Raw genomic sequence first — 213,697 nt, 5'->3', positions numbered from 1 at the left:
TGATCTTGGATCCAGTTGGAGGTTTGGATGTCCCAGACTTCAGGAAGCTTTCCCGCTGCTTGCCACCAATGTCACAGAACGTCCCACACTCCGCTTGAGTGCTTCCATCATATACCACTTCCTCCCAGTCTGTATACAGATATCCCAACCTCTCTGAGCACAACACAAGGCGACACTTGCTTGTTGCTACCAAGAACTCACTTTTATTTAGAATCAAAATTACAAGACTTTATATGCTGTTGAGAGAGTGTATAACTCCTGTTGTGGCTGTGAAATGTGTACACCCCTGGCCACTGTAGCTAAAGGGGGTTTGGGTGGGTGTAGTAAAAACATGTCTATGGGGTTTTACCACCCCCCAAACTGCAAATGTAAATGAACCCCTACTGTTCTGAGCCCCGTATAAGGCTGTGTTCACCTGCATCTGTGACCTTCCCGGCTTAGCTGCACTTTGCTATAGACTTCTATTATATCCTGCAGGAGTGGTACATTTTGTGAAAGCACCAAAACTCCTGCATTCAGAAAATGCACCAAAACCCGCAGGATATAATAGAAGTCTATGGCTAAGTGCAGCAAACCCACAGGAAAGCTGCAGGTACACTGTACTGCACCCATGGTGTGGGTAAACCGCAGCACATCAGTGTGAAAGAAGCCATATACTATAATGCCCAGTGTATTGCTTCACACTGACCTGAAGATCTCTTCTTTCCCCCTGCTGGCACCACTCTGGAGACCACTAGCCGGGAAAAGAGGTGGAGTGCAGTTGGTATCACTCCCCATGGGACACGAGCCGACACTACAGAGTAGACATCGGATTATGTGGCTCCCTACTACAGATCAACTTTACAAGTAGTCCCTCTGCATTGCACTCGGATGCTCTGGGATGGCCGGTCAGCAAGCCCAGACTGAGATCTACCAGTCACCGGTCCATGATCTTCTGGTAGATCTCAATCTACAGGTTCCTGACCCCCTGGTTTAAAGGGGTTGTAAAGGTAAAATTTTTTTTTTTTAAAAATAACAAACATGTTATACTTACCTTCACTGTGCAGCTCGTTCTGCACAGAGTGGCCCTGAACCTGCTCTTCTGGGGTCCCTCGGCGGCTGTTTCAGCTCCTCCCCGCAAGCATTAACCACCTTAATGCGAGCTCCCTCGCATGGTGGTGAGTGCTTGCGGGCGCGCTCCCGTGATACAGCCGGCGGCTATAGCCGCTCGCTGTATCACTCGGCCCCGCCCCCGGCGCGCCGCGTCATCGGATGTGATTGACAGCAGCACGAGCCAATGGCTGCGCTGCTTTCAATCCATCCACTGCAGCCAATCAGCGACTAGGCTGAGCTGCAATGGAGATGACGAGAACGAGCAGCGGAGATTCGAGGCGTCAGGTAAGTAAAACGGGGGGGATGGGGGCGGCGGTATTGTCAAAAGTTTTTTCACCTTAATGCATATAATGCATTAAGGTGAAAAAATGTTTATCTTTACAACCCCTTTAATGCATTCCCTGCATTAATGTACTGTATAAAATGCCCCACCAACTGTTATACCCACCTCCTTCCTAAACACCTACCTGACTCCGGTCACCACTCCAGTGCTGACCCAGCTGCAGTACTTCTCTTCTCACCTCCTGGTCTCACAGGAGACACTAAGGGTGGTGGGAGCCATAGGCTCCTCCTACTGTCAGCCCCATATTCATGTCCCTTTCTACAACAGGTACACAGATCTGTCACCTCAACCAACATTTGTTGTGCGGAGGAAGGTCAGGATTATAAATAAGGATGAGCTCAGGTGTGTTCACAACCCGCACATGTAGAGCCCACCAGGAAGTCGGCACTGCACAGCGATAATCGCAGGCAGACATTCCTCGATCTCTGCAGCCGCAGATCTGGAAAATGTCTCACTGTCTGCGATTAGTGATGTGCAGTGCCGACTTCCTGGTGGGCTCTGCATGTGCGGGTTGTGAACACACCTGAGCTCATCCTTAATTATAAAGTGTTTCTTAGACACTCCCTGTGAATTCCCTGAATGTTTCTTTTTCTTATAGCCAGAGGGGAGGAATGTAAAAAAGTAATACATGCAAAATAAAGATAAAAAGGTTCGATCAGAGCCTGATTGAGGATAATGTCAGGGTCAAAAAAATTAGGTAGGATTAAAAAAAAGTTACATCATATATTTTATGTCCCTACTATAGATACAAACTGCAAATAAATTACACTTTTGTGCTCTCACCATGAACATCAGATGTAGGAATATTTATTTTGGAGGTTTTTTTTGTGGTCATGGAAACCGCAAAAAATATACAGTTAAAGTTACAAAAAAAAGTTTTGTTTTACTATTTTCAGTAAATTTTCCTTTGCTAATAAAGCCTCTTGCACATGAGTGGAAAAACGCAGCATTTGTAGCTGTGTAGGTTTTTTAAAGAAATCTGAACACAGATACATTGTTACTTATGGGACAATCCCCACAGCTGCAATAAGTGCCGTAATGAAGCAATGTGTTCAGATCCATAAAAAAGAACATTATATGTTTAAGTGCAGTCATTTCAATAAATGTATACACAAATATACATGAATGTATATACATACATTGAAACACTGGCAGCTAGAAGAGTATGAAGATATATTTGATGGGCTCATGTACACTGCAGCTCAAAAAAAAGCTGCTTTATTTCTCTGTCTAAAAGCCTGAAGAAGCTTGTGCTTTTTGTGCTCTTTTGTGTTTTTTTATTGCATATTTTGAGCTTTTTTGAGGTTTTGTGACTATAAGCGTTTCAATAACCCTCCCCTCAGCTAATTTTTTCATTGTTTTTTGTGCCTTTTCACACTTTTTTGGGTGCTTAGGTTTATTTTATAATTAAAAGCTTTGAGAGGTCAAAAACATGAGTTTGGTGGGTTTTTGTTTCTGCCTGTAAGCTCATATGCCTGTAATCTCCTAAAAGAGCCATAGTGTGTATAGTGTGTATGGACACATTGGCTAACATGGAGGGGAGTTTCCAGGCAGAGAAAATTGAGAGCTCAAAAAAAGCTCAAAAGCCTGTAGGAGCCGCTTGTTTGAGACGTAGTGTGCATGATCAATAAGTATGTACATGCAAATGAACATTTATACACCTGTACATGTGTATACTTAAGGCTTTTACGTTTTTAATCAGAAACTTTTTGCCAGCAAGATTCTGCATATAAACAAACATCAGTAAATTATTACATTGGTGTGAAAGAGGCCCCCCAAAAATAGAGATATCCATTACCATTTTATCCTGAAAAAACAAAATAAATTCTCCTGGATACAGTAAGTAGTTGTGATGATACTGTATGTTCAGTTTTACTAACACATGTCAAAGTTACAAAACTTTGTTCAGGCATTAAGGGGTTATCACCCTAAATATTTATAGTTTAGATCACACAGATGAGACTGAACACAGCGCCCCCTCCAGGATGAGATCTATAAGAGGAAATAGGTGTGATGAGTGAGAAGGTGAAATGTATTGTCAGCTGATACATTGTAATGTCTTCTGACCCCCTGACCTCTCCGTCCATCATCAGCTCCGTACACAAGATCAATAAAGATCCTTCAGAGCCTGGAGAGCCGTATTGTCATCTTCACACAGACAGGACATGGTTGTCACTTCCACAATACTTCTACCTTTATCACTAAACATTGATTTCTACCATTCTATACAACACTTGGAGGAAATCCCCCCCACTGACAAGATGTCATCTATATTGTCCTCTACTTACCACACTCCACCCCTGACACCCCCAGAATAATCAGGATGAGGGGGATCATCATCTTCATCCTCCCCGCTGTCATCTATAGAGAGACCCCAAAACACGACAACCTTCCACTTCACCCAGATCAGGACAGTCTGTGTACAGGAAGGCAGAGCTCAATGCTGATTGGAGGAGGCTTCCCCTCTCTCCAATAGGAAAATGAGGAGATGGAGGATCAGCAGTTACCAGGCAGAATGAGATTACGAAGGTTGGAGATGAGAAGCCACAAAGTGAAAGTGAAACCTGCAGACATTCCACCAATAGAGTTCTAGAAATCCAAAGATTGTAAATGTGCAAATCCCCCAATCATCTCCTAATACTGGGCATTGGTGAGATCCACAAGAAATCCCAGAGACCAATCACAGGAGGGATCTCTACTTATTGATCTGAGAACCCTCCGCACCATTCCACACCAGAGAAGGAGCTTACAATCTAATGACCCCCCACCAGTGTTGCCAACTGCCCATATTTTTACGGGCAGCTCGTAAATGCAGGAGAAAAATGCCAATAAAAAAAATGTCTGCTACTGGCTCTGATCATGCACAGTTCCAGAAATTCCCAAGCCAATCTGATCCTCAGTTGAACCTGCATTCGGGTGGCGCCGGTGGGCAGTGCTCAGCCTGCACTCATAGTGCATAGCTCCCAACTGTCCCTGATTTTGAGGGACAGTCCCAGATTTGGAACAAAGTCCCTCTGGTCGCCTAGTCGCCTGACAAGTCGCCTCCTGTTCTGTACAATGGAACCATTCTAATCGGAGCGACGCAAGTTGCTCCGACTTAGAAAAAGGTTCCTGTACGACTTTGGGGGCGACTTGGGGCGACTTGCATAGACTTCTCTACAGAAGTCATTTTGCAAGTCGCCGCGGAAGTCGCTTGCAGGTCGCCTCGCCGAGGCGACCTGCAAGTCGTGTTGCCCCTGTGTGAACCGGGTCTAAAGGGTTGTTTGTTCATCCACGTTTTAAATGGTCACCAACCACTATGCAAATCGGAGACAGGGGCTTTAATATGTTACTAAACCCAGGACCCTGCATTCACTATATCTGGTCTCCCACAGTACACAGAACATGGAAATGCAATAGCTTAGTACATATAAACTGATAAATACCTTTTCTCATCAGCAGTATATAGCAGACTCTTAGAGCCACACTAGACTTATTTACAATAAACCCATTATAGCAGAATTGATGACATTAGCATTTAACAGTACGAGTCCCAACAGTATAAATCAGTCACCATTCTAATATGGCATATAAAGGGTTCCCAGAGTGTGTGTTTTTGGGGGGACATGGAGCTGAATCCAAAGTAATACCAACCCCAGGGTCCCCAGGCATACAGCTCACAGAGAGCACCATTCCCCCAAATGCTAGGGCCCATAATCAAAAGGCAACAGGCCCGCACCCAGTCCTCTCCAACAGCCTCTGTCCCGGCTAGGTCCGTCACATTTCTCCCCTTTAGGCAGGAGACTAACACAGGAGGAGACCCCAGACGGGTTGACTCCGAAGTTAGTCCATAGTTCCAGTCCTCTACTGCCTGTACCCACACAGTACCCCAAACAAATTATTCCAAACAGAGTATTACTCACCCAGCCATCCTCTGCCTCTCTCAGAGAACATATCCGCCGCTGGGGAGAGGCCCGGACTGGCCCTTCTCCCTGGAGTCCTTTCTGCCACTGGAGAGAAGACAGGGGGACTGAGCTCACTCCATCCTGCTGTTGGGGATCTGGGCCGACTGCCCAGCATCCCTGGGGTATACAGGTGAGGACTGAAGCCCCATCAACCGACACCAGATCAAGCTGCAGTTGTGAGGTGATGACTGCATTCTCTCCTTGGATCCTGATCTGCAGCTCGTGATAGACTGCCACCTCCTCACCTTGGGCCTCCACAATTGCTGCAGGTGTGGGGCAGAGGTCTTGGACCCTCTGTCCGGTTGCCAGCACTTCTGCTGGGGGTTTGCCAGGTGGTTCCTCCTCTACAGAAACGTCTATGAAATCCCCAGTCTCTGGAATTGGTAAAAGTGTGGGACAGAGGTCTTGGACCCTCTGTTCAGTTACCAGATCTTCAGCTGGAGAAGTTTGTTTTAACTCCATAGATGCTGCTGGCAGAAAATCACATGTCCCTGTCAGTGTTGTGGGAGAAAGGCCGAACACAGTGAACTTTGGCCCTGATAGCAGCTCTTCTGCTGGAGGCTCATCAGGTTGTTCTTCCTCAGCAGAAAAGTCTATCAAACCCCATGTCTCTGCAACTGATGTCTGGGGATAGAGGTTCACCATCTCCTGTCCATGGAACCCAGAAGATGCTATCATTTCTGGGCAGAGGTTAGCAGAGCTCTGCCCTGTTGTCAGCACTTCAGGTTTGGGGACAGCAATCTCTGGATTTTCCACTGCCGATTCTCTGGCATGCTGCTGAACTTGTTCTAGCAGTTTCCTGTATGCCCTTTCCAGATGCTGTTCCTTCCTTAGTAAATGGTCCAGATCAGGTTTGAGCTCTGAGACCCCTGCAAGACCGAGCATAGACTCTCTATAGTCTCTCAGGTCCTCAAGGTCAGGTTCCCCTTCATCGCCAAACATAAAAAGATCTGTAAGGTTCTCCCACAGCAATCCAGGGTCGCCAAAGTCATATCCCTCCGGAGAGCATTCTGTTGTCTCCCCTAAATATCCCTCCTCTGCGTGCCATTGCAGACGCCGATAACGATTGTCCAGCTCTATCTTCTGCTGGACCAACCTGTCCAACTCAGTCACCCATTGCTCCTGGGGCCGCTCTCCCAGGAATGCCATCCGCAATGCCCGTTGGTCACTGGCCCATTGCTACTGGGTTGGAAAGCACTTGCCCTGTTTTATACCAGTGAGACGGAGGGCTGCAATCCAGAGCTCCACCCAAATTTGCTGCCTAAGCTCCAGGTATTCATCCTCAGACACAGTCCTGGTGTATGTTGAAAGGATGATCTGAAGCAGCCCCGGGAACTCTGATGCCAGGTCCATATCTCCGCTGGGGTGACTGAAGTCTGCTATGCTGATCTTGGATCCAGTTGGAGGTTTGGATGTCCCAGACTTCAGGAAGCTTTCCCGCTGCTTGCCACCAATGTCACAGAACGTCCCACACTCCGCTTGAGTGCTTCCATCATATACCACTTCCTCCCAGTCTGTATACAGATATCCCAACCTCTCTGAGCACAACACAAGGCGACACTTGCTTGTTGCTACCAAGAACTCACTTTTATTTAGAATCAAAATTACAAGACTTTATATGCTGTTGGAACCTCCTCTAACAATACAACTGTAACTTAATTAACATGAGCTAATTATCTAATCCTTTATACAGCCTAGGTGACTGAGACATGACTTTTCGCCCAGACTTGTGGTCACCGAGCTGCACTGACTCTTCCTCCTGAAACTCCTCCTCTCAGCACATCTGTAGTTCAGAAGGCAGGCTCTGTGAAAGCTGACACAGCAGTGCCTACTCACAGGACATAGTGACTACATGTGACAATAAAACTAATTTTAACATCTGAGAAAACACGTTTTTTTTCTTCATATCAGACCCAAAAGGAGAGATTTACTAAAACTGAAGGGTGCAAAATCTAGTCCATCTCTGCATAGAAACCAATCAGCTTCCAGGTTTTATTATAAAAGCATAATGTGCTTTCAGTAAGAAGCTGATTGGCTACCATGCACAGCTGCGCCATATTCTGAGTAATCCAATTTTAGTAAATCTCCTTCAGACTGTGGAGCTCCTCACCATGTGTAGGTGAAATACTAAGATGATACATATATACCCACTACAATCCAGCCACCCAGGACCTCACAGTATATATTGCAGCACTGGAAATATGGTGCAGCAAACATGAAAATGTGAAATGTTAAAGTTATATAAAAAACTATATGGTAAATATTACAATAACTAATATTATAAGATCACATATTCCCCTTTACATCAGTGACATTGGGCCCCATCAGAAGAAAGGTGACATTTAAGGTGTCAGTTCAGAGGTCCTGGTTACTACAAAGACTTCTGTCATTTATAGTTTAACCTCCCTGGCAGTATAAATATGTCAGATTTTTCATGCTTAAAGCGGTACAATGTTTTGCATGGAAATTTGGCATTTTATATTATAGGCCTATAATTCTTAGAAATAACTCACTTAAATCTGTCCAAACAAGAGTCTAGTAGACATCCCGGGTGAGATGAAGTTTGAAACACGAAATCATAAATTATAATATAATAAATAAGTATAAATAATTATAACAAATAATAATATAATAATCATACAATTTATTCAATAATGTATTTAAATCAAAAACACTAAAATTTGCTCAGTCGCTGATTTGTCACTGTCGTCACTTTCAGTGTTTGATGATGAATTTCCCCACAAATCACTATCGCTCAATTCTGCAAGTAATTCTAATTTATTATCGTTGTTTTCTAGCTGGTCTAAAACCACTTTTGACGTAAAAGGACACTTTTTTGTTGCTATGGACAATCTCCAGTTTCCAGGCAGAAAGAACAGTATATATAATATAAAACTGCATGCAGGGCATTGGATAAACCACTAAGGACACAAGGAGGTGAAATAAGTAATGTAATCTGTGAGATTACAGTGTACTGTATGTGTAATGTTTTTGAATTTGGTGCCGGGCTCTGTCCCCGTGCTTTGCGATGCTCATAGGGAACGGAGCTCGGCACTGTGATCGATCGAGCGGAGACACGGCTTGCACACAGAGCAGGGAGACATCGCAGGATCCTGGAGACAAGGTAAGTAAGCTGTACATGGATCCTGCGATGCGATCCCGAGTGTGGCTCGGGGGTTACCACTTTTGATAATGACAATTCACCCCGAGCCACACTCGGGAATACCGCCAGGGAGGTTAAAGCAGAGTTCCAGCCTCAAATAGTGCAGCAGCTGACTTTTAATATAAGGACACTTAGTTATCCAGGGATCCCATGATGTCGGCTCTCCAAAGCTGATTCGTCTATCAGCTCAGGTTCAGGCGCCGCCATTGCAACTAAGGGAAACCGGCAGTGAAGCCTTCAGACTTCACAGCTGGTTTCCTATTGTGCATGCGCAAGTTGCGCTGCGCTTTCTGAATGGCCCTGTCATCTTCTGGGACATACACAGGTCTCAGAAGGCAGTGGGGGGGCAGGAGGAGGGGCTGAGGCAAATCTGGAGATGACATACCTCGCCGCGGCAGTTTAGGACAGAAGCCCTGCTGGAAAACAAAGGTATAAAATGCCCCCCCAAAAAATAAAGGATATCCAAATACAAGAGGGGGTGGGGTGCTTGATTGGATTATACCTACAGTGGTACCCCGGATTTGCGAGCAACGCGGTTAACAAGCGTTTCGCAATATGAGCAATTTTTTTTTTTAAATCCTGTCTCGGTTTGCGAGTGTTGTCTCGCAAAACTAGCAGGATTCAAGCCTCTGTGGTGTGCAGTACCGCATTTGGCCAGAGGTGCGGGGGCGCCGGTGACAGTTGGAGCCCTTTGGAAATACTCATAAATACTCAGAAACACTCAGAAAGTGTTTCCGAGCCTTTCCGAGGGTTTCAGAATGCAGCCGAGCGGTCTCCGAGTATTTCCGAGTCTTTCCGGCGCCCCCCAACCTCTGGCCACATGCGGTATTGCATGCAATACAAGTCAATGTGGAACAAATTATCTTCATTTCCATTGACTTCTATGGGGAAAATCGCTTTGATATGCAAGTGCTTTGGATTACAAGCACTCTCCTGGAACGGAATATGCTTGCAATCCGAGGTTCCACTGTACTTTGATTTTAGCCTGGAACTCCTCTTTAACATTTACTGTACATAAAAGCACAACTAAAAAATTTAATTTTTTTTTTTTTTTTACAGAATGACATTTCTGAAGATCATCAACAAGGAAGCTGAAGATATTGAGCCCATTCTGCTTTCAATCTACCGACTTGTTTTAGCTTTTATTTTTTACTTTAAAGTGGACCTGTCTTCTATTAAATAATGAGCACTTTGTTTAGGATGTTTGGATAATAAGTATAATTTTTAGATGTAAATGTTATACCTTTATACATCATTTTTAGCTTTCTGCTATAAGAACTATATCTTCTTATGCTCATTTTGGATGGTTGGATTTTTATTGGTATCTGTTGCCCAATTGAAAGATTTTATCAGCATGCTATAAAATTTCAAATAAATAAAACAACAAAATCCGTTGTCGGAAATTCCGTTCGTTTGTACACAAATCCAACGCACAAAGTTCCACGCATGCTCAGAATAAATTAGGAGAAGAAAGCTATTGGCTACTGCCCCATTTATAGTCCTGACGTACGTGTTTTACGTCACCACGTTCAGAACGATCGGATTTTCCGACAACTTTGTGTGACCGTGTGTATGCAAGACAAGTTTGAGCCAACATCCGTCGGAAAAAATCCATGGATTTTGTTGTCGGAATGATTGATCAATGTCCGACCGTGTGTACAGGACATAAGAGTGCAGCAGAATGCATGTAAGCTGGCTACATTTGGGCAAAGTCTCCCTCTAGTGGTATCCAGAGGTATTGTGGGCTGTGAAAACTATTATAGCTGTTTTTACCTCCCCAAATTAAGTTCTGCTTTCATTCCTCCCCACAACAAACAAGGTCCTAGCCTTGGTTAGCTAATCACTGCTGGCTTGTGTTTTTGACATCTAGTGCCAGCTGAAGGATATTAGAGTATGCTTGAGGGTATACAGCTGTCACCCACGTCTGGACTAGAGAACCTGGGCTTCTTGTAACAATCTTCCAGCATACTAGCTGGTTTCCAAAGACATGCGGTGTACAGTAATACTTTGCATGCCAGCTGGCCTCCCTTATTGCTATACTTTTGGTACCTAGGTCTGGGACACTAACATTTGGGCAAAATCTGTGCAGATAAACTGCAAGTGCTGAACTTTAGAAACATCTCTTAAAGTGGTTGTAAACTCTCCCCCACAACTTTGTCCCATGTAAATCAGGATTAAAAACCATAATGAACACTGCTTGTAGATATCTTCTTACTTGCTTAGTATTGCTGTAGTCCTTTATGTTCTTTAGAATGACGTCACTGAGCATGTCCAGATCTCCCCTGATTTACGGCCAACTCTGTGTACTTGTCTGTCTATTATCAGGCCTTCCTACGGCACAACACTCAAATCTCACGAGACTGCAGAATCACTCAGAGCTTCCTACTATACCCCATGTGACCATGTGACATCACATGGAGTGTAAACTTGGGCATAGGACAGCATTACTGCAGTCTTATCAGCTGAAGCTGATAAGACTGACTGGCGAACACTAGATAATCGGCACAAGTAAATACTATGAGCAGTGAAGCAGGGTTGCCATAGAAACGTTGGATTGAGAAGGAGGTTATAAGTACAGTAAGTGCTCAATGTAAGGGTGGAAATACACTCTACTGTGGACTCTTAAAAAAACTATACTTAAGATGGCGCTGCCTAACCCCTGGAAACAAGTTTTTTTTAAGTTTCTTTAAACAGTAAATAATATGCGATTTGGGCTGGATTAAAGTGGCTATAGTTTGATAATTACTTATTATAATGGACTAAATGAAAAGAAGCATCAGAGTGGGAGAGTTTACTTCCTCTTTAAAAGTCTGTTCTAACCATCAGATGTGCAACTGACCAAAGGCCCAGAGGGTATAAAAGGTACAACGGTGACAAGGTATAAACTCATAAATGCAGCTGTGACAAACAGAATGGGGAGGATGGGTGGGAAATGTTGGACTGCAGAGGAGCTCAGGATCAACAGATTCCAATAGAAAGGTGGCAATTCATTTAATTAATATATCTTAGATTTCTGCGCATAATGACAGGTTTCCTTTAATGCTTCAGCTGATAAGGTATGGTGTTGGTTTTGTTAAAGATCTCAGATTTTTATTTGACAAGCATTTTGCTATCAATATTTTCTTCTGTAATGGGTTTCTGTTTGTCCTTTACTGTATCCACATTTATACTCTGTTTATTTTTTAAATCATTTTTATATAAAGAATCATTTACATTTCAAAGCAAAACTTTACTGGAATGAACACTGCAGGCAGGGGGAGTTCAGGCAATGCCTACTGGGAAATAAAATGAGCATGGACAATTTTCTGTATGGTCAGGTCTGGTGGATGGGTGGTTTTCACTACCCAATGAGAGTACAGGAGGGGAGTATAAATGTACAATCAGGGCTGGACAGATGGAATGATCGATCACAGTATGTGACTATATGGGGGTATTTGCTGGGGGTGTGGACTGCAGAATACAAAGTAGGCAGTTACAGTAAATCTGTATTGATCCTGTAATCCATACAGCAGGCAGATGATTAATATTTCTCTGTGAGGCTGGGTTCACACTGGTGCGACACGACAGCCGTCCTACTTTGGATCTGACTTTGCCCTGCGACATGAAGCCGGCATGTGTCCGACTTTCAATGAACGGGGATCCGACTTGGATCCCCGCCAATGCCCGGCATTGTTTGGTATGAATCTTTAGGGGGAACTCCGCGCCAAATTTTAAATAAAAATCCGGCATGGGTTCCCCCTCAAGGAGCATACCAGGCCCTTGGGTCTGGTATGGACCTTGAGGGGAACCCCCTATGCCGAAAAGGCGGCGTGGGGGGTCCCCCCCAATCCATACCAGACCCTTATCCGAGCACGCAGCCCGGCCGGACAGGAATGGGGGTGGGGACGAGCGAGCGCCCCCCCTCCTTAACCGTACCAGGCCGCATGCCCTCAACATGGGGGGGTTGTTGCCTTGGGGGAGAGGGGCGCGCTGCGGCCCCCCCACTCCAAAGCACCTTGTCCCCATGTTGATGAGGACAAGGGCCTCTTCCCGACAACCCTGGCTGTTGGTTGTCGGGGTCTGCGGGCGGGGGGCTTATCGGAATCTGGGAGCCCCCTTTAATAAGGGGGCCCCCAGATCCCGGCCCCCCACCCTATGTGAATGAGTATGGGGTACATCGAACCCCTACCCATTCACCTAGGGAAAAAGTGTCAATTTAAAAAAAAAAACACTACACAGATTTTTAAAGTAATTTATTAGACAGCTCCGGGGGTCTTCTTCCGACTTCGGGGGTCTCTCCGGTTCTTCTCCGCGCTCTCCGGGTCTTCTGCCGGGCTCCTCCGCTATTTTCTGCTCTTTTGCCATAGGGGAGGAGCCCGGTCTGCTGCCTTCTTCTCTTCGGGGGTCTCTCCGGTTCTTCTCCGCGCTCTCCGGATCTTCTGCCGGGCTCCTCCGCTATTTTCTGCTCTTTTGCTATAGCGAAGGAGCCCGGTCTTCAATCTTCTGCCTTCTGACCTCTTCTCCTGATGTTGACACGACGCTCTCTGGGGCTGGAATGCACTCTGAGCGCTCCGCTCTGACTTATATAGGTGGTGACTACGCCCCCCATGCCATGCCCAGGGACTGTGACGTTTTAGGGGGCGTGGTCATCACCCGATGACCACGCCCCCTTATGCCGTCATAGTCCCAGCATGCCCAGGGACTGTGACGGCATAAGGGGGCGGGGTCACCGCCTATATAAGTCAGAGCAGAGCGCACAGAGAGCATTCTAGCCGGAGAGAGCGTCGTGTCAACATCAGAAGAAGAGAGGAGGGCAGAAGACCGAAGACCGGGCTCCTCCACTTTAGCAAAAGAGCGGCAAAAGAGCAGAAGAGAGCGGAGAAGCCCGGCAGAAGATCCGGAGAGCGTGGAGAAGAACCGGAGAGACCCCCGAAGTCGGAAGAAGACCCCCGGAGCTGTCTAATAAAATGCTTTAAAAATCTGTGTAGTGTTTTATTTTAAATTGACACTTTTTCCCTAGGTGAATGGGTAGGGGTACGATGTACCCCATACTCATTCACATAGGGTGGGGGGCCGGGATCTGGGGGCCCCCTTATTAAAGGGGGCTCCCGGATTCCGATAAGCCCCCCGCCCGCAGACCCCGACAACCAACGGCCAGGGTTGTCGGGAAGAGGCCCTTGTCCTCATCAACATGGGGACAAGGTGCTTTGGGGTGGGGGGGCCGCAGCGCGCCCCCCTCCCCCAAGGCAACAACTCCCCCATGTTGAGGGCATGCGGCCTGGTACGGTTCAGGAGGGGGGGGGGGGCGCTCGCTCGTCCCCACCCCCATTCCTGTCCGGCCGGGCTGCGTGCTCGGATAAGGGTCTGGTATGGATTGGGGGGACCCTCCCACGCCGCTTTTTCGGCGTAGGGGGTTCCCTTCAAGGTCCATACCAGACCCAAGAGCCTGGTATGCTCTTGGAGGGGGAACCCATGCCGGATTTTTATTTAAAATTTGGCGCGGAGTTCCCCCTCAAGATCATCTGAGCACAAGTCCCGTGCCGAAGTCGGATCATGCAAGACGGCAATCCGACTTAGATCCGACTTCAATGATAGTCAATAGGCTGAAGTAGGATCAAAGTCGGACCAAAGTAGTACAGGGAGCATTTCTAAAGTCGGAACGACTTGTGTCGGACCAGTTAGGACGGCTCCCATAGGGAAACATTAAATTTCACACGTCATGCGACATGAGCTCCCAATGTCGGAGCGTTTGTCGGACCAGTGTGAACCCAGCCTGAGGGATGATGATCCAACAGCTGTCCCCCTCTTCCAAAGGGTGTGCGTGTGTCAAACTTTCTCTCCTAATCACCAGCGCTCACACAGACTCCAGAATGATATTAAGGAAGAAGGAGAGGCTTCCATAGTGAAGTAATTTCAATACAGGTTTATTATAAAAAAGTAGTAACTTACATTAAAAACCGAGACTGTCAGCAAAAGTACAGCAGAGACAATAAGGCTTCCGGGTATGGCCGTTCCCGGGAAGCGTCAGCACCTGGCTCCTCCTACCCTGACACGTTGCGTCACAGCACGTGACTTTATCAAAGGGATGAGGAGTCCGGTGCCTGCTAGCCAGCTTATATTAGGTTAACGCTGTAAACATTGTTAAAATTCGCTCCTGTATGTGTAAAAACTCGCTCCAATACATGCTAATGGCAATGCATTAATAATACTGCTTCATACATAAAACTGAAGAATTCGTTTGACAATATTAAAACCAATATACTAAACAAAATTAATGTATTAAAAAAATCAGTATTAACTGTGGCATTACTTACACTTGTGCCATCTAGTGGTGACTCAAGAAATGACAGCTAATAAATGATTACCACATCCTGCAGGAAACAATGGGCGTGTTACACAAATAAAGTGGGGAAGAAATACTAGCTAGGAGGTGTCTTATCACTTGTGCCATCTAATGGTGACTCAGGACATGGCATTTAATAGATAATTGACACACCTAGCAGGACAACCCAAAAGGCATATTCAGCTAACTAAGAAATGTCTAGCTCTACACCTAAAAGTCTTAATGCATATCTAAATATGAATGATGGACACAATAAAACAAATGTTTTTTAGGGTGGGTGAGGCCACCTCTTATGTTGGCAGCTTCTCTAATTTTGTCCCATTGCCCAGGATCCTTTGAGAGTGTGGTTGTGCGCATTAGTTCTCTATTACACCACGAGAATCGTGATCTTTATTCTAAGCAAAAAAAAAAAATTGTGATTCTCATTTTAGCTAGAATCTGGAAGACAACATGGCTACTAGTATGGATATTTCTATCGGACAGTAAGAATTCCAAGCATAGTTTAGTAAGCATAATGGAACATGTAATAAATACTTTTCACAAAAATGACCTCAGTGTTCTGCATTAAAATATCAAATCAGTCATGAATATGGAGAACCATGGAATTTCATCTAAAAAAATGCCATATATCCCACCAGCTGCAGAATATATAATACTTAAAGTGCACCTGTCACTCACATATCTGGTGTGTGTGGTATAGATTCTAAAATTTCCTAACATGTCTTCTGAAAATGTTCTAAAAATCCTAACATCATAGAAGTGCACATGAAAAGTACGGTAGGTATTTCTAAAAAGTGCAGCAAAAAATGATATACAAATAAAGGAAGCCATCTGCATTCTTCTCCTTTGTGGACCTGCAAAGAACAAAAAGTATATATTTATATAGTCCTATATTAGAAGTTTTGTTACTCTCAGTAGAAGTTTTACTTATCAGTCCTATATACATACATGTGAAGAAAGGTACAGTATTCATCCAATGTGAAATGGAGCCTTTACTCAACAGGGGAGATTTACTAAAACTGGTGCACACAGAACTGGGTGTTGCTGTGCATAGTAACCAAGAGGTTTTATTGTCAAAGCTTTAAATGAACAAGCTGAAGTTAGAAGCTTATTGGCCACCATGCACAGCTGCACCAGATTCTGAGTCCTCCAGTATCAGTAAATCTCCCCCAACTTGAAAACCTTAATCGGCTTTATATGTTCTATATTTGTGGATAGTACAGCTTTTGTTCTATAACACTAATTTGGATAGTACAACATTTCCTTGCACACCTTACCTGTTTAACATAAAATAGAAGACTTATGAAAACAAGACAACAAATTATATTTACAAGCCTCTTCTACCATTCACATGACCTAAACAAGAGAGCCGAGCCGTTTTGAAAGCTTGCAATTTTCATTGACTCAACCAAAAAGAATGTACCATTTAGGGCCAATTAACTGTTATATGGTATAGTAATAAGCAAAGTGTGGTGTGGTGCATTAAGGTGCCATTCATTAAGGCGTTTGTTAACCCAAAAAAATAAAAATGTATCCTGTTCCCTTAAAGCATGTTATACAGCACAGTGATTGTGCTGTGTGATATGGCCTCCTGTAACACCTGAAATACCTGGCTGATCCTACCAGTTTCTACCCTCCCCTCTGTAAACTGACCACAATATATCAGGGCTACTGAGCCCCGACACTGTGGTCAGTGTACATGCCTCCGTCATCCACTGCTATCTGCAGCTCTTTTGTGTCTCCCTCTGTCCTCCTCTCCCCATCCCTCCCTGTTTGTCAGCTCTCACTAGCGCTGCTATGCTCCCTTCCCCACTGATACAAAACAATCTTATCTTTATATCATCCCCTCTGTCAGATAAAAAGCTGTATCCTAGTGCCTGTGCTTTTTTTTTTTAAAAAAAGCCGATTTCTACCTGTTTTAACAGCGTCTCCCAGCGATCACGTGACTCCAGGCTCTCTCCTTCTCCCCTCCCCGACTGACGTCAGCGGGGGAATATCGGCCCCACCCGCTGGAGCTATCAGACAGGGAGAGCAGAGAGCCTGAGTCATGTGATCGCTGGGAGATTCTGTTAAAACAATAAAAAACAGGCACTAGGATACAGCTTTTTATCTGACAGAGGGGTCGGTATAAAGATGAGATAGTGACTTAACAACCAATTTAAGCAAAGCACTCCAATGCAATTTAACAGTAGCAGGCATTACGTTAGAAAAAAAGGATCAGGTGCATTTTCCCATGTTATGGGGCACTGCCAGACCATTTAAAATTAATGGGCTCCCCTATTGCACTACACCCTAAAGAATGGTAACACATTGTATTTACACACTTGCATTACCACAATTCCTAGTGTGACTTGGCCCCAATATGTCCAGAGACAATTTATAGTGATACAAAATCAGTGACAGCAAATACAAGTGATGACTGCAGGGCTGTTTTTTTTAATGGGTAAAAATTACATTGGCCCAGGACCACCTGTACAGGAGCTAACCAAGAGACTTAGTAGGTGGAAGTAAATGAAGATCTGAGTTTAAGGGCCCCCTAAAACTTTGACTAGTTCAACCAGTTTTAAAAGAGTGCAACACTTTCATGTTCACAGTTTTCTTTATAGTGAATCTCGTATGTTATCAAAGATGTGATTTATAACCTTCCTTGGAAATATGAGGCAGTATCTAGTTGGTTCTCTTTGGGCAACATGTGTCATATATGTGGCAAATTAGAACATTAATAGTAAACTGAAAACTTACATTCAGGCCTTCACTTCCTTGGAGTTGTCAGAAGCTGTAAAATATAAAGCAATGATTACCGTGCTTTCTATTATATTACTAACATGACTATATACACTGTAAATCTCACACATGGCCAGTATACAGAGCACTTGAATGGAGTAACAAGATGGATGGCAGAGGCGGCAACCACTACCATACCTGTGGTGGGGTCCGACACTGACTCTAATGCCGTGTACACACAGCCGGACTTTTCAACCGAACTAGTCCGACGGAACGAATCCATCGGACAATTCGACCGTGTGTGGGCTTCATCTGACCTGCAGTGGACCTTTTCAGTTGAAAATCAGACGGACTTTAGATTTAAAACATGTTTCAAATCTTTCCGACGGATTTGAGTCCGGTCAAAAAATCTGTTAGTCTGTATGCTAGTCCGACGGACTAAAACTGACGCTAGGGTAGCTATTGGCTACTGGCTATCAACTTCCTTATTTTAGTCCGGTCGTACATCATCACGGTCGAATCCGTCGGACTTTGGTGTGATTGTGTGTAGAAAATTCCGATTCGATGGAAGTCCGTTGAAAGTCTGTCGGAAGTCAATCGAAAAGTCCGACGTGATTCAGTCTGTTGAAAGTCCGGTCGTGTGTACACGGCATAATACAAGAACATGGGTCATTACACCAATAACAATATTAGAATGATGTGTTTGCCAGTTAGGTGATGTTTGTATGACAACAATTTACAATTACATCATAGCAACAAGTAACAGCCTCTATCAGGGATGATCACAAGGTCATTTTAATAGGAAAAATCTAGTGATGGGCAAATGTGTTTGGGGTTGAATTGCAGCAAACACATCCAAAAGTCTGCAAATTGGAAACATTAAAGAAAAACTACCCCTAAACAACTACTACTAAAATTACCTCTATTTTCAAGGCAAATAGGAAAACAATTGTCTAATAAAGGGCATGGATAGCTGGGCACTGCCCTGAAGAACAGGAACCAGTGAGAACAAAAAAAACAGCTAATCGGGGAGCTCTAAATATCTAAAATACAAAATCCATTTAACACTTTTAATGCCAGTCATCTTTGCATTTTTTTTGCACACAAGATTAAAGAGGAACTGCAGTCTGCTCATATAATTTGTAATAAAAACATCTTGGCCATTCTGAAACTTCCCTTCAATCACTTTGCATATTATTTTATATATACTGTGATTCTGTACTTGCCAAATGTGCTGCAGAAATCTCCCTCCACTAAGTCTGGCTGCAACCATTTTAACTGTGGGCAGCTGAAGCTGCTGCCTGTTCACTTCCTGGATTTACACAGAGGCACACCTCGAGCTCTGCAGCTCTCATTGGCCCTCTTATGACTCACCCCCTCCCTTCCTGGCAAACTCTCACGAGAGAGAGAGAGAGAGAGAGAGAGAGAGAGAGAGAGAAAGAGAGAGAGTGCTGTGCATGATGTCATAAGCCTAGGCTTTTTACCAGACAAGAAACAGGAAGTGGACTGTATAAGGTATTTACTGGCAGAAAAAATAGGATTTTTATAACAGCTCACTTATAACAGCTCACCTGTAAAATCCTTTTCTTGGAGTACATCATGGAACACAGAGCATAAGTAATAACTTAACGGGTATATAAGCACCTTCAGGTAAAGAATACTGGTATACCCAATCCAGGAAGTTCACTCCCTATATAACCCCTCCTCCTTCCAGGAGCACATCAGTTTTTGTAGCAAAGCAATATACTTAAACCCCAAAAGAGGGGAGGGACCTCTCTGTCCCATGATGTACTCCAAGAAAAGGATTTTACAGGTATATGTTATAATGATATATATATATATATATATATATAACATTAACATTATATATAATATAATGTTATATATATGTTATGAAAATCCTATTTTCTTTATTGTACATCATAGGAATCTTACCCCTTAAATTATAAGTCTGAATTATAACTTGCCGAATGCACTTTTTGGATTTTGACACTGCCTGTCCTTTCTTAGGACCCTCTGGCAGAATAAATAAGACATCAGTCTTACGAATCTGAGCAGTTGTCTTTAAATAGACTTTCACTGCTCTCACCACATCCAGACAATGTAGTGATTTTTCTTCCCTGGAACATGGTTATGGAAAAAACTATGGCAGGACAATATCATGGTTCAGGCGAAAACCTGAGACCACTTTTGGCAAAAAGTCTAGACGAGGGCGTAACACAACTCTGTCCTCATGAATAATCAAATATAGCTCTTTACAAGAAAGAGCAGCCAATTCCGAAACCCTCCTTGCTGAGGATATAGCAACCAAAAATACCAACTTCCCTGTCAGAAGGACTAAGGGAATATGTTGTATCGGTTCAAATGGCTGTTTTTGTAACACAGACAAAACTAAGTTCAAGTCCCAAGGGTTCAAAGGAGGTTTGACTGGTGGATTAAGCCACATCATCCCTTGCAAAAAACCCCAGACTAAAGAATGTGAAGAAAGCGGTCTTGGAAATAAGACCGATAAAGCTGAGACTTGGCCTTGAGTAGTACTCAAGGCCAATTTCATCTCTACCCCTAATTGTAGAAAGGAAAGAATTCTGCCTATGATACATCTCCGAGGGTGCCAACCCTTGGATTCACACCAGGAAACATAAGCCCTCCAGACTCTGTAATATATAGTTCTGGAAGCTGGCTTCCTTACATTAATCAGGGTAGAGATAACTGACCCAGAAAGCCCATGTTTCTTCAGAATGTGGGTTTCAATAGCCAAGCTGTTAAATTTAGAGACTGTAAGGTAGGATGGAATATCGGTCCCTGTGAGAGCAGATCTGGCCATAGTGGGAGGGGCCATGGACTCTCCACTGCCATCTTTACGATTTCTGCATACCATGACCTTCTGGGCCATGCTGGTCCTACCAGAATTACCGGCTTTCTTTCCAGCTTGATCCTGCAAAGAAGTCGAGGCAGCAACTGAATAGGGGGGAATGCATAGATCAGTGAGAACTGATCCCATGGGGTCACCAACGCATCCGTTCCGCATGCGAGTGGATCCCTTGTTCTGGCCACAAAGTTGACTAACTTCAGGTTGAATCTGGATGCAAAAGGTTTTCATCCGGAGTCCCCAATCTTAGGCAAATAGTTCAAAAAATGTTGGGTGAAGAGACCATTCATTCCCCCTGGAATAACTGCTGGAAACTCAAGTAGTCCGCCTGCCAATTCTCTACTCCCAAAAGGAAGACTGCTGGCATGGAACGTTCCTTTCTGCCCAAGCTAGAATATGGTTTACCTCTCTCTGCGCTGAGAGACTCTTGGTGCCCCCTTGGTGATTGATATAGGCCACAGCTGTGGCATTGTCGGATTGGATCCTGACAGGACAATCCCGTAACCTGGAAGTCCAGGCCTTTAGAGCCAGACGCATTGCCCGAATCTCTAGGATATTGATGGGCAAGGTTCTTTTGGCTCTTGACCACTATCTCTGGACAGTTGTCTTTTCTAGTACTGCTCCCCAGACTGAAAGGCTGGCATCTGTCGTTACCACTTTCTAGATAACAGGTCTGAAGGATTTTCCTTTCAGCAGATTCTGGGTTAGTAACCACCAACTGAGGCTTTGGGACACCCTTGGGGACAGCCGCATTGGCAAGTCTAAAGCTTGAATTGTTTTGCTCCAAGCAGACAGGTACTGTTTTGTAACAGTCTCGAATGGAACTGGGCATAGGGAACTGCTTTGAATGAAGCCACCATGTTTCCTAGCAACCTCATGCCAAGGCAAATAGAGGAATCGCCTTTTGACCTGACCATCCGTACCAGCTCTCTTATGGAGTTGATTTTAGATTGAGGCAAGATCACCATTTTCTGGGCTGTGTCTATGATCAGACCTAGGTACTCCAGCCTTTTTATCGGTTTTAAGGAAGATTTCTCTAGGTTGAGAATCCAACCCAAACTTTCCAGGTAATTGGTTGTAATGTACATGCTTTGCTCCAAACGAGCCACTGACTGGTCTATTAGCAATAGTTCGTCTAAGTATGCCAAGACTGTTATGCCCTGTGCCCTTAACCTGGCTAGAGGTGGGGCCAGGACTTATGTAAACACCCAGGGTGCTGTAGCTATCCCGAAGAGCAAGGCTACAAACTGGAAATGCTGCTGTTCTACTTCGAACCGCAGAAACTTTTGGTGAGCGGGAAATATAGGAACATGCAGATATGCATCCCTGATGTCGATAGAAGTTCTCCTCTTAGTAGGATAGAAACTACTAACCTGATCGTCTCCATGCGAAAGGAGCGGATCTTCAGGAACTGCTTTAGTTTTTTAGATCTAGAATGGGTCTGACATCTCCATTTGGTTTTGGTACCATAAAAAGGTTTGAATAAAACCCCAAACCTTGCTCTTTTATGGGGATCTGTATGATCACCCCCTGAGATATTAATCGGTCTAGTGCCCGAAACAGAGATTGCCTTTTCTCTGGATCCTTGGGAACTCTTGACCTCAGGAAATGAGGTGGAAAAGTGGAAAGTCCCGAAATCAGAGCTTGTACCCCAGCGTTACCGTGGAGATGACCCATCTGTCCTAAATTTCATCTTTCCAGACTTCTGAAAAACTGCAGAAGTCTTCCCCCCACCCTGGCGAGGGGGGGTGCCTCTTCATGATGAGGCTTTAGGATTCTGCTTTGCAGGTTTCCGGCCTAAGGACTTCTTTTGAGCCTGGGCCTGACCCTGAGGTTTTCCTCTAGAGTCTAATGGCGGGCCGTTTCCACTGCCTAAAGGTGGAAGTCCCTGGCGCAGGGGAAAGAGCCCGTTTAAATGAAGGGCTTTTATACTTTCTTTTGACTGGCAAAAGAGTACTTTTCCCACTAGAAATTGTTTGAAAATATTTGTCCAAATCATCCCCAATAGCCTCTCCCCATGAAAAGGGAACCCAGTTAGGAGGTTTTTACATGGTGCTTCGGCTGACCAATTTTTTAACCACAGGATTCTACGCATATGTACTAGTATAAGCATAAGGCAGGACGCCTGGTGAATAGAATCTTTAATGGCATCTATGGCAAAGCATAATGCTTTTGGTAGTTCGGCCAATTCCCAGGCTTGTGCAGGAACCTCTTTAAGGGTCTGTCTAAATTGGTCCTTTAGGGATTGACAGATGCCTATTGCAGAAACTGCAGGCTTAGTAATGGCACCTGCCAAGGAAAAAGCTGATTTTAACAGGATATCCAACCTTTGATCTGTTGGATCCTTAAGCATTTGTGCATTGTCTACTGGACAAGTTAGACTTTTATGCACACTGGAAATCCCAGCGTCAACTGCCGGTACCTTCCATTTTTTGGTGAATTTCTCCTCCATGGGATAGAAAACCGAAAATCTCTTTGGAGGAAGAAAATGCTTATCCGGGTGATCCCATTCAGTATAAATAAGCTGTTCTAGTAATGCATGGACAGGAAATGCATGCAAAGGCTGTGAAGGTTTTAAGGAACCCAAGGAAGAAACTGAGCTTTCAGGAGACTCCGTTAGGGGTAACATGAAAGTAGAGCAAACCATCTCCGTAAGAGTTTGTATCAGCAATTTCTCAGATTGTAAGGCTGAAAAAGGTTCATCTACCATTGTTTCCTCCGCAGAGGAATCATCTGTTTGTCTTTCCTCCTGATCGCCTGAGGGTAACACCTCATCCTGTGCCCATTGTTCCCCTTGCAAATGGTCTAAAGTGGGGGAGGGGATCTAGCACGCTTCCTATCCATTTGAATGGAGGATGCGATTAAAGCCGCTAATCTTCCTTCCAGACCCTGCAGGGTGGAGGAAAGGACATCTTCAGTCACGTATACAGGGGCTGAGATGTGAGAAGCAGTTGCACCATCAATTTGTTCCAATGGCTCACCCTGGCTTGCCATAATTGGTTATTCAGGCAAGGATGACAGTGTGGAGATGCGACTGGAGATCCTAGCGCCTGGGGGTGAAACCTTTGGTACCTTTTTGGTCTTTGTGGTGTCTTTTTTGGTACGTATAGTGCTAAGCACAAAAGCAGAGGCACTATTAAATTGCACTTAAGCACTGAACATAGTCATGACAGTAATGCCGCTATTAAGTTCAGCCTAGTGCTTGGAAAAAAGTGCTTCCTGTATCAGGAACGCCACTTGCCCACCCTTACCTGCCCCACTGCTCCTGTGTCCCAGTGTAGGCTGCTTGCTTCCTCTTCCCCGAGGAGAAACTGCTCCAGCTGATCCTTTAAGCCTCCGTGCATCCTCGTGGATGTTACACGGTGCCGCGCCTAGGCCCCGCCCCCTTCGTAAACCCGCCCACTCCTTTTCATTTGAAAAAAACATTCCCGTGCTTCGGCGGCTTTCGGGTCCGCAGACCTAGCACGAGGTGGGGGGGAGAGCCCATTACAGAGCAGGCAAAGGAAACAACTTTTTGATGCAAAAAATAAATAAAAACAGGACCTCCGGAGGGGGGTATTACAAGGGGGTACAACCACAGCTGTCTCCCTAACCCTTCTGGTCTCTTTAGGGGGTAGAAAAGCATTTTCAGATCTCTTACCTTGAGAGGATTTCCCTGCACAAGCTGCTGCGGCCACACACAGACTGACACTGAGCTGAAGTGAAGACAACAGATTAAGGTATGTGCATACACTCCCTCTAGTGGAGATTTAAGGCATAACAACATTTTTTCCCCTTAAAGAAGAAAGCATAGGTGGACTTTTTAGTTCCTAAGTTTCTTCCCTTATCCCCGCTGAAGGAGTTACTGAATTAACAGACAATCCAACCTTCACCCAACACGGCGGGCTGCGTTTAGCAAACCTTCAAAGACCGGGTCCCATTTTATCGGGGTTCCACTCCCTTGGACCTGTAAAAAGCACCCCGCCAGGAAAAAGCTTTAGGTAATGTAGCATGACCAAATCCCTGGGTCCCGGGGTCCAGCCCTCAAAGAGGCGTTACAGGCAAAACCTTGTGCTTTGGATACGAGGCCCAGGTACCATCCACTTTGGCCTCAGTGGCACTTTGGATGGATCTGGTCTATGAAGGCTATTTAAATCCAGCATGGATTCCTCCTGGAGCTCCTCGGAGCTCATCTTCACTCGTGACCAACACCTTAGACACTGGCGAAAAAATTGATGTGCTTCTGGAAGGAGGAGGGGTTATATAGGAAGTGAACTTCCTGGATTGGGTATACCAGTGTCCATCACCTTAAGCTGCCTATATACCCATTAAGTTATTACTTAGGTTCTGTGTCCCATGATGTATGATAAAGAAAAATGTTTTACTATCCAAAGCTAAAACAACAAGGGCAGAAGATTTAATAGATGGAGAGTTCAAAAAAATGAGTGAAGGTCCGTTTTAAAAAGCCATTTCAGACTTGAAGATTAGTTTACCCCCCTCAAAAAAAAGATATTATATATTTTATTAAAGCAGAGACCCTGGAGAATAAAATCATTTTATAATAGCTCAATGGTTTATCAATCACAACATTTCAGTAAAAAATACACTACAGTAGTTAATTAGTTAGAGCACACAAACATAATCACTTAACCATTTTTTTAAATAGAGAATTTAATTAGAATTGTTTCATTTTAAGAAAATTCATTAGCTCATCTAATCATTAGTGGGTAAAATTGAAGTTGGTTTTCAACAGCAGTGAAGAGAAAATTAGAAAATAGAGAAAATTATTATGTTCGTCGCTTCCGTTCCTTCTTCCTCCGCACACAGAACGTATGTACGACACACGCGTGTTAACTTTATATACACTGCGCATGCGTGAAACTTCACCCGTATCGTCCGCCCCGATGTTCTTTCTAGAATATGCCCCGTCTCATTCATCGCAGTGGGAGAGAACCATGGCGGAGACACAGCAGGTGCATAATAGCACTAACGAGGAGGAGGAAAGACCAGAGCCAGAAACGTCACGCTCCAGGAGGAGCTCTAAGGCCTCAAATATGTCCTTTGTAGAAATGTTGGAGATGGTCGACATATTGGTGATTATGGACCGTATCCAAACCCAAATCTGAGAAATGCCAAGATCATGTCTAAAGTTGTGAAGAGTCTGCACAGGAATTTTGGGGTACGACGATGCAAGGATCAATTGAGGAAACGCTGGTCAGACCTCAAATTGAGGGAGCATGATCAGTACAGAAACATAAAGAAAGTTCTTTGAAAAAGTAAGTAGTTGTCGTGTGTTCCTATTATTACTTGCATCCTGCTCCATGTGCTTTTCTTACTGTTGGACAGTTTAAAATGGCTACTTTCATGTTCGTGGGTACAGTAATCGGTCATAGTAAACATAGTTCGTTTGACAACTAAATATACAATGTTTTTGCCAGATACAGGGATAACTACATTTGGTCATGATAATTTGTATTAAAAGAAGTTTAGGACATTGTTGTCTAGATGTGTTTGAAACTAGAAGGAATTGCAAACTTGATTCAGTGTAATGGAAGGAGAGGACACTCAGCAGCTGTTTACACATCTGGACTCAGGAGCACTAGTGTGGGACACAAGAACAAACTTTTTAGGGTGTCACACACAGGTTCTCCAGTGGATACTTGGGGTGTTTCCAGGTGTGAAATTTGTCCAAAAAAGGTAAGTATTCCAGCTTTGGTAAGGGAATAAATCATGTCTTCAGCCTAGAACTCTGCCAAAACAGACAATTGTACCACACTTCCAAGCAATGTTTCATATTCCTATTTCTGGCCTCTAATATCTGTTTGCTAAGTATACCTTTTGTTTCATTCTCATAGGGGAGCAAATAATCAGGAAATATGAGGACACCAGGAACCCCCCTCTCCTGAAGAAGGGGAACAGAGGTCACAACCTGAGGATGTGGAGGAAGGAGAGGTGGTCGAGATTGACACCACAACATTTGAGTGTCTGACACCACAGATTCAGGTAAGAGATGTATGCCTGCATATTTATAATACATGGTGTGTATTTGTTTTTTTTTGTAGGTAATGTACAGGTTGTGGAAGAACAATCACATAATTTCACCAGTGACAGTGCCCAAAGCCTTATCCATGACATAATGTGTAGTCAGGATTTAGACCTTACCAAGGACAAAACCAAGGAGATTGACCAAAGACTGAAGAACATGATTGATGTACTAAGAATATAAATACCCCAAAAATGGCACCATTTTTTATTTTTGTGCACCAATTTTTTACACATTTTAAAAGCCAAATTTTGAAGATGCACACAGTGTGTCAACTTGTGCTATCTGCCATCAGGGGATATCAATGTACGTGTTTTGTGACTGCAACCCCTTCCTCAAAACTCTAGTAGGTGAGAGGTAGGGGTTGCCCCCCCAAAACACGTCCATTGATCCCCATGATGGGAGATAGTACATGTTGACATTATGCATAAGATCAGGAGGGAAATCCCCAGGTTTTACTTCCAATTTGTGTGCATCTTCAAAATTTGGCCTTTACAGGGGTGACTTCAACCCATCTGATGAAGGCAATATCAAGACATTTTGGACACTATTATGTCTGATATTGCCTTCAGTTTTTCAATGTTGAACTTTGTAAATTCCTAAGTTGTGTAAGTTATGTTTTGAAACATGCCTGTTTATGTACCCTAAAAAAAAAAGGTTAAACTTTAGCAAACCAAGAGTTTTGGTTTTTTTAAAACACACATGTGAATGTGCACGAGTAAAAGCTTTTATACTCAACAATGTGTGGCTTCTTCTTTCAATGATCAATACCATTTTTTGTATTAAGTTGGTGTTTTCAGTGACAATGGGTGTTATTTAATAATGTAAAAACCACTTGGCACAAGTGCACTAGGAGAATCTAGGAGAGAGCAAAAAGAAACCCAAGCAGTAAATGAAAATCAAGATTTTATTTGAGACTTCACGGGTGGTTTGGGGGGGGGCAAGCCAGGACGGCCAGCTTCCAGGGCCAACAGTGTTTCCTGAAGTCCTGCCTCAGGCCCAACGGAGGCAACATAATTCAGATTATTCCGCTTCAAAAAATTATGCAGGATGCAGCAACATAAAATTATGTGATTTAGTTTGTATTCCGCCATATATAAGGCTGTTTGAAATAGGCAGAACCGGATGGCCAGGATCTCAAACGCATTCTCCACGACTCTTCTGGCTCTGGCCAGCCAGTAATTAAAAACCCTCTTCTCCTGGGTGAGGGTCCTCTGGGGGAATGGCCTCATCACATGGTCACCCAGACCGAATGCCTCATCTGCAATGAAGACAAATGGCAGTCCTTCAACATTCTCCTCCGGAGGTGGCAATCCCAAGCCACCTATCTCGAGACGTCAGTAGATCTCGGTCCGGGCAAATACTCCACCATCCGACATCCGGACATTCCTCCCCAACGTCCACATACAGAAACTTGTATGTCACCAACACCACCGCCATCAACACAATACTATTGAACCCCTTGTAATTATAATAGTATGACCCCGAATGGGGTGGTGGGATGATGTGGACGTCCTTCCCATCGATTGCCCCTCCACAGTAGGGAATGTCCCAACGCTGGGAAAACTGGGAGGCCACAGTCTGCCATTCCTGTGGCGTTGAAGGAAACTGTGGAGTCAAACAAAAAAAAAAATAGTCATTTTGCACATAAACATTGCAAGCAGATTAGACAAACATTCTTGGCCAACATCAGTATAACATTTATTTGAAGGAGCATTGAAAGGCAAAAATATAAGGGCCACTTATCAGATTCCTCACCCCCTCTGATGGCCCCTTGGAAATATTTTAGGGGGGGTATGTTTTGTACAGGTAACCCTCTCCACTTCATTGAGAGCTGAATGCATAAATAATGTGTGTTACTTTGGCCAGCCCCTCTTTACTTACACTATTGGCAGCCCACGGGACAGGTAGGAAGTGTCATAATATAAAAAAAAATACACTGTACAAATGGAAGCACATTTTTACATTCTGCAATTACCTATCAAGATAATAGGAGAACAAAACTTTAAACAGTACCATTTGAAAGTATTCAGGCATGCCCTTTCACAACATGCTTTGGGGAATTCATCCATAAATATGACCACAAAAGAGTTAGGTATAGTGTGTATGGGTTTGGCAAAGTCAGCAGTTAGAGGAATAGTATCGGTTGACTTAGCGGCTGGGGGGGAGGGAGGGTTCCAAATGAGTTTGGGACCCCCAAAAAAAGCCTATGGCACTCTGCATGAATTTAAGGACACAAATAACATTTGTACACATTTTATGGGGTATTTAGGGTAAAGCACTACAATGGAGCTGACAAAATATATTGTTAAGTGACTAGGCTAGGTGTATATGGGCCCAGGATAGCATGCTGTGAAGGTTAGTGAAGGCAAATATGCATGAAGGACTACAAACAAACTTTAAAAACTTCCAGCATGCATGAGGATAAAGGGGACATTCACAGTATATTACAATCATGGTAATTAGGGAATGATGAAAGAAATACAATACCATTAGCAAACATTAAATACATAGAATGTGATGTTAAAGGAGAAATCTTACCTTTATATAGTCCTTCTGCGGGACCTGGATGATGGCAGAACAGGGCTCTGGGATAATGATCCCCAGAGCCTGGGGAGAAATGCCTGTCGAGAACTTGAGGTCCTGAAGGCTTCTCCCAGTCGCCAAGTACTGCAACGTGGCGACTAGCCTCTGCTCTGGAGTGATGGCTTGCCGCACGCAGGTATCCTGCCTGCTGATATAAGGGGTTAGCAAAGCCAACAGATGGTGAAAAACGGGGTCTGTCATTCTGAGAAAGTTCCTAAAATCATTAGGGTTATTCTCCTGGATCTCCCGCAGCAAAGGCATGTGAGAGAATTGGTCACGCTGGAGCAACCAATTTTTCGATCCATGAACTCCTCCCCACCCTGTTCATGGACTGGGCTTGTGTCAAAGCAAGAAGCACAACACAAAGCCCCTGCACATCAAGAACTCTACGACGAGCCCATACTCGCAACATGGCCTCAAAACGGTCAGCTGGTCAGAACGAATGAAACAGAAAGCACTGAAAAACAGCAAGGCCTGAAAGAACAAGCTGAAAATCAGAAACGAGCGGACAAGAACGCACTGGAAATCAAATACGGTACTATAAATAGCATGCAATGACAAACAAATGCGAACCGACTACACACACTGAAAACCAGATACAAACCCACAAGCACAAACTGAAAAGAAGCCACGATCTGAAGCACGAGTCTGAAAAGGGCGAATCGTCTCTAACCAAACTTCTACTAACACAAGATAAACACGAGATTAGCAGGAGCCCAAAGGGTGGTGCACTTGTTACTGAACTTCCTTTTTATAGTCCCATCGTACATGGTGTACGTGACTGCGTTCTTGGTGGTCGGAATTTGTTGTGATCGTGTGTATGCAAGACAAACTTGAGCGGAATTCCGTCGGAAAAAACATCCAGGGCTTTTCCGACGAAAATTCAGATCATGTGTACGCGGCATCATGGGTTCTTAAGTCTTTACCATGGGTTACATGTATGTGCTCAGGTGATTGGACAAAAAAAAGGCTGCCAGATATACCAATATAACCCTGCCCACTACCAGACAGCCTCAGGATTGTAGCAAGCATAGGGAGATCAAAATAACAGGGAGCGGACCTGTGTCCTGTACTGTACTCCAAGAAATGGAGTTTACATAGGATCTATTGTTTTTATCATGGGATGTCCCAAACACCCACAGGTCCAGGCAGGGCCACCATCAAGGGGGTACAGCCATTACAACTGTAAGGGGCCTCGGGGCCCGCCTGGGCCAGAAGAAGGCCGGACGGGTGAAGGGAAGCCGTGCTGTGCATTACAGAAATTATCTCACAGCGTGTGCTCTCTGTGGCATTGAGCTCAGACATTAAGCTCTTTACTGCCACCTCTGGCTACTATGTGCATGTGCACCCCTCGTGTACTGGGTTTTTTTGTGTCAGCAACATGTCAGCTTTGTGAAAACGAGCTGGGACCAGGTAGGAAGAAATGCTTTACAAGTATGGGCTGTGACGGAAAGGGAGGGGGGGCTGTATGTGTACAGGGAGGGGACAGAGCCTTGTGTGTTTACAGACTTGTGTATGTGTGGGGCTGACATTATATATATATATATATACACACACACATACACACACACACACACACACACACACAAACACACACAGGTGTGTGTGGGGGGCTGGTCTGGCATATATACAGGCAATGGCGATGAGCCCATTAAGGGTGCACAGGCGCTGCCCCCTCCTTCCAGGCACTCACCTCTATGTATCATGGATAGATTCATGTGTTGCATTGCATGAATCTATCCATGGCCCCTGTAACCACCCCCTATTCAGGCGTCTGGCCCCTTTTTGGGCACCAGGCACCTGAATTACAGCGGCGGGGGTGTATTATTGAAGCACCTGATTAGAGCCATAGGCTCCAATAGGCTTCAAAAAAGGAGAACTGTGAGCGCAGAGCATTGTGCTCACAGTTCACCCAGGTGTGTTAGAACAGCGAATGAATATTCACTATTCTAACACTGAACTGCCTTTCCGCTAATCAGGAAGCGCAGGTTTGTTACCCGTCACCTGATTGGCTAAAACGCCAGGCACTGTGATTGGAAGCCTATCAGGAGGAAGAAAGGAGACGCATAGAGGACACAGCTTGCCACCATCACCCGTTGCACCACCGAGATAGGGTAAGTCCCGGGCAGACAGCGGGCGGGGGGTCACAGTGTTAACATTTAAATAGGCACAGTGGAGGCATTTGCTGGGCACAGGGGCTGCATTTGATGGGCACAGTGGTGGTGTTTGATGGGCACAGTGGTGGTGTTTGATGGGCACAGTGGCAACATTTGATGGGCACATTAGCAACATTTGATGGGCACAGTAGCAACAATTGATGGGCACAGTGGCTGCAATTGATGGGCACAGTGACTGCGTTTGATGGGCACAGTGACTGCGTTTGATGGGCACAGTGACTGCGTTTGATGGGCACAGTGACTGCGTTTGATGGGCACAGTGGCTGCGTTTGATGGGTACAGTGGCTGCATTTGATGGGCACAGTGGCTGCATTTGATGGGCACAGTGGCTGCATTTGATGGGCACAGTGGTTGTGTTTGATGGGCACAGTGGCTGCGTTTGATGGGCACAGTGAGGCTGCAATTTATGGGTTTTTTTCAGAATTTTTGAGCTTGTTTGCACCCCCCAAAAAATGTTGAGCACCAGCCGCCACTGTATACAGGTGTGTGTGAGGGGGACTGACATACATACAGGTGTGAGGGAGGATGACATATATACAGGTGTGTGTGGGGGGCTGACAAATATACAGGTGTGTGTGGGGGGCTGACAAATATACAGGTGTGAGGGGGCTGACAAATATACAGGTGTGAGGGGGCTGACATATATACAGGTATGAGGGGGGCTGACAAATATACAGGTGTGAGGTGGGCTGACATATATACAAGTGTGAGGGGGGCTGACATATATAAAGCTGTGAGGGGGGCTGACATATATACAAGTGTGTGTGGGGGGCTAGCATATATACAGGTGTGTGCAGGGCAAACATATATACAGGTGTGTGGGGGGGGCTGACATATATACAGGTGTGTGGGGGGCTGACATATATACAGGTGTGTGGGGGGGCTGACATATATACAGATGTGTGGGGGGGCTGACATATATACAGGTGTGTGGGGGGGCTGACATATATACAGGTATGAGGAAGGCTGGCATTAATACAGGATTGAGGATGGGCTGAGTACGTACAGGTGAGGTGGCCGGTGTGCGGATTCGGTAGGATGGTCTGTGGGCAAGCCCTGGGAAATGTTGGTGGTCGGGCTCGTGGGGGGTGGGGGGGCAGGCCTAAAGCTGTGTAAGGGGCCCAAAAATTTTTGATGGCTGGTCACAATAAGTGAAGAAGAGCCAAACTCATCCCTAAACAAAAATGGCCCAGGACCACTTTCCCTTCTTTCTGTAATTTGTGAGAGGCATTGGGGTGTATGGAAAGCAATAATACCAATAATGAGGAGGTTGTCAGTGCCGTCTGGATTACATTGTTCATCAGACTTAGAGGATCCTTAGAAAATTCTACATAAAGATTACAGTCTACAAATCATAACAATATACAATATTACACAGAAGAATACAGCAAACATTACTCACTGTTGGTGCTTTAGTAGCCTGTCTTGTTCTTCTCTGAAATATGAAGACATGGAGTTAGGAACCCAAAAAAAAAAAATTCAACCCATAAACTATATTTTGAATATTTTCAACCAGACAACATCACAGATGAAAATTAGAATTGTAGAATGGAATGCACAAATTGACGTAAACACAATCATCTTTGTTTTGTTCATTTTGTACATGGGGCAGTCATATTTGTCTATTAGATATGCCGGCTCTGCTTTCTGATTTGCTCTGCTACATGATGGTTGGGCTTTACTAAATTGGATGCTTTGGACAAAACTGCAGAAATCCCAGGAGCTGTTTAATCTCTTGCTGACCAGCTGCTGCCATTATAGAGCGGCAGGTGAGCTCTCCTGTGCGAAACACCATAGCTGTACTGTGGCTCGCGCTGGTGCAGTTGCTCGTGCACGCTGCTGTAGAAGTGTGTCAGTGGGTCAAGCGGACTTGATGTCTGCCGGCGACCCGCGATCGCCTAGTACAGAGGCAGAACAGGGATTTGCCTTTGTAAACAAGGTGATTCCACGTTCTGACAGGAGACATGACAAGAGGTCTTCTGTTCCCAGTGACCGGGAACAAATATCTCTGTCATGTCCCTGGTAGCCCATCCCACCTACAGTTAAATCACACCTAGGGAACACAGTTAACCCCTTGATTGCCCCCTAGTGTAACCCCTTCCCTGCCAGTGTCATTTTTACATTGATCAGTGCATTTTTAAAACACTGATCAATGTAATAATGTCACTGGTCCCCAAAAAGTGTCATTTGGGGTCAAATTTTTCTGCCACAATGTCGCAGTCCCACTAAAAATCGCAGATCGCTGCCATTACTAGTAAAAACTATTTTAAAAAGTCCCTAAATCGCAAACCAATTAATATACGCTTATTGCGATTATTTTTACCAAAAATATGTAGAAGAATATATATCGGCCTAAACTGATGAATACATTTGTTTTTTATATATATTTTTTAGATATGTATTATAGCAAAAAGTAAAAAAAAAAATGTTTTTTTCAAAATTGTCGCTCTTTGTTTATAGCGCAAAAAATAAAAACTGCAGAGGCGATCAAATACCACCAAAAGAAAGCTCTATTTGTGGGGAAAAAAAAGGACATCAATTTTATTTGGGTACAATGTCGCACGACCGCGCAATTGTCAGTTAAAGCAGTGCAGTGCCGTATCGCAAAAAGTAGCCTGGTCACGAAGGGGGGTAAATCTTCCGGAGGTCAGGTGGTTAATGAAGAACTTCAGGAATTGCAGCAGTTTTAAAAGTCCGATGGCTTATAAGGGGCTAGTTCCAACAAAGTGAATGCCACAACGTGGACTTCTCTCTTTGATTTACGGTTTGTATTTTTACTGAGCACTAGGAGTAGTACAGCTATCTCTATACTTTCTACACTCAGATATAGAATCAGAAGAGTTGCATACAGACACTGCCTGGTATTAGTGTGCTAATAAAAATTATTATTCCCGAATCCTTATACTTACTTATCCAACAAACAACTGCGATAACAACAGCAAGAAGAACGATGATTCCAATAACAGCACCAATGATCACTCCGAGTAAGAGTCGATTGCCTTTTGGATCTGACAGAGATAAACATAAAGAGAATATGAGATGAGGTATTAAAGTGGAAGTCCAGTCAAAAATGACATTTTTCCTATTAATAGTATGTTAAATATCTTTATCTTTTATATTATTCATTTTCTAGCTGATTGTGTCGCTTAGAAAGTCTAATCTAAGCCAGACAATCAGTTACTTTCTGTTCTTCACTGACAACTCTATCTCCCATTATCTGAACTTGCTAAGCTGACTTTCACTTCCTGAAAAGGTTGTCGGTAGTTCTTAGACAGGCATGCCTAGACCACACAGCCCCACCCCCATCCCTCCTATCCTTCACAGAACATGATCTCCTGTCTTCATAGCCTCGTTTGGCCAGCATCTCCTGAAGAAAGAGAGAGAGAGAGAGAGAGAGAGAGAGAGACTTTTGAAGTATGTTCTGCTCACTCCTCATGGTTCCAGCAGCACATAATACACACACACTGTTTGTTAGAGACTGTAATATAGATTACAATGCAACATGCTGCAGATTTTCTATAGTGTACAACCACGTGGTTGTTTCTGCATGGCACTGTGATGGGCACTGTGTGCATGGTGTGGCACTGTGATGGGCACTGTGTGCATGGTGTGGCACTGTGATGGGCACTGTGTACCTGGTGTGGCACTGTGATGGGCACTGTGTGCATGGTGTGTCACATGCCCAGCTGCTGTGAACCACAGAGGGGGGAAAGAAATGTCACGTGACTGGCGAGATATATGAAAGAAATGGGGTACAAAGGAACATTTTTGAAAGTTTGGAAGTATACAGATCGATTTCTATTGCTCATTACATGTGAGTAATGAGTTTCAGGCTCCCTTTCCACTAGTGCAACTTGTCATGCGAATATGGACACAAAGTCACATGACAAGTCACAGCCAATTGATTTCAATACAACCCGTTCCCATCTATGTGACTTTTAAAATCTGCGACTTTGAAAACGTGCCTGCAATACTTTGATGCAACTTTGATCCAGAGAGTGTAAAGTTGGATCAAAGCCCCACTCAAAGTCGCACTCTAAATCGCACAACTTTGGAGTTGCGCTAGTGGAAATGTAGCCTAAGGCTAGATTTCGACTTTGATGCGACTTTGAGTGCAACTTTGATCCAACTTTACACTCTCTAGATCAAAGTCACATAAATGTAGTGCAGGTACCTTTTTAAAGTCACTGATTTTCAAAGTTGCATAGATGGAAATGGGAGTCACTGAAATCAATGGGCTGTGACTTGTCATGCGACTTTATATGTCCAAAAACACGTGACAAGTTGCACTTGTGGAAACTGAGCCTTAATCAAAGTTTCCACTATTGCTACCCCAAAGTCGCACGATTTGGAGTGCAACTTTGATCCAACTTTACACTCTCTGGATCAAAGTCACATCAAAGTAGTGCAGGTACCTTTTCAAAGTCGCATAGATGGAAACGGGTGTCATTGAAATCAATGGGCTGTGACTTGTCATGCAACTTTGTGACACCAAAGGGGCATGACAAGTTTCACTAGTGGAAACATAGACTCAAAGGGGTTGTAAACACTCACGTTTTTTCACCTTAACCACTTTAGCCCCGGACCATTATGCTGCCTAAGGACCAGAGAACTTTTTCCAATTTGGCACTGTGTCGCTTTAACTGCTAATTGCGCGGTCATGCAATGCTGTACCCAAACGAAATTTGCGTCCTTTTCTTTCCACAAATAGAGCTTTCTTTTGATGGTATTTGATCACCTCTGCCGTTTTTATTTTTTGCGCTATAAACGGAAAAAGACCGAAAATTTTGAAAAAAAAATGATATTTTCTAATTTTTTTTATAAAAAAAATCCAATAAACTCAATTTTAGTCATACATTTAGGCCAAAATGTATTCGGCCACATGTCTTTGGTAAAAAAAATGTCAATAAGTGTATATTTATTGGTTTGCGCAAAAGTTATAGCGTCTACAATCTAGGGTACATATTCTGGAATTTACACAGCTTTTAGTTTATGACTGCCTATGTCATTTCCTGAGGTGCTAAAATTGGCAGGGCAGTACAAAACCCCCCCAAATGACCCCATTTTGGAAAGTAGACACCCAAGGAAATTGCTGAGAGGCATGTTGAGCCCATTGAATATTTATTTTTTTGTCCCAAGTGATTGAATAATGATAAAAAAAAAAAAATTACAAAAAGTTGTCACTAAATGATATATTGCTCACACAGGCCATGGGCATATGTGGAATTGCACCCCAAATACATTTAGCTGCTTCTCCTGAGTATGGGGATACCACATGTGTGGGACTTTTTGGGAGCCTAGCTGCGTACGGGGCCCGAAAACCAACCACCGCCTTCAGGATTTCTAAGGGTGTAAATTTTTGATTTCACTCTTCACTGCCTATCACAGTTTCGAAGGCCATGAAATGCCCAGGTGGCACAAACCCCCCCCAAATGACCCCATTTTGGAAAGTAGACACCCCAAGCTATTTGCTGAGAGGCATGGTGAGTATTTTGCAGCTCTCATTTGTTTTTGAAAATGAAGAAAGACAAGAAAAAACTTTTTTTTTTTCTTTTTTCAATTTTCAAAACTTTGTGACAAAAAGTGAGGTCTGCAAAACACTCACTGTACCTCTCAGCAAATAGCTTGGGGTGTCTACTTTCCAAAATGGGGTCATTTGGGGGGGTTTTGTGCCACCTGGGCATTCCATGGCCTCCGAAACTGTCAGGCAGTGAAGAGTGAAATCAAAAATTTACACCCTTAGAAAGCCTGAAGGCAGTGCTTGGTTTTCGGGGTCCCGTACGCGACTAGGCTCCCAAAAAGTCCCACACATGTGGTATCCCCATACTCAGGAGAAGCCACAGAATGTATTTTGGGGTGTAATTTCACATATTCCCATGGCATGTTTGAGCAATATATCATTTAGTGACAACTTTGTGCAAAAAAAAAATAAAAAATTTGCCTCTTTCCCGCAACTTGTGTCACAATATAAAATATTCCATGGACTCGACATGCCTCTCAGCAAATAGCTTGGGGTGTCTTCTCTCCAAAATGGGGTCATTTGGGGGGGGTTTGAACTGTCCTGGCATTTTATGCACAACATTTAGAAGCTTATGTCACACATCACCCACTCTTCTAACCACTTGAAGACAAAGCCCTTTCTGACACTTTTTGTTTACATGAAAAAAATATTTTTTTTGCAAGAAAATTACTTTAAACCCCCAAACATTATATATTTTTTTAAAGCAAATGCCCTACAGATTAAAATGGTGGGTGTTTCATTTTTTTTCACACAGTATTTGCGCAGCAATTTTTCAAACGTATTTTTTTGGGAAAAAACTCACTTTTTAAAATTTTAATGCACTAAAACACACTATATTGCCCAAATGTTTGATGAAATAAAAAAGATGATCTTAGGCCGAGTACATGGATACCAAACATGACATGCTTTAAAATTGCGCACAAACGTGCAGTGGCGACAAACTAAATACATTTTTAAAAGCCTTTAAAAGCCTTTACAGGTTGCCACTGTAGATTTACAGAAAAGGTCTACTGCTAAAATTACTGCCCTCGATCTGACCTTCGCGGTGATACCTCACATGCATGGTGCAATTGCTGTTTACATTTGACACCTGACCGACGCTTGCGTTCGCCTTTGCGCGAGAGCAGGGGGGGGGACAGGGGGTGTTTTTTTTTGTTTTTGTTTTTTTTTTATTATTTTTTTACTTTTTTATCTTATTTTTAAACTGTTCCTTTCATTTTTTTTTCTAATCATTTTTATTGTTATCTCAGGGAATGTAAATATCCCCTATGATAGCAATAGGTAGTGACAGGTACTCTTTTTTGAAAAAATTGGGGTCTATTAGACCCTAGATCTCTCCTCTGCCCTCAAAGCATCTGACCACACCAAGATCGGTGTGATAAAATATATAGCTTCCGGTTTCTTAGGCCATAGAGATGTTTGGTGCCACTCTGTTCTCTGATCAGCTCTATGGTCAGCTGACTGAATCACCGGCTGCATTCTCAGGTTCCCTGTTGAGACAGGAGAGCCAGAGAAAAACACGGAAGATGGTGGGGGGGGGGGGAATTCCCTCCTACAGCTTGTAAAAGCAGTTTAGAGGCTAATTAGCTGCTACAATTGCTTTTACATGAAAGCCGACCGCTGGCTGAAAAGAATGATACCAAGATGACACCTAAACCTGCAGGCATCATTCTGGTATAATCACTCAAAGTCGTGAATGGCTAACCTGAAGACAAAAAAATGGTTAACAATAAAGCACAGTAAACGGTAAAGTATAAAAAATTGCATACCTGAAAAGCAAACATGATAAAACATAATAACAATAAAACATTGCAGAATAGAATACAGTAAAAAAGAGCAGAACAATAGAGAGAGAGAGAACAATAAAACGACAACTTTTTTTTATTTTATATATTTTATAACTGTAACCGGTTCCAGGTTCGGGTCTCTCAAAATGCGATGGCATCTTGGGAGACCCTGTGAAAGTGTGTCCTAGTCTGTGCAATGCTGTACCCTACGCTAATACTCAACTAGTGAATGGTAGCTTTCAAAACATTCACCAATGCAAAGACCAGGATTGTCAGGACAGGAGGGACAATAATAGCGGGTGTCACGCCTATATCCGCGCTTGCTGCAGACACATCTTTTTTGGGGGGGTTTGTTGGGTAGGGGTACTCGGGAGGACATAAAGAAAATGCCTCTCATACAGCCAACTGCATTTGGTTGGGGATGTGAATGGGGGAATTACGGGCGCTGCAGAAGTGGTGGGTTCCCAATTAGGATTGGCGAATGCAGCAGGAAGGGCACTATGGGCACGACAGGCCTGTTTGTCTTCTTCTTGGTGGCAGCAGGACACTACTTGTGCTTGCCACCTCACCAGCTTGAACTGCACTTATGGGACTCGCCACATCACCAAGTGTTAATGCAGTGCTGATTTGACTACAACCGGGGTGTACTAGGCCGCTGGTGCTTGCCAGTTCACCAAAACGCTACCAAAAAAACTGTTAGTAGGGATGAGCTTCATGTGCGACTCGAACATCGTCTGTTCGCCCGTTCGCCGAATTGCGAATGATATGGGCCGTTCGCGCCAAATTCGTGTGGCGCGTCACGGCCCATAATTCACTGCGGCATCGCAGTGCATTGCTGGCTGATGATTGGCCAAGCATGCACTATGACCCATATGCTTGGCCAATCACAGCGCCGTCAGTAGAGAGCTGTAATTGGCCAAAGCCAGGGTGGCTTTGGCCAATTATGGCTCAGGGGGTTTAGAACACGCCCCACACTATATAAGGCCGCCTGCACGGCGGCCCTGTGTAGTGTGTGTTCCGGCGTTGAAAGAGAGATAGATAGACAGAGAGACAGTGTCATTTCATTTGAGTTAGCTAGATTGGGCAGGACAATCAGTGAGTTAGCTGCACTTACAGTGTATTGTGTATATATATATATGCATCCCAGGTGTTGCATATATATATATATATATATATATATATACACACTGTATTCAGTTTAGCTAGCTCTGTTCCTGTTATCTTCTTACTGACAGGCAGGCTTGTCTTGTTATAGTATTTACAGCTACCTGAAGAAAATTGCTGGTGTTCTTTTGATCCTATTAGTACCACAGTCAGGCAGCTAGACTATTTACAGTTAGTGCAGTGCGTCCTGCTCACAGTGTTCATCTAAAACTACAAGTTAGTGCGGTGCGTCCTGCTCACAGTGTTCAGCTAAAACTACAAGTTAGTGGGGTGCGTCCTGCTCACAGTGTTCAGCTAAAACTACAAGTTAGTGCGGTGCGTCCTGCTCAGTGTTCAGCTAAAACTACAAGTTAGTGCGGTGCGTCCTGCTCACAGTGTTCAGCTAAAACTACAAGTTAGTGTAGTGGGACCTCTGCACAGTGTTCATCTAAAGCTACAAGTTAGTGCGGTGCGTCCTGCTCACAGTGTTCAGCTAAAACTACAAGTTAGTGTGGTGCGTCCTGCTCACAGTGTTCAGCTAAAACTACAAGTTAGTGGGGTGCGTCCTGCTCACAGTGTTCAGCTAAAACTACAAGTTAGTGCGGTGCGTCCTGCTCAGTGTTCAGCTAAAACTACAAGTTAGTGCGGTGCGTCCTGCTCACAGTGTTCAGCTAAAACTACAAGTTAGTGTAGTGGGACCTCTGCACAGTGTTCATCTAAAGCTACAAGTTAGTGCGGTGCGTCCTGCTCACAGTGTTTAGCTAAAACTACAAGTTAGTGGGGTGCGTCCTGCTCACAGTGTTCAGCTAAAACTACAAGTTAGTGCGGTGCGTCCTGCTCACAGTGTTCAGCTAAAACTACAAGTTAGTGTGGTGCGTCCTGCTCACAGTGTTCAGCTAAAACTACAAGTTAGTGGGGTGCATCCTGCTCACAGTGTTCAGCTAAAACTACAAGTTAGTGCAGTGCGTCCTGCTCACAGTGTTCAGCTAAAACTACAAGTTAGTGGGGTGCGTCCTGCTCACAGTGTTCAGCTAAAACTACAAGTTAGTGTAGTGAGACCAATGCACAGTGTTCATCTAAAGCTACAAGTTAGTGCAGTGCGTCCTGCTCACAGTGTTTAGCTAAAACTACAAGTTAGTGCGGTGCGTCCTGCTCACAGTGTTCAGCTAAAAGTACAAGTTAGTGGGGTGCGTCCTGCTCACAGTGTTCAGCTAAAACTACAAGTTAGTGTAGTGAGACCTCTGCACAGTGTTCATCTAAAGCTACAAGTTAGTGCAGTGCGTCCTGCTCACAGTGTTCAGCTAAAACTACAAGTTAGTGGGGTGCGTCCTGCTCACAGTGTTCAGCTAAAACTACAAGTTAGTGCGGTGCATCCTGCTCACAGTGTTCAGCTAAAACTACAAGTTAATGTAGTGAGACCTCTGCACAGTGTTCATATAAAGCTACAAGTTAGTGTAGTGTGTCCTGCTCACAGTGTTCAGCTAAACCTACAAGTTAGTGCGGTGCGTCCTGCTCACAGTGTTCAGCTAAAACTACAAGTTAGTGTGGTGCGTCCACCTCACAGTGTTCAGCTAAACCTACAAGTTAGTGTAGTGAGACCTCTGCACAGTGTTCATCTAAAGCTACAAGTTAGTGCAGTGCGTCCTGCTCACAGTGTTCAGCTAAAACTACAAGTTAGTGCTGCGCGTCCTGCTCACAGTGTTCAGCTAAAACTACAAGTTAGTGCTGTGCGTCCTGCTCACAGTGTTCAGCTAAAACTACAAGTTAGTGTGGTGTGTCCTCCTCACAGTGTTCATCTAAACCTACAAGTTATTTTTTTGCGAGCTCTGCACAGTGTTCAGCTAAAGTTACCTGTAGAAGGTTGGTGGTGTTTTCCTGATCCTATAACTACCGCAGGCAGCTAAAAAAGCTACAAGTTAGTTTTTTGCGAGCTCTGCACGGTGTTCAGCTAAAGCTACCTGTAGAAGGTTGGTGTAGAAGTTTAGTGCAGCTACAGGCCATTAGTATGTCTGGAAGGCCAAGAAGGAGAGGCAGACAGTCACAAGCCAATAAGAGAGGGCAAGCAGGCTCTGTGTCTAGTGCTGGTCGTGGAGACAGTGCATCCTCATCAGCACGTGGCTGTGGGACACGCTTGGCCTTTTTTTCAGCAGCTGGCCATGTTGAGCCGCAACATGCAGAAGACTTGGTCGAGTGGATGACCAAGCCGTCCTCATCCTCCTCATCCTCTCTCACCCATGCCCAGGGTACTTTGTCTGGCAAAGCAGCGGCCTCTTCCCTCGGCTCAATGTCATCAGTGACTCCTTCCCTAGCACCACCATGTCCTCCTGAGGAGTCCCTCAAACTGTTTGACCACAGTGTTGGGTACATGCTCCAGGAGGATGTCCAGCGTTTGGAAGGCTAAGCGTTTGGAATACTAAGCTCGATGAAGGCAGTAACATGAGCACGGACAGAGGGGGTGCCCAAGAAGGACAGCAATCTGGCAGTCATGCTCCCCCTGCTGCAGCATACTGCCAGGTTTGCTCCAGTGATAAGGAGGGAGGGGATGATGAGGTCACTGACTCAACGTGGGTGCCTGATAGGAGAGAAAAGGAGGAGGAGGAGGAGGCGGCACATCACCAACGAGGCAGGATGCCCTCCAGGGGCCAGCCTAAGGGCAGCACATTGACTGCATCACACCCCAAAGCTCCACATGTGCAGGGCGCTGCAGTCTCTGCGCGTTATTCAAAAAGTTCATTGGTGTGGGCCTTTTTTGAGACGAGTGCATCAGATCACACCGCTGCTATTTGCAACATATGTCTCAAGCGTATCTCGCGTGGCCAAAACATCTCCCGCTTGGGTACCACATGCTTGACCATACATATGTTGACCTGCTATGCAGTTCGTTGGCAAGCGTATTTAAAAGACCCACACCAAAGAACAAAGAGGACCTCTCCTTGCTCCTCATCAGCTGAGATCTCCAACCCCACTATACCTTCAGTCCTCTCTGAGACCTGCACTGAGAGGAATGAAGGTGTAGAATTAGGTGTGTCACAGCCAAGTACTTGTGGGCAATCTGCTTTTGGTACACCGACGTCAGATTGTACCAGGCAAATTTCCCTGCCCCAGCTGCTGCACCGCCGAAAGAAGTTTGCTCCCAGCCATCCACATGCCCAGCGGTTGAATGCTAGCTTGGCAAAATTGCTAGCACTTCAACTGCTGCCTTTTCAGTTGGTAGACTGCCCCCTTCCGTGAGTTTGTGGAATGTGCGGTTCCTCAGTGGCAGGTACCCAAATGCCACTTTTTCTCACGGTAGGCGATTCCGGCTCTCTACCGGCATGTGGAAGGCAATGTCCATGCCTCGCTGGACAGGGCGGTCAGTGGTAAGGTGCATATTACCGCTGACTCATGGTCCAGCAGGCATGGACAGGGATGTTACCTAAGTTTCATGGCGCATTGGGTGACTCTGCTGGCACCTGGGAAGGATGCAGGACGAGGTGCAGTAGTGTTGGAGGTTGTTCCGCCACCACGCCTCCAAAATGCTAATGATTGTGACACACCTCTCTCCTCCACCCCACCTCTTCTTCTTCCTCCATGGCCTCTTCCTGTGCTTTGTCCTCGGAACCAGTGGTGCTCCGTAGCCGTTCAAGGGGCTACGCAAGTACGCAGGCCAAAAGATGCCATGCGGTGCTTGAGCTGGTGTGCCTGGGGGACAGGAGCCACACTGGGACAGAGGTTCTGTCAGCTCTGCAGGGGCAGGTTCAGAGGTGGTTGACGCCACGCCAACTTAAGGCAGGAATGGTGGTTTGCGACAATGGCACCAACCTCCTCTCTGCCCTCCGACAGGGACAAATGACCCATGTGCCCTGTTTGGCTCACGTCCTTAACTTGGTGGTGCAGCGGTTCTTGGGCAGGTACCCGGGCTTACATGATGTCCTGAGGCAGGCCAGGAAAGTCTGTGTGCATTTCCGCTGGTCATATAATGCCAGTGCTCAGCTGGCGGACCTCCAAAAGGAGTTTAACCTGCCCAAGAACCGCCTAATCTGTGACATGCCCACCAGGTGGAACTCAACGTTGGCCATGCTGCAGCAGCTGCACACGCAGCAGAGGGCTATCAATTAGTACCTGTGCGACTATGGCACCAGGACAGGGTCAGGGGAGCTTGTTTTTTTTTCCCCACGCCAGTGGGCCATGATCAGGGATGCATGCACTGTCCTGTCACCATTTTAGGAGGCCACGAGGATGGTGAGCAGTGACAGTGCATGCATCAGTGACACTGTCCCCCTTATCCACCTGTTGGAGCACACGCTGCGTGGAATAATGGACAGGACACTTGAGGCAGAACAGAGGCAAGAAGAGGAGGACTTCCTTAGCTCTCAAGGCCCCCTTTATCCAGACAGTGTTCCTGCGTGCCCGCCGATCACACAGGAAGAGGAGGAGGAGGAGGAGGAGGAAGATTGTGTCAGTATGGAGGTGGAGCCTGGCACTCAGCATCAGTCTTTAAGGGATCAGTCCCAAGAAACTCATGGACTTGTACGTGGCTGGGAGGAGGTGGCTGCGGACCATGTCGTCCTTAGTGACCCAGAGGACTCCGGACCGTATGCCTCAGCAAACCTACGCTGCATGGCCTCCCTGATCCTGCAAAGCCTGCGTAAGGATCCTCGTATTCGTGGTATCAAGAAGGACCAATACTGTCTGGCAACCCTCCTTGATCCACGTTACAAGGGTAAGGTTGCAGACCTTATCTTGCCATCGCAGAGGATGAAACATCTTCGGGAGGCCTTGCAAAAAAGGTCTGTGCAATGCGTTCCCAGAGACTGGGAGGTTACAAACCCCTGTTTCTGGACAACGTGTTGCTGAGGCTTCGGTCAGTCAAAGAAGGAGCGGTGGAGAAGGTGGCCGTCTGACCGATGCGTTCAGACAATTTTTTGGTCCGCAGCCCCAAGGTATGATCAGTTCCAGCAACCATCGCCAGTGTCTGTTTTACATGGTGCAGGAATACCTAGGGGCAAGATCTGACTTGGACACCTTTCCCACTGAGAATCCTCTGGGTTACTGGGTCTTGAGGATGGATCACTGGCCAGAGCTTGCACAGTATGCAATTGAGCTACTGGCCTGTCCTGCATCCAGCGTTCTTTCGGAACACACATTCAGTGCTGCTGGAGGCGTGGTAACCGATCACAGGGTGCGTCTGTCCACCGACTCGGTCGATCGACTGACCTTCATAAAAATGAATCAGTCTTGGATCACCACCAGCTACCAAACACCTGATGCTGATGTAACCAAATAATTTTTTTTGAAATCTCAGATCCCTTCAAAGACTGCCTATGCTGATGCTGAGTGACTATCCCTGAGTAATTATCCTCTTCCTCCTCAATGATCATGCTGATAGCTTGTAAGAACATTTTTGGTTCTGGGCACCACCACCAGTGCCTAAGGCCCAATTTTTCAGCCCCTGTTTAACATGGGCGTGTAATTACAATTTTTGATGCAATACTTTGCAGCAGGGCTCGTTTCAGCGTTACAGCTAGAGTATCTGTAAGGGGTTGCAGTGTTGTGGCACCAGCACCAGTGCCTAAGGCCCAATTTTTCAGCCCTTGTTTAACAGGGGCGTGTAATTACAATTTTTGATGCAATACTTTGCAGCAGGGCTCATTTCTGTGTTCCAACTAGAGTATCTGTGAGGGGTTGCAGTGTTGTGGCACCAGCACCAGTGCCTAAGGCCCAATTTTTTAGCCCCTGTTCAACAGGGGCATGTAATTACAATTCTTGATCCTATATTTCACAGCAGGGCCTATTTCTGCACCCACCAAGAGCGAGTGAGGACTTACAGTGTTGTGGCACCAGCACCACCACCACCAAAGGCCCAATTTTTCTGCCCTTGTTCAACGGGGGCATGTAATTACAATTCTTGATCTAATATTTCACAGCAGGGCCCATTTCTGCACCCACCAAGAGCGAGTGAGGACTTACAGTGTTGTGGCACCAGCACCACCACCACCACCAAAGGCCCAATTTTTCTGCCCTTGTTCAACAGGGGCATGTAATTACAATTCTTGATCTAATATTTCACAGCAGGGCCCTGTGAGGGCTTACAGTGTTGTGGCCACAACAACACCTAAGGCCCAAATTTCTGCTGAGTATATAGGGCAGGCCCCTACTTTCAAACATCTAACTTACAAACAACTCCTACTTGCAAACGGAAGGAGACAACAGGAAGTGAGATGAAATCTACCCCTAGGAAGGGAAATTCTCTCCTGTAAGAGTTAACTACTTGCCGACCGCCTAACGACAATATACGTCGGCAGAATCACGTACCCATACGTGATCTGCCTCCCGTGGGCGGGGGGTCCGATCGGACCCCCCCGGTGCCAGCGGCGGTCAGCATTTGTCTGGGAGCATTGAGAGGCGAGGGGGAGGCCATCCGATCGTGGCCTCCCCCCTCGCGATCGCTCCCAGCCAATGGGAATCCTCCCCTGCCTGTGTGTAGTACACACAGGCAGAGGATGTGATGTCATCTCTCCTCGGCTCGGCAGTTTCCGTTCCGGCGTCGAGGAGAGAAGACATGTGAGTGCACAACACACACACACAGTAGAACATGCCAGGCACATATTACACCCCCGACCCCCCCCCCCGATCACCCCTCCCCCCTCCCTGTCACACTGACACCAAGCAGTATTTTTTTTTTTCTGATTACTGCATGGTGTCAGTTTGTGACAGTTAGAAGTGGTAGGGCAGTGAGTGTTAGCCCCCTTTAGGTCTAGGATATCCCCCTACCCCCCTAATAAAGTTTTAACCCCTTGATCACCCCCTGTCGCCAGTGTCACTAAGCGATCATTTTTCCGATCACTGTATTAGTGTCGCTGGTGACGCTAGTTAGGGAGGTAAAAATTTAGGTTCGCCGTCAACGTTTTATAGTGTCAGGGACCCCCATATACTATCTAATAAATGTTTTAACCCCTTGATTGCCCCCTAGTCAACCCTTTCACCACTGATCACCGTATAACCGTTACGGTTGACGCTGGTTAGTTCGCTTATTTTTTATAGTGTCAGGGCACCCGCCGTTTATTACCGAATAAAGGTTTAGCCCCCTGATCGCCCGGCGGTGATATGCGTCGCCCCAGGCAGCGTCAGATTAGCGCCAGTACCGCTAACACCCACGCAGGCAGCATACGCCTCCCTTAGTGGTATAGTATCTGAACGGATCAATATCTGATCCGATCAGATCTATACTAGCGTCCCCAGCAGTTTAGGGTTCCCAAAAACGCAGTGTTAGCGGGATCAGCCCAGATACCTGCTAGCACCTGCATTTTTCCCCTCCGCCCAGCCCGGCCCAGCCCACCCAAGTGCAGTATCGATCGATCACTGTCACTTACAAAACACTAAACGCGTAACTGCAGCGTTCGCAGAGTCAGGCCTGATCCCTGCAATCGCTAACAGTTTTCTTGGTAGCGTTTTGGTGAACTGGCAAGCACCAGCCTCAGGCAGCGTCAGATTAGCGCCAGTACCGCTAACACCCACGCACACACCGTACACCTCCCTTAGCGGTATAGTATCTGATCGGATCAATATCTGATCTGATCAGATCTATAGTAGCGTCCCCAGCAGTTTAGGGTTCCCACAAACGCAGTGTTAGCGGGATCAGCCCAGATACCTGCTAGCACCTGCGTTTTGCCCCTCCGCCTGGCCCAGCCCAGCCCACCCAAGTGCAGTATCGATCGATCACTGTCACTTACAAAACACTAAACGCATAACTGCAGCATTCGCAGAGTCATGCCTGATCCCTGCGATCGCTAACAGTTTTTTTGGTAGCGTTTTGGTGAACTGGCAAGCACCAGCGGCCTAGTACACCCCGGTCATAGTCAAACCAGCACTGCAGTAACACTTGGTGACGTGGCGAGTCCCATAAGTGCAGTTCAAGCTGGTGAGGTGGCAAGCACATGTAGTGTCCCGCTACCACCAAAAAGACAAACAGGCCCGTCGTGTCCATAATGCCCTTCCTGCTGCATTTGCCAATCCTAATTGGGAACCCACCGCTTCTGCAGCGCCCGTACTTCCCCCATTCACATCCCCAACCAAATGCAGTCGGCTGCATGAGAGGCATTTTCTTTATGTCCTCCTGAGTACCCCTACCCAACGAACCCCCCCAAAAAAGATGTGTCTGCAGCAAGCGCGGATATAGGCGTGACACCCGCCATTATTGTCCCTCCTGTCCTGACAATCCTGGTCTTTGCATTGGTGAATGTTTTGAACGCTACCATGCACTAGTTGAGTATTAGCGTAGGTACAGCATTGCACAAACTAGGCACACTTTCACAGGGTCTCCCAAGATGCCATCGCATTTTGAGAGACCCGAACCTGGAACCGGTTACCGTTATAAAAGTTAGTTACAAAAAAAAAAGTGTAAAAAAAAAAAAAAACCACACAAAAATATAAAATAAAAAAAAATAGTTGTCATTTTATTGTTCTCTCTCTCTCTCTCTATTGCTCTGCTCTTTTTTACTGTATTCTATTCTGCAATGTTTAATTGTTATTATGTTTTATCATGTTTGCTTTTCAGGTATGCAATTTTTTATACTTTACCGTTTACTGTGTTTTATTGTTAACCATTTTTTTGTCTTCAGGTACGCCATTCACGACTTTGAATGGTTATACCAGAATGATGCCTGCAGGTTTAGGTATCATCTTGGTATCATTCTTTTCAGCCAGCGGTCGGCTTTCATGTAAAAGCAATCCTAGCAGCTAATTAGCCTCTAGACTGCTTTTACAAGCAGTGGGAGGGAATGCCCCCCCACCATCTTCCGTGTTTTTCTCTGGCTCTCCTGTCTCAACAGGGAACCTGAGAATGCAGCCGCTGATTCAGCCAGCTGACCATAGAGCTGTTCAGAGACCAGAGTGGCTCCAAACATCTCTATGGCCTAAGAAACCGGAAGCTACGAGCATTTTATGACTTAGATTTCGCCGGATGTAAACAGCGCCATTGGAAAATTGGGAAAGCATTTTATCACACCGATCTTGGTGTGGTCAGATGCTTTGAGGGCAGAGGAGAACTCTAGGGTCTAATAGACCCCAATTTTTTCAAAAAAGAGTACCTGTCACTACCTATTGCTATGATAGGGGATATTTACATTCCCTGAGATAACAATAAAAATGATAAAAAAAAAAGAAAGGAACAGTTTAAAAATAAGATAAAAAAGCAAAAAAATAATAAAGAAAAAAAAAGCACCCCTGTCCCCCCTGCTCTCGCGCTAAGGCGAATGCAAGCGTCGGTCTGGCGTCAAATGTAAACAGCAATTGCACCATGCATGTGAGGTATCACCGCGAAGGTCAGATTGAGGGAAGTAATTTTAGCAGTAGACCTCCTCTGTAAATCTAAAGTGGTAACCTGTAAAGGCTTTTAAAGGCTTTTAAAAATGTATTTAGTTTGTCGCCACTGCACGTTTGTGCACAATTTTAAAGCATGTCATGTTTGGTATCCATGTACTCGGCCTAAGATCATCTTTTTTATTTCATCAAACATTTGGGCAATATAGTGTGTTTTAGTGCATTAAAATTTAAAAAAGTGTGTTTTTTCCCCAAAAAATGTGTGAAAAAAAATGAAACACCCACCATTTTAATCTGTAGGGCATTTGCTTTAAAAAAAATATATAATGTGTGGGGGTTCAAAGTAATTTTCTTGCAAAAAAAATAATTTTTTCATGTAATCAAAAAGTGTCAGAAAGGGCTTTGTCTTCAAGTGGTTAGAAGAGTGGGTGATGTGTGACATAAGCTTCTAAATGTTGTGCATAAAATGCCAGGACAGTTCAAACCCCCCCAAATGACCCCATTTTGGAAAGTAGACACCCCAAGCTATTTGCTGAGAGTCATGTCGAGTCCATGGAATATTTTACATTGTGACAAGTTGCGGGAAAGAGACAATTTTTTTTTCTTTTTTTTTGTGCACAAAGTTGTCACTAAAAGATATATTGCTCAAAAATGCCATGGGAATATGTGAAATTACACCCCAAAATACATTCTGTTGTTTCTCCTGAGTACGGGGATACCACATGTGTGGGACTTTTTGGGAGCCTAGCGGCGCACGGGACCCCGAAAACCAAGCACCGCCTTCAGGCTTTCTAAGGCCGTAAATTTTTGATTTCACTCTTCACTGCCTATCACAGTTTCGGAGGCCATGGAATGCCCAGGTGGCAAACCCCCCCAAATGACCCCATTTTGGAAGGTAGACATCCCAAGCTATTTGCTGAGAGGTATAGTGAGTATTTTGCAGACCTCACTTTTTGTCACAAAGTTTTGAAAATTGAAAAAAAAATTTTTTTTTCTTGTCTTTCTTTATTTTCAAAAACAAATGAGAGCTGCAAAATACTCACCATGCCTCTCAGCAAATAGCTTGGGGTGTCTACTTTCCAAAATGGGGTCATTTGGGGGGGTTTGTGCCACCTGGGCATTCCATGGCCTCCGAAACTGTGATAGTCCCACACATGTGGTATCCCCGTACTCAGGAGAAGTAGCTAAATGTATTTTGGGGTGCAATTCCACATATTCCCATGGCCTGTGTGAGCAATATATCATTTAGTGACAACTTTGTGCAAAAAAAAAAATTGTCACTTTCCCGCAACTTGTGTCAAAATATAAAACATTCCATGGACTCAACATGCCTCAAAGCAAATAGCTTGGGGTGTCTACTTTCCAAAATGGTTTCATTTGGGGGGGTTTTATGCCATCTGGGCATTTTATGGCCTTCAAAACTGTGATAGGTAGTGAGGAGTGAAATCAAAAATGTACGCCCTTAGAAATCCAAAAGGCGGTGATTGGTTTTCAGGGCAGCTAAATGTATTTTGGGCTGCAATTCCACATAGGCCCATGGCCTGTGTGAGCAATATATCATTTAGTAACAACTTTTTGTAATTTTTTTTTTTTTGTCATTATTCAATCACTTGGGACAAAAAAAATGAATATTCAATGGGCTCAACATGCCTCTCAGCAATTTCCTTGGGGTGTCTACTTTCCAAAATGGGGTCATTTGTGGGGGTTTTGTAGTGCCCTGCCATTTTAGCACCTCAAGAAACAACATAGGCAGTCATAAATTAAAGGCTGTGTAAATTCCAGAAAATGTACCCTAGTTTGTAGACGCTATAACTTTTGCGCAAACCAATAAATATACACTTATTGACATTTTTTTTTACCAAAGACATGTGGCCGAATACATTTTGGCCTAAACGTATGACTAAAATTGAGTTTATTGGATTTTTTTTAGAACAAAAAGTAGAAAATATAATTTTTTTTCAAAATTTTCGGTCTTTTTCCGTGTATAGTGCAAAAAATAAAAACGGCAGAGGTGATCAAATACCATTAAAAGAAAGCTCTATTTGTGGGAAGAAAAGGACGCAAATTTCATTTGGGTACAGCATTGCATGACCGCGCAATTAGCAGTTAAAGCGACGCAGTGCCGAATTGTAAAAAGTGCTCTGGTCAGGAAGGGGGTAAATCCTTCCGGGGCTGAAGTGGTTAATATGGGAAAAACATTTCTCCTTTCCACTGATGCTTTCCAATCCTTGTTCCACAAAAAACCCAAAATTTTTAAAAAACATTTGTCATTGGGACAAAAAGTGAGGTGAAATCTTCTGAAGAGGAAGACAGACAGCAAAACAAATGTCACAGGGGTGATAACCCTTCCCTATGTTTTCCAAAAAGCTTAAAAAAGATTTTTTGGCTGGAGCTAAACACGTTAAAAATGTACCCGTTTAAAATTACAAACAGATTCTACTTAACAAACCTACAGTCCCTGTCTTGTTTGCACCGCCTGTATACTGCTGTTCAGAGTATACAGAGCCTTGTGGCCCCACACCTTTCCTTATTTTAATTTGGGTGCGGGGTTCCCCTTAATATCCATACAAGACCCAAAGGGCCTGGTAATGGACTGGGGGGTACCCATGCCGTTTGTCTCACTGATTTTCATCCATATTGCCAGGACCCGACATTACATTAAAGCCGCAAACAGTTTTAAATGAGATTTTTTCCTTTAAAAATGACATTTTGTGCAGGGACTGTTCTAAACACGGGAAACACGTGCCACTTTACAGGCATACTATAGACACAATCCTGTGTGCAGTAAATTGATATGCGCTTACCAGAAGATGTGGACCTCTGCAAAGCAGGGGTCAAACTCACATATATCCCCTCAGGGATGATGGCCTCCAGGATGATAGCACTGGAACGGACCACCTTCCCCGCCTGGGGAACAGACGCCCCGCCCACCGCCTCGCACAGACGCCGCCGCTGGACCCAGGCGAGGCAGTGGGCGGGGCCTCTGTTCCCCGGGCGGTGGTTGTAGAAGACGAGGAGCGGGGAGAGGAACCGCGTGGGACCTGTAGCTGCGACACCCCCCCCAACAGTATCTGCAGCCGGGGCGTTCATGTACTCCACTCCAGCCTCTGCATGCGTCATCCAGGAGATCATTCTGCAGCTAACTCTAAGCTTGTGGGGACACCTTGATCTGGACGTCTATATTCCTTGGGGATCCTTCAGCTGGAAGTTTGATTTCGCCTTTGGATGCCAGGAATCTCTGCCGGTTGTGGTCCGTTCCAGTGCTATCATCCAGGAGGCCATCATCCCTGAGGGGATATATGCGAGTTTGACCCCTGCTTTGCAGAGGTCCACATCTTCTGGTAAGCGCATATCGATTTACTGCACACAGGATCGTATCTCCTCTGGCCATTGAAAGTTTACAGTGCATCTGCTTCAATTGAGCTTTGGGGACTTTTATTATTGAATTATTTGTGTTTTTATTGCGCTGCACTTACCTTGTCTTTTATATTACTGTCCAGGCATTTTGTGATTACCTGTAGTGTTCAGCTTGCAATCGGGGGTGGGATTTTAGTTGTTTGCACTGATTGACACTTTCTCATATAGAATACTATAGACACACCCCAGGTACGATATTTAAAGGAATATTTAATTTATTTTTTTTTTACTTTAAGCATCATTAAAATCACTGCTCCCGAAAAAACGGCCGTTTTTAAAAGTTTTTTTTGCATTGTTACATGTCCCCTGGGGCAGGACCCGGGTCCCCAAACCCTTTTTAGGACAATACCATGCAAATTAGCCTTTAAAATGAGCACTTTTGATTTCGAACGTTCGAGTCCCATTGAAGTCAATGGGGTTCTAACATTCGTGCGAATTTTCGGTCCGTTCGCAAGGTTCTGGTGCGAACCGAACCGGGGGGAGTTCGGCTCATCCCTAACTGTTAGCGATCGCAGGGATCAGGCCTGACTCTGCGAACGCTGGAGTTATGAGTTTAGTGTTTTGTAAGTGACAGTGATCGATCGATACTGCACTTGGGTGGGCTGGGCTGGGCCGGGCGGAGGGGAAAAACGCAGGTGCTAGCAGGTATCTGGGCTGATCCCGCTATCACTGCATTTTTGAGAACCTTAAACTGCTGGGGACGCTAGTATAGATCTGATCGGATCAGATATTGATCCGTTCAGATACTATACCACTAAGGGAGGTGTACGGTGCGTGCGTGGGTGTTAGTGGTACTGGCACTAACCTGACGCTGCCTGGGGCTGGTGCTTGCCAGTTCACCAAAACACTACCAAAAAAACTGTTAGCGATCGCAGGGATCAGGCCTGACTCTGCGAATGCTGCAGTTATGCATTTAGTGTTTTGTAAGTGTCAGTGATCGATCGATACTGCACTTGGGTGGGCTGGGCTGGGCGGCAAAACGCAGGTGCTAGCAGGTATCTGGGCTGATCCCGCTAACACTGCGTTTTTGGGAACCCTAAACTGCTGGGGACGCTAGTATAGATCTGATTGGATCAGATATTGATCCGTTCAGATACTATACCACTAAGGGAGGTGTACGGTGCGTGCGTGGGTGTTAGTGGTACTGGCGGTAATCTGACGCTGCCTGGGGCGACGCATATCACCGCCGGGCAATCAGGGGGCTAAACCTTTATTCGGTAATAAACGGCGGGTGCCCTGACACTATAAAAAATAAACAAACTAACCAGCGTCACCCGTAACGGTTATACGGTGATCAGTGGTGAAAGGGTTAACTAGGGGGCAATCAAGGGGTTAAAACATTTATTAGATAGTATATGGGGGTCCCTGTCCCTATAAAACGCTGATGGCGAACCTAAATATTTACGTCCCTAACTAGCGTCACCAGTGACACTAATACAGCGATCAGAAAAATGATCGCTTAGTGACACTGGCGACGGGGGGTGATCAAGGGGTTAAAACTTTATTAGGGGGGTTTAGGGGGGTACCCTAAACCTAAAGGGGGCTAACACTCACTGCCCTAACACACTAACTGTCACAAACTGACACCAATGCAGTAATCAGAAAAAAAAAACTGCTTGGTGTCACAGTGTGACAGGGGGGGAGGGATTGATTGGGGGGTGATCGGGGGGCGATCGGGGGTGTAATGTGTGCCTAGCATGTTCTACTGTGTGTGTTGTGCACTCACATTGATGTCTTCTCTCCTCGGCGCCGGAACGGAAACTGCCGAGTCGAGGAGAGATGACATCACATCCCCTGCCTCTGTGTACTACACAGAGGCAGGGGAAGAATCTAATTGGCTGGGAGCGATAGCGAGGGTGGGCACGATCGGATGGCCTCCCCCTCATCTCTGATCGCTGCCAGACCAAAGGCTACCGCCGCTGGCACCGGGAGAGGGTCCGATTGGACCCCCCACCCGCGGGAAGGCAAGGACGTAAATGTACGCCCTTTTGCCTGCCCGTGCCGCTCTGTGGACGTATATCGTCATGCGGCGGTCATTAAGTGGTTAATGCATCCTTCTGTCACTGACCGGCCCCCCAGACCCCCCCATTTTACTTACCTGAGTCCTGTATTGCCCTGCCGGAGATGTGCTCTTCCCCTTTGCCCGGGGTTCACGGCTCTTGATTGGATAGATTTATAGCAACACAGCCATTGGCTCCCACTGCTGTCAATCAAATCCAATGATGTGGGCGGCGGGCAGGGGCCGAGTCGTACATTTGGCGTCTATGGATGCCAAATGCTGGACTCGGGAGCACGCCCACAAGGTAACCCCCAGGAGAGCGCTTCTCCTAGGGGGTTATACGATGCAGGGAGGAGCTACCAGCGCCGCCGGGGGACCCCAGAAGATGAGGATCGGGGCCACTCTGTGCAAAACTAACTGCACAGTGGAGGCAAGTATGACATGTTTGTTATTTAAAAAAAATAAAAAAGAAGGCCTTACAATCACTTTAAGGCCCGCACACATGATCTGAAAATCGGATGGAAAAATTTGCATGACGAGCTGTCTGCCGATTTTTGGATCGTTAGTACGGTGCTTTTGACAGTCGATTTCACTTTTCCATCAGACAAAAGCTGGATGTGCAGACTAACATTTTTTGTCGGATGTGAACTCAACGTCCAATTTATGTTTCATTAGTATGGTTTTCATATGAAAAAAATCGTAAGAGCAAGACTACGCATGCTCAGAAATGAAAGAATACATACAAAACTAATCATCACATTACAACACTTCTGAAGTTGAATTCTGTCATACGAGAATTTTTGTATTGTGAGTAACCTCTTCACATTCGACATGAGACTAGCATGTCACAAAAAACAGACGTTCGGTCGTCCGAAAATCTAAGCGTGTGTACAAAGCTTTAGTGTGGTTGCCTGTACTATTCCTTTAATGTATATTGATGAGCACTTCCAGCTACACCGACAGTCCCCCCCCCCTGTGTCTAGCTCCCTTCTCCTGTGCTAGTCTATATTCAAAGCCCAGCACAGCTATACTGTATACCACCCCCCTCCCGGGTTCTGTGTGGATGGGACTTTTTTATTTCTCCATTCTATGATGAATTAAGATATACAATGCAAGACTATTTTCACACTGGGGCAGTTTTCAGGCGCTTTAGCGCTGGAAATAGCCTCTGCTAAGCACCTTAAAACCACGTCTCTATTCATTCCAGTGTAACTTTTCACACTGGGGCGGTGCACTTGTGGGACGTTATGAAAAGTCCTGCAAGCAGCATCTTTGGGGCAGGTTGGGAGTGCTGTATACAGCACTCCCAAACCACGCCTGCCCATTGGAATGAATCGCTAGCAAACGAATAGCGGCGCTATAGCGCCACTTAAACAGCAGTAAGGCACTGCAAAAACAAGCAGCGATTTCCCGCCACCGGTGCGGCACCAGTGTGAAAGGGGTCTTACTGATGAGAGAACACTGGGCGGGAACCGATGATCAGCTCCTCCCACCCTGCATACATCCACTGGCTACACAGGAACAGTGCCCCTCCCTGGAAGTGATGTCATTAGCCTTCAGTAACCACACCCACTTGCTGCTTTTAGACTCAGAAGGACGTAGAACTGAAGTCTGGTGACGGCACTGGATACTACAAAATAAAGGCAGAAAAACTGGGATTTTTTCATTTTGAGACAAAAGGCTGAATTTAGCTCACATTAATGATTGCAGGGGAGAATTTAAGTGTTAGGGTGGACTTCCACTTTAAGAGGGGTTTCAATGCCTGTTTTTTAATATAGAAAATTGAAGCTTCCAAGAAATGAGTGAAGAAGAGAAGGCAGAAATTTCCCAATAACCTCCTATACAGCACTGAGTGATGTGTATAGACAGAGTGTACACACAAAAGAAGAAAACAAGAAGATAAGAAACTTTCATGCAGAGGACTCAATTATTAGAAGGACAGATAGGGCAATCTGTCACAAAGACAGGGATCGCTGAACGGTATGTTGTTTACCAGGCACTCGGGTTAGGCATATGGAGGATCGGATGGACAGATTATTGAGTGGGGCTGGAGAGGACCCAGCGGTCATGGTAAACGTTGGTACCAATGACAAGGTAAGAGGAATGTGGAGCATACTAAAAAATTATTTCGGGGACTTAGGGAATAGTTTGAAGGGAAGGTAGTTTTCTCAGAGATACTACCTGTACCTCGAGGAAGCCATAGCTGGCAGTGAGCAAAGGACAGATAGTGGATCAGTAGTGATAATATAGCCATAACATCTAACCCCGGGGTGAACGAGATGACAAATCAAAAACGAAGCCTGAGAAAACATAAGGAGAAAATAATATGCAGCCATACAATGCTGGAGTGGAGTATACACAAATGCCAGGAGCCTAGCTAACAAAATGGAGGAACTGGAGCAGCTTTTACACGAGGAGGACTAAGACTTTGTGGGAATAACAGAAACTTGGTTTGACAGCTCACATGACTAGCTGGCAAATATTGAGGGGTATTCGTTGCATCGGAGGGATGAGGGGGTAGAAAAGGTGGAGGGGTGTGCCTATATATCAAGAATGATTTACAGATGGAAGAGAGGAGTGATATTGTAAATGGGGCAAGGGGGAGGTGGAATCCATTTGGGTGGAACTTCAAAGGGAAGAACAAGTGGGAAATTAATATTGGGGGTATGTTACAGGCCCCATAACCTAAATTTCAAATGAGCAAACTTTTCTGGACTGTGCTTAATACTACAAGACATCAGTTGGGACCAGATCCTAGAAACATTGAAAATGGAGGAAAAATGGGAATGCTTTAGGAACATATTAAACAAAGATATCACACAGTGCATTCCAATGGGCAGTAAATATAGACGAGCGAAGGTTAAACCTGGGTTTCTAAACCATAATGTAAAAGGTCTTATTAAAGAGAAAAAATTGTCTTTAAAAAATATAAAGTGAATGGGTCATTGTCAGCATTTCAACACTACAAGTAATACAATAAGAAGTGTAAGAACACAGTAAAAAAGCAATGTCTGCGTACATTGGTCACATAAAAGATAACGAAGGGAGGATGGTTACAGATGACACAGAGAGGGCAACTGTACTGAATGCTTTCTTCTCCTTGGTTTTTACACAGGATCTCAGTTTTTGAAGACAACCCAAAAATAAACAGGGCAATAACTTCACATCAGGATATAGAAATTTTACAGAAAGACCTGAATAAAATAATGGTGTGGGCAACTACATGGCAAATTAGGTTTAATGTTGAAAAATGTAAAGTGGATGCACTTGGGGGCTAAGAATATAAATGCAAACTTTTCAGGCCTCCGGCCCCTTTATGGGCACTGGGCACCTGAATTACAGCGGCGGGGGTGTATTATTGAAGCACCCGATTAGAACCATAGGCTCTAATAGGCTTCAAAAAAGGTGCACTGTGAGCACAGAGCATTGTGCTCGCAGTTTACCCAGGTGTGTTAGAACAGCAAATGAATATTCGCTGTTCTAACACTGAACTGCCTCTCCGCCAATCAGGAAGCGCAGGTTTGTTACCCGTCACCTGATTGGCTAAAACGCCAGGCACTGTGATTGGAAGCCTATCAGGAGGAGGAAGGGAGACGCATGGAGGACACAGCTTGCCACCGTCACCCGCTGCCCCATCGAGATAGGGTAAGTCCTGGGCAGACAGCAGACGGGGGGGGTCACAGTGTTAACTTTTAAATGGGCACAGTGGTGGCATTTGATGGGCACAGGGGCTGCATTTGATGGGCACAGTGGTGGTGTTTGATGGGCACAGTGGCAGCATTTGATGGGCACAGTGGCAGCGTTTAATGGGCACAGTGGCAGCGTTTAATGGGCACAGTGGCTGTGTTTGATGGGCACGGTGGCAGCATTTGATCGGCACAGTGGCGGTAATTCATGCACAGCGGCTGCTAAGATGGCACAGTGGCTGCAATTGATGGGCACAGTGGCTGCAATCGATGGGCACAGTGGCTGCATTTGATGGGCACAGTGGTTGCGTTTGATGGGCACAGTGAGGCTGCAATTTATGGGGTTTTTTTTGGAATTTTTGAGTTTGTTTGCACCCCACAAAAATGTTGAGCACCAGCTGCCACTGTATACAGGTGTGTGTGTGGGGGGCTGGCATTTATACAGGTGTGTGACGGGGCTGACAAATATACAAGTGTGTGGGGGGGACTGACAAATATACAAGTGTGTGGGGGGACTGACATATATACAGGTGTGTGGGGGGCTGACATATATACAGGTGTAGAGGACTGACATATATACGGGTGTGAGGGGGGATGACATATATACAGGTGTGGGTGGGGGGGCTGACAAATATACAGGTGTGAGGTGGGCTGACATATATACAGGTGTGTGGGGGGACTGACATATATACAGCTGTGAAGGGGACTGACATATATACAGGTGTGAGGGGGGCTGACATATATACAGGTGTGAGGGGGGCTGACATATATACAGGTGTGAGGGGGGCTGACATATATACAGGTGTGAGGGGGGCTGACATATATACAGGTGTGTGTGTGGGGGGGCTAGCATATATACAGGTGTGTGTGGGGGGGCTAGCATATATACGGTTGTGTGGGGGGGCTGACATATATACAGGTGTGTGTGGGGGGCTAGCATATATACAGTTGTATGTGGGGGGCTAGCATATATACAGGTGTGTGTGGGGGGCTAGCATATATACAGGTATGTGTGGGGGGCTAGCATATATACAGGTGTGTGGGGGGGGCTAGCATATATACAGGTGTGTGGGGGGCTGATGTATATACAGGTGTGTGGGGGGCTGACGTATATACAGGTGTGTGGGGGGCTGACATATATACATGTGTGTGGGGGGCTGACATATATACAGGTGTGTGGGGGGGCTGACATATATACAGGTGTGTGGGGGGGGCTGGCATATATACAGGTATGAGGAAGGCTGGCATTTATACAGGATTGAGGATGGGCTGAGTACATACAGGTGAGGTGGCCGGTGTGCGGATTCGGTAGGATGGTCCGTGGGCAAGCCCTGGGAAATGTTGGTGGTCAGGCTCGTGGGGGGTGGGGGGGGGCAGGCCTAAAGCTGTGTAAGGGGCCCAAAAATTTCTGATGGCTGGTCACAATAAGTGAAGAAGAGACAAACTCATCCCTAAACAAAAATGGCCCAGGACCACTTTCCCTTCTTTCTGTACTTTGTGAGAGGCATTAGTGTGTATGGAAAGCAATAATACCAATAATGAGGAGGTTGTCAGTGCCGTCTGGATTACATTGTTCATCAGACTTAGAGGATCCTTAGAAAATTCTACATAAAGATTACAGTCTACAAATCATAACAATATACAATATTACACAGAAGAATACAGCAAACATTACTCACTGTTGGTGCCTGCCTTGTTCTTCTCTGAAATATGAAGACATGAAGTTAGGAACTCAAAAAAAAAATTCAACCCATAAACTATATTTTGAATATTTTCAACCAGACAACATCACAGATGAAAATTAGAATTGTAGAATGGAATGCACAAATTGACGTAAACACAATCATCTTTGTTTTGTTCATTTTGTACATGGGGCAGTCATATTTGTCTATTAGATATGCCGGCTCTGCTTTCTGATTTGCTCTGCTACATGATGGTTGGGCTTTACTAAATTGGATGCTTTGGACAAAACTGTAGAAATCCCAGGAGCTGTTTAACCTCTTGCTGACCAGCTGCCATCATTATACAGCGGCAGGTCAGCTCTCCTGTGCAAATCACCATAGCTGTACGGTGGCTCGCGCTGGCGCAGTTGCTCGTGTCTGCTGAAGAAGTGTCAGTGGGTCAAGCGGACTCGATGTCTGCCGGCGACCTGCGATTGCCTAGTACAGAGGCAGAACAGGGATATGCCTTTGTGAAACAAGGTGATTCCACGTTCTGACAGGAGACATGACAGAGATCTACTGTTCCCAGTGACCGGGACCAGTGATCTCTGTCATGTCCCTGGTAGCCCATCCCCCCTACAGATAAAACACACCAAGGGAACACAGTTAACCCCTTGATTGCCCCCTAGTGTAACCCCTTCCCTGCCAGTGTCATTTTTACATTGATCAGTGCATTTTTATAACACTGATCAATGTAATAATGTCACTGGTCCCCAAAAAGTGTCATTTGGGGTCAAATTTGTCTGCCACAATGTCGCAGTCCCGCTAAAAATCGCAGATCGCCGCCATTACTAGTAAAAACAATTTAAAAAGTCCCTAAATCTATCCCATAGTTTGTAGACGCAATAGCATTTGCGCAAACCAATTAATATACGCTTATTGCGATTATTTTTACCAAAAATATGTAGAAGAATATATATCGGCCTAAACTGATGAATACATTTGTTTTTTATATATATTTTTTAGATATGTATTGTAGCAAAAAGTAAAAAAAACATTTTTTTTTCAAAATTGTCGCTCTTTGTTTATAGCGCAAAAAATAAAAACTGCAGAGGCGATCAAATACCACCAAAAGAAAGCTTTATTTGTGGGGGAAAAAGGACATCGATTTTATTTGGGTACAATGTCGCACGACCACGCAATTGTCAGTTAAAGCAATGCAGTGCCGTATCGCAAAAAATGGCCTGGTCATGAAGGGGGGTAAATCTTCCGGAGGTCAGGTGGTTAATGAAGAACTTCAGGAATTGCAGCAGTTTTAAAAATCCGATGGCTTATAAGGGGCTAATTCCAACAAAGTGAATGCCACAACATGGACTTCTCCCTTTTATTTACGGTTTGCATTTTTACTGAGCACTAGGAGTAGTACAGCTATCTCTATACTTTCTACACTCAGATATAGAATCAGAAGAGTTGCATACAGAACTCTGCCTGGTATTAGTGTGCTAATAAAAATTATTATTCCCGAATCCTTATACTTACTTTTCCAACAAACTGCGATAACAACAAGAAGAACGATGATTCCAATAACAGCACCAATGATCACTCCGAGTAAGAGTCGATTGCCTGGTGGATCTGACAGAGATAAACATAAAGAGAATATGAGATATTAGAGACTTTGGAATTATTGTATATAAATTAAGTTTACAAAATTCCAAAAAGTATTGGCCACCTTTAGATACATTATTCCTGCACTATATAGAAAAGTGTGTACATTACTACAACATAGTAAATACAAATGACAAGATGAGGTATTAAAGTGGAAGTCCAGTCAAAAATGACATTTTTCCTATTAATAGTATGTTAAATATCTTTATCTTTGATATTATTCATTTTCTGGCTGATTGTGTAGCTTAGAAAGTCTAATCTAAGCCAGACAATCAGTTACTTTCTGTACTTCACTGACAGTGCATAGTTGCCAACATTGCAAAAAAAAAATTCGGGACACTTTTTTGCATGTAGGGGGAGCCTTGCTATAATTGGGGGGCGTGGCATTCTTTTGTAGGCAGGGCATACCATAACAGAAAAATGTGTCGCACGAAGCACGCCGCAGCGAAAAATGGCTTGGAAGGGGAGTAGTATGAGATTAATGAGGGATGGAGGGAGAAAGAAAGAAAGGAGAGAAAAAAAAAAGAAAGAGAGAAAGTAAAAGAGAGAAAGAAAGGGATGGAGGGACAGCAGGCCCAGATCCTACACAACAGTAGAAATGTGTATTCCAGAAAGTTTAACAATCAGCAGATAAAGATACTCCAAACACCTGGTGTTGGCGCTTCAATCATCCCGGCACCAAGGTTGTTATGGTGTCAGGATAATTGAAGTACATTATTTCTATTATTACATTGTAATATAGAATTAAATTATTTAACTCACCATAATGCAGAAGTGGGAGCCTGAGCGTGTCACCAGCCACATCGCCTGCCACCAGATGCCATCAGGTGTCCCCAGTGGAGTCCCCCTTACATCAGGCATTTTCAGCTGACTTCTCCCTTACATCAGGCATTGCCAGCGGAGTCCCCCCTTACATCAGGCATTGCCAGCGGAGTCCCCCCTTTTATCATACATTGCCAGCAGAGTCCCCCCTTACATCAGACATTGCCAGCGGAGTCCCCCCTTACATCAGACATTGCCAGCGCAGTCCCCCCTTAAATCAGAGATTTCCAGCGGAGTCCCCCTTACATCAGACATTGCAGCGGAGTCCCCCTTACATCAGACATTGCAGCGGAGTCCCCCCTTACATCAGGCATTGCAGCGGAGTCCCCCCTTACATCAGGCATTGCCAGCAGAGTCCTATCCTTACACCAGGCATCCCCCAATGGAGCCCCCCATTCCTTACATCAGGCATTCCCAGCAGTGGAGACTCTCCGCTGCCATTACTAAACAGAATGGGACAAAATACTTAGCCGGGTGGCTGCCAATAGCAATTGAGCTGTGGCATCGCCCACCCCCGCCCCTTCCCACATCAGGTCACAGACAGACTGCAGTGGGGTGGGAGGTGGGCGGTGCCACAGCTCAAATTCTATTGGCAGCCACCCGGCCATTACTAAACAGTAATTGCTTGTTTTGGTCTTCGGGAAAATGGCGGCCGGTGGAGACATTGTCTCCGTCGGCCACGGACCTCTAGCGGCGGTGGCAGCAGAACATTTCCTAGGAATTACTAAATCCGGGAAAAGGGTCTAAATCCCAGGAATGTCCCGGGAAATTTGGGACAGTTGGTAAGTATGACAATGCTATCTCCCATTATCTGAACTTGCTAAGCTGACTTTCACTTCCTGAAATGGTTGTCGGTCGTTCTTAGACAGGCATGCCCAGCCCCGCCCCATCCCTTCTATCCTTCACAGAACATGATCTCCTGTCTTCATAGCCGAGAGAGAGAGAGAGAGAGAGACTTTTGAAGTATGTTCTGCTCACTCCTCATGTTTCCAGCAGCACATAATACACACACACTGTTTGTTAGAAACTGTAATATAGATTACAATGCAACATGCTGCAGATTTTCTATAGTGTACAACCACGTGGTTGTTTCTGCATGGCACTGTGATGGGCACTGTGTGCATGGTGTGGCACTGTGATGGGCACTGTGTACCTGGTGTGGCACTGTGATGGGCACTGTGTACCTGGTGTGGCACTGTGATGGGCACTGTGTGCATGGTGTGTCACATGCCCAGCTGCTGTGAACCGCAGAGGGGGAAAGAAATGTCACGTGACTGGCACAATATATGAAAGAAATGGGGTACAAAGGAACATTTTTGAAAGTTTGGAAGTATACAGATCGATTTCTATTGCTCATTACATGTGAGTAATGAGTTTCAGGCTCCCTTTCCACTAGTGCAACTTGTCATGCGAATATGGACACAAAGTCACATGACAAGTCACAGCCAATTGATTTCAATATAACCCGTTCCCATCTATGCGACTTTGAAAATCTGCGACTTTGAAAACGTGCCTGCAATACTTTGATGCAACTTTGATCCACCGAGTGTAAAGTTGGATCAAAGCCCCACTCAAAGTCGCACTCTAAATCGCACAACTTTGGAGTTGCGCTAGTGGAAATGTAGCCTAAGGCTAGATTTTGACTTTGATGCAACTTTGAGTGCAGCTTTCATCCAACTTTACACTCTCTAGATCAAAGTCACATAAATGTAGTGCTGGTACCTTTTTAAAGTCGCTGATTTTCAAAGTTGCATAGATGGAAACGGGTGTCATTGAAATCTATAGGCTGTGACTTGTCATGCGATTTTATATGTCCAAAGTCACGTGACAAGTTGCACTTGTGGAAACTGAGCCTTAATCAAAGTTTCCACTATTGCAACCCCAAAGTCGCACGATTTGGAGTGCAACTTTGATCCAACTTTACACTCTCTGGATCAAAGTCACATCAAAGTAGTGCAGGTACCTTTTCAAAGTCGCATAGATGGAAACGGGTGTCATTGAAATCAATGGGCTGTGACTTGTCATGCAACTTTGTGACACCAAAGGGGCATGACAAGTTTCACTAGTGGAAATGTAGACTTAAAGGGGTTGTAAACACTCACGTTTTTTCTGACCGGCCCACCAGCCCCCCCATTTTACTTACCCGAGTCCTGTATTGCCCTGCCGGTGATGTGCTCTTCCCCTCTGCCCGGGGTTCACGGCTCCTGACTGGATAGATTTATAGCAGCGCAGCCATTGGCTCCAGCTGCTGCCAATCAAATCCAATGATGCGGGCGCCAGGGCAGGGCCGAGTCGTACATTTGGCATCTATGGATGCCAAATGCTGGACTCGGGAGCGCACCCACAAGGTAACCCCGAGGAGAGCGCTTCTCCTAGGGGGTTATACGATGCAGGGAGGAGCTACCAGCGCCGCCCGGGGATCCCAGAAGATGAGAATCGGGGCCACTCTGTGCAAAACTAACTGCACAGTGGAGGCAAGTATGACATATTTGTTATTTAAAAAAAATTAAAAAGAAAGCCTTACAATCACTTTAAGGCCCGCACACACGATCTAAAAATCGGATGGAAAAATTTGTATGATGAGATGTCTGCCGATTTTTGGATCGTTAGTACGGTGCTTTTGACAGCCAATTTCACTTTTTTGTCAGACAAAAGCTGGATGTAACTGTAACATTTTTTGTCAGATGTGAACTCAACGTCCAATTTATGTTTCATTGGTACGGTTTTCGTAAGAAAAAAATCGTAAGAGCAAGACTACGCATGCTCAGAAATGAAAGAATACATACAAAACTAATCATCACATTACAACACTTCTGAAGTTGAATTCTGTCATACGAGAATTTTTGTATTGTGAGTAACCTCTTCACGTTCAACATGAGACTAGCATGTCACAAAAAACAAACGTTCGGTCGTCCGAAAATCTAAGCGTGTGTACAAAGCTTTAGTGTGGTTGCCTGTACTATTCCTTTAATGTATATTGATGAGCACTTCTAGCTACACTGACAGCCCCCCCCCCCTGTGTCCAGCTCCCTTCTCCTGTGCTAATCTTCATTCAAAGCCCAGCACAGCTATACTGTATATGTGCCCTACACCTCCCATCCCCCCCAGGTTCTGTGTGGATGGGATTTTTTTATTTCTTCATTCTATGATGAATTAGGATGTACAATGCAAGACCACTTTCACACTGGGGCAGTTTTCAGGTGCTTTAGCGCTGGAAATAGCCTCTGCTAAGCGCCTGAAAACCGCCTCTCTATTCATTCCAGTGTGACGTTTCAAGCTGGGGCGGTGCACTTGTGGGACGTTATGAAAAGTCCTGCAAGCAGCATCTTTGGGGCGGGTTGGGAGTGCTGTATACAGTGCCCCCAAACCGCCCCTGCCCATTGGAATGAATGGGCAGTGCTGCCGAAGCACCTGCACATCGCTAGCAGACGAAAAGCGGCGCTACAGCGCCACTTAAACAGCAGTAAGGCGCCGCAAAAACAAGCAGCGATTTACCGCCACCATGGAGCGGCACCAGTGTGAAAGGGGTCTTACTGATGAGAGAACACTGGGCGGGAACCTATGATCAGCTCCTCCCATCCTGCATACATCCACTGGCTACACAGGAACAGTGCCCCTCCCTGGAAGTGATGTCATTAGCCTTCAGTAACCACACCCACTTGCAGCTTTTAGACTCAGAAGGAAGTAGAACTGAAGTCTGGTGACGGCACTGGATACTACAAAATAAAGGTAGAAAAACTGGGATTTTTTCATTTTGAGACATAAGGCTGAACTTAGCTCACATTAATGATTGCAGGGGAGAATTTAAGTGTTAGGGTGGACTTCCACTTTAAGAGGGGTTTCAATGCCTGTTTTTTAATATAGAAAATTGAATCTTCCAAGAAATGAGTGAAGAAGAGAAGGCAGAAATTTCCCAATAACCTCCTATACAGCACTGTGTGATGTGTATAGATGGAGTGTACACACAAAAGAAGAAAACAGGAAGATAAGAAACTTTCATGCAGAGGACTCAATTATTAGAAGGACAGATAGGGCAATCTGTCACAAAGACAGGGATCGCTGAACGGTATGTTGTTTACCAGGCACTCGAGTTAGGCATATGGAGGATCGGATGGACAGATTATTGGGTGGGGCTGGAGAGGACCCAGCGGTCATGGTAAACATTGGTACCAATGACAAAGTAAGAGGAAGAAAATTGATATGTCACATGGAATAAACAAAAACACTTTTTTGTTGCTCTCTTTTCCCAATCTTCTAAGTTTAACTCACCCCATATCACACTGAGAGTCTCATTCTTCAGACTGCTGTGGTCCACATGACAGGAGTAAGTATCTCCCTCCCTTGTTGGCACTTCCACACTGACTCTGATCTGATAGGTGCCATCAGGATGGGGGAGAATTGGACTCATTTCATCTGAAGAAAGATGGTCCTCCCCATTCCTCACCCACTTCACATCCACAGGTCGGGGGTGAAACCCGTACACCAGGCACTGAAGTCTTGTCACATCATCCGACTGACGATGACCCCACACCTTCACCTCTGGACGCACTGGGAGAAAGAGAAAAATAAAAATCTGCTGGTTGTACAGGAAGTCACATGTTCATCTGGTTTAAATAATTTCCTGAATCCAAAAACAAATATTCCATCTCTTGGACAAACTCTACAAAAAAAGTCCAGGTAGACTATTCCCACAAACTCCTAAATGTGACCTAATGTGTGAGATTACCAAACCTATCAGATGAAGAAATCCAGAATGATTACATGAGCCGGCCAAACATTGGGAAAGTCATGACATGTTAGACTTGGTGAGATAATAATAATATAAATAATTCATGGGGTTTGATAGGATTTCCACACTCAAATGAATCCGCTTGCCAACCATATCACTTACATATACAGTGGCAGGGCAGCTCTGCTGTGCAGGATCACATACCAAGTACACGATTCTGGACTTCTGGGTCTGGGGCGCACATGTGCACCGCAGGTGACCTCCTCCTGCTGTGATTATACACAGTGAGAGCTGATCTGCTGGCACCCGCCAATCATTAGGCAGAGAGCCAGAATGGCGGTCTGTCTATGTAAACAAAACAGATCACCGTTGTGTCAGTAGGGAAGGCATTGATCCTGTGTTCCTGCAAAGAAGGAACATGAAGCAATGTCTTCCCCTAGTAAAAGCACCTCCCACACAGTGCACAAACACCAGCTAGGCACACTGTTAACCCGTTTATCACCCCTGATGTTAACCCCTTCCCAGCCAGTGTCATTAATACAGTGACAGTGCATATTTTTAGCACTGATCACTGTATTGGTGTCACAGGTCCCCAAAAAGTGTCAGTTAGTGTCAGATCTGTCCGCCACAATATCGCAGTCCCACTATAAGTCACTGATCGCTGCCATTGCTACAAAAAAAATAAGGAAACAACAATTCCACAAATGAATCCCATAGTTTGCAGACGCTATAACATTTGCGCAAACCAATCGATATACGCTTATTGGGATTTTTTACCAAGAATATGTAGCAGAGCACATATCGGCCTAAACTGATGAAGAAATTTGATTTTTTTACATTTCTTTATTAGAAATGTTTCATAGCAGGAAGTAAAATAAGTTGTTTTTTTCAAAAGTGTCAGACTTTTTATGTTTACAGCACAAAAAAATAAAAGACAGAGGTGATCAAATACAACCAAAAGGACATACATTTCATTCTGGTACATTGTCGCATGACTGCGCAATTGTCAGTTGAAGTAACACAGTGCCGTATTGCAAAACATGGCCTGGTCATGAAGGATGTGGGGGGGGGGGGGTGTTTAATCATCCGGAAGCCAAGTGGTTAAAAAAGAATACAGTGCCTTGAAAAAGTATTCATACCCTTTGAAAATTTTCACATTTCGTCATGTTACAACCAAAAACGTACCGTATTTTTCACTCCATACAACACACTTTTTTCCCCAAAAAAATGGGGGGAAATGTCTGTGCTTCTTATGGAGCGAATATTGACAAGGCCACTTCACCCGTCTATGCCACTGCTCGCTCCGTGCACACACATGAGACACACCACTGACTCGGGCCGCCCCCACTTTTCCACAACTGGTTACATTAACATGCAGTTTCACACTCCTCTAACTAACCATAAGCCAGTCCCGTCCAAGCCCATGCAAAGGGGATGCTACATCGCCTCCAATCGCAGCGCTGCTAGCCCAACATGGGGTTGTGATGTGGGAGTCTGCTATCACCAATTGCGGCCATCCCCATGTCCTTTCTGGGGACGCCTTCCTCCCGGGCTGCTGCGAACCAATGGGGGCAGAGGGAGGCGGGGCCAACTGCCAGAATTAATGGGATGGGCGGTGAGATGGAGAAGTAGCTGCCTGGATGTCAATCAAAGTAAAAGGGTGATGAGAGCGTCAAGTGGCGTGTGTGTTTAGAATGCTGAAATATATGCTTGAATATTTATGGGAGTATTTACAGTTGTGCATACATACCCTGGCAGAATTTATGATTTCTTTCAGAGAATATGAATGATAACACAAAAACTTTTTTCACTCATGGTTAGTGTTTGGCTGAAGCCATTTATTATCCATCAACTGTGTTTACTCTTTTTAAATCATAATGACAACAGAAACAATCCAAATGACCCTGATCAAAAGTTTACATACCCCAGTTCTTAGTATCGTGTATTGCCCCCTTTAACATCAATTACAGCTTGAAGTCTTTTGTGGTATTTGTGGATGAGGCGCTTTATCTTCTCAGATGGTAAAGCTGTCCATTCCTCTTGGCAAAAAGCCTCCAGTTCCTGTAAATTTATTGGGCTGTCTTACATGAACTGCACGTTTGAAATCTCCCCAGAGTGGCTCAATGATATTGAGGTCAGGAGACTGAGATGGCCACTCCAGAACCTTCACTTCATTCTGCTGTAGCCAATGACAGGTGGACTTGGCCTTGTGTTTTGGATCATTTTCATGTTGGAATCTCCAAGTACGTCCCATGCGCAGCTTCCTGGCTGATGAATGCAAATGTTCCTCCAGTATTTTTTGATAACATACGGCATTCATCTTGCCAACAAGTTTGAACAAATTTCCTGTGCCTTTGTAGCTCACACATCCCCAAAACATCAGCGATCCACCTCCATACCTTTAATCATAGGCTTTGTTGACTCCTCTCCAAATGTTGCATTTATGGTTGTGGCCAAAAAGCTCAATTTTGGTCTCATCACTCCAAATGACTTTGTGCCAGAAGGTTTGAGGCTTGTCTCTTTGCTGTTTGGCGTATTGTAAATGGGATATCTTGTGGCATTTGCATAGTAATGGCTTTCTTCTTGTGGGTTTTTCTTTGCATCCCGAATAATTTTCCTGGCAGTTGTGGCTGAAATTTTAGTTGGTGTACCTGACCGTGGTTTGATTTCAACAGAAACCCTCATTTTCCACTTCTTGATTAGAGTTTGAACACTGCCGATTGGCATAATCAATTCCTTGGATATCTTTTTTTATCCCTTTCCTGTTTTATACAGTTCAATTACCTTTTCCTGCAGATCCTTTGACAATTCTTTTGCTTTCCTCATGATTTAGAATCCAGAAACTTCACTGCAGCACTGGATAAAAGTTGCAAGGGTCTGTCAGGAGTCCATAAAATCATTGACCTTTTATACAAACACACTAATTACAAGCAAACAGATCACAGGTGAGGGTGGTTACCTTTAATAGCCATTTAAACCCCTTTGTGTCAACTTGTGTGCATGTTATCAGGCCAAAACCACCAGGGTATGTAAACTTTTGATCAGGGCCATTTAGGTAGTTTCTGTTGCCATTATGAATTAAAAAGAGTAAACACAGTTGATTAATAATAAATGGCTTCAGCCAAACACTAACCATGAGTGAAAGAAATGTTTTTGTATTATCATTCACATTCTCTGAAAATGGCCAAGAAATCATAAATTCTGCCAGGGTATGTAAACTTATGAGCACAACTGTATGTGGAGACTGTAACAAAACGTCCCACGCTCTGCTTGAGTGCTTTCGTCATATACCGCTTCCTCCCAGTCTGAATATAGATATCAGATATTCCAACCGCTAACAACCACAACCAAGAAAATACAATACTCGTTTGGTTGCTGAACATGGACTCTTTATTGAAAGCACAGGTACACAGGTAATACTCTGGACATTTCCCACACCTTTGCATTCCAGGCGGGGTAGACTGTCCAATCAGCAGTGAGAGCTATTGGAGGAATTTGCCCCCACCAATCTCACAGCTAATCTACATACACATCCCATAATACCCAAGGCAGATAGACACAAAATAGAACATTGGAATACAGCCACACCCCAAACAGCAGAGACCATCATGGCCTCCCTAATAATGTCCTTTTTCATTACATAACAGAATATCTTCCTAAATGCTTGTAGCTCCTTCAAATGCCAGGGCCCATAGTCGGTAGGCAGGAGGCTAGCATTCAGTCCCCTCCAAAAGCCTCTGTCCCTGGTGAGTCTGTCACAGAGACCATGCTAGGTGCTTAGATAGATGAAAAGAGACTGTCAGGGCTGGGCTCAGCCCTTCCTTCCCAGAGCTGGTGGCTCACCTGTCGGCTAATTGCCAGCTTCTATCTTTCCATAGCTACTCAGCTGTTGATGATATCCTGCTCGTCAGGCCTGCCTACTTAAGCCATCCAGCCCAAAGGATCTCTGCCTTCGCCTTGGTCAACATCACAGAGCCTTTCTCCTGCTTTCCTGACATCCCTTCTGGCTCCAGATCGTGCTTGCTGTTCCACTACATTGATCCCTGACTTCTGGCTTGGCTGACTATCCGTTAAGGGTACTGAACTTTGGCTATGTTTTGACTATGTTTGTTCTTTTTACTTTTATTATTAAACGAGTGTGATTTAACTGTACTTCTGTCTCTGCCTGATTTATGTCTCTGACAGAGACATGGCTAACTACACTGTATTCACCTTCTTTTCTTACCATTTCAATATATTTGCTTGTATTATGACAGTGGTGTGTGCATATTGTGCTATATATCTATAGGAACATGCAGGGCTGGACTGGGACAAAAATTTGGCCCTGGACCTTATCCAGACTGGCCCACTTTTATTTTGCGAACACGCACAAAAACAGTATATAAAACTAGACATACTACAAGAGATGGTCAGAGACTGGAGACATAGTACAGGAGATGGTCAGAGACTGGAGACATAGTACAGGAGATGGTCAGAGACTGGAGACATAGTACAGGAGATGGTCAGAGACTACAGACATAGTACAGGAGATGGTCAGAGACTACAGACATAGTACAGGAGATGGTCAGAGACTACAGACATAGTACAGGAGATGGTCAGAGACTACAGACATAGTACAGGAGATGTAAAAAGGATGGTTGATGCACTGACATCATCGCTGAGTACCTCGTCCTGAACGGGTATTTAAAAGCAGGCCGGCTGCTGTTTTTATCCCATGCTTTTATCTGCATTTTCTACGTAAGTGCAAACTTTAATTTTCATAAAATTTGGGCTATAACTAATTTACACTATGGAGAGCCGTTTTCTCAATTCTTTGGGTCCCTCCTGCTGACTGCCTCACATGCCTAACGGATGGAGCCATCCTGTGTCTCCAGTTTCATATTAGGGAAGTCGTGTTGTGATGGTACCACTGATTGGGCATCAGGTTGCTACACAAGCTTATATAAGCTTGCCCTCTGGTAAGCGTGTAATTTATACGGTGGTGGATCTCTTCACATGGTGGTATCTGTGGGACTGAGAAGCCTCATTTCACCTCTACTGAACATCACTGCATCTTTTATTCACAGACTTTATATTATTCCTTTATTGCTGGGACCATTCATTCATGTTTTTCCATCACTTTATCATTGTTTTTGGTATCTATGGTGCTTGTTTTTTGATGCACGTCTGGGTCCATCACGGATCTTTTTTTTCCCATTTATTTTCTACATTTGTTTTTTGTAGCGCAGCTCATGTCTTTTTACTACTTATTGTATTTGTGCACATCTCACAATATTTGAGCTGCAGCTTTTTTCACATTATTTACCATTTGATTTTAGGTAGCGTGGTAATTCTTTCTGGTTCATATAGTACAAGAGATGGTCAGAGACTGGAGACATAATACAGGAGATGGTCAGAGACTGGAGACATAATACAGGAGTTGGTCAGAGACTGGAGACATAGTACAGGAGATTATCAGAGACTGGGGACATGGTACAGGAGATGGTCAGAGACTGGGGACATACTACAGGAGATGGTCAGAGACTGCATTTATGGCTGAACCCAGTGTAAAAGTTTAATGTATCACAGGGTTGCTCCACTCTAAACCAGCTCTGCAAGATCAAGTCAGTAATCTTCCTTTGAAAGTACATCCATGTGACAGAAGACAGCACCACATCCAATTTCCAAAATACAAATTGTCTTACAAACAGTGAACTGGTCAGGATTAGTGGAGGACAATAAACAGTTAATGAGTCTGTGAAGCTTCTAGCCTGAACTAGCAGTAAATCCTTCCAAAAAACATCACACAAACAGTGCAGCACACACAGAGCTCTGGCTAAATAACTGAAAAGAAGCTGAAATGGTTAACAGCCAGCCATGTGCCACATTATCACTGGATGGAGAATGGCCAGCAGATCTTATCAGTGTGTTATAGCAGTGTGCAGGAAAGGCAGCTATGAAAAAAAAAAAAAAAAGTACAGAGCAAGACAAGAGGGAGAAGAGAGGACAGATTGGTAACCTGCACGCTGCCTGAATGCATAGATTTCAGAAAGACACTGCAGCCAGTGTATATGTGACATTGCTCCAGAGTCCCACCATCTTGTTCCCATTCAGCTAGCACTCTGTGCTGCAGGGCTGATTTTGCTGTAGCTGTGGTCATACCTTCTTGTATCGGCTTCAGATACTGTGTTTTCTCCTTCCTCGTGCCCCATTCAGCCCCGCTCCAGCACCTGTGTATTCAAATGTGGCGGGCTGGGGAGAGTTACACTACCTGCTGATTGGCTGTGGATGTGTGGGAGCAGCGGAGCAGGTCCTGGCTTATACTCTCATAAGCAGAGGAGCGCAGAGACTCGGGCTGTCACTGTAAACCATCCCATAGGCCCACCGGGAATCTCCCGGTAGTCCCAATGGCCAGTCCATCCCTGGGAACATGGGAGACATCCTGCTATAAATCTACACTGTATGGCCTTAAAAAATCCAATTACTCACTCAACAGATTATACTCACATAAACACTGGTGTATCTTTATTTATTATAGGAATATATACCACTGGCTAAAGTAAAGTAACACATGCAAGAGTTGACACAGCTGCACACCCCAAAAAGCATTGCAAAATTACCGTAGTGGAAAAATTCCCCAGGGGCTTTTAAGCAGCAAAATATTTCTGAAACAATGTTTAGTAACCACGTTTAGTAAAAAATATTATTTAATTCAGACATAGAATGCATTACATAAATACAAATCAATATCACATAAAATTTCCAGTAGTCGACATCAGCAACAACAAAGGACCATCTCCTATGGCAATCAATTCATTGAAAAAGTTCTAATTGTACAGTTACATTGTATCAATGCTATCAATATGAATCCCCATGAATACCCCAATGCATTTCAACCCTTTTTCCTTTTCTGGTCTTCTTCAGGGGGGTTTTAACTTCTAAAGAGATACATCAAAAAATTCCATTAGGATTTTCTACAATATATATGCATGTGTTACTTTACTTTGTTCTTCTTTTGGGTGGTTAAACACCCGCTCCCCTCCTAACACATGCGAGTTGCAATAAGAGTAGAGGTATATCCCAATCCTTTGAAAACACAGCAGATCATTTCCCTTCCAGTTACCTAATTAGGTTATACACGAAGGGATCTGCAATAGGCAGAATTAGCCTAAACGTAAGGGAACCGTTAATCAGTCAAAATAGCAGTGATGGGAGTAAGTCACACATGTGCAAGCCACAAGCAAGTCTCAAGTCTTAACCTTCAAGTCACAAGCAAGTCCCAAGTTACTGTGGTGAAAAGCAAGCAAGTCAAGTCGAGTCCCTGCTAGAAGTCAAGCAAGTCAAGTCAAGTCATTTATTTTGGTCAAGTCACAAATTAAGTCAAAATACTGATCTACCCCGAAGCCGGGACTCGGGGTGAGCTTTCTTTTGTGGGGGGGTGGCTTTTGCCTAGGCCAAGACACAGCACTGGTGGTGCCAAGTCATTGCAAGTCAAATAGCCCAAGTCAAAGTCAAAGTCAAGTCGCAAGTCATTAGTGACAAGTCAAAGTCAAGTCGCAAGTCATTAGTGACAAGTCAAAGTCAAGTCGCAAGTCATTAGTGACAAGTCAAAGTCAAGTCGAGTCATTTATTTAATTTTGTCAAGCAAGTCGCAAGTCCTCAAACAGGTGACTCAAGTCCCCCACCTCTGCAAAATAGACAGAGCAAGGTAGCCAAGTCTAGGAGGAATATAACTCCATGGGTGAAAGACAAAATTTCTCCCTCCTTTTTGTTTCATTTGGATTGGTGGGATCTAATATACATCTAGCTCTTCAAATTGGATAATAAAATTGCATCAATATTTTTTTCAATTTAGATAACAAAATCACATCAATATACTACACACACCAACTTATACGATTTTAATAATCCTGGTTGCCTTGCGGCACACAAATTATTTATGATGTGTGTCCCGCATGGAGCACCACATCTCTCTTGTCACCTTTGGGCTGTCCCTCTTTTCCACTCGGCTTCCCGGCACGGTGGGGAGACGCGGCTGTTCGGCGTCTCCCCACACATGTGCTTCCACGGTAGGACCCATTCTTGTTTGGGCCACTTGAGGGAGCTCCCCTCTGTGCCGGCGGCGTTCCTGGATCACCCCGGACGTTTAGGGGTTTCGTTCGTGCGAGGTTTGACCTGTGCATGCGTGAAATGTCATGACGTCATGCATATTGCGTCGGGGGATACGGTGTGTATATATATAACATATATGATGTATATAGTGTAGTGTGTATATATGGTGTGTAGATATAACATATATGATGTATATAGTGTAGTGTGTATATACGGTGTGTAGATATAACATATATGATGTATATAGTGTAGTGTGTATATATGGTGTGTAGATATAACATATATGATGTATATAGTGTAGTGTGTATATATGGTGTGTAGATATAACATATATGATGTATATAGTGTAGTGTGTAAATACGGTGTGTAGATATAACATATATGATGTATATAGTATAGTCACCTCTCTTCTCCAGATCTTCTCTCCCATTGTTGATGTGTTTCTTCAGCCATTCTATACATTCATTCTCCAGATAATTCTTGTATCTCTCCCCCACTCTCTCCTCCGGACTGTTCAATCTCTGTGTGGTGATCTGAGCCTCATTCATGGTCGGGATCCAGATCCCTCTCTGTGTGTCCAGAGACATGAAATCTCTCCCATCATATCCCTCCTGATCATACCCCTCAGTGGTGCCGTCATCTCTCAGCTCACAGCCGTACATCCTCTGTACAATATGGATCCCTGCAGAGAGAAGAGGAAGATGTGACCCGGGATCAGAGGAAGTGATGTGTGTAATATGTGATGATGGAGGAGGTGATGGTATAGGGAGGAGATATGTACAGGGATAGATGTGTGTATACAGAGTGTACATATACAGCACAGATCTCCTTGTAATGATACGGCCAGTACTACAGATATATATCCTCCACTATGGCAGAAATCTCTGATACACATCCTCAGTATGGAGGAAGAAGAAGATCGGATCCTAGTGACACCCCAGAATGTTCTACAGAGGGGTCACCGACTCATCACACCACTGAGGAGAGGACACTCATCACTGATTGGCTGTCCTGACCCGACAAACATTTCTATTCACAATTCAGGTGTGATATCTTCAGATCTTCATATCATTGGCTGCTGTTTCCCTTCATTTCTTAATAGCCAATTACACCCTATGTAGATGACCCCTCCCCCAGTGATGGTGACACAGGATTGGTGGATTATGGAATAATTAGAATATCTTCCCTGATTATGGCTGCAGATTGTACAGAGAGAACATGTCACAGGAAATCTCCTCAATAATGACCTCCAGATGTCCCCTGAGAGACAATACACGGCCATTGTACACCTTCCTCATCCATCTTCTACTATTCATACATAGACAATCCACATCACAGGGTGGTTCCTGTAGAAGACTGACTACAAATATGTCTGTAAACCTTCCCCCACAGAACAGGAATGGAAGATTCCATATTATACATCTGCTGGGAGGAGTGTAGGTGAAATGGATCTTCCCACTCACACAGTTTTGTACATTTTTCAGCTGTAAATGGGCGTGGCACATCGGACATCTCATTCACTGGAGTGGGCTCCCCTCCCCCAACAAATGTCACAAAGTATCTCCAGAACATTGTCAGTCATGAAGTGTCACATTGTTTTCTGTGTGCATTTTGGAGAGTTTGTAGAACATTGTCACGTGATTGGGGGCGTCGTTAACGATTAGGCTGCATTAACATCTGCATGCAACCCGCACACAAAAAAAAACGCATGTTTTATCACACATTTCAGAAATTGTCATAAAGACAAGACAAGTGTGATGTGCGTTTATGAAACATGTGCAAAGTGAGTGTTTTCTGTGCTGGTTGTCGCACGTTTGGAAACGCACCGATGTAAACGCAGTCTAAATGGTAATACAAGCATGACGCACATCGCTGTGCATTTTTAAAATGCAAGGTAAAGTGTGCTTTTTCTTGCAGGTTGCCATGTGTTTGGAAAAGGTGTAGATGCGAATGAATGGTAACGCATGCATGACGCATGTTGCCATGCGTTTGAGACACACAACAAAGTGCACATTTCCAGTGTAGGTTGTCATGTGTTTGGAAATGTTCAGAAATGCAGAGATGTGAATGCAGCCTAAATTGTTCCACAAGCGGGACACACGTTATTTCACATTTTCAAAATGCACCGCAAACAAATCATGCGTTTTCTTGTGGGTTGTCATGCGTTAAAAAATGTGCAGATAAAAGCACAACCTAAATGGTGACACAAGTGTGATGTACATTGTTGTGTTTTCTAAATACATGGCAAAGTGTGCGTTTTCTTGTGGTTGTCATGCGTTTGGAAATGCACAGATACAAATGGTAATGTAACCATGATGTGCGTTGTGGTGCATTTATAAAACACACGGCACTTGCGGGTCGCCTTTCATTCAGAAAAACACAGATATGAACGAATGGTAATGCAGACACAACTAGAGCTGCAACTAACGATTATTATCATAATTGATTAATCGGATAAAATCATTTAAAAAAAAAAATAGTTTATTCAAAATAATAATGACAAAACTGAGTGTTACACTCAAACTGCATCACAACATAACTAATAAAGTAAATTCCTCATTCATTACTGACAATGCAGTGAGGGGGCCGGCCCTGAATGGGAGAGGGAGGACCGTACTGGAGGATTGGAGGGAGTTCGCTAGTTTGGAGACCAAGCGTTAGAGGGAGTAGGTTGGGAGGGAGTTTGGAAGAGAGGCATTGTGGGAGAGGAACCGGACCAGAGGGGGTGCAATAGAAAGGGAGCTTGGTTGGACAAAGAACCAGACCCAAAAGGGGGGAGTGGGCTGGGGCAAGGGAGCGGACCATAGCGGGCTGGAGGAACCGGACCGGAGTGTGGGAAGGAGTGATGGCGGCTCCAGACCAGAGTGTGAGTGGGAGAGGTCTGTGTATTTCTCAAACTGACACCAATGATGGGGCACTATTCCCCCCAAGAACAGAAATGATGGGGCACTATTCCCCTCCCCCCAGGAACACCAATGATGGGGCACTGTTCCCCTCCCCCAGGAACACCAATGATGGGGCACTATTCCCCTCCCCCAGGAACACCAATGATGGGGCACTATTCCCCCCACCCCCAGGAACACCAATGATGGGGCACTATTCCCCCCACCCCAGGAACACCAATGATGGGGCACTATTCCCCTCCCCCCAGGAACACCAATGGTGGGGCACTATTCCCCCCCCAGGAACACCAATGATGGGGCACTATTTCCCTCCCCCCAGGAACACCAATGATGGGGCACTATTCCCCTCCCCCCAGGAACACCAATGATAGGGCACTATTCCCCCCCAGGAACACCAATGATGGGGCACTATTCCCCTCCCCCCAGGAACACCAATGATGGGGCACTATTCCCCCCCCCAGGAACACCAATGATGGGGCACTATTCCCCCCCCAGGAACACCAATGATGGGGCACTATTCCCCCCCCCAGGAACACCAATGATGGGGCACTATTCCCCCCCCCCAGGAACACCAATGATGGGGCACTATTCCCCTCCCCCCAGGAACACCAATGATGGGGCACTATTCCCCCCCAGGAACACCAATGGTGGGGCACTATTCCCCCCACCCCCAGGAACACCAATGATGGGGCACTATTCCCCCCACCCCCAGGAACACCAATGATGGGGCACTATTCCCCCAACCCCCAGGAACACCAATGATGGGGCACTATTCCCCTCCCCCCAGGAACACCAATGATGGGGCACTATTCCCCCCACCCCCAGGAACACCAATGATGGGGCACTATTCCCCCAACCCCCAGGAACACCAATGATGGGGCACTATTCCCCTCCCCCCAGGAACACCAATGATGGGGCACTATTCCCCCCACCCCCCAGGAACACCAATGATGGGGCACTATTCCCCTCCCCCCAGGAACACCAATGATGGGGCACTATTCCCCCCCAGGAACACCAATGGTGGGGCACTATTTCCCCCACCCCCAGGAACACCAATGATGGGGCACTATTCCCCCCACCCCAGGAACACCAATGATGGGGCACTATTCCCCTCCCCCCAGGAACACCAATGATGGGGCACTATTCCCCTCCCCCCAGGAACACCAATGATGGGGCACTATTCCCCTGCCCCCAGGAACACCAATGATGGGGCACTATTCCCCTCCCCCCAGGAACACCAATGATGGGGCACTATTCCCCTCCCCCCAGGAACACCAATGATGGGGCACTATTCCCCCCACCCCCAGGAACACCAATGATGGGGCACTATCACCCCCACCCCCAGGAACACCAATGATGGGGCACTATTCCCCACCCCCAGGAACACCAATGATGGGGCACTATTCCCCCCCAGGAACACCAATGATGGGGCACTATCCCCCCCCAAGAACACCAATGATGGGGCACTATCCCCCCCAAGAACACCAATGATGGGGCACTATCCCCCCCAGGAACACCAATGATGGGGCACTATTGCCCCCCAGGAACACCAATGATGGGGCACTACCCCCCCCCCAGGAACACCAATGATGGGGCACTATTCCCCCCCAGGAACACCAATGATGGGGCACTATTCCCCACCCCCCAGGAACACCAATGATGGGGCACTATTCCCCTCCCCCCAGGAACACCAATGATGGGGCACTATTCCCCACCCCCCAGGAACACCAATGATGGGGCACTATTCCCCTCCCCCCAGGAACACCAATGATGGGGCACTATTCCCCCCACCCCCAGGAACACCAATGATGGGGCACTATTCCCCACCCCCAGGAACACCAATGATGGGGCACTATTCCCCCCCCAGGAACACCAATGATGGGGCACTATTCCCCCCCAGGAACACCAATGATGGGGCACTATTCCCCCCCCAGGAACACCAATGATGGGACACTATTCCCCACCCCCAGGAACACCAATGATGGGGCACTATTCCCCTCCCCCCAGGAACACCAATGATGGGGCACTATTCCCCCCCCCAGGAACACCAATGATGGGGCACTATTCCCCTCCCCCCAGGAACACCAATGATGGGGCACTATTCCCCTCCCCCCAGGAACACCAATGATGGGGCACTATTCCCCCCCAGGAACACCAATGATGGGGCACTATTCCCCACCCCCCAGGAACACCAATGATGGGACACTATTCCCCACCCCCCAGGAACACCAATGATGGGGCACTATTCCTCTCCCCCCAGGAACACCAATGATGGGGTACTATTCCCCTCCCCCCAGGAACACCAATGATGGGGCACTATTCCTCTCCCCCCAGGAACACCAATGATGGGGCACTATTTCCCCCACCCCCAGGAACACCAATGATGGGGCACTATTCCCCCCACCCCCAGGAACACCAATGATGGGGCACTATTCCCCACCCCCAGGAACACCAATGATGGGGCACTATTCCCCTCCCCCCAGGAACACCAATGATGGGGCACTATTCCCCTCCCCAGGAACACCAATGATGGGGCACTATTCCCCCCCCCAGGAACACCAATGATGGGGCACAATTCCCCTCCCCCCAGGAACACCAATGATGGGGCACTATTCCCCCCCCAGGAACACCAATGGTGGGGCACTATTCCCCCCACCCCCAGGAACACCAATGATGGGGCACTATTTCCCCCCCCCCAGGAACACCAATGATGGGGCACTATTCCCCCCCCCCAGGAACACCAATGATGGGGCACTATTCCTCTCCCCCCAGGAACACCAATGATGGGGCACTATCCCCCCCCAGGAACACCAATGATAGGGCACTATCCCCCCCCCAGGAACACTAATGATGGGGCACTATTCCCCCCCCAGGATCACCAATGATGGGGCACTATCCCCCCCAGTATCACCAATGATGGGGCACTATTCCCCCCCCAGGAACACCAATGATGGGGCACTATTCCCCTCCCCCCAGGAACACCAATGATGGGGCACTATTCCCCCTCAGGAACACCAATGATGGGGCACTATTCCCCCCCAGGAACACCAATGATAGGGCACTATTCCCCCCACCCCCAGGAACACCAATGATGGGGCACTATTCCCCCCCACCCCCAGGAACAGCAATTATGGGCCACTATTCCCCCCCCCAGGAACACCAATGATGGGGCACTATTCCCCCCCACCCCCAGGAACAGCAATTATGGGCCACTATTCCCCCCCCCAGGAACACCAATAATAGGGCACTACTCCCCACCCCCAGGAACACCAATGATGGGGCACTACTCCCCACCCCCAGGAACACCAATGAGGGGCCCTATTCCCCTCCCCCCAGGAACACCAATGATAGGGCACTATTCCCCTCCCCCCAGGAACACCAATGATGGGGCACTATTTCCCCCCCCCAGGAACACCAATGATGGGGCACTATTCCCCCCACCCCCAGGAACACCAATGATGGGGCACTATTCCCCCCCCAGGAACACCAATGGTGGGAACACCAATGATGGGGCACTATTCCCCCCCCAGGAACACCAATGGTGGGGCACTATTCCCCCCCAGGAACACCAATGATGGGGCACTATTCCCCCCCAGGAACACCAATGATGGGACACTATTCCCCACCCCCAGGAACACCAATGATGGGGCACTATTCCCCTCCCCCCAGGAACACCAATGATGGGGCACTATTCCCCCCCAGGAACACCAATGATGGGGCACTATTCCCCTCCCCCCAGGAACACCAATGATGGGGCACTATTCCCCACCCCCCAGGAACACCAATGATGGGGCACTATTCCCCTCCCCCCAGGAACACCAATGATGGGGCACTATTCCCCCCACCCCCAGGAACACCAATGATGGGGCACTATTCCCCACCCCCAGGAACACCAATGATGGGGCACTATTCCCCCCCCAGGAACACCAATGATGGGGCACTATTCCCCCCCAGGAACACCAATGATGGGGCACTATTCCCCCCCCAGGAACACCAATGATGGGACACTATTCCCCACCCCCAGGAACACCAATGATGGGGCACTATTCCCCCCCCCCAGGAACACCAATGATGGGGCACTATTCCCCTCCCCCCAGGAACACCAATGATGGGGCACTATTCCCCCCCAGGAACACCAATGGTGGGGCACTATTCCCCCCCCAGGAACACCAATGATGGGACACTATTCCCCACCCCCAGGAACACCAATGATGGGGCACTATTCCCCTCCCCCCAGGAACACCAATGATGGGGCACTATTCCCCCCCCCCAGGAACACCAATGATGGGGCACTATTCCCCTCCCCCCAGGAACACCAATGATGGGGCACTATTCCCCTCCCCCCAGGAACACCAATGATGGGGCACTATTCCCCCCCAGGAACACCAATGATGGGGCACTATTCCCCACCCCCCAGGAACACCAATGATGGGACACTATTCCCCACCCCCCAGGAACACCAATGATGGGGCACTATTCCTCTCCCCCCAGGAACACCAATGATGGGGTACTATTCCCCTCCCCCCAGGAACACCAATGATGGGGCACTATTCCTCTCCCCCCAGGAACACCAATGATGGGGCACTATTTCCCCCACCCCCAGGAACACCAATGATGGGGCACTATTCCCCCCACCCCCAGGAACACCAATGATGGGGCACTATTCCCCACCCCCAGGAACACCAATGATGGGGCACTATTCCCCTCCCCCCAGGAACACCAATGATGGGGCACTATTCCCCTCCCCAGGAACACCAATGATGGGGCAATATTCCCCCCACCCCAGGAACACCAATGATGGGGCACTATTACCCACCACCCCCAGGAACACCAATGATGGGGCACTATTCCCCCCACCCCCAGGAACACCAATGATAGGGCACTATTCCCCCCACCCCAGGAACACCAATGATGGGGCACTATTCCCCTCCCCCCAGGAACACCAATGATGGGGCACTATTCCCCCCACCCCAGGAACACCAATGATGGGGCACTATTCCCCCCACCCCAGGAACACCAATGATGGGGCACTATTCCCCCCCCAGGAACACCAATGATGAGGCACTATTCCCCCCCAGGAACACCAATGATGGGGCACGATTCCCCTCCCCCCAGGAACACCAATGATGGGGCACTATTCCCCCCCAGGAACACCAATGGTGGGGCACTATTCCCCCCACCCCCAGGAACACCAATGATGGGGCACTATCCCCCCCCATGAACACCAATGATGGGGCACTACTCCCCCCAGGAATACCAATGATGGGGCACTATTCCCCTCCCCCCAGGAACACCAATGACGGGGCACTATTCCCCTCCCCCCAGGAACACCAATAATAGGGCACTATTCCCCTCCCCCCAGGAACACCAATGATGGGGCACTATTCCCCTCCCCCCAGGAACACCAATGATGGGGCACTATTCCCCTCCCCCCAGGAACACCAATGATGGGGCACTATTCCCCCCACCCCCAGGAACACCAATGATGGGGCACTATTCCCCCCCCAGGAACACCAATGATGGGGCACTATTCCCCCCCCAGGAACACCAATGATGGGGCACTATTCCCCCCACCCCCAGGAACACCAATGATGGGGCACTATTCCCCCCACCCCCAGGAACACCAATGATGGGGCACTATTCCCCTCCCCCCAGGAAACCCAATGATGGGGCACTAATCCCCCCAGGAACACCAATGATGGGGCACTATTCCCCTCCCCCCAGGATCACCAATGATGGGGCACTATCCCCCCCAGGATCACCAATGATGGGGCACTATTCCCCCCCCCCCAGGAACACCAATGATGGGGCACTATTCCCCTCCCCCAGGAACACCAATGATGGGGCACTATTCCCCCTCAGGAACACCAATGATGGGGCACTATTCCCCCCCAGGAACACCAATGATAGGGCACTATTCCCCCCACCCCCAGGAACACCAATGATGGGGCACTATTCCCCCCACCCCCAGGAACACCAATGATGGGGCACTATTCCCCCCCACCCCCAGGAACAGCAATTATGGGCCACTATTCCCCCCCCAGGAACACCAATGATGGGGCACTATTCCCCCCCACCCCCAGGAACAGCAATTATGGGCCACTACTCCCCACCCCCAGGAACACCAATGATGGGGCACTATTCCCCTCCCCCCAGGAACACCAATGATAGGGCACTATTCCCCTCCCCCCAGGAACACCAATGATGGGGCACTATTTCCCCCCCAGGAACACCAATGATGGGGCACTATTCCCCCCACCCCCAGGAACACCAATGATGGGGCACTATTCCCCCCACCCCCAGGAACACCAATGATGGGGCACTATTCCCCCCACCCCCAGGAACACCAATGATGGGGCACTATTCCCCCCCCCCAGGAACACCAATGATGGGGCACTATTCCCCCCCAGGAACACCAATGATGGGGCACTATTCCCCCCCAGGAACACCAATGGTGGGGCACTATTCCCCCCCAGGAACACCAATGATGGGACACTATTCCCCACCCCCAGGAACACCAATGATGGGGCACTATTCCCCTCCCCCCAGGAACACCAATGATGGGGCACTATTCCCCCCCCAGGAACACCAATGATGGGGCACTATTCCCCTCCCCCCAGGAACACCAATGATGGGGCACTATTCCCCCCCAGGAACACCAATGATGGGGCACTATTCCTCTCCCCCCAGGAACACCAATGATGGGGTACTATTCCCCCCCAGGAACACCAATGGTGGGGCACTATTCCCCCCACCCCCAGGAACACCAATGATGGGGCACTATTCCCCCCCAGGAACACCAATGATGGGGCACTATTCCCCCCCCAGGAACACCAATGATGGGGCACTATTCCCCCCCAGGAACACCAATGATGGGGCACTATTCCCCCCCCAGGAACACCAATGATGGGGCACTATTCCCCACCCCCCAGGAACACCAATGATGGGGCACTATTCCCCTCCCCCCAGGAACACCAATGATGGGGCACTATTCCCCACCCCCCAGGAACACCAATGATGGGGCACTATTCCCCTCCCCCCAGGAACACCAATGATGGGGCACTATTCCCCCCACCCCCAGGAACACCAATGATGGGGCACTATTCCCCACCCCCAGGAACACCAATGATGGGGCACTATTCCCCCCCCAGGAACACCAATGATGGGGCACTATTCCCCCCCAGGAACACCAATGATGGGGCACTATTCCCCCCCCAGGAACACCAATGATGGGACACTATTCCCCACCCCCAGGAACACCAATGATGGGGCACTATTCCCCTCCCCCCAGGAACACCAATGATGGGGCACTATTCCCCCCCCCAGGAACACCAATGATGGGGCACTATTCCCCTCCCCCCAGGAACACCAATGATGGGGCACTATTCCCCCCCAGGAACACCAATGATGGGGCACTATTCCCCACCCCCCAGGAACACCAATGATGGGACACTATTCCCCACCCCCCAGGAACACCAATGATGGGGCACTATTCCTCTCCCCCCAGGAACACCAATGATGGGGTACTATTCCCCTCCCCCCAGGAACACCAATGATGGGGCACTATTCCTCTCCCCCCAGGAACACCAATGATGGGGCACTATTTCCCCCACCCCCAGGAACACCAATGATGGGGCACTATTCCCCCCACCCCCAGGAACACCAATGATGGGGCACTATTCCCCACCCCCAGGAACACCAATGATGGGGCACTATTCCCCTCCCCCCAGGAACACCAATGATGGGGCACTATTCCCCTCCCCAGGAACACCAATGATGGGGCACTATTCCCCCCCCCAGGAACACCAATGATGGGGCACAATTCCCCTCCCCCCAGGAACACCAATGATGGGGCACTATTCCCCCCCAGGAACACCAATGGTGGGGCACTATTCCCCCCACCCCCAGGAACACCAATGATGGGGCACTATTTCCCCCACCCCAGGAACACCAATGATGGGGCACTATTCCCCTCCCCCCAGGAACACCAATGATGGGGCACTATTCCCCCCCCCGGAACACCAATGATGGGGCACTATTCCCCTCCCCCCAGGAACACCAATGATGGGGTACTATTCCCCCCCAGGAACACCAATGGTGGGGCACTATTCCCCCCACCCCCAGGAACACCAATGATGGGGCACTATTCCCCCCCCCAGGAACACCAATGATGGGGCACTATTCCCCTCCCCCCAGGAACACCAATGATGGGGCACTATTCCCCCCCCCGGAACACCAATGATGGGGCACTATTCCCCTCCCCCAGGAACACCAATGATGGGGCACTATTCCCCTCCCCCAGGAACACCAATGATGGGGCACTATTCCCCTCCCCCCAGGAACACCAATGATGGGGCACTATTTCCCCCCCCCAGGAACACCAATGATGGGGCACTATTCCCCCCACCCCCAGGAACACCAATGATGGGGCACTATTCCCCCCACCCCCAGGAACACCAATGATGGGGCACTATTCCCCCCACCCCCAGGAACACCAATGATGGGGCACTATTCCACCCCAGGAACACCAATGATGGGGCACTATTCCCCCCCAGGAACACCAATGATGGGACACTATTCCCCACCCCCAGGAACACCAATGGTGGGGCACTATTCCCCTCCCCCCAGGAACACCAATGATGGGGCACTATTCCCCCCCCAGGAACACCAATGATGGGGCACTATTCCCCTCCCCCCAGGAACACCAATGATGGGGCACTATTCCCCCCCAGGAACACCAATGATGGGGCACTATTCCCCACCCCCCAGGAACACCAATGATGGGACACTATTCCCCTCCCCCCAGGAACACCAATGATGGGGCACTATTCCCCCCCAGGAACACCAATGATGGGGCACTATTCCCCACCCCCCAGGAACACCAATGATGGGACACTATTCCCCACCCCCCAGGAACACCAATGATGGGGCACTATTCCCCCCCAGGAACACCAATGATGGGGCACTATTCCTCTCCCCCCAGGAACACCAATGATGGGGTACTATTCCCCCCCAGGAACACCAATGGTGGGGCACTATTCCCCCCACCCCCAGGAACACCAATGATGGGGCACTATTCCCCCCCCAGGAACACCAATGATGGGGCACTATTCCCCCCCCAGGAACACCAATGATGGGGCACTATTCCCCCCCAGGAACACCAATGATGGGGCACTATTCCCCCCCCAGGAACACCAATGATGGGGCACTATTCCCCACCCCCCAGGAACACCAATGATGGGGCACTATTCCCCTCCCCCCAGGAACACCAATGATGGGGCACTATTCCCCCCCCCAGGAACACCAATGATGGGGCACTATTCCCCTCCCCCCAGGAACACCAATGATGGGGCACTATTCCCCCCCAGGAACACCAATGATGGGGCACTATTCCCCACCCCCCAGGAACACCAATGATGGGACACTATTCCCCACCCCCCAGGAACACCAATGATGGGGCACTATTCCTCTCCCCCCAGGAACACCAATGATGGGGTACTATTCCCCTCCCCCCAGGAACACCAATGATGGGGCACTATTCCTCTCCCCCCAGGAACACCAATGATGGGGCACTATTTCCCCCACCCCCAGGAACACCAATGATGGGGCACTATTCCCCCCACCCCCAGGAACACCAATGATGGGGCACTATTCCCCACCCCCAGGAACACCAATGATGGGGCACTATTCCCCTCCCCCCAGGAACACCAATGATGGGGCACTATTCCCCTCCCCAGGAACACCAATGATGGGGCACTATTCCCCCCCCTAGGAACACCAATGATGGGGCACAATTCCCCTCCCCCCAGGAACACCAATGATGGGGCACTATTCCCCCCCCAGGAACACCAATGGTGGGGCACTATTCCCCCCACCCCCAGGAACACCAATGATGGGGCACTATTTCCCCCACCCCAGGAACACCAATGATGGGGCACTATTCCCCTCCCCCCAGGAACACCAATGATGGGGCACTATTCCCCCCCCCGGAACACCAATGATGGGGCACTATTCCCCTCCCCCCAGGAACACCAATGATGGGGTACTATTCCCCCCCAGGAACACCAATGGTGGGGCACTATTCCCCCCACCCCCAGGAACACCAATGATGGGGCACTATTCCCCCCCAGGAACACCAATGATGGGGCACTATTCCCCCCCCAGGAACACCAATGATGGGGCACTATTCCCCTTCCCCCAGGAACACCAATGATGGGGCACTATTCCCCCCCCGGAACACCAATGATGGGGCACTATTCCCCTCCCCCAGGAACACCAATGATGGGGCACTATTCCCCTCCCCCCAGGAACACCAATGATGGGGCACTATTCCCCCCACCCCCAGGAACACCAATGATGGGGCACTATTCCCCTCCTCCAGGAACACCAATGATGGGGCACTATTCCCCTCCCCCCAGGAACACCAATGATGGGGCACTATTCCCCCCACCCCCAGGAACACCAAAGATGGGGCACTATTTCCCCCACCCCAGGAACACCAATGATGGGGCACTATTCCCCTCCCCCCAGGAACACCAATGATGGGGCACTATTCCCCCCCCCAGGAACACCAATGATGGGGCACTATTCCCCTCCCCCCAGGAACACCAATGATGGGGCACTATTCCCCCCCAGGAACACCAATGATGGGGCACTATTCCCCCCCAGGAACACCAATGGTGGGGCACTATTCCCCCCACCCCCAGGAACACCAATGATGGGACACTATTCCCCACCCCCAGGAACACCAATGATGGGGCACTATTCCCCTCCCCCCAGGAACACCAATGATGGGGCACTATTCCTCTCCCCCCAGGAACACCAATGATGGGGCACTATCCCCCCCCAGGATCACCAATGATGGGGCACTATTCCCCCCCAGGAACACCAATGATGGGGCACTATTCCCCTCCCCCCAGGAACACCAATGGTGGGGCACTATTCCCCCCCCAGGAACACCAATGATGGGGCACTATTCCCCTCCCCCCAGGAACACCAATGATGGGGCACTATTCCCCTCCCCCCAGGAACACCAATGATGGGGCACTATTCCCCTCCCCCCAGGAACACCAATGATAGGGCACTATTCCCCCCCAGGAACACCAATGGTGGGGCACTATTCCCCTCCCCCCAGGAACACCGATGATGGGGCACTATTCCCCTCCCCCCAGGAACACCAATGATGGGGCACTATTCCCCCCCCCAGTAACACCAATGATGGGGCACTATTCCCCTCCCCCCAGAAACACCAATGATGGGGCACTATTCACCTCCCCCCAGGAACACCAATGATGGGACACTATTCCCCACCCCCAGGAACACCAATGATGGGGCACTATTCCCCCCACCCCCAGGAACACCAATGATGGGGCACTATTCCCCCCCAGGAACACCAATGATGGGGCACTATTCCCCCCCAGGAACACCAATGATGGGGCACTATTCCCCCCCCAGGAACACCAATGATGGGGCACTATTCCCCCCCAGGAACACCAATGATGGGGCACTATTCCCCCCCAGGAACACCAATGATGGGGCACTATTCCCCTCCCCCCAGGAACACCAATGATGGGGCACTATTCCCCTCCCCCCAGGAACACCAATGATGGGGCACTATTCCCCTCCCCCAGGAACACCAATGATGGGGCACTATTCCCCCCCCCAGGACCACCAATGATGGGGCACTATTCCCCCCACCCCAGGAACACCAATGATGGGGCACTATTCCCCCCACCCTAGGAACACCAATGATGGGGCACTATTCCCCCCACCCCAGGAACACCAATGATGGGGCACTATTCCCCCCCACCCCCAGGAACACCAATGATGGGGCACTATTCCCCCCACCCTAGGAACACCAATGATGGGGCACTATTCCCCCCACCCCCAGGAACACCAATGATGGGGCAATATTCCCCCCACCCCAGGAACACCAATGATGGGGCACTATTACCCACCACCCCCAGGAACACCAATGATGGGGCACTATTCCCCCCACCCCCAGGAACACCAATGATAGGGCACTATTCCCCCCACCCCAGGAACACCAATGATGGGGCACTATTCCCCTCCCCCCAGGAACACCAATGATGGGGCACTATTCCCCCCACCCCAGGAACACCAATGATGGGGCACTATTCCCCCCACCCCAGGAACACCAATGATGGGGCACTATTCCCATCCCAGGAACACCAATGATGAGGCACTATTCCCCCCAAGGAACACCAATGATGGGGCACTATTCCCCTCCCCCCAGGAACACCAATGATGGGGCACTATTCCTCTCCCCCCAGGAACACCAATGATGGGGCACTATTCCCCCCCAGGAACACCAATGGTGGGGCACTATTCCCCTCCCCCCAGGAACACCAATAATAGGGCACTATTCCCCTCCCCCCAGGAACACCAATGATGGGGCACTATTCCCCTCCCCCCAGGAACACCAATAATAGGGCACTATTCCCCTCCCCCCAGGAACACCAATGATGGGGCACTATTCCCCTCCCCCCAGGAACACCAATGATGGGGCACTATTCCCCTCCCCCCAGGAACACCAATGATGGGGCACTATTCCCCCCACCCCCAGGAACACCAATGATGGGGCACTATTCCCCCCCCAGGAACACCAATGATGGGGCACTATTCCCCCCCCAGGAACACCAATGATGGGGCACTATTCCCCCCCACCCCCAGGAACAGCAATTATGGGCCACTATTCCCCCCCCAGGAACACCAATGATGGGGCACTATTCCCCCCCACCCCCAGGAACAGCAATTATGGGCCACTACTCCCCACCCCCAGGAACACCAATGATGGGGCACTATTCCCCTCCCCCCAGGAACACCAATGATAGGGCACTATTCCCCTCCCCCCAGGAACACCAATGATGGGGCACTATTTCCCCCCCCAGGAACACCAATGATGGGGCACTATTCCCCCCACCCCCAGGAACACCAATGATGGGGCACTATTCCCCCCACCCCCAGGAACACCAATGATGGGGCACTATTCCCCCCACCCCCAGGAACACCAATGATGGGGCACTATTCCCCCCCCCAGGAACACCAATGATGGAACACTATTCCCCCCCAGGAACACCAATGATGGGGCACTATTCCCCCCCCAGGAACACCAATGGTGGGGCACTATTCCCCCCCAGGAACACCAATGATGGGACACTATTCCCCACCCCCAGGAACACCAATGATGGGGCACTATTCCCCTCCCCCCAGGAACACCAATGATGGGGCACTATTCCCCCCCCAGGAACACCAATGATGGGGCACTATTCCCCTCCCCCCAGGAACACCAATGATGGGGCACTATTCCCCCCCAGGAACACCAATGATGGGGCACTATTCCTCTCCCCCCAGGAACACCAATGATGGGGTACTATTGCCCCCCAGGAACACCAATGGTGGGGCACTATTCCCCCCACCCCCAGGAACACCAATGATGGGGCACTATTCCCCCCCCAGGAACACCAATGATGGGGCACTATTCCCCTCCCCCCAGGAACACCAATGATGGGGCACTATTTCCCCCCCCCAGGAACACCAATGATGGGGGCACTATTCCCCCCACCCCCAGGAACACCAATGATGGGGCACTATTCCCCCCACCCCCAGGAACACCAATGATGGGGCACTATTCCCCCAACCCCCAGGAACACCAATGATGGGGCACTATTTCCCCCACCCCAGGAACACCAATGATGGGGCACTATTCCCCTCCCCCCAGGAACACCAATGATGGGGCACTATTCCCCCCCCCAGGAACACCAATGATGGGGCACTATTTCCCCCACCCCAGGAACACCAATGATGGGGCACTATTCCCCTCCCCCCAGGAACACCAATGATGGGGCACTATTCCCCCCCCGGAACACCAATGATGGGGCACTATTCCCCTCCCCCCAGGAACACCAATGATGGGGTACTATTCCCCCCCAGGAACACCAATGGTGGGGCACTATTCCCCCCACCCCCAGGAACACCAATGATGGGGCACTATTCCCCCCAGGAACACCAATGATGGGGCACTATTCCCCCCCCAGGAACACCAATGATGGGGCACTATTCCCCTCCCCCCAGGAACACCAATGATGGGGCACTATTCCCCCCCCGGAACACCAATGATGGGGCACTATTCCCCTCCCCCAGGAACACCAATGATGGGGCACTATTCCCCTCCCCCCAGGAACACCAATGATGGGGCACTATTCCCCCCACCCCCAGGAACACCAATGATGGGGCACTATTCCCCTCCCCCAGGAACACCAATGATGGGGCACTATTCCCCTCCCCCCAGGAACACCAATGATGGGGCACTATTCCCCCCACCCCCAGGAACACCAAAGATGGGGCACTATTTCCCCCACCCCAGGAACACCAATGATGGGGTACTATTCCCCTCCCCCCAGGAACACCAATGATGGGGCACTATTCCTCTCCCCCCAGGAACACCAATGATGGGGCACTATTTCCCCCACCCCCAGGAACACCAATGATGGGGCACTATTCCCCCCACCCCCAGGAACACCAATGATGGGGCACTATTCCCCACCGCCAGGAACACCAATGATGGGGAACTATTCCCCTCCCCCCAGGAACACCAATGATGGGGCACTATTCCCCTCCCCAGGAACACCAATGATGGGGCACTATTCCCCCCCCCAGGAACACCAATGATGGGGCACAATTCCCCTCCCCCCAGGAACACCAATGATGGGGCACTATTCCCCCCCCAGGAACACCAAAGGAACACCAATGGTGGGGCACTATTCCCCCCACCCCCAGGAACACCAATGATGGGGCACTATTTCCCCCACCCCAGGAACACCAATGATGGGGCACTATTCCCCTCCCCCCAGGAACACCAATGATGGGGCACTATTCCCCCCCCCGAACACCAATGATGGGGCACTAATCCCCTCCCCCCAGGAACACCAATGATGGGGTACTATTCCCCCCCAGGAACACCAATGGTGGGGCACTATTCCCCCACCCCCAGGAACACCAATGATGGGGCACTATTCCCCCAGGAACACCAATGATGGGGCACTATTCCCCCCCCAGGAACACCAATGATGGGGCACTATTCCCCTCCCCCCAGGAACACCAATGATGGGGCACTATTCCCCCCCCGGAACACCAATGATGGGGCACTATTCCCCTCCCCCAGGAACACCAATGATGGGGCACTATTCCCCTCCCCCCAGGAACACCAATGATGGGGCACTATCCCCCCCCCCCAGGAACACCAATGATGGGGCACTATTCCCCTCCCCCCAGGAACACCAATGATGGGGCACTATTCCCCCCCAGGAACACCAATGATGGGGCACTATTCCCCCCCAGGAACACCAATGGTGGGGCACTATTCCCCCCCACCCCCAGGAACACCAATGATGGGACACTATTCCCCACCCCCAGGAACACCAATGATGGGGCACTATTCCCCTCCCCCCAGGAACACCAATGATGGGGCACTATTCCTCTCCCCCCAGGAACACCAATGATGGGGCACTATCCCCCCCAGGATCACCAATGATGGGGCACTATTCTCCCCCAGGAACACCAATGATGGGGCACTATTCCCCCCCAGGAACACCAATGATGGGGCACTATTCCCCTCCCCCCAGGAACACCAATGATGGGGCACTATTCCCCTCCCCCAGGAACACCAATGATGGGGCACTAGTCCCCCCAGGAACACCAATAATAGGGCACTACTCCCCACCCCCAGGAACACCAATGATGGGGCACTACTCCCCACCCCAGGAACACCAATGATGGGGCACTATTCCCCTCCCCCCAGGAACACCAATGATGGGGCACTATTTCCCCCCCCCAGGAACACCAATGATGGGGGCACTATTCCCCCCACCCCCAGGAACACCAATGATGGGGCACTATTCCCCCCACCCCCAGGAACACCAATGATGGGGCACTATTCCCCCAACCCCCAGGAACACCAATGATGGGGCACTATTTCCCCCACCCCAGGAACACCAATGATGGGGCACTATTCCCCTCCCCCCAGGAACACCAATGATGGGGCACTATTCCCCCCCCCCAGGAACACCAATGATGGGGCACTATTCCCCCCCAGGAACACCAATGATGGGACACTATTCCCCCCCAGGAACACCAATGGTGGGGCACTATTCCCCCCACCCCCAGGAACACCAATGATGGGGCACTATTCCCCCCACCCCAGGAACACCAATGATGGGGCACTATTCCCCTCCCCCCAGGAACACCAATGGTGGGGCACTATTCCCCCCCCAGGAACACCAATGATGGGGCACTATTCCCCTCCCCCCAGGAACACCAATGATGGGGCACTATTCCCCTCCCCCCAGGAACACCAATGATGGGGCACTATTCCCCTCCCCCCAGGAACACCAATGATAGGGCACTATTCCCCCCCAGGAACACCAATGGTGGGGCACTATTCCCCTCCCCCCAGGAACACCGATGATGGGGCACTATTCCCCTCCCCCCAGGAACACCAATGATGGGGCACTATTCCCCCCCCCAGTAACACCAATGATGGGGCACTATTCCCCTCCCCCCAGAAACACCAATGATGGGGCACTATTCACCTCCCCCAGGAACACCAATGATGGGGCACTATTCCCCTCCCCCAGGAACACCAATGATGGGGCACTATTCCTCTCCCCCCAGGAACACCAATGATGGGGCACTATCCCCCCCAGGATCACCAATGATGGGTCACTAATTCCCCCCACCCCCAGGAACACCAATGATGGGGCACTATCCCCCCCCAGGAACACCAATGATGGGGCACTATTCCCCCCCCCCAGGAACACCAATGATGGGGCACTATTCCCCCCCAGGAACACCAATGATGGGTCACTATTCCCCCCCCAGGAACACCAATGATGGGGCACTATTCCCCCCCCAGGAACACCAATGATGGGGCACTATTCCCCCCCCCCCAGGAACACCAATGATGGGGCACTATTCCCCCCCCCCCAGGAACACCAATGATGGGGCACTATTCCCCTCCCCCCAGGAACACCAATGATGGGGCACTATTCCTCTCCCCCCAGGAACACCAATGATGGGGCACTATCCCCCCCAGGATCACCAATGATGGGGCACTATTCCCCCCCAGGAACACCAATGATGGGGCACTATTCCCCCCCAGGAACACCAATGATGGGGCACTATTCCCCTCCCCCCAGGAACACCAATGATGGGGCACTATTCCCCTCCCCCAGGAACACCAATGATGGGGCACTAGTCCCCCCCAGGAACACCAATAATAGGGCACTACTCCCCACCCCCAGGAACACCAATGATGGGGCACTACTCCCCACCCCCAGGAACACCAATGATGGGGCACTATTCCCCTCCCCCCAGGAACACCAATGATGGGGCACTATTCCCCCCACCCCAGGAACACCAATGATGGGGCACTATTCCCCCCCACCCCCAGGAACACCAATGATGGGGCACTATTCCCCCCACCCTAGGAACACCAATGATGGGGCACTATTCCCCCCACCCCCAGGAACACCAATGATGGGGCAATATTCCCCCCACCCCAGGAACACCAATGATGGGGCACTATTACCCACCACCCCCAGGAACACCAATGATGGGGCACTATTCCCCCCACCCCCAGGAACACCAATGATAGGGCACTATTCCCCCCACCCCAGGAACACCAATGATGGGGCACTATTCCCCTCCCCCCAGGAACACCAATGATGGGGCACTATTCCCCCCACCCCAGGAACACCAATGATGGGGCACTATTCCCCCCACCCCAGGAACACCAATGATGGGGCACTATTCCCCCCCCAGGAACACCAATGATGAGGCACTATTCCCCCCCAGGAACACCAATGATGGGGCACTATTCCCCTCCCCCCAGGAACACCAATGATGGGGCACTATTCCTCTCCCCCCAGGAACACCAATGATGGGGCACTATTCCCCCCCAGGAACACCAATGGTGGGGCACTATTCCCCCCACCCCCAGGAACACCAATGATGGGGCACTATCCCCCCCCAGGAACACCAATGATGGGGCACTATTCCCCCCCCCAGGAATACCAATGATGGGGCACTATTCCCCTCCCCCCAGGAACACCAATGATGGGGCACTATTCCCCTCCCCCCAGGAACACCAATAATAGGGCACTATTCCCCTCCCCCCAGGAACACCAATGATGGGGCACTATTCCCCTCCCCCCAGGAACACCAATGATGGGGCACTATTCCCCTCCCCCCAGGAACACCAATGATGGGGCACTATTCCCCCCACCCCCAGGAACACCAATGATGGGGCACTATTCCCCCCCCAGGAACACCAATGATGGGGCACTATTCCCCCCCCCAGGAACACCAATGATGGGGCACTATTCCCCCCACCCCCAGGAACACCAATGATGGGGCACTATTCCCCCCACCCCCAGGAACACCAATGATGGGGCACTATTCCCCTCCCCCCAGGAAACCCAATGATGGGGCACTAATCCCCCCAGGAACACCAATGATGGGGCACTATTCCCCTCCCCCCAGGATCACCAATGATGGGGCACTATCCCCCCCAGGATCACCAATGATGGGGCACTATTCCCCCCCCAGGAACACCAATGATGGGGCACTATTCCCCTCCCCCCAGGAACACCAATGATGGGGCACTATTCCCCCTCAGGAACACCAATGATGGGGCACTATTCCCCCTCAGGAACACCAATGATGGGGCACTATTCCCCCCCAGGAACACCAATGATGGGGCACTATTCCCCCCACCCCCAGGAACACCAATGATGGGGCACTATTCCCCCCACCCCCAGGAACACCAATGATGGGGCACTATTCCCCCCCACCCCCAGGAACAGCAATTATGGGCCACTATTCCCCCCCCCAGGAACACCAATGATGGGGCACTATTCCCCCCCACCCCCAGGAACAGCAATTATGGGCCACTACTCCCCACCCCCAGGAACACCAATGATGGGGCACTATTCCCCTCCCCCCAGGAACACCAATGATAGGGCACTATTCCCCTCCCCCCAGGAACACCAATGATGGGGCACTATTTCCCCCCCCAGGAACACCAATGATGGGGCACTATTCCCCCCACCCCCAGAAACACCAATGATGGGGCACTATTCCCCCCACCCCCAGGAACACCAATGATGGGGCACTATTCCCCCCACCCCCAGGAACACCAATGATGGGGCACTATTCCCCCCCCCAGGAACACCAATGATGGGGCACTATTCCCCCCCAGGAACACCAATGATGGGGCACTATTCCCCCCCCAGGAACACCAATGGTGGGGCACTATTCCCCCCCAGGAACACCAATGATGGGACACTATTCCCCACCCCCAGGAACACCAATGATGGGGCACTATTCCCCTCCCCCCAGGAACACCAATGATGGGGCACTATTCCCCCCCCAGGAACACCAATGATGGGGCACTATTCCCCTCCCCCCAGGAACACCAATGATGGGGCACTATTCCCCCCCAGGAACACCAATGATGGGGCACTATTCCTCTCCCCCCAGGAACACCAATGATGGGGTACTATTCCCCCCCAGGAACACCAATGGTGGGGCACTATTCCCCCCACCCCCAGGAACACCAATGATGGGGCACTATTCCCCCCCCAGGAACACCAATGATGGGGCACTATTCCCCCCCCAGGAACACCAATGATGGGGCACTATTCCCCCCCAGGAACACCAATGATGGGGCACTATTCCCCCCCCAGGAACACCAATGATGGGGCACTATTCCCCACCCCCCAGGAACACCAATGATGGGGCACTATTCCCCTCCCCCCAGGAACACCAATGATGGGGCACTATTCCCCCCCCCAGGAACACCAATGATGGGGCACTATTCCCCTCCCCCCAGGAACACCAATGATGGGGCACTATTCCCCCCCAGGAACACCAATGATGGGGCACTATTCCCCACCCCCCAGGAACACCAATGATGGGACACTATTCCCCACCCCCCAGGAACACCAATGATGGGGCACTATTCCTCTCCCCCCAGGAACACCAATGATGGGGTACTATTCCCCTCCCCCCAGGAACACCAATGATGGGGCACTATTCCTCTCCCCCCAGGAACACCAATGATGGGGCACTATTTCCCCCACCCCCAGGAACACCAATGATGGGGCACTATTCCCCCCACCCCCAGGAACACCAATGATGGGGCACTATTCCCCACCCCCAGGAACACCAATGATGGGGCACTATTCCCCTCCCCCCAGGAACACCAATGATGGGGCACTATTCCCCTCCCCAGGAACACCAATGATGGGGCACTATTCCCCCCCCTAGGAACACCAATGATGGGGCACAATTCCCCTCCCCCCAGGAACACCAATGATGGGGCACTATTCCCCCCCCAGGAACACCAATGGTGGGGCACTATTCCCCCCACCCCCAGGAACACCAATGATGGGGCACTATTTCCCCCACCCCAGGAACACCAATGATGGGGCACTATTCCCCTCCCCCCAGGAACACCAATGATGGGGCACTATTCCCCCCCCGGAACACCAATGATGGGGCACTATTCCCCTCCCCCCAGGAACACCAATGATGGGGTACTATTCCCCCCCAGGAACACCAATGGTGGGGCACTATTCCCCCCACCCCCAGGAACACCAATGATGGGGCACTATTCCCCCCCAGGAACACCAATGATGGGGCACTATTCCCCCCCCAGGAACACCAATGATGGGGCACTATTCCCCTTCCCCCAGGAACACCAATGATGGGGCACTATTCCCCCCCCGGAACACCAATGATGGGGCACTATTCCCCTCCCCCAGGAACACCAATGATGGGGCACTATTCCCCTCCCCCCAGGAACACCAATGATGGGGCACTATTCCCCCCACCCCCAGGAACACCAATGATGGGGCACTATTCCCCTCCCCCCAGGAACACCAATGATGGGGCACTATTCCCCCCCCAGGAACACCAATGATGGGGCACTATTCCCCTCCCCCCAGGAACACCAATGATGGGGCACTATTCCCCCCCAGGAACACCAATGATGGGGCACTATTCCCCCCCAGGAACACCAATGGTGGGGCACTATTCCCCCCACCCCCAGGAACACCAATGATGGGACACTATTCCCCACCCCCAGGAACACCAATGATGGGGCACTATTCCCCTCCCCCCAGGAACACCAATGATGGGGCACTATTCCTCTCCCCCCAGGAACACCAATGATGGGGCACTATCCCCCCCCCAGGATCACCAATGATGGGGCACTATTCCCCCCCAGGAACACCAATGATGGGGCACTATTCCCCCCCAGGAACACCAATGATGGGGCACTATTCCCCTCCCCCCAGGAACACCAATGATGGGGCACTATTCCCCTCCCCCAGGAACACCAATGATGGGGCACTAGTCCCCCCCAGGAACACCAATAATAGGGCACTACTCCCCACCCCCAGGAACACCAATGATGGGGCACTACTCCCCACCCCCAGGAACACCAATGATGGGGCACTATTCCCCCCACCCCCAGGAACACCAATGATGGGGCACTATTCCCCCCACCCCCAGGAACACCAATGATGGGGCACTATTCCCCCAACCCCCAGGAACACCAATGATGGGGCACTATTTCCCCCACCCCAGGAACACCAATGATGGGGCACTATTCCCCTCCCCCCAGGAACACCAATGATGGGGCACTATTCCCCCCCCCCAGGAACACCAATGATGGGGCACTATTCCCCTCCCCCCAGGAACACCAATGATGGGACACTATTCCCCCCACCCCCAGGAACACCAATGATGGGGCACTATCCCCCCCCAGGATCACCAATGATGGGGCACTATTCCCCCCCCAGGAACACCAATGATGGGGCACTATTCCCCTCCCCCCAGGAACACCAATGATGGGGCACTATTCCCCCCGGAACACCAATGATGGGGCACTATTCCCCCCCAGGAACACCAATGGTGGGGCACTATTCCCCCCACCCCCAGGAACACCAATGATGGGACACTATTCCCCACCCCCAGGAACACCAATGATGGGGCACTATTCCCCTCCCCCCAGGAACACCAATGATGGGGCACTATTCCTCTCCCCCCAGGAACACCAATGATGGGGCACTATCCCCCCCCAGGATCACCAATGATGGGGCACTATTCCCCCCCCAGGAACACCAATGATGGGGCACTATTCCCCTCCCCCCAGGAACACCAATGATGGGGCACTATTTCCCCCCCCCAGGAACACCAATGATGGGGCACTATTCCCCCCACCCCCAGGAACACCAATGATGGGGCACTATTCCCCCCACCCCCAGGAACACCAATGATGGGGCACTATTCCCCCCACCCCCAGGAACACCAATGATGGGGCACTATTCCCCCCCCAGGAACACCAATGATGGGGCACTATTCCCCCCCAGGAACACCAATGATGGGGCACTATTCCCCCCCCAGGAACACCAATGGTGGGGCACTATTCCCCCCCAGGAACACCAATGATGGGACACTATTCCCCACCCCCAGGAACACCAATGATGGGGCACTATTCCCCCTCCCCCCAGGAACACCAATGATGGGGCACTATTCCCCCCCCAGGAACACCAATGATGGGGCACTATTCCCCTCCCCCCAGGAACACCAATGATGGGGCACTATTCCCCCCCAGGAACACCAATGATGGGGCACTATTCCCCACCCCCCAGGAACACCAATGATGGGACACTATTCCCCACCCCCCAGGAACACCAATGATGGGGCACTATTCCTCTCCCCCCAGGAACACCAATGATGGGGTACTATTCCCCTCCCCCGAGGAACACCAATGATGGGGCACTATTCCTCTCCCCCCAGGAACACCAATGATGGGGTACTATTCCCCCCCAGGAACACCAATGGTGGGGCACTATTCCCCCCACCCCCAGGAACACCAATGATGGGGCACTATTCCCCCCCCAGGAACACCAATGATGGGGCACTATTCCCCCCCAGGAACACCAATGATGGGGCACTATTCCCCCCCAGGAACACCAATGATGGGGCACTATTCCCCCCCCAGGAACACCAATGATGGGGCACTATTCCCCACCCCCCAGGAACACCAATGATGGGGCACTATTCCCCTCCCCCCAGGAACACCAATGATGGGGCACTATTCCCCACCCCCCAGGAACACCAATGATGGGGCACTATTCCCCTCCCCCCAGGAACACCAATGATGGGGCACTATTCCCCCCCAGGAACACCAATGATGGGGCACTATTCCCCACCCCCAGGAACACCAATGATGGGGCACTATTCCCCCCCAGGAACACCAATGATGGGGCACTATTCCCCCCCAGGAACACCAATGATGGGGCACTATTCCCCCCCCAGGAACACCAATGATGGGGCACTATTCCCCCCCCAGGAACACCAATGATGGGACACTATTCCCCTCCCCCCAGGAACACCAATGATGGGGCACTATTCCCCCCCCCAGGAACACCAATGATGGGGCACTATTCCCCTCCCCCCAGGAACACCAATGATGGGGCACTATTCCCCCCCAGGAACACCAATGATGGGGCACTATTCCCCACCCCCCAGGAACACCAATGATGGGACACTATTCCCCACCCCCCAGGAACACCAATGATGGGGCACTATTCCTCTCCCCCCAGGAACACCAATGATGGGGTACTATTCCCCTCCCCCCAGGAACACCAATGATGGGGCACTATTCCTCTCCCCCCAGGAACACCAATGATGGGGCACTATTTCCCCCACCCCCAGGAACACCAATGATGGGGCACTATTCCCCCCACCCCCAGGAACACCAATGATGGGGCACTATTCCCCACCCCCAGGAACACCAATGATGGGGCACTATTCCCCTCCCCCCAGGAACACCAATGATGGGGCACTATTCCCCTCCCCAGGAACACCAATGATGGGGCACTATTCCCCCCCCCCAGGAACACCAATGATGGGGCACAATTCCCCTCCCCCCAGGAACACCAATGATGGGGCACTATTCCCCCCCCAGGAACACCAATGGTGGGGCACTATTCCCCCCACCCCCAGGAACACCAATGATGGGGCACTATTTCCCCCACCCCAGGAACACCAATGATGGGGCACTATTCCCCTCCCCCCAGGAACACCAATGATGGGGCACTATTCCCCTCCCCCCAGGAACACCAATGATGGGGTACTATTCCCCCCCAGGAACACCAATGGTGGGGCACTATTCCCCCCACCCCCAGGAACACCAATGATGGGGCACTATTCCCCCCCAGGAACACCAATGATGGGGCACTATTCCCCCCCCAGGAACACCAATGATGGGGCACTATTCCCCTCCCCCCAGGAACACCAATGATGGGGCACTATTCCCCCCCCGGAACACCAATGATGGGGCACTATTCCCCTCCCCCAGGAACACCAATGATGGGGCACTATTCCCCTCCCCCCAGGAACACCAATGATGGGGCACTATTCCCCCCACCCCCAGGAACACCAATGATGGGGCACTATTCCCCTCCCCCAGGAACACCAATGATGGGGCACTATTCCCCTCCCCCCAGGAACACCAATGATGGGGCACTATTCCCCCCACCCCCAGGAACACCAAAGATGGGGCACTATTTCCCCCACCCCAGGAACACCAATGATGGGGCACTATTCCCCTCCCCCCAGGAACACCAATGATGGGGCACTATTCCCCCCCCCCCAGGAACACCAATGATGGGGCACTATTCCCCTCCCCCCAGGAACACCAATGATGGGGCACTATTCCCCCCCAGGAACACCAATGATGGGGCACTATTCCCCCCCAGGAACACCAATGGTGGGGCACTATTCCCCCCACCCCCAGGAACACCAATGATGGGACACTATTCCCCACCCCCAGGAACACCAATGATGGGGCACTATTCCCCTCCCCCCAGGAACACCAATGATGGGGCACTATTCCTCTCCCCCCAGGAACACCAATGATGGGGCACTATCCCCCCCCCCAGGATCACCAATGATGGGGCACTATTCCCCCCCAGGAACACCAATGATGGGGCACTATTCCCCCCCAGGAACACCAATGATGGGGCACTATTCCCCTCCCCCCAGGAACACCAATGATGGGGCACTATTCCCCCCCAGGAACACCAATGATGGGACACTATTCCCCCCCAGGAACACCAATGGTGGGGCACTATTCCCCCCACCCCCAGGAACACCAATGATGGGGCACTATTCCCCCCACCCCAGGAACACCAATGATGGGGCACTATTCCCCTCCCCCCAGGAACACCAATGATGGGGCACTATTCCCCTCCCCCCAGGAACACCAATGATGGGGCACTATTCCCCTCCCCCCAGGAACACCAATGGTGGGGCACTATTCCCCCCCCAGGAACACCAATGATGGGGCACTATTCCCCTCCCCCCAGGAACACCAATGATGGGGCACTATTCCCCTCCCCCCAGGAACACCAATGATGGGGCACTATTCCCCTCCCCCCAGGAACACCAATGATGGGGCACTATTCCCCTCCCCCCAGGAACACCAATGATGGGGCACTATTCCCCTCCCCCAGGAACACCAATGATGGGGCACTATTCCCCCCCCAGGAACACCAATGATGGGGCACTATTCCCCCCACCCCAGGAACACCAATGATGGGGCACTATTCCCCCCACCCCAGGAACACCAATGATGGGCCACTATTCCCCCCCCAGGAACACCAATGATGAGGCACTATTCCCCCCCAGGAACACCAATGATGGGGCACGATTCCCCTCCCCCCAGGAACACCAATGATGGGGCACTATTCCCCTCCCCCCAGGAACACCAATGATGGGGCACTATTCCCCCCACCCCCAGGAACACCAATGATGGGGCACTATCCCCCCCCCAGGAACACCAATGATGGGGCACTATTCCCCCCCCAGGAACACCAATGATGGGGCACTATTCCCCCCACCCCCAGGAACACCAATGATGGGGCACTATTCCCCCCACCCCCAGGAACACCAATGATGGGGCACTATTCCCCTCCCCCCAGGAAACCCAATGATGGGGCACTAATCCCCCCAGGAACACCAATGATGGGGCACTATTCCCCTCCCCCCAGGATCACCAATGATGGGGCACTATCCCCCCCAGGATCACCAATGATGGGGCACTATTCCCCCCCCCCAGGAACACCAATGATGGGGCACTATTCCCCTCCCCCCAGGAACACCAATGATGGGGCACTATTCCCCCTCAGGAACACCAATGATGGGGCACTATTCCCCCCCAGGAACACCAATGATAGGGCACTATTCCCCCCACCCCCAGGAACACCAATGATGGGGCACTATTCCCCCCCACCCCCAGGAACACCAATGATGGGGCACTATTCCCCCCCACCCCCAGGAACAGCAATTATGGGCCACTATTCCCCCCCCAGGAACACCAATGATGGGGCACTATTCCCCCCCACCCCCAGGAACAGCAATTATGGGCCACTACTCCCCACCCCCAGGAACACCAATGATGGGGCACTATTCCCCTCCCCCCAGGAACACCAATGATAGGGCACTATTCCCCTCCCCCCAGGAACACCAATGATGGGGCACTATTTCCCCCCCAGGAACACCAATGATGGGGCACTATTCCCCCCACCCCCAGGAACACCAATGATGGGGCACTATTCCCCCCACCCCCAGGAACACCAATGATGGGGCACTATTCCCCCCACCCCCAGGAACACCAATGATGGGGCACTATTCCCCCCCCAGGAACACCAATGATGGGGCACTATTCCCCCCCAGGAACACCAATGATGGGGCACTATTCCCCCCCAGGAACACCAATGGTGGGGCACTATTCCCCCCCAGGAACACCAATGATGGGACACTATTCCCCACCCCCAGGAACACCAATGATGGGGCACTATTCCCCTCCCCCCAGGAACACCAATGATGGGGCACTATTCCCCCCCAGGAACACCAATGATGGGGCACTATCCCCCCCCCCAGGAACACCAATGATGGGGCACTATTTCCCCCCCAGGAACACCAATGGTGGGGCACTATTCCCCCCCAAGGAACACCAATGATGGGGCACTATTCCCCCCCCCAGGAACACCAATGGTGGGGCACTATTCCCCCCCCAGGAACACCAATGGTGGGGCACTATTCCCCACACCCAGGAACACCAATGATGGGACACTATTCCCCCCCCCAGGAACACCAATGGTGGGGCACTATTCCCCCCCCCAGGAACACCAATGATGGGGCACTATTCCCCTCCCCCCAGGAACACCAATGATGGGGCACTATTCCCCTCCCCCCAGGAACACCAATGATGGGGCACTATTCCCCCCCAGGAACACCAATGATGGGGCACTATTCCCCACCCCCAGGAACACCAATGATGGGGCACTATTCCCCACCCCCAGGAACACCAATGATGGGGCACTATTCCCCTCCCCCCAGGAACACCAATGGTGGGGCACTATTCCCCCCACCCCCAGGAACAGCAATTATGGGCCACTATCCCCCCCCCCAGGAACACCAATGATGGGGCACTATTCCCCCCACCCCCAGGAACAGCAATTATGGGCCACTATTCCCCCCCCGAGGAACACCAATGATGGGGCACTATTCCCCCCACCCCCAGGAACACCAATGATGGGGCATTATTCCCCACCAGGAACACCAATAATAGGGCACTACTCCCCACCCCCAGGAACACCAATGATGGGGCACTACTCCCCACCCCCAGGAACACCAATGATGGGGCACTATTCCCCTCCCCCCAGGAACACCAATGATAGGGCACTATTCCCCTCCCCCCAGGAACACCAATGATGGGGCACTATTTCCCCCCCCAGGAACACCAATGATGGGGCACTATTCCCCCCACCCCCAGGAACACCAATGATGGGGCACTATTCCCCCCACCCCCAGGAACACCAATGATGGGGCACTATTCCCCCCACCCCCAGGAACACCAATGATGGGGCACTATTCCCCCCCCAGGAACACCAATGATGGGGCACTATTCCCCCCCAAGAACACCAATGATGGGGCACTATTCCCCCCCCAGGAACACCAATGGTGGGGCACTATTCCCCCCCAGGAACACCAATGATGGGACACTATTCCCCACCCCCAGGAACACCAATGATGGGGCACTATTCCCCTCCCCCCAGGAACACCAATGATGGGGCACTATTCCCCTCTCCCCAGGAACACCAATGATGGGGCACTATTCCCCTCCCCCCAGGAACACCAATGATGGGGCACTATTCCCCCCCAGGAACACCAATGATGGGGCACTATTCCCCACCCCCCAGGAACACCAATGATGGGGCACTATTCCCCACCCCCCAGGAACACCAATGATGGGACACTATTCCCCACCCCCCAGGAACACCAATGATGGGGCACTATTCCTCTCCCCCCAGGAACACCAATGATGGGGTACTATTCCCCTCCCCCCAGGAACACCAATGATGGGGCACTATTCCTCTCCCCCCAGGAACACCAATGATGGGGTACTATTCCCCCCCAGGAACACCAATGGTGGGGCACTATTCCCCCCACCCCCAGGAACACCAATGATGGGGCACTATTCCCCCCCCAGGAACACCAATGATGGGGCACTATTCCCCCCCCCAGGAACACCAATGATGGGGCACTATTCCACCCCCAGGAACACCAATGATGGGGCACTATTCCCCTCCCCCCAGGAACACCAATGATGGGGCACTATTCCCCTCCCCCCAGGAACACCAATGATGGGGCACTATTCCCCCCCCAGGAACACCAATGGTGGGGCACTATTCCCCCCACCCCCAGGAACACCAATGATGGGGCACTATCCCCCCCAGGAACACCAATGATGGGGCACTATTCCCCCCCAGGAACACCAATGATGGGGCACTATTCCCCTCCCCCCAGGAACACCAATGATGGGGCACTATTCCACCCCCAGGAACACCAATGATGGGGCACTATTCCCCTCCCCCCAGGAACACCAATGATGGGGCACTATTCCCCTCCCCCCAGGAACACCAATGATGGGGCACTATTCCCCCCCCAGGAACACCAATGGTGGGGCACTATTCCCCCCACCCCCAGGAACACCAATGATGGGGCACTATCCCCCCCAGGAACACCAATGATGGGGCACTATTCCCCCCCAGGAACACCAATGATGGGGCACTATTCCCCTCCCCCCAGGAACACCAATGATGGGGCACTATTCCCCCCCCAGGAACACCAATGGTGGGGCACTATTCCCCCCACCCCCAGGAACACCAATGATGGGGCACTATTCCCCCCACCCCCAGGAACACCAATGATGGGGCACTATTCCCCCCACCCCAAGAACACCAATGATGGGGCACTATTCCCCCCACCCCCAGGAACACCAATGATGGGGCACTATTCCCCCCACCCCAGGAACACCAATGATGGGGCACTATTCCCCCCACCCCCAGGAACACCAATGATGGGGCACTATTCCCCCCACCCCCAGGAACACCAATGATGGGGCACTATTCCCCCCCAGGAACACCAATGGTGGGGCACTATTCCCCCCACCCCCAGGAACACCAATGATGGGGCACTATCCCCCCCAGGAACACCAATGATGGGGCACTATTCCCCCCCAGGAACACCAATGATGGGGCACTATTCCCCTCCCCCCAGGAACACCAATGATGGGGCACTATTCCCCCCCCAGGAACACCAATGATGGGGCACTATTCCCCCCAGGAACACCAATGATGGGGCACTATTCCCCCCCCAGGAACACCAATGATGGGGCACTATTCCCCCCCCCAGGAACACCAATGGTGGGGCACTATTCCCCCCACCCCCAGGAACACCAATGGTGGGGCACTATTCCCCCCCCCAGGAACACCAATGATGGGGCACTATTCCCCTCCCCCCAGGAACACCAATGATGGGGCACTATTCCCCTCCCCCCAGGAACACCAATGATGGGGCACTATTCCCCCCCAGGAACACCAATGATGGGGCACTATTCCCCACCCCCAGGAACACCAATGATGGGGCACTATTCCCCACCCCCAGGAACACCAATGATGGGGCACTATTCCCCTCCCCCCAGGAACACCAATGGTGGGGCACTATTCCCCCCACCCCCAGGAACAGCAATTATGGGCCACTATTCCCCCCCCCCAGGAACACCAATGATGGGGCACTATTCCCCCCACCCCCAGGAACAGCAATTATGGGCCACTATTCCCCCCCCGAGGAACACCAATGATGGGGCACTATTCCCCCCACCCCCAGGAACACCAATGATGGGGCACTATTCCCCCAACCCCCAGGAACACCAATGGTGGGGCACTATTCCCCCCACCCCCAGGAACACCAATGATGGGGCACTATTCCCCCCACCCCCAGGAACACCAATGATGGGGCACTATTCCCCCCACCCCCAGGAACACCAATGATGGGGCACTATTCCCCCCACCCCCAGGAACACCAATAATGGGGCACTATTCCCCTCCCCCCAGGAACACCAATGATGGGGCACTATTCCCCTCCCCCCAGGAACACCAATGATGGGGCACTATTCCCCTCCCCCCAGGAACACCAATGATGGGGCACTATTCCCCTCCCCCCAGGAACACCAATGATGGGGCACTATTCCCCTCCCCCCAGGAACACCAATGATGGGGCACTATTCCCCACCCCCAGGAACACCAATGATGGGGCACTATTCCCTACCCCCAGGAACACCAATGATGGGGCACTATTCCCCCCACCCCCAGGAACACCAATGGTGGGGCACTATTCCCCACACCCAGGAACACCAATGATGGGGCACTATTCCCCTCCCCCCAGGAACACCAATGATGGGGCACTATTCCCCCCACCCCCAGGAACACCAATGATGGGGCACTATTCCCCCCACCCCCAGGAACACCAATGATGGGGCACTATTCCCCCCACCCCCAGGAACAGCAATTATGGGCCACTATTCCCCCCCACAGGAACACCAATGATGGGGCACTATTCCCCCCCCGAGGAACACCAATGATGGGGCACTATTCCCCCCACCCCCAGGAACACCAATGATGGGGCACTATTCCCCCAACCCCCAGGAACACCAATGGTGGGGCACTATTCCCCCCACCCCCAGGAACACCAATGATGGGGCACTATTCCCCCCACCCCCAGGAACACCAATGATGGGGCACTATTCCCCCCACCCCCAGGAACACCAATGATGGGGCACTATTCCCCTCCCCCCAGGAACACCAATGATGGGGCACTATTCCCCACCCCCAGGAACACCAATGATGGGGCACTATTCCCCCCACCCCCAGGAACACCAATGGTGGGGCACTATTCCCCACACCCAGGAACACCAATGATGGGGCACTATTCCCCTCCCCCCAGGAACACCAATGATGGGGCACTATTCCCCCCACCCCCAGGAACACCAATGATGGGGCACTATTCCCCCCACCCCCAGGAACACCAATGATGGGGCACTATTCCCCCCACCCCCAGGAACAGCAATTATGGGCCACTATTCCCCCCCCCAGGAACACCAATGATGGGGCACTATTCCCCCCCCGAGGAACACCAATGATGGGGCACTATTCCCCCCACCCCAAGGAACACCAATGATAGGGCACTATTCCCCCCCCCAGGAACACCAATGATGGGGCACTATTCCCCCCACCCCCAGGAACACCAATGATGGGGCACTATTCCCCCCCCCAGGAACACCAATGATGGGGCACTATTCCCCCCCCGAGGAACACCAATGATGGGGCACTATTCCCCCCACCCCCAGGAACACCAATGATGGGGCACTATTCCCCCAACCCCCAGGAACACCAATGGTGGGGCACTATTCCCCCCACCCCCAGGAACACCAATGATGGGGCACTATTCCCCCCACCCCCAGGAACAGCAATTATGGGCCACTATTCCCCCCCCCAGGAACACCAATGATGGGGCACTATTCCCCCCCCGAGGAACACCAATGATGGGGCACTATTCCCCCCACCCCCAGGAACACCAATGATGGGGCACTATTCCCCCCACCCCCAGGAACACCAATGATGGGGCACTATTCCCCCCACCCCCAGGAACAGCAATTATGGGCCACTATTCCCCCCCCCCAGGAACACCAATGATGGGGCACTATTCCCCCCCCGAGGAACACCAATGATGGGGCACTATTCCCCCCACCCCCAGGAACACCAATGATGGGGCACTATTCCCCCCACCCCCAGGAACACCAATGATGGGGCACTATTCCCCCCACCCCCAGGAACACCAATGATGGGGCACTATTCCCCCCACCCCCAGGAACACCAATAATGGGGCACTATTCCCCTCCCCCCAGGAACACCAATGATGGGGCACTATTCCCCTCCCCCCAGGAACACCAATGATGGGGCACTATTCCCCTCCCCCCAGGAACACCAATGATGGGGCACTATTCCCCTCCCCCCAGGAACACCAATGATGGGGCACTATTCCCCTCCCCCCAGGAACACCAATGATGGGGCACTATTCCCCTCCCCCCAGGAACACCAATGATGGGGCACTATTCCCCCCCCAGGAACACCAATGATGGGGCACTATTCCCCTCCCCCCAGGAACACCAATGATGGGGCACTATTCCCCACCCCCAGGAACACCAATGATGGGGCACTATTCCCTACCCCCAGGAACACCAATGATGGGGCACTATTCCCCCCACCCCCAGAAACACCAATGGTGGGGCACTATTTCCCCCCAGGAACACCAATGATGGGGCACTATTCCCCCCACCCCCAGGAACACCAATGATGGGGCACTATTCCCCTCCCCCCAGGAACACCAATGATGGGGCACTATTCCCCCCCCCAGGAACACCAATGATGGGGCACTATTCCCCCCCCCCCAGGAACACCAATGATGGGGCACTATTCCCCCCCCCCCCAGGAACACCAATGGTGGGGCACTATTCCCCCCCCCAGGAACACCAATGATGGGGCACTATTCCCCCCCCCAGGAACACCAATGGTTGGGCACTACTCCCCCCCCCAGGAACACCAATGATGGGACACTATTCCCCACACCCAGGAACACCAATGATGGGGCACTATTCCCCTCCCCCCAGGAACACCAATGATGGGGCACTATTCCCCTCCCCCCAGGAACACCAATGATGGGGCACTATTCCCCCCCCAGGAACACCAATGGTGGGGCACTATTCCCCCCACCCCCAGGAACACCAATGATGGGGCACTATCCCCCCCTAGGAACACCAATGATGGGGCACTATTCCCCTCCCTCCAGGAACACCAATGATGGGGCACTATTCCCCCCCCAGGAACACCAATGATAGGGCACTATTCCCCACCCCCAGGAACAACAATGATAGGGCACTATTCCCCTCCCCCCAGGAACACCAATGATGGGGCACTATTCCCCTCCCCCCAGGAACACCAATGATGGGGCACTATTCCCCCCCAGGAACACCAATGATAGGGCACTATTCCCCCCCAGGAACACCAATGATGGGGCACTATTCCCCCCACCCCCAGGAACACCAATGATGGGGCACTATTCCCCCCACCCCCAGGAACACCAATGATGGGGCACTATTCCCCCCACCCCCAGGAACAGCAATTATGGGCCACTATTCCCCCCCCCCCCAGGAACACCAATGATGGGGCACTATTCCCCCCACCCCCAGGAACACCAATGATGGGGCACTATTCCCCCCACCCCCAGGAACACCAATGGTGGGGCACTATTCCCCCCACCCCCAGGAACACCAATGATGGGGCACTATTCCCCTCCCCCCAGGAACACCAATGATGGGGCACTATTCCCCTCCCCCCAGGAACACCAATGATGGGGCACTATTCCCCTCCCCCCAGGAACACCAATGATGGGGCACTATTCCCCTCCCCCCAGGAACACCAATGATGGGGCACTATTCCCCACCCCCAGGAACACCAATGATGGGGCACTATTCCCTACCCCCAGGAACACCAATGATGGGGCACTATTCCCCCCACCCCCAGGAACACCAATGATGGGGCACTATTCCCCCCACCCCCAGGAACAGCAATTATGGGCCACTATCCCCCCCCCCCAGGAACACCAATGATGGGGCACTATTCCCCCCACCCCCAGGAACACCAATGATGGGGCACTATTCCCCCCACCCCCAGGAACACCAATGGTGGGGCACTATTCCCCCCACCCCCAGGAACACCAATGATGGGGCACTATTCCCCTCCCCCAGGAACACCAATGATGGGGCACTATTCCCCTCCCCCCAGGAACACCAATGATGGGGCACTATTCCCCTCCCCCCAGGAACACCAATGATGGGGCACTATTTGCCTCCCCCCAGGAACACCAATGATGGGGCACTATTCCCCTCCCCCCAGGAACACCAATGATGGGGCACTATTCCCCTCCCCCCAGGAACACCAATGATGGGGCACTATTCCCCACCCCCAGGAACACCAATGATGGGGCACTATTCCCCACCCCCAGTTACACCAATGATGGGGCACTATTCCCTACCCCCAGGAACACCAATGATGGGGCACTATTCCCCCCACCCCCAGGAACACCAATGGTGGGGCACTATTCCCCCCACCCCCCGAAACACCAATGGTGGGGCACTATTTCCCCCCCCCAGGAACACCAATGATGGGGCACTAACCCCCCCAGGAACACCAATGATGGGGCACTATTCCCCTCCCCCCAGGAACACCAATGATGGGGTACTATTCTCCTCCCCCCAGGAACACCAATGATGGGGCACTATTTCCCACCCCCAGGAACACCAATGATGGGACACTATTCCCCACCCCCAGGAACACCAATGATGGGGCACTATTCCCCCCACCCCCAGGAACACCAATGATGGGGCACTATTCCCCCCACCCCCAGGAACACCAATGATGGGGCACTATTCCCCCCACCCCCAGGAACAGCAATTATGGGCCACTATTCCCCCCCAGCAACACCAATGATGGGGCACTATTCCCCCCACCCCCAGGAACACCAATGATGGGGCACTATTCCCCCCACCCCCAGGAACACCAATGATGGGGCACTATTCCCCTCCCCCAGGAACACCAATGATGGGGCACTATTCCCCACCCCCAGGAACACCAATGATGGGGCACTATTCCCCTCCCCCCAGGAACACCAATGATGGGGCACTATTCCCCCCCCAGGAACACCAATGATGGGGCACTATTCCCCACCCCCAGGAACACCAATGATAGGGCACTATTCCCCTCCCCCCAGGAACACCAATGGTGGGGCACTATTCCCCCCACCCCCAGGAACACCAATGATGGGGCACTATTCCCCTCCCCCCAGGAACACCAATGATGGGGCACTATTCCCCTCCCCCCAGGAACACCAATGGTGGGGCACTATTCCCCCCACCCCCAGGAACACCAATGATGGGACACTATTCCCCACACCCAGGAACACCAATGATGGGGCACTATTCCCCTCCCCCCAGGAACACCAATGATGGGGCACTATTCCCCCCCCAGGAACACCAATGATGGGGCACTATTCCCCACCCCCAGGAACACCAATGATAGGGCAATATTCCCCCCCCAGGAACACCAATGATGGGGCACTATTCCCCTCCCCCCAGGAACACCAATGATGGGGCACTATTCCCCCCCAGGAACACCAATGATGGGGCACTATTTCCCCCCCAGGAACACCAATGATGGGGCACTATTCCCGCCCCAGGAACACCAATGATGGGGCACTATTCCCCTCCCCCCAGGAACACCAATGATGGGCCACTATTCCCCCCCCAGGAACACCAATGATGGGGCACTATTCCCCCCAGGAACACCAATGATGGGGCACTATTCCCCCCCCAGGAACACCAATGATGGGGCACTATTCCCCCCACCCCCAGGAACACCAATGATGGGGCACTATTCCCCCCAGGAACACCAATGATGGGGCACTATTCCCCCCCAGGAACACCAATGATGGGGCACTATTCCCCACCCCCAGGAACACCAATGATGGGGCACTATTCCCCTCCCCCCAGGAACACCAATGATGGGGCACTATTCCCCCCCCAGGAACACCAATGATGGGGCACTATTCCCCCCAAGAACACCAATGATGGGGCACTATTCCCCCCCCAGGAACACCAATGATGGGGCACTATTCCCCCCCCCAGGAACACCAATGATGGGGCACTATTCCCCCCCCAGGAACACCAATGGTGGGGCACTATTCCCCCCACCCCCAGGAACACCAATGATGGGGCACTATTCCCCCCAGGAACACCAATGATGGGGCACTATTCCCCTCCCCCCAGGAACACCAATGATGGGGCACTATTCCCCTCCCCCCAGGAACACCAATGATGGGGCACTATTCCCCTCCCCCCCAGGAACACCAATGATGGGACACTATTCCCCACCCCCAGGAACACCAATGATGGGGCACTATTCCCCTCACCCCCAGGAACACCAATGATGGGGCACTATTCCCCCCACCCCCAGGAACACCAATGATGGGGCACTATTCCCCTCCCCCCAGGAACACCAATGATGGGGCACTATTCCCCCCCAGGAACACCAATGATGGGGCACTATCCCCCCCCCAGGAACACCAATGATGGGGCACTATTTCCCCCCCAGGAACACCAATGGTGGGGCACTATTCCCCCCCCAGGAACACCAATGGTGGGGCACTATTCCCCACACCCAGGAACACCAATGATGGGACACTATTCCCCCCCCCAGGAACACCAATGGTGGGGCACTATTCCCCCCCCCAGGAACACCAATGATGGGGCACTATTCCCCTCCCCCCAGGAACACCAATGATGGGGCACTATTCCCCTCCCCCAGGAACACCAATGATGGGGCACTATTCCCCACCCCCAGGAACACCAATGATGGGGCACTATTCCCCTCCCCCCAGGAACACCAATGATGGGGCACTATTCCCCCCCCAGGAACACCAATGATGGGGCACTATTCCCCACCCCCAGGAACACCAATGATAGGGCACTATTCCCCTCCCCCCAGGAACACCAATGGTGGGGCACTATTCCCCCCACCCCCAGGAACACCAATGATGGGGCACTATTCCCCTCCCCCCAGGAACACCAATGATGGGGCACTATTCCCCTCCCCCCAGGAACACCAATGGTGGGGCACTATTCCCCCCACCCCCAGGAACACCAATGATGGGACACTATTCCCCACACCCAGGAACACCAATGATGGGGCACTATTCCCCTCCCCCCAGGAACACCAATGATGGGGCACTATTCCCCCCCCCAGGAACACCAATGATGGGGCACTATTCCCCACCCCCAGGAACACCAATGATAGAGCAATATTCCCCCCCCAGGAACACCAATGATGGGGCACTATTCCCCTCCCCCCAGGAACACCAATGATGGGGCACTATTCCCCCCCAGGAACACCAATGATGGGGCACTATTTCCCCCCCAGGAACACCAATGATGGGGCACTATTCCCGCCCCAGGAACACCAATGATGGGGCACTATTCCCCTCCCCCCAGGAACACCAATGATGGGCCACTATTCCCCCCCCAGGAACACCAATGATGGGGCACTATTCCCCCCAGGAACACCAATGATGGGGCACTATTCCCCCCCCAGGAACACCAATGATGGGGCACTATTCCCCCCACCCCCAGGAACACCAATGATGGGGCACTATTCCCCCCAGGAACACCAATGATGGGGCACTATTCCCCCCCAGGAACACCAATGATGGGACACTATTCCCCACCCCCAGGAACACCAATGATGGGGCACTATTCCCCTCCCCCCAGGAACACCAATGATGGGGCACTATTCCCCCCCCCAGGAACACCAATGATGGGGCACTATTCCCCCCAGGAACACCAATGATGGGGCACTATTCCCCCCCCCAGGAACACCAATGATGGGGCACTATTCCCCCCCCCAGGAACACCAATGATGGGGCACTATTCCCCCCCAGGAACACCAATGGTGGGGCACTATTCCCCCCACCCCCAGGAACACCAATGATGGGGCACTATTCCCCCCAGGAACACCAATGATGGGGCACTATTCCCCTCCCCCCAGGAACACCAATGATGGGGCACTATTCCCCTCCCCCCAGGAACACCAATGATGGGGCACTATTCCCCTCCCCCCCAGGAACACCAATGATGGGACACTATTCCCCACCCCCAGGAACACCAATGATGGGGCACTATTCCCCTCACCCCCAGGAACACCAATGATGGGGCACTATTCCCCCCACCCCCAGGAACACCAATGATGGGGCACTATTCCCCTCCCCCCAGGAACACCAATGATGGGGCACTATTCCCCCCCAGGAACACCAATGATGGGGCACTATCCCCCCCCCAGGAACACCAATGATGGGGCACTATTTCCCCCCCAGGAACACCAATGGTGGGGCACTATTCCCCCCCCAAGGAACACCAATGATGGGGCACTATTCCCCCCCCCCAGGAACACCAATGGTGGGGCACTATTCCCCCCCCAGGAACACCAATGGTGGGGCACTATTCCCCACACCCAGGAACACCAATGATGGGACACTATTCCCCCCCCCAGGAACACCAATGGTGGGGCACTATTCCCCCCCCCAGGAACACCAATGATGGGGCACTATTCCCCTCCCCCCAGGAACACCAATGATGGGGCACTATTCCCCTCCCCCCAGGAACACCAATGATGGGGCACTATTCCCCCCCCAGGAACACCAATGATGGGGCACTATTCCCCACCCCCAGGAACACCAATGATGGGGCACTATTCCCCACCCCCAGGAACACCAATGATGGGGCACTATTCCCCTCCCCCCAGGAACACCAATGGTGGGGCACTATTCCCCCCACCCCCAGGAACAGCAATTAAGGGCCACTATTCCCCCCCCCCAGGAACACCAATGATGGGGCACTATTCCCCCCACCCCCAGGAACAGCAATTATGGGCCACTATTCCCCCCCCGAGGAACACCAATGATGGGGCACTATTCCCCCCACCCCCAGGAACACCAATGATGGGGCACTATTCCCCCAACCCCCAGGAACACCAATGGTGGGGCACTATTCCCCCCACCCCCAGGAACACCAATGATGGGGCACTATTCCCCCCACCCCCAGGAACACCAATGATGGGGCACTATTCCCCCCACCCCCAGGAACACCAATGATGGGGCACTATTCCCCCCACCCCCAGGAACACCAATAATGGGGCACTATTCCCCTCCCCCCAGGAACACCAATGATGGGGCACTATTCCCCTCCCCCCAGGAACACCAATGATGGGGCACTATTCCCCTCCCCCCAGGAACACCAATGATGGGGCACTATTCCCCTCCCCCCAGGAACACCAATGATGGGGCACTATTCCCCTCCCCCCCAGGAACACCAATGATGGGGCACTATTCCCCTCCCCCCAGGAACACCAATGATGGGGCACTATTCCCCTCCCCCCAGGAACACCAATGATGGGGCACTATTCCCCTCCCCCCAGGAACACCAATGATGGGGCACTATTCCCCACCCCCAGGAACACCAATGATGGGGCACTATTCCCTACCCCCAGGAACACCAATGATGGGGCACTATTCCCCCCACCCAGGAACACCAATGATGGGGCACTATTCCCCTCCCCCCAGGAACACCAATGATGGGGCACTATTCCCCCCACCCCAGGAACACCAATGATGGGACACTATTCCCCACACCCAGGAACACCAATGATGGGGCACTATTCCCCTCCCCCCAGGAACACCAATGATGGGGCACTATTCCCCTCCCCCCAGGAACACCAATGATGGGGCACTCTTCCCCACCCCCAGGAACACCAATGATAGGGCACTATTCCCCCCCCAGGAACACCAATGATGGGGCACTATTCCCCTCCCCCCAGGAACACCAATGATGGGGCACTATTCCCCCCCAGGAACACCAATGATAGGGCACTATTCCCCACCCCCAGGAACACCAATGATGGGGCACTATTCCCCCCACCCCCAGGAACACCAATGATGGGGCACTATTCCCCCCACCCCCAGGAACACCAATGATGGGGCACTATTCCCCCCACCCCCAGGAACAGCAATTATGGGCCACTATTCCCCCCCCAGGAACACCAATGATGGGGCCCTATTCCCCCCCCGAGGAACACCAATGATGGGGCACTATTCCCCCCACCCCCAGGAACACCAATGATGGGGCACTATTCCCCCAACCCCCAGGAACACCAATGGTGGGGCACTATTCCCCCCACCCCCAGGAACACCAATGATGGGGCACTATTCCCCCCACCCCCAGGAACACCAATAATGGGGCACTATTCCCCCCCACCCCCAGGAACACCAATGGTGGGGCACTATTCCACCCACCCCCAGGAACACCAATGATGGGGCACTATTCCCCCCACCCCCAGGAACACCAATGATGGGGCACTATTCCCCCCACCCCCAGAAACACCAATAATGGGGCACTATTCCCCTCCCCCCAGGAACACCAATGATGGGGCACTATTCCCCTCCCCCCAGGAACACCAATGATGGGGCACTATTCCCCTCCCCCCAGGAACACCAATGATGGGGCACTATTCCCCTCCCCCCAGGAACACCAATGATGGGGCACTATTCCCCTCCCCCCAGGAACACCAATGATGGGGCACTATTCCCCTCCCCCCAGGAACACCAATGATGGGGCACTATTCCCCTCCCCCCAGGAACACCAATGATGGGGCACTATTCCCCTCCCCCCAGGAACACCAATGATGGGGCACTATTCCCCACCCCCAGGAACACCAATGATGGGGCACTATTCCCTACCCCCAGGAACACCAATGATGGGGCACTATTCCCCCCACCCCCAGAAACACCAATGGTGGGGCACTATTTCCCCCCAGGAACACCAATTATGGGGCACTATCCCCCCACCCCCAGAAACACCAATAATGGGGCACTATTCCCCTCCCCCCAGGAACACCAATGATGGGGCACTATTCCCCTCCCCCCAGGAACACCAATGATGGGGCACTATTCCCCTCCCCCCAGGAACACCAATGATGGGGCACTATTCCCCTCCCCCCAGGAACACCAATGATGGGGCACTATTCCCCTCCCCCCAGGAACACCAATGATGGGGCACTATTCCCCTCCCCCCAGGAACACCAATGATGGGGCACTATTCCCCTCCCCCCAGGAACACCAATGATGGGGCACTATTCCCCCCCCCAGGAACACCAATGATGGGGCACTATTCCCTCCCCCCCCAGGAACACCAATGGTGGGGCACTATTCCCCCCCCCCGAGGAACACCAATGATGGGGCACTATTCCCCCCCCCAGGAACACCAATGGTTGGGCACTATTCCCCCCCCCAGGAACACCAATGATGGGACACTATTCCCCACACCCAGGAACACCAATGATGGGGCACTATTCCCCTCCCCCCAGGAACACCAATGATGGGGCACTATTCCCCTCCCCCCAGGAACACCAATGATGGGGCACTATTCCCCCCCAGGAACACCAATGGTGGGGCACTATTCCCCCCACCCCCAGGAACACCAATGATGGGGCACTATCCCCCCCTAGGAACACCAATGATGGGGCACTATTCCCCCCCAGGAACACCAATGATGGGGCACTATTCCCCTCCCTCCAGGAACACCAATGATGGGGCACTATTCCCCCCCAGGAACACCAATGATAGGGCACTATTCCCCACCCCCAGGAACACCAATGATAGGGCACTATTCCCCTCCCCCCAGGAACACCAATGATGGGGCACTATTCCCCTCCCCCCAGGAACACCAATGATAGGGCACTATTCCCCTCCCCCCAGGAACACCAATGATGGGGCACTATTCCCCTCCCCCCAGGAACACCAATGATGGGGCACTATTCCCCCCCAGGAACACCAATGATAGGGCACTATTCCCCCCCCAGGAACACCAATGATGGGGCACTATTCCCCCCACCCCCAGGAACACCAATGATAGGGCACTATTCCCCCCACCCCCAGGAACACCAATGGTGGGGCACTATTCCCCCCACCCCCAGGAACACCAATGATGGGGCACTATTCCCCTCCCCCCAGGAACACCAATGATGGGGCACTATTCCCCTCCCCCCAGGAACACCAATGATGGGGCACTATTCCCCTCCCCCCAGGAACACCAATGATGGGGCACTATTCCCCTCCCCCCAGGAACACCAATGATGGGGCACTATTCCCCACCCCCAGGAACATCAATGATGGGGCACTATTCCCTACCCCAGGAACACCAATGATGGGGCACTATTCCCCCCACCCCCAGGAACACCAATGATGGGGCACTATTCCCCCCACCCCCAGGAACAGCAATTATGGGCCACTATCCCCCCCCCCCAGGAACACCAATGATGGGGCACTATTCCCCCCACCCCCAGGAACACCAATGATGGGGCACTATTCCCCCCACCCCCAGGAACACCAATGGTGGGGCACTATTCCCCCCACCCCCAGGAACACCAATGATGGGGCACTATTCCCCCCACCCCCAGGAACACCAATGATGGGGCACTATTCCCCCCACCCCCAGGAACACCAATGATGGGGCACTATTCCCCCCACCCCCAGGAACACCAATGATGGGGCACTATTCCCCTCCCCCAGGAACACCAATGATGGGGCACTATTCCCCTCCCCCCAGGAACACCAATGATGGGGCACTATTCCCCTCCCCCCAGGAACACCAATGATGGGGCACTATTTGCCTCCCCCCAGGAACACCAATGATGGGGCACTATTCCCCTCCCCCCAGGAACACCAATGATGGGTCACTATTCCCCTCCCCCCAGGAACACCAATGATGGGGCACTATTCCCCACCCCCAGGAACACCAATGATGGGGCACTATTCCCCACCCCCAGGAACACCAATGATGGGGCACTATTCCCTACCCCCAGGAACACCAATGATGGGGCACTATTCCCCCCACCCCCAGGAACACCAATGGTGGGGCACTATTCCCCCCACCCCCCGAAACACCAATGGTGGGGCACTATTTCCCCCCCCCAGGAACACCAATGATGGGGCACTAACCCCCCCCAGGAACACCAATGATGGGGCACTATTTCCCACCCCCAGGAACACCAATGATGGGACACTATTCCCCACCCCCAGGAACACCAATGATGGGGCACTATTCCCCCCACCCCCAGGAACACCAATGATGGGGCACTATTCCCCCCACCCCCAGGAACACCAATGATGGGGCACTATTCCCCCCACCCCCAGGAACAGCAATTATGGGCCACTATTCCCCCCCAGCAACACCAATGATGGGGCACTATTCCCCCCACCCCCAGGAACACCAATGATGGGGCACTCTTCCCCACCCCCAGGAACACCAATGATAGGGCACTATTCCCCCCCCAGGAACACCAATGATGGGGCACTATTCCCCTCCCCCCAGGAACACCAATGATGGGGCACTATTCCCCTCCCCCCAGGAACACCAATGATGGGGCACTATTCCCCTCCCCCCAGGAACACCAATGATGGGGCACTCTTCCCCACCCCCAGGAACACCAATGATAGGGCACTATTCCCCCCCCAGGAACACCAATGATGGGGCACTATTCCCCTCCCCCCAGGAACACCAATGATGGGGCACTATTCCCCCCCAGGAACACCAATGATAGGGCACTATTCCCCACCCCCAGGAACACCAATGATGGGGCACTATTCCCCCCACCCCCAGGAACACCAATGATGGGGCACTATTCCCCCCACCCCCAGGAACACCAATGATGGGGCACTATTCCCCCCACCCCCAGGAACAGCAATTATGGGCCACTATTCCCCCCCCAGGAACACCAATGATGGGGCCCTATTCCCCCCCCGAGGAACACCAATGATGGGGCACTATTCCCCCCACCCCCAGGAACACCAATGATGGGGCACTATTCCCCCAACCCCCAGGAACACCAATGGTGGGGCACTATTCCCCCCACCCCCAGGAACACCAATGATGGGGCACTATTCCCCCCACCCCCAGGAACACCAATAATGGGGCACTATTCCAATCCCCCCAGGAACACCAATGATGGGGCACTATTCCCCTCCCCCCAGGAACACCAATGATGGGGCACTATTCCCCTCCCCCCAGGAACACCAATGATGGGGCACTATTCCCCTCCCCCCAGGAACACCAATGATGGGGCACTATTCCCCTCCCCCCAGGAACACCAATGATGGGGCACTATTCCCCTCCCCCCAGGAACACCAATGATGGGGCACTATTCCCCTCCCCCCAGGAACACCAATGATGGGGCACTATTCCCCTCCCCCCAGGAACACCAATGATGGGGCACTATTCCCCACCCCCAGGAACACCAATGATGGGGCACTATTCCCTACCCCCAGGAACACCAATGATGGGGCACTATGCCCCCCACCCCCAGAAACACCAATGGTGGGGCACTATTTCCCCCCAGGAACACCAATTATGGGGCACTATTCCCCCCACCCCCAGGAACACCAATGATGGGGCACTATTCCCCTCCCCCCAGGAACACCAATGATGGGGCACTATTCCCCCCCCCAGGAACACCAATGATGGGGCACTATTCCCCCCCCCCCCCAGGAACACCAATGGTGGGGCACTATTCCCCCCCCCAGGAACACCAATGGTTGGGCACTATTCCCCCCCCCAGGAACACCAATGATGGGACACTATTCCCCACACCCAGGAACACCAATGATGGGGCACTATTCCCCTCCCCCCAGGAACACCAATGATGGGGCACTATTCCCCCCCAGGAACACCAATGGTGGGGCACTATTCCGCCCACCCCCAGGAACACCAATGATGGGGCACTATCCCCCCCTAGGAACACCAATGATGGGGCACTATTCCCCCCCAGGAACACCAATGATGGGGCACTATTCCCCTCCCTCCAGGAACACCAATGATGGGGCACTATTCCCCCCCCAGGAACACCAATGATAGGGCACTATTCCCCACCCCCAGGAACACCAATGATGGGGCACTATCCCCCCCTAGGAACACCAATGATGGGGCACTATTCCCCCCCAGGAAAACCAATGATGGGGCACTATTCCCCTCCCCCCAGGAACACCAATGATGGGGCACTATTCCCCTCCCCCCAGGAACACCAATGATAGGGCACTATTCCCCTCCCCCCAGGAACACCAATGATGGGGCACTATTCCCCTCCCCCCAGGAACACCAATGATGGGGCACTATTCCCCCCCAGGAACACCAATGATGGGGCACTATTCCCCCCACCCCCAGGAACACCAATGATGGGGCACTATTCCCCCCACCCCCAGGAACACCAATGGTGGGGCACTATTCCCCCCACCCCCAGGAACACCAATGATGGGGCACTATTCCCCTCCCCCCAGGAACACCAATGATGGGGCACTATTCCCCTCCCCCCAGGAACACCAATGATGGGGCACTATTCCCCTCCCCCCAGGAACACCAATGATGGGGCACTATTCCCCTCCCCCCAGGAACACCAATGATGGGGCACTATTCCCCACCCCCAGGAACACCAATGATGGGGCACTATTCCCTACCCCCAGGAACACCAATGATGGGGCACTATTCCCCCCACCCCCAGGAACACCAATGATGGGGCACTATTCCCCCCACCCCCAGGAACAGCAATTATGGGCCACTATCCCCCCCCCCCAGGAACACCAATGATGGGGCACTATTCCCCCCACCCCCAGGAACACCAATGATGGGGCACTATTCCCCCCACCCCCAGGAACACCAATGGTGGGGCACTATTCCCCCCACCCCCAGGAACACCAATGATGGGGCACTATTCCCCCCACCCCCAGGAACACCAATGATGGGGCACTATTCCCCCCACCCCCAGGAACACCAATGATGGGGCACTATTCCCCCCACCCCCAGGAACACCAATGATGGGGCACTATTCCCCTCCCCCAGGAACACCAATGATGGGGCACTATTCCCCTCCCCCCAGGAACACCAATGATGGGGCACTATTTGCCTCCCCCCAGGAACACCAATGATGGGGCACTATTCCCCTCCCCCCAGGAACACCAATGATGGGTCACTATTCCCCTCCCCCCAGGAACACCAATGATGGGTCACTATTCCCCTCCCCCCAGGAACACCAATGATGGGGCACTATTCCCCACCCCCAGGAACACCAATGATGGGGCACTATTCCCCACCCCCAGGAACACCAATGATGGGGCACTATTCCCTACCCCCAGGAACACCAATGATGGGGCACTATTCCCCCCACCCCCAGGAACACCAATGGTGGGGCACTATTCCCCCCACCCCCCGAAACACCAATGGTGGGGCACTATTTCCCCCCCCCAGGAACACCAATGATGGGGCACTAACCCCCCCCAGGAACACCAATGATGGGGCACTATTCCCCTCCCCCCAGGAACACCAATGATGGGGTACTATTCCCCTCCCCCCAGGAACACCAATGATGGGGCACTATTTCCCACCCCCAGGAACACCAATGATGGGACACTATTCCCCACCCCCAGGAACACCAATGATGGGGCACTATTCCCCCCACCCCCAGGAACACCAATGATGGGGCACTATTCCCCCCACCCCCAGGAACACCAATGATGGGGCACTATTCCCCCCACCCCCAGGAACAGCAATTATGGGCCACTATTCCCCCCCAGCAACACCAATGATGGGGCACTATTCCCCCCACCCCCAGGAACACCAATGATGGGGCACTATTCCCCCCACCCCAGGAACACCAATGGTGGGGCACTATTCCCCCACCCCCAGGAACACCAATGATGGGGCACTATTCCCCCCACCCCCAGGAACACCAATGATGGGGCACTATTCCCCCCACCCCCAGGAACACCAATGATGGGGCACTATTCCCCCCCCCAGGAACACCAATGATGGGGCACTATTCCCCTCCCCCCAGGAACACCAATGATGGGGCACTATTCCCCTCCCCCCAGGAACACCAATGATGGGGCACTATTCCCCTCCCCCCAGGAACACCAATGATGGGGCACTATTCCCCTCCCCCCAGGAACACCAATGATGGGGCACTATTCCCCTCCCCCCAGGAACACCAATGATGGGGCACTATTCCCCTCCCCCAGGAACACCAATGATGGGGCACTATTCCCCACCCCCAGGAACACCAATGATGGGGCACTATTCCCCTCCCCCCAGGAACACCAATGATGGGGCACTATTCCCCCCCCAGGAACACCAATGATGGGGCACTATTCCCCACCCCCAGGAACACCAATGATAGGGCACTATTCCCCCCCCAGGAACACCAATGATGGGGCACTATTCCCCTCCCCCCAGGAACACCAATGATGGGGCACTATTCCCCTCCCCCCAGGAACACCAATGGTGGGGCACTATTCCCCCCACCCCCAGGAACACCAATGATGGGACACTATTCCCCACACCCAGGAACACCAATGATGGGGCACTATTCCCCTCCCCCCAGGAACACCAATGATGGGGCACTATTCCCCTCCCCCCAGGAACACCAATGATGGGGCACTATTCCCCCCCCAGGAACACCAATGATGGGGCACTATTCCCCACCCCCAGGAACACCAATGATAGGGCAATATTCCCCCCCCAGGAACACCAATGATGGGGCACTATTCCCCTCCCCCCAGGAACACCAATGATGGGGCACTATTCCCCCCCCAGGAACACCAATGATGGGGGCACTATTTCCCCCCAGGAACACCAATGGTGGGGCACTATTCCCCCCCCAAGGAACACCAATGATGGGGCACTATTCCCCCCCCCCCAGGAACACCAATGGTGGGGCACTATTCCCCCCCAGGAACACCAATGGTGGGGCACTATTCCCCCCACCCCAGGAACACCAATGATGGGACACTATTCCCCACACCCAGGAACACCAATGATGGGGCACTATTCCCCTCCCCCCAGGAACACCAATGATGGGGCACTATTCCCCTCCCCCCAGGAACACCAATGATGGGGCACTATTCCCCCCCCAGGAACACCAATGATGGGGCACTATTCCCCACCCCCAGGAACACCAATGATGGGGCACTATTCCCCACCCCCAGGAACACCAATGATGGGGCACTATTCCCCTCCCCCCAGGAACACCAATGGTGGGGCACTATTCCCCCCACCCCCAGGAACAGCAATTATGGGCCACTATTCCCCCCCCCAGGAACACCAATGATGGGGGCACTATTCCCCCCACCCCCAGGAACAGCAATTATGGGCCACTATTCCCCCCCCGAGGAACACCAATGATGGGGCACTATTCCCCCCACCCCCAGGAACACCAATGATGGGGCACTATTCCCCCAACCCCCAGGAACACCAATGGTGGGGCACTATTCCCCCCACCCCCAGGAACACCAATGAATGGGGCACTATTCCCCCCACCCCCAGGAACACCAATGATGGGGCACTATTCCCCCCACCCCAGGAACACCAATGATGGGGCACTATTCCCCCACCCCCAGGAACACCAATAATGGGGCACTATTCCCCTCCCCCCAGGAACACCAATGATGGGGCACTATTCCCCTCCCCCCAGGAACACCAATGATGGGGCACTATTCCCCTCCCCCCAGGAACACCAATGATGGGGCACTATTCCCTCCCCCCAGGAACACCAATGATGGGGCACTATTCCCCTCCCCCCAGGAACACCAATGATGGGGCACTATTCCCCTCCCCCCAGGAACACCAATGATGGGGCACTATTCCCCTCCCCCCAGGAACACCAATGATGGGGCACTATTCCCCTCCCCCCAGGAACACCAATGATGGGGCACTATTCCCCACCCCCAGGAACACCAATGATGGGGCACTATTCCCCACCCCCAGGAACACCAATGATGGGGCACTATTCCCTACCCCCAGGAACACCAATGATGGGGCACTATTCCCTACCCCCAGGAACACCAATGATGGGGCACTATTCCCCCCACCCCCAGGAACACCAATGGTGGGGCACTATTCCCCACACCAGGAACACCAATGATGGGGCACTATTCCCCTCCCCCCAGGAACACCAATGATGGGGCACTATTCCCCTCCCCCCAGGAACACCAATGATGGGGCACTATTCCCCCCCCCAGGAACACCAATGATGGGGCACTATTCCCCCCACCCCCAGGAACACCAATGATGGGGCACTATTCCCCTCCCCCCAGGAACACCAATGATGGGGCACTATTCCCCCCCCCAGGAACACCAATGATGGGGCACTATTCCCCCCCCCCAGGAACACCAATGATGGGGCACTATTCCCCCCCCCCCAGGAACACCAATGGTGGGGCACTATCCCCCCCCCCAGTTACACCAATGATGGGACACTATTCCCCACACCCAGGAACACCAATGGTGGGGCACTATTCCCCCCACCCCCAGGAACACCAATGATGGGGCACTATCCCCCCCTAGGAACACCAATGATGGGGCAATATTCCCCCCAGGAACACCAATGATGGGGCACTATTCCCCTCCCTCCAGGAACACCAATGATGGGGCACTATTCCCCTCCCCCAGGAACACCAATGATGGGGCACTATTCCCCTCCCCCCAGGAACACCAATGATGGGGCACTATTCCCCTCCCCCAGGAACACCAATGATGGGGCACTATTCCCCACCCCCAGGAACACCAATGATGGGGCACTATTCCCTACCCCCAGGAACACCAATGATGGGGCACTATTCCCCCCACCCCCAGGAACACCAATGATGGGGCACTATTCCCCCACCCCCAGGAACAGCAATTATGGGCCACTATTCCCCCCCCCCCCCAGGAACACCAATGATGGGGCACTATTCCCCCCACCCCCAGGAACACCAATGATGGGGCACTATTCCCCCCACCCCCAGGAACACCAATGGTGGGGCACTATTCCCCCCACCCCCAGGAACACCAATGATGGGGCACTATTCCCCCCACCCCCAGGAACACCAATGATGGGGCACTATTCCCCCCACCCCCAGGAACACCAATGATGGGGCACTATTCCCCCCACCCCCAGGAACACCAATGATGGGGCACTATTCCCCTCCCCCAGGAACACCAATGATGGGGCACTATTCCCCTCCCCCCAGGAACACCAATGATGGGGCACTATTCCCCTCCCCCCAGGAACACCAATGATGGGGCACTATTCCCCTCCCCCCAGGAACACCAATGATGGGGCACTATTCCCCTCCCCCCAGGAACACCAATGATGGGATTCCCCTCCCCCCAGGAACACCAATGATGGGGCACTATTCCCCACCCCCAGGAACACCAATGATGGGGCACTATTCCCCACCCCCAGGAACACCAATGATGGGGCACTATTCCCTACCCCCAGGAACACCAATGATGGGGCACTATTCCCCCCACCCCCAGGAACACCAATGGTGGGGCACTATTCCCCCCACCCCCCGAAACATCAATGGTGGGGCACTATTTCCCCCCCCCAGGAACACCAATGATGGGGCACTATCCCCCCCCAGGAACACCAATGATGGGGCACTATTCCCCTCCCCCCAGGAACACCAATGATGGGGTACTATTCCCCTCCCCCCAGGAACACCAATGATGGGGCACTATTTCCCACCCCCAGGAACACCAATGATGGGACACTATTCCCCACCCCCAGGAACACCAATGATGGGGCACTATTCCCCCCACCCCCAGGAACACCAATGATGGGGCACTATTCCCCCCACCCCCAGGAACACCAATGATGGGGCACTATTCCCCCCACCCCCAGGAACAGCAATTATGGGCCACTATTCCCCCCCAGCAACACCAATGATGGGGCACTATTCCCCCCCACCCCCAGGAACACCAATGATGGGGCACTATTCCCCCCACCCCAGGAACACCAATGGTGGGGCACTATTCCCCCACCCCCAGGAACACCAATGATGGGGCACTATTCCCCCCACCCCCAGGAACACCAATGATGGGGCACTATTCCCCCCACCCCCAGGAACACCAATGATGGGGCACTATTCCCCCCCCCCCAGGAACACCAATGATGGGGCACTATTCCCCTCCCCCCAGGAACACCAATGATGGGGCACTATTCCCCTCCCCCCAGGACACCAATGATGGGGCACTATTCCCCTCCCCCCAGGAACACCAATGATGGGGCACTATTCCCCTCCCCCCAGGAACACCAATGATGGGGCACTATTCCCCTCCCCAGGAACACCAATGATGGGGCACTATTCCCCACCCCCAGGAACACCAATGATGGGGCACTATTCCCTACCCCCAGGAACACCAATGATGGGGCACTATTCCCCCCACCCCCAGGAACACCAATGATGGGGCACTATTCCCCCCACCCCCAGGAACACCAATGGTGGGGCACTATTCCCCCCCAGGAACACCAATGGTGGGGCACTATTTCTCCCCCCCCAGGAACACCAATGATGGGGCACTATTTCTCCCCCCAGGAACACCAATGATGGGGCACTATTCCCCCCCCAGGAACACCAATGATGGGGCACTATCCCCCCCCAGGCACACCAATGATGGGGCACTATCCCCCCCCAGGCACACCAATGATGGGGCACTATCCCCCCCAGGAACACCAATGATGGGGCACTATTCCCTACCCCCAGGAACACCAATGATGGGGCACTATTCCCCCCACCCCCAGGAACACCAATGGTGGGGCACTATTTCCCCCCCCCCCAGGAACACCAATGATGGGGCACTATTCCCCCCCCCCCCAGGAACACCAATGATGGGGCACTATTCTCCCCCCAGGAACACCAATGATGGGGCACTATCCCCCCCCCAGGCACACCAATGATGGGGCACTATCCCCCCCAGGCACACCAATGATGGGGCACTATTCCCCCCCAGGAACACCAATGGTGGGGCACTATTTCCCCCCCCCCAGGAACACCAATGATGGGGCACTATTTCCCCCCCCCCCCAGGAACACCAATGATGGGGCACTATTCCCCCTCAGGAACACCAATGATGGGGCACTATCCCCCCCCAGGCACACCAATGATGGGGCACTATCCCCCCCAGGAACACCAATGATGGGGCACTATTCCCCCCCCCCCCCCGGAACAGCAATTATGGGCCACTATCCCCCCAGGAACAGAAATGATGGGGCACTATCCCCCCAGGAACAGAAATGATGGGGCACTATCCCCCCAGGAACAGAAATGATGGGGCACTATCCCCCAGGAACAGAAATGATGGGGCACTATCCCCCCAGGAACAGAAATTATGGGGCACTATCCCCCCAGGAACAGAAATGACTGGGCACTATCCCCCCAGGAACAGAAATGATGGGGCACTATCCCCCCAGCATCAGCAATGATGGGGCACTACTACCCCCCCCCAAGGAGCAGCAATGGTGGGGCACTATCCCCCCCCCCGGGAACACCAGTGATGGGGCACTTGTCCTCCCATAAATACTAAGATGATGAGCAAGCTGCAACCTTATCGCAGCTCAGTGCTCACGTGACCAGCTGCTTCTCTCCTCTCTCTTTTCGCTCGAGGCAGCAAAGCTAGCGTGGCTGAGAATACCGCGCTGACATCAGCAGAGAGGAGGAGAGAGGCGGACGTGTCACATGAGAGCCGCTACGAGATGTATACAGCAGCGCCGGCTTTTTACACAGGGGATTGTAACACTCGGACGGAGGCGGGACTGAAAGGCAGGGAAGATGGTGTGTGCCGTTCGCAGACCAACTAATCGATAATGAAAATCGTTGACAGCGATTATCGATTATTATCGATTAATCGTTTCAGCCCTAGACACAACGCATGTTTTCACAATGCTGGGCAAAGCGTGTGATTTCTGTATAGGTTGTCACACAAAAGGGAAACACACAGATGAGAACGCAGCTTAAATGGTAACACAAGATCGAAGTGCGTTTCCGTGTGTTTTTGATACGCACAGCAAAGTGTTCATTTTCTGTGCTCGTTGTTTGCTGCTTAGAAACGCACAGATACAAACGCAGCCTAAGTGCCGATACAAGCACAACATGTATTTCTGTGTGTTTGTGAAATGCAGAGCAAAGCACATGTTTTCTGTGTGAGTTGTCACACTTTCAGAAACAAGCAGATGTAAACGCATGTGTTTTGTAAATGTGCAGCAACGCACATGTGTTCCTATTCAGGCTGCGTTTGGATCTGCACATTTCTGAATGTACAACAACCGGCACAGAAAATGTGGTTTACAAGTTATGTTGTGATCACATCTGTACATGTCTTTTTCTTCTAATTATCACCAAGACAAATCCAGATGAGAAGAGAAACAGATCACACCTGATATTGGACCAATCAGCTTGTTTTACCCCCTAACTGTCATCATGATGATCCTGTACTCCATTACATCTGTATGGCTGTCAAAGGGTTCAAATAAGACCCACAATCTGTACAGAGAGAAATCTGCTCCTCCCATTGCTGACCTTCTCCTAGAACTGATGACTGTCTGACTATTTTTGTACTAATACTTTGATTCACGCACATGGGAAAAGCATGCAGCAAGTGAAGTCAGAGAGAAGACAAAGTGTATGTCAGACAAAAACTTTTCTTTCCAGTTTTGGAGAGAGAGGGGGAGGGATTACACCTCCTGCAGAGTTTTTATTGCTCCCCGGGGCTCCATTACAGAGAATTAGGATCATTTCCTGTCCTGCTGACAACATTTCACCAAACAGGAAGTGGGAAAAACTCTGCAACAAGGACAAAGCCAGAATTAAATATCTGACATGAGTTCTAGTCTTCCTCTGCTCTATTACATAAAATCATACTTATTTCTAACTGTGTTGCTGTTGGAGATTTCCCCCAACTTTCTGTTTGGTAAAATGTAGTCAGTAGGACAGGAAGTGAGTGTAAAAACCTGGCAGGGGTACTTACCTTTCCCCACTTTATTCAAAACTAAGAGGAAAACTTTTGAGCAGACATCCACTTTATTCTATCTGCTTGTTCTGGGGTCATGACCCCAAATCTATGGAAAGTAATGAATCCGTATGACAGGCCGGCAGATAGGAGCCGAGTATTAGAGATCAGCTATGGTGTCCTCCATATCTCTCTCACTCCAGGTTTCCTAGAAGAAGTAGTTGTGTATATTTTATAGGTGAGGAGATAATTCTGATCAGATGAGGGAGGAATTTATTGATCAAGCTGTGATCTTCTATAAATCTGTCTCATAGAATGTCTCATCTCTCCAGGGTTTGCCCCCCTCCCCCCCCCTGTATCCTGTCTGCAGAGTTTGTATTCCGTGTAATAAAGAAATAGAAATGTAAAAATTCTCTCACCTCCAGTCTGATTGAATCGGCTCATCAATATCTGTACATTGTGCTTGGAAACAGCCTCATTGCCCTGATTTAATTGTGTGTTATAATCCCAGTAATCAGATCCCAGTTTCTTCATCCACTCAGTCTTGGGAAGAAGCTGACGCGTGTCACTGTTATAATTTGTTATCTCCTTATCATCAATATATCCGACTGAAGAGTACACAGGGAGTCCGGATCCCGGAGAGGAGACTCCAGTGTAATAATACCGCAGAGAGTGACTGTCTGATAGAGAGATACAGAGTGTTATATATACATCCTGTACACATCACAGTAGAATGTATATAATGATTACATACAGAGTGTTATATATACATCCTGTACACATCACAGTATAATGTATATAATAATTACATACAAGTCTCATCACTGACCCTGATCACTGCCGGAATAAGAAGATCACATCATGTCTATTCAGTGTGAAGAGAACAATGTAGTGAAATAATCCCTCCAATGTGATAAAGATGATCTTAATTTACTATTATTAGTAGAACAATCCCATCTATGAACTGTCATTCCAATCTTTTATCTCTGACCTCCACTCACCATAATGTATGATGTAATGGCAGCCAGTCCTGTCCCTCTATAATACCATGGGGGGGGAGGTGGGATTAGGTCTTGTAGTGTCACAATGATGTATGAAAGTAATATTGGCAGCATTGCAGCTTTATTATAACTGCTGTAGAGGGAATCAGATACTCTCAGTGGTTTATGAAAGCAAATAAAGAGCAGATATAAATCCTTACAGTACATCGCATTGTGGGTCCTGTGAGGGTGCAGATGGTTGCCCCTATAGAGCTTGTAATCATTAACCACTTCAGCCCCAGAAGAATTGGCCCCTCAATGACCAGAGCACTTTTTACAATTTGGCACTGCGTCGCTTTAACTGGTAATTGCGCGGTCATGCAATGCTGTACCCAAAATAAATTTGTGTCCTATTTTTCCCACAAATAGAGCTTTATTTTGATGGTATTTGATTGCCTCCGCGATTTTTATTTTTTGTGATATAAACAGAAAAAGACCGAAAATTTTGAAAAAAAACATATTACCTACTTTTTGTTATAAAAAAAATACAATAAACTCAATTTTAGTCATACATTTAGGCCAAAATGTATTCAGCCACATGTCTTTGTTACAGAATCACAAGCGATTGAAAAATGACAAAAAAAATACACAAAGTTGTCTCTAAATGATATAATGCTCACACATGCCATGGTTATATGTGGAACTACAACCCAAAATACATTTGGTTGCTTCTCCTGAGTATGGGGATACCACGTGTGTGAGACTTTTTGGGAGCCTAGCTGCGTACGGGGCCCCGAAAACCAATCACCACTTTCAGGATTTCTAAGGGTGTAAATTTTTGATTTCACTCCTCACTACCTACCACAATTTCGGAGGCCATGAAATGGCAAGATAGCACAAAGACCCCCAAATGACCCCATTTTGGAAAGTAGACACCCCAAGCTATTTCCTGAGAGGCATGGTGAGTCCATGGAATATTTTATATTTTGTCACAAATTTCAGGAAAATGTATTTTTTTTCTTTTTTACACAAAGTTGTTACTAAATGATATATTGTTCAAACATGACATGATTATATGTGGAATTGCACCCCAAAAAACATTCTGCTGCTTCTTGTGAGTACAGGGATACCACATGTGTGGGACTTTTTGTCTAACCGCATACAGGACCCCGAAAACCAATCACCACCTTCAGGCTTTCTAAGGGCATAAATTTTTGATTTCACTCCTCACTGCCTACCACAGTTTTGGAGGCCATGAAATGCCCAGATAGCACAAAACCCCCCTTGGGGTGTCCACTTTCCAAAATGGGGTAATTTGGGGGGGGTTTGTGCTATCTTGGCACTTTATGGCCTCCATAACTGTGATAGATAGTGAGGAGTGAAATCACCATTTTGCACCCTAATGCCGCGTACACACAAGCGGACTTTGACAGACTAGGTCCGGCGGACTTTCTTACGAATGGACTTGCCTACACAAGATCAACCAAAGTCCGATGGATTCATACGTGATGACGTACACCGGACTAAAATAAGGAAGTTGATAGCCAGTATCCAATAGCTGCACTAGCGTCGGTTTTTGTCCGTCGGACTAGCATACAGACGAGCGGACTTTGACCAAACTCGAGTGCGTGGGAAAGATTTGAAACATGTTTTATTTCTAGGTCCATCAGACTTTTGGGGAAAAAAAGTCTGCTGGAGCCCACACATGGTCAAATTGTCTGACAGAGTCCGGTCCGCCAGACCTAGTCCGTCAAAAAGTCCACTCGTGTGTACGCGGCATTAGAAATCCTGAAGGTTGTGATTGGTTTTCAGGGTCCTGTACACGGCTAGACTCCAAAAAGTCCCACACATGTGGTATCCCCGTACTCAGAAGAAGCAGCAGAATGTATTTTGGGGTGTAATTCCACATATGCCCATGGCATGTTTGAGCAATATATCATTTAGTGCCATTTTCCCGAAACTTGTGGCAAAATATAAAATATTCCCTGGACTCTACATGCCTATCAGCAAATAGCTTGGGGTGTCTACTTTCCAAAATGGGGTCATTTGGGGGGGTTTGAACTGTCCTGGCATTTTATGCACATTTAGAAGCTTATGTCACACATCACCCACTCTTCTAACCACTTGAAGACAAAGCCCTTTCTGACACTTTTTCTTTACATGAAAAAAAATTTTTTTTTGCTAGAAAATTACTTTGAACCCCCAAACATTATATATATTTTAAAGCAAAGGCCCTACAGAATAAAATGCAGGCAAAATTGGGTAAATTAAGCACACTCTGGGTAGGGGTGCAATATTTTCAGAGGGCAGACATGTTTAAAATAAAGTTCATGGTGATTAGTCCATATAAACGGTACATAAACTGGTATCTGAGAAGGCTGCCTGCTTGTAGATAGAAGTGGATCTGAAACATAGACAAAGAAAAAAGTGGTGCCTTCTAAGCATAGCAAATCAGTCGTTTTAATAAGTTTGGTGTATGATAATAACAGATGCACAAACAGAGGATGGAGAATAGGCATGTAACATAGAAGTCATCCACACTTGTGCAGAAGGAGCAGACTGTAGCCTGGTGTGAGCCGTGAAACCGTCCCTTGTAATGACTGCAGTGGTGGAGCCCAGCGCTATCGATATCCTTCGCCCGGGGGCCTGCGCTTTTGCTATATTTCCTCAGAACGCTTCATCTCTTGCAGGTATGTAGATATTAAACATCTATTTCTATGTCTAATATCTACATACCAGCAAGAGATGAAGCGTTCTAAGGAAATATAGCAAAAGCGCAGGCCCCCGGGTGAAGGATATCGATAGCGCTGGGCTCCACCACTGCAGTCATTACAAGGGACGGTCTCACGGCTCACACCAGGCTACAGTCTGCTCCTCCTACAGAATAAAATGGTGGGTGTTGCAATTTTATTTTCATACAGTATAAGCGCAGCGATTTTTCAAAAGCAATTTTTGGGAAAAAACACTTTTTTTTTAATTTTAATGCACTAAAACACACTATCTTGCCCAAATGTTTGATGAAATAAAAAAGATGATCTTATGCCGAGTACATGGATACCAAACACGACATGCTTTAAAATTGGGCACAAACGTGCAGCGGCGACAAACTACATACATTTTTAAAAGCCTTTAAAATCCTTTACAGGTTACCACTTAAGACTTACAGAGGAGGTCTACTGCTAAAATTACTGCCCTCAATCTGACCTTCGCGGTGATACCTCACATGCATGGTGCAATTGCTGTTTACATTTGACGCTAGACAGACACTTGCATTTGCTTTTGCACGTGAGCACGGGGCACAGGGGTGCTTTTTTTTTTTTAATTTGCTTTTTTATTTTAATTTTTAAACTGTTCCTTTCATTTTTTTTATCATTTTTATGGTTATCTCAGGGAATGTAAATATCCCCTATGATAGCAACAGGTAGTGACAGGTACTCTTTTTTGAAAAAAATGGGGTCTATTAGACCCTAGATCTCTTCTCTGCCCTCAAAGCATCTGACCACATCAATATTGATGCTTAGATATGTGGAAAAAAATTGCTCTGATAGAGAAGTAGTTAAACACAGTCTGTGTACCCACATAGAGATTTATGTTCTCTTCCTGCTCTGTGTGACACCCATTATCTGGACAGGAAGTAAGGGAAAATCTCTCTCATAGCACAAAGAGTAAGAAAATGCTGCCAGATGTCCTAATCATTCCCTAATCTATCCAAAACTGGAATAGAAAAATTTATCAACGGAGCTGTTTAGCTTTAAAGAATACCTAGAGCCAAAACATTTTTTATTTTTAACCACTAAAGGACCAGCCTCGTTTTAGATTTTAGGTGTTTACATGTTTAAAACAGTTTTTTTGCCAGAAAATTGCTTAGAATCCCCAAACATTATATATTGTTTTTTTTTGTAACACCCTAGAGAATAAAATGGCGGTCATTGTAATACTTTTTTTTTGCGCCGTATTTGCGCAGTGGTCTTATAAGCGCACTTTTTTTGGAAAAAATTCCCTTTTTTGAATAAAAAAATAAGTCAATAGTAAAGTTAGCCCAATTTTTTTTATATTGTGAAATATAATGTTATGCCAAGTAAATTGATACCAAATATGTCATGCTTCAAAATTGTGCCGCTCGTGGAATGGCGTCAAACTTTTACCCTTAAAAATCTCCATAGGCGACGTTTAAAAAAATCTACAGGTTGCATGTTTTGCGTTACAGAGGAGGTCTAGGGCTAGAATTATTGCTCTCACTCTACCGGTCACGGCGAAACCTCACATGTGTGGTTTGACCACCGTTTTCATACGCGGGCGCTACTCACGTATGGGTTCGTTTCTGTGCGCGAGTTCGTCGGGACGGGGCGATTTAAATATTTTTTTTTTTACTTTTATTTTATTTAATTTTTCACTGTTTTCAAAAAAAAAATTTGGATCACTTTTATTCCTATTACAAGGAATGTAAACATCCCTTGTAATAGAAAAAAAGCATGACAGGTCCTCTTAAATATGAGATCTGGGGTCAAAAAGACCTCAGATCTCATATTTGGACTTAAATGCAATAAAAAAAAAATAATAAAAAATGTCATTTGAAAAAATGACATTGAAAAAATGTGCCTTTAAGAGGCATGGGCGGAAGTGACGTTATGACGTCGCTTCCGCCCTGCAGTGTCATGGAGACGGGTGGGGGCCATCTTAGCCGCACTCGTCTCCATGCACAACCACTGAGAGGACGCGATCGCCTCCGCCGCTACCAACGGCTCCGGTAAGCGGCGGCAGGCACCGGATCGCAGCGGCCCTCTCCCGCCACCGATGAAAGTGAATTTGCGGCGAATCCGCAGTAGGGACCACTTTTATCTGAAAGACGACCGCCGCACGAAAACGGTGATACCGGGGTTATGGCAGCTAGCTGTTGCCATAACAACGATATCCGTCCTCAAAGTTAGGACGTACATCGGCGTGCGCTGGTCGGCAAGTGGTTTTTAAGTAGTTGTGATGATACTTTATGGTTGTGAGGAGGTTTCCTTATATGTATACTTCGTATGGTGATAGAAATACACTGCTTAAGATGGGTCAATGTTTCATTAAAAATCTTTTTAAAAATTTTTTTGTTTTTCTACAAATGAAATCTGTTTATTATTATAATTTTTTTGTATACTTTGCTACATTTTTCATATATGATTAAGTGCCTTAAAAGTCCACTTAGGGGAATCCTCTCTATCTCTGATGATACTGTATGTTCAGTTTTACTAACACATGTCAACTTTGTTCAGGCATTAAGGGGTTAATATCACCCTAAATATTTATAATTTAGATCACACACATGAGACTGAACACAGCGCCCCCTCCAGGATGAGATCTATAAGAGGAAATAGGTGTGATGAGTGAGAAGGTGAAATGTATTGTCAGCTGATACATTGTAATGTCTTCTGACCCCCTGACCTCTCCGTCCATCATCAGCTCCGTACACAAGATCAATAAAGATCCTTCAGAGCCTGGAGAGCCGTATTGTCATCTTCACACAGACAGGACATGGTTGTCACTTCCACAATACTTCTACCTTTATCACTAAACATTGATTTCTACCATTCTATACAACACTTGGAGGAAATCCCCCCCACTGACAAGATGTCATCTATATTGTCCTCTACTTACCACACTCCACCCCTGACACCCCCAGAATAATCAGGATGAGGGGGATCATCATCTTCATCCTCCCCGCTGTCATCTATAGAGAGACCCCAAAACACGACAACCTTCCACTTCACCCAGATCAGGACAGTCTGTGTACAGGAAGGCGGAACTCTGTGCTGATTGGAGGAGGCTTTCTCTCTCTCCAATAGGAAAATGAGGAGATGGAGGATCAGCAGTTACCAGGCAGAATAGCATTATGAAGGTTTGAAATGAGAAGCCACAGTGAAAGTAAGTAAAAGTGAAATCTGCAGACATTCCACCAATAGAATTCTAGGAAACCACCAAAACCCCCAATCATCTCCTAATACCGGGCATGGGAGAGATCTACAGGAAATCCCAAAGACCAATCACAGGAGGGATCTCTACTTATTGATCTATAGAGAACCCTCCACTCCAGAGAAGGAGCTTATAATCTAAATGACCCCCCACTGACATATAGACACACTCAGGACAATGCTGGGGAATCCTGATCATCTAGAACACGGGTCTCCGAGTCAGGGGCAGGACAAGCCAGGCCCAGGATCATATGGAGGACACATCTGATTCTGTACAAGGATAGTAGAATACCTCCCAATTTTTTGAGATGGGAATGAGAGACACCTATTAGCAAATGTATGTAGACATAGGACACCCCCCCGCCACACCCCATTAAATGGAGAATTATAAAAAAAATGGATTAGGTAAACCCACAAGTGTTTTTTTTTACCACTAATATTCCTTTATACTGCTTTTTGACATTTACAAATGCAGAAATGTAGAAACTGGATGAAAGGTTCAGCACTGGGAAACAGTTATTGAAAGATAAACAGTGCATTTTATATACAACTTTACAGATTAGAGCAAAATAAAGAGGAAGGAGGGACATTGTTCCAAATCAGGGACAGTTGGGAGCGATGTAGTAGCTGCATGGTGGCCGGTGTCTTGCCGAATAAGTTCCTTCGGCGGATAGGTTCCCCCCCTGTACTGCGCAGGGCCTGCGCAGTACGTACTACTGTCGGCCGCCGGAGATAGCCGAAGCTCAAACGCTTCGATCAGCTGTACACGGCGCCTGCGCTCTGGGTCCAGGTTCCTTCCCCTCTATCCAAGTGGACCAAGAGGGGGAATCTAAAAGTGCCGAGCGCAGCGAGGCCGTGCCCGAAGCGTGGCGAGCGAAGCGAGCCCGCGAGGGGCCCTCTTACAGGCGCCGTGTACAGCTGATTTTCAGCTGTTCCGCTTCGGCTATTTCCGCCGGCTTCTACTGCGCATGCGCAGTAGAGGGGGAACTAATCCGCCGAGCGGAACTTTCTCGGCAGAACACTGGCACTGAGAAGCAAGGCACAGACACACTTGGAGGGATGCCGGGGATGCCATGTTTGTACTAGCACCGGCAGCAGCAAATGCAGAGACTACCAATAGTGCCAGGCAAGTAAATGTCGCATTGGCTGGATTTAGGTAGGTCAATTGCACCCCCAAAGCCCCTGACGCACAACATGCTCTCTACCTCCCCACACAGCATATACCAGGGTTGCCAACTGTCATTAAGGCTAGGTTCAGAACTGTGCGGGTAATTGCCACTGCAGGACCACACCTGTTTCCACAGCCACAACCACCCGCACAGAAAAAGTGTTCTGGGTGGGTGTCATTAATCCTAACGACATGCCAAAAGCACTGGAAATTGCTCCCGCATGGGAACCGCACTGCACTTGTGGTTCCTCTGCAAACTGCGATTTCTAAAATACTGCAGGGACCTTTTCCCTGCATTTCAGGAGGCATGAGTATATTAATATAGTGTAATGTACAGAGTGCTCCATACATAGACAGCTGATATTTGTTATGCCGCGTACACACGGTCGGACTTTTCAGCTACAAAAGTCTGACAGCCTGTCCGACATACTTCCGGCGTACCTTCGGCGGACTTGCGGCAGACTTTCTAACGAACGGACTTGCCTACACACGACCACACAAAAGTACGACAGCCTAGTACGCGGTGACGTACACCAAGTCCGACGAGACTATAAAATGGAAGTTCAATAGCCCGTACGACACCCTTTGGGCTCCTTCTGCTAATCTCGTGTTTATCTTGTGTTAGTAGAAGTTTGGTGAGAGACGATTTGCGCTTGTGAGACTCGTATTTTTCAGTTCGTTTTAACTGTTGTTCAGTCTGTGCTTGTGAGGTTTGTATCTGCTTTTCAGTGCGTTTGGTCAGTTGGCATTGAGAAATCTTTGTTTTATTGTCCGCTCGTTCCTGATTTTCAGGTCGCTCTTCACAGGCCTTGCTGTTCTTCAGTGCGTTCTGTTTAGTGCGTTCTGACCAGCCGACCGTTTTGAAACCATGTTACCTGTACGTACTCGTCGTCGAGCTCGTGCATTGTATGTGTTTGGTGCTGTAGTTTATTCTTCAGACCAAGACCAGTCCATGAACAGGGCGAGGAGGAGTTCATGGACCAAGAATTGGTTGCTCCAGCGTGACCAGTTCTGTCACATGCCATTGCTCCGTGAGATCCGTGAGAATAATCCTGAGGATTTCAGGAACTTTCTCCGGATGACGGACCCCGTTTTTGACCGTTTGTTGGCTTTGCTGACCCCCTATATCAGCAGGCAGGATACCTGCATGAGGCAAGCCATCACTCCGGAGCAGAGGCTAGTTGCCACGTTGCGGTATTTGGCGACAGGGAGAAGCCTGCAGGACCTCAAGTTCTCGACAGGCATCTCCCCCCAGGCTCAGGGGATCATTATCCCAGAGACCTGTTCTGCCATCATCCAGGTCCTGCAGAAGGACTATATTAAGGTAAGATATTTTTCTTTTATTAGCATCACATGTTCTTTTATGTAATCTTTGATAATATAATGTATTTCTTGCTTCAAACACTACTTACCATCATTGCAATATAGTGTGAATGTCCCCTTTTTATCCTCACACATGCTGGATTTTTTTCCTGTTCTTTTTTTGTCATGCATGTATATTTTCCTTCAATAACCTTCCCAGCATGAAGTGATGGGAACATATCCACTTAGTCTACTCATTTTGAATGTATTTTGTTTGAGTGTATTTAGTGTGCTGATAATTAGCAATTAGCTAGATTTCCCAACCCCCCCACCTAAACTCACTCCAAATAGTGTGCTGATAATTAGCAATTAGCTAGATTTCCCAACCCCCCCCCACCTAAACTCACTCCAAATAGTGTGCTGATAATTAGCAATTAGCTTGATTTCCCAACCCCCCCCACCTAAACTCACTCCAAATAGTGTGCTGATAATTAGCAATTAGCTAGATTTCCCAACCCCCCCCCCACCTAAACTCACTCCAAATAGTGTGCTGATAATTAGCAATTAGCTTGATTTCCCAACCCCCCCCCACCCACCCTTGTAAAAATTTGCTTGAATGTTCTATGGTGTTGATTTGTCTAAAGCAAATATATGTTGCACTTTGCAAAATGCATGTGCACTCTACAAGTGCATTTGTTCCAGTGCTTTAGTAAATGAGCAGAAGCTCTGCTGATTTCCATCATCAAATCATATGCAAGCCACAAAGTGTTTTCATTAATTGCCCTTGCCTGTGATTGTGTACTCCTTGCAACATGAATGCCTTTTTACATTACCTCATTTACTGTAAGCTGGTTAGCAACTGCACCTGCAGAGTGCGACAACTGCAGTCTTGTATCCTTTTTAGTCCCTAAATTCCTGCGTGTCCTAAAATTAATCTTTTTTAGGGATTTCACAACCCCCTAAAATGTAATCAATGTTCCATCAGAGGGGGTGAGCAATCTGATAAGTGTGCCTTTCCATATTAGTTATTCCAGAATAATTAAATTATTTAATGTTATACTGATGCTGGGGAATAATGTTTTTAATTGTATAATTTTCTTGCAATGTTAGCTTCCAAATTAATGATTTTGGTTTTCTTGTTTGATTCCCCAGTTTCCTTCAACGCCACAGGAATGGCAGACTGTGGCATCCCATTTTGCCAGCCGTTGGGACTTTCCCAATTGTGGAGGGGCTATAGATGGGAAACATGTCCACATCGTGCCACCACCCCATTCGGGGTCATACTATTTTAATTATAAGGGGTTCCACAGTATTGTTTTAATGGCGGTGGTGTCGGCACACTATGAATTTTTATATGTGGACGTGGGGAAGAATGGCCGGATGTCGGATGGAGGAGTATTTGCCCAAACGGAGTTCTGCCAGCGTCTCCAGAGTGGTGGCCTGGGATTGCCACCTGATGCGGATAACGTGGAAGGACTCCCCTTTGTCTTCATTGCCGATGAAGCCTTCGCTCTGAGCAAGCACCTCATGAGGCCATTCCCCCAAAGAACCCTCACCCCGGAGAGGAGGGTTTTTAATTTCCGGCTGGCCAGAGCTAGAAGAGTGGTTGAGAATGCGTTTGGAATTCTGGCCAGCCGGTTCCGCCTGTTTCAAACATCCATTAATTTGGCGGAATACAAACTTAATTTTATAATTTTATCGTGCTGCATTCTGCACAACTTTTTAAACAAACATTCTCTAAATTATATAGGAACAGTTGGGCCTGAGGCCGGACTTATAGATGACAACCTTACGGGCCTGGATACTGTCCGTACTGGCTTGGCCCCCCAAAGTGCCCGTCAAGTTAGACAGCAATATGTTAATTATTTTATGGGTAGGGGGGCCATTGCAATGGGCCAGGATATTTAATTTTTTTAAATAAAAAAAATATTGATGAAATCTGGAATTATATTTATTGCTTGCCTTTCTTTTGGGCTTTCTCCTAGGTTATGGTCGAGCAGTTGTAGTGCCAACTGTATTTTCATTTTAAATGTCTAAATAAGCTCCATTGCCACTGTAAACAACTTTTTTACAATTATAACCAAACTGATACTGAGCATTGAAATAACAAACCACACATTTATTTAATTCCTATAAGGAGATGTTTTTATGAATCGTTGTTATGCATTCAGTTATGCATTTAGTATAAAATGTTCATAGACAAAAATATAATGATATCTTAATAATTTTGAAAAATATAATTATATTTAAATATTTCTACATAATCCACAAAAAAATTTTTGGGCTTTTTGATTTTCGCAAACAGGCTTTTTTTTTTTTTTTTTAATCCTTTTTTTTTATTTTTTTTGGTTTTTTAAAATCCTTTTATTTTTTATAATTTTTTTTTTGTTTTTTTTAAATCAAGTTTTATTTTTTTTTCTTTTGTTGGAAAAACAATTTTTTTTTATTTTTATGTTTTTTTTTAAAATCAAGTTTTGTATTTTTTTTGTTTTTTTTAAAATCAAGTTTTATTTTTTTTTTGTTTTTTGGAAAATCAATTTTTTTTTTTTTTTTTTGGTTTTTTTAAAAATCAAGTTTTTTATTTTTTTTGGTTTTTTTAAAAATCAAGTTTTTTTAGTTTTTTTAAAATCAAGTTTTATTTTTTTTTGTTTTTTTTAAAATCAAGTTTTATTTTTTTTTTGGTTTTTAGGAAAATCAATTTTTTTTTAGTTTTTTTGTTTTTTTTAAAAATCAAGTTTTTTATTTTTTTTGTTTTTTTTTTAAATCAAGTTTTTTAGTTTTTTTGTTTTTTTTAAAATCAAGTTTTATTTTTTTTTTTGTTTTTTAAAATCAAGTTTTATTTTTTTTTTTTGTTTTTAGGAAAATCAATTTTTATTTTTTTTGTGGATTTTTTATGTATTTTCTAGAAACAGCCCTCCTTTTTTAAATTATGTTAAACAGCCATATATGTTCAGCCAAAAAAATAAAGAGAAGGCCCAGAATGGGGTCAGCAAAACAGGAAATGAAGGACATGGTCGATGTTTTGGGGTTTCAAAAAGGGCATTTAGATTCTACCCAAAACATCAATCATGTCCTTCATTTCCTGCTGCATACGATCCAGCCGATTCCGCATTTCATCGATCTCCCTATTCCAGGCCATTATTTGACCAATTAGCCGTTGGGCACTGGCTGAGGTGAAATAGTCACTTCTTGTACCTAAAGTGGAATGAAACCAAAAAATGTATTTAGAAATATGCACACATACATAGTTTACCTTACCATAATAAAGTTGTTGTCTCAAACACTGACCTGGTGGGGTGCCCATGTAGCATAATTCCTCCACATCCTCGGGGGTGGCACTGTTGCTTGAATCAAGCACAACCAGATCCCCTAAAATAGAGTAGAAAAATTACATTAACCAAAAGGCAGCCATGCATAGATTACCGTAAGCTGGTGTGTCAGACACTCACCTGGTGGGGTGCCCATGTCGCCCACCTCTCCTTCCTCCACATCCTCAGTGGGGCTTGGGCTGATTTCCCAATCATGTTGTTTGGCTTGGGGTGGACTGTCTTCTTGTTGGCTGAGTGATTTTTCCCCTATGTGAAACAAAAAATTATTTAATCTACTTAGCACACAGATATTTTAGTACATAGTAATTTTCAAACATTTGGAGTGAAGTGGTTTGTGTAGAGTTCCTATTTTACCTCAATATTTAAAATTATAAAGACATATCGGATAGATAGATATCTAGATATCAATATCTCAAAATATAGTTAATAATCTTTTGATCTCTCTCTCTCTCTCTCTCTCTCTCTCTCTCTCTCTCTCTATATATATATATATTCTCTATATCTATATATATCTATATATATATATCTATATATCTATCTATCTATATATATATATATATATATTCTCTATATCTATATATAGATATTCTCTATATCTATATATAGATATATTCTCTATATCTATATATATCTATATATATATTTTCTCTCTCTCTCTCTATATCTATCTATATATATATATATATATTCTCTATCTATCTATCTATCTATATACATACATACATACATACATACATACATACACACATATATATAGATAGATATATCTATAGATATGTAACGAGGTTTATTAAAAGATCGTTTGAAACGATGAGCAAAAAATCGTATAGGACTGAAAAGCACATGGAGCGGTATACGAGGTAATCAACACAAGATGAAAACACAGGTACTTACTTTTTTGGAGGACTTTACGGATCCGTCTGAACTGATCCGGCTCCCTGAGTTTCAGGTCAGACCATCTTTTTCTAAGTTGATCCCTGGAGCGCTGTACCCCAAAAGAAGCCTGCAAAGTGTCCACCACCTTCGCCATTATTTTGGCCTTGCGCAAATTTGGCCGGGCGTATGGCCCATACTTCCCATCATAGTCCTTTTTTTGAAGAATGGCCACCATCTCCACCATCTCTTCAAAACTCATATTGGAGGCCTTAAATCTAGGCCTCACAGATCTGGTTGACGTTCCAGCCTCCGGGCTTTTTTCGCTACCTGAGGTAGTTAACATGTCAGGTGTCTCCGCCATTATTTACCCCACTACGCGCCGTAACGAAAAATGGGCGGAGAACGTGAGTTAAAATCGAACGTCAGGGGCGGGCGACGCAGGCGGAGTTTCACACATGCGTAGTGTATAAAGAGGGGCCTTGCGCACGTGTCGTACGTACGTTCTGTGCGTAGAATTAGGGGGCGGAGAACATGAGTTAATTTCGAACGTCAGGGGCGGGCGACGCAGGCGGAGTTTCACACATGCGTAGTGTATAAAGAGGGGCCTTGCGCACGTGTCGTACGTACGTTCTGTGCGTAGGTGATAGTGGACCAGGACGTTACAAAACGAAGGTAATTTTAAATATTTTTTTTTGTTTTATGGTCATGACTTTGTAGCAAGCGGCCTATATGGCTTGATAGATTGATGAGGCCTACATAGGGAGAAGATGATGAGGGGTTAGCAGAAACCTATAATAAGTGTTTTTTGTCTTGTGACTTTATCTTTTCCAGATATAATGAATCCCCTATTTAAGGATCCAGAGTTCCTTACAGCTTTCATATCTAAATATCGAGAGATGAGGAATTTGTGGGAGGTGAAACACCCTCAGTATTATGCAAAGCATGTGAGGAAGTCAACGCTGGAGAGACTTCTGTCCTTTGTCCAGGCGACCATCCCGGAAGCAACAATGGAGACATTGCTCAAGAAAATTGGGGTCTTGAGGAATATGTATAAGAGGGAGCATAAGAAGATCCAGGAATCAATGAGATCAGGAGCATCAGCAGATGATGTTTATGTACCCAGGCTGTGGTACTACAATCAACTCCGTTTTCTTGATGACCAGAATGAAGCCAGGGCATCACTTTCAACCCTTCCCTCCACCCTTCCCTCCACCCTTCCCTCCACCCCAGCAGAGGCTGATGAGGAGCAAGCTGGGTCTTCCATCCTGGATGAACCGGATATGACCATCTGGAGTCAGGTAAATTATATTAACAAATATTTACTGTACTAATATTAATGATGTTAACTGGATGTTATAATTGTCTAAAATAATTTTGCCCTCAAAATTGTGGATACATATCAATTGACAGGAGTGGCTAAATATGTTTGGCACCTGCTATAAAAAATTAGGGTGTCTGATTAGACTCTTTTATTAAAGAGATGAATTCACATTGAATTTGCTAGTCATGAGAAGCAAATTGTGTGTCATTGATGAACCCCAAATAAATAAATAAAAATATGTCCTTTTTTTATACACAGGATGAGTCCATCCAGGAGGAATGTGTGGAAAGTGGCAGGCAGGAGGAGACCGGGCCCATGGACAGCCTGGAGGAGGCCGGATTCACCATCATCCTGGAGGAGGCTGGGCCCAGTGTCAGGCAGGAGGTGGCTGCTCCCAGTGAGGTGGCTGCTCCCAGTGAGGTGGCTGGTCCCAGTGAGGTGGCTGGGCCAAGTGAGGTGGCTGGGCCAAGTGAGGTGGCTGGGCCCAGTAGGAGCATGACCCAATCACAAGTGCTTCCCCTCCACCTTCCCAAAAAAAGGGCCAGGAAGGGGACGGTCACACAGGAGGCATCCCTGCGCCTCATGCAAGAGGCCACCCGTTTTTTGAGAAGCCCCCCCGAAGCAGAAGAGTCCTATGGCTGTTACTTAGCCAGCAGGCTTCTTCAAATGGATTGGGAGCAGCGTCTCATTTGCGAGCGCCTATTTGGGGAAACTATCCAGAAGGGGCTGCAGGGCACGCTAACCCGAAACACACAACTACATGAGGCAGCCCCCCCTCCTCCTCCTCCTCCTCCTCCTGCCACAACTGAAACACCACAGCCACAGCCTCCAAAGAAGGCTACAGGGAAGGCTGCAGGGAAGGCTGCAGGGCAGCGTGGAGGAAAGGCTGCAGGGAAGAGAAGAAAGTGATGACCTGGGTTCAGTCTGGTCTGACAGAAGACGCAGGCTGTTGTAGTACCACAGTCTGGGGACATCTATATCATCTGCTGGTGCTGTTGATCTCTGGGATTCTTGGACCAGATTGTGCTCCCTCTTATATGGACTCCGCAAGATCACAATTTTCTTGTACACCGACTTTTTCCAGCGTTGACTTCCTCTTTATTTTATTTTGACCATGAATAAATGGATCTTTTTTGAGTTTAGCAAAAGACTTTATGTGTTTTCTTTTAAATCATTGATTTTAAACACAATATTAAATTAACAAGGGACAACAATCTCATTGAGTTTGAAAAAACACACCAAAAATACATCACTAATGTTAATAATGTTCAAGTGGCAAGTCTTGAAAATAAAAAAATCTACATAACCAAAAACGGTGCTTTGGGTTAACTTTATCTAAAAAATAAAAAATAATCACTAGAAAAACAAAAGTAGAATAATGGGTTCTTTGTGGTAACTTTACAAACCTAAAAAAATAAAAAAATAATAAAAGGTAAAAAGTATTATTAGTATGGAAACATTGATTTTAAAAAGCATACTATATCATTCATGAGATCAAAGAGAAAAAGAATCCAGAAATCAGTTTGGGAGAACTCTGAATATGAACAGCAAAACACCTTCGTTCTTTAGAACATTCGTAAAGAAGAAATAAAATGCGCTGCATTCAACGATCACAGATTTTGCAGCGTGAGGAATGTGCTACCTACAATACGAACACTAGTTTTACTAGACCGAGTGCTTCCGTTTAGTTTTTGCTTTTGTCCGTAGGACTAGCATACAGACGAGCGGACTTCGGGGTCCGTCGTAGTTACGACGTAAAGATTTGAAGCATGTTTCAAATCTAAAGTACGTCGGATTTGAGGCTAAAAAAGTACGTTGAAAGTCCGGAGAAGCCCACACACGATCGGATTACCAGCCAGCTTTAGTCCGTCAGCGTCCGTTGGACTTTTGTAGCTGAAAAGTCTGACCGTGTGTACGCGGCATAACACTTATCTTTTCCCTGGCTGTGCTCTTCTTCTTCATGTAAAAGATTACTTTCCTCTTCTAAGTCTTGGTTCACACCGCCATGACTTCAAAGTCACACAACTTTAAATCTGATATCATTGCATGAATTTATCACGGCTTGCATATGGCTCCTTTAACAGAAGTCAATGCAAGCAAGTCACGCTGAAGTCACACAAAAAATAATGCAGAGCGACTTGAATCACACCGATTAGAATGGTTCCATTGGCATTCTTGGGACATGCGACTTTGAACACTAAAGTCGCATGACAAGTCTTGGCAGTGTGAACCAGGGCTTAGTGTGCACAGCATCACCTGCTGGAGAATATTTATAATGACAAACGAGTGATTTCCAGGAAACTGCATGACTTCACATTACAGTGGAATGCTGCCATCACCCAGATCAGCACAGAGAAGTCTTATACTGCCACCTACTGCTCTGATGTAGTACTGTAACAGCATCTACATATAAAAAAAAACATAGTATTATTATTATTTCAGGTAGTTATATAGCGCTGTCAATTTTACGCAGTGCTTTACATATACATTGTACATCAGTCCCTACCCTCAAGGAGCTTACAACCTAAGGTCCCTAACACACATTCATACATACACATACTGGGGCCAATTTAGACAGGATCCGATTAACCTACCAGCATGTCTTTAGAGTGTGGGAGGAAACCGGAGTACCCGGGGGAAACAGCAAAACGGAGACCTTTGCCAGGTTAGCCCTCCCCCCATAGCAAATTTTTTTTTTTTAAATCTTATGCAGTTTCTTAGATCAGGTTAGATCAACCATTGTTTGCATTAGATCTCACACAGAAGAAGCAATATTAACAGTTATTTGCTGGGGGGGGGGCTAACCCCTCATCAGCCCCCCCCTTATCAAAAAATTGACCAAACAGTTAGCTATTTTGGAAGCAATTTGTTATATCCAGTAAGATCAAGTGGTTTTAACGTTAGATCTCACGTAATTAAAGATTTATTAAGTGATTAATGAGGGGGGGGCTGGCCCCCCACATGCAATTTTCTGGTCAAAAATCATTCAGGCTAATAGATATTCATTAGATCCGGTAAGATCAAGTGGTTTTAACGTTAGAGATATTAGGTGGTGGTACATAAGGATGAGATTAGATCTCACATAATTAGGAGACATATTAAGTGATTAATAAGGGGGGCTGACCCCCTCTTATCAAATTTTCTGGCCAAAAAAAAAAAATCACCCCGGCTAATTGATATTCATTGGATCCAGTAAGATCAAGTGATTTTAATGTTTGATTATCCATAATTACAGGGATATTATGGATATTTGGTAGCGATGCACGGATATCCATACTAGTGACTATATCGGAGCCGATAATGAGCACTTTCACGTGAACCAGTGAGGAGTGCCATTGAGCATACCGAAGTAAAGAGGGACACCTTCGAAACGTGTTAGCCAGCAGCGGTTCATACGTCCTCTCCCTAGGACCTGGAAACTGCTACTAGCGGACCAATCGCCTTGTGACTGTATAGTGCGATTTTCTTCCTACCTTTGTGAGTAGATTTTATCTTGGTTTTAATAAATTTACCTTGGGATAATGCACTAGGCTGGTGCGCTCTCTCTTTTTTTTCCTTTTCGTTCACTACTAGGATAATCCCATCCTGGAGAGCAGCAAGGCCGAAATTCACTGTCCTTTCTGAACCCTTGGGATCATCTAGCTTACACACCTGTGCGCAAGAGTATTTGCTTCTCTAGTAGCATACCGAAGTATGCTGAAATTATGTGGGACATTAAATCGACAGGTGTGTCCAAGCCCAGTGAAGCCTGAAGCACAGTGCCAGAAGCCAGAGGGAAGCCAGAGGGAAACTTCGGAGGGCTCTGGTGAAAGAGCCCACCGGGTGCCCATCTGCAGTAGCTGGCTCAAAACCAATGACATGAAGAGACAACAGCGAAAGTCCAAACACTTGCAGAGGGCCCCCCCTTGTTGCCTCCAAGCAACCCAGTGTCCCGTTTCCTTTCCTTTCCTGACATGCTGCCTGGTGTTGGAGAGTCAATGCACACCAGACTCCCAGAACTTAGCGCAGACTTAAGCCTGATCAGAATCTCCGCAGACAGGAGCGTGAATACAAACCACCCAACAGGCCAGGGCCACCACTTCCTCTATGCTCCCTGACAAGCTGGTGGGACCTTTTCCTGTTGTTCCCATCCAAGTAAAGGGAGTCTACACCAAGGCCCTTCTGGATACTGGAGCTTAAGTGACCCTTCTCTACAGAGACTTCTTTGGCAGGCACCTCAAGCACCTGCCTTTGCAGAAGTTGGAAGAGCTGCAGATATGGGGCATTGTGACTCAGAACTTCCCCTATGATGGCTATCTAGCTGACCTTCAATCCCTCCATGGCTGGGAAAGCCGAGACTTTTGACACTCAGGCAGTGGTCTGTCCTCACCCACCAGGGGCCAGTAAGAGTTCTCTCATCATAGGGACCAATACTGATCTTGTCAGAAGGCGGTTGACACCTCTTGTTCTGTAGCCACGCTCTTCAACTACAAGTGTGGACCCCATTCTGAGACAAGCCTACTAGCACCTGGTACAAAAACAGAAGGCTCCAGCTGAAGGAGTGGGAAAGATCTGGTGCTTGGACCAGTGTTAGAGGTGTTACAGCCTGGTAAAGTGGCCTATTTACGAGCATCTGTCAAGCTAAATTGGAAGCAACCAGGCCCTTTCATTGTCCTTGAATTGGACGGACAGAGAGAAGACATGGGAGTGGAGATAATTCCCAAGGTGGTTTCAACCAAAGGGTTACAAAAGGAGTCACGGGAAGACCTTGGTTAGTGTCCGCAAGATAACAGCTTCACCAGTGAAGATGCCGGCTCAGATGTTGCTGGGACAAGTGAATCTGGCCACCCCAGTCTGATTTGGTGAGGGGGAGCAAAGGATGGGATCTCTGTGGAGGAGTTCTATCCGAAGAATACTCCCCTTTTGCCTGAATGGAAATAAAGGGCCAAGAATCAGCTCCTGAGATGTCAGGCTGCATTCTCCAAGAGTGAATTTGATGTGGGGTGTGCAAAAAGTGCCCAATACCGGATCCATCTCTTCGAGTGCATAAGCCGTTCAGGGAAAGAGTTTGATGGATTCTTTTAGGGCACTTGGAGGATCTGCGTGAACAACTGGCAAAGTTGAAGAGGGCAGGTATCATCCGAGAGTCCCAGAGTCTGTGCACTTCCCCAATAGTGGTGGTACGGAAGAAGAATGGGTCACTGAGGCTGGGTATTGACTACTGGACGCTGAACTGAAGGACCATTCCCGACCAATATACCAACCCAAGGATAGAAGATGCCTTGCAGAGCCTGTCAGGAGCAAAGTGGTTCAGCATGCTGGATTTGAAGAGTGGGTATTACCAAATCCCCATGCACCCTGAGGATCAGGAGAAGACCATTTTCATTACCCCGGAGGGGATCTTTGGATTTGACCATATGCATCAAGGCCTGTCTTGTGCCCCAGCCACCTTCCAAAGGCTAATGGAGAAGACCGTGGGTGATGTGAAACTGATCGAGGTGTTTGTGTACTTAGACGACATAGTTTTCATCAAGATCCTGGAAGAGCACGAAGAGCGTCTGCAGAAGGTCCTGAAGAGACTCCATGATGAGGGGGTTGAAGCGGTCTCTGGAAAAAGTGCCAGTTTTATCAAACCTCAGTCGACTACCTTGGCCACATTGTGTCTGCTGACGAAATGGCCACCAACCTCCAGAAGCTGGAAGCTGTCACCTCCTAGCCAAGGCCTACCAACGTATCTGAGCTTAGGTAATTTCTGGGATTCTGCTCTTATTACAGGAGATTTGTCAAGGGATTCGCTAAGACACTGACCCTGATCTGGCGAAGCCTGTCAGACCAGCTGGAGGGCACAGAAAACCCAGAGAGTCCATTCAGGAACAATGGACTCTGAAAGTGTGAAGAGGTTTTAGGCAGCTGAAGTGAAGCCTAACAACCGCTCCAGTCATGGCCTATGCAGATCCAACCAAGTCATACGAGCTACACTTTGATGCCAGTCGAGATGGATTGGGTGGGGTGCTATATCAAGAGCATGACGGCCATCTACGGCCTGTTGCCTACGTGAGTCGGAACTTGGCCCGCGCCGAGAACTACCCCATGCACAAACTTGAGTTCCTGGCCTTGAAGTGGGCCGTGGTGGATAAGCTGAGGGATTACCTGTATGAAGCGGAGTTCGTGATCAAGACCGACAACAATCCTCTCACCTACATCCTCACTACCACCAAGTTGGACGCCATGGGTCACAGATGGTTGGCTGCTCTATTTTCAGCTTGAAGTATTGACCGGGGTCGGGAAACAAGACGCAGATGCTTTGTCAAGAAGGTCAGATTGTTCCAGAGACCCGACAGAAGAATAGGCCCAGCTGACAGCTGAAGGGGTATGAGCCTTATGTCAAGGAGCAGAACATCAACCTGGAGTAGGATCCAGAACCAAAGAGGTTGGAGTGTCAGCTGCTGGTGTCCCCAGATGTTATTGCAATGTCACCCAAATCGGGGATGAAGGTCTGCAAAAGCTGTCCAAGAAAGACATGCGGAGGGACCAGTTGGAGGACCCTCCCTGTAGCTTGGCATTGAAGGCCTTGGAGAGCCCTGACTTGCTCCTCACTGACTCCCCGAAGGAAACCCATCTGCTGCGCCAAGAGTGGGATTGGTGGAGATGTGGATGGAAGGAAATGACGTGTGAGGAGTAGGGGAGGAGCTGCGCAGTGGGGCGGTGGAGGACGGAGGAGGGGAAGATGGCGAACAAGGCAGCGTGAAGTGAAATCCGAGCGGTTTCACTGGACAAGAGCCCTCGCAGCAAGCCGACAGCTGTGAGACACCAGGCAACAACAAGGTGCGAGCTGATACGGAGCCTGAGCCGGAGATAGTGGCGACAGTCCGTACGCCGCGAGGAAAGACCCGCCCGGAAGCCTCGCGTCTCTGGGAGCTGATGCCGGTCCGGAGCCGGTGTATCCTTTAGACGCCCGAGGTGCCTCCGCTCGCCCCGTCGCCCCTCTCTGCCCCCCCCTGGATGAGACCTGGATGAGACCGGAGGAAGGACCTGAGACACCCCTCCTCTTCAGCCTTCTTCATACCCCCTCGTTCCAAACTAGGGGGAAAGGGGGCCAAGAAAGATCCCTTTGTTACACGGGAAGATAACCACGTGAAATCAACCGGCAGACTTTGTGGACCGCGGCTCTCAGAGAGAAACAACTCAGCCAGCCTTGCAGGAGAAGGAACCCCGGTTCGTTGTCCCCGGTGCCCCTTGCTACAAGACAGCCCCAGGTAGGACATTTTTGAAACAAAATTTCCATATATCAGAAGTGTGCAAATACCTGATGCGGTGTATGTGACAATAAAACCAAGGGGCACAGAGAGGAGCAAAGGGGTCTGAGAAACCATTCAAGGAGAGTAGAAGGGGGGAGAAGCTGAGGATGAAAGGGCGTTCCACAAAAGCTGCAGAAGTAAAAAAATCCAGAGACAGTTTGAATACAAGTACTATTCAGAGATATATGACAGAAACACAAATTAGAAGCCCAGGTATGGAAAATAAACAGCAAGGTGCTAAAGAGAAAAAGAAGGACAACAGTAAAAATAAGGGGGCAACGGGAAATAGCTCCAGATTATCAACCTCGCCAGAACCTGAAAGAGGAACTAATAGAGAGTTAAATATGGACATTTTCCCCACAAAAACAGATATGCAGGATATGTTTATTAAATTAGAGAATGTATTTAAAGCAGAGATTTTGAATGTTAGAGAAGACCTGGGACACCTATTAAAAAGAGTGGAAAAAGTAGAAGATGTAACGGAACAGCATGCAACAGCGATTGAGGATTTGAAGAAGCAGGTCAAAAACCTGAAATCGGATCATAGGGAAATGCTCCTGAAACTTGAAGAGCAAGAAAATCAAAACAGAAGGCAAAATCTCAGAATCAGAGCCATCCCAGAACAAGGGGGGGAAGACCTGTTTGCTGTTATGAGGGAAATTTTCAACCCTGTATTAGGAAGAAATAAGGAGGAGGAGCTCAAGATAGAACGTGTTCATAGAATAAGAAAGCCCGCAAGCACCAGAAAAGATGCCCCTAGGGATGTGATTGCAAGGTTTCATCATTATGAGGAAAAGGAGAGGATTTGGAAAAACCTGAGAGGGGTTCAATCACTGAAATATAACAACCAGGACATTCAAGTCTTTACAGATCTCTCAACCAGGACCCTTGCAAGGAGAAGACAACTAAAACCACTGTTGGACACGCTAAGGGACGCTAACCTGAAATATAGTTGGGGCCACCCATTCGCACTACTGGTGATAAGAGAAGGGAGGAGCTTCAGATTAAAACAGATGGAGGATCTACAGGACTTCTGCACAAATTTAAACATTAGAGTTCCTCAGGACATGGAGGGCAGGTCCTTTTGAGGGGGGGAGGCGGGATTGGGGGGGGGGGGTGGGTGGGGGGGGGGGAGGCCATAAGGCAATAAGGTTAAAACGTGATATATAAATAGGGTATTTCTCATATGAAACGGTTTTGTTGTTCCCTTTCCTTTTTTCTTCCCTCCCTGCCCCCAACTACAAGGGGGGTGGGAGGGGGAGTCCTCCGAACCCCACTGCGGGAGTAACACCCTACACATGGGGGGGCGTTGGCGGGAAGGCAACATGAGAGACGCCACGACCCCAAGGTTGGGGATTGGGGGGGTGAGGGGAGGTGGAGGGGGAGGGTGGATAACCGCAGACCAAGAGTACAGCTCGAGAGATTTAGCCTATGTGTTCCTACTTATATGTTTCCCCGTTTCCCCAGATATGGGATACAGATTAGGGGCATTTACATTCCCTGTCGGTTGGATGTGCCTAGGTTGTAGGATTGCAAGTTCCATAAAGGAGTAAATGGCAATGAAAATCAGATGCCTATCGTATAATGTGAGGGGCCTCAACTCGCCAGGGAAAAGGTGGAAACTGGCTCAGGAATTAAAGAGATTAGACATAGATATAGCTTTCCTGCAGGAAACACACCTAACATATGAAGAGGGTATTAAACTATCATCAAGTAGTCTTCCAGTATGGATATATGGGGATTCCCCATCCAAAAGGACAAAGGGGGTGGCCATTGGATTTTCTAGACGGATAAAATTTAATTTGTTAGATAAAAGAGTGGACCCAGAAGGACGATTTTTGTTTGTGAAAGTGAAAGTGAACGAAAAAATTTATACATTGGCAAATTTATACTGCCCAAATAGAGATCCGATGGGGTACCTAGCCCGAATCCTGACGGGATTGGAGGAATTTAAGGAAGAGGAGGTGATTTTAGCAGGTGACCTGAATTTTTGCCTAGATCCAGCCTTGGATAGGTCAGCAGACTCCCATTGGGAGGACAAAAGGGCATGTGCCAGAATAGGGAAGAAACTACAAGCACAGCAGCTGATTGATGTGTGGAGAGTGTTGCACCCCAAGGAGAGGGACTATACTTTCTACTCACAGGTGCATGAGACCTATTCAAGGCTGGATTATTTTTTGGTTGAGCACAGTTTGTTGGACTCAGTGAGAGGAACAAGGATTGAGGTCCAGACCTTGTCAGATCATGCTCCAGTAGGTATGACATGTTTTGAAGGCCTTCATAGGATCCCATACACTTGGCGCCTAAATGAATTTCTTTTAAATAAAAAACAGGTTGTTGAAAGGGTTCAAAGTGAGATTGAGGGCTTCTTTCTCACAAATGAGACAAAGGAGGTCCCGGAATCTATTGTTTGGGAAACCTTTAAGTCCTATATTAGAGGGATATTAATCTCAATTGGTACAGGAGAAAAGAGGGAAAGAGCGAGAAAACAAGAAGAATTGATAGAACAAATATACAAATTAGAACATACCCATAAAACGAGCAAGGAGGCAAGCAGAGAGGTATTAAGGGAACTAACAGTAAAAAGGGATGAGTTGAGAGATCTACTAGAGGCAGAAGCCCTCAAAAGGAAATATAAAAGCAGTAGGAACTTTCATCTACAGGGGAATAAAATAGGGAAACACCTAGCTGCAACTATCAGGAAGAAAAGATTGGAAAACTACATAGAGAAGGTGAAAGACAAAAAAGGGGAGATGAGACACTCAACAAAAGAAATAGCAGAAGAATTCCGAAATTATTTTTCCTCCCTTTATGCAGTTGAACGAAAAGAAAAACAAGAGGGGAAAAGAGAAAAAATGGTACAGGAATTTCTAAAAGAAGCTGCCCTGCCCACCCTGTCACAAATAGACTCACTGGAGTTGGAAAAGCCAATAACAGAAGAGGAAGTTTTTAGAGCCCTGAAGCAGTCCCCAGGGGGTAAGAGCCCTGGTCCGGACGGCTTCACGACTAATTTTTATAAAAAATTTAAGCTACTCCTGGTACCTAGGCTTTGCCAGATGTGGAACGGCCTGGGAGACCAGGAAATGTGCAGGGACGCGTTGCTGGCAGCAGTGACATTGATCCCCAAGGAAGGGAGAGACCGCACCCTATGTTCAAGTTACCGGCCGATCGCATTATTAAACGAAGATACTAAACTGTACGCGAAAGTCCTGGCCCTCCGATTGAGGGGAAAAATGCCCCACCTGGTTAATCCGGACCAGGTGGGATTTGTACCCGGGAGAGAGGGAAGAGACAATGGGGTGCGGTCCCTTCTGGTGCTGGAGGCACTTAAAACAGGTGGATCCCCAGGGCTACTCCTGTCGATTGATGCCGAAAAGGCCTTTGACAGGGTAGACTGGGGATTTATGTTTAGGTCATTGGAGGTAATGGGAGTCGGGCCAGCAATGCTAAGAAGAATTAAAATCTTATATAACCACCCAGCGGCCTTTGTAAGAGTGAACAACTTGCCCTCTTCCAACTTTACGATGCAGAACGGCACTAGACAGGGCTGCCCGTTGTCCCCACTCCTCTTTGTCCTGGCCCTGGAGCCTCTCCTTAACATAATCAGAAAACACCCTGACATTAGTGGATGTGTAGTAGGGGAGGAAGAGCACAAACTAGCGGCATTTGCCGATGATATTTTATTTTATATTTCAAAGCCCAGAATATCAATCCCCAATCTCCTATCAATTATGGGCCGGTACAGCGCACTAACAAACTTCAAAATTAATATAGAAAAATCTGAAGCTTTAAAGATCAACATAAACAAACTGGAAGCCAACAGGTTAGCTGAGATCTTCCACTTCCCATGGAGGGATAACATTAAGTACCTAGGAGTGAGATTAACGGGTTCCAGGGGGGACCTGTATAAGATAAATTATATACCCCTGCTAAATGAAATAAGAACGGAAATAAAAAGAATAGCCCATGGCCATGCCTCTTGGATGGGGCGAATAAACATAGTAAAAATGGTGCTCGCACCTAAAGTATTGTACAAGATGCAAATGCTCCCTATCCCAGTCCCTCGAGAATTTTTTAGGGTCTTGTCAGAGATTATAAATAAATATGTTTGGGGCCACAAGAAACCGAGAATAGCGCACGGGGTGTTATGTAGAGAGAAAACACGTGGGGGTTTAGCTCTCCCGGATTTTAGAAACTACTATAGAGCGATAGTAATAGCACGGGCACTGGAGTGGGGTAAAAGTTTCAATAAAAAAAAATGGGTGAATTTAGAAATAGGGTTAAGCAAGGTATGTTTGAACCAGATGATCTGGAATCCACCACAGTATAGGGAGTTAGGTATAGAAACACACTATATTACACAGCACACACTCAAAGTCTGGGACCAGATTCACCAATTAAATAAGTGGGGCTACAATTCACCATTAATCTATTTAAAGAATAATCCGTTCTTCCCCCCAGGAATGGGGAGCATAGGTGGAAATTGGATTCTTGAGAAGGAAACACAAATAAGGCATATAATAAGTAGGGGGGAATTAAAATCACTGGAAGAATTAAAAGCACAAAGGGAGAGATTAATAATAAATGGGTGGAGGTATAATCAATTAAAACACTTTATCGGCAGTCTCCCAGGCTCCTTAAGGGAGGAGGAGAAATATAGGGGACTAGAGAAATTGGCACTTAGAGAAGAATCAAAGGGGACGGTTTCAAAGGTGTACAAAATTCTGATGAGTAGGGGCGGACAGGATCCGCCCCCCTTCATCAGAAAATGGGAGGAAGACTTGGGATCACTATGTGATGAGGAAACTGAAAAATGCATCTTGGAGGCTACACATACAACAGCCGCAGATATGAAGTCAAGGGAAAGTAACTATAAATGTTTAGCCCGGTGGTACATGACCCCAGCTAGGGTCAGTAGATTCTTCCAGGATAAATCCCCCAGCTGTTGGAGAGGGTGCGGAGGCTTGGGTACAATGGCACACATCTGGTGGGATTGCCCCAAAATCCAAATCTACTGGCAGGAAGTGATAGGATTGATAGAAGGATTAACAGGGAAAAATATTAAAAGGGACCCATGGACTTGTCTGTTTCATGGTCAGGAGGGAGGGAAGAGGAGATACAATTCCTCTCTGACACCAATTTTACTGAATGCAGCAAAAAATGCTATCCCAAGGAAATGGCAAGAAGCAGAACCCCCAAAGATTAAAGACTGGATTACTAAGGTAGATGAAACCTATAGATTAGAGTATATAGAGAAGAAAGAGGACCTAGAGGGGAGCCCAGAGAGAGAGCAAGGGAAATGGTACCCGTGGGGGATCTTTAAAAAAACAGAGAAATATGTGGAGGTAGTCTCAAAATAGTCCTGGGGAGTGGGACAGGGACATTAAGGTGGAGTGGAGAAGTTATGTGTCTGCGGGGGGTGGGGGGGAGGGCGGGGGGAGGGTGGGGGGGGGGTTTGGGGGGAGAGGTAACCCCGGAAGGCGGCGAGGGGAGATATGAAGAGATCTCATAGCGGAAAAAAATAAGACCCTCTTCGCTGGTGGGGGGACCCTTCCCCCTCTGTATTTGTATTTATGGGTATGTATGATATTTTCTTTTTGTATTTTGAAAAATAAATAAAGATTTATAAAAAAAAAAAAAAAAGAGTGGGATTGGTTTCAGGTGCAGAGAGGGTTGGTCTACCGAAGGGGCCCCTCTGACGATTCTGAAGAAAAATGGGAGCTATTCCTACCTGAAGAACATAGGGAGACAGTATTAACTGCCCTACACGACAACCATGGCCACCTAGGGCCCAAGAGGACTTTTCACCTGGTGAGGGACTGGTTCTACTGGCCCTGCATGCAGGCTGAAGTTGAGGACTATTGCCACTCCTGCATCAGTATCCAAAGGAAGACTTTGCCTCACCGAGCTGCCCCAATGGGCCATCTTCAGAGTCAGGGACCCATGGAGCTGGTGTGCATTGACATTCTGTGCTTGGAGCCTGATCTGAGCGGGCAGGAAAATATCCTGGTATAGTGACTGACCATTCCCCTCGGTATGCCAAGGCGTTTTCCACGAGGGACCAACAAACATCCACGGTGGCCAAGATCTTCGCTGAGAAATTCTTTATGCACTATGGTCTGTCCCAATGCATCCACTCTGATCAAGGGAGAGATTTCGAGAGTAGACTCATCAAAAGACTTTTAGACCTGTTGGGCATCAGGAAGTCTAAAACCACTCCGTATCATCCTCAAGGAGATCCTCAGCCAGAGAGATTCAACCAAACCCTCCTGGAAATTCTTGGAACTCTAAGTTCAGAACAAAAGCAGCACTGGAGCACGCATATAGTGGCTATTGTGCATGCTTATAACAGCACCGCCAATGATGCCACAGGTTACTCGCCCTATAGTTTGATGTTCGGACCATAGGCCCGGCTGGCAGTAGAATTGGCCTTCGACACATCCCTCGACCATACCTCAGCAACTTCCCACAGAGGGTATGTGGATCGCCTGCAGAGACGTCTGAAAATTGCTTATGATAAGGCTCAAGCTGCCTCATATGCCCGAGGACAGAGAAACAAAATAAACTTTGACCTCAGGGTACGAGTGCAGGACCTACAGCCGCATGACAAGGTAATGCTGAGAAACCTGTGTGTCCCTGGAAAGCACAAGTTGACTGACCACTGGAAGTCGCAGCCCTATGTCATTTGCAAGCATCTGCCAGGACACCCAGTATATCAAATCCAGCCAGAGGGAAGCACAGGCCCGCTGAAGACTTGGCATCGCAATCATCTGTTGCCTCTGTCAGAAGCAGTTCATGTACCACCACAGCCAGATTTACAGCCCACACCCATGGCCTCTCAAAGATCCCAGCCAGTGACTAGATCTCACTCTGTACCCCTTGCTGAAGATGAAAACAGCAAGGATGAAGAGAAAGATTGTCTGTGGCCGTCTCAAATGAAAGTGCCTGCCACCCCCCTTTTCTTCACCTCCCAAGGTGACTGAGGTGACTCTCAGGCCAGAGGCTCCTGAGTTTGTACCTCAAAGTTTTGAAGTGTTGGAAGACCCTCAATCTTCCCTGCTGACAACAGACCCTTAAGACTTTCCATCCTTCATTGAGGAAGCTGAAGCTGATATGCAGGAAGAAGAAGAGACCAGTGTGCCTGTAACCCTAGAACCTAAAGAACAGCGAGAGCGAAGGGTTATTCACCCGACCTAAAGACTAACATATTATACTTTGGGTGAAAGCTCTGAGGAGGTCGTTCTCATTGTAAAAAGAACTCTTGAAGTAACTGACCCTTCCACCGCAGATTTGGTGGTGGACAATCCCAACTCACTGTCAGGGCTGGGCTCAGCCCTTCCTTCTCTGAGCTGGCCGCTCAGCTGATGGCTAATTGCCAGCTCCTATCTCTCCATAGTTACTCAGCTGTTGATGATATCCTGCTCGTCAGTCCTGCCTACTTAAGCAGTCCAGTCCAGAGGATCTCTGCCTTCGCTTTGGTCAACATCACAGAAACGATCTCCTGCGATCCTGTTCAAGACTTGCTTTGCTGACATCCCTTTCCCGCTCCAGATCCTGCTTGCTGTTCCACTACATTGATCCCTGACTTCTGGCTTGGCTGACTATCCGTTCCGGTTACTGAACTTTGGCTATGTTTTGACTACATTTGTTCTTTTTACTTTTATTATTAAACAAGTGTGATTTACTGTACTTCTGTCTCGGCCTGATTTCTTGGTTTTTGACACTCACCCCCTGGCACATCTAACTGGGCCATTCCAGTTAAGGTGGCCTGTAGGCAGGACAACTTCCCCTCCTATGCTAATTGGTGGGATGTTCCTCTACCAGGGTTTTTTGCAAATGTAAATTGTATGCTTTCCTGTGCACACTAACCTGTTTTTTTCATGTGTATATCAAAAGCATGTAACAGGTCATAGACTCTTTACCTCCTTTGGCGGACCAAAGGTTCTTTGGTGGGGGGAGTGTGTAGCAGGGGCTACTCTATCACCTGTGGTCCCGCACCTCCCACCATTCCCGCCAGCGACTGCCGGATTGAATAGACACCGACACAGGCACTCACTGAGGGAGAGCACGCTTGTCAGTCCCTGTGGGGGATTTCTCCCCCTTCCTCTCCTCTTCCTGTGTCCATATTGGCAGGGAGAGGGAGCCAATCAAGCAGCAGCAGAGGACCACAGGACTTGAAGTCTCATCACAATACAGCCCCATTGATTTCTACAGGGGGTGGAACTACCAAGGCCAGCCTGCTTTGCAAGAAGGGGGGCTATCTAAAGACTTAAGCTTGTTGGTCTGAGGAGAGATCACCATGAGGCAGGGAGGTGAACGGAGGTGTGAGGAGAGACTACAGGCACCCGCAGAAGAACCATCCAAAGACAGTTCCAGAGACCATCCAGAGACGGTTGAAGATGGATGTACCTTCTGTACCACCTAATATCTCTATTTTGATGTGGAATATCTCTGAAATTATGTGAGATCTAACGTCAAAACCACTTGATCTTACCGGATCTAATGAATATCTATTAGCCTGAATTATTTTTGACCAGAACATTTGATAAGGGGGGCTAACCCGTCCATATGTACCACCTAATATCTCTATTTCGATGTGGAATATCTCTGAAATGATTTGAGATCTAACGTTAAAAACACTTGATCTTACCGGATCTAATGAATATCTATTAGCCTGAATGATTTTTGGGCAAAAAATTTGATAAGGGGGGGCTAGCCCCCTTCATTAATCACTTAATAAGTCTTTAATTATGTGAGATCTAATGTTAAAACCACTTGATCTTACTGGATCTAACAGATAGCTTCCAAAATAGCTGTTTGGTCATTTTTTTGATAAGGGGGGCTGATGACGGGTTAGCCCCCCAGCAAATAACTGTTAATATTGCTTATTCTGTGTGAGATCTAACACAAACAACGGTTGATCTAACCTGATCTAACAAACTGCATAAGATTTTTTCAAAAATTTTGATATGGGGGCTAACCCGACAGAGGTAAACGGAGTACCCGGAGAACATGCAAACTCCAGGCAGATGGTGTTGTGGTCGGGATTTGAACTAGTGACCCTTTTTGCTGCTAGGTGAAAGTGCTAACCACTACACCACTGTGCTGCCCCAAGTAACAGAATATGTATCCAGGTCATGCAAAGCATTCTCATCATAGGGACCGACTTACTTCAATCAGTGGCTTTAGCCCAGATTGCTGACTTAGACTATCAAATCCAACAAACTAAAAATGTTTTTTTTAATACAAATTGCTCATATGAACCTCTTATTAGCCTTTAGTGAACCCTTATTATACCTAATAAATACCTTGTTTGCACTTTAATTTTTTATATTGTAGCTTACCAGTACTTATCAATGGTTGTATTGTTTTTTTGTTAACTTTTTTATTTATTTTCCACCCAGTGATCCTGCCAGCAAGTCTATTATTTTTATAACTTACTTTACCAGACCAAGCTGTCCAACAAACGTAGCAGTTGGAGGGATGAGACAAACCATTTGCCACTGACAGGGGTGCTTACAATGAACAGCTTTTATTTTTTTTAATGTAAAATATTTACCCTAAGGCTGGGTTCACACTGGAACCCGCTGCGGATCGCACAGGAGCGCTGTGTGTGCCTGTTCCCCATTTCAGGGATGAGTCAGGGCCAAATCTATGCCTGAATTCGGCCCTGAAATGGAGCCAAAGACAAAGACGCACAGCATTTCTGTGCAGTGCGCTCCGCAGCCGCAACAGAGATATGTGAACCGGCTCCAAAGAGAGCCAGCCACATTCTCCTGTTATACGAATTGGATGCGGGGAAATTCGCATCTAATTCGCATAGCTGTGAACCCGGCCTAAAAGAAAAATGTTGTTGTAACTACATTTGCTTTAATTTGTTAGTCAAGTCCATCTAAATCAGCCTATGTATCTAACACTACCCTCCCCGACTGACAATGCTGTTCAAGGGTGTCTCTGCTGCTCCTCCATCCAGAGTGGAGACACCCTAACATGGGAGGTGTGTTACTGGCAGGATCAACAAGAAAAAATAAAGGGAAAAAAGCCTGATATAACCAGTGCAGCCATCACAAGATCAGTAAGCTGCAATATATAATTTTTTTTTTTTTTTTTTAATTTAATACCTCTTTATGTTTTCTGTTAAATGAAAAGACATCACAGTCAGCCTTGTGAATTCTCAAAGCATTTCATGGACTGTGTGTCCATTTCTTCAGAAGATAAGTGGAGGTAAAATTCCCAAATAACAACAACACATTTTTATGGTCAGTTGTGACATCTCATACAAAATAACTTAAATGACACACTACATCATTTACACATTGTGATAATGCATATTATTTACATATCCATTAAAATCACAGCTTTGTCCAATCACAGGAAGCCAACCCAACACCAATTATTCAAAGGAAACCACAAAGGGCACATTGGAAGCCGGTCTATATCCTTCAACTACAACAAATATGTAAGGAAAGTAAAGATGATTGTAACTCTAAAACAATTCCACCCTATGTTGGGTAGGAAGAGACACCATACTCCACCATCCCATATACCCATCACAGTATGGGAAACACTGACTATATATACACACTATAGTGCCAAAAGCATTGGGACACCCCTCCAAATCATTGGATTCAAGTGTTCCTATCACCTCTATGGCCACAGGTGTATAACATCGTAAATTTAGGCATGCAGATCACTTCTAAGAACATTTGTGAAAGGATGGGTCACTCTCAGGGGCTCAGTGACTTCAAGCGTGGTACCGTGATTGGTTGCCACCTGTGCAATAAGTCAGTCCGTGAAATTTCCTTGCTACTAAATATTCCAAGTTCAACTGGCCCCTTTCACACATGTGTGACTTGTCCTGCTACTTGGGAATGCGAAGTCACATGACAAGTCGTACCCCATGATTTCCAATGAGTACCATTCATATCTGTGTGACTTCAAGTCACACCGACTTCAAAGTAGTCCCTGTACTACTTTGATCCGACTTTGATGTGAGCTGAGGTACATAGACGTCAAGTTTACACAGGCATTCCCTAAAATTGTGTCAAAATTGTGGTAAAACCACCCGGCAGTGTGACAGGGGCCTTATTGATATTATAACAAAGTGGAAACAATTAGGAAAACCAGCAACTCAGCCATGAAGTGTTAGGCCACGTAAAATGACAGAGCGTGGTCAGCGCATGCCGAAGCGCACATTGCACAGAAGTCACCAACTGTCTGCAGAGTCAATATGTACAGACCTCCAAACTAAACTGTGGCCTTCAGATTAGCACAACAACAGTGTGTAGAGAGATCTTCATGGAATGGGTCTACACGGCCGAGCAACTGCATCCAAGTCTTACACCAAGTGCAATACAAAGCAATGGATGGAGTGGTGTAAAGCTCACCGCCACTGGACTCTAGAGCAGTGGAGACGAGTTCTCTGGAGTGATGAATCAGCTTCTCTGTCTGGCAATCTGATGAACTTGTCCGGGTTTGGCGGTTTCCAGGATGAACGGTACTTGCCTGACTACATTGTGCCAAGTGTAAAATTTGGTGGAGGGGAGATTATGGCGCTAAAATTAAAGTTGCCCGCTTTAACCCCTTGTTTGCTGTACTGCACAAGGTTGCAGGGCACATGCAGAGCGGCCTCATTCACTTGAATGGGTCATGCTTGTCGGGCGCTACACCCACCAGCCATGACAGGGCATATAACTCTTGTTGTGGCTGTGAAATGTGTACACCCCTGGCCAATGTAGCTAAAGGGGGTTGGGGTGGGGGTAGTAAAAACATGTCTATGGGGTTTTACCACCCCCCAAACTGCAAATGTAAATGAACCCCTACTGTTCTGAGCCCCGTATAAGGCTGTGTTCACCTGCATCTGTGACCTTCCTGGCTTAGCTGCACTTTGCCATAGACTTCTATTATATCCTGCAGGAGTGGTACACTTTGTGAAAGCACCAAAACTCCTGCATTCAGAAAATGCACCAAAACCCGCAGGATATAATAGAAGTCTATGGCTAAGTGCAGCAAACCCACAGGAAAGCTGCAGGTACACTGTACTGCACCCATGGTGTGGGTAAACCGCAGTACATCAGTGTGAAGGCAGCCTTATACTATTATGACCAGTGTATTGCTTCACACTGACCTGAAGATCTCTTCTTTCCTGCTGCTGGCACCACTCTGGAGACCACTAGCCGGGATAAGAGGTGGAGTGCAGTTGGTATCACTCCTCATGGGACAGGAGCCGGCACTACAGAGGAGACATCGGATTATGCGGCTCCCTAATACAGATCAACTTTACAAGTAATCCCTCTGCATTGCACTCTGATGCTCTGGGATGACCGGTCAGCAAGCCCAGACTGAGATCTACCAGTCAACTCTCCACGATCTTCTGGTAGATCGCAATCTACAGGTTTCTGACCCCCTGGTTTAATGCATTCCCTGCATTAATGTACTGTATAAAATGCCCCACCAACTGTTATACCCACCTCCTTCCTAAACACCTACCTGACTCCTGTCACCACTCCAGTGCTGACCCAGCTGCAGTACTTCTCTTCTCACTTCCTGGCCTATGTATCTATGTACCTTTCTACAACAGGTACATAGATCTGTCACCTCAACCAACATTTGTTGTGCGGAGGAAGGTCAGGGATAAATAAGGATGAGCTCAGGCGTGTTCACAACCCGCACATGCAGAGCCCGCCAGGAAGTCGGCACTGCACAGCGCTAATCACAGGCAGTGAGACATTTCCCGATCTCTGCAGCCGCAGATCTGGAAAATATCTCACTGTCTGTGATTAGCGCTGTGCAGTGCCGACTTCCTGGTGGGCTCTGCATGTGCGGGTTGTGAACACGCCTGAGCTCATCCTTAATTATAAAGTGTTTCTTAGACACTCCCTGTGAATTCTCCTGAATGTTTATTTTTCTTATAGCCAGAGGGGAAGAATGTAAAAAAGTAATAAATGCAAAATAAAGATAAAAAGGTTCGATCAGAGCCTGATTGAGGATAATGTCAGGGTCAAAAAATGTAGGTAGGATTAAAAAAAAGTTGTGTGTGTCAGTGTTCTCAGATAGGATAAAAAAGCAAATTACATCCTAGATTTTATGTCCCTACTATATATACAAACTGCAAATAAATGACACTTTTGTGCTCTCACCATGAATATCCGATGTAGGAATATTTATTTTGGAGGTTTTTGTGGTCATGGTAACCGCAAAAAATATATACAGTTAAAGTTACAAAAAAAAGTTTTGTTTTACTATTTTCGGTCAGTTTCCCTTTGCTAATAAAGCCTCTTGCACAGGAGTGGAAAAATGCAGCATTTGTAGCTGTGTAGGTTTTTTAAAGAAATCTGAACACAGGTACATTGTTCGTTATGGGACAATCCCCACAGCTGCAAAAAGTGTCGAAATGAAGCAATGTGTTCAGAGCCATAAAAAAGAACTTTATATGTTTGAGTGCAATCATTTCCATAAATGTATACACAAATATATATGAACGTATATACATACATTGAAACACTGGCAGCTAGAAGAGTATGAAGATATCCTTGTTGGGCTCATGTACACTGCAGCTCAAAAAAAGCTGCTTTAAGGCATTTGAGCTTTTATTTCTCTGCCTAAAAGCCTGAAGAAGCTTGTGCTTTTTGTGCTCTTTTGTGTGTTTTTATTGCATATTTTGAGGTTTTGTGACTATAAGCATTTTTTTCACAAACCCTCCCCTCAGATAATTTTTTCATTGTTTTTTTCTGCCTTTTCACACTTTTTTGGTCGCTTAGGTTTCTTTTATACTTAAAAGCTTTGAGAGGTCAAAAAACATGAGTTTGGTGGGTTTTTGTTTCTGCCTGTAGTAAGCTCATATGCCTGTAAACTCCTGAAAGAGCCATAGTGTGTATAGTGTGTATAGTGTGTATGGACACATTGGCTAACATGGAGGGGAGTTTCCAGGCAGAGAAAAATTAGAGCTCAAAAAAGCTCAAAAGCCTGTAGGAGCCGCTTGTTTGAGATGTAGTGTGCATGATCAATAAGTATGTACATGCAAATGAACATTTATACACCTGTACATGTGTATACTTAAGGCTTTTACGTTTTTATTCAGAAACTTTTTGCCAACAAGATCCTGCATATAAACATCAGTAAATGATTACATTGGTGTGCAAGAGGCCCCCAAAAATATCAGAGAAATCTATTACCATTTTATCCTGAAAAAAACAAAATAGAATTCTCCAAGATACAGTAAGTAGTTGTGATGATAATGTATGTTCAGTTTTACTAACACATGTCAAAGTTACAAAACTGTGTTCAGGCATTAAGGGGTTAATATCACCCTAAATATTTATAATTTAGATCACACACATGAGACTGAACACAGCGCCCCCTCCAGGATGAGATCTATAAGAGGAAATAGGTGTGATGAGTGAGAAGGTGAAATGTATTGTCAGCTGATACATTGTAATGTCTTCTGACCCCCTGACCTCTCCGTCCATCATCAGCTCCGTACACAAGATCAATAAAGATCCTTCAGAGCCTGGAGAGCCGTATTGTCATCTTCACACAGACAGGACATGGTTGTCACTTCCACAATACTTCTACCTTTATCACTAAACATTGATTTCTACCATTCTATACAACACTTGGAGGAAATCCCCCCCACTGACAAGATGTCATCTATATTGTCCTCTACTTACCACACTCCACCCCTGACACCCCCAGAATAATCAGGATGAGGGGGATCATCATCTTCATATTCCCCGCTGTCCTCTATAGAGAGACCCCAAAACACGACAACCTTCCACTTCACCCAGATCAGGACAGTCTGTGTACAGGAAGGCGGAACTCTGTGCTGATTGGAGGAGGCTTCCTCTCTCTCCAATAGGAAAATGAGGAGATGGAGGATCAGCAGTTACCGGGCAGAATGAGATTACGAAGGTTGGAGATGAGAAGCCACAAAGTGAAAGTGAAACCTGCAGACATTCCACCAATAGAATTCTAGGAATCCAAAGATTGTAAATGTGCAAAACCCCCAATCATCTCCTAATACAGGGCATTGGAGAGATCCACAAGAAATCCCAGAGACCAATCACAGGAGGGATCTCTACTTATTGATCTGAGAACCCTCCGCACCATTCCACACCAGAGAAGGAGTTTACAATCTAATGACCCCCCCACCAGTGTTGCCAACTCCCCATATTTTTACGGGCAGCTCGTAAATGCAGGAGAAAAATGCCAGTAAAAAATGTCTCCAACCGGCTCAGATCATGCACCGTTCCAGAAATTCCCAAGCCGATCTGATCCTGAGTTGACTCTGCATTCGGGTGGCGCCGGTGGGCAGTGCTCAGCCTGCACTCATAGTGCATAGCTCCCAACAGTCCCTGATTTCAAGGAATTGTCCCAGATTTGGAACAAAGTCCCTCTGTCCATCTTTCCTCCTTATTTGTCCCTCATTTTGCTCTGATCTATATAGTTGTATATAAAAAGCACTATTTATCTATTAAAAAAACCTGTTTCCCAGTGCTAAACCTTCTCAATTTCAAAATTGCTGCATTTGTAAATGTCAAAACCCAATATAAAGGAATAATAGTGGTAAAAAACTTAACTAAACTTTTTTTGTATAATTCTCCTTTAATGGGGTGTGGCAGGGGGTTTGTCCTATATCTTCATACTTTTGCTAATAGGTGTCCCTCGTTCATCTCAAAAAGTTGGGAGGTATGACAGTGGTCTAGTTGGACTTCACCTCTCTACCTGAGCGGCACCTAAATGTTTTTTTTGGGTCACTGTGAAGCAAAGTATCATGATCATGGCATGTGAACACCCATATCTCCTGCCTTTGCAGCTTAATGGGTTGTTTGTTCATCCATGTTTTAAATGGTCACCAACCACTATGCAAATCTGAGACAGGGGCTTTAATATGTTACTAAACCCAGGATGCTGCATTCACTATATCTGGTCTCCCACAGAACATGGAAATGCAATAGCTTTAGTACAGGGCTCGACTAGACTAGAATTAGCGACCTGGCGCCTGGGGCGGCACAGCTGGGGTATCCTGTGTCCGTTCAACACCCTCTGGTGGTGGCTGTTGGTATGACAAGACATCCACCAATGCTAATGGAGCTTCCCCTACCTGTTTTCACTGCCCGCTCATCTCCTTCCCTTTACTTAGAACCCCCAAACATTATATAATTTTTTTTATTCTAACACCCTAGAGAATAAAATGGCGGTCATTGCAATACTTTCTGTCACACCGTATTTGCGCAGCGGACTTACAAGCGCACTTTTTTGGGAAAAAAATACTTTTTTTAATTAAAAAATAAGAAAACAGTAAATTTAGCCCAATTTTTTTTATATTGTGAAAGATAATGTTACGCCGAGTAAATTGATTCCCAACATGTCATGCTTCAAAATTTCATCCTCTCGTGGAATGGCGACAAACTTTTACCCTTTAAAATCTCCATAGGCGACGTTTAAAAATTTCTACAGGTTGCATGTTTTGAGTTACAGAGGAGGTCTAGGACTAGAATTATTGTTCTCGCTCTAACGATCGTGGCGATACCTCACATGTGGTTTAAACACCGCTTTCATATGCGGGCGCTACTCACATATGCGTTCGCTTCTGCAAGCGAGCTCGGCGGGGCGGGGCGCGTTTAAAAAAATTATTTTTTTTTCTTATATATTTTACTTTTTATTTTTACACTGTTTAAAAAAAAATTGTGTCACTTTTATTTCTATTACAAGGGATGGGGCACATTTAAATTTTTTTTTCTTATTTATTTTAACTTTTATTTTTTCACTGTTCTTTTTAAAAAAAAAGTCACTTTTACCCTCTTTCCCCGAAAATAAGACCTAGCGTGATTGTCCATGATGGCTGCAATATAAGCCCTACCCCCCAAATAAGCCCTAGTTAAAGTCCTTGTAGGTCTTATTTTCAGGGTAGGGCTTATTTTTGGGGAAACAGGGTAGGGCTTATTTAGGGGGTAGGGCTTATATTGCAGCCATCACCGACAATCACGCTAGGTCTTATTTTCGGGGAAACAGGGTATTCCTATTACAAGGAATGTAAAAATCCCTTGTAATAGAAAAAAGCATGACAGGACCTCTTAAATATAGGATCTGGGGTCAAAAAGACCACTGATCTCATATTTACACTAAAATGCATTAAAAAAAAAAAAAAATTGTCATTTGAAAAAAAAATAATAAAATGTCCCTTTAAGAGCTATGGGTGGAAGTGACGATTTGACGTCGCTTCTGCCCTGCAATGACTTGGAGATGGGCGGGGGGGCCATCTTCCTCTCACTCGTCTCCATGTCAGGCCGGGGACAGATCCGGATCGCCTCCGCCGTTACCGACGGCCACGGTAAGCGGTGAAGGGCACCGGAGCGCGGTGGTAGGGGAGGCCCTCTCCTGCCCCCGATAAAAGTGATCTCGCTGCGAATCTGCTGCAGAGACCACTTTTATCTGAAAGAGAACCGCCGGCTCTTGAAGAAGATACCGGGGTTATGGTAGCTAGCAGCTACCATAACAACGGTATTTCTCTTCAAAGACAGGACATATATAGTCGTCCTGCGGGAAGGAAGTGGTTAATTAAAATGAATTTATTATTTGTCATCTCCCTGCTTGGCCCCTTTCACACGGGCTGTCTGATCAGGTTCACCTGTCAGTTTTTCAGGCAGACCTGATTGGATCCTTAGCGGGAATATGGTGGTCTTGTGTCCCTGCATGGCAGGAAATAAAAGCAGTCACATTCGTTCTAGTCGTCTCTGTGTAAATTTAAGATTGGTTAATTTTTATATTGAAAATAAAGCTTTGTCGGTCGTTTAAAAAAAAAAAAAAAACCTGGCTCCTAACTTTTCTAGCTGGCTCCTAGATTCCAAGCAAATTTGTCAAGCCCTGCAATACACAATATTATTATTATTATACAAGATTTATATAGCGCCGACAGTTTACGCAGCGCTTTACAACATTAGGGCAGACAGTACAAGTACAATACAATTCAATACAGGAGGAATCAGAGGGCCCTGCTTATTAGAGCTTACAATCTAGGAGGGAGGGTCAAGTGATACAAAAGGGTAATAGCTGTGGGGGATGAGCTAATGGAGAAAATATACAGTGCACTCCCACATATACACATGTATATAGACACAGTACGCAATATACAGAGCGCTCCCACATATACACATGTATATAGACACAGTACACAATATACAGTGCACTCCCACATATACACATGTATATAGACACAGTACGCAATATACAGAGCGCTCCCACATATACACATGTATATAGACACAGTACGCAATATACAGAGCGCTCCCACATATACACATGTATATAGACACAGTACACAATATACAGTGCACTCCCACATATACACATGTATATAGACACAGTACGCAATATACAGAGCGCTCCCACATATACACATGTATATAGACACAGTACGCAATATACAGAGCGCTCCCACATATACACATGTACATAGACACAATACACAATATACAGAGTGCTCCCACACATACACATTTACATAGACACAGTACACAGTTTCCTCCCACATTCCAAAGACATGCTGGTAGGTTAATTGTCTCCAGTGTATATTGGCCTTTGTATGTTTGTGGACTTGATGGATTTGTGTCTTTTTTTCAACCTCACGTACTATATGTAACTAAGTGTATGTATTAAAGCGGAGTTCCACCCAAAAATGGAACTTCCACTTTAGGTGGTGGTGACCCTCTGACATGCCACATTTGGCATGTCATTTTTTTGGAGGAGGGGAGCGGGTACCCAGTTTTTACAGGCATCCAGTTCCCACTTCCTCCGCTGGCAACGGCGCGCCAGAAGGAAGATCACCTCTCCCCCCTCCCTCCCTTCAATCTTCTGGGACATGTCACAGGTCACGGAAGATTGCCCAGCCAATCACAGTGAGCAGCGTGGCTCGAGCATGCACAGTGCGCACCCAGTTGTGAAGCCACAGCCAGGCACCCACAGTTAGAATGCCGGCACCACAGGGAGGAGGGGGAGAGGATCGAGGCTCATTCCCCCGCATCGCTGGACCGTGGGACAGGTGAGTGTCTGATTATTAAAAGTCAGCAGCTGCACTTTTTGTAGCTGCTGACATTTAAATGGGTGGAACTCCGCTTCAATGTGAGTTAGGGACCTTAGACTGTAAGCTACTTAAGGGCAGGGACTGATGTGAATGTACAATATATATGTAAAGCGACAGCACTATATAAGTACCTGAATTAAATAAATAAATATACATGTACATAGACAGCTGCTATTTGTGTTCTCTCTTCTTCATGTATTAGATCACTTTCCTCCATTGTTTAGTGTGCACAGCGCCACCTGTTGGAGAGACTGTGTAAAGACAGACATGTGATTCCTGAGAAGTCGCATGACTTCACATGACAGTGGAGCGCTGCCATCAACCTGTTGAGGACAGAAGTCTTGTGCTGCCACCTACTGATCTAATATAGTACTGAAATAGCATATCTATCCCAAAATAAATATCTATTTTCTAGCAAATATAGCAGCTGGATACATATCCAGGACTAGGGATGAGCTTCGAGTTCGAGTCGAACTCATGTTCGACTCGAACATTGGCTGTTCGCAAGTTCGCCGAACAGCGAACAATTTGGGGTGTTCGCGGCAAATTCGAATGCCGCGGAACACCCTTTAAAAGTCTATGGGAGAAATCAAAAGTGATAATTTTAAAGGCTTATATGCAAGTTATTGTCATAAAAAGTGTTTGGGGACCCGGGTCCTGCCCCAGGGGACATGTATCAATGCAAAAAAAAGTTTTAAAAACGGACGTTTTTTTCAGGAACAGTGATTTTATTAATGCTTAAAGTCAAACAATAAAAGTGTAATATCCCTTTAAATTTCGTAGCTGGGGGGTGTCTATAGTATGCCTGTAAAGGGGCGCATGTTTCCTGTGTTTAGAACAGTCTGACAGCAAAATGACATTTGGAAGGAAAAAACTCATTTAAAACTACCCGCGGCTATTGCATTGCCGACAATACACATAGAAGTTCATTGATAAAAACGGCATGGGAATTCCCCACAGGGCAACCCCGAACCAAAATAAAAAAAAAAAAATAATGTGGGGGTCCCCCTAAATTCCATACAAGGCCCTTCAGGTCTGGTATGGATATTAAGGGGAACCCCAGCCAAAATTTAAAAAAAAAATTGACGTGGGGTTCCCCCTAAATTCCATACCAGACCCTTCAGGTCTGGTATGGATTTTAAGGGGAACCCCGCGCCAAAAAAAAAAAAAAAACGGCGTGGGGTCCCCCTAAAAATCCATACCAGACCCTTATCCGAGCACGCAACCTGGCAGGCCGCAGGAAAAGAGGGGGGGACGAGAGTGCGGCCCCCCCCCCTCCTGAACCGTACCAGGCCACATGCCCTCAACATTGGGAGGGTGCTTTGGGGTAGCCCCCAAAACACCTTGTCCCCATGTTGATGAAGACAAGGGCCTCATCCCCACAACCCTGGCCGGTGGTTGTGGGGGTCTGCGGGCGGGGGGCTTATCGGAATCTGGAAGCCCCCTTTAACAAGGGGACCCCCAGATCCCGGCCCCCCCCCTGTGTGAAATGGTAAGGGGGTACTTACCCCTACCATTTCACTAAAAAACTGTCAAAAATGTTAAAAATGACAAGAGACAGTTTTTGACAATTCCTTTATTTAAATGCTTCTTCTTTCTCCTTCATCTTCTTCTGGTTCTTCTGGCTCTTTTGGTTCTTCCTCCGGCGTTCTCGTCCAGCATCTCCTCCGCGGCGTCTTCTATCTTCTTCTCCTCGGGCCGCTCCGCACCCATGGCATGGGGGGGAGGCTCCCGCTCTTCTCTTCATCTTCTTCTCTTCTTTATCTTCTTCTTCATCTTCTTCTTCTTCTCTTCTTCCTTCTTCTCTTCTTCATTTCTTCTCCGGGCCGCTCCGCAGCCATGCTGGCATGGTGGGAGGCTCCCGCTGTGTGACGGCGTCTCTTCGTCTGATGGTTCTTAAATAATGGGGGGCGGGGCCACCCGGTGACCCCGCCCCCCTCTGACGCACGGTGACTTGACGGGACTTCCCTGTGACGTCACGGGGAATGCCACAGGGAAGTCCCGTCATGTCCCGTGCGTCAGAGGGGGGGCGGGGTCACCGGGTGGCCCCGCCCCCTGTTATTTAAGAACCGTCAGACGAAGAGACGCCGTCACACAGCGGGAGCCTCCCACCATGCCAGCATGGCTGCGGAGCGGCCCGGAGAAGAAATGAAGAAGAGAAGAAGGAAGAAGAGAAGAAGAAGATGAAGAAGAAGATGAAGAAGAGAAGAAGATGAAGAGAAGAGCGGGAGCCTCCCCTCATGCCATGGGTGCGGAGCGGCCCGAGGAGAAGAAGATAGAAGACGCCGCGGAGGAGATGCTGGACGAGAACGCCGGAGGAAGAACATGAAGAGCCAGAAGAACCAGAAGAAGAAGAAGATGAAGGAAGAAAGAAGAAGCATTTAAATAAAGGAATTGTCAAAAACTGTCTCTTGTCATTTTTAACATTTTTGACAGTTTTTTAGTGAAATGGTAGGGGTAAGTACCCCCTTACCATTTCACACAGGGGGGGGCCGGGATCTGGGGGTCCCCTTGTTAAAGGGGGCTTCCAGATTCCGATAAGCCCCCACGCCCGCAGACCCCCACAACCACCGGCCAGGGTTGTGGGGATGAGGCCCTTGTCTTCATCAACATGGGGACAAGGTGTTTTGGGGGGCTACCCCAAAGCACCCTCCCAATGTTGAGGGCATGTGGCCTGGTACGGTTCAGGAGGGGGGGGGGCCGCACTCTCGTCCCCCCCTCTTTTCCTGCGGCCTGCCAGGTTGCGTGCTCGGATAAGGGTCTGGTATGGATTTTTAGGGGGACCCCACGCCGTTTTTTTTTTTTTTTTGGCGCGGGGTTCCCCTTAAAATCCATACCAGACCTGAAGGGTCTGGTATGGAATTTAGGGGGAACCCCACGTCAATTTTTTTAAAAAATTTTGGCTGGGGTTCCCCTTAATATCCATACCAGACCTGAAGGGCCTTGTATGGAATTTAGGGGGACTCCCACATCATTTTTTTTTTTTTAATTTTGGTTCGGGGTTGCCCTGTGGGGAATTCCCATGCCGTTTTTATCAATGAACTTCTATGTGTATTGTCGGCAATGCAATAGCCGCGGTAGTTTTAAATGTGTTTTTTCCTTCAAAATGTCATTTTGCTGTCAGACTGTTCTAAACACGGGAAACATGCGCCCCTTTACAGGCATACTATAGACACCCCCCAGGTATGAAATTTAAAGGGATATTACACTTTTATTGTTTGACTTTAAGCATTATTAAAATCACTGCTCCTGAAAAAACGGCCGTTTTTAAAACTTTTTTTTGCATTGATTCATGTCCCCTGGGGCAGGACCCAGGTCCCCAAACACTTTTATTGACAATAACTTGCATATTAGCCTTTAAAATTAGCACTTTTGATTATTCATGTTCGTGTCCCATAGACTTTAACGGTGTTCGCGTGTTCGAACGAATTTTTTTCCTGTTCGCATGTTCTGGTGCGAACCGAACAGGGGGGTGTTCGGCTCATCCCTATCCAGGACATACGGGGCATGTTTTGTCACAGGGGCTGGTATAAAGGAGCCAGTGGGCTGTAGTTTGAGAAGATAAGATCAAAACCAAAAAAAGCCATGCTAATTTACATACAGCTTATGGATACTTTGAGGATGGCTGATATACAGTGCCTTGAAAAAGTATTCACACCCCTTGAAATTTTCCACATTTTGTCATGTTACAACCTAAAACGTAAATGTATTTATTGGGATTTTATGTGATAGACCAACACAAAGTGGCACATAATTGTGAAGTGGAAGGAAAATGATAAATGGTTTTCCAAATTGTTTACAAATAAATATCTGCACGTCCGGATAAGGGTCTGCTATTGATTTTGGGGGGACCCCACGCCATTTTTTTCTTTATTTTTTCAATAGCCGGGTGCCAGCAATTGTAACCGTCATTTAAAAAGTAAATTTAAATGGGATTTGACTTGTTTTTTTTTCTTTAGAAATGTCATTTTTGCTGTAGACTGTTTTATACATGCTACAGATGCGCCACTTTGCACTTTAACCACTTAAGCACTGGAAGGATTTGTCGCCTTAACCATTTGCCGACCAACCGCCGCAGTTGAACTGCGGCAACATGGCTCGGCTGCGAATCGCCATCATGTTACGTCGGTAACATATTCGGCCACTAGGGGGCGCGTGCGTGCCGCCCGCTCGCCCACAGAGCCAATGCGAATGGCCGGCGGTCACAGTCACCGCTGGGCTCCTGCGATCGCTCGGGGCACATGGAGAACCGGGATCTGTGTGTGTAAACACCCAGTTTCCGGTTCCCTGAGGACAGACAGATCGTCTGTTCATACAGAGTATGAACATCAATCTGTCATCTTCCCTACACAGTCCCCTCCCCCTTCAGTTAGAACACACACTAGGGAACACATTATCCCCTTGATCGCCCCCTAGTGGTTAACCCCTTCACTGCCAGTGACATTTTTACAGTAATCAATGCATTTTTATAGCACTGATCGCTGTAAAAATGCCAATGGTTTCAAAAATGTGTCAAAATTGTCCAACATGTCCGCCATAATGTCGCAGTCCCGATAAAAATCGCAGATTGCCGCCATTACTAGTAAAAAAATAACTAATCATGAAAATGCCATAAAACGATCCCCTATTTTGTAGACGCTATTACTTTTGCACAAATCAATCAATATACGCTTATTGCGATTTTTTTTTACCAAAAATATGTAGAAGAATACATATCGGCCTAAACTGAGGAAAAAAATTGTTTTTTTTATATATTTTTGGGAATATTTATTATAGCAAAAAGTAAAAAATATTGCGTTTTTTCAAAATTGTCGCTCTTTTTTTGTGTAGCGCAAAAAATAAAAACTGCAGAGGTGATCAGATACCACCAAAGCTCTATTTGTGGGAAAAACGTTGCACGACCACACAATTGTCAGTTAAAGTGACGCAGTGCCGAATCGCAAAAAGTGCTCTGGTCAGGAAGGGGGCAAAATCCTCCGGGGCTGAAGCAGTTAATGACCGGGCCATTTTATGCAATACGTCACTGCACCAATTTAACTGACAATTGTGTGGTCGTGTGACGTTGTACCCAAACAAAATTGACGTCCTTTTTTCCCCACAAATAGAGCTTTCTTTTGGTGGTATTTGATCACCTCTGCGTTTTTTTGGTTTTTTTTAGCTATAAAACAAAGAGCGACAATTTTGAAAAACAAATATTTTTTTTGCTATAATACATATCCAAAAAATATAAATATAAAAAAAAAAATAATTTATTCATCAGTTTAGGCCAAAAAGTATTCTTCTACATATTTTTGGTAAAAAAAATTGCAATAGGCGCATATTGATCAGTTTGCGCAAAAGTTATGGCATCTACAAGCTATGGGATAGATTTAGGGACTTTTATTTTTTTTTTATTATTTTTTACTAGTAATGGTGGTGATCTGTGATTTCAAGCGGGACAGCAACATTGCGGCAGACAAATCTGATCCTAAATGAAACTTTTTGGGGACCAGTGACATTATTACATTGATCAGTGCTATAAAAATGCAGTGATCAATGTAAAAATGACACTGGCAGGGAAGGGGTTAACACTAGGGAGCGATCAAGGGGTTAACTGTGTTCCCTGGATGTGTTCTAACTGTAGGGGGATGGGCTGCCAGGGACATGACAGAGATCACTGTTCCCGATGACTGGGAACAGTAGATCTCTGACATGTCCCCTGTCAGAACAGGGATTCGCCTTGTTTACAAAGGCAGATCCCCATTCTGCCTCTGTACTAGGCGATCGCGGGTCCCCGGTGGACATTGAGTCCCCCAACCCGTGAGCATGCTCCCGCAGCGTGCAGCAGGCGTCAGCTCATGCCGCTGGCAGTGCGCACCCGCACGCAACTACGCCTGCGCGAGCCGCCGTACAGCTACGACGATTCCTGCAGGAGAGCCAACCTGCTGCTGTATAATGCGGCTGGTTGGCAAATAGTTAAGCATAATTAAAATTACTGCTCCTGCAAAAACAATAGTTTTGGAAAAAGAAAAAATTGATAAATGTCCCCCAGGGCAGTACCCGAAACCCCCATACCACTTTTATGGCCAATTACTTTCATATAAGCCTTCAAAATGGGCACTTTTGATTTTTCCTGTTCGGCTCCCATAGACTTCAATGGGGTTCGGGTTAGAACATTTCCCCTGTTCGGGAGTTCTGCTGTGAACCGAACAGAGGGGTGTTCTGCCCATCCTTATTCATCTGTAAGATGGGAAGCAGCTCTCATTGTCTGAACACTGTTTGTACACTGTTTGTTTAAAATTAAATATTTAACTGTCATTCTGCTGTTTGGCCACAAGATGCCGCTGTTTTTCCTGACACAGCTAACAGGCGGTTTGGACAGAAATTCATGAGAGAGAGAGGAGCCAGCAGGCAGCCGTTTCGAGTAGGAGCTGGTTCTGAAGACTGTGTGCAGAGAATCCTACAGCATCCAGGTGTGAGAGCAGACTTCTGTGACCAGAACTGCAGCTGAGTGAAGCTACTTGTGTCCAAGATCCTTATCCTGTCCAGAGGAACGAGGAATTGCTTGCAGGAACATGGATGAGAGCTGACGAATAAAACATACACTGCAGGACCGCATACTTGTTGGAGAGACATTTTGTTCCGGTCAGAGTCACCAGCGGATGCAGAGCAGACCCGGGTCGGTAAGATCGTGCACGCACCCCATTACTTTGTTGGCGCCTAGGGACTGAGACCAGGCCTGTAGGTAGTTAGTAGGGTCTCTGTTTGTGTCAGGCCAAAATTGTTGCTACTGTTCATTACCGGGACTCCATAACCTAAAGTGGCATGTCACAATTTGAGAGCTGATGAACTTTCTACAAACTCAAGGCAGACTGGCGTTGTGCTCAGGAGGAATACACAGATGCATCATACGACACCAGTTAAGGGAGGAGGGGAATACGGTAGAGCTTTGTAAGTTTGTAAACTGTTGTGCTGCACTGCAGGCTGGCCCGCACCGCAGACCCATACAGTTATTCTTGTGTTGTTCTTAGGGTATTAACAGGTAAGGTGTGGCATTTTAGTCATGCCCGCCAGTAGGCAAATTACTTGTCTTTCTACTGCATCCTATGGAGGGCGCCGCGCTGTGCAGCACAAGGGTCTCAGCCTTCTGGCTGCGTGTCTGTAAATTTATTGTATGTTCCCAGAATTGGCGGTTGGGTTCTTTACCACGTTTAAGTAAAATTCAGTTTTGACAAGAGCTGGTGGTGGAGTTGTTTTCCTCGTTCGTGACTTCGCTGTATCCTGGGGAGCACACGCCGGTACACGTTCTACACATCAATGTCAAAATGAAAGACAAACATTTTTTGGTTGATTTCCTAAAACTGGAGAGTGCAAAATCTGGAGCAGCTCTGCATAAAAACCAATCAGCTTCCAGGTTTTTCTATCAAAGCTTAATTGAGCAAGCTGAAGTTGGAAGTTGATTGGCTACCATGCACAACTACATCAGATTTTGTACTCTCCAGTTTTAGTAAATCAACCCCTAATCTCTCTACTAAGGATGAGCTCCGGCGTGTTCGCACAGCCCACGTGCAGAATTCGTCAGGAAGTCGGCACTGCGCTGCACTAATCACAGGCAGTGAGACATTTCCCGATCTCTGCAGCTGCGAATCGAGACAATGTCTCCCTGCCTGTGATTAGCACTCCGCAGTGCCAACTTCCTGGTGGGCTCTGCACGTGGGCTGTGCGAACACGCCGGAGCTCATCCTTACTCTCTACACAAAACTGGGAGCTCATCCATATCTTTATGGACCTTGCTTTGTGCACTGGTGCGCAGTCATGTTGGAACAGGAAGGGGCCATCCCCAAACTGTTCCCACAAAGTTGGGAGCATGAAATTGTCCAAAATGTCTTGGTACGCTGCCGGCAACCCTCTCCTGCTGTGTCCAAACACAGCGGGAGCCAATTGGCAAGTCCGGCAGCTGCGATGGCCGCCAGCCACCCGCGATCATCTAGGGGAATGACAGAACAGGGCAGGCCGTCGTTCTATCACAGAGGAAGAGAGAGAGAGCTGTGATTTCTACAAATCAGGAACACCAATCTCTCTCTCTTCATCTGGTGTCAGCATCCCCCCCCCACACACAGTAAGAAAGCACACATAGGGAACACAATTAACCCTTTGATTGCCCCTGATGTTAACCCCTTCCCTGCTAGTGTCATTTATACAGTGTCAGTGCATTTTTTTAGTTCCTAAATCTATCCCATAGTTTGTAGACGCAATAATTTTTGTGCAAACCAGTCAATATATGCTAATTTGGATTTTTTTCACCAAAAATATGTAGCAGAATACGAATTGGCCTAAATTGATGAAGAAATTTATTTTTTTATTGGATATGTTTTATAGCAGAAAGTAAAAAAAAATTAGTTTTTTTAAAAAATATGTTTCTCTTTTTTGTTTATAGCGCAAAAAACAAAAACAAAAAAAAAATGCAGAGGTGATCTAATACCACCAAAAGAAAGCTCTATTTATGGTTAAAAAAAGGACATCAATTATGTTTGGGTTCAACATCGTACAACCGCGCAATTGACAGTTAAAGTAACGCAGTGCCGTATCACAAAAAATGGCCTGGTCAGGAAGGGGGTAAGTGGAATCTAAGCAATACTGGATACTACATATTCTAAGAACATTTACTTCTAAGGAAAAATACCCCAAGAACATTACATAGTTACATAGTTGGTAAGGTTGAATAAAGACAACAGTCCATCCAGTTCAACCTGTGTAGAAATATCATTTCCCATATCCTCGTATATTGTTTCCACTAAGTTAGTTAGGTTGAATAAAGACACCAGTCCATCCTGAGTGAGCACCCACAATTGTCCCCACCCCTGCACATTGCACCCGATCAAGATGCCCATCCACTATATTATTATTTTTTTTTAATATATATTTATATGTAGCGCCATCAATCTATGCAGCGCTCCACACACACCCACACCGGTCCCCACCCCCAAGGGGTCTGCAATCCAAGGTCCCCAACTCACACCCATACACCAGGGCCAATTTTTTTTGGACAGAAGCCAATAAACCTACCAGCATGTCTTTGGAGTATGGGAGGAAACCCACGCAGGCACAGGGAGAACATGCAAACTCCAGGCAGGTAGTGTCGTGGTTGGGATTTGAACCAGCGACCCTATTGCTGCAAGAGCAAGAGTGCTAACCACTACACCACTGTGCTGCCATCCAAGAGTCTTTTAAAACTATCAATACTTCCTGCTGACACCACTGATTGTGGAAGAGACTTCCACATCCTTACCGCCATGACAGTAAAAATACCCTACTCTGCTTAAAGTGTTACTAAACCTAAAAATATTTTTTACCTTAATGCATTGTTTGCATTAACGTAACAAACTCTTCAATTTTCCTGTGACCCCCTTTCCTGTGTGAAGGGGAAGAGGGGGGGGGGGAGAGATCAGTGCTGTGCACGGCTGCATCTGTTCTCCCCTTACTTCCTCGTCACATGGCATTTGAGCAGCAGCCATTGGCTCTTGCTGCTGTCACTCAAATACAGTGAAGAGGAAGTGGGGAGGTGGGCCTAAGTCCCGCTGTGTAAGTCTATGTAGTCAGGCTTCATAGAGACACTGGTCTGGGGTGCACAGACTAGGCTCTCCCCATAGCCAGCGGCTGGCTATGGTTGTCTGAAAAACAAGAAGGTGCCAAGATTACCGCTGGGGACCCCAGAAGAGGAGGATCGGGGCAGGGCCACTCTGTGCAATACCACTGCACAGAGCAGGTAAGTATAACATGTTGCGCTCTCTTCCTCCTGGGCCTGATGCAAGACGGACCTCTCCGTGCATGGAGAGAGAGGTTGCGGCCTACCATGCGGTGTACAACATTCCAACGCGGGTGATAGACAGCAAGCAGTGCTAGGCCCCTGTCAGACATCCATCCAGCACCACTTTGGTCACCTGCCAACCTGTGTTCTGAGCTTCGCATCGGGAGATCAATACAGCAGATCCGCTCCACGAGTGTCGCTACAGGAGCTGCTGTCCGGAAGGTATTAAATTGGCCTGGTCGTTGGTGAGAGGGCAATCGCCCACCTTTTCAAATCCTTTCTTACGGTTTCCCTGGGACACTTTGCACAGACATCTTTACCTTGGGAATACTTTATTAACCTATCTTGAACACTGTGCATAGACACCTTTTTAGCTTCTACCATTCCAAGAAACCCTATTGCTTGCTACTACCTTCTATTGGATAAAGTTAATGAGCTCCTACTGTCGGTGAAGACCATCAGATCTGCAACGGGGGCATTGCTGTCATTATTACCACAAGGGCCCTTATACCATTGCCATTAAGTCCAACCTCTCATTAGGATTAAATGTTTATAGGCTGGCCAAGGTTTCCCCTTTTAGAAAATTTTCAGTATAACCAATTAATCTTTGTTTATCCTTTCAGGTGAAAGCAGTATTCCACTGTATACATGTGTATATAATTGACTGTTTATCTACAAATATCTTGGCTTGTGTTATTCAGAGGAATTCTTTTGCTGAGTTGGCGCTGTTTCCCAAAACTCAGCAGATCTATTACCTCCTCTTTGTGACAATATCTTCTTTGAACTGTTCTAGTAAACATTATCAGAACATAAACGCACAGAGTTGTTTGACTTATTACTTTAAGGTGGTACAAAGATGTCTGAACCCAGAGTATCAGGTGGTTTGGAATCTTCATCAGCTCATGGCCGTGCAGATGAGCAGGTAAATCCAAGCAGTCCCTTAGGGGACGTGCTACATGTGTTTATATTTTAACCGCAAAGTGCATTACCTTACATTTATCAATGTTAAACTTAATTTGCCGTGCAGTAGCCCACTCCATTAATTTGATCAGGTCCTCTTGTAAAGTTTCTATATCCTGCTGTGTTGTTATTGTAAGAGAGAGATGGAAGGCGCGTGATCTGATACATTGATCAAAATGTTACAGTTTATTCATAAAAAAGGATGGATGAATCCATACAAAAAAGTATCTATGTGTTCATAAAACCAGGTTACAAATATACACATTAAATTAAGAAATTAGAAATCCCCATGCAAGGGCAAGTGCTAGAATTTTACTGACGCGTTTAGAGAAAAACCCTCTTCATCAGAGCCTTGTAGAATGACGAGAGGTCTGTATAGTATTGTGGATCAACATACAGGGGAGTGGCTAGTTGGGAGGAGTGTCACATGGTAGATGAGTTCTCCTACGCTCTAAATTTGTCCACATCCCAGCACTCTAAATGTCATAGAGAGATGTAATTCATATGTTCCTTATGGCAGTTCAATGTGTATCTGTTGGTTGTGCCTGCATCCTGCATTGAGAACAGGAGGCAGTTGCATCTGTTAGGCCCCTTTCACACTGGGGCGGTGGGGGCATCGGCAGTAAAACAACGCTATTTTTAGCGCAGCTTTACCGTTGTTTTAGTGGCGGTATTCGGCCGCTAGCGGGGCAGTTTTAACCCCCGTTAGCAGCCGAAAAAAGGGTTAAAACTGCCTGCAAAGTGCCGCTACGCTATGCCGGCGGTATAGCCGCCCTGTCCCATTGATTTATATGGGCAGGAGCGGTGTATACACCGCTCCTTCACCGCTCCAAAGATGCTGTTTGCAGGAGTTTTTTTTCTCTCCTGCCAGCGCACCGCTCCAGTGTGAAAGCCCTCTGGCTTTCACACTGGAGACACAGCAGCTGCAGTTTTAGGTCGGTTTGCAGGCGCTATTTTTAGCGCAATAGAGCCTGCAAACCGCCCCAGTGTGAAAGGGGCCTAAGGGTTCTAGGTAGCTCCAATCAGAAAGCAGGTCTGGACTGGGATAAACATTTGGCCCTGGACTTTATGCAGACCAGCCCACTTTGACAGGTCTCTCCCATGCCAGCCGGACAAACCCGCCCCCCCCTTCACTAGCCATTAGCCGTTCTACTTTATTTCTCTTATAGGCAGTGACAGTGGGGAAGCTAGACATTATTTCACCCGGGGAAAAGAATCAGTTCGCCCGTGGTCCTTCTGGTACCCCCCATGCTCCTCTGTCCCCCCACTTCTCTGGTCCCCCCCATGCTATTCTGGTCCCTCACATACTTATGCGTTCCTCTCCTGCTCCTCTGTTCCCCCCATGCTCTCATCTGGCCCCCCCTATGCTCCTCTGTACCCTTGTGCTTCTCTGGTCCCCCCCATGCTCCTCTGGTACCCCCTGCTTCTTTGGTCCCCCATGCTCCTCTGTTTCCCCACATGCTTCTGCGTTCCTCTTCTGCCCCTCTGTTCCCCCCCATGCTCATCTAGTCCCCCCTGATCCTCTGTACTGTTGTGCTCCTCTGGTACCCCCCTGCTCCTCTTTTCCCCCACATGCTTCTGCGTTCCTCTCCTGCTCCTCTTTCCCCCCCCTGCTCATCTGTACCATCTGCAACTCTGGTCCCCCTCCGTGCTTCTCTGGTGCCCACGTGCTCCTCTGTTCCCCCATGTGCTCCGCCAGTCCCCCGTGTGCTCCTCTGGTCCCCCATGTGCTCCGCTAGCCCCCTGTGTGCTCCTCTGGTCCCCCATGTGCTCCTCTGGTCCCCCCTATGCGCCTCTCTTTCCCCAGCCATGCTACTCAGCCCCCCCCCCAGCGCTCACCTCCTCTCCTTGGCTAGTTATGCAGTGCGACTGAATAATGACATGATCCTCAGGAGTCGGCACTGAAAAGCTCATCATACGATCTGGAAGAAGGGCAGCCACACACAGCTGTAACATAAGCTTCCTCGGCACTTATTCTCCTGCTCTTTCCTTCTCCCGTTCTCCATCTAGATTCTCCGCGACAGCAGACAGGATGGAGAGCTGGGGAAGGAAAGAGCAGGAGAACGAGTGCTGAGGAAGCTTATGTTACAGCTGTGTGTGGCTGCCCTCCTTCCAGATCGTATGATGAGCTTCTCAGTGCTGACTCCTGAGGATCATGTCATTATTCAGTCGCACCACATAATTAACCAGAGAGAGGAGGTGAGCGCGGAGGGGGTGTGAAGAAAGAGGTGTGGAGGGGGGAGATGGTCCACTGTCACTGAAACCGGCCCACTGAGCCATCGGCCCACCGGGAAACTCCCGGTAGTCCCGATGGCCAGTACATGCCTGTCAGAAAGTAGTCTTGCGTTGCAATGAGGATATCAGCTGTCTCCATCCATGTGAGACATCAGCCAACCACAAATTCTAGCACTTGCCCTTGCATGGGCATGTCTATTTTCTTAATGTAATGTGTATATTTGTAACCTGGTTTTATGAACACGTAGATACTTTTTTGTATGGATTCATCCCTCCTTTCTTATGAATAAACTGTAACATCTTGATCAATGCATCAGATCATGCGCCTTCCATCTCTCTCTTATACTTGACTTACTTCGGACCACCCCTGGTCAGTTTAGGCAGCGGGACTCGCATGATATGCCGCGTACACACGAGCGGACTTTCTATCCTACTTGGTCCGGCACACTTTCCGACGGACTTTGTCCGCCAGGTGCGCCGGACTTTAAAACGAACGGACTTGCCCACACACGCCGGGATTTTCCGGCGGGCTAAGTCCGCCCGTCTTTCCGACGGACTTTCGCCGGAGTTCCGGCGGACTTTCAGAATGAACGGACTTGCCCACACACGGACAAGTCCGTTCATTTTGAACGTGACTCAGGTGCGACGGGACTAGAAAAGGATGTCAATCTTGCCGCTTTTATCGGCTAGATTGACACCTTGCGAGCCCCGTCGCGGGGCATACCAGGCCCTTAGGTCTGGTATGGATTATAAAGGGGAACCCCGCTACGCCGAAAAAACGGCGTGGGGTCCCCCCTAAAATTCATACCAGACCCCGATCCGAGCACGCAGCCTGGCCGGTCAGGAAAGGGGGTGGGGACGAGCGAGCGCCCCCCCCCCTCCTGAACCGTACCAGGCCGCATGCCCTCAACATGGGGGGTGGGTGCTTTGGGGGAGGGGGGCGCCCTGCGCCCCCCCCCCCCAAAGCACCTTGTCCCCATGTTGATGAGGACAAGGGCCTCTTCCCGACAACCCTGGCCGTTGGTTGTCGGGGTCTGCGGGCGGGGGCTTATCGGAATCTGGGAGCCCCCTTTAATAAGGGGGCCCCCAGATCCCGGCCCCCCACCCTATGTAAATGAGTATGGGGTACATGGTACCCCTACCCATTTACCTAGGAAAAAAGTGTAAGTAATAAAACACACCACACAGGTTTTTAAAATATTTTATTAAACAGCTCCGGGGGGGGGGTCTTCTTCCGGCTTCGGGGGTCCCTCCGCTTCATCTTCTCCCGGCGTCCGGTTGGTTCTTCTCCGCTCTCCGGCCTCTTCTCCCGGTGTCGCAGGTCTTCGGCCGGCCCCTCCGCTCTCTTCATGTAGCTCTATTGCGAGCGGAGGTCCGGACTTCTTGGCTTCTTGGCTTCTTGGCTTCTTGGCTTCTCTTCTCTTCTCTTCTCTTCCCCCAGATGTTGACACGACGCTCTCTCCGGCTGGACTGGTCTCTGAGGGCTGCGTTGTGACTTATATAGGCGGAGACCCCGCCCCCATATGATGTCACAGTCCCTGGGCATGCTGGGACTGTGACGTTTTAGGGGGCGTGGTCGACCACGCCCCCTAAAACGTCACAGTCCCAGCATGCCCAGGGACTGTGACATCATATGGGGGCGGGGTCTCCGCCTATATAAGTCACAACGCAGCCCTCAGAGACCAGTCCAGCCGGAGAGAGCGTCGTGTCAACATCTGGGGGAAGAGAAGAGAAGAGAAGAGAAGCCAAGAAGCCAAGAAGCCAAGAAGCCAAGAAGTCCGGACCTCCGCTCGCAATAGAGCTACATGAAGAGAGCGGAGGGGCCGGCCGAAGACCTGCGACACCGGGAGAAGAGGCCGGAGAGCGGAGAAGAACCAACCGGACGCCGGGAGAAGATGAAGCGGAGGGACCCCCGAAGCCGGAAGAAGACCCCCCCCCGGAGCTGTTTAATAAAATATTTTAAAAACCTGTGTGGTGTGTTTTATTACTTACACTTTTTTCCTAGGTAAATGGGTAGGGGTACCATGTACCCCATACTCATTTACATAGGGTGGGGGGCCGGGATCTGGGGGCCCCCTTATTAAAGGGGGCTCCCAGATTCCGATAAGCCCCCGCCCGCAGACCCCGACAACCAACGGCCAGGGTTGTCGGGAAGAGGCCCTTGTCCTCATCAACATGGGGACAAGGTGCTTTGGGGGGGGGGGGGGCGCAGGGCGCCCCCCTCCCCCAAAGCACCCACCCCCCATGTTGAGGGCATGCGGCCTGGTACGGTTCAGGAGGGGGGGGGGCGCTCGCTCGTCCCCACCCCCTTTCCTGACCGGCCAGGCTGCGTGCTCGGATCGGGGTCTGGTATGGATTTTAGGGGGGACCCCACGCCGTTTTTTCGGCGTAGCGGGGTTCCCCTTTATAATCCATACCAGACCTAAGGGCCTGGTATGCCCCGCGCTCGCCGCAATAGGAAGATTTGTTTTTCCTATTGCAGCGAGCGCGAGATGCAATACCATCCCCTCGTGTCGCATTTGGTCTGTCGGACCAGCCTACACACGAGCGGGCTTTCCGTCGGACCAGCACACACACGAGCGGACTTTCCGCCCGAAACTGAGTCCGACGGAAAGATTTCAAACATGTTTAAAATCTAGGTCCGGCGGGCTTTTGGGAAGAAGTCCGCCGGAAAAGTCCGCCGCCGCCCACACACGGGCGGATTGTCCGGCACACTCTGGTCCGCCGGACCAAGTATGCCGGAAAGTCCGACCGTGTGTACGCGGCAATAATCTTTTAATTTATCTTTTCCTTTGAAAGTACTACCATTTTATATCAACAATGCCTTCACGAGTGCAAGAAAAATTCCTTTTTTGTCTATATTGTGTTGTTATTGCCCTACATCTTTTTGTGTCATCAGCAAACACTGAGATTGAGCTATTTACCCCATCCTCTATATCATTTATAAATAAATTAAACAGAATTGGTCCCAGGACACAGCCTTGGGGTACCCCACTAACCACTCTAGACCATTCTGAGTAGATGTTATTAATCATAATCCTTTGGACACGTCCCTATAGCCACTTTTCTGTACAAAAACAAACCTTATAACCTTATGGTTCATGCCTGCAGACCTGAGATTGTAGATTAAGCATTTGTGGGGATAAGGATGAGCCGAACACCCCCGCTGGTTTGGTTTGCAGCAGAACATTCAAATGGACCGAAAGTTTGCGCAAACTTTCGAACCCCGTTAAAGTCTATGGGACTCAAACGTGAGAAATCAAAAGTGCAAATTTTAAAGCTAATATGCAAGTTATTGTCCTTAATAGGGTTTGGGGACCTGGGTCCTGCCCCAGGTATCAATAAAAATCCAGTTTTTTCGGGAGCAGTGATTTTTATTGATGCTTAAACTGAAAAAATAAAAGTGAAATATCCCTTTAAATATCGCGCCTGGGGGTGTCTATAGTATGCCTGTAAAGTGGCGCGTGTTTCCAGTGTTTAGAACAGTCCCTGCTCAAAAAGACATTTCTAAAGGAAAAAAAAGTCATTTAAAACTGCTTGCGGCTTTAATGTCATGTCTGGTCCCAGCAATATGGATGAAAATCATTGAGAACCCCCCCCCCCCAGCCCATTACCAGCCCCTTTGGGTCTTGTATAGATATTAAGGGGAACCCCCACCCAAATGAAAAAAAGGAAAGGCGTGGGGCCCCCAGGCCCTATATACTCTGAACAGCAGTATACAGGCGTTGCGAACAAGACAGGGACTGTAGGTTTGTTCTTAAAGCGGAGGTTCACACAAAAATTGAACCTCTGCTTTTTGGACCCTCCGGTGTCACATTTGGCACCTTTCAGGGGGAGGGGGGTGCAGAAACCTGTCTATGACAGGTATTTGCACCCACTTCTGGGCATAGACTCACACGGGAGTCTATGCCTCTTCCCATCCCACCGCGCTGTCTGCTGGGACACACACGGGTCCCTTGAGATAGCGGGGACCAGTAAGGACGCGCAGTGCGACTCACGCATGCGCAGTAGGGAACCGGGAAGTGAAGCCGCAAGGCTTCATTTCCTGATTCCCTTAAAGAAGATGGCGGCGGCAGCACCCGAGAGCTGAGCGACGGTTCGGCCTCGGGTGCCGACATCGCTGGACCCTGAGACATGTAAGTGTCCTTATTTTAAAAGTCAGCAGCTGCAGTATTTGTAGCTGCTGAAATTAAAAAAAAAAATGTTTTGCGGGACTCCCTCTTCAAGTAGAATCTGTTTGTAATTTTTAACTAGTACATTTTTTACATGTAGCTCCAGCCCAAAAATCTATTTTTAAGCTTTTTGGAAAACATAGGGAAGGGTTATCACCCCTGTAACATTTGTTTTGCTGTCTGTGCCCCTGTTCAGAAGATTTCACCTCACTTTCTGTCCCAATGACAATTGGATTTTGAAAATTTGGGGTTTTTAGTGAAACAAGGAACTCTTACAGGAGAGAATTTCCCTTCCTAGGGGTAGATTTCCTCTCACTTCCTGTTGTCTCCTTCCGTTTGCAAGTAGGAGTCGTTTGTAAGTTGGATGTTTGAAAGTAGGGGCCTGCCCTATATACTAGTGATGCACTGAAACTTCGGCCGCCGAAACATATCGGCCGAAAATGGCCTTTTTGGCAAAATGCCAAAAAGGTAATCTCACCTATAACGGCGCTGAAAATGGGGGCGGGGCCTGGGCAATGCTGCCCATTATGGGGGTGTCCTTCTGGCGTGGGGCGCCGTAGTCCTCTCCTCTCTTCTCCTCCTCCCCTCCATCCCTCCTCGCCGCGATCTCCGTTGTGTCACGGAGCTTAACTACACAGACCGCAGTAACAATGTCCCACCTCCTGTGACAGACGGCACACTGATCCAATGGTGGGACATTGAATCAGTGTGACATGATTACAGGAGGTGGACATTGTTACTGCAACCCGGGCAATTTGACACACGGAGATCGCAGCTCTGATTCGGGAACTGGCTAGCTGCATGACGGGCACTGGCAAGCTGCATGACGGCACTGGCAGGCTGCATGATGGGCACTGGCAAGCTGCATGATGGGCACAGGTGAGGCTGCATCTAATAGGCACAGGCAGGCTGCATCTTATGGGCACATGTGGGCTGCATCTGAGGGGCAAACGCAGCTGCATCTGAGGGGCAAACGCGGGCTGCATGACGGGCACTGGTGAGGCTGCATTGATCTCTTGTATCATGTACGCAGTCTCTGACCCTCTCCTGTACTATGTCTGCAGTCTCTGACCCTATCCTGTACTATGTCTGCAGTCTCTGACCATCTCCTTTACCATGTCCCCAGTCTCTGACCATCTCCTGTAATGTGTCTGCAGTCACTGACAATCTCCTGTACCATGTCCCTAGTCTCTGACAATCTCCTGTACCATGTCCCTAGTCTCTGATAATCTCCTGTACCATGTTCCTAGTCTCTGACGATCTCCTGTACCATGTTCCTAGTCTCTGACAGTCTCCTGTACCATGTCCCCAGTCTCTGACCATCTCCTGTATAAAAATATTTTTAAAAACAGTCACTTTCGGTATCTGTGCTGTTTCGGTATCGGTTTCGGTTATCGGGATCAAGGATGATTTATTTTCGGTATCGGCACCAAAAAAAACATTAGTAGCATCCCTACTATATACTCTGCAGAAATTTGGGCCTTAGGTGTTGGTGTTGCCACAACACTGTAAGCCCTCACAGTTACTCTTGGTGGGCGCAGGAACTGGCCCTGCTGTGAAATATTAGATCAAGAATAGTAATTACATGGCCCTGTTGAGCAGGGTCAGAAAAATTGGGCCTTTGGTGGTGGACGGTGCGGTGATGTTGCCACAACACTGTAAGGCCTCACAGTTACTCTTGGTGGGCGCAGGAACGGGCCCTGCTGTGAAATATTAGATCAAGAATTGTAATTACATGCCCCTGTTAAACAGGGGCTAAAAAATTGGGCCTAAGGCACTGGTGCTGGTGCCACAACACTGCAACCCCTCACAGATACTCTGGTTGGAGCGCAGGAATGAGCCCTGCTGCAAAGTATTGCATTAAAAATTGTAATTACACACCCCTGTTAAACAGGGGCAGAAAAATTGGGCCTTAGCCACTGCTGCCACAACACTGCAACCCCTCACAGATACTATAGTTGGAGCGCAGGATTGAGCCCTGCTGCAAAGTTTTGCATCAAAAATTGTGATTACATGCCCTTGTTAAACAGGGACTGAAAAATTGGGCTTTAGCCACTGGTGGTGGTGCCCAGAACCAAAAATGTTTTTACAAGCTATCAGTATGAACATTGAGGAGGAAGAGGATAGTCACTCAGCATAACAGGATAGTCACTCAGCATCAGCATAGGCAGTCTTGAAGGGATCTCACATTAAAAAAAAAATTTCGGTTACATCAGCATCAGGTGCTTGGTAGCTGGTGATCCAAGACTGATTAATTTTTATGAAGGTCAGCCGATCGACCGATTTGGTGGACAGGTGCACCCTGTGATCGGTTACAAAGCCTCCAGCAGCACTGAATGTGCATTTCAAAAGAACGCTGGATGCAGGACAGCTCAGTATCTCAATTGCATACTGTGCAAGCTCTGGCCAGTGATCCATCCTCAAGACCCAGTAACCCAGAGGATTTTTGGTGGGAAAGGTGTCAAAGTCTGATCTTGCCCCTAGGTATTCCTGCACCATGTGAATCAGACACTAGCGATGGTTGCTGGAACCGATCATACCCTGGGGCTGCGGACTAAAAAATTGCCTGAACGCATCGGTCAGATGGCCACCTTCTCCACCGCTCCTTCTGTGACTGACCGAAGCCTCAGCAACACGTTGTCCAGGAGGACCAGGAAATTGTAACCTCCCAGGCTCTGGAAACACGTTGCACAAACCTTTCTGCAAGGTCTCCCGAAGATGTTTCATCCACTGTTCCCTCTGCGAAGGCAAGATAAGGTCTGCAACCTTACCCTTGTAACGTAGATCAAGGAGGGTTGCCAGCCAGTAATGATCCCTCTCCTTGACACCACGAATACGAGGATCCTTCCGCAGGCTTTGCAGGATCAGGAAGGCCATGCAGCGTAGGTTTGCTGAGGCATTCGGTCCGGAGTCCTCTGGGTCACTAAGGACAACATGATCCGCAGCCACCTCTTCCCAGCCATGTACAAGTCCATGAGTTTCTTCGGACTGTAAATGATCCCTTGAAGACTGCTGCTGATGCTGAGTGCTAGGCTCCACCTCCATGCTGACACAATCCTCCTCCTCCTCCTCCTCCTCCTCCTCCTCTTCCTGTGTGATCGGCGGGCACTCAGGAACACTGTCTGGATAAAGGGGGCCTTGAGAGGTAAGGAAGTCCTCCTCTTCCTGCCTCTGTTCTGCCTCAAGTGCAGTAAAATAGCAAAAAAGAAAAAACGACTCCTGCGCACAGGTGGGTCACCATATAAATGGTACGTCAACACAGGCCTTGCTGCCCTCAAGGATGGGGGATCCTAGTAGAAACCGAAAGAAAAGAGAAACAGGGGCGCACCAGCCTTGTGCATTAACTTTTAAAACATTTATTGAATAAAAATAGTAAAAAGAAACAACTCACAAGCAATTGGTGGAGGAGGCACAACATAAAAGTGCACCGACAAACAGCATGCGATTTAGGATGAGCAAAACCTTCCAAGGATCGTGGAGGAACGCACAGGCATCACAATCAGCTAACGCGTTTCGAAGGGAATGTCCCTTCTTCGTCAGAGCTATGCAGTCAAGTGCCCTGTCCATTATTCCATGCAGCGTGTGCTCCAACAGGTGGACAAGAGGGACAGTGTCACTGATGCATGCACTGTCACTGCTCACCATCCTCGTGGCCTCCTCAAATGGTGACAGGACAGTGCATGCATCCCTGATCATGGCCCACTGGCGTGGGGGAAAAAAAAACAAGCTCCCCTGACCCTGTCCTGGTGCCATAGTCGCACAGGTACTCATTGATGGCCCTCTGCTGCGTGTGCAGCCACTGCAGAATGGCCAATGTTGAGTTCCACCTGGTGGGCATGTCACAGATTAGGCGGTTCTTGGGCAGGTTAAATTCCTTTTGGAGGTCAGCCAGCCGAGCACTGGCATTATATGACCGGCGGAAATGCACACAGACTTTTCTGGCCTGCCTCAGGACATCCTGTAAGCCCGGGTACCTGCCCAAGAACAGCTGCACCACCAAGTTAAGGATGTGAGCCAAACAGGGCACATGGGTCAGTTGTCCCTGTTGGAGGGTGGAGAGGAGGTTGGTGCCATTGTCGCAAACCACCATTCCTGGCTTAAGCTGGCGTGGCGTCAACCACCTCTGAACCTGCCCCTGCAGAGCTGACAGAATCTCTGCCCCAGTGTGGCTCCTTTCCCCCTAGCACACCAGCACAAGCACCGTGGAACAACCTCCAACACTACTGCACCCTGTCCTGCATCCTTCCCACCTGCCAACAGAGTCACCCAGTGCGCGGTGAAATATAGGTAACGTCCCTGTCAATGCCTGCTGGACCATGAGTCAGCGGTAATATGCACCTTACCGCTGAGCTGAGGCCCTGTCCAGCGAGGCATGGATATTGCCTTCCACATGCCAGTAGAGAGCCGGAAACTCCTTCCGTGAAAAAAAGTGGCATTTTGGGAACCTGCCACTGAGGTAACGCACATTCCACAAACTCACGGAAGGGGGCAAAGTCTACCAACTGAAAAGGCAGCAATTGAAGTGCTAGCAATTTAGCCAAGCTAGCATTCAACCGCTGGGCATGTGGATAGCTGGGAGCGAAATTCTTTCACCGGTGGAGCAACTGGGGTAGGAAAATCTGCCTGCTAGAATCGGACCTTGGTGTACCGATAGCAGATTGCCCGCAAGTACTTGACAGTGGCACACCTAATTCTATACCTTCATTCCTCTCAGTGCAGGTTTCTGAGAGGATTGAAGGTATAGTGGGGTTGGAGATCTCAGTTGATGAGGAGGAGCAAGGAGAGGTCCGCCTTGTTCTTTGGTGTTGGTCTTTTAGGTAGTGTTGCCAACGGGCTGCATGGGAGCTCGACATATGTCTGATTAAGCATGTGGTGCCCAAGCACTTGCTGTCTAGTCCACGCTTGATACGCTTCAAACATATGTTGCAAACAGCAACGGTGTGATCTGCTACACACTTCTCAAAAGGCCCACACCGGAGAACTTTTGGAATAACACGCGGAGTCACCAGCGCCCTGCACTTGCGGAGCTCTGCGGTGTGATGTAGTCAGTTGGCTGCCCTTAAGCTGGCCCCTGGAGGGCACCCTGCCTCATTGGAGATGTGCCTCCTCCTCCGCCTCCTCCTCCTCTCTCTCCTATCAGGCACCCACATAGAGTCAGTGAGCTCATCATCCCCTCTCTCCTCATCACTGGAGCAAACCTGGCAGTATGCTGCAGCTCAGGGAACATGACTGCCAGTTTGTTGTCCTTCTTGGGCAACCCCTCTCGCTGGGCTCAGGTTACTGCCTTCCTCAAGCTGGGTACCATCATCGGAGCCTTCAAAATGCTGCGCATCCTCCTGCAGCATGTACCTGACACTGTGGTCGAACAGTTCAGGGGACTCCTCCGGTGGGGCTAGGTAAGGAGTAACTGATGATGACCTTGAGTCCAAGGTATAGGCCACTTTGGCACCTGCATTGGCAGCCAAGGTAGCCTGGGTGACAGAGGATGAGGAGGATGAGAACGGCTTGGTCATCCACTCTACCAACTCTTCGGCGTGTTGTGCCTCAACACAGCCAGCTGCCAGGAAAAAGGACAAGCGTGCCCCACGGCCACGTGCTGATGAGGATGCACCGTGTCCATGACCAGCACTGTTGCCTCTAGACACAGAGCCTGCTTGCCCTCTTTTATTGGCCTGTGACTGTCTGCCTCTCCTTGTTGGCCTTCCAGACATACTGTCTTTGATGTATTGGTATTACTAGGAAGAGAATACCAGCAATTGGCTGCAGTTAGCTTTAGTTGCACACTGTTTCACAGGATACAGTACACCGACTGAAAATACTGCAGCTGCCTGCCTGAGGTATTATTAGTAAGAGAACACCAGCAATTGGCTGCAGTTAGCTTTAGTTGCACACTGTGCACAGGATACAGTCATAGTTGCCAACATTGAAAAAAAAATATGTGGGACACTTTTTTTTGCTGTAGGCGGAGCCAATCAATAATTAGGAGGCGGGGCATTCGTTTGTAGGCGTGGCCTAGTAAAAAAATAATAGTTGCGGCGCGCAAAGCGCGCCGCGGCGAAAAATGGGCGTGGCTTACGCGGAAAGTGGGCGTGGCTTACGCGGAAAGTGGGCGTGGCTTACGTGGAAAGTGGGCGTGGCTCAAGAGGGTATGGTTAGAGTCTGAGATGAATGGGGGAGGGAAAGGGGGAGAGGGAAAGGGGGAGAGGGGAATGACGGGACAGCAGCCCCAGGTCCTACACAACAATAGAAATATGTGTATTCTAGAAAGTTTAACAATCAGCAGATAAAGATACTCCAAACACCTGGTGTTAACGCTTCAATCATCCCGGCACCATGGTTGTTATGGTGTCAGGATGATTGAAGCGCATTATTTCTATTATTACATTGTAATATAAAATTAAATCATTCAACTCACCATAATGCAGAATCAGTGGGATCCCTGAGCGTGTCACTAGCCACGTCGCCTGCCACCAGCAGAGTCTGTCCTTGCATCAGGTGCCCCCGCCAGAGTCTGTCCTTGCATCAGGTGCCCCCGCCAGTGCAGCCCCCCCTCAGTTAGTGCAGCCCCCCCCTCAGTGAAGCCCCCCCTCAGTTAATGCAGCCCCCCCTCAGTTAATGCAGCCCCCCCTCAGTGCAGCCCCCCTTCAGTTAGTGCAGCCCACCCTCAGTGCAGCCCCACTCAGTTAGTGCAGCCTCCCCCCCTCAGTGCAGCCCCCCCAGTTAGTGCAGCCTCCCCTCAGTGCAGCCCCCCCCAGTTAGTACAGCCTCCCCCCTCAGTGCAGCCCCCCCCCTCAGTTAGTGCAGCCCCCCTCAGTGCAGCCTCCCCTCAGTGCAGCCCCCCCCTCAGTTAGTGCAGCCCCCCCCTCAGTTAGTGCAGCCCCCCCTCAGTTATTGCAGCCCCCCCTCAGTTAGTGCAGCCCCCCTCACTGCAGCCCTCCCTCAGTTAGTGCAGCCCCCCTCACTGCAGCCCCCCCCTCAGTTAGTGCAGCCCCCCCTCAGTTATTGCAGCCCCCCCTCAGTTAGTGCAGCCTCCCCCCCTCAATGCAGCCCGGCCCCCGCTCAGTGGAGGAGCGGCCGGTGTTCTGCCGAGAAAGTTCCCCTCGGCAATGGCGGACCCCCTGTACTGCGCAGGCGCAGCGCTTGCGCAGTACGGGGCTGGGGAACTTTCAGGAAGACACGGCGCCGGCGCCGTGTCTTCTGCTCGCTTCAGTGGAGAGGGGAGGGGCCGTGCAGCCAAAGAAGCCGCTTCATTGGCTGCACGGATCGAGCCCCCTTCCCCTCTCCACTAGAGGCAGCTAGAGCGGCAGCGCCGGCCGCCATTTTGCTGGAGCCCGCTGCTCCAAAAAAAAAAAAAAAAAAAAAACCAACATTCCCGATTTTCCTTATGGAAAATCCCGATTCGGGACACTCTCCAATCGGGACGAGGGTCCCAAAATCGGGATTGTCCCGGGAAAATCGGGACTGTTGGCAACTATGGATACAGTACACTGACTGAAAATACTGCAACTGCCTGCCTGAGGTATTATTGGGAAGAGAACACCAGCAATTGGCTGCAGTTAGCTTTAGTTGCACACTGTGCACAGGATACAGTACACTGACTGAAAATACTGCAGCTGCCTGCCTGAGGTATTATTAGGAAGAGAACACCAGCAATTGGCTGCAGTTAGCTTTAGTTGCACACTGTGCACAGGATACAGTACACTGACTGAAAATACTGCAGCTGCTTGCCTGAGGTATTATTAGGAAGAGAACACCAGCAATTGGCTGCAGTTAGCTTTAGTTGCACACTGTGCACAGGATACAGTACACTGACTGAAAATACTGCAACTGCCTGCCTGATGTATTATTAGGAAGAGAACACCAGCAATTGGCTGCAGTTAGCTTTAGTTGCACATTGTGCACAGGATACAGTACACTGACTGAAAATACTGCAGCTGCCTGCCTGAGGTATTATTAGTAAGAGAACACCAGCAATTGGCTGCAGTTAGCTTTAGTTGCACACTGTGCACAGGATACAGTAAACTGACTGAAAATACTGCAGCTGCCTGTCTGTAGGTATTTTAGGGAGAGAATAACAGGAACGGATCTAGCTAAACTGAATACAGTGTGTATGTGTGTATATATATATATATATATATATATATATATATATATATATATATATATATATATATATACACACAACACCTGGGATGCATATATATACACAATACACTGACTGCAGCTAACTGACTTGCCTGCCTACTCTATCTAACTCAAATGAAATGACACTGTCTCTCTATCTCTCAGCATGCCGGAACACACTACACAAGGCCAACTTCCAGGCGGCCTTATATAGTGTGGGGCGTGTACTAAATCCCCTGAGGCATTATTGGCCAAAGCCACCCTGCCTTTGGCCAATTATGGCTCTCCGTTCTTACCGCGCTGTGATTGGCCAAAGCATTCGGGTCATAGTGCATGCTTGACCAATTGTCAGCCAGCAATGCACTGCGATGCAGCAGTGAATTATGGGCCGTGACGCGCCACTCGAATTTGGCGCGAACGGCCCATAATGTTCACAATTCGACGAACATTAGAACGCCCGATGTTTGAGTCGAACTTACGTTCGACTCGAACTCGAAGCTCATCCCTAGTGGGGGAATGTATCAAATGCTTTTGCAAAATGCAGATACACCACATCCACTGGCCTATCTTTGTCCAGATGGCAGAATGTAGAATGTTAATGGGCTGGTTTGCCAAGAGCGACCCTTCATAAACCTGTGCTGATTACTGCTATTGATACTGTTTTCATCAGCAAATTCTTGGATATGGTCCCTTATTATCACCTTAATAGTTTACAAACTACTGATGTTAGACTGACAGGCCTATAGTTCCCAGGAAAATATTTCTACCCTTTTTTGAATATTGGTACCACGTGGGCTTTTCATCAATCAGCTGGTACCAATCCTGTGAGTGAGCTGTCCATGAAGATTAAAAATAGCGGTCTGGCTATAACCTGACTGAGGTATTTTGGAGTTCTCGGGTGTAAGCCATCTGGTCCTGATGATTTATTTATAGCAAGCTTCTCTAGTCCTTTTCGGACTCCGGCCTCTGTTAGCCACAAGGGTAGATCCTGTGGCGTGTTGCTAACAATACTGTTGTGGATGTTATACCCATCCTCTTCCTGTGTGAAGACTGAGGAGAAGAAAGCATTTAGTACAGCTGCCTTCTCCTTGTCATCTGTAACCACTTTCCCTTCCTTGTCCTTTATGGGGCCTATGTGTTCCGACCTCGCCTATTTAATGTTAATATGTTTTAAAAAGTTCTTGGGATTATTTTTACTCTCCTCTGCTATATGTCTTTCATAGTCTTTTTTGGCCAACCTGGTTGCGTTCTTTCACTTCTTATTGCATTTCTTGTATTGTTGGAATGCTGACAATGACCCTCCTCTTTGTACTTTTTAAAGGGCATTTTTTGTCCTTAATATGAAATTTTACATTTTGGTTTAGCTACCCAGGGTTAACTAATGTTCTTCTATATTTATTACTCCTTGGAATGCACTCCTGATACTTTAATATGTTCCTAAAGTACTCCCATTTTTCCTCTGTGTTCAATGTTTCAAGGATTTGGTCCCACTTAATATCCTGCAGCATTGAACACAGTTTAGAAAAGTTGGCTCTTTTAAAAATTTAGTGTTCTTGTAGTCCCCTCGTGCCTCCCTTTACTATGATGTATATGGAATGTAATAATTCTGTGGTCTCTAGTTTCCAAGTTGTCCCATATTTCTATTTGGGGAATCCACTAATTGGGACATGAAGTTGTCCAGTAGAACATTTCAGAAATGGTGGGGCTTTAATGAGTGTCTGTCCCTTCCGCTCAGTTGGGATAGTTGAAGTCCCCCATTATGATGACATTTCCCTGTCTCACTGCCATTTCTAACTGTGAAAGGAGATCAAACTTCACCTCTTCCCACAGGTTACCACACTAGTAATTTTCCACTTACTTCTACCCTTTTGGGTTTCCACCCATACAGACTCCACCTCCCCTTTGCCCCATCACTGATGTCATTCCGCTTTTCTACCCGTAAATAAATCCTACTATATGGACACACCCCTCCCTGTCCCTCCGATACAAGGAAAACCCCTGGATGTTTGCCAGCCAGTCATGTGAGCTGGCAAACTAAGTTTCTGTTATTCCCATGAAGTCCACATCCTCCTCGTGTAACAGCAGCTCCAGTTCCTCCATTTTATTGACTAGGCTCCTGGCCTTTGTGAACATTCCCCTGAGTTTTGTATTGGTGCATAGTTTTTTCATGTGATTTCTCCGGCTTCGTTTTTTGATTTGGTAACTCATTAACCCGACAATTAGATGTTATGGATATTATATCACTAGTGTCTCCACTATTACCCTCTGTCCTATTCTCACTGCCAGTTATCGCTACTTCTAAACCCTCCCCCCAACACCTAGTTTAAAAGCCCCTCCAACTTTGTGACCAGCTTTCTTCCCAATAGAGCTGCACCATCCCCATTAAGGTGCAGCCCGTCCCTATTAAAGAGTCAGTAACTGACTGGGAAGTTAGCCCAGTTCTCCAGGAATCTGAATTCCTCCTTCCTACACCAGTTCCTCAGCCACTTGTTCAGTTCCCTAAGCCCCTGCTGCCTCTCTGGTGTGGCTCGAGGCACAGGTAGTATTTCTGAGAAAACCACATTGGAGGTCCTTCTCTTCAATCAATTCCCCAAGTCCCTGAAATCATTTTTTAGGACTCTCCACCTTCCTCTTACTTTGTCATTGGTGCCAACGTGTACCATGACAGCTGGGTCCTTCCCAGCCCCACCCAATAATCTGCCCACCTTATCTTATTGGGACCTTCTAAAAATTTAGTCCCCTACTACCAGTACCTGTCTAACCTTTCCTGCATCACTGGCCCCCTCCTTACAGGTGCAGTCACTCTCCTGGCAGCTAGGGGAAGGCTCCTGCTCAAGCACTGGCACCCCTGAGCTATTATCCTCATCATCATGCAACTTGCCATATTTGTTGGGGTGTACCAACTCAGGACTGGCCTCCCTAGCGCTCTTCCCTCTACCCCTCCTTTTAGCTGTCACCCAGTTACCTATCTCTGGCTCCTGTGCCTCCATGTACCACCCACATCTACACTGGCCCACACCAGCATCTGCTGGGTAATGTCCAAACTCCTTTCCAGGTTGTTGATGCTGCGGAGTGTTGCCACCTTGATTTCTAGATCTAGGATCTGGGCTTCCAGAGAAACAACTAGATGACATCGAGCACAGCAGTATTCGCCCTCGATTGGCTCATCAAGAAACGCATACATGGAGCAGGATGTGTACTGGGTCTCATAACCGATCCTGTTGGACATTTTACCCGCTACTCTAATGGGGGTAATTTAAATGGTTACTCTCAGTACTCTGCGCTACTCTAAGTTACACCTTGTGCTGCAGTTCCATGTTGTTTGAAATTACTCAGTTACCCTCAATACTTCAAGTTACTTCAGGTATTACTCCCAAGTTATTTCAGGTATTACTCCCAAGTTACTTCAGGTGCTACTCCCATGTTACTTCAGATATTACTCCTAAGTTACTTCAGATATTACTCCCAGTACTCCCAAATTACTTTAGATACTACTCGCAGTACTCTCAAGTCACTTCTCCTTGTATTCCCCAGGTACTTCAGATATTACAAGTTACTTCCGATATTATTCCAAATATTTAAGCTATATCAGATATTACTCCCAGTACTCCAAAGTTACTTCAGGTATTACTTCCAAGTTACTTAAGGTAATACTCTCAGTACTCCAAATGATACTCCCAGTACTCACAGTGTGTCCTTCGCTCCTTCTTTCAGTCTGTCCTACCCATGCTCTTCTGCCGGCTGCTCCTCAGTCCATATCCCCACATTTACTTGTCAGTGTGTCCCTGCTCCCACTACACACTGCTCCTGTGGTGTACAGCTCCTCCGTCCCCTTCCTCCTCTGCTCCCGCACTGTAGCAGCTGTCAGGCAGCCAAGACTCGGTTCTCTCACTCCTCTGTGCCCAGGCTACCGGCCTCCAGCGACTTCAGCTTCTCTTCCACTGTGGCATGCAGCTCCTCCATGTGCAGCAGCATCCTCTTCTCAGCGTGTCTCCAGCACTACCTCCGCTCCCATTTAAAAGAGAAAATTTCCTCAGAGCATTTAATTGTACCCGTTTCCCACAATAATCATGGCTTTAAATAATGTGGGAAAATCCCTAAAACTAAATAGGGAATGCTGTTTCATTGTCACAGAATGAATTTACATGTTTTTTTGTGGATGAATAGTTAAGTATTTGAGTTATTTTGAGAGGACAACAAATTTACACTGTTTTACAAGCTGTACACTCACTACTTTACATTGTAGCAAAGTGTCATTTCTTCAGTGTTGTCACATGAAAAGATATAATAAAATACTTACAAAAATGTGAGGGGTGTACTCACTTATGTGAGATAATGTGTGTGTGTGTGTATATACAGTGGGGAAAAAAGTATTTAGTCAGCCACCAATTGTGCAAGTTCTCCCACTTAAAAAGATAAGAGAGGCCTGTAATTGTCATCATAGGTATACCTCAACTATGAGAGACAAAATGTGGAAACAAATCCAGACAATCACATTGTCTGATTTTTGAAGGAATTTATTTGCAAATTATGGTGGAAAATAAGTATTTGGTCACCTACAAACAAGCAAGATTTCTGGCTCTCACAGACCTGTATCTTCTTCCTTAGGCTGGGTTCACACTGGTGCGACACGACAGCCGTCCTACTTTGGATCCGACTTTGCCCTGCGACATGAAGCCGGCATATGTCCGACTTTCAATGAACGGGGATCCGACTTGGATCCCCGCCAATGCCCGGCACTGTGTTTGGTATGAATCTTTAGGGGGAACTCCGCACCAAATTTTAAATAAAAAACCAGCATACCAGGCCCTTGGGTCTGGACCTTGAGGGGAACCCCCTACGCCAAAAAAACGGCGTGGGGGTCCCCCCCCAATCCATGCCAGACCCTTATCCGAGCACGCAGCCCGGCCGGACAGGAATGGGGGTGGGGATGAGCGAGCGCCCCCCCCTCCTGAACCGTACCAGGCCGCATGCCCTCAACATGGGGGGTTGGTGCCTTGGGGGAGGGGGGCGCGCTGCGGCCCCCCCACCCCAAAGCACCTTGTCCCCATGTTGATGAGGACAAGGGCCTCTTCCCGACAACCCTGGCCGTTGGTTGTCGGGGTCTGCGGGCGGAGGGCTTATCGGAATCCGGGAGCCCCCTTTAATAAGGGGGCCCCCAGATCCCGGCCCCCCACCCTATGTGAATGAGTATGGGGTACTTCTTCCGACTTCGGGGGGGGTCTTCTTCCGACTTCTCCCGTTGTTCCGCCTCTTCTCCCGTGCCCCGCCGCTATCTTCTTCCAGCTCTTTTGCCAGCAGGGGGCCCCGGTCTGCTGCCGCTGTCTTGTCGCCGCTGTCTCGCCGCTTCTTCTCTTCATCTCTTCTTCCGATGTTGACACGACGCTCTCTCCGGCTGGAATGCTCTCTGTGCCCTCTGCTATGGCTTATATAGGCGGTGACCCCGCCCCCTTATGCCGTCACAGTCCCTGGGCATGCTGGGACTGTGACGGCATAAGGGGGCGTGGTCATCGGGTGATGACCACGCCCCCTAAAACGTCACAGTCCCAGCATGCCCAGGGACTGTGACGGCATAAGGGGGCGGGGTCAATGCCTATATAAGTCAGAGCGGAGCGCCCAGAGTGCATTCAAGATCCAGAGAGCGTCGTGTCAACATCAGGAGAAGAGGGCAGAAGGCAGAAGATTGAAGACCGGCCTCCTCCTCTATAGCAAAAGAGCAGAAAATAGCGGAGGAGCCCGGCAGAAGATCCGGAGAGCGCGGAGAAGAACCGGAGAGACCCCCGAAGAGAAGAAGGCAGCAGACCGGGCTCCTCTGCTATAGCAAAAGAGCGGCAAAAGAGCAGAAGATAGCAGAGGAGCCCGGCAGAAGACCCGGAAAGCACGGAGAAGAACCGGAGAGACCCCCGAAGTCGGAAGAAGACCCCCGGAGCTGTCTAATAAATTACTTTAAAAATCTGTGGTGTTTTTTTTTTTAATTGACACTTTTTCCCTAGGTGAATGGGTAGGGGTACGATGTACCCCATACTCATTCACATAGGGTGGGGGGCCGGGATCTGGGGGCCCCCTTATTAAAGGGGGCTCCCGGATTCCGATAAGCCCCCCGCCCGCAGACCCCGACAACCAACGGCCAGGGTTGTCGGGAAGAGGCCCTTGTCCTCATCAACATGGGGACAAGGTGCTTTGGGGTGGGGGGGGCCGCAGCGCGCTCCCCCAAGGCACCAACCCCCCCCATGTTGAGGGCATGCGGCCTGGTACGGTTTAGGAGGGGGGAGCTCGCTCGTCCCCACCCCCATTCCTGTCCGGCCGGGCTGCGTGCTCAGATAAGGGTCTGGTATGGATTGGGGGGGACCCCACGCCGTTTTTTCGGCGTAGGGGGTTCCCCTCAAGGTCCATACCAGACCTAAGGGCCTGGTATGCTCTTGGGGGGGAACCCATGCCGGTTTTTTATTTAAAACTTGGCGCGGAGTTCCCCCTCAAGATCATCTGAGCACAAGTCGCGTGCCGAAGTCGGATCATCCAAGACGGCGATCCGACTTTGATCCGACTTCAATGATAGTCAATAGGCTGAAGTAGGATCAAAGTCGGATCAAAGTAGTACAGGGAGCATTTCTAAAGTCGGAACGACTTGTGTCGGACCAGTTAGGACGGCTCCCATAGGGAAACATTGAATTTCACACGACATGCGACATTAGCTCCCAATGTCGGAGCGTTTGTCGGACCAGTGTGAACCCAGCCTTAGGAGGCTCCTCTGTCCTCCACTCATTACCTGTTTTAATGGCACCTGTTTGAACTTGTTATCAGTATAAAAGAAACCTGTCCACAACCTCAAACAGTCACACTCCAAACTCCACTATGGTGAAGACCAAAGAGCTGTTGAAGAATAGGGATGAGCCGAACACCCCCCGGTTCGGTTCACACCAGAACCTGCGAACGGACCGAAAGTTCGCACGAACGTTAGAACCCCATTGACGTCTATGGGACTCGAACGTTCAAAATCAAAAGTGCTCATTTTAAAGGCTAATTTGCATGGTATTGTCCTAAAAAGGGTTTGGGGACCCAGGTCCTACCCCAGGGGACATGTATCAATGCAAAAAAAACTTTTAAAAACGGACGTTTTTTCGGGAGCAGTGATTTTAATGATGCTTAAAGTAAAAAAAAAAAAAGTGAAATATTCCTTTAAATATAAGGAAAAAGAGGTCTCTGACAGGGAGTAGTACTAAGCAGAGGGTGTGCCACATCCCAAAAATCCAAAAAGACCAAAACATTCCCCTAGAGTGGGACTTTTGAGGCACTACCATCAATGATGCAATGTAAGTAAAAAATATATAATTTTATTACAAAATTCAAAAGTACAACAAAAAATATATACAAAAATACAAATCAAACACAAACAATATATACAATGGGATAACCATCTGCGCATTATTACCAAATACTGCAATCAACATGCTGAAGTTAAAAGAATTGTGTCCAAGTTCTGGCACATTCTTACCATGGACCCAAATTTGAATAGGCTCCTCCCCGAGAGTCCGCTCTTTACTTTCAGGAGGGCTACTTCCTTATCCTCCAGATTGGTGAGGAGCGAATTCAAAGATGAAAATTTTGCCCAGCACTGTAAATATAGGGGCACATTTATGTGTGGGGCCTGTGGGTACTGCAAGTATATGTATACTACCAAAAATCCCACCTTACCCGATGGCAGTACCTTCAGGCCAAAACACTTTGCAAATTGCAAGACTAAGGGAGTGGTGTACATGCTATGGTGTGATTGCGGATGCTTCTATGTTGGGAAAACCAAGTTGGAATTCTGGCATAGGGCATACCGCCACATCAGAAGCATGCAGACCTGTGACCCCGATCTACCACTGGGGAGACACACTGCCCTGGTACATCAGGGACTGTTTCCAAGAATCAAATTTTTGATTTTGGATCGAGTCCACCCCAGTTCGAGGGGGGGAGATTGGAATAAGGTTCTCCTCCAGCTCAAACTGAGGTGGATCTACAACTTGCGGGCGACTAGGCCCCCCGGACTTAATGACACTACATGTTTCAAACCGTTCCTGGAGGGTTTTGACTCCGGGGGTATGGAGAGGTAGTGTTACCTCTCAGTACCTTCCGGTGAGCACCCCAGGTTACACTGTCGATTGTAGGAGGCTCATACTTAATTCTGGATCCCATATCTATCCCTGTGGTTCAGTGGTAGAATTTTCGCCTGCCATGCGGGAGGCCTGGGTTCGTTTCCCAGCCAATGCACCTTTACCTGCCCCTTTATTATTTTTTAAATTTTTGATCCTGCTGGTACATTAGATATCATGCAGGACACAAATACAAGGTTTATATAATTTCTAAGGGGCCAGCTGAAATCTTATGCCTCTGCATCCAATGGGTACTGTGGCACCTATGGGATCAGACTCCAGGATTGGGATTTGAGCATGTTTTAAAACTCATTTGTGCATTTTGTGGCTGCTATACAGTTTTTTCCTCTCCGTGTGACAGCTTCATAATAGTCTCCCATGCAGTGATTGCATTTGCCTTCAATTTACATGCCATTCTGACTGAATGGTGCTTGATGCAAGAATAATGCATTACACTGTTACTGTTTTCTTATCGCGGACTGTCATTACATTTTTTCCTTTTTTTTTTTTTTTTTCTTTCCTTTTCATTATGAATGGCATGGAGTCCCTGAGTCTGGTTGCTGTTTTTGTAGTGCGTGGACCCGGCATGGCAAGGATGTCCCTTTTGTGGGACATACTGAGGGGATCATCCTCGGATGCTCCTCCATCCCTGATCTGGTTCAGCATGGCTGTTTCCAGCTCAGGCTTGCTGTGCCGGTGGGGGTGGACGGCGGCGCGTAGCCCCGGGGCGCGGCTGTGATGTCCGCCGCTATCCTGCGTTCCAGCTTGGCTGGCGCACGTGGGCGGTACGGACTCGGGGTCGGCGCTTGCGGGGAGGCGTGGCGCGGTCCACGCCCAGGGGGCCCATCGACAGGACTTGACGTAGGGTGCATCCCTTCAGGCTGACAATGAGTCACCTGTTGGGAGGTGGGAGGAATTAACATAGGGGAATCAACAAATTGACATAGGGTGTATCCCTTCAGGCTGACAATGAGTCAGCTGTTGGGAGGTGGGAGGAATTAACACAGGGGATGGATCTTGGCTTCAGCTGTTCGGCATTGTAATCAGCCGACAGCGTGAGGTGTGTGTTATAAATATCGAGTTCATTCATTGTGATCGGAGGAGGATGCCTCATTGATACTATGCTGTTGGACTGATTATACAGGTAACCTCAACAACCTGGATTACTGTTATCTCCACTTCTTTGCATACCTTAAGTGGTGTCTGGTTTTTACCATTTAAATATGTTTACCGATATTAGAACCTTGTTTCCCCTTTTTTTTTTTTTTTTAATTAGATCCCTCTCTCTCCTTTACTATCTGCAGCTTTATGGTTGTCAGCCCGAACCCCGAGTCCTCCTCCTTCCCCCTACATCACAACATGTAGGTCTCCCCCGTTTGGATCTAGCTTACAGGTATGTTTCCTGTGGCTAGTCCCCACATCTGCTCATGTTTTTTACACACCCTGGGATTTGATACATTTTCAATCCCAGGAGATATGATTGTCTATATTGATTATCAAAATCATCATTATTTATGGGGTTTTGTCCATGTTTTCAGGTCCGGTTAATTTTTGGACCCCAGCCCGCGCACAAACGCCGCGCCAAATCTTAGGCGCGGCGGTTCTCAGCACCCATTGAGATTGCATTATATGCACCAGTCATTACAATTTCATTCTACATGGTCCGCGATCTGGCTCTTTGTATGCACATGGCCTGGGAGACCGTTGTGAAGCTGATTTTATGCCTTGGATACTTCTATAGCACATGTATTTTGGAAGTGAGTATGACTCTCACACATACCTTCACTGCATGTGGGGGGAATGTTATCTGCCTTTTGTGTGCGATGTTAATGTTTGTTTTTAATTTTGTAATTTCTTAGATGGTAACTCTCACTTAATGAACCCTGATGAAGGATTCCCCGAAACGCGTCGGTTCAGTGAGACTTATTACATTTCCACTTTTGGTTTTCCTCTCAATGTGATGCAGTTGTGTCCAAATTACATGTCCTTGCTTTTTGATGTATCCCATTGTATATATTGTTTGTGTTTGATTTGTATTTTTGTATATATTTTTTGTTGTACTTTTGAATTTTGTAATAAAATTATATATTTTTTACTTACATTGCATCATTGATGGTAGTGCCTCAAAAGTCCCACTCTAGGGGAATGTTTTGGTCTTTTTATTCATTTAAATATCGTACCTGGGGGGTGTCTATAGTATGCCTGTAAAGTGACGCGTGTTTCCCGTGTTTAGAACAGTCCCTGCACCAAATGTCATTTTTAAAGGAACAAATCTCATTTAAAACTGCTTGCGGGTTTAAATGAGATTTTGTCTGGTCATGGCAATATGGATGAAAATCAGTTAGACAAACGTCATGGGTACCCCCCAGTCCATTACCAGGCCCTTTGGGTCTTGTATGGATATTAAGGGGAACCCCGCACCCAAATTAAAATAAGGAAAGGTGTGGGGCCACCAGGTCCTATATACTCTGAACAGCAGTATACAGGCGGTGCAAACAAGACAGGGACTGTAGGTTTGTTGTTAAGTAGAATCTGTTTGTAATTTTGAACGGGTACATTTTTAACGTGTTTAGCTCCAGCCAAAAAATCTTTTTTAAGCTTTTTGGAAAACATAGGGAAGGGTTATCACCCCTGTGACATTTTTTTTGCTGTCTTTCCTCCTCTTCAGAAGATTTCACCTCACTTTTTGTCCCAATGAAAAATGTTTTTTGAAAATGTGGGTTTTTTTGTGGAACAAGAATTGGAAAGCATCAGTGGAAAGGAGAAATGTTTTTCCCATATTAACTCTTACAGGAGAGAATTTCCCTTCCTAGGGGTAGATTTTATCTCACTTCCTGTTGTCTCCTTCCGTTTGCAAGTAGGAGTCGTTTGTAAGTTAGTTGTTTGAAAGTAGGGTCCTGCCCTATATACTCAGCAGAAATTTGGGCCTTAGGTGTTGCTGTGGCCACAACACTGTAAGCCCTCACAGGGCCCTGCTGTGAAATATTAGATCAAGAATTGTAATTACATGCCCCTGTTGAACAGGAGCTGAAAAATTAGGCCTTAGGCACTGGTGCTGGTGCCACAACACTGCAACCCCTCACAGACATTCTAGTTGGAACGCAGGAACGAGCCCTGCTGCAAAGTATTGCATTAAAAATTGTAATTACACGCCCCTGTTAAACAGGGGCTGAAAAAATTTTCTTCAGGTAGCTTTATATACTGTAACAAGACAAGCCTGCCTGTCAGTAGGAAGATAACAGGAACGGATCTAGCTGAACACTGTGAGCAGGATGCACTGCACTAAATGTAAATAGTCTAGCTGCCTGACCGTGGTACTAATAGGATCAACAGAACACCAGTAATTTTCTTCAGGTAGCTTTATATACTGTAACAAGACAAGCCTGCCTGTCAGTAGGAAGATAACAGGAATGGATCTAGCTGAACACTGTGAGCAGGACGCACTGCACTAAATGTAAATAGTCTAGCTGCCTGACCGTTGTACTAATAGGATCAAAAGAACACCAGTAATTTTCTTTAGGTAGCTGTAAATACAAGGGCTGCTGAAATTAATCGCAGCATCGATGCATCGCGATTCGGGTGTCCCCGATGCGGCATCGATGCATGCGACCCGAATAATCGATTTCTGGCCCCGCCCCCTCCCGGGAGAGCGCTCCGTGTGTAAAGCTGTTATTAGTGTGTATATTGCGGTCATGTGACACTCGGCCGCGCCTCCCTCCTCTCAGTCTCTCCTGATGTCAGCTCCGCCCACTGACTGGAGCTATCAGGTCAGAAGAGAGGCGGGCGGGGCTGACATCAGGAGAGACGTGAGAGGAGGGAGGCGCGGCCGAGTGTCACATGACCGCAATATACACACTAATAACAGCTTTACGCACGGAGCGCTCTCCCGGGAGAATTCACTGCCCACCTCAGATGTGACAACCGGCGGAACACCGGCCGCACAAATAGAGATCGGGGGGAGATGGTGAGCAGGCAGATCGCCCTGCTCATTACAGGCTGCCACCGGCAGAGCAGCATGTGAGTACAGAGGGAGAGGGGGGGGGGCGCTGTGACACAAGTCAGTCAATATCATAATGTGCCTTCATCACACCACAACTCTGCATTATTGTCCGCAGTCTGTGCCCATCTCCTGTGCCATGTCCGCCGCAGTCTGTGCCCATCTCCTGTGCCATGTCCGCCGCAGTCTGTGCCCATCTCCTGTGCCATGTCCGCCGCAGTCTGTGCCCATCTCCTGTGCCATGTCCGCCGCAGTCTGTGCCCATCTCCTGTGCCATGTCCGCCGCAGTCTGTGCCCATCTCCTGTGCCATGTCCGCCGCAGTCTGTGCCCATCTCCTGTGCCATGTCCGCCGCAGTCTGTGCCCATCTCCTGTGCCATGTCGGCCGCAGTCTGTGCCCATCTCCTGTGCCATGTCGGCCGCAGTCTGTGCCCATCTCCTGTGCCATGTCGGCCGCAGTCTGTGCCCATCTCCTGTGCCATGTCGGCCGCAGTCTGTGCCCATCTCCTGTGCCATGTCGGCCGCAGTCTGTGCCCATCTCCTGTGCCATGTCGGCCGCAGTCTGTGCCCATCTCCTGTGCCATGTCGGCCGCAGTCTGTGCCCATCTCCTGTGCCATGTCGGCCGCAGTCTGTGCCCATCTCCTGTGCCATGTCGGCCGCAGTCTGTGCCCATCTCCTGTGCCATGTCGGCCGCAGTCTGTGCCCATCTCCTGTGCCATGTCGGCCGCAGTCTGTGCCCATCTCCTGTGCCATGTCGGCCGCAGTCTGTGCCCATCTCCTGTGCCATGTCGGCCGCAGTCTGTGCCCATCTCCTGTGCCATGTCGGCCGCAGTCTGTGCCCATCTCCTGTGCCATGTCGGCCGCAGTCTGTGCCCATCTCCTGTGCCATGTCTGCCGCAGTCTGTGCCCATCTCCTGTGCCATGTCCGCCGCAGTCTGTGCCCATCTCCTGTGCCATGTCCGCCGCAGTCTGTGCCCATCTCCTGTGCCATGTCCGCCGCAGTCTGTGCCCATCTCCTGTGCCATGTCCGCCGCAGTCTCTGACCATCTCCTGTAGCATGTCCGCAGTCTCTGACCATCTCCTGTAGCATGTCCGCAGTCTCTGACCATCTCCTGTAGCATGTCCGCAGTCTCTGACCATCTCCTGTAGCATGTCCGCAGTCTCTGACCATCTCCTGTAGCATGTCCGCAGTCTCTGACCATCTCCTGTAGCATGTCCGCAGTCTCTGACCATCTCCTGTAGCATGTCCGCAGTCTCTGACCATCTCCTGTAGCATGTCCGCAGTCTCTGACCATCTCCTGTAGCATGTCCGCAGTCTCTGATCATCTCCTGTAGCATGTCCGCAGGCTCTGACCATCTCCTTTAGTATTGTGGAAGAGAGCCTGGAGCTCCTCTGCTGTCTCTTTTTTTCTTAAGAACAGATAGAATAAAAAAAATGGAGTCCTCCTGACTACTTGAATTTTTTTTGATGAAAACCATGAGAACTTGCGGACTTGCGCTGTATTTGTGATGCATCGTGATGCATCGCGGAATCGAATCGAATCGTTGACTTGATAATCGAATCGAATCGTGAGGCCAGTGAAGATGCGCAGCCCTAGTAAATACTGTAACAAGACAAGCCTGCCTGTCAGTAGGAAGATAACAGGAACGGATCTAGCTGAACACTGTGAGCAGGACGCACTGCACTAAATGTAAATAGTCTAGAAGATAACAGGAACGGATCTAGCTAAACTGAATACAGTGTGTATATATATATATATGCAACACCTGGGATGCATATATATATACACAATACACTTTAAGTGCAGCTAACTGACTGTCCTGCCTAATCTAGCTAACTCAAATGAAATGACACTGTCTCTCTCTCTCTCTAAGCACACCAGAACACACTGCACAGGGCCGCCGTGCAGGCGGCCTTATATAGTGTGGGGCGTGTACTAAATCCCCTGAGCCATAATTGGCCAAAGCCTCCTTGGCTTTGGCCAATTACGGCTCTCTGTTCAGGCGGCGCTGTGATTGGCCAAGCATGCGGGTCATAGTGCATGCTTGGCCAATCATCAGCAAGCAATGCACTGCGATGCCGCAGTGAATTATGGGCCATGACGCGCCACACGAATTTGGCGCGAACGGCCCATATCGTTCGCAATTCGGCGAACGACCGAACAGCCGATGTTCGAGTCGAACATGGGTTCGACTCGAACACAAAGCTCATCCCTATTGAAGAACACCAGAAACAAAATTGTAGACCTGCACCAGGCTGGGAAGACTGAATCTGCAATAGGCAAACAGCTTTGTGTGAAGAAATCAACTGTGGGAGCAATAATTAGAAAATGGAAGACATACAAGACCACTGATAATCTCCCTCGATCTGGGGCTCCACGCAAGATCTCACTCTGTGGGGTCAAAATGATCACAAGAACGGTGAGAAAAAATCCCAGAACCACACAGGGGGGACCTAGTGAATGACCTGCAGAGAGCTGGGACCAACGTAACAAAGGCTACCATCAGTAACACACTACGCTGCCAGGGACTCAGATCCTGCAGTGCCAGACGTGTCCTCTTGCTTACGCCAGTACATGTCCGGGCCCGTCTGAGGTTTGCTAGAGCGCATTTGGATGATCCAGAAGAGGATTGGGAGAATGTCATATGGTCAGATGAAACCAAAGTAGAACTGTTTGGTAGAAACACAAGAACGCCATACCTACTGTGAAGCAACTAGTGGAAAAACTAAATAACTATGAATTCCCTTATCTCAGGAAAATATTAACGTAGTCTGCATTAGAGGTGTGCATCTTCACTGGCCCCAACGATTCGTTTTGATTATGATTATCATGTCGATTTGATTCCGCGATGCATCACAATGCATCAAGATTACTGCGTGCGGTTTTCATTAAAAAATTTAAGCAGTCAGTAGAACTCCATTTTTTATTTTATCTGTTCTTAAAAAAAGAAACACAACAGACGTGATACAGGAGATGGTCAGAGACTGCAGACATGATACAGGAGATGGTCAGAGACTGGAGACATGATACAGGAGATGGTCAGAGACTGCGGACATGATACAG

At 48.7% G+C, this 213,697-nt stretch overlaps 1 protein-coding gene across 4 annotated transcripts; it reads right to left on the bottom strand.

The window, feature by feature from the left end:
- Positions 1 to 14,429: 14,429 nt before the first annotated feature.
- LOC141107544 (class I histocompatibility antigen, F10 alpha chain-like) lies at positions 14,430 to 168,961 on the bottom strand. Of its 4 annotated transcripts, XR_012235927.1 has the most exons (11): positions 138,555 to 138,730; positions 132,357 to 132,617; positions 75,467 to 75,745; positions 66,513 to 66,791; positions 61,296 to 61,388; positions 59,775 to 59,798; positions 34,152 to 34,250; positions 32,645 to 32,677; positions 24,098 to 24,152; positions 17,607 to 17,640; positions 14,430 to 15,718 (listed from the first exon to the last, which is right to left on the bottom strand). XR_012235927.1 is itself a non-coding variant. In XM_073598354.1 (10 exons), exons 1-8 carry the CDS (start codon positions 168,866 to 168,868, stop codon positions 32,655 to 32,657), a joined length of 1,116 nt encoding a protein of 371 aa, XP_073454455.1. In that variant the 5' UTR covers positions 168,869 to 168,961; the 3' UTR covers positions 14,430 to 15,718; positions 17,607 to 17,640; positions 32,645 to 32,654. The 4 variants fall into 4 exon arrangements, 3 of the variants coding, with proteins under 3 accessions (XP_073454455.1, XP_073454454.1, XP_073454456.1); XM_073598354.1 differs by lacking the exons at positions 24,098 to 24,152; positions 138,555 to 138,730 and adding an exon at positions 168,811 to 168,961; XM_073598353.1 differs by lacking the exon at positions 24,098 to 24,152.
- Positions 168,962 to 213,697: the final 44,736 nt, after the last annotated feature.

The sequence above is a fragment of the Aquarana catesbeiana genome, linkage group LG09 (genome assembly GCF_042186555.1).
Source record: "Aquarana catesbeiana isolate 2022-GZ linkage group LG09, ASM4218655v1, whole genome shotgun sequence".
Taxonomy (NCBI): Eukaryota; Metazoa; Chordata; class Amphibia; order Anura; family Ranidae; genus Aquarana; species Aquarana catesbeiana.
The sequence above is the reverse complement of the archived record's forward strand: the minus strand, read 5'-3'. Positions and strand labels throughout refer to the sequence as shown.

Coding starts and splice junctions, on each gene's coding strand:
- LOC141107544 (XM_073598353.1), bottom strand. CDS start 138,627: ATGACAGCGGGGAGGATGAAGATGATGATCCCCCTCATCCTGATTATT. Junction 75,746..132,356: donor CCGATTCAATCAGACTGGAG/GTGAGAGAATTT, acceptor TTCTCTCTGCAG/GGATCCATATTGTACAGAGG. Junction 66,792..75,466: donor AGAAGATCTGGAGAAGAGAG/GTGACTATACTA, acceptor TCTTTCTCCCAG/TGCGTCCAGAGGTGAAGGTG.